The sequence below is a fragment of the Oryctolagus cuniculus genome, chromosome 4 (genome assembly GCF_964237555.1).
Source record: "Oryctolagus cuniculus chromosome 4, mOryCun1.1, whole genome shotgun sequence".
NCBI classification, from domain to species: domain Eukaryota; kingdom Metazoa; phylum Chordata; class Mammalia; order Lagomorpha; family Leporidae; genus Oryctolagus; species Oryctolagus cuniculus.
In genome coordinates this window covers 45,975,282-46,263,639 of record NC_091435.1, presented here as the reverse complement: position 1 = coordinate 46,263,639, position 288,358 = coordinate 45,975,282, and the positions used below count along the sequence as shown (strand labels likewise).

The 288,358-nt window shown below is 39.1% G+C and overlaps 5 protein-coding genes, 2 long non-coding RNA genes, 1 other non-coding gene and 1 pseudogene across 14 annotated transcripts; 6 read left to right on the top strand and 3 right to left on the bottom strand.

Annotated features, from left to right (window-relative positions):
* Nucleotides 1-11,675: 11,675 nt before the first annotated feature.
* LOC103350629 (U1 small nuclear ribonucleoprotein C-like) lies at nt 11,676-12,155 on the top strand (annotated as a pseudogene).
* Nucleotides 12,156-63,718: 51,563 nt separating this feature from the next.
* Nucleotides 63,719-78,833, bottom strand: C4H3orf38 (chromosome 4 C3orf38 homolog). 2 transcript variants are annotated; one of them, XM_008267097.4, is made up of 3 exons: nt 78,700-78,833; nt 75,714-75,955; nt 63,719-72,802 (listed from the first exon to the last, which is right to left on the bottom strand). In XM_008267097.4, the coding sequence occupies exons 1-3, from the start codon at nt 78,824-78,826 to the stop codon at nt 72,122-72,124; spliced, it is 1,050 nt and encodes a 349-aa protein (XP_008265319.1). In that variant the 5' UTR covers nt 78,827-78,833; the 3' UTR covers nt 63,719-72,121. The 2 variants fall into 2 exon arrangements, with proteins under 2 accessions (XP_008265319.1, XP_008265320.1); XM_008267098.4 differs by having other exon boundaries at nt 63,719-72,799.
* Nucleotides 78,834-79,233: 400 nt separating this feature from the next.
* On the top strand, nt 79,234-152,702 carry LOC127482964 (uncharacterized). Of its 2 annotated transcripts, none has more exons than XR_007908938.2 (4): nt 79,234-79,342; nt 89,692-89,773; nt 101,956-102,010; nt 152,201-152,702. It is a non-coding gene; the product is annotated as an uncharacterized lncRNA (long non-coding RNA). The 2 variants fall into 2 exon arrangements; XR_007908939.2 differs by having other exon boundaries at nt 79,272-79,373.
* Nucleotides 86,085-194,362, bottom strand: ZNF654 (zinc finger protein 654). 2 transcript variants are annotated; one of them, XM_008267096.4, is made up of 9 exons: nt 194,080-194,318; nt 164,568-164,713; nt 125,898-125,979; nt 104,918-105,053; nt 101,094-101,296; nt 100,418-100,557; nt 96,313-96,454; nt 89,722-92,068; nt 86,085-89,150 (listed from the first exon to the last, which is right to left on the bottom strand). In XM_008267096.4, exons 1-9 carry the CDS (start codon nt 194,269-194,271, stop codon nt 89,143-89,145), a joined length of 3,396 nt encoding a protein of 1,131 aa, XP_008265318.1. In that variant the 5' UTR covers nt 194,272-194,318; the 3' UTR covers nt 86,085-89,142. The 2 variants fall into 2 exon arrangements, with proteins under 2 accessions (XP_008265318.1, XP_069928038.1); XM_070071937.1 differs by lacking the exon at nt 104,918-105,053 and having other exon boundaries at nt 194,080-194,362.
* On the top strand, nt 129,523-129,626 carry LOC127483046 (U6 spliceosomal RNA). The gene has a single exon (XR_007909020.1). It is a non-coding gene; the product is annotated as a U6 spliceosomal RNA (small nuclear RNA).
* A 324-nt stretch (nt 194,363-194,686) lies between the features above and the next one.
* Nucleotides 194,687-202,086, top strand: CGGBP1 (CGG triplet repeat binding protein 1). The gene is made up of 3 exons (XM_002716758.5): nt 194,687-194,827; nt 195,424-195,629; nt 198,200-202,086. The coding sequence occupies exon 3, from the start codon at nt 198,219-198,221 to the stop codon at nt 198,720-198,722; it is 504 nt and encodes a 167-aa protein (XP_002716804.1). The 5' UTR covers nt 194,687-194,827; nt 195,424-195,629; nt 198,200-198,218; the 3' UTR covers nt 198,723-202,086.
* A 1,598-nt stretch (nt 202,087-203,684) lies between these two features.
* On the top strand, nt 203,685-255,961 carry LOC103350576 (short coiled-coil protein B). 4 transcript variants are annotated; one of them, XR_007908937.2, is made up of 8 exons: nt 203,685-203,747; nt 227,678-227,732; nt 229,000-229,146; nt 231,671-231,811; nt 232,423-232,613; nt 233,191-233,383; nt 240,932-241,302; nt 249,006-255,961. It is a non-coding gene; the product is annotated as a short coiled-coil protein B (long non-coding RNA). The 4 variants fall into 4 exon arrangements; XR_011387806.1 differs by lacking the exon at nt 233,191-233,383; XR_007908935.2 differs by lacking the exons at nt 203,685-203,747; nt 227,678-227,732; nt 229,000-229,146; ... (1 more) ...; nt 232,423-232,613; nt 233,191-233,383 and adding an exon at nt 238,099-238,251 and having other exon boundaries at nt 249,006-249,131; nt 250,557-255,961.
* Nucleotides 255,962-267,745: 11,784 nt separating this feature from the next.
* On the bottom strand, nt 267,746-270,608 carry HTR1F (5-hydroxytryptamine receptor 1F). The gene has a single exon (XM_070071936.1). It carries the CDS (start codon nt 270,527-270,529, stop codon nt 269,429-269,431), a length of 1,101 nt encoding a protein of 366 aa, XP_069928037.1. The 5' UTR covers nt 270,530-270,608; the 3' UTR covers nt 267,746-269,428.
* Nucleotides 270,609-284,766: 14,158 nt separating this feature from the next.
* Nucleotides 284,767-285,443, top strand: LOC108178018 (large ribosomal subunit protein uL22-like). The gene has a single exon (XM_051819175.2). It carries the CDS (start codon nt 284,823-284,825, stop codon nt 285,375-285,377), a length of 555 nt encoding a protein of 184 aa, XP_051675135.1. The 5' UTR covers nt 284,767-284,822; the 3' UTR covers nt 285,378-285,443.
* Nucleotides 285,444-288,358: the final 2,915 nt, after the last annotated feature.

The window sequence follows — 288,358 nt, the reverse complement described above, 5'->3', positions numbered from 1 at the left end:
TTGATGAGATGCGTTTCTTGAAGGCAGCAAACAGATGGGTCTTGTTTTTGAATCCATTCAGCCAGTCTGTATCTTTTAACTGGAGAATTGAAGCTATTTACATTCAAGGTGACTATTGATAAGTAACAACTTGGCCCTGCCATTTTTCCATAAATATTTCTATTGTTTACTTTGGCTTTCCTCTGTACTTTTACTGTGAGATTTTCTGCCTTCACCTTCTTTCATACTGATGACCATGTCTCTGTGGATGCACATCCATAAGCATCTTTTGTAAGGCTGGATAAGTGGTAACAAATTCTTTCATTTTCTATTTGTTATGGAAGGTCTTTATTTCACCTTCATTCATAAATAAGAGCCTTGCAAGGTGCAATGTTCTGGGTTGACAGTTTTTTTCTCTTAAGACTTGGAATATATCTGGCCAGAAAATAATCTTTAAGAATCGTATTTAATTATCAGTCACCTAGCCCATCAAATCCTTAGAATTTTCAAGAAAAGGAATCTCCTCAGAAATTTTCATAGTTTGTGAGGATAAATTAAAATCAGAATGTCAATGCTGACACGCCACCATCTGTGAAGAGGAAAATCAAAACATTGTAGTATAAAAGCCTCATAATAAATTATTTTTAAACTTAACACAATTAGGAATATAAGTACAAACAAAAAAAGAGGGGCTGCATTTGGTCTCCCTGTCCATGACCCAAATCAGAGCTCTTGGGTTTGATCCTTGGCTCCAACTCCTAGCTTCCTACTAAGTTAGACCCAGGCAAGCAGTGGTAGTGACTCAAGGATTTAGTTTCCTGTTACACACATGGGTTTTCTTCTGCTGCTCTCCCAGGGCTTCCACTAATGGCTTTTGTCCAGTCCAACTTCAGCTGTTGTGTGCATCTGTACAGTGAACCAGAAAATGGGATCCCATTCTCTCCCACTCTCTCAAATAAAAGGTTTAAAATAATAATAATATATAAATAACAAATGACAAAAGTGGTCAAGAAAAAATACATTTCCCAACAGGAATCTACATTATACTATGTTCTCACTAATAAAACTTCAAAATAAAAATTTTGTAAAAATGCTTTAAGAAAGTTGAGTCTATGGGCTGGTGTTGTGGCTCAGCAGGTGAATGCCCTGGCCTGAGGTGCCGGCATCCCATAGGCATCCCATAGGCGCCGGTTCTAGTCCTGGCTGCTCCTCTTCCGATCCAGCTCTCTGCCAAGGCCTGGAAAGGCAGTAGAAGATGGCCCAAGTCCTTGGGCCCCTGCACCCATGTGGGAGACCTGGAAGAAGCTCCTGGCTCCTGGCTTCAGATTGGCGCAGCTTTGGCAGTTGTGGCCAATTGGGGAGTAAACCAGTGGATGGATCCTCTCTCTCTTTCTCTCTCTCTCTCTCTCTCTGCCTCCCCTCTTTATGTAACTCTGACTTTCAAATAAGTAAATAAATCTTTAAAAAAATAAAAGAAAAAGAAAGTTGAATCTAAAGGATTAAAAATTGAACAAAAACTATTATAATTTATTGTCATAATGAAGATCAAATGTTTTAAATATATTCCTTGAGTTTGTTTTATAAAACATAGCTGAAAATCATTTTCCTGAATTACATTCTGCTGGATACAAAGAAGATTAACAATGTTACTAAATATGCCAGATAAAAGAGAACATACTTTGAATGCCTCAAATATGTGGCCAGAGTGGCAATAAGACACCTATCCAGTAGCTGAGAGGTTGGAGAAATTATTATTCTGGGTCCATGATGTCAAATTTTTAAAATTTGATTCTCTCAAATTTCAATAACCAAAATATTAAAAAATTTTAAAATAAAATTTCATAACTATTCTACTTCATAAGTTCATTCTACTATGGTATTATTTGGATTTGGCCTATTTGAGAAAATATTAGCCAGCGCTGCGGCTCACTAGGCTAATCCTCCGCCTTGCAGCGCCGGCACACTGGGTTCTAGTCCCAGTCGGGGCACCGGATTCTGTCCTGGTTGCTCCTCTTCCAAGCCAGCTCTCTGCTGTGGCCAGGGAGTGCAGTGGAGGATGGTCCAAGTGCTTGGGCCCTGCACCCCATGGGAGACCAGGATAAGTACCTGGCTCCTGCCATCAGATCAGCGCAGTGCACCAGCCGCCACGGCCATTGGAGGGTGAACCAATGGCAAAGGAAGACCTTTCTCTCTGTCTCTCTCTCTCTCACTGTCCACTCTGCCTGTCAAAAAAAAAATTTTTAAAAAAAGAGAGAAAATATTGCTCTTATGACTCTTACTTAGCATTTGATAAAATATTGCAATTTAAGAAACGTCTCTAAAATCATACCAACATGAGCCAACTAAATTTTCTTGGTGCCTTATGTGGGTATAATATTCTACTCTCTTTATTCTTAAAATAGAATAATTCTTCAAGGCTATCACCTTCATAAAACTTTCCCTGTGATCATAAATCAGAGCTTCCAACTTTCAGAATTCTCTCTTTTGGAGCCACCCATGTGGGAGACCTGGAGAAGCTCTTGACTCCTAGCTTTGGCCTGGATCAGTTGAGGCCATCTGGGGAGTGAATCAGCAGATGGAAGATATGTTTCTCTCTGTCTCTCTCTCTTTGTAACTCCGTCTTTCAAATAAATAAATAATTCTTTAAAAAATTCCCTATATATATATATATATATATATATATACACATTCTCATAGCCCCTAATCTTAAGTTGATTTAGAAGGGATATTTGTTTTTGTCGTTTTTCCATCTACAACAGGAGTCACAAACCAGTGAACTGCACAATAAATTAAGTTTGCAAACACATTTTATTTAGTTGGCATAATGTGTGTGTGTGTGTGTGTGTCCCATGCAGTATATATCCACAGAATTATGCAGTCATCACCACAATCTAATTTTAGAGCAATTTCATCATCCAAAAGAAACCCATACCCATTAATAGACATTGCCTACTCTTTCTCCAGTCCTAGGCAACCACTAATCAATTTTCTATCGCTTTAGATTTGAAATATCAAACAGATTTGTAATTCTGTCATAAAGATTCTTCTATTGCTGACTACATTCACTTGGCATGAAGTTTTTTAGGCCTTTTGTCCAATTTTTAATTGAATTATCATTTTAATATTGAATTGCAACTGTTCTGTATGCATATTACATACCAGACCATTATCACATAAAAGATTTGCAAAGTTTATTTTCCCATTCCGTGGGTTTTCCTTTCATTTTCTTGATGATATTGTTTGTAACACAACTTGTTATCTTTGTATCTATTTTTTTTATTTTGTCATTGCATAACTCAAGGACACAAAGATTACCCCTCTGCTTTCTTTTAAAAATTTTAATAGCCCTCCCAACACAACTGATAGGAGTAGGAATCCTATCAGGCCTGCCTGGTCCCTAAGGGCAAACCTTTTGTGTCACAAGCCTCAATCCCTTTCTCTTCTTGGTTGACATTCACACCCTGATGCAGTCCCTGCCCTTGGTTCCAATCTTACGGTAAGGTGGTAAGGTTAAAGTACTTGATCTTTTTATATGCATAACCATCACATGTTCCAAATACATGCTTCTAATGAGTTTCCTGGTATTTCATTTAAGAAACAAAAATTCCTTTATCTTTTTTCTTCTCTGTCCAGATTCCAATATGCTAAGGTGCTAGTAATGGCACCATTAGACTATTCTCCAAGAAGGTATACAGAACCTAAGGTCAGAGTTGGGACTTTCGCCCTCACCCTCTCAGTCTACCCACAAACTTGAGGTCCTTTCTTTGTCCTGTAGCCTGACAAAGAAGTCTTATGTGTCCAAAGGAAAGAATCTGAAATTTTCAACTGGTATTGCTCTAAATACAAGAGAAGTGTTCTGCTTCTAAGTCATCAAGATAGTTTGAAGGAAAAAGGCTTTTATGTGCCCTGGAATTGATGAGGATTTTCTTTTAATCTTCCTGCAATCACTATGTGAAACTGTGCTGTTTTCTTTCTATTAGTTTTCAACAACAAGCAAACAAAGGTATGGTTTGAATGTCAAAGCCACTAGGATCTCCCCCACAAAAACTTCAGGAAAAAAAGGAGAAAGCCCACTACCCCGGATGAACAGGGTTGACCAGTAGTGCCCAGCTCTCTAAGAATCAGGGAAGATCAAGTTGGCCTTCTGGGGGCTCTGTGAGGCAGTCACAGTGTTGGTGGGACCCAGTAGTAGTGGGTATGTCTTGAGAGGCAATAAACGCCTTTCCTCATTGGACAGCATCTTCTCTATTAACTGAGCAGAATCTCACAAATGAGTATTTTTCCCTTAAACAAGCTACTATGGCAATTTTGTATTGTCTTTGCTGTCCAGCTACCCAAACATGTGTTTGAAATTATTGTTTCATTCCTCTGGGATAGGACAAATTGTTCATTGTAGATTAGATACTTAAAACACATTTATTTTACCTGAGTCACATCTTTATGGAAACTTTCCCAGGACTGAATTTGCAGGAATCCATGACTGGCATTTATCATAGTTATTAAGCATAATGAAATCCAAACCAATATGAGTTCATCTACTATGTCAGTCTCAAGGGCTCAGTTTCATATTCTGAAGTTTCAGGTTGTGAGTAGTCCTTTTAGTAGAGATCCAGTTACTATCAGTTAGATTCCAGTTGAGGAAAGTCAGTTTAGTCTATTTAAAAGCCATGTTAAGTCCAATAGCTCTGTTTCTGCCTTGTTTAAAATATAATCTCTACAAAACTTTTTACTTGAAAGCTTTAAAGATTTTATGTTCAAGAAAAGAAAATGGGCAAGGCTACATTTAATAAAATATTGACATTCAAAACATTATTAAAGACTTTATACTTCATTATTTAGGCATAATCCTGTAAAGGAATGGAAACCCAAAGATCTGAGCTAGATCCATATTAGATATACTCCAATGCAGAATTTCACAATAGTGGCAATACTGACAGTTGGGGTCAGATAATTCCTTGTTTTGAGGGCCTGTTCTCTGCAAGCTGAGAGCATTTTGAAGATGGGGCTGAAAAGTTAGAAGTTAAAAAGGAGAAAATCCATACCTTTTCTTTTTTCCTATCACAGCATCGAAGATGAACTGGATAAAAAAAATTGAAGGTAATTCCCATATTACAATATTAAACAGAATTTCCGTGAAAAGATCTTACAACAGACTCAGAAATTGAAGATCCAAATTTCAGCAGCTAAGTTGGAATAATTTGTGATTTACTTATCAAAGAGTTAGCAGCCCAAAACCTGTTCAATGTGGTGGTAGTTAAGAATATGATGAATACAATAACAGATAACATTTCCAAATTGTTACTACATGCCAGCCACTAACTCTAAACATTCTACTGTCAGTACCAGTAACTCATCTCATTCTCAATGTTGTGAGTTGCAAAAAGGCAACAAATTCTACCCATCCTTGAATACTCCTCTTTATAATATGAATTTCCACTACTTCTACTGGGGATGGAATCTGTCTCTCGCTTCAATCTAGGCTTAATCACAGGATTTTCCTTAGTCAAAGGATAGAGCAATCAGAATGCAAATCAAAGCCTGAAAGTGGTCTTGCTCTCTTTTACTATCCTGATATCATCAGGTGAAGAGGCCTGGCCTAGCACGTTGGATTCAAGGTAAACTGCCATTGCCACAGATGCTATCTAGCCATCTGGCAGACATGAGGACTAGGGACCCCTAGACCACTGACTTCCCAATAACCATCCATGTAAATAAAACCATCCCAACCCATCTATCCCAGCCAAGCTTCTCCAGATCAGAAGAACCTCCTAGCCAGTTCAGCGTTGAGAAATTTAATAATAAATGTTTATTGTATTAAGACATTGGATTTGGGGTAATTATATAAAGAGACTTACAAATAAACCTCACTACAATCCTATACTATGGATACCAACATTATCACTATTTTAGGGGAAAGTTGAGACATTTATAAAGTAACCTGCCCATGGTTATAGAGCTAACAAATGATGGAGATCAAGATTTGATCCTAGGCTCCAGACTGATGGTTGGTGGGTTTAGCTGAAAGAATCTATGTAGTGTTTTTTCAGTTAAAGAAACTATGATTTCAGGGCTGGCACTGTGGTGCAGCAGGTTAACGCCCTGGCTTGGAATCCCATATGGGCACCGGTTCGATACCCAGCTGCTCCACTTCCGATCCAGCTCTCTGCTATGGCCTGGGAAAGCAGTAGAAGATGGCCCAAGTCCTTGGGCCCCTGCACCTGCGTGGGAGACCCAGAGGAAGCTCCTGGCTCCTGGCTTCAAATCAGCGCAGCTCTGGCCGTTGCAGCCAATTGCGGAGTGAACCATTGGATGGAAAACTTCTCTCTCTCTCTCTCTCTCTCTGCCTCTCCTCTCACTGTGTAACTCTGACTTTAAAATAAATAAATAAATCTTTAAAAAATAAAGGGAGGGCCGGCGCCGTGGCTCACTTGGTTAATCCTCTGCCTTTGGCACCAGCATCCCATATGGGCGCTGGGTTCTTGTCCTGGTTGCTCCTCTTCCAGTCCAGCTCTCTGCTGTGGCCCAAAAGGCAGTGGAGGATGGCCAAAGTGCTTGGGCCCCTGCACCCGCATGGGAGACCAGGAGGAAGCACCTGGCTCCTGGCTTCGGATTGGCGCAGCGCCAGCCGTAGCGGCCATTTTAGGAGTGAACCAATGAAGGAAGACCTTTCTCTCTTTCTCTCTCTCTCACTGTCTATAACTCTACCTGTCAAACATATAAAGAAGAAAAGAAAAGAAAAGAAAAGAAAAGAAAAGAAAAGAAAAGAAAAGAAAAGAAAAGAAAAGAAAAGAAAAGAAAAGAAATACCAACACTAAATTTTAAAAGAAAAAAGAAACTATGATTTCACTATTACTTTCTAAAGAAAATGGAGGTGGGAAAGACATACAAGAATAAGAAATCCTGCAGTGGTAGGAGGGAATAGTTCACCAGGTTTGTCACCAAAAAATACGTAAGTTAAAGAAGAGAATGACAACTGGATTGCAGTGATTGCCAAAGACAGAAACTCACAGTCCATCAGTCAACCATAAGACTCAGTAGTTTGCAGGGGCTTCTAGGTGGTCCTCCTGCCTGTTCATGGAACTTTTATCATGTACGATATTACAGTGTGGCATGGATGTATTTATTACATACCTCCATGAAACGTTATCAGAATGCCTCCTAGTTCTTCATATTTACTCTTTCTTTCTTATTTAGTGGTGGCAAGTGAGAGGGATTTATTACCATGCCATAGTCCCCAGGCCCAAAATGTTTGAGACCCACTGCAACCAAGCATAAGCAAAAGTTATCCCCTCAAAAGCCCAACATGCTGGAACAGGAAGCAAGAAGGTCCATGATAATTAAAAAGATAGCAGTGGGAATGTCATAAAGCACAGGCACCACATAGAATGCAGAATTATATTGTAAAGGTAAAAAGGAGCAAATTTTGATTTATGGAGCTGTAATTCCATTGAGGGTTTCTGGTGACTCCAGCTTCACACTTGTGGTTATAGTATTCCCAGACCCCTCAATGGAGTGATTTCCTGAAACGCACAGCTGCCTCTTATTTATTTTATTAACTTTACATAAAAACCATGGGAGCACAGCTTTTACGGTATTTGACCATGATTGGCCTTGTCTTTTCAAGTTTAGGATGGAAGGGGGGAAAAACATAAAACACAATGAGAGCAGCATTTAAAAACTAGAACTTCCAAAGTAGAAACACTTTTTGCTTGAGGTTATAATTTAGCAATGAGATTTCCTTAGACTAATATATGATAATTGATTATATTTCAAAACAGATCAAAATCCAGATTTTATACCATGAAGGACAGTCGTGCAATATGCCAGCACCCAATCAAAAAGACAGAGATATCGCTGAACTTCTTGGTTATAGCCTTCTTGTTAATAAGAATTAAGGCAATTTAATTTGTTATACAGGATCCAACGCTGTGAAATAGTAGGTTAAGTCTCTGCCTACAGTGCCAGCATACCATATGGGTGCTGGTTCTAGACCCAGCTGCTCTTCTTCCAATCCAAATCTCTGCTGTGGCCTGGAAAAGCAGTAGAGGATGGCCCAAGTGTGTTGACCCCTGCACCCATGTGGGAGACATGGAAGAAGCTCCTGGCTCTGGCTTTGGATAGGCTCAGCTCCAGCCATTGTGGCCATTTGGGGAGTAAAGCAGTAGATGGAAACCTCTCTGTGTCTGTAATTCTGCCTCTCAAATAAATAAATAAATAAATAAATCATTTTAAAATTTTTGTTATAGAATCTATTATGGGTCATTCTTGATTTCTTTTCAAATTTGTAGGTGACAATTACAAAGATCCTTGTAGGGGCCAGCATTGTGGCATAGCAGGTAAAAGCCACTGCCTGCAGTGCTACCATCCCATATGGACCCTGTTTTCTGTCCCAGCTGCTCCACTTCAGATCCAGTGCCCTGCTAATGGCCTGGGAAAATCAGTGGAAGATAGCCCAAGTACTTGGATTTCTGTCACCCATGTGGGAGGCCCAGATAAAGCCCCTGGCTCCTTGCTTTGACCTGGCCTAACCCTGGCCATTGCAGTCACCTAGGAAATGAACCAACAGATGGAAGAGCCTCTCTCTCTCTTCCTCCCTCTTTCTCTCTCTCTCTCTCTCTCCTTTTCTCTCTCTGTCTCTGTAGCTCTGACTTTCAAATAAACAAATAAATATTTAAGATATATAGATATGTATTTAAGATATATAGATATATAATTAAGACATAAGATGCATATATTTATATATATTTAAGATATTAAGATACATATTTAAAAGATATATATATAGAGAGAGATATCAGGGCTAACACTGTGGCATAGCAGGTAAAGCCGCTGCCTGCAGTGCCAACATCCCATATAGGCACCGGTTCGAGTTCCTGCTGCTCCGCTTCCGATCCAGCTCTCTGCTATAACCTGGGAAAGCAGTAGAAGATGGCCCAAGTCCTTGGGCCCCTGCACCCATGTGGGAGACCTGGAGGAAGCTCCTGGCTCCTGGCTTCGGATCAGCACAGCTCCGGCCATTGCAGCCAACTGGGGAGTGAACCAGCGGATGGAAGACTTTCTCTCTCTCTCTCTCTCTCTCTCTCTCTCTCTTTTTCTTCTCCTCTCTGTGTGTAACTCTGACTTTTAAATAATAAAATAAATTTTTGAAAAAAGATATATACATATATAAATAAAGGATCCTTTAAGGTAATCACAATTATTTGAAAACATCATTGTAAAGACCATTATCTTTTTTTTTTTTTTTTGGACAGGCAGAGTGGACAGTGAGAGAGAGAAAGGTCTTCCTTTTTTCTGTTGGTTCACCCCCCAATGGCCTCTGCGGTGGGCGTGCTGAGCCGATCTGAAGCCAGGAGCCAGGCGCTTCTCCTAGTCTCCCATGCGGGTGCAGGGCCCAAGCACCTGTGCCATCCTCCACTGCCCCCCCGGGCCACAGCAGAGAGCTGGACTGGAAGAGGAGCAACCAGGACAGAATCCCGCGCCCCAACCAGGACTAGAACCCAAGGTGCCGGCACTGCAGGCGGAGGATTAGCCTAGTGAGCCATGGCGCCTGCCCAAACCATTATCTTTAAAGTATCAACTATAAGAGTCTGGTTCCATTCTCTAAAACTAGAACAGGACATGAGAATGAAAAAAATCAGTTCATTAAGAAGAAAAATATGAGTTGAGAATACATAACTCCTCACTAAATTAATACTTTTTATAGTTTTGAGAGAAATGTGCATATAAATTCCTAAAGGAACTCTCTCAGATGAGTGTTTTAGCTATTCAGTATAATTATAAAATATCAAATGCAAATAAGCCACAATATAGCGTTAATAGTAAGGTATTTTCTTACTCAAAAAAACAAGGATATGATCAGAAATCCCTCAGAAATTCCAACATATGGAGTTTATAGCACTTCAATTATGTCAACATTTATTAGTTAAATAGAAATCACAAATCTTCTTTAAGGAAGTGAGCCCAGATGCCTGCAATTAATATTTCTCAGCCCCATGGAAGATACTATAACTTAATTCCCAATGTCTTTACTTTCAAGGGCTAAAAACTCACAAATTATGTCATTAGAAACAGCAATGGCTAACCAGAGGTTTGTTGTAATGTATTTTCGTTAGCTGAAACTAATTGGAGCCAAATGAGTAGAACGAAGTTGTAAGGGCAAGTAGAGAAATTCTGGGTCTTTAGGAAAGGAAATAAATGAGGGTAATCAGCACTGTAAACAGAATACACTGCACTAAATTAATAGAAATAGAATGGCAGTCAGCTGCAAAGTGCTGCAGATCACAATGGGCTGTGCAGGACAGCAGATGCGTGTAACACTGCACAAACACAAATAGCAGGCCAGCCTGAGTCAGATCAAATAACAAGGAAGCAGGAACCAGGAGCTCAAATGGGGGTTTTTACAAATTTTTCTGGTGCAGTTTCACAGAGTATGGTCCGATCTAGATCGTCAACTGATGTGTGTTACGTGATAGGAGACAGGCTGCACAGAAATTCCCTTTTCAAAGACTAAGCATGGAGCTGAGTAAGATAAAGCCATCACTTAGCCGCCTACAACCATGGCAATAATTATTTTCACCCACATACACCTATATAAGACACATAAGAATTATTTAACCTTGTATTTGATAAATATAACAAATTCTGTTCTAAAATATCACGGTTGCTGAGAAGAATTTCTTGGTACACTGATATTCAGCTCTTAAGGGGTAAAGCTTGTAGCTTGACTTTTGTTATTTTGTTAGCATGACAACTTCAGGAAGATTCTCCTTATAATAGACATTGTTGATGAGTTCTCTTTCAAAATGAAGTAACATTGAACACATGATTTGAAGCTATTTTGAGCTACATTGGTCACACTGATTTAGAACTTTTTCTTCTACTTAATATTCTGATACGGAGATGACAGTATGCATGTATTAGGCATGTATGTTTTCCAACAGACACAGAAACAGAACAATGGAATTTCAAACAAGTTCATATTGTAGTCATAAAAAGTCATTGTGTAGTGAGAATTGTGGAGTCAACCCCAACTCTGTGAACTCTTACGTTGCTTTGATTGAAGGTCACCCTCTCTGGTCTCAGTTTACTCCCTTTAACAGAAGGGACCGGTTTGAATAACCTCTAAGGATTTTCCAATTCTCAGAATATGTGTTAATTGATGACCAAATTGTATAAAGCTACTAAGATGTCAGCCAGAATGGCCCTTTTTTTATTGTGGTCTTTGTAGCTAACAATATTTCTGAGGCTTCTGAAGTTCTAACCCTGAGTCATTACAGGATGTCTTGCAGGAGTCATAGAGCAAACCAAATTAAATGCAATTGCTGTCGATAAAAAGACAAATACAGACAAGCACACAGAAGAAAACATAAACCAGCCGCAATATTAAATATCAAATATCATCATTCCTTACATTTCAGTGGGCAGAAGGGAAGAAGAGGAGGGTACAGGAGTGATGGAGGAGATTGAAGAGTAAAGAAGATCCAGATGGTATCTCTGATAAAGCTATGAATTGTACCTGGGACAGATACAGATATAGGTACCATACATAAGATAAATGCCATAGGACGATACAGGTACAGCATATATTCTCATTTTCTGAACTTGATTTGACATTTTAAATATATTTATTTTTATAAATACTAAGTGATAAAATATTTTTCAGGGGGAACAGTGTGGCCAAAGACCTGCAGAGCAACATGTACAAGTTTTACTGTGATTACTGCGATACGTACCTCACCGTGACTCTCCATCTGTGAGAAACACACTGCAGTGGTAGGAAACACAAGGACAATGTGAAAGAATACTATTGGAAATGGATGGCAGAGCAGGCTCAGAGCTTGACTGACAAGATGACAGCTGCATTTCAACCAGGAAAGTTACCTTCTATTCCATTCTCTGTCCCTCCTCCTGCAGGGGCAATGACCCCACACTCTCCCCACCCAGTCTTCTGTGTCCTCCCCACCCTAGTAGGATGCCAGCACTCCATATCGGAGGCCCTCCCATGATTCTGATGATGGGCCCTCCTCCTCCTAGGATGATGCCAGTGAGACCTGCTCCTGGAATGAGGCCACCCATGGGAGACCACATGCCAATGGTGCTGGGATCCCAGTGATGAGACCTCGGTCCACCCCATGATGGTGTCCACTCATCCAGGAATGACTCGGCCAGACAGCTAAGGATAGAGGGGAGGCCTCTTCCTAGCAGCTCTGTATCACTTGTTCCGCTTCACCGGGAGATCCTTGTGCTGCGACTCCGAGTGTCTAATAGCATCACAAAGAAGACTGGCTCCCCCTTCCTATCAAAGAGAGAGTAGTCCTGGAAGAAAGAAGTGGGATTTTTTAAAAGTGTAGTTTTCATTTGTTTTGTGAAATATGAAAATAAAAATTGACAACTCTGTTAGCCTAAAAAAAGGTTCTCTTTTCTCACCCTCTGTGTTATTTCTATATTATAAAGAAATCAAATCTTCCAGTTGTATTTCTCCAGCTCATTCTGTTTTCAGAGTGTCCTCTGTCTATGAGATTCTTTGCCCTGAGCTATAGAGTGAGTCCCTTGGTCACCCTGCCTTTATTTATAAAGGTCTCCTATGCAGGACTATGGTAAACCTAACAGTTGTAGAGCTTTTATTGGTTCAAATAGTAAACAGTGCAGTAATTTTTCACATAAAAGAGATATTTTTCAAAAGCAACATGATTGAACACTGCTAAACATATATATGCTATAGACAGAATTTGGATATAATATGCATGTATGTCAATTTTTAAAACTTCCCAATTAATATCTACAACTAAATTTTATATACATTCATCATTTTTAGGTTAAATTCTAGCCCCCCAAAATAGTATGGGAATGTTATGCACAATTTTATGACTTCTAACAACAATTGATAACTCAAACATGAATTAATTATGGGCCTGAAACACTTTTAGGATAAAGTTATGTCATTCTAGTTCAAAAGGAAGAGGGAAATGAGGAAGCTTCTTGTCCTCTCTTCACCTTATGGATATGAAGCTAGAGGGCTGTCTCCTGAAGATAGGTTCAGATTGGCCTTGCCGAGCTGTGAGAATTCAGGATCATGTGAAGTGTGCTGCTGGCCCATCTAACCTATGACCATTGGGAAGAGACTGGACAAGAGGAACAAGATCAGTGTTCAATCTTACTTGTACAAGGTCTCCATTTTCTCCAAAGAAGGAAAGTCACAAGGATTCTGCAAGAAGGAAGACCGTCCTTCCAGTAAATTCCTAAAAGGAAGCTGCCTCCTTGGTTTTTCATTTTCAGTTGTCCTGTCCCAACTGGAAAATGAATTGCTTATCAAATTCAGCTCCTGAGTTTAATGTGTCATTTTTAGAGGCTTCTGTGACTTTCAAAGTAGTACACTCATCATTATTTCTATGAATTTTAAAAATTAAATATCAAGCCATTTTCTGATCAGAAGGTCATCAGATACCCTTTCCCTGTGAAACAGGGAGTATAAACGTAGAGGACACTATTGGCCTCATGTGGCTGGTTGAGGGTTTTCATTTTCTGAGATTCACAACCCCAGGGAGAGGGGCTGCTTCCTCTCACATCCTATTAGATTTCCAGGGCCTCCCCTTCATTTTCTTAGACCAACAGGTGTCCTTTTGCATTGTAGGAAGGGAGCATTGAAGGTGGAAATTAAGAGGAAGTTTGGTCTTTTCTCCTGCTCTCCACAGTTTACCTAAATCCTGAATGCTATTTCTTTTGAGGCAAACACCAGTGTCTAATGTGAAAAGACTGGGGCCGGTGCCGCGGCTCAATAGGCTAATCCTCTGCCTGCGGTGCCGGCACCCCGAATTCTAGTCCCGGTTGCCACTCTTCCAGGCCAGTTCTCTGCTGTGGCCTGGGAAGGCAGTGGAGGATTGCTCAAGTCCTTGGGCCCTGCACCCGCATGGGAGACCAGGAGAAGCACCTGGCTCCTGGCTTCGGATCAGCACGGTGCACCGGCCACAGCACGCCGGCCACAGTGGCGATTTGTGGGGGTGAACCAATGGAAGGAAGACCTTTCTCTCTGTCTCTCTCTCTCAACGTCCACTCTGCCTGTCAAAGAGTGGGAATAAGAGAGGGAAGAGATGTGCAATTCGGGACATGCTCAAGCTGACTTACCTCAAACGGTAGAGTTAGAAACATACCAGGGGATTCGAATTCAATCCCATCAAGGTGGCATGTACCAATGCCATCTCACTAGTCCACGTGATCAATTTCTGTTCACAATTGATCATAATGATAGGACTAAGAACCAAAGGGATCACATAAACAAGAATAGTGTCTGCAAATACTAGCTGATAGAATCAAAAAGGGAGAGAACGATCCAACATGGGAAGTGAGATACACAGCAGACCCATAGAATGGCAGATGTCCTAAACAGCACTCTGGCCTCATAATCAGCCCTTAAGGCATGCAGATCCAGCTGAAATGCCCATGAGAGTATTTCAGGCATGGAAAGCCAAGACACTCTGGGGGAAAAAAAAAAAACTAAATGAAAGATCTCCACGAGTGAGATCCCAGTGGAAAGAATGGGCCATCAAAGAAGGAGGTACCTTTCTCTGAAGGGAGGAGAGAACTTCCACTTTGACCATGGCCTTGTCTAAATATGATCAGAGTCAGTGAATTCAGGGGGTTTCCATAGCCTTGGCAGCTCATGACAAGAGCCTAGGGTGATTAGTGATGCCATAAACAAGAGTGTCAACTTGTTAAGTCAACAACAGGAGTCACTGTGCACTTACTCCTCATGTAGGATCTTTGTCCTTAATGTGCTGTACATTGAGATTTAATGCTATAACTAGTACTCAAACAGTATTTTTCACTTTATGTTTCTGTGTGGCAGCAAACTGTTGAAATCTTTACTTAATGTATGCTAAACTGATCTTCTGTATATAAAGAGAATCGAAAATGAATCTTGATGTGAATGGAAGAGGAGAGGGAGTGGGAAAGGGGAGGGTTGTGGGTGGGAGGACGTTATGGGGGGGAAGCCATTGTAATCCATAAGCTGTACTTTGGAAATTTATATTCATTAAATAAAAGTTTAAAAAAAAAAGGCTGGGAGCCTCCCTTTCCTATGAGCAAGGTGGTGGTGAGGTTTGGTCGTAGCCAGACTGCCTAAGTAGCTTCTCGTCTTCACTATCAGTCTTCCCTAAATGGATACGAGTTTCAGGCCTATTCACACAGGCTGATAGGGCTGTCTGGGAAAGGATCAGGGATGCCTGTTTCCCTAAGGAATAGGAGCAGTGTTTGAAAGGCGTGCAGAGTGAGCTACTTTGTGAAGAAGAGAGAAAAAAAAAAAAAGAACTGGTTCATGGACAAGATCCTAGCATTGCGAGCAATAGACAAACAACCAGATGTGTTATCCTAGGCAGAGAAGGGAGCTGAGGAGGTGGACTGGATGAGATAAGATGGGCTGAATTATTTTAAGATCTTTGCTTTTCACAGGGGATTATGATCACTGGCTGTAACAAGCAGAGGCCATGATACTTAGCGTTCTGGAAGCATTTCAGAGGGAAGCTCAGAATTGCCATCATCAGCCAGGGAGATTACAGTGATCACACATCTCAAACGAGGAGCCATGTGGCCATGCAAGGACAGTTTGATGAACAGGTCGTACCTCCGGAGGCCCCGTGGCAGATTTCTTCTCTGTAGCCATCCCCGCTGTAGAAAGATTTTGTTTTAATGAAGGCTGAAGATTGAACATACTTATTATACAACACAGGCAATGGGACCCAACAGACTTTAGAGCACCGTGTTTCTCTTTCTATTGTCTTGAATGTGTTCAGTATTCATTCTTTTTTCTTTAAAAAAATTTATCCCTAATATTGACATTATCTTTCTTTAAAAAATTTAATTTTTATTTATTTGAAAGGCAGAGTTACAGAGAGAGAGAGGGAGAGATAGAAAATCTTCCATCCTCTGGTTTGTGAGAAAGGACTGGCATTTAGGAGGTGTTTCATACACCAAAAAAAACAACCTATGGGGCTTTTGTTGTCAGCATTATTTGTCTGATTTTGCCACAGCAACTAATATAAATTGAACATAATCCCAATGAAAGACTAAAATGAAACAAAAAATTCTAATGCAACGTTTGACCTGAGGACCTTAAATATACAGGGCAGTGAAAGAAAACTAAAGATTTTTCTGGGTTATAACAGCAAATTTCCTAAGCAAGATAGCTAAAATAAACTTCAAAAGAGTAGCACTGGCGTCACTACGTAACTGCTTTACCAAAAAAACAGAACAATGATGGTGTTAAACAAGGGAATATCACATGTTGTTGTTAGGGTACTTTGTGCTGCAGGTAAATGAAACCCCAGGTACATGAGAAGTCTGGAGTAACCAGGTATACCAAGGCTGGGTACTTCAAGAACACCATGATGTCAGCAAAAGCCCAGGTTTGGGGGTAAGTGTTTAGCACAGCAGTTGGGCTGCCACTTGGGATGCCTGCATCTCATATCTGAATGCCTACATTCAAATCCTGGCTCCATTCCTAACCCCAGCTTCCTGCTAATGCATATGGTAGAATGCAGCAGGGATCGGCTCAAATACTGAGATCCCTGTAACCCACGGGAGAAACCCAACTCCTGGCTCCAGCCCAGCTCTGGCTGCACTGCTGGCATTTGGGCAGTGAACCAGCAGATGGGAGATCTAGTTCTCTCTCCATCTTTCACAAAAATAAGATAAATAAATAAAAATTTAACAATAACAAATGCAGGTTCTTTCCATGTCTTTTCTTCCCCGTGGCCAAAATACTTTGGGAATTCGGGGGATTGCCTGCATTAACATTCAGAGGAAAGAGCAAGCAGTGTTTACTCACTCGTTGCTTTTTACGACGGATGAAGCCATTGCACAGAAACCCCCTGTAGCAGTCTGGATCTAATCAGGAGACAGAGTCGCACCATAGGTGAAATACAATAACTTCACTTTAAGAATTATTAACAATAATAAAAGTCACGATGAGATAGGATAAACTTAGAGAAGCACCCAGTCCTTATTGGAGAAGGTGTGGTTCTGCTACTGGATGGCAGGGAAACTGGCAAGGTTAGCCCTCCCTATATACTGAGCTGCAGTTCCCAGGCAGCCCTACTCGCCCTCCCGTCCCCACCGATAGTGGCCCACAGCAGCGCGAGGCTTTCAGAGTGTGTGGGCTGGTGGAGGGAGGTTCGCAGAGGAACCTACTCTCAGTGAGGATTTCCGCCCCTTCCTCGGCTGCTGAGTCCCAGGCACCTGCATGCAGGCCGGCCAGGTCACCACTAGGCCAAGCCTACAAGAGAGATAGCATTCTGGGCTTTTGCGACTTAAGCATTTTCCAGCCTTGTCCTCACAGCCCCACACACAGCCAGGCTGACCCTCAGCTCAGGCTGCAATAGCAAGAAGCCCCTTTCTCCTGCAGTGTCTCTCCAGCGCCCTCTACCGAGAAAGCTTGACAAAACGCTCACTTTGAAGGGGAAATGGTTAAAGGGAATTTCTCTCCATCAGTGAGCATACAAAGCATATGCAAAGGTGCCTTCAGAGCTGACAATAAATTAAAAGCAAGCATACCCCCACCCCCAGCGATGGCTTTCCCTCATAGCTCATTGGCCCTAACTGCATGACATGCGCACGCCTAAACCAATAACTGGATGGAATTAATCATTGTAACTGGCTTAGATGAATCAAGACTTATCCCCTAGGGCTGAAAAGGAGCTCGCTTTCCGGAGTACATGGCCCACAAGGCCAATCGGGCTCTGTCCACAGGAAGACAGCCTGGAAACTTACAAGGGTAGATAATCAACCGTGTGTGCCCAGTGCCTCCTGTTTGAATGGCTTAGGACACTCTCAAAACATGAATGCAGAAACCTGGAGATCATTTTCTCTTAAAAAAAAAAAAGCGGGAGTGGGGGAGGGAGTAGTGCCTGAGACATATAAACATAGCAATGGTATCAGAAAGCAGAATATACCAGAGAGCAGGATTTTGCAAATTTTAAGGAGTGGAGCTTAGTCAGAAGACCCTATGTAAGCTTTTCATGATGTGGAAATTCTTGTCTGGAAACTGAAGAATTCTTGTAAAAATGAGAGAAAATGATAGCCTTTACTTGGTATGAAAATAATGAGGAAGAACATTTTAAGGAGCATCAATAAAAAATTCCCCTTGTCCTCACTTGAAAAGTCTCCAGGAACTATTTGGCCACCTAACCATCACCTAGCCCCGTGACATAATCTAACCTTCGTTACTTCCTGACCTCCCATGTTCTGTTGCTCCTCCCTTCCTCCTACCCCTGTAGCACACACACCTGCAGGCCTGTCTACAGTGGCCTCACCTTGCTCTAAATAACCCTGCTTCCTCTGTCTGATAAATTCCCATGTGACTACATACACACTCAAAGCAACACCTTCTCCACTCAGTAGTTCCATTGAATATATTTGTATTTAACATTACTTAGTGAACAGAGTTTTCTTACCTATACAAACAAATGTGTAGAACAAAGGCTGTTTTCTCTATGCACATCTTTTTTTTAAAAAAAATCTTTTATTTCATATACTATCACTTTCCCAGGGATAAAGTCAAACTTACATAAAAATTTTCAGTTGCTTTTCCTGCTGAAGAATGATCTCCTGCCAACTCAATCAGTAGTCACCTCTAACACATAATGCTTCTCCTGATGGGAATAATCCATTTAGAGAAAGTTACAAGAATTCACCACCGAGAGTCGTATTTCTGGGTAACACTTAACAAAGCTTTGGTAGCAGTCCAGTGTCATTTCCTTGAAGGCTGATGTGGGATAATGTTGCCGAGGAATATTTGAAAGCTGCCAAGACCTTCCTGAAGAACAGAACAGCACCTGTATTTCTCGGATTATGCCTACTCTGGAAGGAAAAGAGATTGTATTTGTCATGACTTTGGCTTTGAATATTGAGTTAGGTAGATGTGAGACTGCAGAACTTAACAATTAAGTTGTGAGTCTTGGCGTGGTGGGTTAAGCTGCAAGGTGGGTTAAGTTAGGAGACTGGCATCCCATATCAGAGTGCTGGTTTGAGTCCCAGCTGCTCTGCTTCTAATCCATCTTCCTGCTAATATGCCTGGGCTGTACCTGATGGCCCAAGTGCCTGGGTCCTTGCTATCTATGTGGGAGACCCAGTTGGAGATGCTGGCTCTTAGCTTCAGCCTGGCCCACAACTGGCTGTTGCAGCCTTTTGGGGAGTCAACCAATAGATGGAAGATCTGTGTGTGTGTGTGTGTGTGTGTCCCTTTCTCTGTGTTGCTCTGCCTTTCAAATAAAATAAATAAATCTTTTTAAAAATTGAGTTTTATTTGGGTATAAGACTTAGCATTGGGGCCAGTGCCGTGGCTCACTTGGTTAATCCTCCGCCTGTGGCGCCGGCATCCCATATGGGTGCCAGGTTCTAGTCCTGGTTGCTCCTTTTCCAGTCCAGCTCTCTGCTGTGGCCCAGGAGGGCAGTGGAGGATGGCCCAAGTGCTTGGGCCCCTGCACCCGCATGGGAGACCAGGAGGACGCACCTGGATCCTGGCTTCAGATCGGCGCCCCACCTGCTGCAGCAGCCATTTGGGGAGTGAACCAAAGGAAGACCTTTCTCTCTGTCTCTCTCTCACTCACTGTCTATAACTCTACCTGTCAAATAAATTAAAAAAAAAAAAAAAAAAAACTTAGCATTTGGCTCTTCCTATAGCAGAGCCAAAATGTGTAGGAAACTCAAAGTAAATGGCCTCAGATATTCAACGTCGGTGTAGATATGAAATCTTTAACACATCCTGAAACTGATTCAGATTCAGTGTTCCAATTATTGCGGCACTAGAGAGAATAAGGATCAGATCAAGTGGAGATATGAAAAAAAGGAAGCTTCTTTGTGTTTATGCCTCTGAGTAACCACCCCTTCCTCAAGGCCTTCATAAGCTCTCTCTAGCCTGGAAGGTGTCCCAGTTACAAAGCATTCTTCCATTTGCTTCCGATCCTGATAGTCCAGGACTCCAATCAAAACATCCTTTCTCAACTGATAGAGAAGACTCAAACCAGGACAGTCATATAGCAGAGTAGTTAAAAAGAAAGCTCTGGAGCCAGAGTATCTGGATTCAAATTCCAATTTGATCAGGTATGAGCTGTACAATCTTAACAGTATTATGCAACTTCTTTGTGCTTCAGTTTGCTGTTTTATAAATGATTAAAATCATGCCTAGCTGCAGTGGTTACAGTTAAATGATTTGATATGCATGGTGCCTTTACAATAATACATGGGACAAAGTAGGTGTATATCATGTCAACACAAAATGATTTTTTGAAATTTGGGGATCAGGGGACCAGTGTAATAGCACAGCAGGTAAACCCACTGGCTGCAACACTAACATCCGTATGGGCGCTGTTTCAAGTCCTTCTGCTCCACCTCTGATCCCACTCCCTGCTAATGCACCTGGGAAAGCAACAGAAGATGGCCCAAGTACTTGGCCCCTGCCACCCACATGAGAGACCAGGATGTAATCCCAGGCTCCTGGCTTCCATCTGGTCCAGCCCAGGCTTTTGTGGCCATTTGGGGAGTGAACTAGAGGATAGAAGATTGATCTTTCTCCCCCTTTCTTTCAAATAAATAATTTTGAAGTATTTCAAATAAACAATTTCAAATCAGTTTTCGAAAAAAGTATATTTGTGATATTATATAACATGATGTGAAAAACTTGACCTATGAGATTAAAAATTCTCTAACAGTAAAAATGGAAAAGAATGAAAAGGGTTTTATTTCTCTTAACATAATAATGTTACAAATTTATAGCATGGCTTTGGTTTTAATATATGTAGGAAAAAACTCATCGATGATAATCAGGCTGATTTTTGTAAGAACCAGTATAATAATAATAATATTAAATTTTTACAAAAAGTGATAATGCTTATGTAATATTTATATAATCTTATATAATATTTCTTTGACATAATAAACTAAGTCTCATTATAATACTTTGTTTTACATCACAATCACACGTGATACCAATTATAATGAGGGTCTTCCAATAATTCATCATTTTTCTTTTTAATTATGTTTGTCTTTTTCTCTTACAAACAAAATGCATACAGGAATTCACTCAGTTTCAGATTAATAGTTTCAAATTTTTTAACAATTAGCCATCCAATACTAAGCAGAAAAAAATGGTTCTTGTTCAGTTAAATCCAGAAACAGATTTATTAAGTTTATTCTAGATATTAAATTTCAAATTTTCTCTCAGAGTGGGACATCCAGTAAATTCTTAAAAGATTCTTAAAAGATATGTTCAAAACATTATACTGTGTATTTGAATGTCTTATATGAAATTTTGTTAAAATTATAATGGTTCATGTAATTAACTATAATCAGCCAAAATTTTTTTCAAAAAATTTCTTCCCAAGAAAGTTTTTAAATAGCAGTCATAGCCGGTGCTGCGGCTCACTAGGCTAATCCTTGCGGCGCCGGCACACTGGGTTCTAGTCCCAGTCGGGGCACCGGATTCTGTCCCGGTTGCCCCTCTTCCAGGCCAGTTCTCTGCTGTGGCCCGGGAGTGCAGTGGAGGATGGCCCAGGTGCTTGGGCCCTGCACCCGCATGGGAGACCAGGAGAAGCACCTGGCTCCTGCCATCGGATCAGGGCGCCGGCCACGGCGGCCACTGGAGGGTGAACCAACGGCAAAGGAAAACCTTTCGCTTTGTCTCTCTCTCTCTCACTGTCCACTCTGCCTGTCAAAAAAAAAAAAAAAATGCTATGTGTATTGTGTAGATATGAGAGAATTTCAGACAGTTCATGATGCAAAATGAAATTGAAAAACAAGTTTATTTTGGTGCAAAACTTTTAAATTCATATATAGCTTTTTCATAATAAACTTTTTGAACTTTTTGAAGACCTTGATATATATATCTTACCTATATATATATATATATATATATATATCTTACTTATATATCTTGATATATATCTTACTCAGGAAGTCATAGAAAAAGTCCACTATTTTTATTAAGAAATATGGTGTTAAAAAGAAATATTTCCCGATTCACTATTTTTCTATTAAACTGTAGAAATCATGGCAATACAAGATTTCATTCTTGTGCTTCTCCTTGAAAATATCTAAAGGGGCTGGTACTGTGCCATAGTAGGTTAAAACTCCACTTGCAGCAATGGCATCCCATAAGGGCTCTAGTTCATGTCCTGGCTCTTCCACTCTCTGTTAATGGCCTGGGAAAGCAGAGGAGGATGATCCAAGTGCTTGGGCCCCTGAACCCATGTAGGAGACCCAAAAAAACTCCTGGTTGCTGGCTTTGGATTGGCCCAGCTCCAGCCATTGCAGCCATCTGGGGAGTGAACCAGCAGATGGAAGATCTCTCAGTCTCTGTCCCTCTCTCTCTGTAACTCTGCCTTGTAAATAAAATAAACAAATCTTAAAAAAAAAAAAATAGATTATTTTATCTTATTATTTGGTCGACATGTACACAATTTATTAGCACCATAATAATAAATTATATAAATACAAATAAGTTCATTGTCTTTAATTAAAATTTACTCAAAAATGTCTTCATATTCATTTTTAAGCTATCATCTTAAGTGAATTTTAACATAATTCTTTGAAAACTACTAAACACATATTAACATTTGATCAGGAGATTCTGTTCTTGGAAACATGTTTATTTTGACTTTTGCTGTAATTTTTTTTATTTAAATCAACTTAAAATAAGATTGTACCTGCAGTCACAAGATAAATAAGAACTTTTTTCTTACTGGATCACATTAGGATCCCTCACTGCACTCTCCCATTGCTGACACAGTGTAGCAGACAGAATTTCTAAGACAGCACCCTGACGATGCCTGCCCCACACCCCAGAGAGTATGCCTATATTCTGTGATTATGTGATGCTACATGGCACAGTAGGGAGATTATCTAGGTGAGCCTCATTATATCATGAGATCATAAAAGCAGAAAGTTCCCTCCAGCTGATGACAGAAGGGGAGGCCAGAGAGAGCTGATACATGAGAAAGGATTGATGAAGTGCTATGGCTACTTTGTGGATGGAGGGAGTCACTTAAGAAATTTCCAGATGGTCTTCCAGAGATAAAAGTGGTCACCCACTGTTAGGCACCTCTCACTGACAATGGCAAGAAACCAAATGCTCCCAGTAATAGGAATTATGGGGAGATGCCAGCTCCTGATGAGAACTTAGTCAGCCACCACCTTGCAGTCAGCATTGGGAGACCCTGAGCAAGGCACCCAGCTGTGTCATCCCAGACTTCGAACTTACAGAACTACAAGATAAAAAACAGATTTTAAACTGCTAACTTTGTGGTAATTTGTTATTCAACAGCAGAAAAATAATATAACAGGGACTATGTCTAGCATACAGCAAGTCACTGAACCTCAGAGTCGTGACTTAGGTCTCCAACAAAGTACTTAAATTTAACATTTGTTAATATCCAAACCACTGACCTAACAAGCATTTTAATCTAACTATAGATTGCACTGAGATTTTTAAGTTTGATTCTTGGTGCCAATAAACATTTCACCATTATGAAAAAGCTGAACAAAATCCCAACAATATTTTCTCAGAACTAAACAATTCACTAATGGTGTATCTGAGGATTGAAGAAGCATTGATTCTACTAAGTTCTTAAAAGGAGATTCCTTTCTACCCCAGACCCGTATTTGGAATCATTTTTTATAGTTTGATAATACTGCTTGTCAGCAACCATATACATTCTTGTTCTAAAATGCACTTCTATCATCCAAAATATTATTCATGATTACCCACATATGCCTGCCCCACATCTGTTTTTAGCATATTCCTGGATTCCACTCTAACTTTTCAAGGCACTGATTTCTTAAAATTCCATCAACCACAAATTAACCACCCTAGCTCCCACTTCCCTGTAATTATCCACACCTGAAGATTTATAATTTCATAGCATGTCTCTACTCACCTAGCATTTGTATATAGCTATTTTCAATATACCAGTGTCAAAACAATATAATAAATAAATGTGAATGAAAATGACTCATTAGCTGGAGATCTGAAAGAAAGTAACAATCAATTTAATATTACAAAGAATAGAGGGAGATATTTAAAAAGCACAAAAGTTTCAAGATGAGGTAACTTGAGGGAAGAAGCCTATAACAACAATAAAAAAGGAAATACAGAATGACACGAATCTGGAAAGAAAACATGAGTCCTAATCTCTCTTCCATTTAGCATACTTCAGTTCTTTATTCTTAAACAAATCTGCATTCTTCCTTATATCATGAAACTCACTTTCATTTGCAATGTAGTTCAACTATTTCTAATATGAGGATAAGCCCGTACTCTCATTTAAGACATCATCTATTACGTTTCTCTTTGTAATTCAGGGAGTAAAAGCCTTCTTTAGGGAATATTCTGCCAAACTTTATAGCTAGTTTGCTATTTAGACCAAGCAAGGAAATTTCACTTCCAAGTGTAACCACAAACTCAGCTACTTTCCTCTGTAAACTATTGTTCCGGCATATTTCAGCCTGAAATTGTCCAGCTGTGCTCAAGGGCTTCTCACAACCACATGGAAACTATTTCTTGGGGCTTATTTTTAATTATACCCTTTACTCTCCTTTGGTTTTTCAGATATTTCTGCTCCCAAGGTTACATGATGCTCCAGAGACATAGCATTTGTGACACCACCACTGTATGATATTCTACAATAATGAATATCATAAGACAGATGGAAACATTACCACAAAGCTTGGATTTGATTTTGTAGTTTATTCAGAAAGATGTCCATACTACCATTAATGTGTGTGCTTTGAACTCATCAGATGGTATTCATCCAGTTAGATGCCTATAAATACCACACAACTCGGATCCCACAAAGTGTTATGCTATGCAAGATCCATAGCCTCAGTGCCAGAAGTGGTAACATACATTACACATCCTTCCAGCAAGAGAATGTAGTGAAGGATATTGTGTCTTGAGAAACAACCTTCTAATGGCCGATGTGTCTCGGTGGCAAATCTTTCAATTAAATGTTCAAGGAAAATCACATTCATTTCTCATAAATGAGAAATAAACCAGAAAAATAGATATAAATACTTTCAAATTCATGTTAAATAATCATGGTGAACATATTCATAATTCTGCCTCAAATTTTTAGTTTAGAATCTCAGAAGTTCTGGTTCCTTCAAAAGTAAATTCAGAATTTGTGTATTGGATATAATCTATCCAACCAGAAGTCAAGGCCCACTGTACTTTTACAAACTATTCCAGAAATGGCCAGAAAGTTCAAAATTATTATCACCCTCCAGTTGCCTTTTTAAAGGCCACCAGTGACTTTTGCCTTACTAGTTTAGGGTCTTTTTAGTCAAGAGGAGTCCACGTGAATGAGTCATCTATTGTCTATATAATATTTTTCCTGTGAAGTGTGTATGAGGGAAAAAAAGGCTGAGCTAAAGAGGTATTTGTTATTGACATTAATTAAAATTAAAGCATTTAAAATGCATTAAAATTTATCTAAATGTATTATTTATGTAAACATAGCAAATCATGTATTATGATTTTCTTTCTACAGTGATGAATCTGAAACCATAGACACAAAATTACTTTTTAGTAAGGGTTGAGCAAGCCCTGACCAAGATGTTATTTTTTCATCTTTATACTATTTCCCATACTTTGACTATACCACATGGTCATCTCCAATTTGTCACAATATTAATGCAATCTTTTGTTCTGCAAAATTACTATTGCCAGAGTTAAGCAACACAAGTAACTATATGATGGAATAGAGATTCTCAAGGTGTCCTTCCAGGACTATCTATAGCAGAAGTACCTGGAAAGTTTTAGAAACGCATATTCTTATATCCTAGCCAGACTTAATGAATCAAAGGTTCAGAGAATGGGCCTTGTCAATCTGTGCTTATGATGCACACTGAAGTTTTTTTTTTAAAGATTTATTTATTTTTTTATTTGAAAGTCAGAGTTATACAGATGGAGAGGCAGAGAGAGAGAGAGAGAGAGAGAGAGAGGTCTTCTATCCACTGGTTCACTCCCCAATTGACTGCAATGGCTGGAGCTGCACCGATCCGAAGCCAGGAGCCAGGTGCTTCCTCCTGGTCTTCCATGCGGGTGTAGGGGCCCAAGGACTTGGGCCATCCTTTGTTGCTATCCCAGGCCACAGCAGAGAGCTGGATCGGAAGAAGAGCAGCCGGGACTAGAAGCGGTGCCCATATGGGATGCCGGTGCTTCAGGCCAGGGCGTTAACCCACTTCGCCACAGCACCAGCCCCTGAAGTTTGAGATCTAGAATGGTAATTTTCAACATTTAAGGTACAACAGTATTACCTATACAACTTTTTTAAATCAAATGTACTCCCCACACTTGGATCTGTATAACTCTTCCCTTATACAAAAGGTTGAGTGTTCACAATAAATCCAGTTATTTTACAAAGGATTTCAATATTTTCACGTTGAGTTAAAGACGCATTATAGTGGTGTATCTCAAGTGAGGATGATTGTACTCCCCAAGGGACATTTGGCCAGGTTGGGAAACATTTTGCACAAATAGAGGAAGGGTGTTATTGCCATATAGGAAAACAGTTCAGGGTGCTACCAAACATTCTACAGTGCCTAGAGCAACCTAATCCACAACAACTTCAAAACATACATGTCAATAGTGCTGAGATTGAGATACGTGCATTATAAGATAAATATCCAAAAAGGCAATAAATATTAAAAACATGGTATATAATTGTGTATACTGTTCACCCAATTTTTCTCTGATTTGAGGGTTGATAAACTTTTTCTGTGAATAATAATATAGTTAATAGTTTTGGTTTTGTAGATCATAGGGTCTCTGCCCAACTACTTAACTCTGGTGTTAAAGTGTTAAAAACAATCACAGCCAACAAGTAAGCAAATGAGCATACATGTGTTCAAAAAAAAACTTTATGAAAACTGACAAATAGTGAGATTCGACTTCTGGACCATGGTTTGCCAACCCCTGGAACAGATCATTCACATGTTTACACATGATCTAGTGACAGCGCTGTGATATTCAGAAAAAACAGAAAGTGTAAGCAACATATCTAAGAAGACTTCACAGAGGAAGACCCTTTTAAGCTGACTCTTGAAAAATTGCACTAACATTTGTGGAGAACTTTGCTTCAATTCTTGATTTGAGTCTCAACAGGGTAGCAGCAGACAGGCTTCAGAAATGATTAGAGAATATGGATGTGGAGGGTATATGCTAAAGGTGCTTGAATGACACATTTAAAGGAGGGGCAGGATTTCAATCTTACACACTCTGAAACCTTTTGAAGATTTCAGTTACAAATGTATTTCGATGTTCCATTTGTGATGATTCATAATCAAAAGGACTAGTTTCCCTAAAAGAGGGAGAGACACCAGACAGCCTCTCCCCTTCGTTCTCTACCTCCCACCTCCACCACCACCGCTCTGTGTGCACAGAGAAAAGGGCACAGTGAGAACGGGCCAGGAAGAGAGGCTTCGCCAGAGCCAACCCTGGCCCCACCTTGGACTTCCAGGCTCCACAACTGCAAGAAAACAAATATCTGTGGTTTAAGACACCAAGTCTATGGTATGTTGTTATGGTAGCACAAGCAGATTAATATACTGGGTATGCTCCACAGTCCCCAGGAAAAAAAAATGCCCTTTATATTGGGAACTAGTTCTAAGAATGACTACACTTCCCCACCAGAATACAGTTTTAAAACATTTCTGAAAGGCAGAGAGAGATAGGGAGGGAAGGAAGGAGGGGAAAAAGAAAGGAAGGTAGGAAGGGAGAGAGGAAGGAAGAAAAGTGAAGGAGGGAGAGAGGGAAGTATCATTATATTCTTAGAATTGTACCTATGGGCCGGCACCGCGGCTCACTAGGCTAATCCTCCACCTGCAGCGCCAGCACTCTGGGTTCTAGTCCCGGTTGGGGCGCCGGATTCTGTCCCAGTTGCTCCTCTTCCAGGCCAGCTCTCTGCTGTGACCCGGGAGTACAGTGGAGGATGGCCCAAGACCTTGGGCCCTGAACCCACATGGGAGACCAGGAGGAAGCACCTGGCTCCTGACTGGCCATAGCAGCCATTTGGGGGGTGAACCAATGGAAGGAAGACCTTTCTCTCTGTCTCTCTTTCTCTCTCTCTGTCTAACTCTGCCTGTCAAAAAAATTTTAAAAAGAATCTAAGAAAAAGAATTGTACCTATGAACAACATGGAATCTGTTCTCTGGAGCAATAAGCCATGTTCAGCACATGAGCTGCCTTATGGGCCATGTGAGGGCATTTAGAGCTCAACTGAAGGACAAGAAGAGGTCAGCAATTGAATGAGGCCATCAAATTCCTCCAGATACAGTTTTTACCTCCACTTGGAAAAAAATAAGCTTCATTTAAAAAACAAAAAAGTGGTGCTTTTTGGAGACCAAGAACTGCAGCACAGCCCTGGCAGCAAGTGCCACAGGTCACGGGTCTCACAGAGGCTTAGAGGCTTAGGTAAAGAAATGTGAGTGAGCCAACATGGCTGAACACCATTCCTGTCGGGGGGTACAGCAGAATCTGCAAATGGTGTGTGTGCTGCTAAGATGGACAGCAAGTCTGTAGCTCTGAAAAAAAAAAAAAAAAAAGCAGCAGTCATTGTCATTTGTAGAGCACTTTCTCTTTAACTTAAGAAAGCAAAACCCTTGACAATATGTTGAACTAATCTTTGAAAATGCAAAACTAGGAGCCGGCACCGTGGCTCACTAGGCTAATCCTCCGCCTTGCAGCACCGGTACACCGGGTTCTAGTCCCGGTTGGAGCGCCAGATTCTGTCCCAGTTGCCCCTCTTCCAGGCCAGCTCTCTGCTGTGGCCAGGGAGTGCAGTGGAGGATGGCCCAAGTGCTTGGGCCCTGCACCCCATGGTAGACCAGGAGAAGCACCTCGCTCCTGCCTTTGGATCAGCGCAATGCACCGGCCGCAGCGCGCCAGCCATGGCGGCCATTGGAGGGTGAACCAACGGCAAAGGAAGACCTTTCTCTCTGTCTCTCTCTCTCACTGTCCACTCTGCCTGTCAAAAAATAATAAAAAAATAAAATAAAATAAAATGCAAAACTAGGGTGGGCATTTGGTGCGTGGTTGGGATGCTCATATACCATATAGGAGCTTCTGGTCTGGGTCCTGGTTCTGCTTCTGATGCAGCTTCCTGCTAATGTGCTCCCTGAGAGGTTCAGGTGATGGTTCAAATTCTTGGGTCCCTGCCATGCATGTGGGAGACTAGGATTGAGTTTCTGGCTCTTGGCTTCAACCGGCCCATCCTTGGCTATTGTGGGCATTTGGGGTGTGAACCAGCACTGTCTTTTCTGTCTCTGTCTCTTTGCCTTTCATATAAAGTTTGGGGAAAAAATCTTAATGGGATAACATCATTTCTAAGTAATATAACTGCCTGCCAGAACAAAGTACAGTTCTTATTAAAGGAATACAAGGGCCAGTGCTGTGATGTAGTGGATTAAGCTGCTGCCTGCAAGACTGGCATCCCATATGGACACCAGTTCGATTCCCAGCTGCTCCATTTCCAATCCAGCTCCCTGCTGATAGCCCAGGAAAACAACAGAAAATGGCCCAAGTGCTTAGGCTCCTGCACCCATATAGGAGAACCAGAAGAAGTTCCAGGCTCCTGTTTTAGTCTGGCCCAGCTCCAGCCTTTGCAGCTACTTTGCGGGGTGAACCAGCAGATGGAGGATCTCTCTCTCTCTCTCTAACTTGCCTTCAAACAGAAAAGGAAAAAAGAGGAATACAACAAAATCCAGCTTCAATAATGAGAAATTTACAATGTCTAACATCAATCGAAAATACTAACATTCCAAGAAATAGAAAAATACAAACTTTAGCACAGCGTTGGGTGTGGGGAGGAGGAAGCAATCAATACAAAAGACCAAGAAATGATAGAGGTGATGGAATTAATGGTCAACGACTTTAAAACAGCTGTAATAAACATTGTAAATATGCTCAGAATTTAAAGGAAAACACAAATATAATAAGGAAAGAAATGGAAGGTCTAAACTAATCATATATGACTTTTAGGAATGAATATATGTACAAATATGCAAAGAAAAATAAAGATTATCTGTAATAAAAACTTCACTAGATGAAGTTGCCAGCAGTTTAAATCCTTCAGGGGAAAAAATTAAGAAAAATAAACTGGAAAATATTGTAATTAAAACTATCCAAAATAAAACAGACAAAAAAATTGGGGGAAAAAAAGAGGCTGTCATGTGAGACAATATCAACCTGCATAATTTATGAGTTATTGGAGCCTCAGACAAAAAAGAAGAGTGGAAGCAAAGTATTAAATCAAATAGTTAAAGAAACAATAGCAGAAATGTTTCTAAAATTTTAAAATCTACAAACTCAAAGATTCAAGAAACTGAGGCTGGTGCTGTGGTACAACAAGCTAAAGCCCCGACCTGCAGTGCCAGCATCTCATATGGGTACCAGTTTGAGTCCCGGTTGCTGCACTTTCGATCCAGCTCTCTGCTATGGCCTGAGAAAGCAGTAGAAGATGGCGCAAGTGCTTGGGCCCCTGCGCCCACGTGGGAGACCCAGTAGAAGCTCCTGGCTCCTGGCTTTCAATTGGCCCAGCTCTGGCAATTGAGGCCATTTGAGGAGTGAACCAGCAGATGGAAGAACTCACTCTCCCTTTCTCTCTCTCTCTCTCTCTCTCTCTCTTTCTCTCTCTCTAACTTTTTCAAATAAATAAAATAAATCTTTTAAAAATGATTCAAGAAACTTAGCAAATCCAAAGTAATATTTTTAAAGAAAGACTACACTGTGAGCATCATGATTGCATTGCTGAAGACAAGTGATAAAAAGAAAATCTTCAAGCATCCAAGGGGAAGGGTGGTGGTTGTGAGGGGAAGACATTATGTGCAGAAGCAAAGATAAGAATGATTTCAGACTTCTCATCAGAAATAAGAGAGCACAGCCATATCCTTAAAATCTTGAAAGAAAGTGAACTTAGAAGTTTGTATCTAAAGTAAATATGTTTAAAAAAAAAAAACTCAGAGTGAGGGAGTAGGCATTTAGATTGTGGTAAGACACTAACATTCTACATGGGGGTATCTGGAATCATAGGACCCATAGGAGTACCTCTAACTCTTGATTCCACTTTCTGCCAGTGTACACTCTGGAAGGCAGAAGGTGGTGGATGGCTCAAGCAATTGGATTCCTGCCACCCACATGGGAGACCTGGATTGCATTCCTGGCTCTTGCCTATGGCCAGCCTGGACCCAGGCCTGACTGCAACAGGCATTTGTATAGTGATTCAAAAGATGAGATTTCTCTCTCTCTCTCTCTCTCTCTCCCCCTCCACTTTCTCCCTCACACCCTCTCAAAGAAACAAATAGAAATTCTTTTAAATACTTAAAAGTTAAATGAAAACATTTCAAACAAATGCTGGTGAAAATTCATAGGCAGCAGAACGGGATAGGGAATAGGAAACAAAGGATAAAGGAGGTTCTACAGGCAGAAGAAAAATGACACCAGATGAAACCTGGCATGTCCACTACCCAAAGAAGCGCACCCAAAGTGGTAAGTATGTGAGCATATTTCTTTAAAGTGTAATTTTTTTTTTTTTTTTTTTTTTTTTTTGACAGGCAGAGTGGACAGTGAGAGAGAGAGACAGAGAGAAAGGTCTTCCTTTGCCGTTGGTTCACCCTCCAATGGCCGCCGCGGCCAGCGCGCTGCGGCCGGTGCACCGCACCGATCCGATGGCAGGAGCCAGGAGCCAGGTGCTTTTCCTGGTCTCCCATGGGGTGCAGGGCCCAAGCACCTGGGCCATCCTCCACTGCACTCCCGGGCCACAGCAGAGGGCTGGCCTGGAAGAGGGGCAACCGGGACAGAATCCGGCGCCCCAACCGGGACTAGAACCCGGTGTGCCGGCGCCGCTAGGCGGAGGATTAGCCTAGTGAGCCGCGGCGCCGGCCTTAAAGTGTAATTTTTTAATTAACCAAATTAATCCCTCCAAACCTGTTTACTTGTTATAACAAGTTTCCCACAGTATCTCTCTCTGTAAATTTCCTTTCTGTTGTGAATTTAGATTGCCAGTGGAGTCAGTTTGAGCAAACTCCGTGTTAACGAGTCATTCTTATAATTAGTATCCACTCTGCACAATCTCTTTCATTTCCCTTTATGCTGTAGCTCTGCAAGTGATGAATGTGTATGCCACTTCACTCATTAAAAAACATGTAGTCAATTATGATGCACCTCCTGCCTCGTCAGTACATACCAGTCACCCTCTAGGATATGTAAGGAAGGTATTGGAATTCTCAGAGCATGCCTGCAGAAGATAAATAAATACCCTACACAGAGTCACACAGCAAATTCATCTGATAGGGAGGGCCCTAGGTTTCCTCAAGGTGCCAAAATGCACTCAGCTCAGTGTAAGAAGCCTGAAATCCATTCAGTAATACACTGAACATAATATATTTGAGATTATGTTTAAAGATGTTTGAATGATTTTTGGTTTTTTCCTGAGTGATAAATAAAATGAACATTGGTAAAATGTTTAATAAGTTAATGATACATTTTTTTCCAAATAAAGGTAAATTTCTTTCAACTACCAAATTACATACACCCACTTAATGGAGAATTATTTTGCTATATAAAAGCAGAATGTTGTCAGCAAAATCGAACATATATTCAAACGATTTTTTTTTTCCAAAAATATGTGCCCTAGACCTTAAACTTCAGTCATCCCATGTCCAACGTCTTTCCTGGGAAAAGACATACAAAACCAAAGAAAAAATAAAGCTAGTTAAAAAAATCCTTAGTTTTTCATGCTTAGCACTAGAATTTAAATAGCATAGCAGGAAGCAAAAATCTAGTTTCTCTTGCTGTTCTTTTTATAAGCCCTCCAATAGCTTCCCACAGAACTTGGAATTTGACTCACAGGCGTGAGTGTTCTGGCCTCTGCTAACTGGGCAGGTCATGTTCTGTTCCTCTCAACTCACTCTTCTCAGCTTACTCTAGCCCTGTAAACCTGGTAACATTCTTTCTTGCCCTTGTCAACTCTTTCCCCCCGACACACACACCTTCTGTGCTGTGAACTCTACCTGGGAACACTCAACCTGGCTTAATTCTTATTACCCCCTCTCTCCTCTCGCCAAGGCAAATCAGCTTATACTGTTTTATTATAATGTTACTTAGTGTACTTACACCGTAATTATGCATTTGTAAGTATCTTTCTAATGCCTTTCTATTCCACCAGGAAAGAAAGTATCAAGTCTGTTTAGTCTCTCTCTGCATATCCAGGAAGAGTAGCTGGCAGAACAGGCACTTCACAAATGTGAAGCGAACAAACAGCTAGATTTGCACATGAATTCACGAATGCTATTTACAGAGAGTGTCATTTCATTCTTGGATGAAATCCACAAACTGTGCTGGTATTTGCTATTACTTTATATGCTCTAGTGCCTTTTTCAAGAGTGCTTTGTATTGAAACTGGTTTGTCAGCATTACACAGATTCCTAGTTGTATATGAAGAATCAAACAGTTAAAAGCATCATGTTACATGTGAACATTTAGGGGTACCAGATGCATGAACACTCAAAGGTCCATCAAAAGAAAGTGTGCCACACACATTTATGGACTTACACTGGGAAACAGAAACACCAGTTTATGATAGCATATTGTAAATGGAAAGTGAAATCAGTGGCAGTGGCAATCCTTGTTCCAATACAAGAACATTCCTTGGGCATGGCAGGGAGAATCCATGTAGCAACATCTCCACACTGTGGCCAGATCCAGAATCGTTGACTACTGGGTGGGGGGAACATGACTTCAAGTCATAAGTGTAAAGCGCCCAAGCATGGAACTATTTAAATTTTTTTAATTTAAATTTAAAAAAAGAAACTACTTTGAATAGTCTCATGAAAACTAATCTTAGCCTAAAATTTTATTAGTATGCATTAATCTTCATGCTTAAATATAATGTTGACACAATATACTGTAGTCTTTTTTCTAATGGCCCAAATTTTTCATCCCACACATATCCAAAAATGATTTTTTTATCCAAATAACATTATTTAGAAGAAAAAAACTTAATGGGGAGCTATATTATATCTCTCTTCCTCTATTCTAGCAGTAAATTCCTTTATTAAAAATTACCATCTTCCCTCTAAATATATCTAATCTTTGAAAACTTGAGATGCAAACCTGAGTTAATCTTATATCATTGTCATTATGTCATTCCTCATCAGTTACTAATATACTTTGATATTCTTAATAGAAATCCAATAAAATTTAGGATGGCTGAAATAAACAAGTAATTTTAATATATTTTACAGTTGTTTGTCCATGTATTTGTTTAACATGGAATCATGTGATATTCTGGTATTCTCATTCCTCATGTGTCAACTTACATAGAATAATTTTCACTAAGGCCACTTCAAGATTTAAGATTCTGTGATGATTCTCTATGTGAAAATAATAATTGAAAAAAAAAGAAAATAATAATTGATCAAATATAAAATTTGAAACAAAAGCCATATATTTCAGATTTACTATCAACTTTTTAAAAAATACTTTAAAGAGAAACCAACTCTGAGTCTACAAAGACATGAGTTAGGCTATGCAAGTGTTACTGATAAAGGTCTTCAGTATATGGAATATCAAAATGATATTGTTGGGGTCTGCGCTGTGGCGCAGTGGGTTAAAACCCTGGTTTGCAGCATCAGCATCCCATATGGGTGCCAGTTCGAGTCCCCACTGTTCCAGTTCTGATCCATCTCTCTGCTATGGCCTGGAAAAGCAGTGGAAGCTGACCCAAGTCCTTGGGCTTCTGCACCCACGTGGGAGACTAGGAAGAAGCTCCTGGCTCCAGACTTCAGATGAGCTCAGCTCCGGCCATTATGGCCAATTGGGGAGTGAACCAGCAGATGGAAGACCAATCTCTCTCTCTCTCTCTCTCTCTCTCTCACTCACTCTGTAACTCTTTCAAATAAATAAAATAAATCTTTTTAAAAAATGATATTGTATATCTGAGGGACAGTCAGCTATGTCATGTGCGTGGTAGATTGATTACTGTAGCCTAAAAAGTTAATTCCATTAACCTCATGGATGCAGCTAAAATAGGAAAACATAGTAAGCTCTATTGCTAAATTCATTTAAAACACAAACTAATTTTTAAAACCCTGAGACTTAAGGCCAGTGTTGGGATGCAGCAGATTAAGCAGCTGCTAGTGATGCCAGCATCCCACTTCAGAGCACCAGTTTGAGTCCTGTCTGCTCAGCTTCCAATCCAGCTCCCTGCTAATGTACCTGGGATAGAAGTGGAAGATGCCCCAGCTATCTGAGCTCCTGCCACCCACTTGGGAGATCTGGATGTAGTTTCCTGTTCCTAGCTTTGGACCAGCCCCTGTTGTTGAGGTCATGTGGGGAGTGAACCAGCAGATGAAAGATCTGTATGTGTGTGTGTGTGTGTGTGCATCTGCCACCACCCTATCACTTTTCCTGTCAAATAAATAAATACATAAATCTGTTTTTTAAAAATACATAAAGCCTCGAGGCTTTGGAAGCTGCCTCTATCAATAGGAAAAAAAATCTAGAATTTCACTGCAGTTCGTTTGTCCTGTAACTATTTCTGGAAACTATTTAATAAATGCCCAAGAGTTGAAAAAGTCTCTAAAAAAGTGGTAAATCAGTTGGGAAATAAGAAATAATGGGTCAAAGAATTGGAAACAAATGTCACAGTTAATTAAAATAGCATTAGAGGAGCCGGCGCCGTGGCTCAATAGGCTAATCCTCCGCCTTGCGGTGCCGGCACTCCGGGTTCTAGTCCCGGCTGGGGCGCCGGATTCTGTCCCGGTTGCCCCTCTTCCAGGCCAGCTCTCTGCTGTGGCCCAGGAGTGCAGTGGAGGATGGCCCAAGTGCTTGGGCCCTGCACCCTATGGGAGACCAGGAAAAGCACCTGGCTCCTGCCTTTGGATCAGCGCGGTGCGGTGGCCATTGGAGGGTGAACCAACGGCAAAGGAAGACCTTTCTCTCTGTCTCTCTCTCTCTCACTGTCCACTCTGCCTGTCAAAAAAAATAAATAAATAGCATTAGAGGAGCCGGTGCTGTGGTGTATCAGGTAAAGCCGCTGCCTGCAGTGCCGGCATCCCACATGTGCGCCAGTTAGTGTCCCAGCTGCTCCACTTCCGATCCAGCCCTCTGCTTTGGCCTGGGAAAGCAGTGGAAGATGGCCCAAGTCCTTGGGCCCCTACTCCCATGTAGGGGACCCAGAAGAAGCTCCAGGCTCCTGGCTTTGGATCAGTGCAGCTCTGGCTTTTGTGGCCAACTAGGGAGTGAACCATCAGATGGAAGACCTCTCTCTCTTTCTGCCTCTCCTTCTCTCTGTGCAGCTCTGACTTTCAAATAAATAAATAAATCTTTTAAAAAAATAGCATTAGAAATGTTAAGAACTTAAAAGCTAAGTTGTAACTAAAACTTCATTAGAGTTTTTAACAATGCATTGAATTTTTAGCCGTTCTGTTTAAACCACTCTGAATAGGCACCAGTAAACTATGAATCATTATATTCTATTCTAGTTTATTCTCATCCCTTCAGCATTATGTCCTGACCACCTGTTTCTTAGAACTGATAAGACAACTCTTCCTGGTCCTCTCCCGGCATTATAAATATAGTCATTTCAGAAGATTGCATTCTCATCAGTGTTTTCTACTTATTTCTTTGAATGGTATCAAAATGACATTGCTTCTAGTCTCTGAGTTGATATATGATTTTCCACTGCCTTCTCAGTATCTGTAGGAATATTCAGCATATAAATTCACTGTGTTCAAAACTGAACTTATTTCCTTTCAAAATCACTAAATCCTGGTATGTGTGTCCATTTTTCCACTTGGCCTGAAGAGCTTGTAGTTATCCATGAAACTCCCGTGTCTTCCATACCTACATGCTCAAGCAAACCCAGATCCTTTTCCTTCTTCCCTCAATGAAAGTTCTCATTCCTATTTTTGTTTCCACTTCTGAAGCCATTGTTCTAGCCACAGGTACTGAATCACCATATTTCACCTGGAAAATTAATGTCATTTCCTAAGAACACTTCTGTTGCAGTTGTTTTCTCAACAATGTTGCAGTGGATTCGTTTCTGAGAGGAGGAGCGTGGTGGGGGCAAGAGGCGTGGAGTCACCACACAGACTCTGGGAGTAGGTGAAAGTGGGCTTGAGGCAAGCAGCTTGCAGACTTGTTTATTTCAGTTGGTACAACATCTTATATAGCCAAGACCAGCCAATCTGGTCAAGGGGCAGTTTATGCCCCCAACCAATCACAGCCTGTTGCCAGGCAGTTTCCAAAGGCATCCAATCACAGCCTGTTGCCAGGCAGGCTCCATTGCCAGGTGGGTTTCAAAGCCATTCCTGAGTAACTGACGCTCACTTGCCAGCAGCCATCTTGGCATGGCCTTCTAATTCCACCACAGTATTTCCTAAGAACACTTCATACATTAGATTCATCATTTTCATCATTTTTTACATTCCAAGGCTTGATTTCCTATGTACCATTTCAGTGTTTCTAAAATGCAAACCAAATCTTATCTTTTTTCGGTGAAAAAACTCCTAACTATCTTTCTATTGTACATGAACAAAATACCGAACCCTCATGGTCAAGTTTTCTCCTGAAACATCCTAAATTCCTATGTTCTCTACCTGTCTCCATGTTTGAGTAGAACAAGGCCATTCTCACGCTATTTTTGTGCTCTTGGTTTTGGGACAGAAGTTCACGGTGTCTCCTTACCGAACGATGCTCTCTTCATTCTCACTTCTGCCTTCATCCCTTTGCTTCTTTGGTCAGCATAATTGTTATTTTCCTTAACTTTCTCCCATACAAGTTGATCTCGCCTGATCTTACAGTCCTTAAAAAAATGTATTTTGAAACCTTTCTCATTGCAGCATTGTTCACATTATCAAGATAGAAAATAATTGAAGTGCCCATTGGTGTGATTTTCAGACATTTCTCAACATATGGTGGGTTATGTCCCAGTAAACCCATTCTAACTTAAAAATAATATACATTTTTAAGATTCATTTTATTTATTTGGAGTCAGGGAGGGAGGGAGATAATGAGAGAGAGAGAAATCTTCCAAATGGCTGCAACAGCCAGGGCTGGGCCAGACTAAAGCCAGGAGACAGGAGTTTCTTCTAGGTCTCCCATGTGGCAGAAAGGGCCATGGACATGGGCCATCTTCCTCTGCTTCTCCAGGCCATCAGCAGCAAGTTGGATCAGAAGTGGAGCAGCCAGGACTGGAACTGGTATCCTTATGGGATGCTGATGCTGGAGGTGGCGGGGGGGTGGGGGGAGAGCTTTACCCACTATGCCACAGTTTCATCCTAGAAAATGGATACCACACACCTCAGCTCCTGAGCATAACAGCTTAGTAACACAATGCTCTGTTGAGTATCAGTTGTTTGCCTCTGTAATTTCATGCTGACTGGGAGCTGCAGCTTGCTGCCAATGCCCAACATCATTAGAGAGTTTCACATTGCACATTACTGGCCTGGGGAAAGATCAAATTCAGAATCCAAACTATAGTTTCTATTAAATGGATATGACTTTTGTATCATCAGAAAATCAAAAAATCACAAGTCTAGTCATCATGAATCAGGGGACCACCTGTATTTCTTCAATGGAATATTAGCCTTCAAAAATGAGGAGACCTTGGCATTTACAACAACATCGGTCAACCTGGAGGACATTATCCTTAGTGAAATAAACCAAACACAGAAAGGAAAATCCTGCATGATCTCACTCATGCACTGAATTGAAAAGAAAAGGGAAGGGGCAGCATCCAATATCCGAGTGCCAGTTCGAGTCTCAGGTGCTCCACTTCTGAGCCAGTTGCAGGCTAATGTGCCTGTACTTGGGTCCTCACACCCATGTAGAAGATCGGGTTGGAATTTCTTATTTCTAGCTTTGGCCTGGCACAGCCCAGGATGCTGTGGTCATTTGAGGAGTGTACCAGTGATGGAAGCCTGATCCTTCTCTCTCTCCCTTTCTCTGTTGCTCTGCGTTTCAATAAATAAACAAATCATTTTTTATACATGGAGGACAGAGGTTGAATAAAACAGTGGTTACCAGAGATGGGGAATGAGGGGGTAGAAATGGGGAAATGTAAGTCAAAGGGTGTAAGAGATGTAGGATGAACAAGCTTAGAGAACTAATGTACAACCTGAACACTATAGCTACAAATACTGTATCAGATTCAGGATTTTTTCTAAAAGACTAGATATTAGATATACTCACCACAAAAAATTAACTATTTGATACGATGGATATATTAATTTGCTTGACTAAATCAACCATGTCACTGTCTATATGTAAGTCAAAACATCATGTTGGGCACCTTAACTATAATAAACTAACTACAATAAACTAATAAAAATATGAGCATCTTTCAAATTTAATAAAATATTTAAAATATATAAGAAGATATATAGAGAAATATAATTAACAAATAATGAATTAAAAACTGTTAAGGAGCTCAGTATACCATTCCCCAAAGGATTCCTGTCCCTTTCCCAAAGAGATAACCATGACCATAATTTTTGTATTTTCCATAATTTTATATATTTTCATTTTTTAACTGTATTGAAGGGATATCATGCTGTATATCCTATGACATAGAAGTGTTTTGCAAGCTGGGGTGGGAACAGTGTTGTTGCATTAAATTCTAACTCATTTTTGTTTTAATAAATCATTTTTAAGCATTTATTTATTTATTTGCAAGGCAGAGTGACAGAGAGAGAAAGAGAGACAGATAGAAAGATCTTCTATTCAGGAGCCAGGTACTCCATCTGGGTCTCCCACATGGATGTCAACAGTCCTAGTATTTGAGCCATCTTCCCCTGCTTTCCCAGGTGCATTAACAAAGAGCTGGAACACAATCAGAGCTGCAAGGACTTGAAAGGGTGCTCATATGGGATGTCAGTGTTGTAGATGGTGGCTTAACCCTTTGTAACATGATGCTGGCCCTCAATTCATTTATTTTTACATATTCCATTGTCATAAAAATTTTTATCAGTTTTTCATGTTGATAGACATTCAAATTGCTTCCACTCTATTTGCTACGACAATGTTGCTAAAACCATTTATTTGTGCATCCATTCCAAAGTTTATTCTGAGTTTCCTTACCTAGATGTTAAATTACTGCGCTTTGGATTTTTTCCAGCGTTTCTTCCCAGCAGTAAAAAGTATTCACATCGCTGTGAATTTTAGTTCCCTCCAGTGTGGACCCTGGGAAACAGCAGCTCAAGTAGTTAGGTCCCTGCCACCCAGATGGAAGACCTGGATTGAGTTTTCAGCAACCAGTTTCTGCTGTGCCCAGTTCTTGGGCATTGCAGGCAGTTGGGTATTCGAATAAAGTAGTAGACGACAGCTTTCAGCCTGCCTTCCAGCCTCTTGAATAAATAGATGAGAAAAAAAAAACAGAGAAGAAACAAAGTTTGTCAAAAAGTGGAATTGGGGACCAGCACTGTGGTATAGCGGGTTAAGCTACCCCCTGCAGCACCAGCATCCCATACAGGTACTGGTTGGAGTACTGGCTTCTCCACTTCCAATCCAGCTCCCTGCTGATGTGCCTGGAAAAGCAGTGGAGGATGGCCCAAGCGCTTGGGCCCCTGCACCCACGTGAGAAACCCGGAGGATTCTCTAAGCTCTTGGTTTCAGCCTGACACAGCCCAAGCCTTTGCAATCATTTAGGGAATGAATCAGTGGATGGAGGATCTCTCTCTCTCTCTCTCTCTCTTTCTTATGCTCTGTGACTCTGCCTTTCAAATAAAAAATAGTATTAAAAAATAAGTTTATTTTGGTGAAAAACATGCAGTTTTTCTGTTTTTCTTTCTTTTTTTTTTTTTTTTTTTTTTTTTTTTTTTTTTTTTGACAGGCAGAGTGGACAGTGAGAGAGAGAAAGATCTTCCTTTTCCATTGGTTCACCCCCACAGTGGCCGCTTGTATGCATGTTTTTCAAAATTTTTTATCCTAGGGGTTAATGTTTTGGCCCAGTAGGTACTGTGCTACCAATATCGCACATGAACGACAGTTTGAATCCTGGTTGCTCCATTTCCAATCCAGCGCCCTACTAATGCATCTGGAAAAACAAGTGTAAGATGGTTCAAGTACTTGGGCTCTTGCCATCCAGATTGGAGACCAAGGGGAAAATCCTGGCTTCTGGCTTCTGCCAGGCCCAGCCCTGGCCTTCATAGCCATTTCGGGGAGTGAAGCAGCAGATGGAAGACCTCTCTCTCTCCCTCTGTCTCTCTTTCTCTGTGTGACTGTACTGTTCACATGAATAAATCTTTGGGGAAAAAAAGAGAAAAATTTTTGCACCAAACTAAACTTATTTTAATGACACTTTCCATGAAATTTTTAAGAGATTTATTTATTTATTTATTTATTTGAAAGGCAGAGTTACAGACACAGAGAGATATACATCCACTGATTCATGCCCAAAATGACACAATAGCCAGGATTGGGTCAGGCCGAAGCCAGGAGCCAGGAGCTTCATCTGGGTCTCCAGGGCCATTCTTCTGCTGCTCTCCCAGGCCATCAACAGGAAGCTGAATCAGAAGTGGGGCACCAGGAACTCAAACCAGTGCACAGATGGGATGCCAGCATCACAAGCAGCAGCTTTACCTGCCATGCCACAACACCAGCCCCTAAAGGGAATTCTTTAGGAGTGAAGAGATGGCTTTTTTCTATATGGATCGTCAATTGTACCAATAGCTAACTGCTTTTGTATCAGACAGTATCTTTGAATTAATTGCCAACATAATCCATTTTACACCTATTATTCTATTGATATATATTTTTTTAAAAAAGAGTTATTTATTTATTTGAAAGTCAGAGTTACACACAGAGAGAGGAGAGGCAGAGAGAGAGAGAGAAAGAGGTCTTCCATCTGCTGGTTCACTCCCCAAGTGGCCTCAATGGCCAGAGCTGTGCCGATCTGAAGCCAAGAGCGAGGAGCTTCCTCCAGGTCTCTCATGCAGGTGCAGGGGCCCAAAGACTTGGGTCATCCTCCACTGCTTTCCCAAGCCATAGCAGAGAGCCGGAAGTGGAGCCCATATAAGATGCTGGCACTGCAGGCAGCGGTCTTATCTACTATGCTACAGTGCTGGCCCCAATGTATTTGTATTTAATGATAAAATTCAGTAGCTACAAGCCTCAGAATCAGCCCTTAAAGCATTCGAATCTGGCTAAAAAGCCCATGAGAGGGGCCAACGCTGTGGCACAGCGGGTTAAAACCCTGGCCTTAAGCACCAGTATCCCATATGGGTGCTGCTTTGAGACACTGCTGCTCCACTTCCTGTCCAGCTCAGCTGTGGCCTGGGAAAGCAGTGGAAGATGGCCCAAGTCCTTGGGCCCCTGCACCCGCATGGGAGACCCGGAGGAAGCTCCTGGCTCCTGGCTTCAGATTGGCACAGCTCCAGCCGTTGCAGCCAACTGGGGAGTAAACCATCAGATGAAAGACCGCTCTCTCTCTCTCTCTGCCTGTCCTCTCTCTGTGTAATTCTGACTTTCAAGTAAAATAAAAAAATCTTTAAAAAAATAAAATAAATAAAATGCCCATGAGAGTTTCTCAGGCATGGAAATCCATGACACTGTGGCAAAAAAATGACCTAAATGAAAGATCTCTGTGAGTGAGATCCCAGTGGAAAGAACAGACCATCAAAGAAGGAGGTACCTTTCTCTGAAGGGAGGAGAGAACTTCACTTTGATTATGTTCTTATCTAAATAAGGTCAGAGTTTGTGAACAAAAGAGGCTTCCATAGCCTTTGCAGCTCATGACAAGAGCCTCCGGTGTCAATTGTTATATCAACAACAGGAGTCACTGTGCACTTACTCCCCATGTAGGATCTCTGTCCTTAATGTGTTGTGCTATGAAAATTAATGGTAAAATAGTCTTCAAACAATACTTTATACTTTGTGTTTCTGTGTGGGTGCAAACTGTTGAAATCTTTACTTAGCATATGGTAAATTGATATTCTGTATATAAAGATAATTAAAAATGAATCTTAATGAAGAATGGGATGGGAGAGGGAGTAGGAGAGGGATGGTTTGTGGCTGGGAGGGTGGTTATGGGGGGGGGGGGGGACTGCTATAATCCAAAAGTTGTACTTTCAAAATTTATATTTATTATATAAAAGTTTTCTAAAAAATTAATAGCTACTTTTTTTTTTAAACAGGCAGAGTGGACAGTGAGAGAGAGAGACGGAGAGAAAGGTCTTCCTTTGCCGTTGGTTCACCCTCCAATGGCCACTGCGGTTGGCGCACTGCACTGATCTGAAGCCAGGAGCCAGGTCCTTCTCCTGGTCTCCCAGGGGGTGCAGGGCCCAAGGACTTGGGCCATCCTCCACTGCACTCCCGGGCCACAGCAGAGAGCTGGCCTGGAATAGGGGCAACCGGGAAAGAATCCGGCACCCCGACCAGGACTAGAACTGGGTGTGCGGGCGCCGCAGGCAGAGGATTAGCCTAGTGAGCCACGGCGCCGGCCGGTAGCTACTTCTTAAAAATGTAGCATGCACGCTTGCATGAATTCTAAAGCTTATCAATATGTCTACACTTTTTTGCAGGATTTAAATGTCTAGTTGACTACATTTCCTGATGGGAGGGCCTCCAAATAGGTCTTACTATCTCTTTTTATAGCATTTTCACTTTAAATTTCCTAATAGTTTGATTACTTGATTACATATTATCCAGGAGATTGTAAGGTCCTTCAGTATATACATTTGAGGAGGTCTTCAAAAAGCACATGGATATTGTGTATTATGAAAAAACTATGCATGGGTTTTTTTCTATTTTTTTCTTAGATTGATTTATTTGAAAGGCAGAGTTATACAGAGGCAGAAGCAGAGAGAGAGTCTTCATTCCAATGGTTCACTCCCCAAATGGCTGCAACAGCTGGAGCTGCGCCTATCCAAAACCAGGAACCAGGAGATTTTTCTGTCTCCCATGTGGGTGCAGAAGCCCAAGGACTTGTGCCATCTTCTACTCCTTTCCCAGGCCATAGCAGAGAGCTGGATCAGAAGAGGAGCAGCCGGGTCTCCAACCAGCACCCATACAGTATTCCAGCACTGTAGCAGTGGCTTTACCTGCTATGCCACAGTGCTGCCCTCATATGCCAGGATTTTTTTAAAAAAATTTCACCAAAGTAAATTTGTCTTCTATTTTAATTTTTCTACAAACCTTTTGAAGTCCTCTTGTACACCCTTCTCATTTCCTGCCCTGGTCCCAAAAGGGCATTCAGATAATACTTGCATAAAGAAAATACCCAAAATATATTTACTGTTGGAGACTTATGGCTGGCTATCCCAATTTGTCCTAAGGGACACCAGACATGTAATACCCTAGACTTTGAGAAATATAAAAATAGATTAAACAGGTTAGATTACTCTCATTACTAACTATAGTTACCTTAGAGTAAAAGAAGTAAAACTGTGTCATGGATTTCAAAGGAATATGAAGTATTGAGGAAATTCGCAAGCCTAATTTCTCAACAGAAAGATCGAGGAAGACAAAAATCTCTACACTTTATTTATTTATTTTGAAGTTAAAATAGTCACTCTATGACCTTGTTGAGAGGAATTTCTAATGACCTCATTTGGAGAGAAGTTAAATTGCAGTAAAGCAAATTGTAAATGGGAGACAAGAAAGAAAAGAAAAGAAATACTGGATATACCTTCTGAAAGCGTTGGTGTGAGAGGAAATAGAGAAATAATGAGATGGAGTGGAGCACACCTAATAGTTTTGTTTTCAGAGAATGAGGATCTTTCAAATCCAGCAAGTAGCCCATCTCTGTGACCAACCCACAGATCACTTCTGCACTGTATTTTCAACTGTATCTTTCAGGCTAAGTATTGAGTTTCTAGGAGTACGACTACTGGGCCTGGAGGAGTGGCAACCTGTCAATCTAGGAGGATTTTACCACCACACTAAAATTATTTATCTATCTCAGCAAAATTCAGGTACTATATCAGGTACTAAAATTGTTCTATATCAATGAAAATATTTTATTTCTTTAATTTATTTTAGTTTTTAGCAGTTCCAATATAGTTCATAGATACAATTTCAAGAATATAATGATATTCCCTTCCTCCCTCCCTCCCTCAATGAAAATATTTTAAATTCTCATTTATCATGGTAAAAGTCACAATATATTCAATTCATATTTTGAATCCACACTTATACCTAGTCAGAAGTTTGATTCAGGTAGGCAGGTTATATGTTCTTGTATATCTAGAACTACACATAAAAGTTTTAGAACCAAATGATCCATTAAATTGTGCACTACTGAATTGTTTCCTTGGTTTGTATTGTCCTAAACGTAAAGGGATGCAGGAAAATATGAAATAGAAGTTGACTTCCACCCATTTTTTACTTAACTACTTCAAGTCCTAGTATTAACTACTAGCACTTCCCAGCACCATGTGGGTGCTGGTTTGAGTTCCAGCTGCAATACTTTCCAATCCAGCTCCCTGCCAATGCACAGGGGAAGGCAAAAAGATCATAGAGGGAGTAGACAAGTTTAACCCAGTAATTACTTCTCGGTACCCTAAAAAAAATAAAGATTTCTCCAAACTCTAACTGCATAATGAAATGTATTTTATTATTTAATATTAACTGAAATTTTGATTTGAAATATTGAAATTATTAAGATAAATTTCTCAAGGAAATCGTAAGTAGAGGAGTCGGCCTTGTGGTGTAGTGGGTAAAACTGCCACCTGCGACACCAGCACCCCATATGGGGGCCAGTTTAATATCTCACTGCTTCACTTCTGATCCATCTCCTTCCTAATGTGTCCGGGAAAGCAGTGAAAGATGGCCCAAGGACTTTGGCCTCTGTACCCATGTGAGAGACCAGAAGAAGCTCCTGGCTCCTGCCTTCGGTGAGCCCAGCTGTTGTGGCCATTTGGGAAGCAAACCAGAGGATAGAAGATATCTCTGTCTCTCTCTCTGTAACTGTGCCTTTCAATAAATAAAAAATAAATCACAAATATAAAAACATAAACAAAAATATTCATATGTAAATGTTAGATACAAAAATGCTGTTAACTTAAAAAGTTTATTTATATATTACAAATATGATATTAGAAATGCAGATTTTGGGGCTTATGGCCTGTGGCTTAGTGGGTAAAGCTGCCGCCTGCTTCCCATATGGGCCCCAATTTGAGTCTAGCTACTCCACTTTTGATTCAGCTCTCTGCTATGGCCTGGGAAAGCAGTAGAGTATGGCCCAAGTCTCTGGTCCCCTGCTCTCGCATGGGGTCAGCTCAGTTTATTCCAAACTAACTTTTGGTAGAAACCTGAAATATGTTATTACAATATTAATTGATTTAAAAGTAATAATTTCAATTTTAAAATATAAAAACATTAGGGAACTCTTTAAACTCCAATGTTAGGAACTAAAATTCATCCTTTGTGTTAATTTGCTTGGCCATAGTAATCATTTCCCAATATACATGTATTATATATATGTAAAAACATTATGTTCTATACCTTAAATGTATATCTAACTAAGTGTACCCAACTCGTTGAATTTGATACCTGCCAATATGTATTTAACTGTTTTAAAACAAGCTTGTTTTTACATTAGAAATTGTACTAGTAATTTTTAAATTTGCAATTCTTCCATAGAATTTTACAAATATATTATGCAGGCAATCAAAACAATATAGTTAGGTCACATGTTTTACTGAAAATCTGTGATTTTATGAGATGGGTTCACAGTGCTTCAATAAATCAAGATTTGTCATAAATTCTATTGCTATTTTTTGTTGGTGATGTTGTTTGAAGCATGAGAAGCCATGGTTACATTAATAAGTAGAAAAGAACAAATTAAATATCATTCTATATTTCAAGCACTTTTTTTATCTACGATTCCTACATTGTAATATATGTAAATTTTACAGAAAAAGGAAAAATATCAGTATAATTTATTGCCAAGATTAGTTTTTAATGAATAGTCTATCAAATCTATGAAGACTTATTTAAAAGATTGGTTTATTTATTTGAAACGCAGAGTTACACAGAGAGAGGAGAGGCAGAGAGAGAGAGACATCTTGCATCCACTGGTTCACTCTCCAAATGTCTGCAATGGCTAAAGCTGCGCTGATCCGAAGCCAGGAGCCAGGAGCTTCTTTCCAGTCTCCCATGTGGGTTCAGGGGCCCAAGGACTTGGGCCATCTTCCATTGCTTTCCCAGGCCACAGCAGAGAGATGGATTGGAAGAGGAGCAGCTGGGACTAGAACCAGAGCCCATGTGGGATGCTGGTATTGCAGGTGGAGGCTTAGCCCACTGTGCCACAGTGCCGGCCCCAGTACTTGACTTCTAAAACTTCTGTTGAACATTCGTCATAGTGATTCCTTTCTCTACACATATACCAATAATTCAACATTTTCTTTGGTTGGCAATCAGAGAATTTTATACGACAGGGCACTGCCCAACAGTGAGTCACAGGAAGAGTGATAAATAGGTCTTTGTAAGAGGGGAGAATGATAGTTGCAGAAAGGAGATTGATAAAAGAAATAGGGTAGTGCCTAGATCACAGGCCCTATCTAGTCAGGGGGAGTACAAAGCAGGTTGAGTATTCAAAAACTGATTGCCTTAAATCCATTTTCAATCACCTAAAATTTCCAGAAAGTCTCCAGGTACCCTCAAAAGTACAGTTTCCCAATTGGAAGTTCACTACTGTTAAACTAATCCTATGGCAGACATAGAATACGCAGAGAAAAGTCTTGGCCACAAGATGTCACTAAATTCCCACATTCTGCTTTAAGACGCTATTATAAGCTTTGAAAAGTTCAGCAGCAGCATTTGGGTTCTGAACAAGAGGAGTGTATCTACAGCTCTCTGACTCTTCCTTAATCTTAAAAGAAACAATGGAGAAGAAACAATGAAAGAAAAAAAAGAAGTCTTGCAATATTATCCCATGCTATCTGGCCCTTGACAAATTTGTCTCTAGTAAAATATAATATAATAAATGAGTTGAAAGGAATTACTGGCCAGTGCCGCGGCTCACTAGGCTAATCCTCCACCTAGTGGCGCTGGCACATCGGGGTTCTAGTCCCGGTCAGGGCGCCGGATTCTGTCCCGGTTGCCCCTCTTCCAGGCCAGCTCTCTGCTGTGGCCAGGGAGTGCAGTGGAGGATGGCCCAAGTGTTTGGGCCCTGCACCCCACGGGAGACCAGGAGAAGTACCTGGCTCCTGCCTTCGGATCAGTGCAGCGCGCCGGCCGCAGCGCACCAGCCATGGCGGCCACTGGAGGGTGAACCAACAGCAAAAGGAAAACCTTTCTCTTTGTCTCTCTCTCTCAGTATCCACTCTGCCTGTCAAAAAAAAAAAAAAGTAATTACAATTTAATAATTTAAAGTAGGTATTCTAAAATGAAAACCTGTTGCAAAAGTTTAAAAACAAGCCTATCTATTAGAGTAAATTTATCTTAGAAAATGAAAAATAAAAGTTTATTCAACATAGCTCTATTCAGCCCTTAAAATTGTTTCTTATGTAAGTTCACTTAGTTTGTAAAAATATTACCTGTTGCTTAGCGCTTCAATATCTGTGATATTTACTGTACTATATTTACCTGAAGGAGTTATTTATTGGCATGCTGTGTTTATCATTGCTGAGTGTTATACAGATTAACATTGGTTAAAAGAAATGAAATTAGAGATCCAAGATGGCAAAATAGGGAAAAGATATTGCTGATTTTGGCCAGAAGAAGATAATATAAGAACAGGGGAGGAAGTGTGTTCCCAGGGGACAGTGGGAGAGAATTTTGCAGTGGAAAATCTACAGAACAGTGGGGATGCTATAATCATGCAGCAGCATGTGAGTCACCACCAATGACTACCACAGCCAGTGGCTGGAGGGGATGCTAGCCTCTTAGGGCTAGGTGACAGGAACCTGTGGCAGCCCATGCCACTGGTGAAGTTGCCTGAGGAAGAACTTCAATGTCCCCACTGACTTTGAGTCTGTCCTGAAGTGCTACTGGTGTGCAGGGTGCCCACCTAACTCCAGGAAGGGAGAACAAACACGCTATTTTCCTCCCCTCTCCCACCAAGGTACCCTGCAACCAGTAGGGAGGATGCACCAACTTAATAGGGCAAGTAGATGCTGCTGCTGCCCATAGGGTGAGCGAGGCACTGTATCAGAGGGATAAATCCGTGGTCTCCACTGACTTTGAGTCTGACCTGGAGGTTTGGTGGAGGGTAGGGCCCTGGTCCCAACTTAGATCTATGAAGAATTCCCCTCCCATCACTCTGTCAAGGTGCCGCGACTCAACTTGCCAAGGGGAAGCATTGCTCCACCTGTCAGGCAGGCAACTAGCTAGCTCTGGCAATACTGCTGCTCTTTCTGAGGACCAGGAAGTTCACAGGACTGAGAGTGGACCCCCTGCTCTATCTGACTGTGGGAGTCCTGTGCCCTGTGACTGAGGGAATCCTGTGACTATGAGAATACTGTGACTGTGCAATAGGGGGTGGGGTGTGGCGAGGTCTTTGGACAATCACTACATCTGGCTTAAGAGGCTCAGAGTTAAGAGGCCTCCGAGTTCTATGGTGGGTCATCTCAGAGGGCTCTAGACTCACACTGAGGAGCACAGATCTTTTGTGTGGTTCCTGCACCTGAACTGGTGGGGTGTGAAGACACTATTGGTTCACCCAGGGCAGTTGGTTCACCTTGGCAGAGAGGGGCTGAGGCTGTGGTCATGACAGCCAATGCAATCATTTGCTTTCTCTGCTGATGATAGAGGAGACTTACCACCTTTCCAACTTGGGTGCTTCTCTGGATTCTTTCCCCACCCTCAAGCACAGACCAGTGCTCCCTGGCCCCACCCACTACATGCCTCTAAATATGCTCTGAAGCAGCAGACACTCCACTAAGCCATAGAGGAATATTTCAAAGGTAAAAAAACCCTCAGAGGAGAAAATCAACAAGTCCTTCCACAGATGCCTAAAAATGAACATAGAAATATAAGAAACAAATAAGGAAGAAAATGTGACTCCTCAAAAGGAACACAACACTTCAATATTAGAATGTGAATATTAAAAGATTATGAAATGACTGAAAAGAAATTCAAAAGAATGATCATAAGATTACTCAAAAATAGAGAAGCAGAGTTAAAGAAATGGATACATGATATAGATGAGATATTCTCTCAAAAGGTAGAGATATTGAAGAGAAATCAAACAAATATTAGAAATGAACAATTCAATATGTCAAATAAAAAATATAATGGAAAGCCTTAAAAACAGACTTAGTGATGCAGAAGAAATAATATTTGAGCTAGAAGACAAATTTTTGGAAAAATGTGTCAGACAAAATTAAAAGAAGGAAAAATTAGAAAAACTAAAAACTAAAAAAATTTGAAATTTATGGGATACTGTCAATTGACCTATATAATGTCTTAAGAGTACCTGAAAGTATGGAAAGATGGAATGGAGTAGAAGAACTATTCAGTGAAATAATAGTAGAAAACTTGGCTAATTTGGAGAAAGATAGGGACATCCAAGTACAGGAAGCACATAGACCTCCTAATACACATGATCAGAAGAGAGCTTCACAACACATGATAGTCAAACTTTAAAAAGTAAAATATAAAGAAAGTGTCCTAAAGTGTGCATGAGAAAAATGCAGATCACCTTCAATTGATCTCCAATTAGACTCACAGTTGATTTTATATCAGAAACTCTACAGGTCAGGGGAGAATAGAGACACATAGTTCAAGTCCTAAAAAAAAAACTGTCAACCCAGAATACTCTACTCAGTGAAAATCTCATTTATCAATGAATGTGAAACAAAGACCTTCCAAAACAAACAGAAATTGAAAGAATTTTTCACCACTTAAGGATGTAATACACAAAGAAATAGAGAAAGCGAGTTAGCATCATGAAAGTATGTGAAGGCAGAAAATCTCCTACTAAAAGTACAAAGGAAATTCACAGCAAAAATAAGAAGAATTATGAAAAAAGGCAGGAACAAGTCTTTATTTATTAATAATAACCTTGAATGTAATTAGCTTAAATTCTCAAAAGATACAAACTGGTGGAATGGTTTAAAAACAACATCCATCTATTCACTGCATACAAGAAACACACCTCACCAACAAAGACACACACAGACTGAAAGTGAAAGAATGGAAAAAGACATTCCATGCTAACAGAAATAAAAAATGAACAGGAGTACCTACCTTAAAATATCAAAGTAGAATTTAAGACAAAAACTATTAAAAGAGACAAAGATGGGAATTATGTAATGATTGAGGAATCAATTCAACAGTAAGATGTGATTGTAGTAAATGTACATGTACTCAATGCTAGGGCACTTAGCCATTTAAAACAAATATTAATGGATCTAAAGGGATTCATAGGCTCCAATATAATAATAACATAAGGCTTCAATATCCCACTTTCATCAATGGACAGATCAACTAGACAAAAAAATTCAACAAGGAAACAACAGAGCTAATCTATACTATCAGCCAAATGGACCAAACTGATATCTACAGAACATTTCATCCCACAGTCACAAAATTCAAATTTTCATCAGTATCTGAAACTTTCTCTAGGATAGGCCATACACTAGGCCATAAAACAAGTCACAACAAAGTAAAAAATTGAATTGTACCATGCATCTTTTTTTAACACAATGGAATGAAGCTGGAAATTAACAACCTAAGAAACTCTAGAAAATATGTGAACACACAGGGAATGAACAAAATGCACCTAAATGAACAGTGGGTCATAGAAGAAAACAAAGGGAAATACAAAGTTTCTAAAAATTAATGATGACAATACATCCAAACTTATAGGATGCAAAAAAAATCATGTTAAGAAGAAAGTTTATAGCAATTAGTGCCAACATCAAGAAATTGTGAAGGTATCAAATAAATGGCCTAACAATGTATCTCAAGGAATTAGAAAAGCAAGAACAAACCAAATTCAAAATTAGTAGAAAGAAAGAAATAATAAAAATTAGAGAAGAACTACACAAAATTAGAACAAAAAAGATATATAAGATCAGTGAAATGAAGAGCCCATTTTTTGAAAAAATAAACAAAATTGATACACTTTTGGCCCAACTACCCAAAGAAACAAAAAAATAGAAGACTCAAATAAATAAAATCAGAAATGAAAAAGGATATGTTACACTGCATACCGCAGATGCCAACAAACTGGAAAATATAGAAGGAATGAGTATACTTCTGGGAACATACAATCTACCGAAATTGAATGATGAAGACATAGAAAACCTAAATAGGCAAATAGCCAGACAGAGATTGAATAAAGACCATCCCAACAAAGAAAAGCCCCAGATGGCTTCACTACTGAATTCTACTGAACTTTTAAACAATTAATGTCAATTATTCTTAAACTATTCAATCCAATTGAAAAGAAGGGAATCCTCCAAAGTCCTCTAAAACCAGAAAAAGATACAACAAAAAAAGAAACTTATGCACCAATATTCCTGGTGAACATAGATGCAAAATTCTTCAACAAAATACTAGCTAATCAAATGCAACAACACCACAAAAAGATCATACACAAGTGGGATTCATTCCTGGTATGTGGGACTACTTCAACATAATGTAAATCAATAAATGTTGAAGAAATTAACACACTAACAAATTGAAGAATAAAAACTATATGATTATCTTAGTAGATGCAGAGAAAGCAGTTGATGAAAAGCATTTACCTTAATAGATGCAGAGAAAGCATTTGATAAAATATAACATACTCTCATGATTACAACTGTAAGCAAATTGAGTGTAGAAGGAACATACTTCAAAACAAACAAAGAAATTCGTGACAAACACACAGCCAGCATCATATTGAATGGGGAAAAGCTGGAAGCATATCTGCTAAGATCTGGAACCAAAAAAAGGATGCCCTCTCTCACCATGACATTTCAAAATATTTCTGGGAGTTTTAGTCATAGTCATTAGGCAAGAAAAGAAATCAAATAGGAAAGGAGGAAGTCAAATTATCCCTGTTTGCAGATGATAAGAGCCTATAGATACGGGAACCAAAAAACTCCACTAAGAGATAATCTGATGTCATGGGTGATTTGGGTAAAGTTGCAGTAAATAAAATCAACACACAAAAATTGATAGCCTCTGAATATACAAATAATGCAATGGCAGAAAAAGAACTTGTAGTATCAGTCTCATTCACAATAGCTGCAAAAAATTTAAATACCTTGAGATAAACATAATCAAGGATATGAAACATCTCTGTAATGAAAATTACAAAACATTAAGGAAAGAAATAGAAGAAGGCATTAAAAATGGAAAAATTTTCCATGTTCATGGATTGAAAGTGTTAATATCATCAAAACATCCATACTACTCAAAGCAGTTTACAGATTCAATATGATTCCAGATCTGGAAAAAATGACCCTAAAATTCATAAGGAATTACAAGAGACTCCAAATACCTAAAGCAATTCTTAAGAATAAAAAGAAAGCTGGAGGTATCACAATATCATATTTCAAGGCACAATATAGGGCAGCTGTAATCAAAAAGGCCTGGTACTGAACAGAGATGTGAACCAATGGAACAGATTAGAGACCCTAATAATTAATCCATGCATCTACAGCCAGCTAATCTTTAACAAACGAGCTGAAGTTAATCCCTGGAGAAAAATACTGGCTAGAATGTGAGGAAAAAGTAACCTAATGCACTGTTGGTGGAGATGTACATTATGTACAACCATAATGGAAGACAGCATAGATATTCCTCAGAAATTGAAAATAGGTCTACCATATGATCCAGCCTTTTCACTCCTGGGAGTTTACCTGAAAGAAATGAAATCAGCCTATGAAAGAGTATTTGTCCCCCCATGATTATTGCAGTTCCACTCACAATAGCTAATATATGGAATCAATCCAGATGTCCATCAACTGATGACTGAATAAACTGTAGTAAATATACATGATCCAATACTACTCAGTCATAAACAAGAATGAAAACCTCTCTTTTGCAATAAAATATATGCAACTGGGGAGAACCACACTTAGTGAAATAAGCCGGTTCCAAAACAACAAACACAGATTTTGCCTGATTTGTTGTAATTAATATACAGAACAAAAAAGTAATGTATATGAGCAAAATCGACATTTTGAAATTTTATCATTGTTTATAGCCTTTGCCTATACTTTTGAGGAATAGTGGTTTTTTTTTTTTTTTTACTTACTATTTTATTCAGTGGAGGGTTAAGCTTGTGATTAAAACATAAATTAAAATTATGTCATTCTTACTTCTAAGGGTATAGTTTAAACACTTGTCATAGGACTCCAAATCTCATTAAATGTGGTGGTAAAAATGCCATCTTAATAGTTAAAGTGATCATATTAAGTTTTAAAGTGAACATATAGATAGGATTAAGTATTCAAGAAATAATAGATAGAATTAAAAAGGAGAGAATATTCCAATATGGGAAACAGTCCACACAGCAGACTCAAAGAATGACAATCGCTTTAAGTAACACTCTGACCAGTCTTCCTGGTCTGGCCTGTGAGAGTATTTCAGGCATGGAAAGCGAAGGCACTGTGGCAAAAAGATGTTATATATGAAGGATCTCTGTGAGTGAGACCCCAGTGGAAAGAAGTGGCCATCAAAGAAGGAAGTCCTTTTCTCTAAAGGGAGGAGAGAACTTTCACTTTGCTTATGGCTTTGTCCAAATACTGACAGAGTTTGTGGATTCAAAAGGCTTCCATAGCCTAGGCAGCTCATGTCAAGAGCCTCGGGTCAGGTGATCACTGACTCAAACACAAGAGTGTTAATTGTTAAATTAACAATGGGAGTCACCATGCATTAACGCCCCATGCAAGACCTCTGTCCTCCATGAGTTGTATTATGAGAATTAACTGTAAAACTAGTTCTCAAACAGTTGTTTGTATGTGTGTATGTGTGTGCAAATTGTTAAAATCTTTATTTGGTATAGAGCTGGTCTTCTGTGTACCAAGTTAATTGAAAATGAATCTTAATGGAGAATGAGACTGGCAAAGGGAGAGGGAGGAGGAGGAGGCGGGGGAGTGTGGGTAGGATGGCTGGTATGGTGGGAAGAATAACTATATTCCTGAAGGTGTACTTATGAAATTTGTATTCCTTAAAAAATAAATTTAAAAAACTATGTCATTGTAATAAATTCAAAATTAAAAGAAAAGTAAAAAAGGAAGAAGGAGTATGGGAGAGACAGAGGGAGGAAAGGTAGAGTGAGAAGTATTATTCTGCTTTTTAAGTCTATATATACAAAATATAGGAAATTTGTTCCCCATATGTAAAATAAAAATTAATGAAAAGAAAGGAAAAAATAATTGAAATTGCTTAAAATTCCTTGCAGCATAGTTAGATCAAACCAAGGTCATCAAGATATTCTTTTGTTTTATAAACACATCAGATAGGAGCCGGCGCCGTGGCTCAATAGGCTAATCCTCCACCTTGCGGCGCCGGCACACCGGGTTCTAGTCCCGGTTGGGGCGCCGGATTCTGTCCCGGTTGCCCCTCTTCCAGGCCAGCTCTCTGCTATGGCCAGGGAGTGCAGTGGAGGATGGCCCAGGTGCTTGGGCCCTGCACCCCATGGGAGACCAGGAAAAGCACCTGGCTCCTGGCTCCTGCCAGGATCAGCGCGGTGCGCCGGCTGCAGCGGCGGCCATTGGAGGGTGAACCAGCGGCAAAGGAAGACCTTTCTCTCTGTCTCTCTCTCTCTCACTGTCCACTCTGCCTGTCAAAAAAAAAAAAAAAAAAAAAAAACAAAAAAAAAAAACCACATCAGATAGAAAATCTTACCTTTTTTTTTTTTTTTTTTTTTTTTTGACAGGCAGAGTGGACAGTGAGAGAGAGAGACAGAGAGAAAGGTCTTCCTTTGCCGTTGGTTCACCCTCCAATGGCCGCTGTGGCCGCCACGCTGTGACTAGCGTGCTGCGGCTGGCGCACCGTGCTGATCTGAAGCCAGGAGCCAGGTGCTTCTCCTGGTCTCCCATGCGGGTGCAGGGCCCAAGCACTTGGGCCATCCTCCACTGCCCTCCCAGGCCACAGCAGAGAGCTGGACTGGAAGAGGAGCAATTGGGACAGAATCCGGCACCCTGACCAGGACTAGAACCGGGATGCTGGCGCCACAGGCGGAGGATTAACCTATTGAGCAGCGGCACCAGCCAAATCTTCCCACTTTTATGAAGCATTTTTCTGTCTTAAACACAAAGAAGAGAGGCAAAGGGGACAGTGAAAGAGAAAAGGGAAGAGAGACACAGAGAGAGAGGGAGAGGGAGAACATAATAGGTAAAATATTTACTATTTTGGTGGATTGGGAGCTATTACAAATTAAATTATGCCTCCCCAAATTTCATGTTAGAATGTGATTGTATTGAGAGTAATGCCTTTAAGAGAATACTAAGGTTAGGGTGGGCCCTAATCCATTATAACTGGTGTCCTTCTAAGAACAGAAGCTTAGGACACAAACACATATGTGCACAGAGGTAAAACAACAAGGACTTAGTAAGGAAGCTGTCTGCAAACCAGGGAGACAGGAGAGTAATGTTGTATTGCTGGCCTTGTCAGCTGAAAGCAAACAGCTTCTTGTGGCTCTTACAGATAGGTATGAAGAAAAAGCATTTGTAGGTCAATTGTTGCATGCTAATTGCCAAGGGATATGTTAACTTGTTCAAGCAATGAAACATCTGTCTGATACAACAGCTGCATTTAGAGTCTGCATTTGGTTAAGCACATGATAATTCACTGTCATTCTCCATTTGCCTTCTGCACAGAACAAATAGGAGAGTTGAAGGGAAAATATGGTAGGAATCACCATGCCTGACTCCGTTAAGGCCTTGACAGTGGTACTAGCTCTAATGGATCCCATTTGGATGTTAATACCACAATAGCCTGCATGGGAACCAATGTGGGAATTCTGCTAGCTGCCAAGTATTTTTACCCCAATTATGAATTCTGAAACTGAAAAAGTAACCACAGGATAGCTCAGGGACTCACCAGACCCCACTTCAAGTATGATTTGAGCTACAACACCATTGACCAACTAATCTACATATGTCCCAGTTCTAAATAGAAGGCAAAGTGATGTTTCAGATCTCCTGGAATCAAAGTCAATTCAGAGCTGTTTCGAGTAGTACTGGAAATTTTGGGTTTTTTTTCCCCAATGTTCAGTTACACTGGTAAAAAGTCATAGGTTACTTTAGAGATGTCTGGGAGAAAAATTAACATTAGAAATTTTCAGTAGTGGACTAGGATTCTTCTACAAGGGAACTTGGTTTCTCATTCAAGAGGTGTTGGCCTGTTAATTGGCTCAAATGTAGGAAATGATTGAGGGGGCTATAACTTTATTTTTATGATTCAGGTTAGACTTGACTTGACTATATCTAGAATTTTGACCTTACACTCTGTGTAAAAATTTAACAGGCTTCTTATCTACTTTACTTCTTTGAACCGCATGATAAACTAATCAGTGTCGTAGTTCTCATAGGGCTCCATGAGTTAGGCCCACCTTGCCTATGGTCGTTGAGTGCTACCATTGGTTACCTAAGGATACAATTACTCCCATTGCATTTAAGCTTTCCAGTTGAGTAACTTGATTCCCACTATAAGGTTCAAAGTCTACAGAAAAGAGCAATCCCAGAGCTAGTCAAGGATGTTGGGGCTCCCCACACACATATAATTCTTAAAGCATTGGTGAAAGATATGCCTTCTGGACCCTCCTAGTGTGGATCAGTAGATGTTGAGTGACAAATCCACTCTAGCTTTCCAAATTCCCAAAGCTCCTGAATCCCTTCCTCTATGTCATACCAAGAGAGATAAAACATCTCCATTTTCTTCAAGGCAGACCATCTTTTGACCTATATTTTATCAGTTCAACAAACTACTAGAGATCTATTTCTGCAAGCTGCAATATTAAACATTGAATCTCTGCTTTGTGTGCACATATCAGTAAGTTCAGTCTGATCCAATTTCATATTCCTTCCACTATTATCCCATGCCTTTAACATCCATTCTTATGTTCCCAGATTTATACTTGCATAAATAGAAAAGTAGTTCTTTAGAGTATACCTTATGTCTTCTTGGGTCATACGATGTACCTCATCTTTAAGTGCTGTAATATGAGACTGGAGTCTTGTTATAGGTCTAGAAGCAAAGAGGGGTACTGTGAGAGGGCCCTGAGCACATTCAGTGTTGCCTTGCTTGGCAAATGCCTCCAGGAAGGCCATCACCATTTCTTTAGTCAATGCAGGGTTACTTTCTCTCTATTTGAAAGGCAGAGTAACAAAGAGAGAGAGGGAGAAACAGAGAGAGATCTTTAATCCACTGGTACACTTCTCAAATGGCCACAATGGCTAGGGTTGGGTCAGTCTGAAGTCAGGAGCTAGGAGATTCATCTGGGTCTCTCATGTCGGTGCAGGCATCTTATGTCGGGCTCAAGCATCTGGTCATTCCTTTGCTGATTTTCCCAGGAGCAGTAGCAGGAAGCTGAATCAGAAGTAGAGCAGATGGGACTCAAACCGGCATCCACATGTGATGCCAGTATCACAGGCAACAGCTTAATCTGCTATGCCACAACACAGGTTTACTCCCTTTTGACAGAAAAGAACAGTGGGTGGGAAGCCTACTACCACTGGGGAAGCAGATGCCACTGCCACAGGGGGTGGGGATGACATGTCCACTATCAAAAAGAGACTCATCAGAACTTAAGAGATCATTGTACCCATCTTTATCAGGATTTTCCTACCCTTCCCCCATTCACTTTACAGAATCCCAATCTTTGCCAACCAATGCCTTCATGTTAATAGTGACAGGCAACCTGCAAGGCTAGGAGTTCAACTGTCCCGTAATGAAGCCAATCACATGATGAGGACTTGTGTTTGATTTTCAGCAATTTCAGCACTGTGGCACAGGGCATAAGATTCTCACTCAGTGTGAATTTAGAAACTCTTAGGTCACGTCCATTTCTTGAGCAGGGAGTTTGAACTGAGCTCAACCTTTCATCCCTGAACTCAAATTTTCTCTCTTCATTTTGTCCAATGACATTAAAAACAACCATCCAAGGTCATTATATTTCTTAATTTTTCAAAAATATTTCAAAGTATCATTGAGTTCTTTGTCACTTATAAATGGTTGATTGGAAGTAAATTATGCATATTTTTGCAAATATTTCATGCCATGGACTATCTTGCCCCCAGGAAATATAATGCTTGACAGACACTTTTAAATTTAATGAGGTTAAAGAGCCAATTTCAGAAACCCCAAAACCAACTTAGGAAACTCATCCTTTTGAAAATGACAGACAGACTGAAATGTGATTCACTGATTCACTGGCCAAATGGTTGCAAAGGCCAGTGCTATCCCAAGCCGAAGCAAGGAGCCTGGAACTCCATCCAGTTCTCCTACATGAATGGCAGGGGCCCAGTTTGGCCATCTTCTGCTGCTTTCCCAATCATATTAGCAGAGAGCTGAATCAGAAATGGAACAACTGGAACTCAAACCAACACTCCAGTATGAGATGCTGGCATGGCAGGTGGTGGCTTAACCCACTATGCCACAACATCAGCACAAGGAAACTTGTCCTTAGAATTCTGTTCCTCTAGAACTACTTCTGGTACCAAAATCTGTATTAATCAGGGTTTATCATAAAAGCAGAGCCAATAGAATGGATAGATAGATAGGTTGGGAAATTTATTGTGAATGTCTTGCATTATTATAGAGGCTGAGAAGTCCCACACAATGCTGTCTGTAAGGTGAACAAGGGATTTCTGTACAGTGTTTGAGTCCAAGTCCAAGTCCAAAGGCCTGAGATGCAAAGGGAGCCAAAGGTATAACTCATTCTGAGGCTAAAGGCCTAAGAACATGGGGGTCATGGTACAGATCCCATAATTCAGAAGCAAGAGAAGCTGGAGTTTTATTGTCCAAGTCCAAGAGATAATGAATGTCCCAACTTGAGGAGAGGGAGCAAGTGAATTTTTGTTTTACCTAGGGTCTCAGCCAATTAAAGGGTGCCCACCCACACTGGGTGAGGGTAGATCTTCCTGTCTTCCTTAGTCCACTGATTCAAATGACAGCCTCTTCTGGAAATACCCTCACAGACATGCCCAGTGTGGGGAGCAACTCGGACTAGACTAAGTTACTGGAATTAAGACTTATTCTATGCATCTGCTCTCCCACAATATGGCGCTGGGAGAGAAGAAAACAGCTTCTACACAGCTGCCTCCAGTTCAGCCAATAAACTGTAGGACTTGCTCCTGATTGGAGGAGAGCAGCGTACTCGGCATGTGGGCAGCCGAGTTAGGATTGGCAGAGGAGGACTATAAAGGAGGAGAGAGACGGCATGCACCAGGAACATCTAAGGGGAACATCTAAGGGGAACACCTAAGGGGAACACCTAAGGGGAACACCTAAGGGGAACACCTGTGCAGCCCCCGAGAGAGCCGGCCGGCGGTGTGCCGCTCCCCTGCGGAAGTGGGGAATGTGGCAGGGGGAACCGCCCTTCCACGGAGGTGGAAGGGACAGTAGCCAACCCGGGAAGAACCAGCAGCAAACCCGGGGAGGGCCGAGCAGACGAAAGAACAGCGCAGGGTCCTGTGTCGTTCCTCCACGAAGAGGGGGAGCGACACCCAGAAATAATGCTTCACCACCAGCTATCTGTGTATCCACTCTCCACCCTCGCCAGTAGTGAGCCCGTCTCAGGTTTGTCTAAATAAACTTGTTCTGGCTGTTGAGTTTGTGATCTGCTTCCTCTTTTTCTTGCTCCTATACTCTAACATAGAGTAAGCAGTTAAGGATTTCTCATTCATATATTTAATACAAAAATGACAATTAATGATTCCTACAATAAGTATCAGTGGTTTCGTCTGAAGAGTAAAATATCATTTACAACACTTGATAGAAACTGTTCCTCCACATTATCACCAAATTATGCTATTTTTCATGAAGCTTAATCATAGCTTGTTTTCTTCATCTGACTACAGTTATTAAGATAATTTTTTACAACTTCCTGGTAATAGTCTTATATTTTTTCTAAAATTGATTTATTTGAAAGGCAGAGTTGCATAGAGGCAGAGAGAGAGAGATTTTCGATCCACTGATTCACTCCCCAAATGGCCGCAACAGCTGAGCTGAACTGAGCTGAAGCCAGGAGCCAAGAGCTCCTTTTGGACCTCCCATGCAGGTGCAGGGGCCCACGGACTTGGGCCATCTTCTACTGCCCTCCCAGGCAGAGAGCTGAATCATATGAAACGCCAGCACTGCAAGTAGTGGCTTTACCCACTATGGCATAGCATCAGCCCCTTATATTTGGTTTTATTGTAAGGAGTCAAAACTAGATAATTGTAAGGAGTACAACACTAGATGTTTCTATAAATTTATATTCAACTATCTTGCAAGACAAATTTTACACTTGTTCAGATAAATGTAATTACCAAACTAAATTCATTTACAGAGAGATCAGGGTGTTTTTTAAAAATGTGAACATTTTGATGGTGTCATGTAAATATTGGATAGGCAATGTGCTACTGACCAAATAGAATTCAAATAGAATATGAGGCAAAAATGTTCAGAAAATCGTTACTCTCTTTCCTTATTTGTTTCAGCTGATGTTTGAGACCACAACACTCACAGGAGGTCTTGCATATGCATGTGAGGGAACTCCAAAAGGTTCATGAAAAAAATGGACTCAAAAGATCAAAGTGGGACTAGTGTTGTGGTGCAGTGGCTATAGTCACTGTTCATGACCCTAGCATCCTAATTACAGTACCAGCTTGAAACCTGTCTACTACATGTCTGATCCAACTTCCTATTAATATACAACTTCCTATAAATATAAAAATGGTAGCAGAAGATGGCCCAAGTACCTGGGCCCTTGCCACTCCAAGAAAGACCACATTGGAGTTCCTAACCATTACAGCCAGCCATTTAATCCATCCTTAAAGAAATGAGGGTCCTGGGAATTTAACCATGTCAATACAGTCTGTATTCTGTTATTAACTGAGGACAAATGTGTGCCCTTTAAAGCTTTTGTAGGATTAGGAAACAATGGGAGGTCAGAAGTCAAGTAAGGACTGTAAAGTAGATGCCTAACCATTTCCAAGCAAAACATTTGCAGGCTATACTCTTGTCTGCAGCAGATCTAGGTTACAATAGTTTTGGCATCCATTTAGCAGATTTTGCTTCTACTTAGTTCTTCAGTCAGAATTGTATAAACTAAATTGATTGTCCATGGCATTCAGTTTTTTCCTTGCAAATTGATGTAGATGGTCTACCACTGTAGGCTTGTCAACATTCTCATTCTTTCTTAACATGAATGATCTATATGTAAAATGATGATTTCTTTGGAGCATCTTCTCCATAAACCATCAACAATTTCACCATTCTTCTACTGATGCCTCACCATAAATCTAATGTTTTTCTTAATTCTAGAATTCACATTACTCTGAAAACGGCCCCGTTCAAACCAATGTCTTATCCATCTTATTGCCTAAAACGAGATCCTCAGCTGGCACTGCTGCTCTCTTGGCTAATCCTCCGCCTGTGGTGCCGGCACCCCGGGTTCTAGTCCCGGTTGGGGAGCCGGATTCTGTCCCAGTTGCTCCTCTTCCAGTCCAGCTCTCTGCTGTGGCCCGGGAGTGCAGTGGGGGATGGCCCAAGTGCTTGGGCCCTGCACCCGCATGGGAGACCAGGAGGAAGCGCCTGGCTCCTGGCTTCAGATCGGCTCAGCGCGCCAGCTGTAGTGTCCATTTGTGGGGTGAACCAACAGAAGGAAGACCTTTCTCTCTGTCTCTCTCTCTAACTCTGTCAAAAAAAAACAAACAAAAACCTAGATCCTGTTCACATTATATTGTTTGTATATTTTTGATGCAAAAGATTTTTGAAATTCATGTTTTTTTCATACAAAACAAGATCTCTTACATGTATTCTAATTCTATATTCACATTGAAGTTGTTTACACTATTTAAATTGTGATTTTTTATGGTGATGTATTTATTATTTTTATAGATTTATTTATTCATTTGAGAGTTACAGAGGGAAGGAGAGCCAGAAAGAGAAATCTTCCATCTGCTGGCCCACTCCCCAGTTAGCCGCAATGGCTGGAGTTTCGCCAATCCAAAGCCAGGAGCCAGGAGCCCCCTCGGGGTCTCCCACGTGGGTGCAGGGGGCCATGGACTTGGGCCATCTTTTACTGCTTTCCCAGGCTACAGCAGAGAACTGGACTGGAAGAGGAGCAGCTGGGACTCAAACTGGTGCCCACATGGGATGCCGGCACTGCAGGTGGTGGTTTAATCTGCCAGCCCCTGTATTTATTATTTTTAAAAAAGATTTATTTATTTTCAGAGTTACAGAGAAAGTGAGAGTCAGGAAGTGAAAGAGACTCTCCTATCTGCTGGTTCACTCCCTAGATGGCCATAATGTCCAGTGCAGGAGCAGGTCAAAGACAGGAGCCAGGAGCTTCATCCAGATCTCCCATGTGGGAGGCAGTGGTCCAAACACTCCAGTTATCTTCCACTGCTTTTCCCAGGCCATTAACAGGGAGCTGGATCAGAAGAGGAGCTGTTGGGATTTGGCTTACTCACTGTACCACAATGCCTGCCCCTTTATCATGCAGTTTTTTTTCTCTGAAACTGCCAAACTATTTAACAGACTACCAAGGATTGCCAATCTTTTAGCAGAGGTTAGGATCTTACCTATGATTCAGGTAAATGTCAAAAGGCTACAGTGGTTAAAGTGGAAACAAGGATATCAATGAAAGATCACATAAAACAGTTTCTATTAAAATTAATTTTATTTTTAAAACCTAATTTATAAACAATAAGAATTGTATAAGATGAAACCAGCCACTTTATGAACAAGTGTTTTCTGCTAAAATATCTAGCATGCACTAAGCACTCAACAAATGTTTACTAAATTGAAAGACCATTTAAAACACTGATGTACTCTATAAATCTTTTTTTCCTCAATCCTACACTCTTGCTCTAGCATAGGACTGCTACTTAAATTCAAACTATGGCTTATTCTGGAACTTCTCTTAATTCCTAGAAGTCTAATGAACCCAGTGATTTTGATGAGTGTTCTACTGACAATTCCAGCATCAAAGTCCTTGACACACGTACATCTTCCTATTGCTATCTTGTTTCTGTACAACACGGCCTTTCCATCATAAATCTGAACTGGGCCCATCAATGCTGTAAGTACTACAACTGCTAAATCTTTGCTAAATAAACACTTCCATTAGACTTCCTGGATAAATTTCAATGATTTTATGAGAAGCACCCACCCAGGGTCATGCTTCCTACAGAAAAAGCCTATCCAAAAGCTTGTTTGTCTCCAAATTCACTCAAAATATTTGCAAATGTAAACTTATGTTAACTTATTTAACTTAAATGGGGGTACATCCTAAGAAAGCCATCAGAAGTTGAAAATATTAAGTGAAGAATGGATTTAGTAATTTTAAACTACTGAACATCATAGCCTAGCTTAGTTTACATGTGCTCAGGACACTTACATTAGCCTACAATTGGGCAAAATCATCTAACAAAAACTCTATTTTATAATACAGTGTTGGATATCTTATTGAATACTGCACTGCAAATGAAAACCAGATGGTTTTTTGTATTATTACCCTAGGAAAAGATCAAAATTCAAATTCAAAGTAGTTTCCAATGTGTTTTGCTTTCACATCACCATAATCAAACAATTCCAAGTTAAACCATTGTGAGTCATTCTGCATTGCCTATCTTTAATTCTGCTTTCTGTCACACCAATTTGTACTTTTCCTGATGAAAATACAGAACTATATTTTTGAACATTTGCAAAAAAGTGAAAAATGTTTTACAGAATAGTTTCAAACAACTTCAGAATCTGTAGCAACTTGAAAGTAGGAAAAGATTTTAAAGACTTTATACACGTTTCCCCTTATATTCTAGAGATATAGAATATTTTCACATCATTTTGATTTTTCCCCTGTGTGGAAATAGATAATGCTCACATATTCATAAAAATGTATACACATATATTTGGTACAGAATTAATTTCCCAACCAAAAAACTCCAAATTTCTTTAAAAGCAATATTAAAGAACTGCTGTGAAGGTACAATCATGTAACTTTAAAAACCAGTAGAGTGTAGAAGTGAAAAGGTAGCAGCAGTTGTCCAATTGGAAAGACTGTCAGTGAAGAAAAGTGAAGACTTCACATTTTAAAAAGAAAATACAAAGTGAAGCCAGAGGTAAGATCTTTACAACAAAACCACGTGGACTTCAGCATGTTAAACTGAGAGCCTCAGTTTCTCCATGTTTTACAGAAGCATAAAAGACTTTGATGATTATATTAGAGTTTTTACATCATCATCCATTAGGAAGATAACTTTGGCTTTATTCAGTAAAGAAGTATTTATTGAGCACCTTATACACACAGTAGGCACTAAGAATATATATGTTTCTGAATAAAAAGTGGCATTTATTTCCTTACTTTAATAAGTAAATCTCTACTGAATAACTTGTTTTTGTGCAGGCAATGAAAGTACAATGTAAGTGAAACAGTTATAGTGATCTTTTTTTCTCAGCTTAAAATCTAACGGAGAAACAATAAATTATTAAATTAAAAAATAGTATCTAAAGTGCTAAAACAAAGTGCTCTGATAAATATTAACAGGTTTAGTTTACTTAGAGAAGAAAAGATATTTAGCTAAGTCCTCGAAGATGAAAATGAAGCAGCCATCCAAAAGACTGCAGAAAGATTATTCTAGGGAGACAACGCACACAAAACACCTAAGAAGAAAAATAGTTGACTTATTGAAGAAATTTAATCAGTGATTTGTTGGAGTCATCATCCTTTTCTTTCTATATTACCAAACTGCCTGTAACAAAATACAAAAATTAAATTTTACTATTTTGGATACTTTGGAACAAAAGCAGTTGGCTAAGTGACACAGGGTAAATACAAAGACTAATCAGCAGTATAAATTGGCTTTTCTAAGCAATATTTGGGGTCAAACCTAGATGGTGATGAAAAGCAGATTGTGATATGTGGACTTTATTTTGAAGTAATACAAGACCAGTGAAAAGTTGTTAGCACAGAAGTTATGAAGAATGTTGTACTTTAAGGTAATTTTAGTGTCAAAAATATTAAGAAATATTCAAGTAGAGAAATATGAACTTAATTAGTTAAAATTTAGGTTAAAAGGGCCTAATTACAACAGCAGCTAAAATAGAATAATACAAATACGCTACATCTGGATGTGGCAAAAAAAAAAAATGTGAAGCACTATCTCTGACACTGAAAGCACAATGGCGTCACAAACTAACTAGGAATGTGGTGAGATGGTAAGTTAATTTGATATCAATTATATTACTCAATTACTTTTATTCTTTTTTTCACAGTATTGTTTTACATGAGCATTCTGCATCTTTTCTCCAAGAAGTTTTATCACTGAATTAATGATAATTATAGGTGGAATATAGCATAAAGTAATAGTGCTACTCTGTATTTGGAGAAATAAAAACCTACTACTTGCGACAACACAGCTCTCAAGTTTGAACGCCTGGGTTTAAAATCTAGGCTCTAGCATTAGCTGTGACAGCTAAGTCACTCTGTATCTAACTTTCTGGTGAAAGGGAGATAATAATAACTGCACTTCACTTCCCCAGGAATGAATGAGTTAATACAGTCATTGTACGTAGAAAAGAAATTGGCATACAATACGCACTCCAAATTTAGTTATTACTTATTCTGTGCAAGGCCCTCAGATAAAGATTACAAAAAAGGAGAGTAACTAGTTTTAGGAACTTACAACTTAGGGAGGAAAAAGTAACTTACACATAACAATCTGAAATAACTGCATGTAATACTAATCATTAGTACAGTAAAATGTGGGTAGGAAAAAAATTAATGCAAACAGACTAAATGCTTCAGAAAAGGATTTTCCTAAGTTAACTTGTTACTTTCTGGTCAGAAAACATCAAATAAGTAATGTAATTGGCAGCAGGTGGTTTTTCCTTCAATATTAATGAAAATGTAACCAATAACTTGAGATTTAGGGTGTCTACAAACTGAAGATGTAAGAACAGCAACAAGATTTAGCAGTACTGGGGATAGAATGTAGCAGGTACCAAATTCCAGGCTTATGATTTCATGATATACAAAGTTTCTTTTTTATAAAAGAAAAATTATTTTATTTATTTTAAACAGAGAGAGGTAGAGACAGAGAGGTCTTCCACCTGCTGGTTCACTCCCCAGATGGCCGCAACAGCCAGAGCTGCGCCAATCTGAAGCCAGGAGCCAGGAGCTTCTTCCGGGTCTCTCACGCAGGTGCAGGGGCCCAGGCACTTGGGCCATCTTCTACTGCTTTCCCAGGCCACAGCAGAGAGCTGGATCGGAAGAGGAGCAGCCAGGACTAGAACTGGCGCCCATACGGGATGCCGGCGCCTCAGGCCAAGGACTTAACCCGCTGCGCCACAGCGTCTGCCCGTTTCTGGTGTTATATATACCATGTAAATATTGCATTCAATTTTAATATTAACACTTTCGTCAAAGACTGTAGGGAGCTTATTAGAAAAATAAAGCTAAATGCATATAGCCCATTCTCTTGAAAACTTTGGATACTTTATTCTAACTCTAAATTTTCCTTTTTCTGATCATATAAAAGGATCTGATTCCTTCCACTAAAGGCCTACAGAAATTGTCACCTTATGACAGCCTAAACCCAAAGATTGAAGTTTAAATACAACATTGTTTAAGTAAACAGCCTATTGATGTATTTTTTTCACTTGATTCAGTGATTTACAAATACTAACACTCAATAATTAAACATCAAATAAACTTGAAGAGAACCCAGATCCAGAAGGTCATTTCCTTGCACTGCAACTGGGTGGACATAAAGGTTATAAAGGGGGGAATGCTAGGAATGCGTGTTTGGTACAATGGTTACAACACCCCCTGAGATGTCTGTACCTCATATCAAAGTACCTGGGTTCATGTCTTGGCTCCCAATTTCAGATTCTTGCCAGTATGTACCCTGGGAGGCAGCAGATGATGACTCAAGTAGTTGCCCACATGAAAAACAAGACTGAATGAACAGGCTCCTGGCTTTGGCTGATCCAGTCCCTAGTGTTGCAGACATCTATGAAGCAAACCAGTAGATGAGAGATTTCCTTCTTTTCCTCCCCATGGCCCCCTTTACCTGTCTTTCCCTTTTCAAATGTGTAAAATTTAAAAATTAAACAGGGCTATGGGAAATGAAGAAGTGGGAGGAAGGGGTAAAAGTTGAGATCACATATATAGCCTCTTCAGAAGAAACATATTTTTAAAATCCTTTATCAGAATTAGCAATATCCAATCATTACCAAACATCTTAAGATGAAGCTTTAATACAGAACTTTAACAAAGTTCTTAAGACTATTATCTTACTATTTTTCACATTACCACTTTCTCCACATTATGTTCAATATTCATAATAATTCTTGCCAAAAATGAAATGAATTCTCAATATTTTTTTTTACGTTGCACTCAACAGTGGCTTGTGTCCATTTCTAATACACTGTAAAGCCTGAGTTGGATCCCTGCTTTAAGCTCCCAACTCCAGCTTCCTGCTCTTGTAGATCCAGGGAGACAACAGTGATTGATGGCTTAAGTAATTGGGTCCCTGCCACTTACGTGGGACAGATTGAGTTCCTGGCTCCCAGCTTTGGCCTGGCTCAGTCACGGCTGTTGAGGGCATCTATGGAATGAACCACTAAGTAGAAGTTCTCTCACTCAAATAAATTAGAAAAATTCTTAAAAATAATTCACAAATAATAATTATTGTAAAGTGATATTTCCTAGAAATTATACTTTCATTCACAAGATTTAGTTCTCTTAGAGATTTAGGCAATGTTGTTAAATTTTATAAAAACATTTTAATATACTAGAAGAGTAGCCTGGGGTTAAATCTAACATCATGGCAGAATATTTAAAAACAGCATAAAGATACCTATAGGACACAAAGATGTGCTTTGGGAAGACCCATCAACTCTCTGAAATATGAACAATTTTTAATACCATATGCACAAATTACTTTTTTTTCTTGGAAGAAAGACTATAGTTCAAAAGGTTGATGACCATGTCCCACAACCCAAAGAACCAGTGAAGAAAAGGGTATATGGGAACTAAGAAAAACACTATAGTATTGTTTTCCTTCATTTTTATGACCGATTTAACCATCAAAGCCATTTTGTTAAACCACAATGTTTATGATTAGCTTTAAAAAACAATGTTCCTGAAATCCTTTTCTGTGGGCCAGTGTTGTGGCACAGTGGGTGTAAGAGCAGGTATGAGTCCCAATTGCTCCAACTTCCAATCCAGTTCCCTGCTGGTACACCTGGGAAAGCAGAAGCAGCGACCAAATCCTTGAGACTCAGTACTCATGTGAGACTTGGATAAAGCTCCTGGCTCCTAGCTACAGCATGGCCTAGCCCTGGCCATTGTGGCCATTTGGGGAGTAGATCCTTGTCTGTCTCTCGTCTCTCCCTCCCTCTCTGTTAACTCTGCCTTTCAAAAAAAAAAAATAATTTTCTAGTACTATTACAAATTCTTACTGGGACTACATATTAGCTTTCCTTTAGAATAAAAATGTTACCTTTCTGAAAACTCAGGAATATTTTCCTGACTTGCTTTCATAATCTGGCTTAAATAAATTAGAGATGGCTTTTTCCCATAGTTTGGCACTTTAGCTAATAAGACACATGAAATATGTTATCTGGTATTTTTGATATTAATAAAATAAAATATCCTAACACCAACAATTCAGACCCCGCTATTAGGTTACGGTAAACTGGTCCAGAGCAAATAAAAGTCCACATGATTCCCTAGCTTGAACATTGAACTGTTACGATTATGTATAAAACATTGTAGTATTATCACCTGACCCCACTTTCTAAATATTAGTCGGATATAACAAAGTAATAGACCCACATCTAGAGTCTCTGCCTTTCCCTCACATAAACAAATTAATAGGGTAGCAAAGGACAGTTTAATCCTTCTATAGTGCTTCAAGTTTCATGAGCAAATTTCAATTCCTCTAGGTCACCTTCCTTTGAATACTATTTCTTCACATACTTCCCTATGTCTTCTAGCTAGCCTTACAGATCTTACATACATTCCATTAATTCTGGAGTTTCAGTATCAATACACTTTGCTTCCCACACCTGAGTTATTCTGGGGCCTAAAAATGTGTGTCCATTTATAAAATTCAAACAAATTATGTGGCCAAAAAGTCACCACAGATGAATCAAAAAACATTTAGACGTGGAAAAGTCTTTCTTATGGGATGTAAGCTTAGCTTCTTTTTGCTTATTCATTTATCCATTCACTTCAATACTGCGTTCTACTGTGTGCTCGGATTAATGTGAAATAAAACAAAATCTAATCTTCAAACTTAATCTACCAGGATTTCAAATTTTCAAGGTTGACTAAAACTTATGTGCAGTTTGCAGCCTTACTTGGACTTTACACAAATTCAAAAATGCAAAACTGAAGGTAAGTGGAGGCAATCTCCCTTGCTCATTCTGAGCATCCATAGTAATAGTTCTACAGTACTTGACATCAATGGCACAAAAACAAGACAGGGATGTTTTCTTTTTATCCTTTACTTAGGGTATTTATCTATTATGATAATTCAAGCTTAAGAAAGAAAAAGATAACTTGGCTTTCAAAAACCAGGCAGACACACAGGATGAGTAAAGATGGAATTGTTACCTATATACCTTATAAAATACGTAAGAAATAATTATTTTGCAAAATACTTTAATACCTAATTATGTTATACTGATAGTGTAACTAGCAGTAGTAAAATATTCTTTATTTTGGTTGAATGCCTAAAGCTTTATCTATGAACAAGACAAGTATAAATTAAACCTAAACAATACACTATTCTTACAGCAGACAAAAGCGAATTCCCTCCTTTATTAAGTTCTTATTTTAGGACATATCAATTTGTATTCCTCATAAGAGGCATGGCATTAAAAAAAAACAAAAAAGATGAGTTTTTAATCCTCCTGCTTCCAAAATTCTTATCAGTCTCCCTAGATCACAAGCAGAGTTAAACGTAGTAACATGTACAACATATCACCTCGACATTTTCCAGCTGAGTTTTTTTTTTCCAAATGTTACTTGTAGAAATTTAAATCACTAACTATATCCAGGATCAGCACATAGTTGCTGGATGATGAACTTTAAAGCAACTGTGCAATTAATCTGGCAAATGAATGTTGTAACTCAAACCTAACAACTCAAATTAGAGGTGAAAAACTCAACAATTCTGCTTAGGTGTAGAGTACGTGTGTGTGTGTGTGTGTGTGTGTGTATGTGTGTGTATATATATATATACTCCCATTATAAATTTGTGAGGGCTTAAGTCACCCTACCAGATCAATCAAGAGGAAAAAAGTAATTCATTTATATGTTAGGCAACACGTACACTTAAAATTTCAACAGTGTATTTCCCTTATATGATGTTACAATAAATGCACTATAAAACTGTTAGCTGAAGTGTAGGTAAAATAAATACTGTTTTGAGAACAGCATTTATCATTGCCCAAATTTTAAGATATTTAGCTTGGACTACAGCAGATAACTTTGAAAAAGTTTTCTCTAATATATAAAGAAAAAGTTTTTCTCTACCACCTAAATTACTGGACTGTTCGTATAAGAATGTCCTCTGATTTTTCTAAAGTGAGAACTTTGAGTTTACAATAAACATCTCTAAAATATTAAACTTTTTAAAAACAAATACTTAACTGAGATGCATTTATCCAATTATCAATATGTAGATAAAAGTAAATGAGAAACATTTTGAAGGGAAGCCTTGAACACTATGAATCCTTTCCCACATGGAAAGTAGTTATTAGCAAAATATTCACTAAGTAAAATGAAAATATTACCTGGTTTCTAAGGCACACAGTTAGCTACAACATCTAAAGTGGGATTTATTTGATGAAGTGTATTAAGCTCTCAGAACATTTGTTGTAACTCAGTTAGAAATAGGCAAGGATTCACATAATATGCCAGTCTGTAGTCCAGAAAGGTATGTCAACTAAAATATGTCAATCTCCACATCTGAAAACACTTACACATGACTGATGTAATATTTGGAAGAGTTTCTGTATAGAAGATTTTTTTAGGCTGACACACAGTGATCAGTGCTTTAGAGGGTCAGGTAAACTCAGTTCTCTTTTGTTCAACAATTCCTCATTTCCACTACATAAAGCTTGGTCTCCAGTTCCACTATCCAGTGCCTGCTTTACATTAAGTCGTACTTCATTAGTACCACATAAAGTGATTACATTGTAAAAGGCCTCTAGATCACTCTGTTCAAATGTAATAGCTGGTTTTAGTAATGATCCAGGAGCAAGAGAACCCTCTCCAACAATTCTCAGGTTGATAAATTTGATTTTCCAAGTATTTTCCACAAAAGGACAACGGATGAGTCCAAATATCTGTTCAAAAATACCCAAACAAGTGTTCCCTCGGTGGACAGTTCCAGCAACTCCAACCATAACTAACCCATGTGGAGAAGAAGCACACTTCAGTCCACGGGAATCCAGGTTGGGGCTGAGAAAAAGATATTCTTCTTTCACTAGTGACAGCAAACGAAGGCTCACAATTTCTGCTCCTTGGTAGTCTATCACATTTTGTTCAGATGTGTTGTAATAAAACCTAAGTTTCACATCATGCCAGAAGTGCTGTGGCCCCCATTCATCTTGAGGTGGTCCCAGAAAAGGATTCTGAGAATTAAGAAGTTCAAAGAACCAGTGACAGAATTCTTCTCCTAGGCGACGGAAATCAACTTTGTCAGCTTTTTTATCTTCTTTTGCCTGCTGAAATAAGAAATAAAATGAAAGCTTAATTTTTGTATCTATTTTTCTAGCTAGACTATTTCGGATTTAAAAGTATTTATTAGAGTCAAAGGCCTCCAGCCAGAGCAGCGTGGAGGGAGGTTTCCAAAAGAGGAATAAAAGCAGTGGGCTTTTTAAGTATGATTTTGAAGGAAAAAAACAAAAACAAAAACTTGACAATCAGATTGGCATTCAGTTACCAGGAGGGGACAAAAACCACCCAAAGACCTCATTTACAATTCTCCAACAGCCTGGCCTGCTAAGGGTGGGATAGGTAACGTGTCTTCACAATAAGCTGTGAGCTCAGGAAGAGCTCCCTCGCTATTCTCATGGTAAATTTGGAGATTCTGCAGGAAGGAAGGAGAGTGCTCTGTTTTTACTAAAGGAGGAAGCAAATATTTTACATCGCAAATTCCACTGGGAATTTGACTATTAACCCATCTGACTCCTCACATTCCCATCTCCTGAAGATGCCAACCCTTACATCTGTTAGGGGGAACTGGGCAATGATTGCTCTGGCTTCTTCATGCTGTAAAGGGGAGTCTTTGGGAAGGGGGATCAAGACAGGGTTCCAGCAGGAGGTGGCTTCTCCAGGGGGATGCAGTGCCAGCTTGCAGAAACTGCTTCCATCGCAGGTTTCATGTGCATGGGCACCTAGAATTTTACTTTTTTAAGTCCGGAGAAAACAAATCTAACAAGCAGTTTAAACTCACAGGATCTAAAATCACAGGATATAAAACCACGGACAGAGTATTAAAGGCCCTAAGAAAAGTGTCTAAACCAGAGTGCTATTTAGGACATCTGCCATTCTATGAGTCTGCTGTGTATCCCGCTTCCCATGTTGGATCCTTCTCTCCCTTTTTGATTCTATCAGTTAGTATTAGCAGACCACGAGCAAGTTTTTTTATTGAGAGGCAAATACAAACGGACAGAAAGGGCTTGAAAATAATCAGGTGGGCTTTAAAGTCTTGTCAGTTATGGGGCTCAGACCTATCAACCTCTTTACACTTGGTACATCATAAGGGCGGTACCCTGTTGATTTCCATTACCTAGCTAGATATACTGGGAGGAGAGCTGGGTTGAAGAGAAGGTAGGTGACATTTCTGAAAGGAAAACATTTTTAGTTAGCATACAGTTCTGCCTGCAATGTTGTTGACCCTACTTGGCCATCCCCTCGACAGTAGTAGTTACTCTGGAAGCTGGGCTGAGTGAAGGGCTTTTCAGCTTAGAGCTAAGTTTTAATACACCAATCACAGCAGAGGAAACTTAACTATATGTGATCTCATCTAGACCATTATGCATACAGAATTTTTTTTCAAAAAGGAGAAAAATAATTTTAGAATTTTCCACCATAAACAGGTAAAAATTCAGCTAACAAGCTATAGTTTAACAAGGTCTCTTAAGATATCAACATGAGGGCCAAACAATAGCGATTTATAAAAGCATTCTCTTATCTGTGGTAGTGTTTTCACAGGCATGCCTGTCAAAATCTTCAAACTGCCTTAAATAGATGGATTTTATTGTACATAAATTATGTGCCCAATAAAGTTCATAATAAAACATTTTCACAGTCTTTGAATAGAACTTCTAAGGTGATTGAAAAGGTCACTTTTTATGATTGAGGCTTGTTTTTATACCATTCTCTTTTTTCCAAGGAAAACTATGTCCAACAGGCGGCATCTCCTTTATGTATTTCAAAGCACAATACCTTATTGAGACAGTAAGAGCTCTTATGTTTCCTGAGCATCTGCTATTGAATATATGGGCACAGTGTATGCCACTTAAGTGATCATTTTATAGATGAAGAAAGCGACTCAAAAAGGTCAAGCACTTATCTAAGTTCACAGCTATTATACAGCACACTTAGTTTGAAATCACACCTATAGGATTTAAAAGTCAATATTCCTTTCATTCCATTAAATAAAAAACTCTGTAGAGGATCCATTTCAAATTTGAAGGCAAAGCCCTCTCACTGTAAAATCTCATTAATTCAAAGTATGAGGCATTTATTTAAGAATGTGCAAATTATCTAGAGGTTCACTCAGTCAACATTTAAATACTCATACTCAACATCCAAAATGTACAGTAGAGAGACAAAGACACAGAACAGCCAAAATGAGTCAAAGCAAAACAAGTACAGAATTTTTTGTAGTTAAAAAAATAAAGTATCAAATTTATATTTCTTAGAATTTTTTGCAAATCAATATCAAAGAAAGTCTTTAAAATGATAAAGGATTTACAATAACATTCTTTTTAAGTAAAAAAAAAATTACACAGAACTAGGGTCCAATTTAAAAAGCAATTTTGGATTCCTGTGAACTGAAGCGTGCGCCATCTTAGCAATTGCTAAGCCTCCATCTGCAATGTCAGAATGCCATATGGGTGCTGGTTCAAGTTCCAGTTGCTCCACTTCTGATCCAGCTCCCTGATAATGCTCCTGGCAAAGCAGCAGAGGATGGCCCAAGTGCTTGGGAAACTGCACCAATGAGTAAGACCAGGAAGAAGTTCTGGCTCCTGGCTTCAGATCAGCCCAGCCCCAGCCACTGTGGCATTTGGGGAGTGAACCAGTGGATGGAAGATCTCTCTCTCTCCCTCTCTCTCTGTATTTTTGCCTTTCAAATATAAGTAAATAAATCTTTAAAAAAATTTGCAATTACTGTGTAATATTCAATAGTCCTATTTGCTGATGGAGAGCATCTTTTTTCTGCCTTCATTAAATGTCAGAAATATTTATATTTTAATTTTCTAAAGGTTTTTCTTCCTTCAGAATGCAAATGATACAGAGTAAATTTAAAATTAAAAAATTATTTACCATCTTCCCATAGACCTTGGATTATTTACAGAATTTCAGACAGAACAAAGGTTCAGAATATAACTATAAGATCTACTTTACCTGTTCAAAGAGTTGGATGTTTTCTGTCTTCGTAACTGGTTCTGGTATTTCCTTCAATTTCAGCTGTGACTGTCTCTTCCAGTAATCTTTTGCATGCTGAATAAGATTGTGTTTTTCAGTAGAAGGAGGTATAATAACCCCTTGTGTTGCCAAGTATTTAAATATGACTTCTCGGTGGACTTTTTTACGTTTCAGAAGTTCTTCTACACTTTGACTGTACACTAATATTGCACGAATGGCATCTAGAAGAAAATTGTAAAGATTAAGAAAAAAAATGAGACACTTGTAAATTTTGCCCATTGTCAGCAGAAATCATCAGATCATATTTATAAACTCTTGTCATGGCACTTGTTTTTGCATGAAATAGTTTTCTTTAAAAAAAAAAAAAAACTAGGAAGTGGGTTGTCTGGGCTTTCTTTTAAATTCTTACATGCTTCAGACTTCCCTAAAACCATGCCTTCTCCTTTCACTTCCTGTAAGTAATAGTAAAACTTGCATGCTTTGTTTTAAAGGATTGAGTTTTAAGAAAAAATTTGGGCCAGAAAAGATTTATTTCTTTACTTGAAAGTCAGACTTAAAGAGAGAGAGAAGGAGAGGCAGAGAGAGAGGTCTTCCATCTGCTGGTTCTCTCCCTAGTTGGCCACAATGGCTGGAGCTGTACTGATCTGGAGCCAGGAGCTTCCTCCGGGTCTCTGATGCGGGTGCAGGAGCCCAAGGACTTAAGCCATCCTCTACTGCTTTCCCAGGCCATAGCAGAGAGCTGTAATCGGGAAGTGGAGCAGCTGGGACCCAAACGGGCACCCATATAGGATGCCGGCACTGCAGGTGGCTTTACCTGCTACGCCACAGCGCTGGCTCCAGAAAAATTATTTTTTTAAGGTCAACGACCTACATTCATAACCAATCTCTAAAAACAGGCAAAAACCACTAATATGGTAACAAATTTTAGTCCAATTTCCTTATAGTACAGATAATCAAAGTTGAAGACACATGAGACATCAATAACCCCACTTCTGGAAGCAACAGAACCAGTACATTTTTTTAATTTAAAAATTATACGTTAAACACACAGATTGAAGAATATTTTTGAGATACTTGGTGTACACAGAATGGCAACAAAATGAACTACAAATACACCTCCTAGCTTAAAATCTTAAAACAAAAGAGTTATCTTGGAGGGCCAAGGTTCCCCCTCTCTTTAATAGTATTCACCTTTCTTCTCACCTACCTCACAGGGAAGCTGTTTATCATCCCCTTGCTTCTCTTTCAAGTTGTACAGCATAAGTATGTACTCTCTGGTAATACATTAAGCCTGGATTTCTAAATGTTCTATGACTTCAATCCATCAACACATAGTCCTCTACAATTATTTCACTGAATGTTTTTGAGACTGATCTGTAATACACAGCTCTCCTTTTTCACCATTGTACTAAAATATATGAATATACAAGACTTCTATTTTTCTGTTTATAGACTTTAAAACATGCTTCCTTTTACAAACACTGATACTTTTTAACATCCTCTTGCCCATCTCCCAGTGTAAAAAAAGGCAAACAAGAGAGCTTGCTAGAAATGCAGAATTTCTGGGCCTCCCCCAAAACAACTGAGTCAGAATCTGCAGTTTACCAAAATTTCTGAGGTACTCAAAGGGACACTGAAGTTTTGAAATCAAACGAGCAGCACAGGCATAAAGTACTTAATTAACCTTTTTTGGAAAACAATGTCAAATTTGTTTTCCACAGCCCTAGACCTCATTTCACTCCTCCATTAGTAGTCAAGGTTGGTGCATAAGTTCACCAACACTTCATTTATACACAAATTTTTTAAAAAATCAATCTGATACATATAAAGACTTTGTGTTGCTGGCTTTCATGTCACGTCATTCTAAAGAAGTTAGGTATATATTCACACCTTTATTGTTTATATTTTTTACCCAGGGAAATGTCTCTCCAAATCATTTAAACATTATTGTACCAGGGAGAATTTTTCCCTTTATTTGTTTTTAGATTCACTATTAATTAAATCCAGTATGTGATCTACAATTTTAAATTCACAGTAATTACAACTGAAAGATTCTCAGCATGTCAAACATGTAAATGTTTAAGAACTGTAAACCTAAAACTATTTTCAGTTTAAATTCTTAAATTTCTTCCCATTTTTCAATGGTCATTATCCAAAGTTACAAGTGACTGACTTTCTTAAATGGCAAAAATGTAAATCCGATCTAAAAGCAGAGAAATACAGTTAGAGAAGGCAGACTCTTTTCGTAACCCATATCCTACCGTAAATTTCACTTTTTAAAGTAAAACTCAGCAAATCAAAGCAAAACGAGCTCTGAAATACAAAACTAAGCAGTTTTCCTTTTTAGATGAACTAGTTGCAACTGGGCTCAATATTAAACCTTTGAACTCTCCCGAGACGTACATTTGGTTCTGAAAATGTACTCCTGGAATACAAAATCTTCTCGGAAAAATTCTGGCTTCAAAAGCAGACATGGATTGAAACCATCTGCCTTTTCTTAACAGTAGTCGTTCCACCTGGGAGACTGACAGAAACTTGTACATTCTAGCCCCACCCCGCCCCCACCCCGCCCCCACGCCGTTTGAGGGAAAAAGCCCGAGCAGCAGCCGACAGGATTAACCCAGCTGACCGAAACTGAAAACGAACACTACACCCCGGCTTCTCAGAAATTCAGAAAAATGATTTCTGAGGTGCTCTGACTCCTCCAACCAATAAGCGCTTGCCCGTAACATCTGGTGGACGAAACCTGGAAACTGTGCCACTTTAGCCCCACCACCTCCCTAACGCCCGAGTGGGATTCGTGCAGACGCGGCGGCCAGGACCTTCGAGGATTTGGCCCACGCTCGGTCTGGGACTTACAGACTGGTGGGCCGCGAACTTCTCACGCCCCCGCTCCACCCCCCTGGGGTGCGGGTTTAGCGTCGGGAGTGGTGGGGGCCCTCAGGGGAGAAGGTTCTTCCCTTACCTTGGCGGTCTTCAGGGTGCACCAGGCGGTTGGTGACAGTGTCGCACAGGGCCATGATCTCGTCGTTGTCCAGTAGGCCGAGCAAGTTACGACAGCCCTCCATTTCTCGGCCGCTGAGCCCCGACATCTCGACCCCCGGAAAGGGGGGAGAGGACGACGCCAATAACGTCGCCCCTCCGGCCCCACCAGGCCCGTGCCTTGGCAACAGACACCGGAAGTGCCTTTCCTGTGGTTCGCCACTGAAGGGCCTCCGGTATTCTAAGCCCCTGTGTGCGGAAGTAGATCTAGGAGACCAGGCAGGAAACGCGGTGCTCCGATTTTGTGGTTCCGGGCTGGCTCCGACAGAGTGAGGTCCCAGGGATCCTACTTAGGGGAATCGCCGCGTTTCCACGGAAAGCATCTACCTTTCCCAAGTGAGCTGGGGACAGAATAGCTAACCCCTGAATTCCTCGAGCGCCCTTCACCTAAAAGAGGGCTTAGGAAAGCTGTGCAGGTGAAGGTGCGTGGAAAGCGGGCGGAGCTGCCCGGCGCACCGGGAGTTCCCGTGATGCCCCGGGGCCAGCCAATGGAGGCGGCTCCTCCCCGCCCGCGCTCCCGGCCCCCGGCCGCGCTTTAGAGTCCTCAGCGGCCACTTCTGAGTTGGGTGAGCCGGTAGTTTGATAGTCTTAAATTAGGTAAATCAAAGGAATTTGATTTTGTGTCACATTATGTTATGCAAGTTTTTTTTTTAAAGAGGTAATCACGCTTCCTATGCTGCGCCCTCCCGCCTCCCGGCTGATTTTTCCTTTCAAACGTGCTGGGATCGTCTCCTGCCTCCCTTCCCCTGGTAGCCGGTTCTGCCTTAATCTGAGACGGAGGTTGGGGTTCTGGAAACCCGATTGCCGAAGTTTTACTCCGCCGTACTGAGAACAAGCTGCTCACTCAGCATTTTTTTGTCCCTCTGTTTCTTATCTCGAAATGGATTTAATAGAGGACCCTCACAGGGTCGTGCGCGCGGGGAACGGCTGTGCTCCATATATGTGTTAGCTGTTATGACTGTTAGTGTGACAGAAACCCTCATTTGAAACAACCATACGCTCTTGGGCCGGGCAGTCGGACTCAAACACACTATCTCTTGCTTCTGTATTCCATATTTTAGCCGTAATTTAGATAACGTTTAATTTTAGGGTATTGCCATTTAGTAGGTGAAATGTACCTAACCTAAAATCCAAGTGAGCAAACTTAACATTTTAAAAATATTATAGTTAAGTATCAGTTGTAAAATACACTGTAAATCTATCCTTTTAAACAAGGCCTTCAAAATATGGATAAGTTCATTGCCAGTGGAGATTATTTGGGGTGCTAGTTACTCAGTAGGTAGCAATTTTTTTCATTTAGCGCTGATTGCCTACAATGCAAGTTACTGAAGATTCAGAGGAATGACAGGAGTGAACTTCAAGGACCTTTTGAGACTGATGCAAGTAAAGCAGTAATACAAATCTGGTGTGGGACCACATGGAAGGCAAGCGCAAGTTTGTCTTTCACTCATTCTGTTACTTCATCTGTTTTGTGCTTATCTGAATAGGCAGCTTGAGGTTATATTCTAGAGAGACAACAGAGACAATAAACATACAAGAAACTCTTAGGAGAGGCTGTGGAGGAAAAGAAGTCAAAAAGAGGGGCATGGAGAGAATGTTACTACTTTATATAGATTGTAAGGAAAGTGAGCTTGAAGAAATGACCATACATAAGGGAGAAAGTGACCTGCAGAAGAGCGTTTGAGGAAGAAGCAACTGCAGAGGTTTGAAGATGGAGGCATGTTCCCGGCTGGTGGGAAGGAGGCCAGAGCAGCTTGAGCAAAGAGGAAGCAATGAGCAATGTGGCTAGGTTTGCTGCCAGTACTGGTCTACGACAGAATTTCTCAACAGTAGCACTAGTGACATGTTTGGCTAGATAATTCTGTGTTAAGGGAATTGTCCTGTGTAGTATAGGATGCTTCACAGCATCCCTGGCCTCTGCCTACCAGGTGCCAGTGGCACCGCCACCCCTCAGTTATGGCAATCCAAAATACCTCCAGATTTTGCCAAATGTCCCACATTCTCCATTGAGAATCAATGATACTGAAAAACCTGTCAAAGTGCTTTCTGAGATGAAGAAAATCTTTATTTGGGCAGTGCAATGCCTTTGGGATGTGACTAGTACAACTGAGGAACTGAATTTCAGATTTTGTTTGAATTTCAATAAAATTTTAATAGCAACATGTGGCTAGTTGCTACTATATTGGATAGTGCAGATCTGGAGCCTTATAGGTCATTGTAGAGACTTCAACTTTTATCTTTTATCTTTTACTCTGACTTCATTTCCTATTACTCTTTTTTATTATTATTTTAAGATTTATTTATTTGAAAGACTGACACAGAAAGAGGGAAAGAGATTTCATTGGCTGGTTCAGTTCCTGAATTATTGCAAAGATCCGAGCTGGGCCAGGCTGAAGCTAGGAGCCAGGAACCAGGAGCATATTCTGGGTCTCCCACATGGGTGCAGAGGCACAAATATTTGGGCCAACTTGTGCTGCTTTCCCAAGTGCATTAGCAGGGAGCTGGATTGAAGCAAAGCAGCTTTGACTTGAACCAGCACTCCTATGGAATGCTGGCATTATAGGCAGCTGTTTAGCCTTCTGTAGTACAACGCCAGCCCCTAGTTTCTTTCTTTTTTTTTTTTTTTCCACTTTATTTATTTGAAAGAGTTACAGAGAGTGGGAGAGGTCTTACATCTGCTGGTTCAACGCCCCCACCCCCACCCCCCGCGATGGTCACAACAGCCCAGAGCTGAGCCGATCTGATCTGAAGCCAGAAGCCTCCCTGCATCTCCCACGTGGGTGCAATGGCCCAAGGACTTGGGAGATCTTCTGCTTTCCTAGGTACATCAGCAGGGAGCTGGATCGGAAGTGGAGCAGCCAAGACAAACCAGTGCTCATATGGGGTGCTGGCGCTGCAGGCTGGGGCTTTAACCCACTGCACCATAGTGCCAGCCCCAGCCCCTGGTTTCTTATTCCATACTAATCACAGTGGTTCCCTTGCTACCTATTCCTTTAACTTGGCATGTAGGTTCCTGCCTCAAAGTCTTTACTCTCACTATTTTGTCTGACATATTCTCTTTTTGGGAAGGCTTCCTTTCCCTTACTTTATTCAGGCCCCTGCTTAAAAGTCAACTTATCAGAGAGGCCTTTCCTCATCATCCTCTTTGAAGTCACTGCCAACACCACCATACATATTTACACATTTCCTCCTCCAGTGGTTCAGACACTGGTTTGAGTAAACTCAAAGGTCCATGATTAAAGGCTATCCCCAGGGTGGTGCTGTTGGGGGGTGGCAAAACCTTTAGAGGTAATGGTCTGCTGAGAGGTCCTTAGGTAATTAGAGGCATGCAATATTTCTCATGCAGCCACTTGGGAATTCTTATAGAACCTGCTAAGTTCTTGAGAGATTGTTCATCTAAAGCCTGGTTTTGGGCTGTCCACTCTGTGCTCCTGGTTGGAGATGTAATCACTCACTTGTCTTAGACATGTTGTTGCCATGATAGGCCATCCTCTGCTCTCACCAGAGGCCAAACCAATGTCCTCCCACCACAGTAACAATGGCCATGCTTATCCTAGACTTTGAACTTCCAAAACTGTAAGCTAAGTTTTGTAAATAGCCTGTGTCAGATATTTCATTGTAATGATGGAAAGCTAATACATCTACTTAATTTTCTCTATAGTATTTATACTACACCTTTGTTGCCCTCCAGTAGAATGTGAGCTCTGTGAGGCTTATATTGTTTTTCTTTTCATTACCTGTTACATAGGGTGGCACAGAGTAGGTATGCAATGAATATTTGTGGAATAAATCAGTTGTGAAATCATTAAAGAATGACATAACCTGACTTGCTTCAAACAGGACCTTTGGCTACTATTATGAAGAACAGATTGAAGGAAGGCCAGAGTGAAGGCAGGGAGCCCAACTATTATAGTAGTCCTGGTGAGAGAACATGGTGGCTTGAATTAGAACGGAGGACACAATACCGACAGGATTACTGCAAGGTTTTGATTTGGGTAACTAGAGTTGCAATTTACTTAAGGTAACAACATTGGGAGAACTAGGTTTCAATAGGAAAAGAAAAATAATCAAAAAATGGGAATTCTGGAGCTTGTAGTGATTGCTAAGGAGAATTAAATCAAAGAATGAGGGGTAGGGTGGGAAGAAGGTGGAGACTTACCAGTAAAGGAAGCTATAGTGAAAAAAATGAGTGGCATGGGTGTAGGTATTGTGGCACAGAAGTTAAGCTGCCTCTTAGTACCCACAGTCCCTATCTGAGTGCTGGGGTTTGAGTCCTGGATCTGCTTCCCATCCAGCTTCCTGCTGATGTGCACTCTGGGAGGCAGCAGGCGATGGTTCAAGTACTTGGGTCTCTGCCACACTTGTTGGAAACCAAGATGGAGTTCCAGGCTTCTAAGATTAGGCCTGACCCAGTCTAGGCTGTTGCAGGCATTTGGGAAGTGAACCTGTGGATGGAAGATCTTGCTCTGGGAAGTGAATCAGTCGATGGAAGATACCTGCCTGTCCCTGCTTCTCCACTATCCCTCATCCCCGCATAGCTTTTAAAATGAAAACAATGAGTTAACTAAAATAGCAAAAACAACATGGGATGAGAGCAGGTAGGATTTTTAAATATGGATGAAGCCAAAGATAGGACAGTAGCCATAACACAGAGAAATATAGCAAAATCTTAACAGGAAGGGGTCAGCACCAGAATTAAAAAAAAAAAAAAAAATAGGGCCCATGGCTGGTTAAAGCCCTGGCCTGCAGGTTAAAGCCCTGGCTTGCAGCATCCCATATGGGTGCCAGTTAAGTCCCTGCTGCTCCACTTCTGACCCACCTCCCTGCAGATGTGCCTGGGAAAGCAACAGAGGATGGCCCAAGTGCTTGGGCCCCTGAACCCAAGTGGGAGACCCAGAAGAAGCTCCTGGTTTCAGGCCGGTTCAGCTCTTGGCCATTGCAGCCATCTGGGGAGTGAACCAGTGGATGGACAACCTCTCTCTCTACCTCTAACTCTTTCAAATAAATTAAAAAAGAAAAAAGGAACATTTTTAAGGATTTTATTTATTTGAAACGCAAGAGAGAGGAAGAGAGATCTTCCATCTGCTGGTTCACTCCCCAGATGGCCACAATGGCCAGGGTTGGGCCAGGCTGAAGCCAGGAGCATCATCCGCGTCTCCCACATGGGTGGCAAGGCCCCAAACACGTGAGCCATCGTCCCCTGCTTTTTCCCAGGCCATTAGCAGAGAACTGGATCAGAAGTGGAGTGGCTGGGACACGAACTGGCACCCATAAAAGATGCTGGCATGGAAGACTATGGCTTTACCTGCTATGCCACAACGCTAACCCTTAAACTTAATTTTTATAAACTTGTGAGAGCAGGTGTTCAATTTTAACAGATGAAGAAATCTGAGCTCAGTGGGACGTACTCAGTTGATTAGGTCTTTATAACTAAAACCACTATGCTAGAATTTGAGTACAACACAACCAATCCCAGGACTCAAATTTACTCCTATTAAATCAAGTTCTGGTAGTTTCACCTACTGATTGCTTTTTTTGGGGAAAAAAATTCTCTAGTGCAGTTTGGAATATTAATATCTTTACTACTAAAATATCTACTCACCCAATAGTGATTTAAGTACCTATTGGTAGGGGACTTTATCAAGGAAACAGTTTCTGAGAAGGCTGTAATGAATTGAATGAGAAATATTACCATCTAGGGAAACATGAAGCACTTTGTTGCTTGTTTTCAAACCTTAGCTTGTGTTCAAATCACCTTTTGGACTCGTTAAACAAGAAGTTAGACCTATACCTAGCCAGCATTTATTATTTCTAACAAGCTCTCACATGATGCTTAATTCTGCTGCTCCATGTATGTCTGTACCAGGCATCATCCTGTCTCTGACATCACTGACCCTCAGGAAAGTGTGGCTCTATTTGGATATAGTAGAGCCACTTAAGGGAAAAAAAAAAAAAACTGCATGGCAATATTGAAAACATGGTTTTAGGACACATCTGATTTTTCAGTGCCACCTGTCTATTAGCTGTGTGACTTGCCACCCTTCCCAAGCCTTGGTGTCTAAAAGGCGGTATTTATGTATTTACTCATTGTTTTCAGGTGGTATTTATGTATTTATTTGTTGTACCAGCTGTTGGTACATCATAAGTTAGTAAAACAGAAGCCACTTCCTCCCCAGTATGCTGTACCCATCATAGCATGAACTTCCCATTTTTAATTTTGATTCAATATTAGATTGATTCCATCTTAAATCTTGATACATGGCCAAAACTCGTGTCCTTGTTTGAGCAGTCAGTTGCTGAGCTCAATATAGATCTTATGTTATGCTATGTGTTTTGGTTTGGATGTTTATGCCGCTCAAAGGCTCAGTTGCCACAAGCGTGGTCCCCATGGTAACAGTATGAAGTGATAGGACCTTTGAGAGCTGATTAGATCATGGGACACCACCACTGGGAGGGATTAATGTAGTACCCTTCAAGAGCCAAGCTGTTATAAAAATGAACCTGACCCTTCCAGGCTGTCTTCTTTGCTCCCACACGTACCTGTTCTGCTTCTGCATTATGTTGTGACACAGGCACAGGGGCAGAGCCATGCTCTTTGGATCTTCCAGCCACCAGAACTGAGAGCCAAATAAATTGCAAAGTTATCTAAACCCCAGCAATTTTGTCTAAATATCAGCCATTGAGTTCTGTATCTCATTTCATCTCTAGAATGCTGCAGTAACTTTCAGTGTTGTAAAGCATAATGCTTTTAACATGTGCAGATTAACTAAGTGTTCTTTTATTTGCAGTTCTACTTCACTGCATCAAAAAGTTTTTCTACTTCAAGCTTCATTTATGTTTTTTTCAGGTTCCAAGTTATGGCAAGTAGTATACGAGGTTTTCCTAAAGTGATTTACTTTAGTCTTGTTTTGTTTTTATAGTTCTATCATAAGCTCATCCTCTCTGAAGAATTATCAGGGTGGAAAATTCATCTGTGTTTTTTTGGAGGTTTCTGACATTTCTTTCTTTAACACCTACTAAGTTTACAGAGAGTACTATGTATATCACACTGAAACCACTTACCTAAAGTGACTTTATTATTCTACCAACTTTTATTGTAACATACGGACATTAATGTTCAAAAATGTTTATTTTGGTTTAGCTTTTAATTTTTCTTTTGTCAAAAAATAATCTGAATATGGTAATGATATTAACTGAAATACCCCATTCCTTTATCATGAGACATAATATAAATTTGTTATTACTATATAGTATAAATAATCCTAACTCCTTTTGCAACCAACATACTATATAAAACTGAACACCTTCTTTACCAACAAGGACATTGTTTTATTGAACAAATCTATGTACAGTACAAAAAGTTTCTTGAAATGAGACACTATTGTTGATTTATTGCAGTTCAATGGCTCAGTTTTAATTTGTACTCTTATAAAATGCAAAGTAAAATAATTTAATGTTCAACAAGGAAGCACAAATTTCCTTTCTTGCTGAATCTGTAATATCTTTCACATATTAACAATTCCAGAATGCATATGCAGCATTTACTCATTCTGAAAAGGTGTTTTACAGTACCAAATAAATTAAAAAATAAACACTATCATCCCTTTTAGGTTCTTCATTCATACAACAATATTAAACCAAACATGAAAGGAGTATGGTTGAACCTTTAGTGTGATTTGAAAAGAATCACAGTTCAATGGCATAAATTATCAATGCACTATATAATTTGTGGTTTTTAAAAAAATGAATATGGCTAAAGCCCAAAGTACCAGTGTCCTTGTCCACAGAGATTCCCCTTTTCTATCTCCTCCGTAATAGCTGAGCAGCAAAAATTCAGATTTGCTCTTTCTCTGACCTCACTGACACACAGCAGAAAGTTAGTACTTAATGTTTTGAAGGAAATTTTATTTAAAAACAAAGATTTGGAAATTGGTCCATGTAAGATAAACAACCCTAAAAACAAGTAGAAAAGAACAGGAAAGGAATCTAAGGAATAAGAAAGCTTTTGTTTCTTCTGGATCCCAAATTAGAACTGTTGCAAGTTCATGTACCCCATAAAAGTAAAACGATGTGGGTTTATATTTTAGAAGGCAGACATAATAAAATATACACATTCTTTCAATAGCCATTATTTAAGAAGTACATAAATAAGGAGGTTAGAACAGTGTGGTCAAATAGAATTTTATAAAATATTCCTTGATTTAGTTATGTATAAAACAGTTTGAGCTCCATCTTTCAGAAACACTTTTAGCAACACAGAAATGGAAATGAAACCTCAAAGACAATATAACAGGTGAAATATGTTTAAAACATTTTAGCATGAACTTCAAAATTAATGAAAATTCATGCTTTTGTGGGCATGAATTTATGTCACAACTTATTACAAATGTGAGACACGTTATTTTAAACTTCTGGAGAATGTACAAAGCAAAAATTAAGTTTCAAAAAAAAAAACTTCATTGTCCAAATGAACGAGTTTTCAAACAGGCTTTTTATTACAAGTTGTATTTTTAGAATGAACTGAAATTGAACTCAATTATTACATTTTTAGTATCGACAAATATGGAAAACATTTTTAGTTGATTTTAAAGGATTTAAAAACTTGATTATGTGTTTATCTGTTCTCTAAATGTAAATTCCACAGCCTAATGTAGGCTACATAACAAAATAAAAACAAACATATTTGATTGGAATGGACTTATGACCATCATTGCATAGTAGTGAATGCCCATGATAAGTATAAATTGAGGATTTTTTTTAGATAATTTGATTTATCATGACCTAGAAATCATAATTTAATAAAGTCTGGATGTTACCCTGAAAGAAATGTCCCACTTCCCTACTAACTTCATTCAAGAAGCTCTAATACCCTAAAATTTAAAATAGCAGAGGCTGATGAGATTATCTGCCTTGATTAAAAATTTACCAGTTAAATTACTGGAATATTTGGTTGACTGTGGTGTATTAGTAAGTCCACTTTTGAAGAATTTGTCTTTGCATTTTCATTCTTTCTTCCTTTGTATATTAACACATGATTAGGTAAAAGGATATCTTTAAGCATCCTCCTTTCAATAATGGACAAGTGGAAAACTTCTGAGAGGGTATTTTATAAAACATTTGTAAAAGATTTGTTTAGCAGTTTATTGACTGTTAAATTAAAATGTTCCTTAGGAAAATTACTGGTCACCAAGGAAAATAATCTCATATTGTGTTCTTGCTGTGCAATACTTTTTGTAAATACTTCCTTTTCTATATAAAATTATTATTCAGACCAATCCATCAACTAATGAATTAAAAAAATGAGTAGTATGGCTTATTTTGGAATTAATACTCCTAATTGAGTAAAATGAATTCTTGACCTGATTCTGAGACAACAGATTTGTAAGCCATTTATCTTTATAGGACTATACTTAGATAACTCACATTAATGTCTAAAGGACATTACTATGAATTATCAAGCAATATCCTATACTATATACAAATAGAAATATCACAGTGTGCTTTTACCATTATTCACATTGAAGAATTTGCAAGTCAGTGTTTTGCTTTAACTATATAGCCTGCAATAGTCTTAGATTCCTCCCACTTCTTCCCAAAACTGATGGCACTTTTCTATGTAATGGATGCTGCTAGCTTTTAAATACAACTAATTTGTATTATCAAAATAGAAAGTGGAAGGTTCTATCAAGAGCTTATTAGTAAAGCATTTGGTTTTTTTTTTTTTTTAAATTTTCAACACTGGCATGCTATTCATCAAACTTGGACTCGTCTAATCATCTGGAAACAAGTTACACTCTTACTTAATAAATATCATGATAATAAATCATTTTATATCCATGTATCAATTTCTAAAGTATATCACAAATTAAACAGCGGTGGTTCCTCAAACCTTGTTTGACTAGGAGGCCATAATTAATTGTTCGTGAAAAGAAAACAAATCCCAGCTTTAGACTGCTTTACATTGTTTATTATTGTAAACCAGCTCCCCCTCCCTCCTTTTTAATAATGGGTTTCTTTTCTCTTTCTGTAAGGCCATAGCTGGTTTTCCTTTCTGAGTAGTTGCGCGAACATGTTTTCACATAAGCAAAACTGAACATGCTGCCATTAATCATCATACACTTTTTAAAAATGTGGTTTTCTGGATAACTGGTACTTTGGGAGTTTTATAATAACCCTTTTGGAGTCTAAGCCAGCACATCTCCTTTGCAAGTTCATTCTAGAAAATGTGCTTTGTCTTTATTTTTAGTAATCTGAGACCGCTCTAAAATTAAGGCCATCAGGGAAATAGCAAACTGATGATACATTTTCTTGTAGTGCTTTTTTCACACTACTGCTTGATCGACAGATCTTCCTGAAACGTTTCTTATCAGGCACCTGTAAAACAGAACATGTCTTGTTAATTCAGATTTTACAGATGTTCAACAGGAATTCTGTCAGATTCTAATTTAATTTATACCCTCTCTCATCCAGAGGATATTGGTATTAGTAGAAAAGCAAACTCTCCTTTTGCTCTTTTTGTTTTTTAATCATTTTCAGTTTTTTTTTAACTCATATTTTTATAACAGAGACTCAGCTTCACTTGATTTATATTCTGGCATACAGATGAAAAAACATTCCCATCAGAACTTTGTTTCTAGAGCTTTTATTACATGAAACTTGAAGAAAATCCTCTGATATAATGGAAAGAATATCATTAGAGTGTGAAACACATGTGTTTAATTCTGGTTTCCACAAATTCTTAGACCTATCACTGTGCAAGTGACTTAGCATGTGAATTTCAGTTGCTTGACCTATATTATATAACAGGAAGTTTCAGAGTGGTTGTATGGATTAAGAGAAATGATGTATGGGGTTGTACTGTAAATTTTATAGACTCTGAAATATCTACCATTTACAGTACTTTCTATTTCTACAGATATATCTATTGAGAAGATAGAAGACTTACTTTCATCATCTGAATCAAATCCAAAGAGTGTCTGACATTTCTTTTGTGCAAGGTGAGCCTCAAGTGCTTCTGCATTACAGTAGGTGGTCAGGCATTTGCCACATCTTAATCTTTTCACTGATTTTTTATAAACGTTATCTTGATCAGAACAGGCATCTACTTTATCAGTCAGAAATTTTCTACGTTTTGGCATACTGAGGTACCGTTCGTCAAGGTAACTGGGAGGCAATGGTCTGACATATGGCTTTGTTAACATTAAGCCATATGAAGTATGTTCACTTGTCAGATTTGGTTTGGATGGTGCCTGAGATACTGGCAGGTTGTTGTGTTCTTGTGGTGCAACACTGGGTAAAATGGAACCATTTTCTGTCCTGATTCTGTTTGTATCCATTTTCAAAGCAGGATCTGATGCAACTGCAGGTATTTGTTCTCTTTCACTGTGTCCATTCACTAAATCACTAATACTACAATTATTTTCAGAATTTGGTTCTATGTCAGGCATCTTTTGGTCTGTTAAGCTTATATTTGAGACAGTGTTATCAGAATGTTCATTTCCATTCTGAACTAAACTGTCTGTTTTCTTTTCCATACTTTCTATACACATCTTTGGTTCTGTAGAATCTTTCCTTGATTTGTTAGTAGAAACTAGCAGACTACTAGTATGTTTCTCATTACTAGATGAGTCTTTTTCCTGATGATTAGGATTTGAATCTGGTTGAACATCCAAAAGAACTGCTTCACTTGGTTGTGCAGATGATTCCGGTGTTTTACTTAAATAGTGCTGAGCTTCATGTTCATATAGCAGAGGAAGATCTTCAAAAAGCTCATGGCATTCTGGGAAACTACACTGAGCTTGAAATAACCTGTGACTTTTTGTATGCTGGGCAAGCTGGAATGGCAGCTTAAATGACTCATTACAATTAAAATGCAAACAAAAGTACACATTTGGATAGCTGTGTCTGTTAAGGTGATCTATAAAATGTTGAGAATCTTCAAATTGTCTTTGACAAAATTTGCATTTTCCTTTGCTCCACTTCATTACTGTTTGTCGCACATTTAAATCAGTTGGATGTACAGTTCTTGCGTGTGTATTCAGAAATCCAATTCTTTTAAATATCCTGACACAGCCAAGAGCAGGGCACTTAAAGTTTCCTTCTTGATCCGTAGCATATATGTCTTTTGGATGGCACACAGTTCCATTGATTTTGTGAATGACTGAAGTTTCTTGATTCAGGTCATAGTCATCTTCTTCATAATCAGCTTCCTCATCTTCTTCTTCCTCAAAGTCATCTTCACATCGAGGTAAAGGCTCTGAGACGTTATTTAAAGAAGTATCAGGACTACCATTTTCAATAATGTTTTCAATAACATCTTCTGCTACACTTACAGGAATTTCAGTCAGTTCAGCCACATGCTCAGAGATGACCCCTTTGTTTCCATCACTGGAGGCAGTAAGAGTCTCCACTTCCAGATCCTTATTATCAGAATTCCCGTTTTCAAATGAAACAGAAGAACTGGAACAATTTAGCTGGTGCGGAGTAGTGATTTCCTGCTCATCCTGCTGAGCTGCAGCAATTTGTTGTCTCTGTATCTTCTTCACATGATTCTTTAAATGCTTTTGCATAAGTCCTCTGTTCCTAAATTTCCTACCACATATCACACATGAAAAACTGCCTTTTTTTTGATGAGCCTGGGCATGCCTTACAATATGACCACCTAGAAATTCTTTGTTACACAACATACACCGATGCCTTGGGACGTTGTGATCGACTTTGGAAGTATTAACAGCTGTAAGGTTTTTCTTTGTATTAACATGACCTTTAGGTTGCACTGCAGATACATCATCAGCATCAGTCTCTCCAGTGCTGTGATCTGTAAGAGAGTCAAGCCCTTCATCTAAACCTTGCTGTTTCGTTTTCTTTTTCAGATTGCCTGTAGAATTTTCCAGTGTATTTTCACTTAGGAATCTAACTGCTGACTTATCACTCAATAATGCCACACAGTTTTTCTTAATCATTACAAAATTCCAAAATTCAGGATCAAAAAATAATCCCTTTTTCAAAATTGGAAGCAATTCAAAACGAACACGATTCTGAACACTACTTGTGCCTTCATTATACTCTTCATCAGGACGTTTGTAAAGTTCTTCCACAGTACGATAAGCTTCTAAGGAGCGCTCAAGAAAAAATATTGAGAGTGCACAAATTCTGAGGATCTCCAAATCATTTGGCAAAAAATGTGCAATTGTTTTGTAAATTAGACATTTGGTTTTGGGATCATCATGAAGGTCAAGTTGAAGGGCACAACCACATATTTCAACACAAATTTGCAAGCCTTCTTCTTCAACCTGTAAAAAGAAAAAATTACTTCTAAACACTTTTTTTTTAAAGAAAATCATTACACTACCTGGTTTGGCATTTTAAACTGAAACTGACAGGAAAGCTAAATAAGCACAGTATTTCTTTGTGCAGTTTTCCTCAATTGGTAGCTTTGTTCAAATCTTTTTATTAAATCTTTTTTTTAAATGAGAATAATCTGGAATAGATAAGTTTGGTGAATAATACTAACCATAATTTAAAATGTTTCATAAACTAGATTAAGATTTCTTACAAATCTAAACCCCCATTTATTATTTCAGGAACCAATCTCATGTTCTTTGGCAGAAAGGTTAAGATTATATATCTTTAAGCAGATTATTAGTTTTCTATGTTAAGGAAAAACTGGATTTGAAAAATAACTACTATGGAACTATTTTTATAATGCCATACTGATTATTACTTATTTTACTAATTAAGTAATAATATTTATCCAAGTATGGTATTATGTGGGCCCACATGAAAAGATCAATTATAATCTTTCTGTATTGAATAATTCATCAGAAAATGAACCTACTGGAAGTTATCTGAAAATTCTCAAGCTTTGGAACTTTTACTAATGACTCAAAGATAACTATCAGCTTTCACTTGGGAACCTACTGTCAATCCATCTTAGTTCAAGTTATAAATAATGCCTCCAGTAGTTTGGAATGATGTTAATACTTGTTTGAATAGAAGAAGATATCATAATAATACTTGAAAAATCTCAAGTTTGTGAAAGGCACCAACAATTGGTTAAAGCACTAGTTAGATTGCACCTGCATCTCATATAGCAGTGCCATGGTTTGATATCTGCCACTGGTTCTTGATTCAGCTTTCTGATAATGTATACCCTAGGAGGCAATAGGTGATGGCTCAAGTAACTGGGTTTCTCTTACCCACATGGGAATTCCTGGCTTTGCCCTCGCCCAGTTGTGGTTGTTGTGGGCATTTGGAGAGTGAACAAGCAGATGGAAGCTGTCTCTTATCTGTCAGTTTCTCTCTACCTCTCAAATAAATTTAAAAGTACTTTAAAAAGTGAAAATGAAATTAAAAGGTTTTATTTTGTTGCAAATAAATTTTGAAAACCATGCATAGTTTATTTATAACATTCATCTTACCTTAACTCTTTGAAGACACATTGTATACCTGTATTTCAAAAATTTCTTGCATCAATATAAACCTATCTTTTAATATCATTTTCCACGACCTTTTTAAAGTACCTTCATGTGTGCGTTGTGTACACTCGCATATTTATCATGCCACATGCATATGATATATTATAGATTAAAGCAATAAGCACTACCTTGCTAGCTTCATGTCTTCTTAGACTCTTATGTGCTATGTAGTTCTGCTTAACAACAACTTACAGCTCCAAAGGCAGACCTTAACTTGGCACAACCTACTCCTACTTTATCCAGCTGGTAAATTCCCATTGATGTTCTATCTTTATTTGATCATCAGTTTTACTCTGAATGTTTTTCTCCAAATTCATTATGGTTCCTGTCCTGAGGTACAGTTAAGCACTCCCTGTTTCTTCCATTGAGAATAATTTATACTTAGTTATATGTATTTTTATAACTTATCTATGTTTCTACTCCTAAACTTTGAATTCCTAAGTCACTGGGGACAGTGTGTCATATTTTGGTATCTTACCTATAACTGGAGTAGAAGTTGGTACATACTGACCCCTGAACCAATGTTTGCAGAATAAATGGGAATCATTTATTCCACTGACTTTATCCCTATAAATACATCATGTTGGACTTGGAATCCTTTCTGAATTCAGATTTTTGTATTTCTAAATGCTTATTAGAATAAATTTTCCCACCTAAATTTTAAATCCAGAATTTGCTGGATCCAAACTTAAGTCCTACTCTGTCTTCCTTCAAAGTTCTATCTACATTTTCTATCTTGATTCATAAATAATGTATTCAAATACTGAGTTTAAAAATGTTAAGACTGGGGTATGTGTCTGTGGCGCAGCAGGTTAATCTGCCACTTAGGATGCTTGCCAACTATATTTGAGTAACAGGAGGCAACAGATGATGGCCCAAGTTCCTGCCACCCACAGGAGAGACCCCAGTGGAGTTGCTGGCTATTGACTTCGGCCTGCCTCGGCCCTGGCTATTAGAAGTATTTGAGTCATAAACAAGCGAGTAGAAGACCTCTATCTATCTCCCTCTGTTACTCTGCTTTTCAAATAAGTAAATAAATCTTTAAAAATTTTAAGATCATTAAAAAAAAGAAACAGGCTACTTCTTTACCTAAAAACCTTTGAAGGATATGTATAAACTAAAGTTCCAACTATAGGTATAATGTTCAGTTCCCTTTGGGATTTCCAACAACTACCGATCTCTTCCCCATACAGTCTTTCTGGTTAGTCTCATCTATCATTGATTTTCTGCTACCCCATTAACACTGCCAGAGTTGTGAAACACAGATAATGAAACAAGGAAAAAGTGCTCTGTAACTAAAAATCCTCTACAAATGTTACTACTATCCTCATCTATCATTCAAACTCGAGCTTTAAAGCATTTTCCTTTCTGAAGCCTGGCAGGTCATGTATTTGAATATTGACAGAATTTTTTTTAACTATGCTTCTTCTAACACCACTGAGGCATGTGAATGATCTATTCTATCAGATAAAAGTTTTGAATAGAATGTAAACTATTATGCTTTATAATTTATTTCATCTTTGAATTTTTCCTTGTGGTTATATTCTTAGGTTGAGCAGATATGTGAAAATAAGAATGCTCTGTGATAATTGGCAGACTCTCATTTATACTGTAAACTTAATATTAACAATACCTCTCAACTTTTGGTGCAAATAAGAATTGTGTTAATTATGTTTAAAAAAGGGGATTTTTAAAAAAATTTTACAGATGATTCTGATATACAGTGAATTTTTTTTTTTAATTTGACAGGCAGAGTTAGTGACAGAGAGAGAGACAGAGAGAAAGGTCTTCCTTCCATTGGTTCTCCCCCTAAATGGCTGCTATGGCTGGCGCACTGTGCCAATCCAAAGCCAGGAGCCAGGTGCAGGAACCTGGTTTCCCATGCAGGTGCAGATGCCCAAGCACTTGGGCCATCCTCCACTGCCTTCCGAGCTGGACTGGAAGAGGAGCAACTAGGACTAGAACCCGGTGCCCATATGGGATGCTGGTGCTGCAGGTGGAGGATTAACCAAGTGAGCCATGGCGCCAGCCCCTACAATAAATATTTTAAAATATTATGTAGCATAGTTTGCTTTCTCTCTTTTGGTGGAGGAATTGGTTAACTTTGACAATGTATGTGAATAACATTTCACTTTTAAGGTTGCATGAATGCAGTTAGCAAAATAAAAGGGAAATTAAAAAAACAACCCTTTGATACAGTGCTGCCAACTTTATATCATGGGAATGTGATTACTACATGGTCATACATTTAATGAGTGGTGTGATAATGAATGTGACAAATGCATAAATATTTAAGAAAAATTAAAATATATTATTTAATGGCTACCTCTTTATGTAAGTAACCAACACAAAGATTCAATTAAATGGAGCTCCAAAATGTAGGGTAGCTTTATCTTTCCTGTGTTTGTATTCAAGATCCTATTAATATTTTGGGGAGAAAAGTTAAATGACCTGCAGGATCCACTTTCATGTCTATGCAGGATTCATATGTAGAACTGTACTCATTTACAAGTGGTTCAAGAAAAACTTGATTCAGGACTACTTTGAAAGACAATTGATACGTTTTTATAATTACTTCAAGTAAATATTTTATGTTCTTAAGTTTCAAAAACATCTCAGAATTCAATGTTTCTTTTCACATAAATACCACATTTAAAAATGATTAAGTTTCTCTGTAACAATGAACAGATATTACTTCTAGATATACAAAATTAATCTGCAAAATAAAATTGTATAGTTGGGACAAGATAAAGTGAAAAGTGACAACCATATTTAATTATAAGTAAAAAGAAAATAGCTTCTTAAGGAAGCAATTGTTCTCATATTAAATTTGCAGTAGTGATAAGTCAGCATTTTTTCCCTTCTTTTTCAATTATTTTCCCTTTGTACTCTGTTAGGAGTTTGGAGTTGGGAGAGAGGAGGATGCAATATGTGGGAAATGTGACCTTAAAATCCTCCTTCCCTTCAATTAAATAATCAAATAAATTTTATAATAGATTCAAGCTTCAGTGAACTATCATTTAAATTTTAAATGCAAGGGATAAATATATCCTATTTACCTCATCTTTAATGATTTTCATGAAAGGAAATATGACTCTCACATTAGTTGCTGTTCTTAAAAGCTGGTAGCATTGATCTACAAAAACTTGTTTTGAAGGATTAGATTTAAGCTGTAGTTTACTCCATATGAAAATCAACTCCCTGTAAATGAGAGAAAAAAGAGAAATATCAAAAATACATTTTATTCAAATACAGACATTAGCTAGCTTTCCCTGATTCTATAGTAGTCTGCCTGGGTAGTATACATAGTGAGTAAAAATGTATCTTAGGTAAACCCCCAAGCTACTTCTGCTACTTATAGAAGGTGGGAGAAAAATATCAGAAATTAATGGTTTCATAGTGGTAGGAAATTAATTACCACAATTTGCTGGTTTGCCTCGGCTTCTGTATTACTGGATCCAAATAAATTCTAATTCCAATATACTTATGACATTACTTTAAAAAATATAAACTTTTGACCTATAATTAATATACTACCTGGAAACTTAGAAACCAATATAATAGCCTACTCTTTTAAAAAATCATATAGACTAAAAGTCTTATTTTATAGTACTGACTTTAAAATTGTATGTTTTAGATCACCTGCTCTTCTATTAAAGTGTAGTGTAGTACTTTTAGACAGATAAGCATGGACCATTTAAAGTGTTTCATAGGTAGATTGTTTTCTAAAATATGGTCAAAGTTATTAGATGAGCAAGCATAGGAACCATGGGCTTTAAGGCAAAGTCAATTTATAAGATATAACTAGGATATCACATTTTAACAAATTAGAATTCAAAATGTCATAAAACTTATGTAAAACATCATAGTCTAAAAGTATTGAAATCTTGATGAAAATATTTTAAAAAATTGCAGTTTACTGAGTAGGTGTTCTGGGTCCAGAACATCCAGGTGTTAAACCTAAACACAGCTTTTTACCATCATGAAGGTAGACATAGACTACTTACATAATACAGAAAATATAAAAACAAAAATTATAGCAAGCAACATGTAAGAAAGAAAACCAAAATTCCAATTCCATCTCATACTTGCTAAGTGAGCATTCCTTAAGTTTAGTGCACCATCTACTTTGTTGGACCTATATACTCTTTTCCCATGTTTACAAGGTCTCACACTTTCCTGCAATCTCTAGTTCCAAATTTTTATGCCTGGTGATTTCAATTTAAACTAATCATGTTCCTATAAAATTCCCATCATTTCTTTCTAGATAAGTCAGTAACACTAAACATTCCTCTATCCTGTTTGGTTCTAACCTGTTTATTTTCCAGTGGCAGATGAGTAAAAATGCTTCACTTATTCTCGCTTTTAATCAACATATTCTTTTCTAAGATAAGCTTATCCTTCAAAGGGCATATCGAATGTCTCTTCTTCATGAACGTTTTCAGGAATACTTCAAACTAAATTGAAACCTACTTCAGAATAGATCTTGTCACTCTTACTTACCTTTCATATGCTTATTTATATTTTATAGGCCCTATTTCTCCAACTATTAATACATGGTAAATCTCCTCAATGTCATTGTATAGTAGAGACAGTAGCAAGAGCATGATATTAGGAATAGGGGAGGGGCCTGCGCTGTGGCACAGCAGGTTGAGGCCCTGGCCTGGGGCGCCAGCCTCCCATATGGGCACCAGTTCTAGTGCCGGCTGCTCCTCTTCCGATCCAACTCTCTGCTGTGGCCTGGGATAGCAATAGAAGATGGCCCAAGTCCTTGGGCCCCTGCACCCACATGGGAGACCCAGAGGAAGCTCCTGGCTCCTGGCTTTGGATGGGTGCAGCTCTGGCCATTGCAGCCACCTGGGGAGTGAGCCACCGGATGGAAGACCTCTCTCTCTGTCTCTACATATCTTTTTAACTCCTACAAATAAATAGAATAAAATCTTAAAAAAAAAATAAAAAAGGACTAGGGGAGACCTAAATCTCAAGCATATGTTAATTTATAGCCATCTTTTTCTGAAAGCAAGAGTGGAACTCCAGTGGCCATTTCTCCTATCTGACCTTTCCCTGCCCTCTGGAGATAGTAATTCAGTAATGAGAAATTGACGCAGTCCCTGGGGTGTTCTCAGTGCTAAGCTATGAAGCTTGGAGAGACTGCAGCAGGAGCGACTGAATCCCGCTAACATAAAAGAAAAACAGATTTTTGAAAAACATTAACCATCTCAGTGTCTCTGGTAGTAGTTACCTTTGTGGACCATCTATATCCCTGCTCCTCTTGTGGCCCAGAATCCTTTCAATAAGTACTGTCTTTTCCCTATACTAGTTAGACACACATGCTGTCACTTGCATACTAAGTAACATAAATTCCAACTCCATTTTTCTACTAGCTGTTTCATTTTTATCTCTTTTATCTACAGTTTTATACATAAAAATTGAGATTATTATTCAACATCTTTATTAAAAGAATTGAGAGATAAGTAAAATGCTTGGAAGTATATGGCATACACTGATATTTAATAAATTGGTATGTCCCTGTATCCATTCCTTGTCTTTGGAATCTTCATAGTACCAGCAGAGAGATTTCAGAAGATTGATATTTGTTAGTTGAAAATCTGCTAAATATTATATTCTTAAATGTTAAAAACTTAGAGGAAGTTTCTTTAGGGGACATATTAAAAGAAATTATACACATGGAATGAGATAAAGAATTAGATAAAGGAATGAGATAAATAAGGGATATTTTAAAAGTGTATGAATAAAGACTAGTGTCTGCTAATACTAACTGATAGAATAAAAAAGGGAGAGAACAATCCAACATGGGAAGCGGGATACACAGCAGACTCATAGAATGGTAGATGTCCTACACAGCGCTCTGGCCTCAGAATCAGCCCTTAAGGCATGCGGATATGGCTGAAGAGCCCACCAGAGTATTTCAGGCATGGAAAGCCAAAACACTCTAGGGGAAAAACAAAAAAAAAAGAAGACCTAAATGAAAGATATCTGCGAGTGAGATCCCAGTGGAAAGAATGGAGCCATCAAAGAAGGAGGTACCTTTCTTTGAAGGGAGGAAAGAACTTCCACTTTGACTATGACCCTGTCAGAATAAGATCGAAGTCGGTGAACCCAAAAGGCTTCCATAGCCTTGGCAACTCATGACTAGAGCCTAGGGAGATTACTGATGCCATAAACAAGAGTGTCAAATTGTTAAGTCAACAATAGGAGTCACTGTGTACTTATTTCTCATGTGGGATCTGTCCTTAATGTGTTGTCCAATGTGAATTAATGCTATAACTAGTACTGAAACAGTATTTTTACACTTTGTGTTTCTGTGTGGGTGCAAACTGATGAAATCTTTACTTAATATATACTGAATAGATCTTATAAAGATAATTGAAAATGAATCTTGATGTGAATGGAATGGGAGAGGGAGTGGAAGATGGGTGGGGTGTCAGTGGGAGGGAAATTATGGGGGGGGGAGCCAATGTAACACATAAACTGTACTTTGAAAATTTATATTTACTAAATAAAAAAAAAGAAAAAAAAGTAAAAAATAAATAAATAAAAGTGTATTTAATTCTCAAAAAAAAAAAAGGGTATGAATGAAAGAAGGCAAAAGACAAAGATCTTATTTCCCTTTTGTCTCTGTTAAGTCAGGGGGAAACTTGATAAACTCTACCCCAAGAAACTAATATGTTTGCCAGGAGAGGACTACCAGTAGGGATTTTAGCTTTCTAGCAGGCAAAGCAGGCTATGGTTATAAAACTCCAATTTGATTGAATTTATAATATAGGATCTCTAGTTTTACTTGTATATTGGATTCTAAAGGAAAAGCAGAAACAGACAAACAAAAAAACCACCCTGAATACTGAAAGGGCAGATTTAATGAAGCTTGTATTTCTTGTAGTCAGAAGGCCCCTTAGCAAACACAGCATCCATTCAGTATAACTAACACATACCTTAAACACTTAAACTATCAGTCAGTGGTACATGACTATTTTCTTTGTAAAATCTCTAGTTCTTAAAATCTGCTGTTCATTATACAACCAATTTTTTTTGAAAAATTACTTTACATTTTCACACAGTTTAAAAAATATGTTAAGTCCAAGTTCTGCTAACCAGTTCTTGTGTTTCCCAGCTTACCATTCCAATTCCCATATTAACACTTACCAGATACAGTACATATCTCCATTCTGAAGCTGTGGAATAAGAAAGGATTCACAGAGTTGCAAGGCTAACACAGTCTTGCCTTCTTTTTCAGTGTTACAAATGATATCAATTCCACTCTTACAATCAGTTTTCAATAAATGCTGTAAAAGGAAAAGAAAGTCAGTTTACATCATTAAAAGTATCTAAAAAGCTAGTTGCAGTGTTTAATTAAATTCAGGAGAGATTACTTAGAGTTCTAGTTTTCTTTTACAAAGATAATGATGAATTAATTATATAAAAATATTTTAATAATTTTATAATTTCATTGGACAGCACCTATAATTTAAAGTGACTACTTTTAATTGCATTAAGGTCCATAACCTATGTATAAATAGGGTCCATAGTAGGAAAACATTTTTCTCTTTCATCTTAGGAAAAAAAAATCAATAAATACTTTATTTAGAAGGAAAAATCATAATGCTTTTGTCATGCCAAAATTGCAACATAAATAATGCTTACATAAATTTTGTTAATTTCATTATTTGCCAACATCAGAGTCTACATGACCTTAAAGAACACTGCCAAAAGAAAATACAGCTAGGTATTATAAACGTCAAATATTTAATATTACTGCAAAAAGAATTTAACAAATTACTTGGTTTTTTGATTGGATTAAAATGGTAGTAGGCAAAAGTACCTCCCGGAATAGCTGATCTTCTACAGGTGACATAAACAGACATGTGAAGAGTGCTTGATGGAAGTATAAGTCTTTACTGATTTCTGGGTGATTTATACAAGACTTAATAAGAGCCATTGCTTCAGGTATGCGTTCACAGGCAATTAGATATCTGGCACGCAACTCAAAAAACAGTGGATTTTCAGAACTTAAATACCTGTTCACTATAGTAAAAAGAAAACAAACTCCATTACTTGCAAGAAAAGATTCTCTTAAACTTTGTTTGAAATCTTCCTACAAAATATGGTATTACATTATTTAATTAAGTAACATTTTCCATAGTAGACTTTATTTGTGAAAACAATATTCAAGTATATGGTTGAAAAAATAAAAGAGGACCAAAATAATGCTTAAGAAATATTTTTGATTTCTTCTCAGTATACAAGTAAACAACAAAAATAAAAACAATTTTAAAAATAGGAAAACTAAATTTTGTTCTTTCAGTTAATAAATGTTAAAATAGGCTTCAAGTAATGTGATCTTTCATGTCTTTCTAATAAGATTATAGTTTATCTTGTAGCCCAATATTTTCATTACTATAAGATTAAAAAGCTGAATCTAACTCATTATATTAAAACCACACTAATTCAGATTAACCAAAATCTGTATTAGTGAAAAAGTTGAATCATAAACATATTTTATGACTTTTCAAAATAAAATCTCAAGTAGTATCAAATACAACTGCTTATGAATATACACTCAGGTATCACAAAGGGTAATTACTAATACTTTCATGCAATTTTAAAATATAAATACTGTACTACATAAGTTTATTTAGACCTAACAACAACCTTATGACAGGTATTTTGATGCTTGTTTACAGATCACAAAACTGAGACTCAGAGAGGTCAAATTACTTGCCCAAGAACAAAGAATTTGTAAGTGGCAGAGTACACCCACATTTTATGATGTTTGAATCCAAAAGTGTTTTAATTACTTACATATCTTTAATCAGTAGCTTCTAAAGTGCTTATGCATAATGTTTTATTTTAACTTAAGTATTTGCCTTCCAATTGTGTATATAATATGTAAGCCAACACTGATTTGTACAGTTAATACAAAAATGAATTTTACTTGCGCCTTTACTTTAATGATCACCAACTAGAGAAGAGTCATCTATTCTAATGAGGCTCGAGAGCAGCTTTTTCTACAGTGAGGTATACTAGTGTAGGTAGAAAAGGGGTATTATTTTAACGTGATTCTTCAGACCAACCAACAACAGATTTATTCTAGCTCCTACACAGGGAAACCTAAAAGCTCCAATGAAAGCTCAAACTCTCTTTTACCCTGTCTTCACTCCCTTTGAAGTTTTCTGTTAGCTCCTGACCCTTTGGGCCGTGTTTCTGTCTCCTAATAATTTCTTCTAGCCTGTCACCTCAGCCTTATATTTAACTTTTCATATTCTCCTCCTCAATAATGTAGCTCTTTCTCCTCAGCTCCAACTGTGTTCCTCTTTTATTTTTTAAATCTCTTTCCAAGATATACACATCAAGCATCAGTCTCTTTTGTGTCTTTTGGGTATTCCATGCCATTGTCATATATACCTTAGTCCTTTCCTCCTAGTCTTATACCATCTCCTATCCCATCTCTCCAGTTTACACTACCTTTCCTACTCTTGCCTTTTTCTTCATCTTCCCCTACATTTCAATCATAGCTCCACATTTGTATCTACAGATGGTTTGCTTGTAAGCCTGAATGAGAATCATAACTCCTTCTCCTTTCAGCTTCACCCACAACCTACTTCCATCTCCATTCTTTACCTTGGGACAAATACAAATATCCTGATCCATTCAGCAAGAGAGGTGTCCTTCTAACCAGACAAAATTTGGTCCCAGGGTTGGGAAGTCATGTCGTTTCTTTGGCTGTCTTCTTTTTTTTTTTTTTTAAACTTTTATTTAATAAATATAAATTTCCAAAGTACAGAATATGGATTACAATGGCTTCCCCCACTGTAACTTCCCTCACACCCGCAACCCTCCCCTTTCTTGCTCCCTCTCCCCTTCCATTCACATCAAGATTCATTTTCAATTCTCTTTATATACAGAAGATCAGTTTAGCGAATATTAAGTAAAGATTTCAACAGTTTGCACCCATATAGAAACACAAAGTGAAAAATACTGTTTGAGTACTAGTTATAGCATTAAATCACAATGTACAGCACATTAAGGACAGAGATCCTACATGAGGAGTTAAGTGCACAGTGACTCCTGTTGTTGACTTCACAAATTGACACTCTTGTTTATGTCATCAGTAATCACCCTAGGCTCTTGTCATGAGTTGCCAAGGCTATGGAAGCCTTTTGACTTCACCGACTCTGATCATATTTAGACAAGGCCATGGTCAAAGTGGAAGTTCTCTCCTCCCTTCAGAGAAAGGAACCTCCTTCTTTGATGACCTGTTCTTTTCACTGGGATCTCTCTCACGGAGATCTTTCATTTAGGTGTTTTTTTTTGTTTGTTTGTTTGTTTTGTTTTTTTTTCCCCTAGAGTGTTTTGGCTTTCCATGCCTGAAATACTCTGGTGGGCTCTTCAGCCATATCCGCATGCCTTAAGGCCTGATTCTGAGGCCAGAGTGCTGTTTAGGACATGTCTTTGGCTGTCTTGTAATGGCACTCCATAAGTTATCTCCACACTTTTGTATGGTTTCATATTTTTGTGCTTTTTCACTACTGCTGAGGTTACATTCTAAGTGTTGGTGATCCGAAATGGTTTGGCTCCCAGAACATTCAAATAATATGGGAAACATTTTTGAAGAATTAACTGGAAAGACCGACAGAGACTCTTCAGAAGGAAATCTTGGCCCACAAGGGACCCCCGTGGATCTAGGTTTTATAAGAAGTGATGTCAAAGAACTATGCAGGTAGTAGGTGCTTGAGACAAAACTCCCATGAATGGATGAATTTTTGAAATATTGTTCTGGAGTATTTGGAGTTGAAATTTATTCAATTAGTCACTTATTTGCTCTGTGTGGTCTTGGGGACTGGCTCTGTGGTGCAGCAGGGTAAAGCCCTGGCCTGTAGTGCTGGCATCCCATGTAGGGGCCAGTACGAGTCCTGGCTGCTTCACTTCCAATCCAGCTCCCTTCTAGTGTGCCCGGGAAGGCAGCAGAGGGTGGCCCAAATCCTTGGGCCCCTGTACCCATGTGGGAGGCCTGGAGGAGGCTCCTGGCTCTTGGCTTCAGATTGGCTCAGCTCCGGCCGTTGCGGCCATTTAGGGAGTAAACCAGCGAATGGAAGACATCCCTCTCTCTGTAACTCTTTCAAATAAATAAAAAATAAAAATATTTTTAAAAAATGTGGTCTTTCAATCAATCAATACATATATTAAGCGCTCACTCTCTACCAGGTACTAGGCTAGTAGTATCAGTAGTGGTGACAAAAAATTCAGAGTTCTAGGCCTCATGGAGTTTCCTCTGTAAAGGAGATTCCATGTAATTTCATGAAATGCAGAGTTTCCGTTTTTGATTTAATAAAAAAAGTTCCTATTTAAACATATTTTAAAAATATAAGTGAAATGGTATCAGCAAACTCCCTGTAAATAAGCAACATTTACTAAATACGTTAACATTCTAAATTCCCACTACTAGAAATAAATATACCTAGGCTTGTGTCAGAAATCACCTTGGGCCATATTAGAATAACAATTTAACATTCTTCATTTGAAAATACATTATTCCATTTTCAGTTTTATAAAATAAAGAAAATTCACTGTCACTGCTCTAGTTAGAAAACAAAGTTGTGTTTCCTCTCACAAATGTTAATTCTGATTTTCAGTCTGCTGAAGTACCTATCTCCTGAGATGCTGGCTGGGCTTTTAGAACAGCTTGCAACACTGGATCTTCCCATGGGCCACCATCTCTAATGATTCGAGTCACCAGTTCCAGATTCACATTTCCATATCTGCGGAGGTGATTCTGGCATTCCTAGGAGAGAAAAATCATTTTGGCTTTGTGAATTTAAAGGGGTTAAAAACTAAGCTTGATCATCATTTTCAATAAAATGATTGATGGCCAATGAGACAGTTATTATAAAAGAGAAAGGGTTACTACTATAATCTAAGTAGGATGTCAAAACCAAGTAAGCTTTATTGCCAAAGGTTACACATTATTTAAATAATTGGACCTAAAGATCCCATTAAGCCAGGGATGAAGTGTAACCTAAGGGAAAACGTATGAAATGCATTATTTCTAGGAAAAGAACCAGGTTGCAAAAAACTGACACTTAGTTCAGTTAAATTTACATGAGGGCTCATAATGTTCCTGTTAATAATGACAGGCCAAGAGTCTGTTCACTATGTAGACTCTGATTTAGGTAGGTAGATACAAGTCCCCTGCCCTGATCCCAAATATATAACCTAAGTTGTGATGGAAGCCTGGGAAATAGGAATTCAGTTCCGCTTTGTTTTGACTAATTAGATTTCAATTTAAGGACAAAGAAATGGCATGTTGAAGAAATAAATCCACCCTATAATAGTTTACATGAGGTTTACGATAAGGATTTACTGATAAAATGAGTAACAACTGGTAATTTGTCTATGCATTTTCTGGGTTTAAAAAAAATAGATATTTGAGGGGCTGGTACTGTGAAGTAGTGGCTTAATGCCCTGGCCTGCAGCACCAGCATCCATATGAGCACTGGTTTGAGTCCTGGCTGCTCTACTTCCCATCCAGCTCCTTGCTAATGCTCCTGGAAAAGCAGCAAAGGATGGCCCAAGTCTTTGGGTCCCTGCACCCACGTGGGAGACCCAGAAGAAGCTCCTGGCTTTGGATCGGCTCAGCTCTGGCTGTTGTGGCCATTTGTGGAGTGAACTAGCAGGTGGAAGACCTTTCTTTTTCTGCCTCTCCCTCTTTCTGTCTGTAACTATACCTCTCAAATAAATAAATAAAATCTTTAAAAAAGACATTTGAAATATTTCTTAAAAATCTGCTGTCTTAAACATAACAGGAAATTTCTAACAAGTTTATAAACAATGGTTTAATAGTTAGCAGAATTTTTACTGAACTTATAAATTGGATTTATTACTTGTAAAGTTGTAAGACTTGTTTAGCTGTGTATGCTTTTTAATTCATTATATACTTTGTTATATGTGTTATAGAAAATCCAGTTTTGAAATTTCAAATGATTAATTATGAAGGTATTTTAAAAGTGATAAATTGAGTATGATTAGTTAGCCTAGATACCTGGGTTCCACACTGGAGCAGCTTTTGATACCTAGCTCCAGCTTCTGACCCCAGTGGCTGCGTTCCTGCCACCCACGTGGGAAACCTAGATTGAGTTCTTAGCTCCTAGCTTCAGGTTTAGCCCCAGCTCTAGCCACTGCATGGAAGCTCACTGTATGTTTTTGTGTCCTCAAATTTAAATGCAAAAGCAAGCTTAACGCCTCAAGAAAAAATTAGATATTGAACTTGGAAATATTAAAATCTGAATATTAACTGCACATCAGTTAAAATACATTAACTGTCTATTTATTTCGGTAGTAAGAGCAAAGCTTTAGGATTAAAAAAAGTATTTTCAAAATTTTTACTTAACAGATGAATCATCAGGCTGTATATTCAAAGTGGCTACATGCTTCCATCACTTGAACATTGCATCTTGGACTAAAAAGTGATTTCTGAATTCTTAGTGTGATAACTGAATTCTTAGTTAACACACAAAAAGGAGGTTTTGTTTGTTTCATAAGAGAACAAAGTAGGAGAAGAAATTAAGTTTCAAATAAGAATCATTCAATCAAATAAGTTAGGTCCATTAAGTCCAAAAACAATCCAAGTAAGTATCTTCTGAAAATTATTTAAGAGTGTTCCCAAATTAAAGCAAGTAAGGAAATGAACAAAAATCCAGTTAACAATGGGCAAGTTACTTAACCTCTCTGTGCTCCATCAGTTAATTCCTCTGCAAAATGGTTAATAAGAATGCCTACTTCATAGGATTGTTGTGAGGATAAAATAACACACAATATATGAAAAAGTTTGGGACATTGTTTCGCATAAGCAAGCACTCAATAATGTTAGCTTTTATTTTTTAACATATTGAATGCATTTTTTATTTTTGGACATCTAGTGTGCTTCACATTAAAAAACAATTCTGCATTTCCACATGTCATCGTGTTAGTGCATTTATAAGAAACAAAGCAAGTAGAAAAGGGGTACCAAAATACAGTTGGATAGAAGTAATAGGTTCTAGTGTTCCACAGCACAGTGGGGTGACAATAGTGAATTACAGCCTGTATAAAGAACTGGAGGAGAAGAGTTGGTGGGCTCCAAATATAAAGGAATAGAATACCACTTGCCTTACTTGATCGGTTTATACAGTATAGAAGTACTAAATGTTAACCAAAAAAAAAAAATAAAAAAATAAAAAAGAGGAACGGGCAGTGCTGTGGTGTGGTAGGCTAGGCCTCTGCCTGTGATGCCAGCATCCCATATCCCTGTTTGTGTCCCAGCTGTTCCTCTTCCGATCCAGTTCTCTGCTTATGGCCTGGGAACAGCAGAAGATGGCCCAAGTGTTTGGGGCCCTGCACCTGCGTGGCAGACCTGAAAGAAGCTCCTGGCTCCAGGCTTCAGATTGGCCCAGTTCCAGCCATTGTGGCCATTTGGGAAGTGAATCAGCAGATGAAGACATTTCTCTCCGTCTCTCCCTCTCTGTGTCTATAACTCCACCTCTCAAATAAATAAATAAAATCTCTAAAAAATAAAAAGAACTATATTGATTGGCCATACTTTTTTTTTAGCATACAGTAATGATGTTTGGCAACAGGTTGATTGGCAACATCACTGAAATTACTTTAGATATACATACTTCTGACCCCCACCCCCAATTCAGCTATTATAAGCTCACTTTTGGTCCAAAGCAAAAGAAATAAGGCAAGCAGGATAGTAGCCTGAGTCACTCATACACCTATTAATTAAGCTGCTGAGCCAGTGGCCACTGCATTTTTCCAGCTGTCTTAAGAGGCATCAATCATGAGCCATTAGTGTTTGGTGGACTTCAAATGAATTAAACCTAAATCAAGGTATATTGAGAGTTTAATTAACTTGAGCAGAGTTCTTGTTAAAAAAAATGGAATGCAGGGGCCGGCACTGTGACACTGGCAACCCATATGGGCACTGACTGGTTCTAGTCCCAGCTGCTCTTCTGATCCAGCTCTCTGTTATGCCTGGAAAAGCAGAAGATGGCTCAAGTGCTTGGGCCCCTGCACCTGTCTGGGAGACCAGGAGGAAGATACTGGCTCCTGGCTTCAGATCAGGTCAGTTCCAGCCCTTGCAGCCATTTGGGGAGTGAGCCAGCAGATGGAAGACCTTTCTCTCTGTCTCTCGCTCTCACTGTCTATAACTCTATCTCTCAAATAAATACCTACTGAGTAAGAAGTTTTAGGAGAGGGGCCAGCACTGTGGTGTAGCAGGTTAAGTCGCAGTCTGCAGTGCTGAATCCCATATGGCCGTGGTTCAGGACCCACTGCTTCATTTCCGATTCAGCTCTCTGCTATTGCCTGGGAAAGCAGTAGAAGATGGCCCAAGTCCTTGGGCCCTTGCACCTGTGTGGGAGACCCAGAAGAAGCTCCAGGCTCCTGGCTTCGGATCGGCCCAGCTGCAGCCATTGCAGCCATTTGGGGAGTGAACCAGCAGATGGAAGTCTCTTTCTCTCTCTGCCTCTCTGTAATTCTCCTTTTCAACTAAATAAATAAATCTTTAAAAAAATCAACAACAGATGCTGGCAAGGATGTAAGGAAAAAGGGACACTAATCCACTGTTGGTGGGAATGCAAACTGGTACAGCCACTATGGAAGTCAGTTTGGCGATTGCTCAGAAATCTGAATATAGCCCTACCATACAACACTGCCATCCCACTCCTTGGAATTTACCCAAAGGAAATTAAATTGACAAATAAAAGAGCTGTCTGGACCGCAATGTTTATTGCAGCTCAGTTCACAATAGCTAAGACCTGGAATCAACCTAAATGCCCATCAACAGTAGACTGGATAAAGAAATTATGGGATGTGTACTCTATAGAATACTAGACAGCAGTGAAAAAAAAAATGAGCTGGCGCTGCAGCTCACTAGGCTAATCCTCTGCCTTGCAGCGCTGGCACACCGGGTTCTAGTCCCGGTTGGGGCGCTGGATTCTGTCCTGGTTGCCCCTCTTCCAGGCCAGCTCTCTGTTGTGGCCCGGGAAGGCAGTGGAGGATGGCCAAAGTCCTTGGGCCCTGAACCCCATGGGAGACCAGGATAAGTACCTGGCTCCTGCCTTTGGATCAGCGTAGTGCGCCTGCTGCAGCGCACCAGCTGCGGCGGCCATTGGAGGGTGAACCAATGGCAAAGGAAGACCTTTCTCTCTGTCTCTCTTTCTCTCTCACTGTCCACTCTGCCTGTCCAAAAAAAAAAAAAAAAAAGAAAAAAGAAAGAAAGAAAAAGAAAAAAAGAAATCTGGTCATTTGCAACAAAATGGAGGAATCTGGAAAACATCATGCTGAGTGAATTAAGCCAGTCCCAAAGGGACAAATATCATATGTTCTCCATGATCGGTGACAACTAACCAAGCACCAAAAAGGAAACCTTTTGAAGTGAAATGGACATTATGAGAAACAGTGACTTGATCAGCCCTTGTCCTGACTGTCGAGGAACAACTTAATTCTTTATCCCTTTTAGTATTTTTTTTTGTTCTACTTAATACCATTGGTTGAACTCTTTAATTAACACACAATTATTCTTAGTCATTTAAATTTAATGGAAGAGTGAGAATAAGAGAGGGAAGAGATGTACAGTTTGGCACATGCTCACTCAGACTTACCCCTAATGGAAGAGCTAGAAATGTGCCAGGGGATTTCAATTCAATCCCATCAAGGTGGCATGTACCAATGCCATCTTACTTGTTAAAGTTATCAGTTTCAGTTCATAATTGATCAAAAAGATAGGATTAAGTGTCAAAGGGATTACATAAGTAAAACCAGTGTCTGCAAATAATAATTGATAGAATTAAAAAGGAGAGAATGATCCTACATGGGAAGCAGGATACACAGCAGACTCATAGAATGGAAAATGCCCCAAACAGCACTCCGGCCTCAGAATCAGCCCTTAAGGCATTTGGATCTGGCTAAAAAGCCCATGAGAGTTCCGCAGGCAAGGAAAACCCAAGACACTGTGGCAAAAAATAAATAAATAAATAAATAAATAAATATAAAGCCTAAATGAAAGATCTCTGTGAGATCCCAGCGGAAAGAATGGGCCATCAAAGAAGGCAGTAGAGGAGAGAACTTCCACTTTGAATATGGCCTTGACTAAATAAGATCAGAGTTGCTGAACTCAAAAGGCTCCCATTGTCTTGGCAGCTCATGACAAGAGCCTCAGGTGATTACTGATGTCGTAAATAATTGTGTCAATTGTTAAATCAACAACAGGAGTTACTGTGCACCTGCTCCCATGTAGGACTTCTGTCCTTACTGTGCTGTACTATAAGAATTAATGGTAAAACTACTACTCAAACACTACTCTATACTTTGTCTTTGTGGGTGCAGTCTGTTGAAATCTTTACTTAGTATATACTAAGTTGATCTTCTGTATATAAAGATAATTGAAAATGAATCATGATGAAGAATGGGATGGGACAGAGAGTGGGAGATGGAATGGTTGTGGGTGGGTGGGAGGTTATGGGAGGAAAAGCTGCTATAATTCAAAAGTTGTACTTTGGAAATTTATATTTATTAAATAAATTTGAAAAAAATAGAATTTTCATCTTGGCCTAGTTAAGAAGACACAGGATGAAAAAAGAACAAGTTCCCCCTTCATTAAATAGTATTGATGAGTTTACCAAAGACAGTAAGAAAGCACTCAAACCACTGTAAAATTCACAGCTTACTCTCTCCTAGGCTATGTATATACGTTTTATTTCTTCAGAATGTTTCCTTAAATAGTAAATTGGCCTGTATATTAATTTTTTTTCTATATATTAAGTTTACATTTTATTTAACATTTTTCTAAGAACATACTAAAATCTCATTTTGTAAAGTCAGTAATTACTTTTTCTCTCCCCATTTTCTTTTTTATCTTTTATTTAATGAATATAAATTTCCAAAGTACGATTTATGGATTACAATGGCTTCCCCCCCATACCGTCCCTCCCACCCACAACCCTCCCCTTTCCCACTCCCTCTCCCCTTCCATTCACATCAAGATTCATTTTCGATTATCTGTATATTAATTTAATGCTTATTCTCATCTGTCCATTATGATTGATACTAACTGTCCTAAATACAGTCCCCTCAGATACTTTCATTCAACCTGTGTCTTTGCCAAAGGTAGGAGAGAAAATATGACCCTTTCCTCCATTATTTTTTAGGCACGATTGTAGAATAGGTTTAATGTTTTGCTTTAGGAAGATTTTTCTTCCCTAAACTGATTGCCATTTTAGAGAAGGCAGCATGTGTTAACAACATGTGCCTGTGAAGATCAGCATCCTTGGCCATTCTACCTAGTTCTGAACTCTTCAACAGCTTATAATAGGATTAAAGTCTAAATGCCTCAACTTTCTATTTAAAGACCTCTGGATTTACTTATGTACTCATTCACCTATTGCACATCACAAATCCTATTCTCCAGCCTGGTTTCCTCTGTATCTTCCAAATTCATCTTGTATTTTCTTCCCTATGTCTTTTCTCATGTGACTTTCTCTCACAACTTCCGTAAGCCTATCTAAATCCTGTCTTTCCACAGTCCCATTTTTCCCTTAGAAGCCTCTACTAGCTATCTCAGCCCATAATATAATGATTGATTCCTTCTGCAGTAATGAAAATCCGAACCAGTACACTCTTCCGATACTCCTAGAAGAGGAGGGCCCTCGTTGTCTTACATGTTGATATTTTTATTTCTGAAATAGGTAAATCTTTAAAGCAAGGAAAGGAAAAATGTGTCAAAGATATATATATTCTTTCTCAGTTAACAGGCATCTTTTTTTTAAAATATATATTTTATTTATTTGAAAGACAGAATTACAGAAAGAGGTAGAGATAGAGAGAGAGGTCTTCCATCCGCTGGTGCACTTCCCAGTTGGCTGTAATGGTTGGAGCTGTGCTCCAATCCAGGAGCCAGGAGCTTCTTCCAGGTCTCCCACACGGGTGCAGGAGCGCAAGGATTTGGGCCATCTTCTACTGCTTTTCCAGGCCATAGCAGAGAGCTGGATCAGAAGAGGAGCAGCCAGGACTAGAACTGGCACCCATATGGGATGCCGGTGCTTCAGGCCAGGGTGTTCACCTGCTACGCCACAGTGCTGGCCCAATAGGCATCTTTTAATCAAAGTAGGTTTTATGGAAATCTGTTTAGGTGGAAGCTTTATTATTTTTGAATGAAATGCAGATTACAGAGTAAAAGTTATAGAATACCTAAGCAAATTCATAAACTAATGTGGTAATAAATCCAAGCAAAAATGTAAAAGATCTTGAATATGATTTTATAAAAACATAGCCTTCAAAATAGAGTAAAATCTTTATTGTACTTGGAAATTAAATTAGAATGCTCATATTTTATTATTATACTTTTGTTATCCTACAGTAAAGCACTTTAAAAGTTGTATAATTTAAGGATGCTATGTACTTTTTTCTTTTTACAAAAACAGTTAATCCCAAATTTTCTGTGAAGAATCTCTAAGGGATATTTAACTGTTTTTGAAAAAATAAACATTCTGAGATTGCTCATATAAAATAAAAGAAACAGTATAACAATACTTTTCAAAGGAAACTTTTTAGGGAGAAAATAATTTTAAATTAATATTTGGAAGTGTCTGCAACATTCCATGATTACTGTTGCCAAAAATCAGTTTGTCACCTTGAATGTTTGTATCTATTATATAATTAAAATTTTAAACTAGGATTTTGTGTTGCAAAATTTTTTTCATCCAGGGCATTTTAATGAGTTTCTAATTCATGTTAAAAAGTATTTCAGGGGTGGGTATTGTGGCACCATGAGTTAAGCTGCTGCCTGCATCTCTGGCGTAACAAATGAGTACTAGTTCTAGTCCCAGTTGCTCTACCTCCAATCTAGCTCCCTGCTAATATACCTGGAAAAGCAGTAGAACATGTCCCAAGAGCTTGGCCCCTGCCATCCACATGGGAGAACTGGATGGAATATTTGGTACTGGTTTTAGCCTGGTCAACCCTGGCCACTGTGGCCATCTGGGGAATGAAGCAGTGGATAGAAGATTAATCACTCTCTTTTTCAAATAAATAAATAAATAAATAAACCTTTAAAAAATTTTTATGAAAACACTGATTGACTTGAGTAATAAAATTTAGTAGATAGATTTCAAGAAAACTCTTTGCATAATGAGTAAAAGGCACTTCAACCTGAGTATCATGATTTAGAGAATCTCTCCATTTGGATCTACCAAAGGTAGTCTTTTCAGCTATGAGGGCAGTAAAAATCAAGCCTCAGAGTAAACCAAACCTAAAATTGAACTGTGAATCATTATATGACAAATGTTTTGTTTCAAACATAGAGCATATTTAATTACACTGTTTTTAGTAAAACATTTTTATACTTTTATCCCTTTAAAATGTATTTTTAAAAGAGATCTTATTATTTGAAAGGCAGAGTGCAGAGACAGAGAGATCTTCTATTTGTTGGTTCACTCCCCCAAAGCCCACAACAGCTGGGACTGGGCTAGGGGAAGCCAAGAGACTAAAACTCAATCAAGGTATCCCACATGGGCAATTGGAGCCCAAGCACTTAGCAGCTTCTGCTGCTGCTTTCCCAGGTGCATTAGCATGGAGCTGGATTGGAAGTGGTGTTAGAACCAGTGCTCTGATATGGGCTGTCAGTATCACAGGCTGAGGCTTAATCTGCTGCACCATCTCCTAAAATGTATGTTTCAGAGTTACGCAGAATCGGTATCTGTATATGAATTATAAATATACACACAGTGGGCATATGTGCTCAAACTTTTTAAAATAAAACTATGTATTAAGATAACAGAACTCTCAAGACTTCTGGTCTTAGTATTATTTGTGTTGATACTTGTGTCTGCAACCAAACTAAAATCTCAGCTTCATCTTTTATTGATCCCAACATCAAGTCAATTTTCTTTTTTTTCCCTTCTCAAGATTTGTTTATTAATTTGAAAGACAGGGATACAGAGAAGAGAGAGAGAGAAAGAGATATCTTTCATCTACTGGTTCATTCCCCCAAAAGGCTACAACAGCAGGGGCTGAGCCAGGAGCCAGATTCTTCCAGGTCTCCCACATGGCACATGGATGCAGGGACCCACAGACTTTTTACCTGGCACATTAGCATGGAGCTGGATTTCAAGTGGAGCAGTTAGTACTTGAACTGGTGTACATTTGGGATGCCAACACTGCAGGCAGAGCTTAACCTTCTATGCCACAGTGCTGGATCCCATCAAGTCAGTTTTCTTACCATGTCCTAATCTGCTGCTGCTTTGCTATTTCTAAGCTACCACTCTAATTTAAGCCTTTATTATAGTCCAGATCACTCATTGGCATTTTGTGGCACAGTGGTCTAAGCTGCCACCTGCTACACCAGCATCCTATATTGAGTACCGGGTTAGGTTTTGGGTGCTCTGCTCTGGTCCAGCTTGCTGCTAATGCAACAGAGAAAGCATAGAAAGATGGCCCAAGTACTTGAGACCCTGCCACCCATGTAGGAGGCATGGATAGAGTTCCAGGCTCCTGGCTTTTGCTTGGCCTTTTGGGGAGTGAAACAGTGGATAAAAGATATCTCTCTCCTTCTCTGTGTCACTCTGCCCTTAAAAAAAACAAACAAACAAACAAACAAAAAACATGAATCTCTTTAGGAGAGCAGTATAAATAAAACATTCCTTGGGGCTGGTGCTGTGGTGCAGCAGGTTAATGCCCTGGCCTGAAGCACTGGCATCCCATATGGGCGCCGGTTCTAGTCCCAGCAGCTCCTCTTCCAATCCAGCTCTCTGCTATGGCCTGGGAAAGCAGTGGAAGATGGCCCAAGTCCTTGGGCCCCTGCACCCATGTGGGAGACCTGGAGGAACCTCCTGGCTCCTGGCTTTGGATCACCGCAGTTCTGCCAGTTGCGACCAATTGAGGAGTGAACCATTAGGTGGAAGACTTCTCTCTGCCTCTCCTCTCTCTGTGTAACTCTTTCAAATAAATAAATAAATCTTTTAAAAAAATGGAAAAAAACACATTCCTTTAAACCTCTTATTTTGCTACAGACATTACCAACACTTGGTTACATTGTTAGATATATAATAGATTAGGGAACATGGCATACAGGAAAGAATGCTGGTTCCCAGGACACAATGGCAGGCAGGCCTGCAGTTGCAACATGACTGGTGGCTGGATGATACTTCAAAATGGTATTATGATGTGCAGGACTCAATAAGCTGGGGACAATGAAAGATAATGCAACACACGAGAATGAAAATACCAAAGAAGCCAGAGATAGCTTCCTGGGAGCTTTTCTGATGGAGAGGATGCTTTGCATTAAGAGGGCAGTAGATCTGACCATAAGGCATCAGATCTTACCTAACAATCATTGGAGGGCCGGTGCTGTGGCTTAGCGGGTAAGGCTACGGCCCACAGTGCCAGCATCCCGTGTGGGCACTGGTTCAAGTCCTGGCTGCTCCACTTCTGGTCCAGCTCTCTGATAAGGCCCAAGTCCTTGGGCCCCTCCACCCGATGGGAGACCCTGAAGAAGCTTCTTGCTCTTGGCTTTGGATCAGCACAGCTCCGGCCACTGCAGCCAATTAAAGAGTGAACCACCAGATGGAAGACCTCGCTCTCTCTGCCTCTCCTCTCTCTGTGTAACTCTGACTTTCAAATAAATAAATAAATAAATCTTTAAAAAGAAATCATTGGACCAAACAATGAGAATAAATTCTACCATGAACTGTATCTAAAAGAAGTTACTTGAGAAAGAAAAGACAGAAGACTGACAAAGAAGTAATCATGTAGTTGAAATCTGTCAGTGTGGCTGTCCTCAAAGTGTTTTTATTAAGTTGGTTAAACCTGAAAAATACAATTTAAGAATTATTTGGTTTATTGTAAGCCAAAAAAAAAAAAAAAAAAGAATGAAGGAAAAAAAATTCTGAGGGTAATTTGAAGGTAAGACTTAGACCATCATTCTGCTTCTATGAACCTCAACTCCTTTGGAGTTTAATGTTCAAATCTGTAAAATAAGGGAACTGGATTAAATAGTTCTAAAGTGATTCCCACTCTCAAAATATCAAAATAGGTTTTACCTGTGCCGCAGCAGGTAGAGCTGCTGCCTGGAATGCTGACATCCCATATAGGTGCTAGTTCTAGTTCTAGCTGCTCCACTTCTGATCCAGCTACCTGCTAATGGCTTGGGGAAAGCAGAGATGTCCCAAGTGCTTGGGGCCCTGCCACCCACATGGGAGACTTGGAAGAAGCTCCTGGCTCCTGACATTGGCCTAGCTCCACACTAGCCATTGTAGCCACTTGGGGAATAAACCAGTGAATGGACAGTCTCTCTCTCTCTCTCTCTCAAGCTCTCTCTGTCTCCCCCTCTCTTTGCAACTCTTTCAAATAAATAAGTCTTTAAAAAAAAAATCAATGGGGCCAGCATTGTGTCATAATGGATAAAGCCGCTGCTGAGATGCCAGCATCCTATATGGGTACCAGTGTGAGACCAGGGCTGCTCCATTTCTGATCAGCTCCCTGCAGATGCGCCTGGGAAGGCAGTGGAAAATGGCCCAAGTCTTGGGCCCCTACACCCATGTGGGAGATCCAGAGGAAGTTCCTGACTTCTGGCTTTGCGGCCATCTGGGGAGTAAACAAATGGATGGAAGATCTCTATCTCTTTCTCTCTCTGCCTCTTCCTCTCTCTGTAACTGTTCAAATAAATAAATAGATAAAAGCATCAAAATATATGCATGCCCAAAAGTTACATTGTTTGATTTTTACAAATAATTAGAATCAAATACTTGTGAGCTATTTAAGACACTCCTTTTGGGAACAAATGAATGAATATAAATAATTATCCCATGTGTAACAGATTTATACTTTGTTTTTTTAAAATGTTAGGTAACAAATGTAACTTCCTTAAATTAGTAGAGTTATATCTGAGAACTACAATCATAAGCACAGTAAAACCACGAACTGAAGAACGTAATCAAATTTCAAAATTATTTGGTGGTTGCCATGCTAATTCAAGTACAACCCTACCATGAATATTTAAAATAAATAAATAATGAATAAATTTAACTACCAGGAAAGTGCTATTGTCACAGTTCTAATTTGTAATAATAAAAGCAGAATTAAGGTATATACAAGATTTATTTGCAGACACAGATATAAATATAAAATCTGATTCAGCCAAAAAAGCATCAGTCACAAAAACAGGTCACAGTGCTGCTTGTACTATACAAATTGTGCAAATTAATCTCCAATAAATGTTATTTGAGTGAATGAATGAATCTTCTGCCTCCTTAGTTTCATACTTTTTTGAGACTGGATGTACTCTATATATTTCCTTACAACTTAACATTTCTGTATTTTATCTAGAAAAATATTAACTGTTTCAAGCACTAATGAGCTGAGAATTCTAGTTATTGTATATTAGAACATCACACAATCTACTTTCAGTGAACAAAATACCTCATTAACTAGTTCTCAAAACTGGTTTCAAAATGTTGACCTTATTGATTTTTTGAAGACATTTACATGCTTCCTCCTGACAACACTGGACTGCAGGTTTTAGTACTGCAAATCTTTGTTTATGGTTGGATGTTGTGTGATTTAACTGTCAAAGTGCAATGCTTAGTACCCTCTCTTGTAATGACTGCTGTTCTGGTGTCAGGGTATACTGGCTTTTCCTGAGATACATACAATTTATCGATGCTGACAGTTTTATCTTTTGGAGACTTGTACTTTTTCCCTTGAGCTTAACTGTTTCAAGTTTATTTATTGTAAATTTTATACTTGAAAAAACTCTTGCTCCTGTATCTCTTCAAATTACACAATTTTAACAATGAAATCTCACTAAGATGTTTCTCAGATTACTTTTAAAAAACACAGGAAGTGAAAATATTTCTGATACAGTGAAATACTCATGTAAAACTTATTAAATCTATCACTCTTTATGTAACTGCCTTTCAAATAAATAAATCTTAAAAAAATTACAGTCATCCCAAGATTATAGGTAAGAATCTATAACTTTAATTCTTTAATTTTTCAATTTTTTTAAAATTTATTTGACAGGTAGAGATATAGATAGTGAGAGAGACAGAGAGAAAGGTTTTCCTTCCTTTGGTTCACCCCCCAAATGGCCACTACGGCCGGCACTGCACCGATCCGAAGCCAGGAGCCAGGTGCTTCTTCCTGGTCTCCCATGCGGGTTCAGGAGCCCAAGCACCTGGGTCATCCTCCATTGCCCTCCCGGGCCACAGCAGAGAGCTGGACTGGAAGAGGAGCAAATGGGACTAGAACCCAGTGCCCATATGGGATTCTGGCGCCACAGGCAGAGGATTAACCAAGTGAGCCACGACACCAGCCCCTAATTCTTTAATTTTAACATCCTTTTCATTCCCAGTGCTAAATGCACGGTATAGTTATCTCAGATTTCTTGCACAGATAGTTAAGTCTTTTCCCTTACACTTTTCTCACAATTAAACATATTTTGATTTCCGTTTTCTACACTGTCGCTCCCCCTCTTCGTGGAGGAACGACACAGGACCCTGTGCTGTTCTTTCGTCTGCTCGGCCCTCCCCGGGTTTGCTGCTGGTTCTTCCCGGGTTGGCTACTGTCCCTTCCACCTCCGTGGAAGGGCGGTTCCCCCTGCCACATTCCCCACTTCTGCAGGGGAGTGGCACACCGCCGGCCGGCTCTCTGGGGGCTGCACAGGTGTTCCCCTTAGATGTTCCCCTTAGATGTTCCTGGTGCATGCCGTCTCTCTCCTCCTTTATAGTCCTCCTCTGCCAATCCCAACTCGGCTTCCCACACGCCGAGTACGCTGCTCTCCTCCAATCAGGAGCAAGTCCTACAGTTTATTGGCTGAACTGGAGGCAGCTGTGTAGAAGCTGTTTTCTTCTCTCCCAGCGCCATATTGTGGGAGAGCAGATGCATAGAATAAGTCTTAATTCCAGTAACTTAGTCTAGTCCGGGTTGCTCCCCACATACACAATGTCAAAATCAAATCCACAAATAAATATTTGATGTTTTCATTCCATAAATACCTTTATTGACCTTTCCCTTTCCCCTTTTTCACTGTACATGGTGGGTACCAGTGGACTATAATGTAGACAGTTTCATCCTGTTTTTCATTTTTTAAAGTTCAACAAGATAATACTTCTCTAAAACGGTTGTTTGTTTGCTTACTTTGTCTTTAAAGAAAGGCCAGATATCAGACAGACTGTGGACTCATTTATCCTTCATTTGTTTTGGCAAGCATTTCTGTCAATACTAACGGATTAAGACTCCCACCTGCTAGACAGGGATTAAAATCAGCCTCTGCTCACTCTATTTAATAGCATAGTGAGAGAGATGTACAACCTGACAGAGTATAGAGGGATAAGAGATTTGTAATGGTAGAAATATTTAGAGGTTGGGAGTAGGCTCAGATGTAGTCAAAGAAGTTTAGCAGAGACAAAAAAAAAAAACAAACTTATATGTGAAAGAATTACTCCTCATAAAATGTCTTGCTAGTAAACTGATAACAGCAGTATTCATTTCACAAGAACTACAAAGATTGCCTTGAATACCAAGACTAGGACTTCGCCAAATTAAATCCTTGGGAAATTTATTCCAAATAAGGAGGAACTGTATTCCAGTTTTCAGAAGGTTTCAGTAGGACACTAATAGTTCTAAACATCTCCACGTTAATTAAAAGTAATAAAATCTGCTAAATTTTTTGGTTTATAACTGTACACTTTGAATTCTTAGGAGAGCTCAACACTTGGCCCTAGTAAAGCTGAGTGAGCTTTAACCCTTTCTTTCTAATTCCTCTGTTATTGCTGGCTTTACCTTTGATCAATGTTTCAGTGACATTTAAATCAGCATATCAAGAATGGAACTTATTTTTGAATATCCCGCTCTTCCCCCTGTAATCACTGCCCACTTGGCAAATGACACAATTTTATGTAGATATGCAGTTTAGAGGCCCAAAAATAATTTTATTTTTCCCTACCTACTTTAATCTGTATCCAATGACACCATTTTATGTAGATACTCAGTTTACAGGCCCAAAAATATATCTGATTTTTCCCTATCTACCTTACTCTGTATCCAATCAATATCATAATTTGAGGTTTTAGTTACAGATTATTACATGTGCTCTTTTTTTTTTTTTTACAAACATGTATTTTCTTTTTCTGGAACAACGTGACCTTAATAGAGTCTTCATAATAGCCGTGAAACAATAACTTAATAATTTCTACTTCTTTACTTAGATCAATCCTATTTCGTTTATCCTAGAAGAACTCTAATGTGTTTTTTAACCAACTGGAATACTTTATTTTCCTGAGAAAAGACGTGGAGTCAGTTTGTTTAGATTATTCATTTATTTTTTTTTTTTTTGCCCTCTCATAAACTATTGGGTGCTGCATTATTCAATCTATTTTTTTTCCTCTTGAAAAACTCCACAATCATTATTTACTTATTCTGGCATTTGCTTTTGTTTTGTTTTGTTTTTAAAGATTCAGCAGAGTACAGAGAGGCAGAGGCAGAGAGAGAGAGACAGAGAGAGAGGTCTTCCATCTGCTGGTTCACTCCCCAGATGGCCGCAACAGCCGGAGCTGAGCCAATCTGAAGCCAGGAGCCAGGAACTTCTCCCAGGTCTCCCAAGTGGGTGCAGGGATCCAAGGACTTGGACCATCTTCTACTGCTATCCCAGGCTCTAGCAGAGCTGGATCGGAAGTGGAGCAGCCAGGACTCGAACACATGCCGGTATGAGATGCCAGCACTGAAGGTGGTGGCTTTACCAGCTACACCACAGCGCCAGCCTGGCATTTGTTATTACAGAGGAATTCCATGCCAGCCTGATTTTGTTTCCTTTGTGGGAATCCCATTTGTTTTACATGTGTCTTCCATTTGTAGGAACTTTCCTTTATTCCCAAAACTGATGGATATAACAAGATAGGATATGCTCACATGTAACTTTGAGAAATAAGTTTTAGAGATTGCTTCCTTCATTGATTTAGGGTTTGTTAGAGTTTTTTAATCTGCTGTCAATCACTGCACTATACTTTTTTTTTCTTTTTAAAGAGACAAATAATAAGACGGAGCTCCCATGTGCTGGTTTACTTTCTAGATGTCAGCAAAAGCTCAGTCTGAGCTAGATCTACATCTCCCACATGAGTGGCATGGACATGGTTATTTGAACCATACCTGCTACTTTCCAGTAGCATTGGAAGAAAAGCTGGAATTAGGAATCCAACCTCGAAACTTGGATGTGGGACATGGCAGGCATCTTAATCACTGTGCCAAAGTTCTCCCTTTCACTGTATTTTTTTTTTAAAGATTTTATTTGAGAGTTAGAGTTACAGACAGTGAGAGGGAGAGACAGAGAGAAAGGTCTTCCTTTTGCCGTTGGTTCACCCTCCAATGGCCGCCACGGCACCGCGCTGATCCAAAGGCAGGAGCCAGGTGCTTTTCCTGGTCTCCGATGCAGGTGCAGGGCCCAAGGACTTGGGCCATCCTCCACTGCACTCCCTGGCCACAGCAGAGAGCTGGCCTGGAAGAGGGGCAACCGGGACAGAATCCGGCGCCCTGACCGGGACTAGAACCCGGTGTGCCGGCGCCGCAAGGCGGAGGATTAGCCTACTGAGCCACGGTGCCGGCCAAAAAATTATAACTGTCTTATCTTTGCATGTAATAGATAATAATTGGTATTTATCTTTGGTCATTTTTACCTAGAATACCTGGAACAGAGATCTGTTTAACACCTGGGTGAATAGGGCCTTATGAAATCCTTCAAGTCCAAAGAAAGAAGGAGAAAGTTTCTATGTACTATAGTTTAATTTGTTAGGTCAACAGGATACGAGGGAGTAAAGAGAAAGCTTCAGTGGGAGACAATCATCCCTCTCTTCAGGACTTTCTTACCTCTGGGTACTGGGGCAGGCTGCCTTTAGTTTGGGCCATACTCCCATTCTTTCAGTGGAAGGAATGCTCTCACAAAGAGCCATTCATTTCATTTTTAATGTGTGTATAACAGTAACATTGGGATTCTTGTGGGGTTTTGTTTTGTTTGTTTTTTGGCTCTGCTACAAGCTTCAGATATACTTTTGAAAAGCACCAATAAGAATGAGACCAGCCACATACCAAATTCCCATCATCTGCTATTTCCTTTAGTTGGTAGCAGTGGAGGTACTACTGGATACCACTGGAAAATCTATCTCTGTTGTTCTTTCTCTCGTGCATTTCCCTATTTTGTCACTTTCAGTTAATCAAATATTGCTTGGCCCATCATTCTATCTTTCTTCATCCTGACTTCTAGCATTCATAATGAGTTTTCTCCACATTTAAAATTGTTTTTGTCATTTCAGTAGGAATCTAGATGGCTTCTTGATTCATGATGAAGATGATGGGTGCACAATATGAGAAGTGTGTCATCTTCTTATGTTGAGATAAAGAAAAATTTCTGACAGTCAAAGACTAAGAAAGAACATTTTTAGAAGCTAGTAAATGGAATATCTGGCTCTAAGAATGAAGGTTCCTTTTGGAATAATGCAGAAGAAAAATGGTAGATACGAAGACTTGAAAGATTCTACTTCAACAACTCAGATTTTGTTTTTCTTTTTTTTTTTTTTTTCCTCATTTTATTTGAAAGGCAGCCAGAGACAGATCCTCTATCCACTGGTTCACTACCCAAATACCCACCACATAGTCAGGGCTGGACCAGGCCAAAGACAGAAGCCCAGAACTCCATCTGTGACTCCCAGATGCATGGGAGAGACCCAAGTACTTGAGCAATCATCTGCTGTCTTCTAGGATGAGTATCAGCAGGAAGTTGAATCAGAAGCAGAGGAGTCCAAACCTGAACCAGGCACTCTGATATAGGCTACAGGCATCCCTAGTGGTGACTTCATCACTATGCCAAATATCCACCCCCAAAACTCTTATTTTGGATCAACATGTATAGAAGAACACAATAAGCGTAAGATCTAGGTTTGGTCTTCCTGTAAAAATAGAAATCCAGAAATATGACATCAGAACCCACACCCTTCACCAGAATGGCACTACCTGCCTTAAAAATAGTAATGGGGGGGGTGGGAATGGGCTGGTATTATGGCATGGCATTGCCAGCATCCTATATAGGTACAGGTTTGCATTCCAGCTGCCACTTCCAATCCAGCTCCCTGATAACAGCTTGGAAAAAGCAGTGGAACATGGGCCCCTGCCACCCATGTTGGAAACCTGGATGAAGCTCCTGGCTCCTGGATTCAGCCTGGCTCAGCCCTGGCCATTGTAGCCATATGGGGAGTGAATCAGCAGATTGAAGATCCCTCTGTATAACCCTGGCTTTCAAAATAATAAATAAATCTTAAAAAAAATAAAAAAAAACTTCAGTATCATATAAGAGTTTGTTAGAAATGTAGATTATTGGGCTTCACTTTATACCTCTGAATTATGTTAATTTTAACAAGATCCCAAGGTGATCTTATATACATTAGCCCTGTGTTTACATACTTATGGCAGAAGAGAAAATATGTGAAACTGTTGTCAATGGGTAATAATGAACTCTAGTAGAGCATATTTAAAGTATTTTGAAAGTGGGGAAAGTGGACATTAAAATTCTATTGAATTATCAAAGGTCAGTCAAAAGTTTGGCAAATGCATAAACTTAGCAAATTCATGGTTTTAGGGATATGTATTCATTGCACATTTTTGCTGGATCCCTAAGGGCATGGGCCTAGTAAGCATTAAATGCAGTAACTCAGTTCAGGAAATGAAGGATGATTCTCCAGGTAAAGTGAAAATGGGAGCAAACGAAGAAACCTCACCTAAGTAGGAGTTAAAGATTCAAGGAAATTCCAAGTAGGAAGAAATCAGAGCAACCAATGTGGCAGAAATGGCATTGAGAATTTAAAGATGAGGGTTACAGGATGTGCTTCAAAAAGATTAGGGTAGGAGATAGGAAAGGAGGCAAAATTATGACTTCTTCCTTGAGAAATTATTTTAATAAGTGAGTAGATATATTGGTTGAAAGAGAAAAATATAAAGGGCATATCCCTTCAGAAATGTTATGGTTTCATAAATTTAAAGTAGAAGATAACCATGTCTCATCTACTGCAAACACTTTAGTGGTTCCCATTACCAGTGCTTAGCTGCTATCTCCAAGAAGTACTTCTTGACCACCTCATTTAAAAGTGAAATATCTTTTCTCAATATCACCATTCCAACATTCTATATCTCTGTCTTACTTTATTTTTCTCTAGGGCATTTGTCACTTTCTAAAATATTCATTTAAAAAGGTTTGATTTATTGTCTTTATGTCTCTACACTAGAATTAAACTCTACAAGAGCAGAATTTTTTTTTATTAAAGTCCTCCCAAGCCGGCGCCGTGGCTCAATAGGCTAATCCTCCACCTTGCGGCGCCGGCACACCGGGTTCTAGTCCCGGTCGGGGCGCCGGATTCTGTCCCGGTTGCCCCTCTTCCAGGCCAGCTCTCTGCTATGGCCAGGGAGTGCAGTGGAGGATGGCCCAGGTGCTTGGGCCCTGCACCCCATGGGAGACCAGGAAAAGCACCTGGCTCCTGGCTCCTGCCAGGATCAGCGCGGTGCGCCGGCTGCAGCGGCGGCCATTGGAGGGTGAACCAACGGCAAAGGAAGACCTTTCTCTCTCTGTCTCTCTCTCTCACTGTCCACTCTGCCTGTCAAAAAAAATAAATAAATAAAAAAAAAAATAAAAAAATAAAAAAATAAAAAAAAAAAATAAAAAAAAAAAAGTCCTCCCAGACTTTAATACCTATTACATTATAGGGATGCAATAAATATTTACTGAGCAATAGCTCAAGAATGGATTGCCAAGTACACAGTGTCAAAGGAAAATTAGAATGGCAAATTAAGAAATCATAAACACTTGAATATATCTCTAATTAGCATGTAAGTTCCATGAAAACTGGTATTTTTACCTCTTTTGCTGAAATAAGAATGGATAGAATGTTCAACAGACCTAATATAGCAGTTTTCTTGGTAGAACATAAATAACGCCTATTTAAAACCATAAAATAAATACAAGATAAACTGGACACCTTACCCCTAGGGGGAGCTCAAAACACATCTTCCACCCTATAGAAGTGCTGATAAGAACGCTGGAGTGAACCAGAGTACTAAGAGTTGGTTCCCAAGTAAATGACACAAGGAATCTTGTCTTTTCCAGATGTGTTTATTCTCTCCTCTCCTATACCAGATACAAACAAACAAAAAACTTTTGCCTCCCAACTTGGGAAGCCTACAGTGAGATGAAGAAAATGAAAGTTACATGAAGGGAAAAAGTGGCACGGGACAAGACAGATTTCTTTTGGTCTAGGCACAAGCAAACCTTTTTCACCAGGGCTAAGTTCTAAATAATAATAGCAATAAAAAGTAAGTTTATACAAGCTCTCTTCCAACAAATGTAGAATTGGAATCCTGGCTACAAACTGCTTGGGAATATAGCAGAAAATTAATTTTAAGATCTCTCTTTATCTGCCAGCATCACAGACTCTAAAACATGGTCACCTTAGCAAGCATAATAACTTATAAGCAATAAATGAACAATAAACTATTTGTAGGGGGAGAAGAAAGCCCTATTATAATGCAGACAATAATCTAAAGTAGGAAATTCTTTTACCTGGAATGATCCAAGAATATCTTTTAAGGGCTCTTCATAAAACTCATCTCTTCCAAAGAACAGCAGCAATTCAAAGAAACTCCTAGAAGGAATAAGTGAATGATAACTTTCATTTATAAGAATAAATGATTTTTTCCAGTTTATTAGATTATCAAAAGCCATAAAAACTATCAAATGTCAGATATTTGTTTTAAAAATATTTGCTGCAAAAAACTTCTCATCATTTTCATATTATGTTTTTACTAAAATCTTAAAAGTATCTTCAAGAAAAATGCAAATAATATACATAAAGTTATTATAGAATGGAACCATTAAAACAGTACTCATGCCTACCAATATTCACAATTCAATAAATATTCCATGGTATACAAAATGGCAGAAACAGTGGTTATAATAGATAGAATTAAAAAGGAGAGAATGATCCAACATGGGAAGCAGGCCACACAGCAGACTCATCAAGAAACAAATGCCCTAAACAGCACTCTGACCTCAGAATCAGCCCTTAAGGCATTCAGATCTGGCTAAAAAGCCCATAACACCATTTCAGGCATGGAAAGCCAAGATACTTTGGCTAAATATGACCTGTATGAAGGATCTCTGTGAAATCCCAGTGGAAAGAAGGGGCCATCAAAGAAGGATGTACTTTTCTCTGAAGAAAGGAGAGAACTTCCACTTTGCTTATGGCCCTGCCTAAGTATGGACAGTTTGTGGACTCAAAAGGCTTCCATAGCCTTGGCAGCTCATGACAAGTGCATCAGGTGATCACTGACATCATAAATGAGAGTGTCAATTGTTAAATAAACAACAGGAGTTACTGTGCACTTACTCTCCATGTAGGACCTCTGTCCTTAATGAGTTGTACTATGAGAATTAAGTGTAAAACTTCTTTTGAAACAGTACTGTATATTTTCTGTGTGTGGGGGGGCAAATTGTGGAAATATTTACTTGGTATAGAGTTGGTCTTCTGTATATAATTAAAAATGAATCTTAATGAAGAATGAAATGGGAGCAGGATTAGGAGGTGGGACGGGAGTGTATTTATTAAATAAAAGCTTTCTTAAAAAAAAAACAACAGTGGTTACACATAGGAGAATGATCTAAAATGGGCACAGAGGCTGACTCTGTGGCACAGTGGGCTAGGTTGCCACCTGTCATGCTAGCATCCTATATGCAGCTGCTCTAGTTCCAATCCAGCTCCCTGCTAATGCACCTGGGAAAGCAACAGCAGATGGCCTGAGTGCTTGGGCTCCTGCTAATCACGTGGTAGACCTGGAAGGAGTTACAAGATTCTGACTTAAGTCTATTCTAGCCCCGGCTTTTGTGGACATCTGAAGAGTGAACCAGCAGAGGGAAGTTCTCCCTTTCTCTCTCTGTCTTTCCTTCCTTCTCTGTAACTGTGCCTTTCAAATAAATAAATAAAATCTTTTTTTTAAATTTATTTGACAGGTAGAATTATAGAGAGACAGAGACAGAGAGAAAGGTCTTCCTTCGTTGGTTCACCCCTCAAATGGCTGCTACGGCCGGCGCTGCGCCGATCCGGAGCCAGGAGCCAGGTGCTTCTTCCTGGTCTCCCATGCGGGTGCAGGGCCCAAGGACTTGGGCCATCCTCCACTGCCCTCCCAGGCCACAGCAGAGAGCTGGACTGGAAGAGGGGCAGCTGGGACTAGAACCTGGTGCCCATATGGGATGCTGGTGCCGCAGACGGAGGATTAACCAAGTGAGCCACAGCACCAGCCCTAAATAAAATTTTTTTATTTTTATTTTATTTTTTTATTTTTATTTTTTTAATTTTTGACAGGCAGAGTGGACAGTGAGAGAGAGAGACAGAGAGAAAGGTCTTCCTTTTGCCGTTGGTTCACCCTCCAATGGCCGCCGCGGCCGGTGCATCACACTGATCCGAAGCCAGGAGACAGGTGCTTCTCCTGGTCTCCCATACCGGTGCAGGGCCCAAGGACCTGGGCCATCCTCCACTGCACTCCCTGGCCACAGCAGAGAGCTGGCCTGGAAGAGGGGCAACCGGGACAGAATCCGGCACCCAACCAGGACTAGAACCTGGTGTGCCAGTGCCGCAAGGTGGAGGATTAGCCTATTGAGCCACGGCACCGGCCTCCTAAATAAAATCTTAAAAAATAAAATGGGGATAAACTCCAGCTTCATTCTAGTATAATTAGACTGCAAAGAAAACCCCTAATTTTATATTTTTTCCAGTGGGATATATGGACAGATCAAGTTCACACAAAAACAAAGAGTAATTACCATGAAACACTGAGTCAACATTTAGATTACAATGTATGCTATCAACTACATCTAATAAATGATACATGGTTCCTCAAATTCTAGGTTCACATTGATTATTCTACTCCCAACAGAACTGATCAGTTTCAGTATATTTTCTATAAACAAATTATTTAGAAAATAAGTTATTTTATGTGATTTAGTATTAAAAATTATAAAGTTATTTAATATCATTTAGCATTCCTAAAGAAGTACAATGACAAATATAACAAACTTTTAACATTTTATTTTTTTATTTTTTGAAAGGCAGAGTGCACAGTGAGAGAGAGAGACAGAGAGAAAGGTCTTCCTTTGCTATTGGTTCACCCTCCAATGGCCGCCACTGCTGGTGCACCGCGCTGATCCGAAGGCAGGAGCCAGGTGCTTCTCCTGGTCTTCCATGGGGTGCAGGGCCCAAGCACTTGGGCCATCCTCCACTGCCTTCCCAGGCCACAGCAGAGAGCTGGCCTGGAAGAGGGGCAACCGGGATAGAATCCAGTGCCCCGACCGGGACTAGAACCCGGTGTGCCAGCGCCACAAGGCGGAGGATTAGCCTATTGAGCCGCGGTGCCGGCCAAAATTTTAACATTTTAATTCATCCAGCATGAACTAAGTTAGGAATACCTAAAGTAGCATTTTTATGAACATTTTGCCTTTAATCAAAGTAAGTCACCACTTTCTATTTGCATCTCAAATAAAACTTTTTTTTTTTTTTAAATGGGGCAAGTATTTAGCTTAATGACTAAGACACCTGTGTCCCATATCAGAGTGCCTGGGTTTCATTCCTGGCTCTCTCTCTCAGTTCCAACTTCCTACTGAAGCAGACCTGAAGCAGCAGATGATGAGGAGTCAAGTAACTGAGTTCCTACCACCTTCATGGGGAACCTGGATAGAGTTTCCAAGCAGTCTTGATTCTTGCAGGCATTTGGAAAATGAACCCACTTAGGGATACTGTGTGTATGTGTGTGTGTGCGAGTGTGCCCCAAGTTAAAAAGAAAGAAATGAATGAATGAATAAATCACTAACAAAGACTGAAATTTTCCAATGCAGGTATGTGAAAACATAGTTTAACAAATTATACACATGACAAATATTATACAACACTTTCTAAATGTAACAAAATTGCTATACTCTAAAAACTGGAATTTTATCAATTTGGTGACTTCTAAATTGAAAATATTGACAAACCAAAAAAGCTTAAAACCAGTTAAAAGCAAAATGATAAACTGTTAAAAAATTTGCTCGTTTCCATAATTAAAAATATTTTTATAATAATTTTTTAATTATAATTTTTAAAAAGGTCAACAACTCAGCAGAAATCTAGGATAGATTTTCACAAAAAGAAATGCAAGTGCTTGCTTCAGCAGCCCATATAATAAAATTGGAACGATACAAAGATTAGCATGGCCTCTGCACAAGGATGACATGCTAATCCATGTAGTGTTCCATATTTAAGAAATGCAAATACATTTTTTCAAGTATGAAAAGATGCTCTACTTAATTCATATAAGCAAAAGATATAAAGATGAAATACCATTTCTCCTACAAATTTATAAAAATGAATGTTATACCATGATGACTAGAGTACAGAAACAGGCTATGATATCTTATTGGAGGGACTTTAACTGAAACTAACTATTCTAGGGCAACACAGTGACAATCATCAAAATTTAAAATGTGGATTCCAAGATGGCAGATTATGGAGTGACATGCTGCACTAGGCTAGGGATAAATAGTAAGGGAAGGACTGAAGGAAGTGCACTCCCAGGGGAGAACTGGAGAGAAAACAGCACTGGAGGTCCTACAAGAAGAGGAATGTGGTGGACTTGTGCGGAGGGTGTGGACGCATGGCACAACACGAACACAGCTGCAGCAGAGTCAGAGTCGGGGACAGTTTGGAGGCAGAGGTGAGGCTGGACTGCAGCTACCTGTGGTGATACAGCTGGAAGGAGAGTGTTGCTTCAGTTCACACTGGAGCCCTGGGAGCCCGCGGTTGTTAGCGGTTGCCCATGGACCCAGTGGAAGTAGAGGGGGTATGTTTATTTCATCCTAACTTCCCCACAAAAGTGCCTGCTACCTGGCTGAGAAAGGGTGGGTGCCATTTTGGGTTTGGGTGGCAACTGTGGAAGCCTTTGTGCACACACACTGAGACAGGACGCTTTTTCCACAGTACCAGTAGCAGAGGCGGTCAGGGAGCAGCTTTGGGCCGGTGGCTCTATTGTACACATGTGATCCAGTCATTCCAGTGGAGGGAATGATCCACAGTCCCCACTGACTTTCAGCCTGGCTGGGAAGTAGCTAGGAAACCATGTGGAATGGTGAGGCACCCGCAGCCTCCCAGGATCAAAACACATAGGCGGAGCTGTCTCAGGGAACATCTCCCTCTGTTAACTGTACAGGCTGGCAGGGCAGAGAAGCCACTGGACACAATGACTGTGGGAGCTCGTGTGCTGAGACCATGGAGAATTTGTGGTTACATGAGAAGGTGCAGGATGTAGCTGCATATTGAGACACACCATGCCCAACCTGGACGTTACCCTGGATACTCGCCATACCCTGAAGTACTGACCAGAGCTCCCTGGCCACAGCCACCACACCCTTCTTGGCAAAGACATTCCATTAAGCCACAGAGGTATAGCTCAAAGATAAAAGCCATCAGAGGAAAAAAATAAAAAACTCCACAAATGCAGAAATTCAAGAAACAATAAGGAAGATACCATGACCCAAAGGAACATAACAAATATTACAATGTGAAGATGAAGAGATTGGTGGCCAACTCCGTGGCTCACTTGGTTAATCCTCCATCTGCGGCACCAGCATCCCATATGGGCACTGGGTTCTAGTCCCAGCTGCCCCTCTTCCAGTCCAGCTCTCTGCTGTGGCCTGGGAGGGCAGTAGAGGATGGCCCACGTGCTTGGGCTCCTACACCCGCATGGGAGACCAGGAAGAAGCACCTGGCTCCTGGCTTCGGATCGGCATAGCACCAGCCATAGCAGCCATTTGGGGAGTGAACCAACAGAAGGAAGACCTTTCTCTCTGTCTCTCTCTCTCACTGTCTATAACTCTACCTATCAAATTAAAAAAAAAAAAAAAGATGAAGAGATTGAGGAAATGCCTGAAATGGAATTCAAAATAATAATCCAAAGATTACTCAAAAGCAATACAAAGCAAAATTATGAACTAAAGAAAAACATACATGACATGAATGAAAAATTTTCCCATGAAATTGAGACTTTAAAGAAAAATCAAAATGAAATATTCAAAATGAAGAATTCAATAGGCCAAATAAAAAATGTGGTGAAAACACTTAAGCAGTTTTGGCGAGGTAGAAGAAAGAATACATGAATTACAATACAACTCTGGAAATCTTACATCTGACAACAACAACAACAAAAAAAAAAAAAAAAAAAGAGAGAGAGAGAGAGAGAGAGATGGAAAAAACAGTGTGGAGATTTAAGGAATATTTTCAAATGACCCGAGAAACAGGTCTTAGGAGTTCCTGAAGTTACGGATACAGAGAATGGACTAGAAGGCCCATTTAGTGAAATAATGACAGACAACTTCCCAAATCTGGAGAAAGAAAGGGAAATCCAAGTATAGGAAGCATGTAGAACTTCCAATAGACATGATCAAAAAAGATCTTCACCACAACACATTGTAGTCAAACTTTCCACAGTAAAACAAAAAAAGTCTAAAATGTGCATGAGAGAAACAAAAGATTAATTCCAGAGGCTCTCCAATTAGATTAGCAGCAGACTTCTCATAAGAAACCCTAGATGCCCAAGATATAGTCCAAATCTTAAAAAAAAAAAACAACAACAAAAAAAAAACTGTCAACCCAGAATACTGTACCCTGCAAAGCTCTCATTTATGAATGAAGATGACATAAAGATGTTCCATAACAAACAGAAATTGAAAAAATTTCTTACCACTTACCAAGCCTTACAAAATATGCTTCATGATGGACTACACACAGAAACACAGAAAGATAGCCATCATTAGGAAAGAATGTGAATCAGTAAAAATACAAAAGAAATCCACGGTAATCAATGAGTATTTGTGGAAAAATGACAGGGCCAAGTCTTTATCAATAATCACCTTGGATGTAAATGGTATCAACTCTCCAGTTAAAAGATACAGACTGGCTGAATGGATTGAAAAGCAAGATCCATTTATTTGCTGCTTAAAAGAAACACATCTCACAAAGATACATGCAGGTTGAAAGTGAAAGGATGGAAAAACTTATTCCATGCTAACAGAAACCAAAAAAGAGCTGCTGTTGTCATCCTAATAGCACATAAAAGACTTTAACAGAAAAACTAAATTACAGTTATTCTTAAGTGTTGAAATTTAACTGAAATGTGATCCCTGTTAAACATAAGAGTGGGAATAAGAGAGGGAAGAGATGTATAATTTGGGACATGCTCAAGCTGACTTGCCCCAAATGGTAGAGTTAGAAACATACCAGGGGATTCCAATTCAATCCCATCAAGGTGGCATGTACCAATGCCATCTCACTATTCCAAGTGATCAATTTCAGTTCACAATTGATCATAATGAAAGGACTAAGAGTCAAAGGGAGCACATAAACAAGTCTAGTACCTGCTAACACTAACCGATAGAATAAATAAGGGGGAGAGTGATCCAACATGGGAAGTGAGATACTCAGCAGACTCATAGAATGGCAGATGTCCTAAATAGCACTCTGGCCTCAGAATCAGCCCTAAAGGCATTCGGATCTGGCTGAAAAGCCCATGAGAGTATTTCAGGCATGGAAAGCCAAGGCACGCTGGCAAAAGATCTCTGTGAGTGAGATCCCAGTGGAAAGAACAGGTCTTCAAAGAAGGAGGTACCTTTCTCTGAAGGGAGGAGAGAACCTTCACTTTGACTATGACCTTGTCTAAACAAGATAAGAATCGGAGAACTCAGAGGGCTTCCATAGCCTTGGAAACTCATGACTGGAGCATAGGGAGATTACTGATGCCATAGACAGGAGTGTCAATTGGTAAAGTCAACAACAGGAGTCACTGTGCACTTACTCCTCATGTAGGATCTCTGTCCTTAATGTGCTGTGCATTGAGATTTAATGCTATAACGAGTACTCAAACAATATATTTCACTTTGTGTTTCTATGGGGGTGCAAACTGTTGAAATCTTTACTTAATGTATACTAAACTGATCCTCTGTAAAAAAAAAAAAAAAAAAAAAGAAAAAGAAAAAGAAATTATCAACTCCCAACTTGACTCTCACTGGGATTAAACATGACAATAGGTCTGATCTGATTTCATCATCATTTAAAAAAAAATAATCTATTATTTTTCACTTTATGTTTCTGTGTGGGAGCAAACTGCTGAAATCCTTACTTAATGTATACTAAGCTGATCTTCTGTATATTAAGATAATCGAAAATGAATCTTGATGCAAATGGAAGGGGAGAGGGAGTGGGAAAGGGGAGGGTTGTGGGTGGGAGGGACGGTATGTGGGGGAAGCCATTGTAATACATAAATCGTACTTCGGAAATTTATATTCATTAAATAAAAGTTAAAAAAAAAAAAGAAACAAAGAAGGGCATTATGTAATGATTAAGAGATCAATTTCGGGCTGGCGCCACAGCTCACTAGCTAATTCTCCGCCTGTGGCACTGGCACCCTGGGTTCTAGTCCTGGTCACTCTACTTCCAGTCTAGCTCTCTGCTGTGGCCCAGGAAGGCAGTGGAGATGGCCCAGGTCGTTGGGCCCTACACCCACATGGGAGACCAGGAGGAAGCACCTGGCTCCTGGCTTCAGATCGGTGCAGCATGCCAGCCACAGCGGCCACTTGGGGGGTGAACCAACAGTAAAAGGAAGACCTTTCTCTCTGTCTCTCTTTCTCTCACTGTCTAACTCTGCCTGTCAAAAAAAAAAAAAAAAAAAGAGAGAGAGAGAGATCAGTTTAACAGGAAGATGTAACTATAATAAACATGTATGCACCTAATTATAGGGCACCTGACTATTTGGAAGAAATCTTAATAAATCTAAAGGGAGACATAGATTCCAATACAACAGTAATGTGAGACTTCAATACTGCACTTTCAGCAATGGACAGATCAACCAGACAGAAAACAACAGAGTTAATCAACACTATAAACCAAATGGACTTAACAGATATCTACAAAACATTTCATCCAACAGCTGCAGAATACACATTCTTCTCATCAGTGTATGGAACTTTCTCTAGGATTGACCACATGTTAGGCCATAAAGTAAGTCTTAGCAAATCAAAAAAAAAAAAAAATGTAATCATAACATGCATCTTCTCTGACCACAATGGAATAAAGCTGGAAATCAACAATCCAAGAATCTCTATGCAAACACATGAAGACTAAACAACATGTTCCTGAAGGAACAGTGGATCATTGAAGAAATCAAGAGAGAAATCAAAAAGCTTCTGGAAACAAATGAAGCTGACAGTACATTATATCAAAATTTATGTGATACAGCAAAAGTGGTGTTAAGAGGGAAGTTTATAGGAATTAGTGCCTACATGAAGAAATTGGAAAAGTACCAAATAAATGAGCTATGGGTGCATCTCATGAACCAAGAAAAAGAACAAACCAAACACTAAATTAGTAGGAGGAAGGAAGTAATTGAAATTAGAGAATAAACAAAATGGAAATGAAAAAGAGCTGGTTTTTCAAAACAATAAACAAAATTGATACACCATTGCAACTAATCAAAAAAAAAATAGGGAGAAGACTCAAATAAATAAAATCAGAGATGAAAAAGAAATGTAACAACAGATACCACAGAAGTAAAAAGAATCATCAGGAATTACTACAAAGAGGTGTATACCAATAAATTGGGAAACATAGAAGAAATGGATAGATTCCTAGATACATAAAATCTACCAAAACTGAGTCGTGAATATATAAAAAACCTAAACAGAACACTAACCAAAACAGAGATTGATTCAGTAATAAAGACCCTCCAAACAAAGAGAAGCCCAGGACCAGACAACTTCACTGCTGACTTCTACCAGACATTTAAAAATGAATTAATTCCAATTCTCAAGCAATTCAAAACAATGAAAAGGAGGGAATCCACCCAAACTCCTTCTATGAAGACTACATCCCTTTAATTCCTAACACAGAAAAAGATGCAACAGAGAAAGAGAATTATAGACTAATATCCCTGATGAACATAGATGCAAAAATGCTCAACAAAATATTAGCTAATTGAATCCAACAACACATCAGAAAGATCATTCAACCTAACCAAGTGGGATTTATCCCTGGTATGCAAGGATGGTTCAACATTCCCAAATCAGTCAATGTGATATATCACATCAATAAACTGAAGAACAAAAATGATATGGTTATATCAATAGATGCAGAGAAAGCATTTGATAAAATACAACATCCTTTCATGATGAAAACCTTAAGTAAATTGGGTATAGGAGGAACATTCCTCAACACAATCAAGGCAATTTATGATAAACCCACTGCTAACATTCTTTTGAATAGGGAAAAGCTAAGATCTGGAACCAGACAAGGATTCCCACTCTCACCACTGCTATTTAATATAGTCCTGGAAGTTTTAGCCTGAGCCATTAGATAAGAAAAATAAATCAAAGAGATACAAATTAGAAAGTAGGAAATCAAACTATTCCTATTTGCAAATGACATGATTCTATATATAGGGGATCCAAAAGACTCTACTGAGAGACTTCTAGAATTCATAAACAAGAGTTTTGTAAAGTGGCAGGATATAAAGTCAACATGGAAAAATAGCCTTTCTATACAGAGACAATGTCATGGCTGAGATAGCACTTTTAAGATCAGTCACATTCACAGTATCTCCAAAAATAATTTAATACCCTGGAATAAATTTGACCAAGGATGTTAAAGATCTCTACAGTGAAAATTACAGAGCATTAAAGAAAGAATTAGAAGACATAAAAAATGAAAAATCTTCCATGTTCATGGATTGGAAGAAAAAAATACCATTAAAATGCCCATACTACCAAAAGCATTGTACAGATTCAATGCAATCCCAATTAAAATATCAAGGACATGAGAAAACTGTTACATTGATATGAACACATCAGAAAAAAATTCCTTGATATACTGTTAAACAATGCAGAGCTATCTTCATTATACTAGTCTCCCTTTATCTATAGTTTTGCTGTCAATCATAGACTGAAAATATTAAGTGAGAAAACTCAGAAATAAACAGTTAAGATGTTTTCAATTTCATGCCATTTTGAGTAAAATGATGAAATCTCATGTCATTTGGCTCCATCCCAACCAGGACATGAACTATCTCTTTATCCAATATACCTATGCAATATATGTTACTTGCCAGTTAGTGACTTAGTTGCTGTCTCAGTTACCAGATCACTGTCACACAATATTGCAGTGCTAGTGTTCAAGTAACACCTACTTTACTGTATTAGTCCCAAAGCACAAAGGTATGATGCAAGGAAGGGATGAAACATGGATGAACAGAATAACTGGTTCTTTATGACAATGTCACAAAGCATACAGAAAAATACAGCATTTAGAGTTCTGAACTATCTGCAGTTTCAGGAGACTTTAAGATATATGCCTCACAAATCATAGAGGACTGCTGTAGATTGTTTTTGTATAAGAGACAGACAGGATAGAGGGGATGAAGTCACATGCACACCAATACATAAAGTTAATATATGTCAGACTACCTAGAGGGATGAGAGAAGAAAAGGAGAATTAATTTTCATTATTAACTATTTTTAGATTTATTTTACTGCCCATCAGTATGGGTAAAAAGTGTCCAAATACACATCTGGAAGCATTTCTATCCCTAAAATTAAAGTACTATTTCACAATTGTCTCACATTTATTTTTTTGTTGCATGCTACAAAAATCAATTGTATATCTTTACATTCTCAAAGAATATTACAAAAATTAAAAACAACTTACAGTAACCCCAGAAATAAGAGTTATGTGTAAATTTAACAAAAAAGTACAATGCTATTACACTGAAATCTATGAAATATTGTTGAGGAAAATTAAGTTTCTAAATAGAATGATATCCTATGTTCATGGGTGAATATATAATATTATTATGATGTTAATACTCTGAAAATTGGTGAACAGATTCAATGAAATATCTAACAGAATCTCAGCATCCTTTTTTAAAAAACCTTTCTGAAGCTTAATTAATTTTATTTTTTAATTTTTATGCATTTTTTGAGAAACTTAACTGAAGAATGCAAGAATGATACAACTTTTGCAAACACATAGACATACTATAGCCTATGAGACATAAGAATATCCTGCATTTAATAGACTACAATGAAGTAAATCTTTGAGAACAGGTTTTACTATTAACTTTCGTAATCCAACTCTTTGAGGACAGAGGTCCTGCATAGGAACTTAGTACACAGCAACTCCTGTTTATAATTTAACAATTAACTCTCTTATGTATGACATCAGTGATCACTTGAGGCTCTTTTTTTTGTTTTTTTAAAGACTTATTTATTTATTTGAAAGTCAGAATTACACAGAGAGAGGAGAGGCAGAGAGAGAGAGAGGTCTTCCATCTGCTGGTTCACTCCCCAGATGGCTGCAACAGCCGGAACTGTGCCTATCGGAAGCCAGGAGCCAGGAGCTTCTTCCTGGTCTCCCACGTGGGTGCAGGGACCCAAGGATTTGGGGCATCTTCCACTGCTTTCCCAGGCCATAGCAGAAAGCTGGATCATAAGTGGAGCAGCCGGGACTCAAACCAGCACCCATATGGGATGCCGGCGCTTCAGGCCAGGGCGTTAACCCGCTGTGCCACAGCGCCAGCCCCCACCTGAGGCTCTTGACATGAGCTGCCTATGTTATAGAAGTCTACTGAATCCACAATCTCCTTCAGTTTCTGGGGTCAGAGTGCTACTTAAAGCAATTGTCATTCCATGAGTCTGCTCTATGGACTGCTTTCCAATGATGGAGCATTCACTCCTTTTTAATTCTATTATTATTACCAAACACTTAATCCTATCCATATGCTGACTTAAACATTTAAACTACTATTTTTACCACCTGGCTTAAGGGGATTTGGGTTTTCATGGCAAGTTTTTAAACTGTATCCCCCCCCCCCTTTTTTTTTTATTTGAAAGTCAGAGTTACACAGAGAGAGAAGAGGCAGAGAGAGAGAGAGAGGTAGGTCTTCTATCCGCTGGTTCACTCCAGATGGCCACAACGGCCGGAGCTGCACTGATCCGAAGCCAGGAGCCAGGTGCTTCTTCCTGGTCTCCCATGCGGGTGCTCTCAAGCACTTGGGCGATCCTCCACTGCCCTCCCAGGCCACAGCAGAGAGCTGAACTGGAAGAGGAGCAACCAGGACTAGAACCTGGCACCCATATAGGATGCTAGCGCCACAGGTGGAGGATTAACCAAGTGAGTCATGGGACCGGCCCCTAAACTGTACCCTTAGAAGTAAGTCTGTAGGAATGTATGTAGAACTATGCAGCATTACAGTTACAAACTTCATACATTTCACAATAACAACTTTAGGAACATGGTGATTCTTCCCATCTTGGCACCCTCCCACCCACTTTCCCACACCCCTTATTCCTCCCTCTTATTCCCACTCTTATTTTTCACTAAGACCTATTTTGAATTAACTTTATACACATGTGATTAACTCTATGTTAAGTAAAGAGTTCAACAAATAGCTGAGAAAAAAAAAAAAAACTGTTCCTCAACAGTCAAGACAATTGCTGTTCAAAGTCATTGCTTCTAAAAGTGTCAGTTTCACTTCTACAGATTACCTTTTGGGTGCTCTATTAGTTATCACAGGTCAGGTAGAACATATGCTATTTGTCCCTTTGGGACTGGCTTATTTCACTAAGAATGATGTTTTCCAGGTTTATCCATTATGTTGCAAATGACATTATACCATTTTATTTATTTTTGTAATGCTATGTAGTATTCCATAGTGTACATATCCCATAATCTCTTTATCCAATCTTCAGTCCACAGACATTTGGGTTGATTCCATATCCTATCTATTATGAATTGAGCTGCAATAAACATGGGGCTACAGATAACACTTTCATATGCTGATTTCATTTCCCTTGGGTAAATTCCAAGGAGTGGGATGGCTGGGTCATATGGTAGGTCTAGATTCAGATTTCTGAGGTATCTCCATACTGTCTTCCATAGTGGTTTTATCAGTTTACATTCCCACCAACAGTGGATTAGGATATCTTTTTCCCCATGTCCTTGCCAGCATTTGTTTTTTGTTCATTTGTGTATGACAGCCATTCTAACTGAAGCCACGTTGTGGCTTGGATTTGCACTTCTCTGACAGCTAGTGATCCTGAGCATTTTTTCAGGTATTTGCTGGCCATTTGGATTTCCTCTTTTGAAAAATGTTTAACTTCCTTGCACATTTAATAACTGGGTAGTTTGGTTTGTTGTTCTTGAGTTTCTTGATCTCTCTATATTTTGGTTATTAATCCTTTATCAGTTGCATAGTTTGCAATAATTTTCCCATTCTGCTGGTGGCCTATTCATTTTGCTGATTGTTCTTTTGCAGTACAGAAGCTTCTCAATTTGTTGTAATCCCATTTTTCAATTTTGGCTTTGATTGCTTGTGCCTCTGGGGTCTTTTCCAATAACTGTTTGTCTATGGTAATGTCTTGCAGGAATTCTCCAATGTTCTCTAATAATAATTTGATGGTATAGGTCATAGATTTAGGTCTTTAATCCATTTTGAGTGGATTTTTGTGTAAAGTGTAAGGTAGGGGTTTTGCTTTATACTTGTGCATGTGGACATCCAGTTTTCCCAGCACCAATTGTTGAAGATCGACTGTCCTTGCTCCAGGGATGAATTTTAGCTCCTCTGTCAAAGATACACTGTTTGTCGAAGCTTGTGTTGATTTCTGGCAAATCTATTTTGTTCCATTGGTCTATCTATTATAACCAGGCTCTTTGGTTATAATTATCCTGTAATATATTTTGAAATATGGTATTATGATGCTCCTGGCTGTTTGTGTTGTATAAGATTGCTTTCACTATCGGGGTCTCCTGTGTTTTCAAATTAATTTCAGCATAATTTTTTTCTATATCTGAGAAGAATGTTCTTGGTCTTTTGATTGGTATCGTACTGAATCCATAAATTGCTTTTGGTAGTATGGACATTTTGATGATATTGATTTTTCCAATCCATGAACATGGAAGATTTTTCCCTTTTTTTTGGTGTATTTTTCTATTTCTTTCTTTAATGTTTTGTAATTCTCATCATAGAGATATTTGACACCCTTGGTCTTCCAAAGTATTTCATTTTTTTGGTAGCTATTGTGAATGGAATTGATCTTAGAATTTCTTTCTCAGCCATGGCATTGTCTGTGTATACAAAGGCTATTGAGTTTTGTGTATTGATTTTATATACTACTACTTTACCAAACTCTTTTATGAGTTACAATAGCCTCTAGGTGAAGTCTTTTGGATCCCCTTGTCATCTGCAAATAGGAATAGTTTGACTTCCTCTTTTACAATTTGTATTCCTTTGATTTCTTTATCTTGCCTAATGGCGCTAGCTAAAACTTCCAGGATTATACTAAATAGAAGTGGTGAGAGTGGGCATCCTTGTCTGGTTCCAGATCTCAGTGGAAATGCTTCCAGCTTTTCACCATTCAACAGGACACTGGCTGTGGGTTTGTCATAAATTGCCTTAATTGTATTGAAGAATATTCCTTCTATACCCAATTTTCTTAGAGTTTTCATCATAAAACTTTGTTGTACTTTTATCAAATGCTTTTTCTGCATCTACTGAGATAATCATATGGTTTTGTTCTTCAATGTTAATGTGATATATCACATTGATTGAATTACAAATGTTGAACCATCCCTATATATCAGAGATAAATCCAGTTTCCCATAAGTATTCCTATTTTTCACTTTGGATTTCTTTTATACTTTTACTGGGAGATTTTCTGTCTTCACATTGTATCATAGTGATGACCAAGCTTCTGTGTTTCTGCCTTCACATTCTATCATAGTGATGACCATGTTTCTGTGTGTAGCAAATCCTTAAGCATCTTTTGTAAGGCTGGACAGGTGGTGACAAATTCTTTTAATTCTCTTTGTTATGTAAGGTCTTTATTTCACTTTCATTCATAAATTAGAGCTTTACAGGGTACAGCTTTTTTCTCTTAAGACTTGGAATATATCTCTACATTCTCTCACAGCCTGGAGGGTTTCTGATAAGAAGTCCACTGTGAGTCTAATTGGAGATCCTTTGAAAGTAGTCTGGTGTTTCTCTCATGCATATTTTAGAATTTTTTCTTTATGTTTTACTCTGGAGAGTTTGATTACACTGTGTCAATGATCTTTTTTGGTCATGTTTATTGGGAGTTCTATGTGCTTCTTGTACTTGGATATCTGTTTCTCCAAATTAGGGACTTTTTTTATTATTTCACTGAAAAAGCCTTCTTTTTTTTTTTAAACTTTTATTTAATGAATATAAATTTCCAAAGTACAGCTTATGCATTACAATGGCTTCCCCCCCAATAATGTCCCTCCCACCCGCAACCCTCCCCTTTCCCACTCCCTCTCCCCTTCCATTCATATCAAGATTCATTTTCGTTTCTCTTTATATACAGAAGATCAGTTTAGCATACATTAAGTAAAGATTTCAACAGTTTGCTCCCACACAGAAACATAAAGTGAAAAATACTGTTTGAGTACTAGTTATAGCATTAAATCTCAATGTACAGCACATTAAGGACAGAGATCCTACATGAGGAGTTAAGTGCACAGTGACTCCTGTTGTTGACTTCACAACTTGACACTCTTGTTTATGGCATCAGTAATCACCCTAGGCTCTTGTCATGAGCTGCCAAGGCTATGGAAGCCTTTTGAGTTCACCAACTCTGATCATATTTAGACAAGGTCATAGTCAAAGTGGAAGTTCTCTCTTCCCTTCAGAGAAAGGTACCTCCTTCTTTGATGACCCGTTCTTTCCACTGGGATCTCACTCACAGAGATCTTTCATTTAGGGTTTTTTTTTTTTTTTTTCCAGAGTGTCTTGGCTTTCCATGCCTGAAATACTCTCATGGGCTTTTCAGCTGGATCCGTATGCCTTAAGGGCTGATTCTGAGGCCAGAGTGCTGTTTAGGACATCTGCCATTCTATGGGTCTGCTGTGTATCTCACTTCCCATGTTGTATCATTCTCTCCCTCTTGATTCTATCAGCTAGTATTTGCAGACACTATTCTTGTTTATGTGATCCTTTGGTTCTTAGTCCTATCATTATGATCAATTGTGAACAGAAATTGATCACTGGGACTAGTGAGATGGCATTGGTACATGCCACCTTGATGGGATTGAATTCGAATCCCCTGGTATGTTTCTAACTCTACCGTTTGAGGTAAGTCAGCTTGAGCATGTCCCGAATTGCACATCTCTTCCCTCTCTTATTCCCACTCTTATATTTAACAGTGATCACTTTTCAGTTAAGTTTCAGCACTTAAGAAGAGTTGTGTATTGATTACAGTATTCAACCAAAAGTATTAGGTAGAACAAACAAAAAAAATACTAAGAGGGATAACATATCAAGTTGCTCATCAACAGTCAGGGTGAGGGCTGATCAAGTCACCTTTTCTCATAGTGTTCATTTCAGTTTAACAGGTTTCCTTTCTGAAAAAGCCTTCTAATCCTTTCTCTCTTTCCATGTCTTCAGGGACTCCTTAGACCTATATGTTGGGATGTTTGATGGTATCCTGTAGATCACCAACAGTGTTTTGTATTTTTCTAATTTCTTCTTGTTTTTGGCCTGACTGTAAAATTTCCAGAGCTTTGTCTTTTAGCTTGGATGTTCTTTCTGTCTCACTAACTCTGTTGTTAAGACTTTCCACTGCATTTTTATTTGATCTATTAAATCTTTCATTTCTAGCATTTCATTTTGATTTCTCCTCAAGATCTCAATTTCATGTGAAATATTTTCATTCATATTATATATAGTTTTCTTTAGTTTGTGAATCTGCTTCTGAGTAATCCAATAATTAGTTTTTTAACTCCATTTCTGGTATTTCCTCAATCTCTTCAACTTCATATTCTAATATAAAAATGTTGTAGTCTTCCTTTAGTGGGCTCATAGTGTCTTCCTTATTTTTGTGTTTTGAATTTCTGCCTTTGTTTTTCTCATCTGTCGAATTTTTTTTTTTTATTTTTTTTGGCCTGATGGCTTTTATCTTTGATCTGCGTCTCTGTGGCTTAGTGGGACGCTAACAGTTTCATTGAATACCAAGAGGTATGTGCTGGGTGTGGCCAGAGTGCTGTTTAGTATTCCAGGGTGGCGTGAGTATCCAAGGTAGGACCCCAGTCGGGTTTGCAGCTCTCCTCTGGTTGACTGGCTAGAGAAGAATGGTCACCTCTGTTGGTGAACCAGCCCTTCCCCTCCCAGCTAAAGGATGCTCACTACTCATTCACACTGTTTTGTGAACTGCACATTATGCATATTTTATCTGTGGAGTCTTTCCTATGAGCATGGTTCCCTCTCCTATGAGCTGCTATAGGCAACCGAGGAACTCAGAGAGTGCAGAGAAGTGCTCTGTGGTTGCCCAGGACTTAGCCATGCTCTGCCTCCTCTTGTGCAGTTACTGTTTTCTTAGATTCAGCTCACAGGGTTTTCCAGGTTGTGGGTTGCCAGTGGAGCCTCTCTGCCCCGCTAGCCAGTCCTGTCTATAAGCAAATTAAATTGTTCCCAGAGCCACTGTCTGTATATGTTCCTCCCAACCAGATTTGGTGCCAGTGGGGAAGGCAGGTTTTTCTCTCTGGTCAGATTTATGGTTCACAGGTGCACACAGCACCCACCCACTGAAGCCCTACTTGCTTCTCAGTTGTGCTGAGTGGGTAGGAGAGTCCCACAGGCAGCACTTCCCCTCCTTAGTTGGGGCACTCCCTCCCCTCCCATTGCAGGGTAACCAGTGCAGTGCAACTGGCAGGTGGAGGCCTTCATCCTCAGCTTCCTCTGAATTGCTGTGACCCTCACCGACTCATTGACCCCAGCTATTACCAAGTGCGCGCAAAGAAGCTGGGGTGGCTGCCACCTGCTGTGTCCAAAAAGAGCGTCTTCATTCTTCCCGCTGGCCGCAGGTCTCTGCTGTAACAGGCAATGGAGAAGGGAGAGAGATGCACCACCTTTTTTCTTTTTCCTGCCTTTGGGTGATCAGTTGCCTGCTGTTTGTGGGGGATCTGTGTGAAACTCCAAAAGCAGTTCGACAAGCTCTCCCTCCTGTTGTATCAGCGAGCGCCATGGGCCCATGGAATTCCCTCTCACCTGGCTTGCCTGGACAGGCATCCTCCTCCCTGGATCCAAGTTGGCAGGTCTTCCATTGTGTATTTGCTCTCTCCGCATATGTCAGGAGCGCCTCCAATGCTCCCGAAGGGTCTACCACCACAGATCCCCCACAACTTTATCCTGAGATTGTACTTTCTCTCCTTTTTAAAAATATTAATTTCTCCCCACGTAAATCAGACCATCCTGTCACTATTCCACCATCTTGCAACCCGCATCTCACCTTTAAGCACAGAGCTTCAGCTGATATAGTTATTTCATATGGCTGTCAATATTTTTAAATTATTAATAATAGATTGTCAGTATTTTAAAATTGAACCTAGATTTCACTTGCTCTTATAAAACAGAAAGACTGTAACAAAAGACTTGTATCTCCCTCTGGCAGAGTAAGTTGAGCATCTTCAGACCTTACATACGGTATGAATGCTGTCTTCCAATTTCCCAGCCTCCATTTACCTTTCTAATTTCTCCAACATACTGCCTAGTTTATTACTTGCCATTCCCTTCCTGTTCTACTGATTGAGATTAATGATCTATAGCAGAAAATCCCAAACTTCTTATCATGACAAAAAACCTTTACGTTGGATTCGAACCTGCCCTTATACATTACAAATTATTTTACCATAATTTCCATGCCCCCTAGTCATACAAACTTCTCCCTGTTCCATAAAATACCTATGGTCTTTCAGGTCTTTCTGTTTCTTCCTCAAGACCTACTTACATGATTTCACTTGAAACTTGGCCTAAAAAACATAAATGATTCTTTTTTACTATATTACTGTACTTTATATATCTATTATACTATTTCAAAACATGTGGGATTTAAAATTGTAGAAGGGAGTGGAGTTGCATCATAATGCTGTGTAGGTAGTATTTACTGATAGAGCAATTAATTGCATTGAAGCAGATAGAAATAAAAAGTTTAGTAGTAGAGATAAAATGTGCTATAGCAATGAATTTAGAAATTAGTAAGTAAATCAATGTGACCTTGTAGAGAATCAAATATGCAATGTGAACATGAAAAAGGTGAACCAACATATGGAAGCCTATATTTTCCAAGCTACTACTAACTCAATAACAAGACACAACCCCATGATAATGATACTAAAATTAAAAAAAAAAAAAAAAAAAAACTACATGCAAAATAACAGTAAGAAAAAGCAAAACAACATTGTCTAGCTAATTTTGCCTTAGAGAAAGATTCAGGTAACTAGTGGTTATACAATAACGATGAAATCACTAAAGGCAAATTCTAAACTACTATAGATGTAGAAGAAACTTCATGTTTCAAACTTGTTATATGAAGGTACTTAAGAAAGTACATGGAGGGGCCGGCACTGTGGTGCAGCAGATTAAAGCTCTGGCCTGAGCGCCAGCATCCCATATGGGCATTGGTTCAAAACCAGGCTGCTCCATTTCCGATCCAGCTCTCTGCTACGGCCTGGGAAAGCAGTGGAAGATGGCCTAAGTCCTTGGGCCCCTGCACCCACATGGGAGACCTGGAACAATCTCCTGGCTCCTGGCTCCTGGCTTCGGATTAATGCAGCTCCAGTCGTTGCAGTCATCTGGGAAGTGAACCAGTGGATGGAAGTCTTCTCTCTCTGTCTCTACCTTTCTCTGTAACTCTTTCAAATAAATAAAATAAATCTTTAAACATATAAAAAATAAAAAGAAAGTACATAGAAAGTGGAATTAAAGATAAATTTTGGGGGCAGGCACTGTGGCGTAGTGGGTAAAACCGCCACCTGCAGTGCCAGCATCCCATATGGGCTCCAGTTCAAGGCCTGGCTGTTTCACTTCCAATCCAACTCTTTGTTATGGCCTGGGAAGGCAGTGGAAGATGCCCAAGTCTTTGGGCCCCTGTACCCATGTGGGAGACCCAGAAGAAGCTTCTTGCTCCTGGCTTTGGATGGCTCAGCTCCAGCTGTTGCAACCATTTGGGCAGTGAACCAGCAGATGGAAGATATCTCTCTCTCTCTCAATCTCTCTGCCTTTGCCTCTCTGTAGCTCTGCCTTTCAAATAAATAAATAAATACATCTTTAACAAAAAGAAAAAGAGACAAAATTTGTTGCAAAAATTTTGAAATCTGTGCATATAAAGGGTCTTCAAAAAGGTCATGAAAAACATGTATTATGGGGGCCAGCACTGTAATGTCATAGGCTAAAATAAACCTCTGCCTGTGGTGGGAGCATCCCTTATGGACATCGGTTCATGTTCCAGCTGCTCCTTTCCCGATCCATTTTTTCTGCTAATGACCTGGGAATGCAGTGTAAGATGGCCCAAGTGCTGCACCCACATGGGGGACCCAGAATAAGCTCCTGGCTGTGGATTGGCCCAGCTCCAGCCATTGGATGGCAGATCTCTGTCTCTTTCTCTGTCTATAACTGTGCCTCTCAAAAAAATCTTACAAAAAAAAGTATTATGAAAAACCAATGCATAAATTTCTAAAAATTTTGAATTAAAGTATCTTTTAATTCTATTTTTCACAGACTTCTTAAAAATGCCCTTTTATATTTCCTATTGACTGCTATAAATAATCAACTAGATGTCAAGAGATCAATGTTTAGACCTCATGCATGCAAACTCTACGTGGTGTGACTTAATGAGTCCAACATAGAATGAGGCATGGCCTCAACATGTAAGTAGCAGTCCAGACTAGGGCTAGCAAACTACTGCCTATGGGTCAAATCTGGCCCAAGAAAGACAGTTTTAATATAGTGCATGAGATGCATGGTTGGTCATATTTTGTTTTAAAAAATCCAAATGAATAGTTATCTCATAACAGGTGAAAATTACATGAAATTCAGATATCATACTTTTAAGAAATACGGAATTAAAACACAGTCACACCCATTTATTTACATGTACGGCCTATGGATTTTTTTAAAGATTTTATTTATTTATTTGAGACATAGATTTACAGACAGTGACAGGGAAAGACAAAAAGAAAGATCTTCCATCCGCAGGTTCACTTTCCAAATGGCCACAACGGCCAAAGCTGTGCTGATCCGAAGCCAGGAGCCAGGAGCTTCTTCTGGGTCTCCCCTGCAGGTGCAGAGGCCCAAGGACTTGGGCCATTTTCTGCTGCTTTCAAGCCATTGTATAGAGCTGGATCAGAAGAGGAGCAGCCGGGACTAGCACCGGCGCCCACATGGCACTGCAGGCAGATGATTAACCTGTTGTGCTAAAGCGCTGGCCCCTATGGCTGTTTTCACATTGTCGTGGCAGTAATGAATAGTAGCAATAGAGATTTAAGGGCTAAAAATCTAAAATATGTTCTATACATACTTTTATAAATCCATGGTGTGGAATCACATTGTTTGGATTTGAATCTCATTCCACTTACTTGATCTGCAACCCTGGGCAAGTTATTGAAAATTCTAATGGCTTTACTTATTTATTTATAAAACAGAAATGGTAATCACAGCTACCTCTTGAAAAACACTCAGAACATTCTCTGGTATTTAGTGCTAAAGGTGTTTCCTAATATATATATATATAATATATGATATAATCTAATAGATATGCTATATATATATGATATAATCTAATATATATATATATAACTACTGTTATTTGTATTAAATTGTCATCCAAGTTTCCTTCAACAATAAATTAACACAAGGTCTTCAGAAATTTGTCCTACTCGGCTATGTATATGTTAGTCTTGTTGAAATAAAACAAGTTATTGTAAGTGATTGATTAATCAAAATGTTTATCCCAATTTTATATTTATACTATTTTAATGTTTAATATATTTAGTATGTGTTACTGAATGTTTAATATACAATTACCTATATAAATCAATATCTCTTTTTTTAAAAAGATTTATTTGAAATACAGAATGACAGAGAGAGAGGGAGACCAAGAGATCTTCCATCTGCTGGTTTGCTCCCCAAATGGCCATAACTGCCAGGGCTGGGCCAGACTAAAGCCAGGAACCTAGAACTCCAACTGGGTCTTCCACATGGGTGGCAAAGACCCAAGTATTTGGGCCATCTTCCACTGCTTTCCCAGGCACCATAAGCAGGGAATTAGATTGGAAGCAGAGCAGCCAGGATTTGAACCAGCACTTAATCCACTGTACCATAGCATACGTCCCTCCATATATAATCTTAGTCCTAATTTTGGGTTACCTATAGTTTGTTTACCTAAATTGAAATAATTATCTGACATAGAGTTACCTATAAAAAGATTAATATGCAAACAAAAATAATTTGTAGTGCAGCAAATGCACTAACAAATTATATTGCTTTGGAATTTAAAAAAATATACCTTATATAACAATTTATTTATTTGTCTTTCATAAATCAATATACTCCTACTAGCTATGCAAACTTAAGACTACTAGTGGAGTTCCTATATAAGAAATAAACTATTCTATCATTTCAATGCTTGGAATTCAGATCATATTTTTCCTTGTATTACATAGTAATAAGGTACCAGATTTCCTTAAAATACCAGACACAACAAGTGGTAGCTATAACCAGAATTACTACTCTCTGTAACATATCAGTAAGTATCATGCTGAAAAATCAAGAATGTGGATTTGTACATTTATCTACTTATAAGAAATTCCACTGAATTATGATACTTAACTATCAAAATAAATCCACTTACCAGTTTAAGACAAAGAAATTCAAGTGAATTCTACATGAATCAAATAGTAACAAATAAAATTTTATTATCCATATTTTATTTAAAACTCTAGATTCCTAGGAATTTCTTCCATACAAATTAAATAAATTTTTGATATCATAGAAATTTATACTTAGTGCTACTTAATATTCACAAAGAGCATTTACTTTGACATACTCAACCATTTCAATGTACTTATCTTCAAAATACCTTCTCCAGTAGCATGCCTCTACTGAGGAAGATTCAGTTTGTTTTTTTCAGTGTATACTAGCAAAGAAAAAGAACTGTGTGTTGTATTTTCCATAGTTACCAGATTAGGTTACCTTTAGTAACTATCCCTCTGAAAACAAAAGTGGCTTTGCCCTTGACTGAAAATTGAGAGAGCTATATACCAAATCCTTTTTAAAGAACTCATCTTTTTTTTTTTTTTGAGGGGGTTGAGAGCACGGTGGGTTAAGTCCACTTCTTAGGATGTCTGCAATCCATGTTAGATGGGATTGAGTCCTGTGTCAACTTCCAATCCAGTTTCCTGCTAAATGTGCAGCCTGGGAGGCAACAGATGATGGCTCATGTACTTGAATCCCTGCCACCCATGTGGGAGATACAGATGGAGTTCCTGGATCTTAGCCTGGGTGTTGTGGCATTTGGAGACTGAACTAGCAAATGGAATATCAATCAATCAATCTCTCCCCCTGCCAACCTTGCTCTGCTTGTCAAATAAAAATATTTTTTAAAGAACCCATCTCCAATCCAAACTTAATTATATTAAATTTATTCTAAAATACAAACTGACATTTTCAATAAAAATAATGATAATAACAATAAGATACAACATACAAGGAAACATAGTATAATGAGCAAGAGCCAACAGAATGTTAGTCCACAAAAACTTTAACACATTAAAATTAGACATAGAATATAAAATGTGAATATAGCATAGCTTAAGAAATGAATTATTGAAAAATAAAAATATAAATTAACATTAGCAGTCAAAAAACTACAAATAAAATCACTGAAATTATTATGTAGACTTAATGGCTGATTAAAGGTAGCTTAATAAAAACACTATTATACTGAAAGATCTGAAAAAAATTATAGCGTGCAGTACAGAAAGACAAAGTAAAAGAAAACACAACCAAGTGTTAGAGACATGGGGGTGGAGTATATAAGTTTAATCATAGTTCCAAAAGGAAAACAAAAATAATAACTGGGCAGCAAGTTTTCACAACTGATGAAAAATAAGAATTCACAGATTGAGGAAGCCCAGAAAATCCCAATAAAGATACATAAAAAGAAATCTACACCTAGCTAATCATAGTAAGTTATAAAATCTAAATACAAACAATATATAAATAATAAGAAAAAAATAGGTGTTTATAGAGATGGGAAGTAACATTGGCAAAAAAGGTCTAAGATGCAAATAAGTTAGTACATAGGTGGTCTAGAAAATTGGAGAGCTGGAAAGAACATTAATGATCTCATCTGGGCTTTAAGAAATAGAGCAGAAGCCAGCACTGTGGCATATGGACTGAACCTCTGCATGCAGTACTGGAACACCATATGGGTGGCTAGTTCTAGTCCTGGCTGCTCCTCTTCTGATCCAGTTCTCTGCTATGGCCTGGGAAAGCAGTGGAAGACGGCCTAAGTGCTTGGGCTCCTGCACCTGTGTGGAAGACCTGGAGGAAGATACTTGCTCCTGGCTTTGATCAGGTCAGCTCTGGCTGTTTTGGCCATTTGGGGAGTGAATAATAGATGGAAGTCCTTTCTCTCCCTCGCTCTGTCTGTAACTCTACATCTCAAAAAAATAAATAAATAAAATCTTAAAAAAAAAAAAAAAAAAGAACAAAAGGTACATGACATCAATAGCATATCAGTTAGAAGGGAAGGTTTAAACAAGATTGTTTCACTGTCCTTAGACTGGAAGAAGGTAAACAACATATAAAGTATACATGTCAGTAAGAGCTATATTCCCTTTAACTGATTTACAAATTTTCATACAGTAAATGTATGTAAGTTTTCTGGAAGTAGCTAACTTGATTACAAAGTTGAATATCTAGAAAATAATGAAACAAGAAGATCGGTGGAAAGGAACTAGATAATTGTATTCATACATAAACAGACTAGTGAAACTGAATGGAAAAATTGGAAAACAGATCCTCTGCATATGAAACATGTTGCAACAAAAGCATTTTCAAAAGCATTTTGTTGCAACAAAAGCAGTATCTCCAATCAGTTGGGAAAAAAAGTTGATTTCTTCATACTCAATAGCCAAATGTTTAAAAAATTCACTCTAATTTCCAAGCATGGTAAAAAAATAAATTGGATGAAAATTTAAATGTAAAAATGAAATACAATTATTAGAAAAAAATTCCAATATAACCTGAAAATAGAAAAGGTTTTCTTAACTATGATTAGACATTCAGAAACAACAGAGGAATATTGATGAAAAATTATGATGCAACTTTGAAAAATCTGTGATTTTTCAAAAATATTAATTAAAATAATCACCATAAGATAGCCAAGTGTAAAAATTTACATTTGCACAGATACAGAGGCAAGTGCATAGACTGGTAGTTAAAATCCTGCTTGGGATACCGATATCCTATACTGAAGTGCCAGAGTTAGATTCCCAGCTCAGCTAGATTCCCAATTCAGCTTCCTTTTAATGTGCAGTAGGTGTTAATGGCTTAAGTGGTTGGGTCCCTGCCACTCATATGGGAAACCAGACTAAGTTCTTGATTGCTGGTTTTGGCCTGACCCAGCCCAACTAGCTGCTGTAGGTCTTTGGGAAGCGATCCAGTGAATGGGGGATTTTCTTTCTCTCTCTGCCTGTCAAATAAAGTAATTAAAAAAAAAAAAAAAAACCTGGGTTTTATATCCTTAATATATAAGGATCTTATGAAAACTGGAAGGAAAAACATCCAACTAACTTAAAGAAAATGGGGTTGAGATATAATGAACAAGTAGTTCATGAAAATGAGAGACATGGTTTTTAAGGATATTACAGTCTGTATGGCTATAACAGAATATCTGAGCAGAAATTTTATTTACATATTTGTATGTATGTACTTATTATTTAGAGGCTGGGAAGCTTCAGGACAAGAAGCCAACAGGTTTGGTGTCTGATGAGACCATCCTCTTCTTTCAAAATGATGAGTGGAAGAAGGTTGGAACCATATGTAACAAAAGGCAGAAGAACCAAGAAGCAAAAGGGGGGCAAACCTATCCTTTTAAAACATCATTAATCCCATGATCTCATGCCTTAATCACCTCTCAAAAAGTCTGCCTCTTCATGAATTTTAGTTAGACAAACATTTATACTAAAGCAAAGGATTTGTAAAAAAGACATTCATCTTGGTTCACAATAAACAAAATACAAATTACAACTACGTGAGATACCAATTCTCATCTACTAGATGAGCTCCCAAAATCAAAATTGGTAAAGTAAAACTGGTGAGATCAGAGATCAAAGGTAAATAATGCTCCATTTTTTGTGACACAATGCAAATTGTCTGTCATAACACCCACCCCCACTTAATTTTAAATATGCTTTACAAATACCTCCCTACAGTTTTTGCTTTATTCATGGCATTTAGAAAATGGTTCACTGTCAGTTTTTGCAAAAGTTTCACTGGGATACAGCCACATCCATTCATTTATATACTGTCTATGGCTGCTTTCATCTTCAATAGCAGAGTTCAGTAGTTACACCAGACATACTAGGGTCCATGAATCTAAGATATCTGGCCCTTTAGAAAGTGCTCTGTCAGGGCTGACACTGTGAACTAGTGGGCTAAGCCACTGCCTGCAATGCTAGCATCCTAACTGGGCGCCAATTAAAGTCCCGGCTGCTCCTCTTCCAATCCAGCTCTCTGCTATGGCCAGGGAAAGCAGCGGAACATGGCCCAAGTGCTTTTAAATAAAATAAATAAATAAATAAATAAGTAAGTAAGTAAATAAATAAATAAAAGATGTTCTATCAACTCCTGCTTTAGACTATCAGTTTTGCTTTCCAAACTTAAAAATAAGGAAAACTGAAATTGACATTTATCTGCTGTTTTTACCATTTTTATCTCTCTTAATTTTTTTTAATAACATGTGTTCATTTATTCATGGGTTGCCACATAGTGAATGAACAACACCTGTAGCCAGAAGTACAATAAAATTCACACATCATTCCAAACCTCAAAGCCTAGAATTATGCTATACAATAAGGTTTCTTTTTTATTTTTTAAGATTTATTTATTTATTTGAAAGGCAGAGTTATAGAGAGGCAGAGGCAGAGAGAGAGTGAGAGAGAGGTCTATCATCTGCTGGTTTACTCCCCAAATGGCCGCAATGGCTGGAGCTACACCAATCTGAAGCCAGGAGCCAGGAGCTTCTTATGGCTCTCCCACATAGGTGCAGGGGCCCAAGGGCTTGAACCATCTCCCACTGCTTTCCCAGGCTTTAGCAGAAAGCTGGATTGGAAGGGGAGCAGCCAGGAACTGAACCAGAGTCCATATGAGATGCCAGCACTGCAGGTGGTGGCTTTACTTGCTACACCACAGTGCCAGCCCCACAATAGGGTTTCCACCGGCCATGGTGGTATCCAGAACCTGAAACATAGTTCTTTGTATCTGAGATGTGCTCAAAGTGTAAAATATACACTGGATTTTGGAGACTTAGTACAAAAATAATATAAAATATATCATTTAATAAGCTTCATATTGGTTATATGTTGAAATGATATTCTTAATATGTTGGGTTAAATAAGAACACATTAAAATTAATTTCTCCTGCTTCTTTTCATTTTGATATGTTCTAAACAAGATTCAAATTTATATATAAGAGGGCTCCAAAATGTTCATGTAAAATCCACATATCTTTTAATCCCTTTTTTCTATGAATGCTTTAAAGACTCTTCATATGTGGCTTACCTTTTATTTATATTAACCAGTTCTCTTCAAGGTGATATTAGAGACAAATATAACAAAACAACAAGATAATGCCTAAGGTAAGGCAGGTGCAAAGCTCTAGGAAAATAAATCTAGAGATCTAATGTACAACAATGTGGACTCTAGATAACAAAATTGTACTGCATTTGGGATTCATGCTAAAACAGTAGATCTTGGCTGCTCTTGCCACAAACAAAGGGGTGGGGGGACAGTAACTAGATGAGACAATGCACATATTAATTTTTTAGCTATCTAAATGTATCTAATAACACTATGGCATATGCTAACTATACACAATAGAATTTCTTTTTAAAAGAAAGCTCCAGAAGGGCTTGGAGAAAGAACAAATTCACCCTGTAGCACAAAGGATGTCATACCACAGAAACTGGGACCACAAAGAATTAAAATTTCAACTTTGATAAACTGTAAAGGTATGAGTTAACTGGTACAGCACTGTAGAAGACGGTATGGAGATACCTCAGAATCCTGAATCTAGACCTAGCATATGACCCAACCATACCCAAGGAAATAAAATCAGCACATGAAAGGTTATCTGTCCTCCCATGTTTATTGCAGCTCAATTCACAATAGCTAAGATATGGAATCAACCCAAATGCCCATTAACTGAAGACTGGATGAAGAAGTTATGGGACATGCACACCATGGAATACTACACAACAGGAAAGAAAAAAAGGAAGGAAGGAAGGAAGGGAGGCAGGGAGGGAGGGAGAGGGGAAGGAGGGAGGGGGAGGTATGTTTCTCTATCCACAATCACTCTGCAACAGTGTCCTGTAACAAACTGACAGAGAGCAGGCACCATTTTAGAAATGTGTAACAGTTGGGCCAGCTTGTGTCTCTGCTCAGCAACCAGCCAAGCGGAGATTCCTACATTTGGTGGGGAAAACAGATAGGGGGCTAGATGCTCGTGGCTGTGGGAGGTTTGTGTGCCAGGACTGTGAAAACACTGAGGCTGCGTGGGAGGACTAGGGTATAGCTTGGACTTTGGCAGTCACTGTGGGAGGCTCCACATGCTTAGTGCTCCCTGTTACCTGGTGAGGGACATTGCTGGGGAATCTGAGCTTACACCGAGGACTACAGAGATCCTTTGTGTGGTCCTTGTGGCAGAGCAGATGAATACCCACTGGGGCAAGTGCCCAGGCATTAGTCTCCTTTAAGGAGAGGAGCTCAGCTGTGTCTATACCAACAGACAAGAACAAACCTCCCCTCTGATAAAAAAAAAAAAAAAAAGAAAAAAGAAAAAGAAAAAGAAAAAGAAAAAGATTTACCAAGCCAAACCTTGGTGTGTCACCTCAGACATACCATTCATCCTGCAGAACTAAACAGAGCTCCTTGGCCACACCTACCACATGCCTCTAGGTATTCACTGAAAGCAAACACTCCACTAACCTACAGAGGAATAGAACAAAGATAAAAGATACCACAGGGGAAAAAAAAAAAAAGAACCAACAAGTATCTCTATAAATGCCAAATAATAAATGCACCAATTCAAGAAACAAGAAAAAGGAAGACAACATGATGCCCCAAAAGAACACAGCACTTCAATACTAGATTGTGAAGATGATGAAATCATAGGATTACTTAGAAGTAATTAGAAGCAAATGCATGAACTAATGAAATCATATATGACATGAAAGAAAATTTCTCCCATGAAACTGAGATCTTAAAGAGAAATCAAAATGAAATCTTTGAAATGAAGAATTCAACAGAACAAATAAAAAATGCAGTGGAAAGCCTTAACAGAATTGATGAAGCAGAATATCCAACTTAGGAGACAAAGCACAAGAAATTATACAGTCAGACCAAACAAGAAATTAGAAAGTGAAAAAACACTGTTGGTAATCTACAGGATACCATTAAACAACCCAAAATATGGAGTCTAAGAGTTCCTGAAGGCGTGGAAAGAGAGAAAAGAATAGAAGGCCTTTTTAGTGAAATAATAATAGAAAATTTCTCCAATTTGGAGAAAGGGACATCCAAGTACAGGAAGCACATAGAACTCCTAATAGACATGGCCAGAAAAGATAATCATGACACATTGTAATCAAACTCTCCACAGTAAAACATAAAGAAAAGATTGTAAAATATGCACAAGAGAAAGGCCAGATTACTTTCAGAGAATCTCCAATTAAACTCACAGTTTCTCATCAGAAACCCTACTGGCTAGGAGAGAATGGAGAGATGTGAAGAAAAAGGTACCTTAAGCCACTGTTGGTGGGAATGTAAACTGGGAAAGTCACTATGGAAGACAGTACGGAGAAACCTCAGAAATCTGAATATAAACCTTCTATATGACCCAGCCATCCCACTCCAGGGAAGTTACCCAAAGGAAATGAAATTAGCAAATCTAAGAGTTATCTGCACTCCCATGTTTCTTACAGCTCAATTCACAATAGCTAAGACATGGAATCAAACTTAATGTCTATCAACTGAAATGGATAAAGAAACTGTGAAAAGTATACTACTGAATACTACACAGCAGTTTAAAAAATGAAATCTGGTCATTTTCAACAAAATGGATGAATCTGGAAAACATCATATTTAATCATAATCATATCTAATGAAAGAAGCCAGTCCCAAAAGCACAAATACCATATGTTGTCCCTAATCTATAACTAAAAAGCACCTAAAAGAAAATCTGTAGAAGTGAAATTGACACTTTGAGAAGCAATGAATTTGTCTCGGCTATCAAGGAACAGTTTTTGTTTTTTTTTTTCTTCACACTATTTGTTGAACTCTTTACTTAACATAGAGTTAATCATATGTGTATAAAGTCAATTGAAATTGATCTCAGTAAAAAATGAGAGTGGGAATAAGAGAGGAAGGAGAAGTTTGTAACTGTAAAGCTGTATAGTTCTGCATACACTCCTACAGACTTAATTCTAAGGGTAGATTTTAAAAACTTGCCATGGGACCCCAAACCCATTAAGCTGGGAGGTAATAATGCTAGCTTAAGTGTTGAAGTAATCATATTAAGTGTTAAAGTGACCATATAGATAGGTTTAAGTGTTAAAGGGATCACATAAATAAGACCAAATGTCTGTTAATAATGATAGAAAGAACTAAGAAGGAAAGAATGTTCCAACATGGGAAGCAGTCCACACAGCAGACTCATAGAATGACAATTGCTTTAAATAGCAATCTGACCTCAGAATCAGCTCTTAAGGCATTCTGGTCTGGCTGAAAGCCCGTAAGAGCATTTCAGGCACAGAAAGCCAAGACACCGTGGCAAAAAATGTCCTACATGAAGGATCTCTGAGTGAGACATCAATGGAAAGAAGAGGCCATCAAAGAAGGATGTACTTTTCTCGGGAGGAGAGAACTTCCACTTTGCTTATGGCCTTGTCTAAATAGTAACAGAAATTGTGGATTCAAAAGGCTTCCATAGCCTTGGCAGCTCATGTCAATAGCCTTGGGTGATCACTGATGTCATACATAAGAGTGTTAATTGTTTAATTAACAACAGGAGTCACTCTCCACTTACTTCCCACATAGGACCTCTGTCCTCAATGAGTCGTATTATGAAAATTAACTGTAAAACTTGTTCTCAAACAGTTTTATGTGTGTGTGTATGCAAATTGTTGAAATATTTATTTAGAATAGAGTTTGTCTTCTGTGTATAAAGTTAACTGAAAATCAATCTTAATGGAGAATGGGATGGGAATGGGAAAGGCAGGAGGAGGTAGGATGTGAGTGGGGGTGGAAGGGTGGAAATGGTGGGAAGAATCACTATATTCCTAAAATTGTACTTATGAAATTTGTACTCCTTAATAAAAGGTTTCTTTGAAAACAAACAAACAAAAAAAGCAGATTCTAATAAGTTAGAAGTTGTTCAGCCCCTGCACCCATCCACCTCTGCTTTCCAGGTCATTAACAGGGAGCTGGATCTGAAGGAGTTTTTTTCATTGTGTGCATTTTTCATGAACTTTTTGAAGACCCCTGTATGACTAGATTTCAAAAAATCTTTTGCGTCAAAATATTTACCTTTTAATTCCATTTTCCACAAACTTTGTAAAATACCTCTGTATTTTATGTGTTTTCATGTTTATATTTATATCAAACAGAACCTTAGAAATACTTAATGAGTCTAAATATTTAGTATGACCATATACTTTTAGTATGTCAAGTAAATAGTTAAAATGCATATGATAAATCATTAAAAAAAAACTCTACAGATACTAAATACAATGAAATCTGTTAATATTCTGACTTTGTGTCTAGGTGCCTATAATATTATTTGTAATCCCTAGGAGGTTCTTCTACCCATTCATCTAAATTTTTCCTGTCATTCTTTTAGAGCTCAACAAGTATTAACTCAGCCAGAAAATTTTCCCTGACCTTCTAGACCAGGCCAAGTCCTCTGTTATACTCTCTCATAGCATACTGTAATTCTCTCATAATTTCAGTTACATAATAGTGTAACTGTTTGCTTAATATCTCTTAGCATTGTAAGGTCTTTAAGAATAACAGATTACCCATGTTATTTTCTATTTTATCCTTACAGCCAAGGACGAAGTTTTACAAAATATAAGCAAACAAATAATTACAGAATAATTGTTAGAAGAATTTTCTGACTAAATATTTTTGTTTCTGGCTAAATGTTTACTTAAGAGGCAGGTATACATCCTTGCAGTTAAGATACCTGCTTCCCACATTAGAGTACCTGGGTTCATTTCCTGGTTTTATCTCCTGATTACAGCTTTATGCTAATGCAGAATCTGAGAGTTGGTCAGTTATTATACAAGTAATTGGGTTCCTACTACCCACCTGGGAGATATGGATCAAGTTCCTGGCTCCTGGCTCCAGCCAGCTCAGCCTCAGCTTTGTCTGGCATTTGGAGAGTGAAACAGCAGATAGAAGCACTTCAGCACCCTCTCTCTCTCCCTCTTTCTCTCTCTCTGTGTATGTGTATGTGTCTGCCTTTCAAATATAATACACAATTTTTAAAATATATTTACCTAAAATATTATTGTTAGAAAATAACTGTGTTAGAAACTAGCTGTGTTGCTATTTCCCCATTTTTCTTCTGATAAGGAATCATAATTCTGTTAAAGTAAATTCAAACAGTGTGGAAAGTTTTCCTTTTAAGAATCATTACTAGGGTGCCAGTGCTTTGGCACAGCAGGTAAAACTACTGCCTGCAACACTGGCATCCCATATGGGCACCGATTCAAGATGTGGCTGCTCCACTTTCTGATCCAGTTCCCTGCTAACGTGCCTGGGAAAGCAGTGGAAGATGACCCAACTGCTTGGGCCCCTGTACCAACATGGGAGACCTGGAATATATTTCTGACTCCTGGCTTTGGCCTGACCCAGCCCTGGCCATTGTGGCCACTTTGGGGAATAAACCAGCAGGTGGGAAATCTCTCTCTCTCTTTGTCTTTCTCTGTAACTTTGACTTTCAAATAAATAAATAAATCTTAAAAAAAGTAAGTTATCAAGACAACTAATTTGTTTCACCTAGCATTATACATCTTAGAAAATATTGATACTGTTTAAACACATTATTTTTTAAATGACAACAAGCAGTGAAATAGAGATCAACAAATAACATTTAAAATGAAAGTAAAGGGGTTAAAATGCCAGTTGGGATGCCCACATCTTCTATCAGAGCTTCAGTCCCAGTTCTATTTCTGGTCTAGCTTCTGGCTAATGTGCATCCTGGGAGGCAGAAGGTGATGGTTCAAGTATTTGGTTTCCTGCCATCCAAGTATGAGACCTGGATAGAGATTGAGCTCCTGCTTCAGCCTGGCCCAACCCTGGCTGTTACAGGCATTTGAGGAGTGAAAACAGTAGATGAAAGGTCTTTTTGTCTCTGTCTCTCTGCCTTCAAATACATAAAAATAAATAAATAAAATTTTTAAAGTACCTCTGAAAGCTTTAGAAGCAATTTTCAAGGGCAAGCATTTGGTCTAATGGTTTTAGATGCACACATCTCATAACGGAATGCCCAGATCTGATACCCACCTCTGGCTCCTGACCCCAGCTACTTGCTAATGCAGACCCAGAGAGGCGACAGTGATGGCCCAAGTAATTGGTTCTTGCCAATTATAGGAGACCTGGATTAAGTTTCCAGCTCCTAGCCCCAGCTGTTGTGGGCCATTCGGGGAACGAACCAGAAGATGGGAACTCTGTGCCCAGCTCTCATGGTCTCTCTCCCTGCCTCTCAAATAAATAACTAGTTAAATTTTAAGTCTTAAACTCTTTAAAAATACACACAAAAAGCTGGCGCCGCAGCTCAGTAGGCTAATCCTCCGCCTTGTGGCGCCGGCACACCAGGTTCCAGTCCCGGTCAGGGCGCCTGATTCTGTCCCGGCTGCCCCTCCCTCTTCAAGGCCAACTCTGCTGTGGCCAGGAGTGCAGTGGAGGATGGCCCAAGTGCTTGGGCCCTGCACCCCATGGGAGACCAGGAGAAGCACCTGGCTCCTGGCTTCGGATCAGCGCAGCACGCCGGCTGTGGCGGCCATTGGAGGGTGAACCAACGGCAAAGGAAGACCTTTCTCTCTGTCTCTCTCTCTCACTGTCCACTCTGCCTGTCAAAAAAAAAAAAAAAAAAAAAATACACACAAAAAATGTTTTAAAAGAGCAATTTCACATTACAGCACCAAAGTTACCAAAGACAATGAAAGGGTAAATAATCACAGTAGGCATTGAAATAAGAATAACAGCTACTGCTTACAAGCTTACAAGTATTTTATTTAATTCTCATTTTATTTTCCTGAAAAACGAGTAGAGAATAACTGAAACTGCTTTGGTACTCAGCAAAATAATATATAAAAATATTATTTGTAGCAGACATCTATTATTTTTCCAACTATCCAGCTCTCTTTCACACCACCTTACTTCTTGATGGAACTACTTATCTCTGCAACAATTTCTATGGTCCTGCAAGGATTGCCAATGTAGTATCCTTTTTTTCCCCCCTAGCCATGGAGTGGTGCTTGTGATCAGGCTGAGCCAAAAATCTTACCACACTCTCCTCAACACAATGATTAACACAAGGAGTTGGCACACAATCCAGGTTGGGCCAGAGATCTTTCTAAAATATTTTTGATATCAGAAGTGGGAGAAGGGGGTTTCTTCCCCATGATTAATAAAGTAAGCTTAATCTTAGAACTGTGAGCCTCCTGGACAGAACTGAGCCAAAAGAGGATAGACTGAAAGGGAAAAAACATTTTAGTGATCTGTTATTCTCTGGATTCAGAAAATCCTAAAAGTAGTTTCAGTGCTTGCTTTGCCTTGGCTTAGTTATCTCATAAATCACTCCTTGCCCTTCTTTTTGCTTACCCAGATTGAGAAAAGTCATTTATAATTAAGAAGTCCTAATACCAACCCATATCCTTTAGGCATCACAAAATAAAAAAAGTAATTTATTTTTAAGAAATAATGTAACTTCTGTTTTAAAAGTCTCACTCATAAGTCTAAGTAATATTATATATTCCGAACTCTCCCTTTCTCCTACAATTTTAAATATATATAAATCACTTTTTAAAGGAATACAGTGTACATGCACTCTTAAATTTCTTTTTGGTTTCGGTTTTATACTATGGATTATTTCTTAACTTTATACCTTCCAGCCTTCCTACATTACTTTAAATTTTAACCACATTTTCTTTATTTCAAATTCAATTTTTGTATCTTATTCTTTTCATAACAGTAATAATACTGATGTTTCATATTCCATTTAAAATTTATTGGTCTTCAACATTAACAATATTTCTTACAGAATTTTTTTGTTTGCTTTCACTGTATGTTTTTCATATGGAAGGCATTCTTCAAATGTTTGATGATTCTTGACTATCCATTAATATTTAAAAATAAAACCATAATCAGATAACTGGGATCTCAATAAGCATGTCTGGAGTTTCTTGACTTGAAGAGTTTTTCTTTGGGGTAATTAAGTGATTAGCTAGCTTTCTCAACAAGGAACCCTTAAATGCCAGAATGCAAAGGTCATTGCTTCAGCATCATTTAATTTCTTTGGAAGAAAAAAAAGTAGGGGCCGGCACTGTGGCACAGAGGTTTAAAGCCCTGGCCACAGTGCCAACATCCCATATGGGCGCCTGTTTGAAGTCCCAGCTGTCCCACTTCCAATCCTGGGAAAGCAGCAGAAGATGGCCCAAGTCCTTGGGTCCCTGTGCCCATGTGGGAGACCCAGAGGAAACTCCTGGCTCCTGGCTTAGGATCAGCTCATTTCTGGCCATTGCTGTCATTTGGGGAGTGAAACAGCGGATGGAAGACCTCTCTCTTTCTTAGGCTCTACCTCTCTCTGTAACTCTTTCAAATAAATAAAATAAATCTTTAAAAAAAAAAAAAAAGTAGTTTAACTGTTCCCACATGCAACTATGGCCCTAAAGCCTGGTGACCATCCTGAATGGAAAAATTACAATTAATTCCTTTATCTGCACTCTCCTTAGTTATTTCATTCTTTATTCTCAAGTTTGTACTTTGCATGTTCAAAGTCTATACCTCTCTTTCTCTGTCTTTATAACTCTGCCTTTCAAATAAATAAATCCTAATAAGGGCGGCAGGGTGGGGGTGCGGGGTGTTGTGGCACAGCACGTTTAAGTGGCCACCTGAGATGCCAGCATCCTATATGAATGCTGGTTCAAGTCCCAGCTGTTCCACTTCCAATCCAGCTCCCTGCTAATACACACGAGAAAGTTGCAGAAGGTAGCCCAAGTGCTTGGGCCCCTGCCACCCTAGTGGGAGACCTGGAAGAAGTTCCAGGCTCCTGGCTTCAGCCTGGCCCAGCCCTGGCCTTTGCAGTTGTCTGGGGAGTGAACCAGTGGATGGATCTCTCTCTCTTCCTCTCTCTCTCTCAGAAAAAAAAAAATATATATATATATATTTATATATATATATATAGCTCTCTAAAATATATATATATATAGCTCTATAACTCTGTCTTTCAAATGAGTAACGGGGCCGGCACTGTGATGTAGCCACCACCTGCAATGCCGGCATCCCATATGGGTGCTGGTTCAAGTCCCAGCTATTCCTCTTCCAATCCAGCTCTCTGCTTAAGCCTGGGAAAGCAGTAGAAGATGGCCCTTGGGTCCCTCCACCAGTGTGGGAGGCCCAGAAGAAGTTCCTGATTACTGGCTTCAGATTAGCCCAGCTCTAGCCACTGCAGCCATTTGGGGAGTAAACCAGGGGATGGAAGACCTCTTTCTCTCTCTCTCTCTCTGCCTCTGCCTCTCTGTAACTCTGCCTTTCAAATAATTAAACAAATCTCTCTTTTTTTTTTAAAATGCGTAAGTAAATCTCAAAGTCTGCACCTCCTAGGGTGGGAGAACCCAAGGTAGACAGGCTCCTTCCTATCTTACAAGACAGAAAATAATTTTGTTTTTCCTATTAGTCTGTTTTAAAAGCTGTTTTACAAATAAGTGTATACATACATGTAAATAAATAAAACAAGAGTTTCACAAATAATAGTTTAAAAATATGAGATGTACTCTGATATTTTCTATTGCAATTTGTAAGGGTGATAAATTATTTTATAACCCACTGTTGTGGAATGAGTACAATCTGAAGCCAAAACAAACAGATGAAACTGCGACTTGACTTGTTCTGCTATGTTTAAATTACCACTCTTCTATCTGTCTTTTGTCCCTCATAAAATTCTGGAAATCTTTGATTCACTGATGACCCTTCTCTTTTTTCTTTTCAGTATATTTCTTTCCATTACTTAACTGTAATTTTAGTGAGTTCATTGGACAACAAAATGGATAAGCACAAGTGCCCAGTTTGTAATATTTAATTTGAAGTCTTCTACAAGCATTTCTAAAAACCAGGAGTTTCCTAACCTCTTTCTGGACAGTCTTACGGTCCCTGTAGCCTCAACTGCTGTGCTCTGAGGTTTGCCATTAGAGCTCGCCCAGGCAATTTGGAGAATTAGAAAGGAAAGAATGGTACTTGTAGTGACCAGAAGAATCTGTATCACAATTCCATTTAACTCTAGAACTAAAAATATGGGGGAGTATTTGGCATAGTGGTTAACACATGATTTCGTTCACCCACATCCTACATCAGAGTGCCTGAGTTTGAGAGTTGGCTTTGCTTCAGATTCCACTTTCCTGCTAATCTGTACTCTGGGAGGCAGCAGGTGACAACTTGAGTACTTGCTTCCCTAACATCCATGTGGGAAACCCACACTGAATTCCTAGCTCCTAGCTCTGGCCTGTCCAAGCTCCAGCTATTTATGGGCATTTGGGGAATTAACTACGAGATGGAAGACCTGTCTCTGCTTTCTTTGTCTCTCTGCCTTTCAAATAAATAAAAATAAGCTAAAATAAAAAGATTCTTATGAAAGTAAAATAAAATCATGGTTAAATGTTCAAAATTAAATCTAAATAAGTATGTGAGAAAATAAAAATTCCTTAAAGGGAAGACTTTAAGAAAAGTTTCTTCCTCAGAAAAAATGATCACAACTGGATTCTTAAATACATTAAGAAAAAGAATATGTTTATAAGAAGTAAAGAGTACTTACACAGCAAGACTACTCAAAACATATTGTACGTGCTCACATTCATCTGGGAATGATGCACTGGCTGATGTAAAACAACAAAGTGCAGTCTGGAGAACTTGAAGCTGTGGCAAAGGGACCTGCCATCTTCCAGCATAATCTTCTACTACCTGAAAGAGAAGCAATCCAAAAAGAACATTACACATATATACATTACACATGTATATATATGTATAAATAGGGATAATTCATCAGAAAACATTTTAGAACCATCAACTTTTATAAAAATGTTAATTATGATCTCTTATATGCAACACTGCCATATTAAAGCAATTAACAAAAATCTACCATATAAAACTGGACTACAGGCAAAATAATTTGGCCTGCCACCTGTTTTTGCACAATTATGAGCTAAGAATGGATTTTATATTTTTAAAATGTTGAAAAAATGTCATTTTATGATTGTGAATATTTGAAATTCAAATTTTTATGTCTATAAATAAAGTTTTATTGGAACATTGGTACATTCACTTATATATCATCTATGGTTGTTCTCCTGCTACAACAAGCCAAGTTCAGTTGTGACAGAAACCATATGGCTTACCAGACCTATAATATTTAACATTTGTTCCTTTACATAAATTTACTGACTCCTAATATAAAAATTGAGAAAACTAGGGAGGAATGAAAAAGCCAAGGACACTCAGAGTACAAGGGACTTTACACACTCATCACTTCTTTTTGGAGACAATTTTTCCATGATCACTTATATTTCTACAATTATTCAAGAAGCTCTGATTACCTTCATCCAAAGATATTTACAATAAACACCTTAAGAAATACAGATGATGTCTCCCTCCACAGCAGTAAGCCTGTTTACTATCCAGTATAAAAAAAACAGTGTCTTCCTCTGTGGCAGTCAAGTACACATACCTGTAGATCAATATAAAAAATGAGGACTACTTAGGCTTGGGGTTCCTCTGGTGTGACAAAAACCTACGGTATAACATCCACTTGGGGGCCAGCACTGTGGTGTAGTGAGCTAAGCATCCAATACAGGCACTGGTTTGTGTCCCAGCTACTTCTCTTCTGATCCAGCTCTCTACTATGGCCTGAGAAAGCAGTGGAAAATGGCCCAAGTACCTGGACCCCTGCACCTACATGGGAGACATGGAGGAGGTTCCTGCCTCCTGGCTTCAGATTGGCCCAGTTCCAGCAGTTGTGACCATTTGAGGAGTGAACCAGCAGATGGAAGACATCTCTCTCTCTCATTTTCTCTCTCTCTGCCTCTGCCTCTCTGTAACTCTGCCTTTTGAATAAATAAATCAATATTAAAAAAAAAAAGAGAGAGAGAGAGAAAAAAAACCCACTTGGGCCATTCACATAAACTAAGACCCATGGGACAAGAAGAACCACTGTGAACATGAAAGCTCATGCTCTTGCTGTGCAATAATTAATAAGCAAAAGAGTTTAAGTATATCAGTAATAATAAAAGAAAGACTACCAGAAGCCAGCCTGAAGAAGTACATGGTGAATAAAGTTGGAACAGTCTGAGTAACAAAATAATGTTAGTATTGGACTTCAATCTATAGAGTCAATTAAATATACGTAAGTCCATACTGATACAAATAAATAAATAAATGTTAAAGTGAGACAGCTCTTCGTTACACTGAATCCCAATTAGTAAAAATAAAAAGAAAGAGAAAAAGAGAAGGCTGGCGCCGCGGCTCACTTGGCTAATCCTCCGCCTGTAGCGCTGGCATCCCGGGTTCTAGTCCCAGTTGGGGCGCCTAATTCTGTTCCGGTTGCTCCTCTTCCAGTCCAGCTCTCTGCTGTGGCCCGGGAGGGCAGCAGAGGATGGCCCAAGTACTTGGGCCCTGCACCCACATGGGAGACCAGGAGGAAGCACCTGGCTCTTGGCTTCGGCTCGGCACAACACGCCGGCCGTGGCAGCCATTTGGGGGGTGAACCAATGGAAAAAGAAGACCTTTCTCTCTGTCTCTCTCTCTCTCACTGTCTAACTCTGCCTGTCAAAAAAAAAAAACAAAACAAAAAAAAAACCAAAACCTGCTGAGTTTCAGCTATTTAGTTCAGTACTCATGTGACAACTGAAACATCCTTGGATATAGCAATACAAATAAAATGTTACATAAGTGGGAGCCACACTGTGGCACAGCAGGTTAAAGCCTTGGCCTGAAGCACTGGCATCCCACATGTGCGCCGGTTCTAGTCCATGCTGTTCCTCTTCCAATCCAGCTCTCTGCTATGGCCTGGGAAAGCAGTGGAAGATGGCCCAAGGACTGCACCCACGTGGGAGACCCAGAAGAAGCTCCTGGCTCCTAGCTTCAGATTGGCACAGCTCTAGCCGTTGTGGCCATCTGGGGAGTGAACCAGCGGATGGAAGACCTCTATCTCTACCTCTCTCTGTAACTCTTTCAAATAAATAAAATAAATCTTTAAAAAAAATGTTAAATATGTGAAGACATACTTGAGGATTCATTATTTTTGCAATTTTCCATGAAGAAAGAAGATAAAATGTGAATCAAAAAAGAAAAGAGTTACCTGTCATTGTGACCTTTTCTAACTAGACAATCATATAAAGAAAATTTAAAATTAAAGTAATATTTAAAAAAAAGATTTAAAATCAGATCCTTTTTTTTCTTTAAAGATTTTCTTTATTTATTTAAGAGGTTGAGTTAGAGACAGAGAGAAAGGTCTTCCATTCACTGGTTCACTCTCCAAGTGGCAGCAATGGCCAGAGCTTAGCTGATCCAAAGTCAGGAGCAAGGAGCTTCTTCCCACTGTCCCATGTGGGTGCAGGGACCCTGTCATTTGGGCCATCTTCCACTGCTTTCCCAGGCCATTAGCAGGGAACTGGATTGGAAGTAGAGCAGCTGGGACTTAAACGGATGCCCGTATGGGATGCTGGCACAGCAGGCAGAGGCTTAGCCTAATATGCCACAGCATAGGCCCCTGAAAGCAGATTCTAATAAGTTAGAAGTTGTTCGGAATCTGCAAAGAACATAATCTACAGTAGCAAAAAACTCACTATTTAAGTTGATATTTCTACAACAGTAAGATCTTTAATAGGTTCTATGAAAAAATAGTAAGACTAACCCTTTACAAACTGGAAAATAGAGTAAATATACCTAAATCTTAGTATCCCATATATCCATCAGTTCAAATTTGAAGTTATCAAATTATGTAAACAAAACATGTAACAGATCAATTATAAGGCAGCTATCACATATATTATAGTCTCTTCCCTAATTAAATATGTTATCCTTTCAGCCATCTAAACTGTTTCCCGAGTCTCTAAAATTTTAAGTTCTTATCAGCATATCCTGTCCATGCTCCAAATTGTTCATGTTCCTGTTAAATACAGTTCCCAAAATAAAACATAGGATCCAGCCAACTCCACCCAAACTATGGCTTCCATTTTATGAGCATATGATCATATTAATGCAGCTTTAGGTTACTTTAGCTTTTATTGATTTTGAGTCAGCAAAATTTCAAACAAATTTCCACTAAATCACTGATCTTACATCCCAATAAGTTTTTATGTTTATTTTTAAAAAAAATGCACATTAATCCTCACTACTTTTCCCATTCTTAGTGTAAGTCCAAACCTCCAGTCTGCATCTCTAGCCAATAACTTCATTTTTCCTCAAAGTCTATATTATCTATAAATCTGAAAAGGAGGTTTTTCATGTTACCACCAAAGTTATATACAGCAGAATTCACTTACAGATATATAATAGAGCCAAGTTCAGAACCTTCAGATATACATTAAAAACCATTAAGCATTATCCTTTTGGCAGGAGTATTCAATTACTAATACTAATCCACCCCCTATTTCTCAATCTGAGAATACCATGAGAAATTTTGTAAAAACAAAACAAAACAAAAAAACTATGGCGAACTTGATAGAGGTTCCAAGATGGCAGATAGGGTAGGAGCTTACTGCTCTAGCCCAGAAGATGACAGTATTTATAAAAATTGGAGAGAGTGTAGTCTCAGGGAAGAAGAATTAGGGAAAAAATGGCAGAGGAAACTCTACCAAAATTAGAGGGACATGGCAGACCTACGTGGAGGATATGGGCACCCACGGCTCAGTACTCTAGCAGCTAAGAGCCTACAAACCAGTGTTGGAGAGTGAGGTGAGACCAGACCACAACAGCCCAAGCCACTAGCAAAAAAGCTACAGGAAAAGCCTAGAGGGAACCTGGCTTGGAACCCTGTGGCGGATAGTGTACCAGCCATACTACAGGAGAGAAAAAAAAAAAAAGGGACAAGATGGACACATTTCTCTCTCCTTGATCACTTTACAATAGCATCCAGTAACAGAGCGGGCACCATTTTGGACATATGTAACAGCTGTGCCAACTCATGTCTGTGCCCAGCAACCAGCCAAGTGGAGACTCCTGACTCTGGTGGAGAGAACTAACAGGGGGCTAGGAGCTTGTGACAGTGTGAGACTTCTATACCAGGACTGTAAAAAAAACGGTGTGTGGGAGGACTCACGGTGCGGCTGTGACTTTGGGCAGTCACAATGAGAGACTCCAGATGCTCAGGATTTCCTGGTTACCTGGAGAGACATTGCTAGAGAAAATGAATTTACACTGAGGACTGCACAGATCCTTATGTGGTCCTTGGGAACAGATTTCTGGCCACACCAACTACAAGCCTCTAGATAATCACTGAAAGCAGGCATTACACTTACCTACAGAGTTGCAGAAAAAAAGATAAAAGCTGCCACAGCAAAAAAAAAAAAAAAAAAAAAAAAAACCCACAAGCATCTTCACAAATGCTGTACAGCAAATGTACCAATTCAAGAAACAGGAATAAGGAAGACAACATACGGCCACCAAAAGAACACCACACTTCAAAACACTGTTGAGAATTTACAGGATACTATAAAAAGACCCAATATACAGGTTCTAGGAGTTCCTGAAGGCATGGAAAGAGAAAAAGGATTAGAAGGTCTTTTTAGTGAAATCATAATATGAAACTTCCCTAATTTGGAGAAAGAAAGGGACATCCAAGTACAGGAAGCACACAGAAATAACAGACATGACCAGAAAAGATCCTTGCCACAACACATTGTAATCAAACTCACCACAGTAACACACAAAGAGAAGTATGTAAAATGTGCACAAAGAAATACCAGATTACTTTCAGAGGATGTCCAATTAGACTCATAGCAGACTTCTCATCAGAAACCCTACAGGTTAGGAGAGAATGGCAAGACATACTCCAAGTCTTAAGAGAAAAAAAATGTCATCCCAGAATATTATACCCTGCAAAGCCCTCATTTATGAATGAAGCTGAAATAAAGACCTACCATAACAAACAGAAGAATGTGTTATACATAGAAACACAGAAATATGGTCATCACTACGAAAGAAGGTAAAGGAAGAAAATCTCTCAGTAAAAGATCAAAGGAATTTCAAGTATAAGTTAGGAATATCTTTGGAAAAATGGCAGGGCAAAGTCATTACTTATCAATAGTCACCTTTAATGTAAATGACCTCAACTCTCCAGTTAAAAGACACTGATTGGCTGAATGGATTAAAAAACAAAACCCACCTATTTGCTGCTTTTTTTTTTTTAAAGATCCATTTATTTATTTGAAAGTCAGAGTTACACAGAGAGAGAAGGAGAGGCACAGAGAGAGACAGAAAGAGAGAGAGAGAGAGGTCTACCATCTGATGGTTCACTCCCCAATTGGCCACAACAGCTGGAGCTGTGCTGATCCAAACCCAGGAGCCAGGAGCTTCTGGGTCTTCCATGGGAGTGCAGGGGCCCAAGCACCTGGGCCATCTTCTACTGTTTTCTCAGGCAATAGCAGAGAGCTGGATTGGAAGTGGAGCAGCTGAGACTCAAACCGGCGCCCATAGGGATGCTGACACTGCAAGCAGCAGCTTTACCCGCTATAGCACAGCGCTGGTCCCTCTATTTGCTGCTTACAAGAAACATATTTTTCCAACAAAGGTGCTCTAATCCCTGGAGCAAAGACAGTGTCTTCAACAAATGGTGCTGGAAAAACTGGATTTCCACGTGCAGAAGTATGAAGAAAGACCCCTACTTTATACCTTATACAAAAATCCAATGAACATGGATTAAAGATCTAAATCTATGACCTAACACCATCAATTTATTAGAGAACATTAGGGAAACCCTGCAAGACACTGGCACAGGCAAAGAGTTCTTGGAAAAGACCCCAGAGGCACAGGCAGTCAAAGCTAAAGTTAATAAATGTGATTACTTCAAATTGAGAAATTTCTGTGAAGCAAAAAAACACAGTCAGTAAAGTGAAGAGGTATCCTACAGAATGGGAGAAATTATTTGCAACTATACAACTGATAAAGGGTTAATAACCAGAATCTACAAAGAGATCAAGAACTGCACAGCAAAACAAAAACCGTGTTAAGAGATGGGCCAAGGAGTAAAACAGACATTTTTCAAAAGAGGAAATCCAGGTGGCCAACAGACACATGAAAAAATGCTCAGGATCACTAGTTGTCAGGGAAATGCAAATCAAAACCACAATGAGGTTTCACCTCACCCTAGGTAGAATGGCTTTCATACAGAAATAGACAAACAAGAAATGCTGGAGAGGATGTGGGGAAAAAGGTACCCTAATCTACTGTTGGTGGGAATGCAAACTGGTAAAACCATTATGGAAGACAGTTTGGAGATACCTCAGAAATCTGAATATAGTCCACCATATAATCCAGCCATCCCACTCCTCGGAATTTACCCAAGAGAAATGAAATCAGCAAATAAAAGAGTTATCTACACCATCTTGTTTATTGCAGCTCAATTCACACTAGCTAAGACATGGAATAAACCTAAATGCCCATCAGTTGAAGACAAGGTAAAGAAATTATGGGATATGTACTCAATGGAATACTACACAGCAGTAAAAAAAAAAAAAAGATACCTGGTTCTTTGCAACAAAATGGATGAATCTGGAAAACATCATGCCGAGTGAAATAAGCCAGTCCCAAAGGGACAATATGTTCTCCCTGATCTGTAACAACTAACAGAGGACCCAAAAGGAAACCTGTAGAAGTAAAACTGAAACTATGAGAAGCAATGACTTGAACAGCCCTTGTCTTGACTGTCAAAGAACAGTTTATTATCTTATTTTTTATTATTTTCTTTTTCTACTTAATATCACTGGTCAAACTCTTAACATAGAATTATTCATAGGTGTATAAATCCAATTAAAATATATCCTAGTAAACAATAAAAATAGGAATATGAGAGGGAGGAGCTGTACAGTTCAGCACACATTCCGCAGAATTGCCCCAAGAGCAAAGCTGAAACTTGCCATGGGAATCCAAACCCCATTGAACTGGGAGGTTCTAATGCCTTCTTATGTGTTAAAGTGATCATATAAAGTGTTTAATTGATCATATAGATAGGATTAAGTGTCAAAGGAATCACATAAATAAGACCACGTATCTGGTAATAACAGTAGATAGAATTAAAAAGGAGAGAATGATCCAACATGGGAAGCAGGCCACACAGCAGACTCATTGAACAACAAACACCCTAAACAGCACTCTGACATCAGAATCAGCTCTTAAGGCATTCAGATCTGGCTAAAAAGCCCATAACACCATTTCAGGCTTGGAAAGCCAAGACACTTTGGCTAAATATGACCTGCATGAAGGATCTCTGTGAGATCCCAGTGGAAAGAAGGGGCCATCAAAGAAGGATGTACTTTTCTCTGAAGAGAGGAGAGAACTTCTACTTTGCTTATGGCCCTGCCTAAGTATGGACAGAGTTTGTGGACTCAAAAGGCTTCCATAGCCTTGGCAGCTCATGACAAGTGCATCAGGTGATCACTGACATCATAAATGAGAGTGTCAATTGTTAAATCAACAACAGGAGTTACTGTGCACTTACTCTCCATGTAGGACCTCTGTCCTTAATGAGTTGTACTATGAGAATTAAGTGTAAAACTTGTTTTCAAACAGTACTTAATATTTTGTGTGGGGGCTGCTAATTGTGGAAATCCTTACTTAGTATAGAGTTGGTCTTCTGTATAAAAAGATAATTAAAAATGAATCTTAAGAATGAGATGGGAGCAGGATTAGAAGGTGGGACAGGAGTGGGGGTGGGAGGGCAGGTATGGGGGGAAGAACTGCTATATTCCTAAAACTGTATCTGTGAAATTTCTATTCATTAAATAAAAGCTTTCGGGGCTGGTGCTGTGTCGTAACTGGTAAAGCGACCGCCTGCAGTGCTGGCATCCACCATGGGCGCCGGTTCAAGTCCTGGCTGCTCCACTTCTCATCAAGCTCTCTGCTTTGGCCTAGGAAAGCAGTAGAAGATGGCCTAAGTCCTTGGGCCCCTGAATCCACGTGGGAATACCCGGAGCAAGCTCTTGGCTCCTGGCTTCAAAACAGCACAGCTCCGGCCTTTGCAGCCAATTGGGAGTGAACTGGGAGTGAACCAGTGGATGGAAGACCTCTCTCTCTCTCTTTCTCTTTCTCTTTCTTTCTCTCTGCCACTCTTTCACTCTCCGTGTAACTCTGAATTTCAAATAAATCTTTTTAAAGAATTAAAAATAAAAGCTTTCAAAAAAAATGAGAAAAGATATCTATATATGTCGAATCTATCAGATCTCTCATATCTATATCCAGTAATACCATTTTCAAGCAGAAAAATTTGGAATGATTTCATGAACCTGTATTGATGATTAGAGATAAAAATCCCTTTTCCAGCTATTAACATCCTTGTTTAATAGGCTATTTGTTAATATTACAACATTATAATATGTTAGTGGTTTCCTCTTCCCATAGCCTATTTCTTTTTGAAAAAACTATATTTGTCTGTATCAAGACTGACAGCACCTCTCAAATTCTCTTTTTCTTAAAACATTACTGTGGGGACTGGTACTGTGGAATAGTAGGCTAAGCCTCTTCAAATAGGCACAGGTTTGTGTCCCGGCTACTCCTCTTCTGATCCAGCTCTCTGTTATGGCCTGGGAAAGCAGTAGAAGATGGCCCAAGTGCTTGGGCCCCTGCACCCATGTGAGAGACCCAGAAGTTCCTGGCTCCAGGCTCCTGGCTATGGATTGGCCCAGCTCCAGCCACTGCGGCCATTTGGAGAATGAACCAGTGGATGGAAGACCTTTCTCTCTGTTTCTAACTCTGCCCCTCAAACACAATCTTAAAAAAAAAAAAAAAAAATTAACATGGTTATATGCCATTTGTTCCCTGCTTCTGACAGTATACTGGGATGTCATTTACTTCAGAGATTTACATTTTTCCTAGCTATATAGAGCTTTAATTAATTTAACCACATTTAGTTCCTATCTTGAAAATCATTCTCCTTATTTAAAAAGGGCATTTTAAAAATGAAATAAAGTAGTTGCTTTTCTGTCCAAAAAAGATGGTCTACCTCCTTCATGCATATTTGCTGATTTATAGAAAATAATGAACCTGTACAAGAAGGGATGAAATTATATTAGAGGAATTCATTCCATTCATAAGGAAAGAATATATGCCAAAACCCTACTAATTCCATAAAGAAATCAATGATTTTTCCATACAACATTAAGGGTTAACTTTTATTTTCTTCATTTTTGGAGCTGCCAATATTTTCTAGAAAATAGGGCAAAAAATTAGAAAGGATACTGGGGCAGGCATTTAGCCTGGCAGTTTAAAACATGACTTGGGGCACCAGTATCCAATATTGTAGTGCCTGGATTTGAAAGCGACAGAGGAAGAGGTCTTCTCCCCACCTGTTCACTCGCCAGATGGCTGCAATGTCAGAGCTGGGCCAGACCAAAGCCCCAGGAGCTTCTTCTGGGTCTCCCATGTGGGTGCAAGAGCCTGAACACTTGAGCCATCTTTCACTGCTTTCCCAGATGCGTTAACTGGAAGTGGAACAGCTGGGACTTGAACTGGTGCCTATATGGGATGCTGCTGGTGTTGCAGATGGCAACTTTTTTTTTTTTTTTTTTTGACAGGCAGAGTGGACAGTGGGAGAGAGAGAGAGACAGAGAAAGGTCTTCCTTTGCCATTGGTTCACCCTCCAATGGCCGCCGCGGCCGGCGCACCGCGCTGATCCGATGGCAGGAGCCAGGTGCTTCTCCTGGTCTCCCTTGCAGGTGCAGGGCCCAAGGACTTGGGCCATCCTCCACTGCACTCCCGGGGCATAGCAGAGAGCTGGCCTGGAAGAGGGGCAACTGGGACAGATCCGGCGCCCCGACCAGGACTAGAACCCGGTGTGCCAGCCCCGCTAGGTGGAGGATTAGCCTGTTGAGCCGCGGCACCGGCTGCAGATGGCAACTTTACCAGCTACACCACAACACTGGCCCCCAAGATTAACTTTAATTCCCTGTTTTTTGATGCATCCATCGTCCCTCTGATAACACTAAATCCTACTAGAAAAGCAGTAAAAGTTCAAGGAAACACTAGTGTTTCTAAATTTAACAGGTATCGGACTGGGTGCAGAAATAATTATTTGGCCAACTGACCTTCTGGGATCCTTTAAGACACAGAAGAGACTGGTGGTTAAATAATTATTCTGTAGTGGAGCAAAAGAAGCCAGTCCCAATTAACAGGAAAACAACTCTAGCTGCAGCTCATAACTCCCCAGCTCTAAACCATATAGGCACAAAAAAAACACACTGGCTTTGATTTAGCAGTATACCAGGAAAAAAGAATTTGGGATCTTTAACCTCTTTCAAAGTCTAGACTTTAGTTTCAATTTGTGAACATGATATGAGACCCAATTCAATTGTTCAAATATGATATATTACTATTTTCAAAAGCTGCTTAAGTCCCTGTACCAAAGCTACTTAAGCCCCAAAATTAAACCCTGAAAGGAAATTTTAAACTTAACAACCATCATAGTTAAATTAACTCTCAAACACAAATACCAAAGCAACCTTTATTTAAAGGCCTCTATCAGAGGGGAGATTTCGATCTCTGTAAATAAAATAGAAGTTAAAAGCCTTACTAAAAGGAGGAAAGAAATGATTTCTATATTTACATAAACCCTATCTTCAGCATTTCAGATTCTGGGAGTCTGGAGTGAAATTGATAATTTGCAGAGCCAGCACTGACTGTGGCATGGTGGGTAAAGCTGCTACCTGCAGTACTGGCATCCCATATGAGCCCCAGTTGAGTCTCGGCAGCTCCACTTCCAACCCAGCTCTCTGCTATGGCCTGGGAAAGCAGTAGAAGATGGCTCAAGTGCTTGGGCCCCTGCACTCCCATGTGAGAGACCCAGAAGTTCCTGGCTCCTGGCTTCTGGCTTCGGATCAGCACAGCTCCGGCCGTCGAGGTCATCTGGGGAGTGAACCAGCGGATGAAAGACTTCTCTCTCCCTCTCTGTGTCTCTGCTTTTGCCACTCTATAACTCTGCCTTTCAAATAAATAAATAAATCTTTTAAAAAATAAAATAAAATCAATTGATAATTTGAATTGCTAATAGTTTGCTAGTGAAGCTCATTTGGCAGATCTGTGAACTGGGACTGCTGCTGTGGTTCAGCAGGTTAAAGCCCTGGTCTGTAGAGCCAGCATTCCATAGGGGCGTCAGTTTGAGTCCAGGTTGCTCCCCTTCCAATCCAGCTCCCTGCTAATGCGCCTGGGAAGGCAGAAGATGTCCCAAGTGCTTGGGCTCCTGCACCCAGATGGGAGGAGACCCAGGAGAAATTCTTGACTGGCTCAGTTCTGATGGTTGCAGCCATTTGGGGAGAAAACCAGCAGATGGAAGATCTATCTATCTATCTCTGTGTCTCTCCTCTCTGTCTCTAACTCTGCCTTTCAAATAAATAAATCTTAAAAAAAAAAAAAAAAAATTTCTTTTTTTTTTTTTTTTTACAGAGGATCAGTTTAGTATGCATTAAGTAAGGATTTCAACAGTTTGCACCCCCATAGAAACACAAAGTGAAATATATTGTTTGAGTACTCGTTATAGCATTAAATCTCAATGTACAGCACATTAAGGATAGAGATCCTACATGAGGAGTAAGTGCACAGTGACTCCTGTTGTTGACTTTACCAGTTGACACTCCTGTCTATGGCATCAGTAATCTCCCTATGCTCCAGTCATGAGTTTCCAAGGCTATGGAAGCCCTCTGAGTTCTCCGATTCTTTTCTTGTTTAGACAAGCTCATAGTCAAAGTGGAGGTTCTCTCCTCCCTTCAGAGAAAGGTACCTCCTTCTTTGATGGCCTGTTCTTTCCACTGGGATCTCACTCGCAGAGATCTTTTGCCAGAGTGTCTTGGCTTTCCATGCCTGAAATACTCTCATGAGCTTTTCAGCCAGCTCCGAATGCCTTTAGGGCTGATTCTGAGGCCAGAGTGCTGACTCTCATTGGGATTAAACATGACAATAGGTCTGCTCTGATTTCATCATCATTTTAAAAAATCATCTATTATTTTTCACTTTATGTTTCTGTGTAGGAGCAAACTGTTGAAATCCATACTTAATGTATACTAAGCTGATCTTCTGTATATTAAGATAATCGAAAATGAATCTTGATGTGAATGGAAGGGGAGAGGGAGTGGGAAAGGGGAGGGTTGTGGGTGGGAGGGACGGTATGGGGGGGAAAGCCATTGTAATCCATGAGTCGTACTTTGGAAATTTATATGCATTAAATAAAAGTTAAAAAAAAAAAAAAAAAAAAAAAAAACAGAACCACAGCTTTAGTCAATCAACTACCCCTGTTCATAAACATACCATGCTATTCACCTTTTCACAAAGTACTTGCTTTACTTGGACTGTTCTCTTACCATAACCTTTTTCATGCTTACATTTTAATACTAACAATTCTTTAAGAGTCAAGTCAAATGATATTTCACCCACTAAAATCTTCCCAATTCTTTCTATTAGAGGCAGTAACTCTATGTGAACTTGTACAGGAATGAATACATTTATCTTGTTAGCTGCATTAATCCATTTCCCTATTTTAGGGTGTATTTCTATTTATTCATTAATTTATTCAAGCTTTAAGAGCACCTACTATGTACAAACACCCTGATGCTTTCAATTTAATGGAAGGAAAATACGTAAATGAATATATGGTGTTAAGTACTTTGGGAAGGCTAAAACACAAAGTAAGGGGGAAAAAAGAAAGGGGTGTAACTTCATATGGGGTGTTCAGAGAAGGCTGCCATCTCTCTGATAAGAGGATATCTGAGCAGGGATTCAAGGGCAAACTACAGAGACATTCAAATGAAAAGTGAATCTGGCAGACAGAGAAAAAAAGGCCAAGCACAAGGGCCAAGAAGCAGAAGCATAATCCACTAAAGTCCAAGGAGGAGCAAAAATGCTAGGGTAGCTGAAGGTAAGTAGTAGAGAGAAAGAGTATAGGAAACAAAGTCAGAGCTAGACAGGTAAGGGCAGAATCATTGAGCCCTGCAGTCCATTTCAATAGTTTTGACTTTGACTCCAATATAAAAAAGTATGGAAGGTTTCCAAGTGATCTCACCCATCTTTAAAAGGATCACTTTTGGAGCCAGTATTTTATAGCATATATGGGGTAATGCTGCAGCCTATTATCACTGGCATCCCATATGGGTGCCAGTTCGAGTCCTGGCTGCTCCATTTTCGATCCAGCTCCCTGCTAATGGCCTGGGAAAAGCAGCAGAAGATGGTTCAAGTACTTGGTCTCCTGCAACCCACATAAGAGACCTGGATGAAACTCCTGGCTCCTGGCTTCAGCCTTGCCCAGCCCTGGCTGCTGTGGCCATGCGGGAAGTAAACTTGGGGATGGAAGATTCTCCCTTTCTCTGTCCACTCCCCCTCTCTGTAACTCTGACTTTCAAATAAATAAACAGATCTTTAAAAACTAAATAAATAAAAGGACCACTTTGGCTACTATGTAGAGAATAAGCTGTGAGAAAAGCTGGAAGCAGGAAAATAAAATAATTCAGAGGAAATAAGACTACAATTTGGATAAGGATCATAACAACGAAAACAGCAGTCAGCCATAACTTCTCTCCCCTACTTGATTCAGTTCCTTGAGAGCAAGGATAGTGTCTCTTTCCTCTTTATATCTCCTAAAACCACTGATAAATCTTTTCACATAGTACAGTCAATTTCTCCTTGAAGGAAAACCTTCTACCACACTCTTAATATATTTTGGAAATCTACAACCCTGACTAAAATAATTAAGTATAATCCAGTTGACTGATACTTAAAAAAAAGTAATTCATATACTAACCATCAGACACATTTATAGCATTTTATGAGCACTTAAATTATGAGCATTTAACTTGAAGTTAACTTCAAAATATCAAAGAAAGGACAAAGAATTTCAAAAGTTAAACTTCTATGGACTGGCATTTGTGGTACAGCAAGTTAAGCTACTGTTTGTTATACTGGAATCCCATATCAGAGTACTGGTTTGAGTTCTAGGTACTTTGCTTCTGATCCAGCTTCTTGCTAATGCACCTGAGAAGGTAGCACAAGATGGCCCAAGTATTTGGACCCCTACCACCCACATAGGAGACCAGGATGGAGATCCTGGCTCCTGGTTTTAGCCTGGTCCATACCTCACTGTTGGCAGCTATTCGGGGAGTGCACCAGCGGATAGAAGATCTCTCTCTCTCTCTCTCAATCCCTTTGAAACAAATAAAGCTTAAAAAAAAATTCTATAAAAAACAGAATTTCTTATTTTTTCATTAAATCAAGAGTTAAGGAGATACATAATAGAATTGGGTGCAAAAATGGCATATCCACTCTCAAGTTTTTAAACATAAGATGCCACATAGAAAACAAAAGTAATAAATTAAGGATGAGCTTTAATATTCTCACAATTCTGTTTCACCTAATTTTTTCAAGATTCTTCCCCTTTTATATATATTTACTATAGCAAGTTTGCATAATGTCTGAACGGAAAAAAAATTCACCACTGTACTGACCACATACAACTACTATTAACATCTTGATATAATTCCCTTTTCTAGCTTTGTGTCTTGAGAATGGTTGCTAACCTCTACGAATATCAGCTGCATCATTCATAAAATGAGGATAGAAATAGTACTTTCATAAGGTTGTTGCAAAGAACAAATGAGAATGTAGGACAAGAACTGACATACGTTGTCTTAAAGGACCAGAAAGTCGCTTAAGAACAATTTATCTTCCATCCCAACTACTCAACTCTGCTGTTAGATCAAGAAAGCAGTCATAGAAAGTACAAAAATGAATAGGCAAAAACTAATAAACTTCATTTGCAAAAACAAGCAGTGTTATGTGTGCCATGACTCACAACAAAGGCTGATAATTTTCTGGTGCATTTAGAGTATAATTAGTTTCTGTTTTGTTTGGCAAGTTTTGAAATTCTTAAGAGAATCTTATAAATTACCTGGACCTGCTTACAAAGAAAATGCAAATATAACTTTTTATAAATAATTTCTGAGAGTTTGCAGAGTACCTGAATATCCAAATGTCTCCTATGGATTCAAATCAAGAAATAATGTTTCTGGTGAAAAAAGCTGATTTGACATTTCCTTAAAGCAATCTCCCTTTAAAATTCACATGTGAATATAGTTAGAATGGGAGAGCCTATCACACATTGTATTAATCCCTGCTACAAGTTTTCTTAATTTTTTTGAGTTATCACCATATTATATTTTTCTAGGTTATCACATAGTCACTGGAAACATCATTTTTATGGTTAAATAATAAGTTTATGAGAGTTAAAAATATGTTTAATTATCTTCAATGTTCTGGTTGCCTTCTCGTTTTTAATTCATTCATTTCACTGATTACAATTATGCTGAGGGGCCTCACTATGGCGTTGTGGGTAAAGCTGCTGCAGGCATACCATATGGATGCTGGTTTGCGTCCCAGATGCTCTGCTTCCAATCCAGCTCCCTGCCAATGGCCTGGGAAAAGCAGCACAAGATAGCCCAAGTACTTGTCACCTGTTGGAAACCTGGATGAAACTCATGGCTCCTGGCTTCAGTCTTGCTCAGCCTGGACATTGCAGCCATCTGGGAAGTTAACCAGCAGGTGGAAGATCTCTCTGTAACTCTGATTTTAAAATAAACAAGTAAATCTTTTTTAAAAATGCTAAGCCAAATAATTTTATATCCAAATTTATATTTACTAAGAAATGAATGCTAAAAGGAAAATGACAAAGAAAAAAGGTACATATTATTATTATTATTTAGATTTACTTATTTATTGGAAAGGCAGAGTTACAGAGAGGCAGAGGCAGAAAGATCTTCCATTCACTGGTTCACTCCTCACATGGCCACAATGGACGGAGTTGGGCTCATCCGAAGCCAGGAGCCTGAAGTTTCTTCTAGGTCTCCCAAGTGGGTGTAGGAGCCCAAGGATTGGGCCATCTTTTACTGCTTTCCCAGGCACATTAGCAGGGAGCTATTCAAAAGTAGAGCAACCAGGACTTGAAGTGGTGCCCATAGGGGATGCCAGCACTGCAGGTGATGACTTTACCTGCTATGCCACAGCGTCAGCCTCAGTACAAATTGTCTTTAGGATTTCTAATATATAGTGATAAACTGTGTCCAGAAAGATGGTGGTGATTTTTACTTTCTGTATCTGAAAATGAAGTATCTATTGCACCATACCCTCACAAGCATGAAATATTCATGCATAGTTTTCTTACAATACACATTTTTATACATTTTTTATGAATTTTCTGAAAACATCACATGCATGGATTTCCAAGATTTCTTACACAAAAAAGAACTAAATTTTTAAATTCCATTTTCCACAAATTTTTAAAGTACCCTCATATATAAATTTTAGACTTTCCTATCTTTATAATTTGGGAGCTCTCTGACAAAAAAGATGGTAAAGGACAAATAGATGCAAAAATGCAAAATGTATTTTTTTTTTATTTTTGACAGAGTGGACAGTGAGAGAGAGCGACAGAGAGAAAGGTCTTCCTTTGCCGTTGGTTCACCCTCCAATGGCCGCCGCGGCCGGCGCGCCACACTGATCCGATGGCAGGAGCCAGGAACTTCTGGTCTCCCATGGGGTGCAGGGCCCAAATACTTGAGCTGTCCTCCACTGCACTCCCGGGCCACGGCAGAGGGCTGGCCTGGAAGAGGGGCAACTGGGACAGAATCCAGTGCCCCGATCGGGACTAGAACCCGGTGTGCCGGCGCCGCAAGGCAGAGGATTAGCCTATTGAGCCACGGCGCCGGCCCGCAAAATGTATTTTGAATGGCAGAATTTTCACATATTCAAGGTTAAATGTGCACATGGCAAACTTAAATGTTTCAAAAAATATAGAACATATCTCATACCTTCCTGCCTTCAAAACACAAGGTAATAAAAACATAAAACAATTTCTATTGGTTTGTTACCATAACTTTTATATTTTTAAAATTTCTATTTATTTATGTGAGAGGGGGAGAAAGGGAGAGACAAAAAGACACAGAGCAAGCTCCCATTCACTGATTCACTCTCTAGAAGTCGGCGATGGTTTGGAACCAGAAGCCAAGAATTCAATACAAGTCTCCTAGCTGGGTGGCATATAGCTTGAGCTATAACCTGCTGCTTCCCAGGGTGCTCATTAGCAGGAAGCTGGAATTGGAAGAGGAGATGAGAATCAAACCCAAGCATTCTGATAAAGGATACAAGTGTCCAAAGAAACATCTACAGGCAAATCACCTACCCCTGTATTTTTTTTAATTAAATTTTATTTATTTGAGAGAGATAAGAGACAGAACTCCTATCTGTTGGCTCCCTCCCCCAAATTTACAAAAGAGCAAGAGCCTGAAATGTGAATCAGGATCTCCCAAAAGGTTGGCATGAACCCAATTACATGAGCCCCTGCCTCCCAGGGTGTGTATTAAGCTCTAGATAGGAGCCAGAGCTAGGAATCATACCCAGGTACTCCAATATGGGGAATGGGCATCTTAACTGCTAGATAGAACACCTGTACCCTACTTTTGTATTTTGAGGGCAATTACTATAGTGATCCGCTGTTACTAAGTATATTCCATTCAGATGGACTAGGGACAAAAAAGAGAAGAAACACTTCTTATGAGGCACTTCTAACATTTTAAAATTGTTCTCTCATTCTCTCTGTCTTTCAAATTCATGAACATCTTTAGTTTTTGCTGCCTTGGGTCTTATTTATCAGTGTTCACACCACTGCTTCCACCCAATCAATACAGCTTTAGTATGCCATAGTGTATATCAAATATGTAAGCACAGATTCTGTAATAAGAATTGCATATAGTAAATTCTATATACAAGCACAATATATTTGTATACTGTAGAAGCTAAATTCACAGCCTCACCCTTAACAGACTGGCCAGGTTCCAGTGTGATTATCACATACTAGCAACATAACTTAGTCAAGCCACTTAATCTCTCAGTCTTAGTTTTCTAATCTGTAAAATGAGAATAAGAGTGCATATTCTGAAGGGTAGTAGAAATAATGAGATATAATAGGTAAAGGACTTAGGTCCCTGATACATGAAAAAATAGGAAATAGTCAAAATATGAGTTATGAGTATATATACACATACAGAACATTCCAATAAAATCTTTCAAGTATTAAAATCATAACACAGGGCCAGCGCTGTGGCATAGAGTGTTAAGCCGCCGACTGCAGTGCCGGCATCCCATATGGGTGCTGGTTCGAAACACTGCTGCTCCACTTCTGATCCAGCTCTCTGCTATGCCCTGGGAAAGCAGTGGAAGATGGCCCAAGTCCCTGGGCCCCTGCACCTACGTGGGAGACCCGGAAGAAGTTCCTGGCTCCTGGCTTTGGATCTGCACGGCTCCAGCCATTGCAGCCAATTGGGGAGTGAACCAGCGGATGGAAGATTCTCTCTCTCTGCCTCTTCTTCTCTCTCTGTGTAACTCTGACTTTCAAATAAATAAATAAAAATCTTTTTAAAAAATCATAACAAATACTAAATCATTGCTGGTATGTGTTCCCCAAGTTTATGTGTTGAAAATCTAATTCCCAGGGGCTGACACCATGGCTCACTTGGCTAATCCTCCTCCAGCGGCGCTGGCAGCCCATATGGGCACAGGATTCTAGTCCCGGTTGTTCCTCTTCCAGTCCAGCTCTCTGCTGTGGCCAGGAAAGGCCGTGGAGGATGGCCCAAGTGCTTGGGCCCCTGCACCCACATGGGAGACAGGAGGAAGCACCTGGCTCCTTGCTTCAGATCGGCATAACTGCAGCCATTTGGGGGGTGAACCAACGGAAGGAAGACCTTTTTCTCTGTCTCTCTCTCTCTCACTGTCTAACTCTATCTGTCAAATAAAAAAAAAAATCTAATCCCCAAATTCATATGCTGATGGTATCTATGGTTGGAGCCTTTGGGAAGTAATTAGGGTTAGAGGAAATCATAAGGGTGGGTCACCCATGATGGAATTAGTGGTTTTATGCAGGAGTAAAGACCAACCTGAGCACATATGCTGTCTTGCTCTTGACGATACTATCCACCATGTTGTAACTCAGCAAGAAGGCCCTCACCAGATGTGTCCCCTTGACTTTGATTTGCAGCCTCCAAAATCATAAGAAATAATCATTTTTTTAATAAATTACCCAATCTGTTGCATTCTGTTAGAGCAATAGAAAATGGACAGGGCTGGCGCTGTGGCTCACATAGCTAGACCTCCGTCTGCAGCGCCGGCATCCCATATGGGCACCAGGTTCTAATCCCGGTTGCTCCTTTTCCAGTCCAGCTCTCTGCTGTGGCCCGGGAGGGCAGTGGAGGATGGCCCAAGTAGATGGGCCCCTGCACCAGCATGGGAGACCAGGAAGAAGCACCTGGCTCCTGGCTTCGGATCGGTGCAGCACTGGCCATAGCGGCCATTTGGGGGGTGAACCAACGGAAGGAAGACCTTTCTGTCTCTCTCTCTCACTGTTTGTAACTCTACCTGTCTAATAAATAAATAAATAAATAAAAAGAAAATGGACAAAACGTATAGTAATAAATAGTAAGAATTTAGAACATTTAAAAAACTTCAGGGTAACCAAAACATTTGTTAAACATCAGTAAACTCTAGCTGCAAAAGTATATATATCAAAAAGGCTGAGTACATGTTTTATTGAGATATTAAATATACAAATACATATAAACATACACTTATAAGCAGGTAATTCAAAAAGTTCATAGAAAATTAATGTGAAAAATTTATGCATGGACTTCAAAAATTTTCTGTACCAAAATCATCTTATCTTTAGCTCTATTTTTTTTTTTTTCACTTTATTTGAAAGGAAGAGAAGAGAGACAGAAAGACAAACTGAGAGGTGTTCCACCAGCTGGTACAGTCCCCAGACGTCCAGAATGGCCTGGATTGGGCCAGGCCAAAGGCAGGAGCCTGGCACTGAAAGTGGGTCTCCCATGTGAGTGACAAGGAAACACGTATGTAAGCTATCATGTGCATCAGCAGGAAGCGAGAATCAGATGCAGAGCTGGGACTCAACCCAGGCACTCTGATATAGGATGCAGGCAATCCCAAGCAGTGTCCCAACCACTGAGTCAAATGCCCACCTTCCCACAGACTTTTTGAAGTACCATGGATACATACATATTTTCACACTACACTGAGCCATGTTGTGCTGCTGTGTATTAATATAGACTGATATAACCACTTCTCTTCCTTCTGTCTGTCCTCCTTTCACTTCTCTATGCTATATTTTGCCACAAATAGAGCCAGAAAATGAGCCTGTCCCCTTCTCTCTCAAAAATCAACTAACTGGTCAATAACAGCACATCATCCAATCCTGAATGAACATAACTATTCACATTATCCATGCTTTCACCTAGGTAAATCAACACTGGTAAAATAAAGGGACACACTAGTGGTCACTTTACATTCAGAATCCGCAAACTCAAATGGTTCTGTAGGTCAATTCAAACTATCTCTCTAAGAAGCTACTGTCTTAGACCTACATTTTCCTTAAACTTCCTGTCACCGCCACACACTCTTAGCAGTTGAACCTTCTTCCTACCAAAAAGCAACCCCTCCACTCATGCTTTGAATCTTCCTTCCTTCCTTCCTTCCTTCCTTCCTTCCTTCAGGAATTTTATACTACAGATGATCTTTTCTTTCTTTTGTAGATACAGCTCTCCCGTTCAAATGAATCATTTTCAACAGATTTAAACATACACAATTGTCCCTAGTTTATTTATATGTTACCCTTACCTTCAACCCACAAGCCCTCGGGTTATTAAAACCCCTTTACTCTTCCTTCACCTTCATAGTGTATCTATACTTAGCCTCCCACTCCTCAAACTACTCCCATCTGATTCCTAATCCTGCAACTACTTCAAAGATGGCTCTGCCTGGAGTCCCCAAAGACTCCAAGTCAGTTCAGTAACTGGATCTCAACAGCTTTCAACGCTGGTTAACCATTCACAGCATCACAAAACCTTCTCTTAACTTGCCTTTTGTGACACCGGTTACCTGTCTTTACCTCTTTAACTAATTCTTCTCAGACTTCTTTTTAAGACTTTTCCCACTGGGCTACTTAATGTTGGAGTTCCTCAAGGTCCAGTCAGTGCTCTTCTTTTCCAACTCTATATTCTCTCCCAATGTGAACTTATTCACACATATTGCTTCAAACAGCTGTAATAGCTAGACCTCCCCTTTCAGCTCTGCCATCTGTAAATCCAGCTATCTAAGATCTCTTTTGAGATAAGGCACCTTAAATTCTTCATGTTCAAACTGAAGACTTCCAGCAGAGCTTAACTTTCCAAAACGAACCAAAAAACAGTCAAGGCTCCTACTAGCCACATTTATAGTATTGTATAACTTGTCTTCATAATATTTACCAAAGTTGTAACTGTACACAAAACAAATGCTTATTTTCTTTCCACTATATCTAAAGTGCTTTACATAACTGGCAAACAACATTCACATCAATGACTTTCAACCATTTAAATGAAGTTTTTCAGTTATTTTCACATTCACAGCAGCCTTGGAGCATTGAGGGGACACAGTTTTAATACACTGAACTTTAGGATCTTATATAACACATTGTATAAATCAACCTCCTCTCATATTTAGTTTGCCACTCATGCCTCAATATCCCCTAAAATCATTAACACAATGAATGAATATACTCACATTTAAAATGGTTTAATTCACCAGATTTTATTGATCAATTTTATTTTTTCAAATACTCACCAGATGCATTTTTAATCATAAATTTCCTAAATTTAATTTAAAGTTTTCTTTTTGGTTTATAGTTGTTAACGTATAGTTTAGCACATTTTGGCAGGAAAATCAAAAAACTTCAGTGCCAACAATACATTAAAACTGGTGCCTTACTTCTGTCGCAGAACTGCAAAATGATGGTATCATTAAAAAACTCAAAAGAAATTAACTCTATTTAAAAATATTTTTCCTACCATTTTAACTATAAAAGTAAAACAGAGATAGTATTTTTAAGATAGTATTTACAAAACAATAATAGGCATATATCTAATGAAAAATGGCACGTAAAGAAGTTACTGAAATTTAGGATCTCATTAGTCAATCTAAAATGATCTTCTAAGTTCACATAATCAAATCAGTCATTTAAAAAATCTGTGAAGCATAGAAGGAAAAAGAAAAATAATTTTTGGGGTCCGGTGCTGTGAGATAGTGGGTAAGCCACCACCTGCAGTGCAGGCATCCCATATTGCTGCTCGGTAGAGTCCTGGCTGCTCCACTTGTGATCTAACTCCCTACTTATGCACCTGGGAAAGCAGTGCAAGATGGCCAAACTACTTGGGTCCCTGCACCCACCACATGGGAAATCCAGAAGCTCCTGGCTCCTGGCTTCTGATTGGCCCAGCTCCAGCCATTACAGCCATTTGCAAAGTGAATCAGCAGAAAGATCTCGATTTTTCTCTTTCTCTCTGTCTTTCAAATAAATAAATAAATCTTTAAAAGAAAAAAATAGAAAATTTATTTTTATACTTTTTCTTTGAATTATATAGAAACCTTAATCAAGAAAATAGGGGTAAAGAAAAATAATGAAATTCAGCCATAAACACACCAAGAAGTCACCAATTGCAAACAACTTGGAATAGTTCTTTTCAGTCTATTTTATTTACAAAAGTGAAATCACTTGTCTCCTATGTCTTTTCAGTAGTGTAATACAGGTGGAGCATCCCTAATTGGAAAACTCACTGGAATGCCCCCAAATCCAAAACTTTCTGAGCACACATCTGACACCACAAGTGGAAAATTCCACACCTGACCACATTATGGGTCACGGTCACAACACAGGTACATTAAAACTAATCTATAAAATTACTTCAGGCTATGTGTCTGAGGTGTATGTGAAACACATGAATTTCAGGTTTAGATTTTTGCACAAACTCCAAGGTATCTCATTATGTAAATGGCAATATTCCAAAATTCAAAAACATCTCAAATTCCAAATACTGCCAATCTTAAGCAACTCAGAAACTCAATCAGGATAAACAGTTTCCAATACAAATACTTTTTTTTAAGAACAATGACCATCAGGGATGGTGTTGTGGCACAGCAAGTAAAGCCACCACTATCTGTGCCTCCCATATGGGCACCAGTTCATGTCCTGCTGTTCTACTTCTGATCCAGCTCCCTGATAATGGCCTTGGAAAAAGCAGTGTTTGGTCCCTGCCATTCATGTGGGAGACCCAGATGAAGCTCTTGGCTTTGACCTGGCCCAGTGCTGGTCATTGGAGCCATCTGGGGAGTGAACCAGCGGATGGAAGCACAGGTTCTGTGTGTGTGTGCATGTTTCTCTGCCTGTCCCTCTCTCTCTCTGCAATTCTTTCAAAATAAATCCTTATAAAAGAATATAATAAATACATAAAATGTGTGTTAAAAAAGAAATATTGTGACCTTTTGTAGGGAGGAGACAAAGAATTATATTATATGTAGTATCTCCCCAAAGATTTGTCTTTGAGGTTGTTCAATGATTTGTTATTACAAATAAAGTCTTATTAACAATTAGTGCTATTCAAAAGGCAACCTGAAAAAAAGAGCATTAAATTACAATAAAAAGCACTTATTAAGCTTCCCAAATATAACCAACAATATTGAAGGTTCACAGTGTTTTGTTTTTCTTAGTCATAATAAGTTAATTTCTTTCTATAGAACTCACCTTTCATATATATCTGGAAATGTCCTAAATGTGTGAAACTTTCAAAGTCATTCTTTAAAAAGCTAAAAATTTTTATTTGTAATTCAGAATTAAAAATTTCACTAAAAAGAACATGGAAGTATATCAGTGCAACAAAATTACTTTATCTCTGATTACTCACTACAGAATGGATCAGAAAGTAGAATACTCTTTTCAAAAGTAAATAAATCAATGCAGATTATTTTCAACATTTTTCATCATCTTCCATACCCATATTTATTATTCTTTACAGAGCTAGAAAACTAATTTGAGATTTGTAGTTAAAAATGTGGTAGATTGATCACATATTTACCTCTGCTCACACATGATAAATAACACTAAAATAAAGTATTTTTGTTATGAAAGACCTGACTCTACAAGGACAAAAGGAAAGAGGGCTACATACGGGTAGCTGGAAATCAGCTGAACAACCTAACAAACCAGAGAAGCTAAAAGCAAAGCCATCAGTGGAAGAGTTCAGCAACAGACTCATTTGTGCTTGAAGAACCCCAGAACCCCAGAAAATCTCAGGAATTTGATGCACTGAATACTTCTAAAAATGGAAGTGAAAGCAAGAGTCAAAAATAGAAAGATCAGTTGCAAATCTCCTTGAGATTGCCTCCCTAACAAAACAATGAACTCCTTCCTCAACCAAGCCAACTGATACCTACAATGAGGGAAAAAATTAATAAACATGAAAGTAAATATCAAAAGAGCTAACCATTTCAAGTAATTGCCTCTGGAGAAGAGAAGGAAAGGGACAGAGTGTAACTGCTATTTTTATTACAAACTGTGGCCAAAAAAATAAAATAAAAAAGCTGGTTGTCACCATAACATCCATTCTTGTTTTCCTTCTCCCTAAGAATCAGGCATGTGATGACCTGGCAAAGACTAAAATTTGAAAATAAAAATTGTAACATTTTATTCAGATGTAGATAGCTAACAAGAGTTAAGTGAAAATCACTGAGTATAGTTCAGGGCAAAGCTTACCCCACAGAGATACCCTGTTCCTGCCACCTGGAAGTCAGATGTGATGGTTGGAACTTAGGAAGATAAGGGTGACTTTTAAGAAAGAAGGAGTAAGTGATTGTACAATGATGATAAGGCTATATACCATCCTTTTACTATCCAAGATTTTTTTAACATCAGAGTTCCAAATAATAGCAAGAATTTATAAAAATGTATTAAACCCTAAGAAAAAAAAACTCAGGATTTGTAAGTATTTGGCAAATTTTATACTAACACCAAGAGAATAAGGAATATTTTTCTAGAGCAATTAAACATGAATTATTCTAAATTAAGGGATATTAGCATGTACTTTATTTAAAAAAAAAGAAAAATCTTTTTTTGGCTGTCAAAATTGTCATTTAGGCATGTATTTCACAGTAATTACTTGCCTTACACGTATCTAATATAAAGTAGCCACTAAGAGTCCCAAAGTAAGAGTACAGCAGGGTTTTTCAACCTCGGCACTACTGATATTTTGAATCAGGTAATTCTTTGTTGTTAATGATACCCTGTGATTATAGGATGTTCAGCAGCATCTTCGGTCTCTACTCATTAGATGCCAGCAAACTCCCCCCCCCCCATTATAACAATAAAAAACATCTCAAGATTGTCAGATATCCCTGCTAAAAACAAAATCAGAGAGCCCTTGCACAAATAAAATGTAATTGTTTTGCAAGTCATTGTGCTTCTTCAATCAGGAGCATTTGGCTTTTCTTTTTAAGTGATAAAATTTAGAACCATAAGATTGTGAATTTTTTCCAAAGTTTACCATGGAATACAACCTATAAACTACTTACAGATTATCTCTAATGTCCTACTTAAACCCTCAGAGGATTTCACATGAGAAATATTAATAGCTTGTGTCTATTTAAGCCTATCTATGTGCTAGGTACAGTACTAAGCACTTTATGTCCATCCTCTCATTTTACACTCATGACATCCTCATGGGATGGCAATTAAGCACACTGTAGTAAGAAATCATCTTAAATTCTACTTTAATGAACTTATCAAAGTGTTTCCCTATTCACTATCATCACTCTGGCACTTAAAGAACAAGAAAGTACCATGGCTCGCTTAGTTTGTAACCCATGACAAAAAAATTCAATATATATGGTGACACAGTAAGGTGTATTACAACCTTCAAGAGCTGGGGAAATGTTTCCAGCACCTAACAAATCAGAGAGATACCAATGATGATTTTCTTGAAACATTTTTTACTACTATATCATAATGAAAGAGTAGCACTTTTTAAATTTTTCATCCATGATTCCTTGAGTACTTCCAGGAATATTTCTCCCCTTTGCACCACTTGCCAAAAAAATCACTTTATAATCATTTGAGGTTTTTTTTGTTTTTGTTTTTATTTTTAATTTCAACCTGTCTTACAGTAAAAACTGAAGGCGAGGTGCAAATCCCAGCTTGTCCAAACCACAACCTATCTCTGTAAGCATTTATTTAGAGTCTACTAACAAGAGCCAAGGAAAGACGTGATAGGGACAGTCAGCCCAACATTACACCATGTCTTCTGTTTTACTTTTCCTTGTGGTAAAAGACACAAACACCTTTCTCATAAAGAAGTGTTCCTTCCTCTCTCTTTTCACCCACACAAGTAACTGCCAAGAAATTTTAATTCATATTTCCTTCTAAAAGCGGGAAGATAAATTGGAGTCTTTATTCTCAACATCACTAGGCATGTATATAATCCATGTGTTTAAGTTAACTGTCACCCACCCAAGTTCGTATTATACATTTTATGGATTATTCACAATTATGTCATTTACTAATAAATACAAGTTCATTAACATTAACCTCAGTATCTGTTTGGAAACCAAATCTCTAAAAAGAAACCATCTTTGACTGAGAATTAGACTAATTCACTGCTTCCCTTCTTGGCAAACAGACTTACTACAGCAGAATCTTATAAATCAGTAGATAAAATTCAAGGTAACACAGAAAATTCTTTTATTTCATCTAAAAGTTTAAATATAAAAAGATCCTCAAAAAGCTCACCTGCGGCCGGCACCATGGCTCACTGGCTCACTAGGCTAATCCTCCGCCTTGCGGCGCCGGCACACCGGGTTCTAGTCCCGGTCAGGGCGCCGGATTGTGTCCCGGTTGCCCCTCTTCCAGGCCAGCTCTTTGCTGTGGCCAGGGAGTGCAGTGGAGGATGGCCCAGGTCCTTGGGCCCTGCACCCCATGGGAGACCAGGATAAGCTCCTGGCTCCTGCGTGGTGCACCGGCCGCAGCGACCATTGGAGGGTGAACCAATGGCAAAGGAAGACCTTTCTGTCTGTCTGTCTCTCTCTCTCTCACTGTCCACTCTGCCTGTCAAAAAAAAAAAAAAAAAAAAAAAAAAGCTCACCTGCAAGGCAGAACCAGGAACCCTCAGATTAGACCTATTGATCATCTACAGTACTATAAAATACCTACTGAAGTTGCAAGTAAAGGTTAGTGACATGAAAGTATGTCAGTATAACATTCATACTTTAGCAATATGAACAACAAACTATTTGGGTTCTTCCTCTTTAGCTTTATTTCCTGCATATTTTATAAAATAATCAACTTCATGTGTTCTAAAAATATTTTACTGTCACTGTTCAGACACTATTTTTCACAAGCTAAATTTGTTTATATGTTCTTAAAATTAATTTCAAGCCAAAACAGAATAAGGGTAGTTAAAATTTCTCTAAAAATATTCTGAAGCATAAATAAATTTCAAATTCTTCAGCAATAAAAGAATATTTAACAAAATCAACAAAATATAACAAAAATTAACAAAATGTAAATTAACAAAAATGTAACCAAGTTACTTGTTAATGTTATAAAAAGAAAAAAATAGATTTTTCTGCCCCTTGAATATATTGAAAACATTATGTATCCTAATTTTCTGAAGCTTAAAATTCCTGTAGATACAAAATCTACCAATAGTATTGTTTCAAGATGTAAAAAGCAGTTAGAACAACAAGCACTCTGAAAACAAGACATGGAATCTTTACTCCAGTGAATGATAATTATGAAAATAAAAATACATTTTGAAAAAAGTCCCTAAATAGAGCCAGGCCAAAGAAATAAACACACACTTTTTAACTTGACAAGTTCAACCTCCTAACCTTCTTATCTCATAGTAGGGAAATCAAGACAATTTAAACTGGAGCATTAGAAATTTACATGAAAATGTCAACTCCATCCTTTTTTGTTTCAGTGCTTGGAGGAGCATAAAGTCAACTGTCAGCAAATGTGATGCCCATTTTTTTAAAATTTTACTGCATCCTTGCTACCAGAATGAAATTAACACCTAACTGATCCAAGCCCTTCGCATAGTTACTCATTTAACAACTGGGACGATTTGCCAGAAGAGGGAACCGAGGCACGGAGAGGTTAAATACTTTGTCCAAAATAACACAGCTGAACAGTGCTGGTGCCAGGGTCTGCACCCCACCATATCCAGCTAACAAATCTTCAAAGTGGTAGGAGGGAGAAGTAAAATTTTTTTTTCCTAGCAAGAGTGTGGCGAATGAGAACAAAACGTTTAGATGATAAATGCAGACTACAATAACTTTACCCCTAAACAAGTACTTGGGTGCTATAATATTTTATTACAAACACAACTACATCAAATCCAGTGGCGGTCAACTGAGTAAAGGCAACAATTTACTGTCAGTGTCCCATACTGAATTTTATAGGTTAAATAAAATACATTGTAATTTAAAGACGGGGGGGGGGGGGTGTAACCAGAGCAATAGTTCAAGAAAAGAGTGTGCGTGTTTAGGGACGGGGGTAAGAAACTGAAAGATGACAATCACGCTGCCTTAAGGCCGCCCTTGCCACTCCCCCCTCCCGAAAAAAAAAGTAAATTATGGAGGGTCAGTGCCTAAGCCAACTGGAGAAATGGCCCGGCGGGATCTCGAAAGGGGATGACAGGAGACCCTCTCAGAGGGGGAGGGGTGGCGATGACAGAGAGGCAGCGGTGGAGACGGCGTGCCTCCGGTCCCCGGAAAAAGGGGAGAACGCGGGGGACAAGGGTGGAGAGCCAAGGCAGAAAACGTTAGCCCAGGCTCCCAGTGAAGTGAGCAGGCAAAGAGTAGGAGGGACCCTCCGGCAGGAAGGGGTCTGTCTGGGGCAGGGGAGGCATGCCAGCGCAGAGCTTTCCGGCCAGCTGACCCTCCTGCTCTCCTGCCCCCCACCCCCACCCCACCCCCGACCAACTCTCACTTTCTTAGCAACCCTCAGCCCGCGGGTCACCCTCGTCCTGCTCCCTGTCCCCCCACCCCCTCCGCCCCCAACCAAGCCCGATAGGTAGATCGGAGGGCATTACCCTCACCCTCCTTGTTGGGCCGGAGAAGCAAGCACCGGGCACTGCTCAGATCGGTGGACGAGAAGGCCAGGAGACGCAAAGAGGCCTAGGACCCGGGTGACAAGTCGTGGCGGCCGACGGGCGCCTCACCTGACAGAAGCGTCGGCAGTAATCCCGACTGCTGATCCCGACACCGCCGCCACCGCCGCAGCTGCCGCCGCCAGCGCCGCCTCTGCCATCGCCCGCAGATCTAAGCCCCACGGGGCCCGGCGGGGACTCCACAATGGCTACGAGCTCTTCTCCGAGGCGTTCGGCCTCTTGATCGCTCTCTTCCTCCGCCATGAGGCTCTCGCCGCCCAGCGCGTACCAGCCCCTGCGCCGCCGCCGCTGTAGCTGCCTCGGCTAACCTCCTCCTCCTCTAGTTCCCTCCCCCTTCCCTCCGCCCCAGCCGGACAGGGGCCACTTGGTTGGGCTCTACTTCCGGCTCCGCCCACCCACGCCCCCAGTCTTCATTGGAGAAATACAGTCGCCAATCATGCTAATACCCGCCTTTCCACCTCTATTGGTCAAGTAAACTGTCTGTTTGACAGACCCGCCGTCTGTTGGTCAATGTTGCTCGGCGGTTGTTGGGGACCGCCTACGGGCTCTGCCATAGGCGGTGCAGGACGACGGGGCGCGGCGGGGGACACGGCGGCCGCCGCGGGGCTCGATCGGGCAACGGCGGCGGCGGCGGCGGCGGCGGCGGCGGCGGCGGCGACGGCGGCGGCGGCGGCAGCAGCAGCAGCAGCAGCAGCAGCGACGACGGGTCTTCCTCCTCCTCCAGCCCCTTGCCCTCTTTTCCTTTCTCCTTTCCGGCCGGATCTCGTCCACTTCCCCTAACAGCGGCCCCAATCCTACGGTACCGAGGCGCTAGGGAGGCCGAGGGTGGGCCCGGCCGTTGGTGCGGGCTGTGGGCCCGGGGCCTTCCGTCCCGAAGTGGGAGCCGGGGGCGGGGCCGGGGCGCCGTTGTCGGCGGGAGGAAGAGGGAGGAGACGGGAAGCCTGACAGCGGCCGCCTCCGTCAGGCGCCTGCCGCCTCCTCCCCTGAGACCGCCGCCAACTCGCCGTCGAGTTCCCGGGCCCACGGCTGGCAGCTGGGACTCGGCCCTGCCCTGCTGGCGGGGTCGGGGCGGTGGGGCGCCGGCGTGCGGCGCTCGGCGCGGGAGGAGGGAGTCTAGACGCCAGAGCGTCCCGCGCCGGGCCTCGCCCTCGTCCCTCGCGCCGAACCCCGGGGCCTGGGCAGCGGGAGGAGGTGCAGAGCCGGGCTGAGGGTCGGGAAGCAGGCGTGCGGGTGAACGTTGGGACCGGGTTTATGGTGCGGAGTTACCTGAAGAGAGCACTTTTTGGAGACACACCTGCGTGGTGACTGGTGTTGACGTACTTGTTGGTCTTTTCATCCACCCTTCTTTCCCTCCTCCTCCATTTTTTCCTTCCATTTGCTTTTCCTGTTCTGCAGTAAAGGCATGACTTCCTGGCACCTCAGGGAAAACAGGGTACAAGCCCAGAAACTATTTCCCCACCACCACTTGTTGAAAAACTGACCTGAAGGCGTCTCCGCGTTTGATCAAACGGGAAAGTGCCAGGATTTGATGCGTCTCTGGCTTTGTGCTGGAGACCATTCCCTGCTGAGTATCAAGACGAAAAAAACTGGAAACTAATCCGGTAAACATTTAAACTTGAAAACTTTTGACGAGTTCTGTTTGGTCTGGTGAATTATTTGCTGCTTTTGTCGGCTAGCTACTTGTTAACTTCCTGGGTTGTTTATAAAATATTTTCTATAGAAAACACGTCTCTTGTTCGGGTTCGTAAAGTCGAGCATCCTCTACTGGGTGGATATTTGCCTCTGCAGTACCACAAATAGAGTTTTTGAAAGTTACAAGACATTGGAGAGCCTGGACCTTTCACATTAGCACAAGTCACTGAGTGTTTTAAGCTGCAAAGAATTATGGGACTTGTTTATTGTGTTAAAATTTGAAATCAAATATTTTAGGTAGAGTAAGGTTTAGGCACTATTGAGTGTGTGTGTTTAATGTTTTTAGTAATTACCTTAGAACTATTCATCATAATTGAGACTGATTTGCTGGAGTATATAATACTTACCCATTAACTTAAAGTGCAAATGTGTAATAATTCCCTAAGTATTAGCAAGAATCACACTGCCATTGCAAACCTATTGCCCAACAATATTTGGCAAATGAAAGCCATAAAATTGAAAAAAAAATTGTGACAGGGAAAAAATGGAACTAAGTCTACTAAAACTTCAGCTTTATCAAGTAGTTTCCAGAATATTTGTGAAATGTTAAGTATCTAAGAAGGGTCCATGGGTGTTAACACATTTGAAAATTTAAGGTTCTTTTGAGTTAAATTTTATATTACCCAGCTATTCTCTACTGTGAATTAATGGAATACTCTATTGTTTCTGATACAAAACAGTTCTTCACAGCTTACCTAGTAATGAGTTTTTTCTAACATTTACACAGAACGTAATTTCATCTTGAATTCTAACAAATACATTTTTAAAGATTTTTTTTTTTTTTTTTTTTTTTTTTGAAACAGCACAGAGAGGGAGAGGCAGAGAAACATCAGGATCTTCATCTGCTGGTTCACTCCCCAGGTGGCCACAATGCTCAGGGCTGAACCAGGCCAAAGCCAGGAGCTTTTTCCAGGTCTCCCACGGTGTAGCAGGGCCCCATGCATGCCCTTAGGCCATCTTTCCTGCTTTTCCCAAGCCATTAGCAGATAGCTGGATGAGAAGTGGAGAAGCAGCCAGTACATGAACCAGAACCCATAGGAGTTGCTGGCATTGCAGATGACCCCTAACAAATATGTTTTAATATCTTAAGTTGTTGGTATTTACAGAATTTAGACCAAAGGCATGGCCCCAAGGAACAATTAAAGACTTACAGGGGCTGGTGCTGTGGTGCAGCAGGTTAACGCCCTAGCCTGAAGCGCCCGCATCCCATTTGGACGCCAGTTCTAGTTCCGGCTGCTCCACTTCCGATCCAGCTCTCTGCTGTGGCCTGGGAAAACAGTGGAAGATGGCCCAAGTCCTTGGTCCCCTGCACTCCCATGGGAGACCTGGGGGAAGCTCCTGGCTTTGGATCAGCGCAGCTCCAGCCATTGCGGCCAATTGGAGAGTAAACCAGTGGCTGGAAGACACTCTCTCTGTCTCTCTCTCTCTCTCTGTGTCTCTCTCTCTCTCTCTCTTTCTCTCTCTCTCTACTTTTCCTCTCTCTGTGTAACTCTGACTTTCAAATAAAGAAATAAAAATCTTTAAAAAAAAAAAAAGACTAATCATTTGTCACTGAACGCAGTGTGGTAATTGTCTCAAGTTTCCAGTGTCTGTAATGTTAAAATTTTGACAGAAAGTCCAGTGACCATAAAAGTTTATTATTAGGATATACTCATAAATTATTAAGGTGTTTCTAAGTAAGTAAATATTTGTACAAAGAATGAAAATACTTACTTTTTCCATTAACAAGTATTGATTGAAAGCTATCATATTACAAGTCACTATGTTGAGGTTTTGATTTGGTCTAATGTACTAGTTAATAAGTGAAATAAATATAAGTATTAGTCTTTAATGGAAAAGAAAAAATATTAAAGTGCTTTCCTGTATTACTGCCTTTTAGAAAACTTAGGAGAGGTATGCATGCATTAAAAAATAACATGGGCTCTGTATTTTGGCTTTAATTTTTAATGTCAAATGCATTTGATCTATGTTGTTTCTTAGTTTTTAGTTTTTTCCTCCTCAGAACAATTTTGGAAATTATATTCATCTTAATATAGAATTATCCCAGTTTAATGACCTGCCTATTAGAAGTAACTTTGTTACCAATTGAGTCCTAAACTCAGTTGCCCCAGAATTGAAATTTTTCAGTTACCCCATAAAGAACCTCTCTTAAACTGGAATACATTATCTACATTGTATGAGACTTAACATGTTTGGTACTCTAAAATATGGGCCTGTGATTAGGTTTTTCTTAAAAGATGTGTGAGATAGTTGCAGGTTTTTTGCCATAGTCGCAATTTACTGAATTTAATTGAAGAGAAATCAAGGAATGGACCCATTGTTAATAGTAACTTGCTCTAGTTTTGCTTTCCTTTACATATTTTAGCTAAGTTGGGATTCATGGATTCTTTAATCTTTGAGTGTTTATACTCTGCCTTTTATTTGTGTAATCATTTCCAGAATGAACTTGTCTTTCTTATCTTTGTTTCTCTTTTGAAAGAACCGAATTCAAAGTAAAAATGGAAAGATTTGTAGTAACAGCACCACCTGCTCGGAACCGTTCTAAGACTGCTTTGTATGTGACTCCCCTGGATCGAGTCACCGAGTTTGGAGGGGAGCTGCATGAAGATGGAGGAAAGCTCTTCTGCACTTCTTGCAATGTGGTTCTGAATCATGTTCGCAAGTCTGCCATTAGTGACCACCTCAAGTCAAAGACTCATACCAAGAGGAAGGCAGAATTTGAAGAGCAAAATGTGAGAAAGAAGCAGAGGCCCCTAACTGCATCTCTTCAGTGCAACAGTACTGCGCAAACAGAGAAAGTCAGTGTTATCCAGGACTTTGTGAAAATGTGCCTGGAAGCCAACATCCCACTCGAGAAGGCTGATCACCCAGCGGTCCGTGCTTTCCTGTCTCGCCATGTGAAGAATGGAGGCTCCATACCTAAGTCAGACCAACTGAGGAGAGCGTATCTGCCTGATGGATATGAAAATGAAAATCAGCTCCTCAACTCCCAAGATTGTTGACAAGGAGGTTCCACCATTGTGATCAAGATAAATAATGTGGAGTATTAAAGTTATGTGTTGATTGTGTGGTTCATTTTTATATTTATTTCATTTAAAATCATGTGATGCAGAATAGTTTTGCAATGTGTATATAGTTGCAGGCAAAAAAAATCTCACTGCAAAACTTCTTAATTTTAGTCACCGATGGTATAAAGCAAAACTTAGGTTTAGAGTGTGCTAGGATTCCTGAAACCTGATGGTTATCTTTAAAATTGATGGTTTTTCTCCTGAAATGTTTGTGCATGGAAGAGCTGCCCTGCTTTTTTACCCTATTGCCATATATGATTATTCCTTGTGAGATTACTTAATTACTTGGATTGAAGACTAGTGTAGGAAATTGAAGCTGCTGCCAGGCAACACCACACAGAGTAACGTAAAGGAATTATTTCTGATTAAAGGATCCTCTTCAAACAGGAAGGGGTGATGGGAAACTTCTTTATTTTCAGCTCCCTAGCAGAAATAATTTTATTTCAGCTATATTTTATTTGTACATGAAGTGGTTACCTTAAGTAGCCTTCAGTTCCCCCACTGCCTTTTTAAATGCTTAATGTATTTAGTAGCAGCTTCAAGTGACCAAAAGACTAAAATCTTTGTTTTAATGTCCGTGCCAAAAGCCATGGGGAATTTTGCAGTGACAAGATTTTAGTCTCTCACTATGAACACATTTTTGAACCATAGTTTTCATTTTGAGCATCATCTTGAATTTGCAGACTTTTCTTTATATGTTAGTGTTAAAGACTTTGGCATTTTAATTTAATGAGGTAGATAATTTATGGTCAAGTTTCCTTTTTACAGAGAATTACTACTTTCTGGATGATCAGTCCAATCATATGGAAATTACTTTCTAAACATTAAGTTTTCCATTAAGATTTTCTAAGAGTTTATTTAGGTATGTAGATTAGACAAGTTTACTTCCACTTTTATCTGTTTTGCCTCTGGTGGTGCAAGGTTTTTAAGCATGGCTGGTAAAGAATTACCTAGAAATTCTGGTAAGATTTTGTAGTGGCAATCTGGCAGTATCCTTGCATAGCTATTTGGGTAAGGACATAAGTCAGTTCTGTTAAAGGTCAACCATGTTCAGGAAATGATCTCTGTCTGAACCTCAAACTGTAAGATTATCAGAGTAGCTTAGCCCAGCTAAATATTCATCAGAAATCTAAATTATATTTTTTAAAAATGTAACGGCTAAAAACTTGAACTAGAGCTTTAATTAAAAGTCTTAAATTCTTTGAAAACATTCAAGTTCAAAATGTTTATAAAATATATTTCTATTACAGAGCACTGAGAAATGATGCCATATGTGACTTGGAGTTATCTGAGGTCATTTTACAGCAAATCTTCATTAAAAAAAAAAAGCCAAAGTGAATAAGAAAAAGGTTAGATTTTGTATTTTTCAGAAACAACTTTTCAAGTTTCTTTTTACAGACTTAAGTTTCTAACTCAGGTTGTCAGAGTGGCCATCTGATTTTAGATTTTGATTTATTTTCATTTAAAAAAGTAAGCCTGCCACAAAAAATCATTTGACAAAATTTAAACTATACCAATTTTTTTCATGTTTGGTTATGTTAAAGTAGCACAGTAAATGCCTACAGTAGTGCTCTCATTAGTAAAGCACATGCATAGGGAGACCAGAAGCAAAGTATAACCAAATGTGTTTCGCTTTTACTTCCTCTAGAAAGGAATTTGCAGGCAACCATGTTTAATTGAATTGTCTAAGGTGGTAGATGATCTAAGCAGCTAGGGAAATAATTGAATTTTATAGCATTTTCAGAATACAAAAATAAGGTTAGCTATACAATCATTCTAATTCTTTCAAATTTCAGGATTCAGACTGCTCTTACTATTTTGGTATATGCTAACCACAAATGTGTAGTGGCGGAACAGCTTTTAGTAGTCCTGAACAGTAAACTGGATGATGGTGCACTAGAGAAACATCCATAATTTGCATTTGAGTTCTAATAGTTTATACAGATGTAGTCCTTTAGGTCTTGTATATCTTAATGCGTTTTTCCAGGCTCCTAAATATCCCCACATTCACTGTATCTTGGGGCATAGTCCATTTTACTCTTAGGATTATATCATGTCCTTAGAAGTGTCTAACATCTTGTGGGGGTTAATATTAATGTTTCTTTACTGATTATGAGACTTGTTCCCTCAAACTGGTTAGCATTGTCTCGTTGTTAAATAAAGGCAGAATGATTGTTTTGGCCTGCTCAAACTGATACAAGTCCATGAAACTGATTGGCATATGTTAAATAATAAATGAGAATGTCTGAGGCATATGCTGCTTTGGAGGTATAGTGAACGTGTGTACAGAAGCTTTCAGTCTTAACTATATAGTGTTAGTGTGATGCTATACTATTGGAAAAATAGCAACTTTTTTTCTATTTTATAAGTTGTACGCATAAACATAAGCTTTGTAATGTTTGATTTATAAACTGCCTTCTTCAATACATGCTTACCTGTTAATAGTGTTTTCTCCAAGTTTGATAGTATGTCTTCCAGAAGTTCATATATGCTTACAGTAAATAGTTCCTAGCTTGTTGAAATGTTAAATTTCTTGTTGGTTTCTTTTTTTATTTTTTGGGCATATAGCAAGCTTGAAGGACATTGTAATCATTTTGTACAGGGTGAAAATTTAGAAAGATTGTGTATGAGAGCCTATATAGTTATTTTATCCATTATCATCTTTGATTAAGATTTCTTTCATGTTTTGTTTTTAATAAAACAAATGCTATTTCCAGTTAATGCATTTGGCCCTACTGAAATTTCTGGGACCAGAAAACTATGAAGAAACAGTTCTGCATAACTAATTAAGTATCAGCTTGGGATTATTGTGAAGTATTAATTGCTTAAAAACTATTGTATATACAGTTGGCAAGGTCTCCAAGCTGAAAGTTTATTTTGTCTGAAAGAATTTGTATGTGAATGTTAATGAAAAACATATAAGCAAAATAAAATTTAAGGTGGTCCAAAACAAAAGCCACAAACAATTCCTCATTTGGTGCTTAGTCTTCGTAAGGGCTCTCCATGGTTTGACTTGGCCCAACTGCCTTTAAATGAGAACAGAGTCACCTTAAAACATGTTAATTTGATTCATTTACAAGAGAGATTAGTTCAATAATTTCATTGCAAATCTTAGTCTAAAGTAAATTCTTCAGCTTCTGATCAGCACTGAATAAATGTGAATAGTGAAGTGGCTATCCTGAACCTTGGTTTATCTCAACCCATATCACCATAGATCTCAGAAGTAAATACAGTTCTTATCTAGTGGTATTCTACTTGTATCCAGAATACTGTATTAATTAAAAGTTTACTATGTTCACTTTTGTATTCCCGTGCTTCTTTTTTTGCTCATGCATGTATCCTTAGTATAAATGTGTTGCTTTTAAAGTTGTCTGTGACTTTTAGAAATAAATTTCAAAAAAAAAAGTTTGAGAAGTGTTTGAAAGCACATTTTATTATTTTGTACATCAATGTCCAATACATTTTATAATTCCAAAAAAGCAACAGGATTTTACTGAGTTTTATTTTCTTACTAGTTATGTCCCCCTTTTGTAGTTCAGTCCTTATGTTTACTATAAAAGCATTCTGTTTAGTCAGATTCACATCATAGCTACATGTGATCCTTCCTAAAAATTGTAGAGGTAATATTTAAATTCAATCAGTGCTTTTTAATTGAGAACATTTTGTTTTCTACTAAGAAACATTTATGAAAGAAAAGGGTGTGACTTGCATCTGGTAGTCCGTTATTGAAAGATCTATATTCTCATTTGTCACTTGAGACCCCCCCAAAAAAATGCACGGACAGAAATTAAACTTTAGATTTTTTTAATTTACATACTTTTTAGGAAAAATATTTCTGTTATATTTTTGAGTGGGGGCAGGAGGTTGTGAAGAAAATGAATTACTTTTAAGGTTGATTTTTTTGAAAGCAGAGAGATCTTCCAATTGCTAGTTCACTCCTCAAATGGTCCCAATAGCTGGGGAACTCCCTCTGGACTCCCATGAGGGTAGCAGGAATTCAAGTACTGAAGCCATTACCCACTGCTTCCCAGGCACATCAGCAGGGAGCTAGATCCAAAACCAAGTAGTCAGAACTCAAATCCAGCATGCTAATAACAGTATGCAGGAAGGCAGGTCATGTAGCAAGTAGGGACTTAACTGCTGCTCCATAGCACCAGCCTATATTTTGTTTTTAAGGTTAGTTGATTGGCTTATTTATTTATTTACTTATTTTATTTAAAAGGCAAAGAAAAATCTTTTAATTGGTTCACTCCTCCAGTACATGCAATAACCCAGACTGGGCCAGGCCAAAGCCAGGAGACAGGAACATGATCTGGGTCTCATGTGGGTAGGAGGAACCCAAGTACTTGGGCCATCATCTGCTATCTTTCAGGCAAGTTGGCAGGAAGGTGGGTCAGAAATGCAGATGGGGCCTGATCTCATGCTGTCTGGAGTGGGATGGGGGTGTGCCAAGTGGTAAGTTAAACTACTTTGGGCCACAAAGGTTGCCCCACTGCTCACTTCTATTTGACATATTAAAAATCATTCACTAAGATGAATGTCATGGTATCAAGTAATTGTTCATAATATAATTTCTTTATACCAGTTCAGTTTTTATACCAGAAATCCAGTTGTCAGATTAGGATTGGCACCCCATGTCTGATAATCATTTGTCAGCTAACCCTTTTCTCAAAGGTTGCTGTTTCAGAGCTTATATCTTTTGAATGTTCATTCCCTACTTATGGATGGCCTAGCATCTCCTTGCTTCCTGACACAGTAGTAGGGTCTTTGCTACTCAATGCAGTAGCAACATCAAGGTGCAGTCTTGCCCTGTACTAGCAGCCATCTGCTCCAATCTATCCTTCCTATCTGATTTCCTTCTTTCTCCTCTAATGCCCCTTCATCTCTTCCTCTTCTAGATTCTTAATGCTGCAGTTTTGACTATCAAAATATCAATTTCACTGTGAGATCACAAAAGTTGTAAGTATCAAAATTCGTGTCTGGAATTCTTGTAGTCAGTAGTCTGCATTTTTAAATCCACATTCCTATAAAATCAAACATTTTTTTTTATAATGCAATCTCCTGATTCTACTGGAATTTGCATCTAGTACCTTCACTGAGCCATACATGTCTTTAACTCTAGATGCTGCATTTCTATAGAAGTAAGCTTAACAATAACAATTTTCTGCCACTGTTGTAAGGCAATTAACCTTAAAGTCATTAGGTGAATTTTTTTAAAAGATTTATTTATTTGAACGGCAGAGTTATAGACAGAAGGAGGAGAGATAGAGAAGTCTTCCATCTGCTGGTTCACTCAGTGGCTGCAACGGCTGGAGTTGGACCTATCTGAAGCCAAGAGCCAGGAGTTTCTTCTGGGTATTCCATGTGGGAGCAGGGACTCAAGCAGTTGCATCATCTTCCTCTGCTTTTTTGGGCCATAGCAGAGAGCTGGATCGAAAGTGGTACAGCTGGGACACAAACTGGTGTCCTTAAGGAATGCTGGTGCCACAGGCAGAGGCTTAGCCTACTATGCCACAGTGTGGCCCCCATTAGGTGAATTTTAATGTATCTGTAGCATCGACTTTTTATCTGTTAACTAGTAGTAAGTGAAACAAATGCTGTAAATGTTTGATCAACTTGTTTTCTTAAGGCTATATAGCATATCAATCATCATGCTATATTTAAAAATGAAGTAACATAGATAAGTTTAAAATTATACTAATTTTGGTATCATTGGCTTCAGTATTCTTATTTGTTAATTTTGTCAAAACAACCTATGTACATAGTTGTTAAAAATCAAATCATATTAAATGATTTATAATAAGTAAGTCCCGCCTCACCCTTTCACCTTTCCCTGTCTTCCAATTCTCCTCACCAGAATCACCTATTTTAAATCCTTTTAGCTGTTTCTTCTGGTAGTTATTTTCATATTTCAGAATACGCTTATACTGCCATTTTTGATTTATCATGCTTTAAATGAAGATTTTGTTCTTTTCCATTATCATCCTATACTTTCCATCTCTATAGCATTTTTATGTAAAGTCAGCACACAGCATTTCAATTTGTAAAAATTGTATGGTTAGATTTTTTTTTTTTAAGATTTATTTATTTATTTGAAAGGCAGAGTTACAGAGAGAAAGGGAGAGACAGATCTTCAAAACACTGGTTTACTCTTGAAATGGCCACGATGGCCAGGGCTGGGCCAGGTAAAAGTCAGGAGCCAGGAGCTTCCTCCAGGTCTCCCAAGTGGGTATAGGGGCCCAAGCTCTTGGGACATCCTCTTCTGCTTTCCCAGGCACATTAGTAAGGAGCTGGATTGGAAGTGAAGCAGCCAGGACATGAACCATTGGCAATATGGGATGCTGGCATCACAGGTTGGCGGCTTTACCCACTATGACAACACTGGCCCAGTAAATAGATTTTTTAAAATATTTAATTATTTATTTGAAAGAGCAACAGAGAGAGATGGAGAGGGGGAAGGAATGAGAGAAAGAGCAATATTCCATCTGTTGATTCACTACCCAAATGCCTTCAACAGCCAAGGCTGGCACAGGCCAACGCCAAAAGCCCAAACTGTATCCATATCTCCCACAGGGCTGGCAGGGACCCAGATACTTGAGACATCGCCCACTGCCTTAGCAGGAGGCATTAGCAGGAAGCTGGGTCTGAAGCAGAGATGCAGGCATCCCATATGGTGGCTTAACCCACTGCACCAGAATGCCCATCCTGCTTTAATGCTTATGGCCCTTTAAATGATTGCTCAACATGGGAACCAAATACTGTACTATGATTATTGTCCTTCTCATACGATTTTCCTTTTTTTTTTTTTTTTGATACGCTGATTTTTTTGAGATTTTATTGATTTATTAGACAGGCAGAGTTAGACAGAGAGGGCGAAACAGAGAACGGTCTTCCATCTGCTGGTTCACTCCCTAAATGGCCACAACGGCTAGAACTGGGCAGATCCAAAGCCAGAAAGCAGGAACCTCTTCCAGGTCTCCCATATGGGTGCAGGGGCCCGGATACTTGGGCCATCTCCCACTACTTTCCTAGGCCATAGCAGAGAGTAGGATTGGAAGAGGAGCAGCAGGGACACAAACCCTGCGCCGATAATATGGCATGCCAACACCACAGGCAGAGGTTTAACCTACTATGCCACAGCTCCAGCCCCAGTCTTTTATTTTTTAAGTTTCAAAATAGTTCATAGATACACTTCTAAGAATATAATTCAGTTTTTCTTAATAGTGTTTATTTGCTTTGTGTTCGTTTTTGTTTCCAAGGTATATTGTACATACATAAAAATTTTTCCAAATAATATATATATATCAAGCTATCAATTCCATTTACAATTATTTTCTTGGCAAATTCCCTTTTAGCCTTATTTTCTCCTGCTCAAATCTGAACTTATTTTCTCTTTAGGTCCTAGAATGTCTCTTTACTCTGCTGCTCTTAGTATATCTTATATATATCTTATGCCTGTATATCTTATGCCTTAATCCATTGCTTGGTTTAAGCACATTCTCTAAAAGTTTCCTAAGAAAGAATGCAAGGAGTTTATTTCTTGATATCTTACAAGATTAAAAGTTCCTTTATCATTCCATCCTGATTAATTGAAAGTTTGGTTAAGTAGGTTGAAAATAATTTTCATTGGTACCACTATTATGTTGTAGTGGTTTTTTTTTTTTTTTTTTTTTTTTGACAGGCAGAGTGGATAGTGAGAGAGAGAGACAGAGAGAAAGGTCTTCCTTTGCCGTTGGTTCACCCTCCAATGGCCGCCGCGGCCGGCGCGCTGCGGCCGGCGCACCGCGCTGATCCGATGGCAGGAACCAGGAGCTAGGTGCTTTTCCTGGTCTCCCATGGGGTGCAGGGCCCAAGCACCTGGGCCATCCTCCACTGCACTCCCTGGCCACAGCAGAGGGCTGGCCTGGAAGAGGGGCAACCGGGACAGAATCCGGCGCCCCGACCGGGACTAGAACCCGGTGTGCCGGCGCCGCTAGGCGGAGGATTAGCCTAGTGAGCCGCGGCGCCGGCCTGTTGTAGTGGTTTAAGCAGCCACATACAACACTAACATCCCACATTGGTTCAAGACTCAGCTGCTCTGCTTCCAATCCAGCTTCCTGCTAATGCACCTAGGAAGGCAGTAGAAGATGATCTAAGTACTTGGGTCCCGGTCACCCATGTAGGAGACTAAAATGGTGTTCTTGACTCTTGGCTTTGGCCTGGCCCAGACCTGGCTGTTGAGGCCATTTAGGAGTGAACCAGCAGATGGAAGAAATCTCTCTCTCTCAACCTCTCTCTCTCCCTCCTCCTCCCACAACCCATTATTCTGCTTTCCAAATCAATCAATCAATCTTTTTTTTTAAAGGTTTATTTATTTTTATTTGAAAGTCAGTTACACAGTTGGGGGGTGGGGTTCCATCCCATGGTTCACTCCCCAATTGGCTGCAACAGCTGGAGCTGTGCTGATCCCAGTCCAGGAGCCAGGAGCTTCCTCCAGGTCTTCCATGTCGGTGCAGGGGACCAAGGACTTGGACCATCTTCTACTGCTTTCCCAGGCCATAGCAGAGAGCTGGATCAGAAGTGGAGCAGCCGGGTCTCGAACTGGCACCCATATGGGGTGTCAGTGCTTCAGGCCAGAGCCGTAACCTACTATACCACAGCACCAGCCCCAATCAATCAATCTTAAAAGAAGAATTTTCATGATAATTTTGAAGGAATTGTTCTATAAATACAAATCACAGTGCACTATTTGGCCTTTCAGTATCTAATGTTGAGTTATGAAATGTAGTGCTTTTCTCAGTCTTCTTCCTTAGTATGTAATGTAATTGTATATTTTCATATTATATTTATGATATAAATATTTACTGCCAAAAAAGCAATAAAGCAAAGAAACATCCCTATATTGGACCTAAAAAAAACAAGTTCAGATTAGAGTAAGAGGAAAGAGGACTGAGAAGGGAGGGCTTCAGAAAACTAAGGGGAACATGTATTATATTTATATCATCACATCAGATATCCTCATTAATTTTATGCAACTTTTGATTTCTAAGAGATCTTTGTTATTTTCTGAAGTTTTACTGCTCATAGCATCCCATTTTAGCTTTATGATTGTGGAATTTTCTTTCATCTCTGTGATTCCTAACTGCAAATTTAAAAAGCTTTCTTCTGTGTTGCCCCTGTTTCCTCTGGGCCCCCATCTCTGCTTGTTTCAGCCTGTCTCTTTCAGGTTGGAGACACCATTTAAAGATCTACTGATTCTTGGATACGTACTCATATTTAAGAACTAAATAACTAAATGGAATCCCTGTGTGCCTGGTGGGGGTGGTAACAGATAGAGCAAACACAATCTTTGAAGAAAGTCAAAAATAAATTTCTGAAAACATTTTATCTAAAGACTTTCAATTTGTTCAGCATCCCAGGAAGAGGGGTAACAAGGATGTATGTAATTATCCCCAATTATATTCTGAGAGAAAGATCAGCCAAGGTATTGGTATGAGTTGAAATGTGTGCCCCCTAAATTTATATGTTGAAATCTTAACCCTAGTATCTCAGAATGTGACCTTATTTGGAAACAGAGCTGTTGCATATACAATTAGATAAGAGGCCGACCCCTGGTACTATATGATTGGAGTCCTCATAAAAAGAGAAGAATTGGAAACAGACACACACACACACACACACAGAGAGAGAGAGAGAGAGAGAGAGCAAGAACCTCATGTAAAGATGAAAACAGAGATCAGAGTGATGCAGCAGAAGACAAGGAACATCAAAGATCTCCTGCAAACCACCTGAAGCTAGGAGACATGGAACAGATTCTACCTCACAGCCCTCAAAAGCATCAACTGAAACCTTGGTCCTAGACTTCTTTGTCACACAACTGAGAGTGCATTTCTGTGAAGACACCTAGTTTGTCAGGTATAATACTTTGTCACAAGAGAATGAGGAAATTATTACATATAGTTCAATGTATAATCATTGTTTTAATCCCTCATTAGTCCTTTACTTCCTCATTTTAACCCTCCATTCACCTGGCTCTCTGAATCCAGAATTTCTCAGCTTCTGATTCTTCTCAAGATGGACCCTCACCATTCTTTTTTTCTAGACCTCCAACTAGACTCAAGGCCTAGCATGCTCCTACAGATGAGACCATAAGTGTGACCCATGATTTGGAACACTCCACTCTGAATAATTAGTTAAGTTTTCTAAGTCATATAAGTAAGAAGCCTGAAAGCATACTTAAGAATGCATTCTAAAGGTTCCAGCATTCTGACATAACAGGTTAAGAGGCCACCTGTGATACCAGCATCCTATATTGGTGCTAGTTCAAGATTCATGTGCTCCATTTCTGATCCACCTCCCTGCCAATGGCTTATGAAAGCGGTGGAAGATGGCCCAAGTGCTTGGGCCCCTTTACCCACATGAGAGACCTGAGAAAAGCCCTGGATTCCTTGCTTCAGCCTGGCATAGCCCCACCTGTTGTGGACATTTGGGGAGTAACTAGCAGATCAAAGATATCTCTCTCCTTTCTCTGTAACTCTGCCTTTCAAATTAAAAAAAAAAAAAAATCTTTAAAAAAAGTATCCTAAGGGTGTAGGATAATGGTGGAAGAAACAATGTTGGATCAGACTAAATGAAGTGATAGGTTATTGTTGCAGCTGAGTTAGAGCTTGCAGAAGTCAAGTGCTCAAGGTAGTTTTAGTTCCGGTCCACCATACAGTGGGCCTCAAACCCATCCTGTGGTCATTTCTGCATTTCCATAATGCATACTTGGAATAGACACACTCAGTAGTTGACATAATTTCTGCATTGGTACTATGATCTATGGAGTGAGGGCTTTTATAGTGGTTATAATCAAATGAAATTACTGAAAATAGTAGTAAGCCAGGGAGAGCCTTGTGTTTTATATTATGTTAAACCACTGCCTGCAACACCAGCTTCCCATATAAATGCCAGTTTGAGTCCTAGTTGCTCTACTTCTGATCCAGCCTCCTGCTAATGCGCCTGGAAGAGCAGTGAAAGGTGTTCCAAGTGCCTGGGTCCCTGCCACCCACATGGGAGACCTGGAAGAAGCTCCTGGTTCCTGGCTTTGGCCTGGCCCATCCATGACCATTGCAGCCATTTGGAGAGTGAACCAGTAGACCAAAGATCGATCTCTCTCTCTCTCTCTCTCTCTCTCTCTTTCTAACTCTGCCTTTCAAATAAATAAAATAAATCTTTAAAAAAGAAAAAAAAAATAAAGTAATAAACCAAACACATTATCACATCCATGAAGGGACTGCAGAAACTAAGGCACACATTCAAGAACTGGAAATGCAGAAGTGATGGTTCCCACCAGATCTTCATTCAATTCGTCTGTTTGTCCTGTGCCGAAGAGAGATGAATGGCAGTGGATTATCATAAGTTTAACTAGGTGATGACTCTGGCAACTGCTAAACTAGGTATGGTTTCATTGATTTAGCAAACACACTCCTGGTATCTGGTCACTAGAAAAAGGCTTTTTTTCCCCATACCTATCAACGAAGACCATGAGAAGCAGTTTGCTCTTGGTTGACAAGCCTAACAATACACCTTCATGGTCCTACTTCAGGAGTCCATCAGCTTTCCAAAGCTGTGTCATAATTTTGTTCACAGGGACCTTGGTTGCTTTTTCCTTCCCTAGGTCATCACACTGATCCATTAAATTGATGATGTGCTGATTGAATCTAATGAGCAAAAGCAGTAACTACCCTAGACATATTGGGAAGATGAGGCATGCTGAGATATCCCTTTCTGTGAAAAAAAATTGTTCATCTAGCCTCTGCTATAAGCAAAAAAAAAAAAAAAAAAAGGCCATATTTCCAAATCCACAGTGGGTCTCAGTGGATTTGGAAAGCAATGTATATGTATACATTATTTGAATGTGTTATTCCAGACTGTTTACTGAATGATCAGAAATGCTGCTAGTTTTGGATAGGACCCTATCCAAAGGAGTCAATAAGATACATATGGCTACCTTGCAAGCTGATCTGCCACTTGGGTTGTCTTCCACTGTTTTCTGATGCTATTACAGATTTCCATAGACTAGCTAAATTATAAGCAATAGAAGTTTCTTTGTGTCACAGTTCTGGAGATTGGAAGTCCAAGTGCATGGTGCTGGCATCTGGCAAGGGTCTTCGTGCTTCATCATTTCCAAGTGGAAGGCAAAAGAATAATACAGCCTGTAAGACAGAAAGAGGAAGGAGGTCAAACTTATCCTTTTATCAGCATCCTGCTCCTGCAATAACCAACCCAATTTCATGAAAATAACATTAATCATTTCTTAAATGGCACACCTCTTAATACTGTCACAATAGCCATTAAATTTCAAGAAGAATTTTGGAAGGGGACATTCAAATAATAGCATGGGCTTCATGGTTCAGCATATCCAATGGTGCTTGATTAGTGAATAGTAGATAAGAATGCTGTTTAGAGTCTTTGGAAGGTGAGTCACAGAGCAAGCCCTTAGGACTAGAGCAAAACACTCTGATCCTCTTTAGATAACTACTATCTTTTGAAGAAACAGTTCTTGGTCTGCTTCTGAGACTTCATCTACTGCTTATCACGGGTCACCAAGTTACCAGATGATTTTAGGTGTCCATGAACTAGGTGTTATCTGACCTATTAAGCCATACTGTTGGGCATACACAGCAACTTTCCATCATCCAATGAGAGTGATATACATGAGATCAGGCTGAGCAGGACCTGAAGGCACACATAAATTACATGAATAAATGACTCAGATGCCCATGGTCTCTACTCATGCTAACTACATTCTCTTTTCCATTCTGCATAAATGGTCTCATGGGGAGTTCTCTATGATCCATTGGCAAAGGAAGAAAGATTTAGGCCTGATTTGCAAATGGCTTTGCCCAGTACGCAAGCACTACCCAAAAGTGGAGAGCTGCAGTGCTATAACCCCCTTTCTGGAAGTCTCTGAAGGAAGTGGTAAGGGGAAATCCTCTCAGTGGATAGAATGTTGAGCAATACATATAGTTGTTCAGTTTTCTTGTTAGTAGAAATGGCAAGATGTGTAATTAGATACAAATACATGAATTGTACCTATGGTTTGGTTGAATGGCTAGGAACTTGGAAGGAAAGTGATTATAACATTTTTGACAAAGAAATTGTGGGGAAAGGTATGTGGATACAAATGTCTGGGCAAAAGAGGAAATGTGAGGTGGGCTTTATGACATAGTAAATTAAGCTGCTGCTTAGGATACCCACATACCATATTGGAAGGCATGTTCAAGTCCCAAATCCTTGCCTTCTCTTTTTAAAATTTATTTATTTATGTATTTATTTGACAGGTAGAATTATAGACAGTGTGAGAGAAAGACAGAGAGAAAGGTCTTCCTTCTGTTGGTTCACTCATCAAATGGCTGCTATGGCTGGAGCTGCTCCAGTCCGAAGCCAGGAGCCAGGTGCTTCTTCCCATTTTCCCATGTGGGTGCAGGGACCCAAAGACTTGGGCCATCCTCCACTGCTTTACCGGGCCACAGCAGAGAGCTGGACTGGAAGAGGAGCAACCGGGACTACAACCTAGCACCCATATGGGATGCCAGCACCACAGGCAGAGGATTAACCAAGTGAGCCTTGGAGCCGGCCCTGATCCTTGCCTTCTTATCCAGCTTGTTACAAATCAAACTGGGAAGGCAGCATATCGTGGCCCGAGTACTTGGGTTACTGCCACTCATGTGGGAGACCAGGATGAAATTCTTGGCTCCTAACTTTAGTCTGGCACTGCCCCAGCTGTTGCAATCATTTGAGGAGTCAACTAGCAGTTGGAAGATCTCTCTCTGTCTCTTTCTCTCTTCCTCTCTCTCATTCCTTCAAATAAATAAATCATTAAAAAAAAAGAAAATAAAAAAGTGAAGATTCTTTTGTTTCATGGAGATTGACTCCACCAGAGGAGGATTTTTTTTTTAAAGATTTATTTATTTATTTATTTTGAACGTCAGAGTTACACAGAGAGAGAAGGAAAGGCAGAAAGAGAGAGGTCTTCCATCTACTGGTTCACCCCCCAATTGGCCGCAACAGCTGGAGCTGCACCCATCTGAAGCCAGGAGCTGGGAGCTTCCTCCGGGTCTCCCACATGGGTGTAGGAGCCCAAGGACTTGGACCATTTTCTACTGCTTTCCTAGGCCATAGCAGAGAGCTGGATTGGAAGTGGAGCAGCCAGGACTCAAACAGGCACCCATATGGGATGCTGGTACTGCAGGTGGTGGCTTTACCTGCTACACCACAGTGCCAGCCCCCAGAGGAGGATTTTAATAGACAAGTAGGATAATCTGTTCTTTTGATACCAAACACCTCTTTCCCCAGACACCCTTGTCTTTACCCAATGGGCTAATAACAAAGTGGCCATGGTATAAGGGATGGATGGTATTATGAGCTTGGCAACATGGGCTTCTACTCATTAAGGTTGACGTGGTTACAGCCACTATTGAGTGTGCCAAGTCTGCATAACAAAGACCAACACTGATTCCTTGATGTGGCACTATTTCCAGTGTGATCAGCCAACTACCTGGTGGCAGGTTGATTGCATGAAACCACTTCCATCACAAAAGGGGGGAACATTTTGTTTTTATTGAAATGGATACTCTGGATATGAACTTCCTTCCCTGCATGCAATCTTTCTTCCAAAACTACCATCTGGGAATTTACAGTCTGCCTTGTATACCGTCATGGTACTCCACACAGCATTGCTTCTGATTAAGGAACTCACTTCACAGCAAATGAACTGTGTTCCTGAATGCACTGGTCTTACCACGTTCTTAAGCAACTGGCCTGATAAAGCAGGGGAATGGCTTTTCCAAGACACAATTGTGGACAAGGAGGAGAGTTTTATGCATTGATTAAGACACTGGTTGGGATATCCAAATGCCATACTGGAGTGCCTGGGTTTCTGTCTTGGCTGTACTTTGATTCCAGCTTCCTGCTGATGTTTACCTTGGGAGGCAGCAGGTGATGGCCCAAATACTAGGGTTCCTATCATTCATATCATGTTGAGTTTGGGTCCCTAGCTTCAGCCTGGCCCAGCCCCATCTGTTGTGGGCATTTGGAGAATAGACCACTGGTTGGAAGATCTCTCTCCCTTTCTCTCTTTCCCCCCTCTCTACCTTTCAACCAAAGGAAATTAAAAACATCTAAAAGACAGAATGAAAGTACCTGCTAGATGGTAATATTCTGCAAGACTGGAGGAAGGCTCTCCAGAAGGCTGTGTATGCTCTGAATCAGCCTCCATTATATGGCACCCTTTCTCCCATTGCCAGGACTCATGCACGGTGGAATCAAGGGCTGAGAATGGAAGTAACACCATTAACCCACTAGCAAAATTTTTGTTCCCCCTTCTATCCCCTCAACCTTATATTCTGCTACCCTGGAATTCTTAGTTCCAAGAGAATAAATGCTTCCACCAAGAGACTTTACATTGAGCTGGAAGTCAAGACTGCCACCTGGGCACTTTGACCTCCTCATACTCTGAGTCAACATGCAAAGGGAGTTATTACACTAATTGGGGTGATTGATCCTGACCAGCAAGGAGAATAGGACCACTCAACAACGGAGCTGGAAAAGAGTATGTCTGGAACACAGAAGGCAAGGTGTCTGTTAGCATTACTGTGCTCTGCAATTAGGAGCAATGGAAAATTGCAACAACCCAATCAAGAAAGGACTGATAATAATCCAGATCCTTCAGGAATGAAAACATGAATCACCCTACTAAACAAAGAAACACAATCAACTGAGGTTCTTGATTGAAGCACACATACCATAGCTAATAGAACCCATTACAGAAAGGAGTGTAGTTGTGATGAATTGCTTCTACTTCTTTATTGTTGCACAGATGTTTTTGTGTATACACACATGTACATATAAACGTATGTTTATAAAAATAAATATATGTAAGAAAATATATTTTCTTCCCTCTGTTCTTCTAACATGTGTTGACTTTAGAGTATAGCATTTAAGTATTATTAATTATACATCACAGTATTTAAGTGACAGGATATCAAACTCAAGGACTGCACCTGCTATGGGGAAAGGGTTAGTGTGTTTTCAGTTGTACACATGATAGTTATATCATGTTAAGTTGAATTATGGTCTTGTTACTGTCTTTTTTAAAAAAACATTTTATTTATTTGAAAGTCAGAGTTAGAGAGAGAGAGAGAGAGAGAGTGAGTGAGGGAGAGACAGAGAGAGAAAGAGAGAGAGAGAATCTTCCATCCACTGGTTCACTCCCCAGATGGCCACAACAGCCAGGGCTGGGCCAGGCCAAAAGTCAGGAGCCAGGAGCTTCTTCCAGGTCTCCCATGTGGGTTTAGGAGACCGAGCACTTAGACCATCATCCTATGATTTTCTAGATACAATAGCAGGGATCTGGATCAGAAGTGGAGCAGCTGGGACTCGAACTGGCGCCAATATGGGATGCCAGCATCATAGATGGCAGCTTTACCTACTATGCATAGCAGCAGCCCCTTGTTACTATCTTTATTTGAAGATTAAGTATGGTTTAATGTGATGCATGTGGATGACAAGGTAGCAAGGGTTGAACTTGTAATAGTATTGCCTGTGAACTGACTAAGCCATGGGATGTCAAGATATTTGGTCACACGTTATTCTGAGTGTATCTGTAAGGATGTTTCTGGATGAGATTACATTTGAATCGATGCTCTGAGTAAAGCAGATGGCCCTCCATGATGTAGGTGAGTCACGACTAAAACCATGATTAATATATCTCTCAAGTAAAACCTTTCTTCTCTTGGAAGAGGAGAAGGTCTACCAGTCTCTTTCTCTCTCTCTCTCTCTCTCTCTCTCTCTCTCTGTGTGTGTGTGTGTGTGTGTGTAACCTTTCATCTGCATGTCTCTCAGGTACCTCCTCACCAAGCACTTCCATTCAAAGCAGAAGATTATGAGGAAAAGTATCCACAGAGTTGCAAGCAAAGCTTGGCAATCTATCAAGATAAATTTCCTAGGGCTGCTATGCTAATTACTACAAACTGCATAATTGAAAACAGCACAAATATATCCATCTAATGATCTTGAGGGTACAAGTTTGAAATAAAGATGTCAGCAGCAATGTGCTTCCTCTGAAATCAACAAAGAATCCTTCCTTGCCTTTTCCTAGCTTCTGGTGGTTTGCTGACAGTTTTTAAAGTTACTTGGCATTTTGCCTGTGTATCTATATTCAAATTTCCCACTTCTTATCAGGACACCAGTCATGTGGGATTTGGGGCACAACAATGAGCGAGTATATCTTAACTTGATTATATCTGCAAAGACTGTACAGATGATCCTCAGCTTGTCATGGGATTATGTCCTGATAAACCCATCAAAAAGTAGAAATTATCATGTTAGAAATACATTTAATACACCTAACCTACTAAACACCATAGTTCAGCATCACAGTACACTGATGTCTGGCCCTGCCCAGCATCATGAGAGAGTAGCCAACTGCATATATATTTCTGGCCAAGGAAAAGAATAAAGTTAAATAATCATAACTGTAAACATCCTAGGATGGAGGCCATATTTTCAAATCAAGTCATATTAACTGGTATTGGGGTTAGGAGTTTAACACATCTTTTGGGAAGACACAATTCAATCCATAATACCACCTTAATTTGTCAATTCAATGTATCAAAGTTTAATAGATATTTGACAGAACCAAAGACGTTAACAAAATGACCAAGATGATCAATTAGGTGATGTAAGAAGCCAAAAAAGAGCTTTGAAAAAATGAATTGACTATCATCAAAGAAGATATCATACAAGTGGAAACTATATCCACAAGACAAGAACAAGCTACAATTAAAAGATAACAAGCAGAGGAAAATATAGTTCTTATGAATTGAAAAAAAAGAACATTTAAATGAACTCAATACCAAGTGTTACATTTGAAAGATGGAGTTACAGAATCCTTCCTATGTTTAGTACAACCAACAAAGAAAGCTAAAAATATTAAGAAATATGAAGTAATCATTCAGAATATATAATATCTACCAAAATAAAGTACCAGGAAAAGAAAATGAAAGAAATAATCAAATATGAGGAGTCCTTAAAATTGAAGTCCATGTTATGAAAAAAACTCCACGTTTTTCAAAAGTTCCACTGAAATGAGCTCATAGAGAATTGCTATGTTTGAACAGGATCTAGTTTGAGCCACTAACAAGGGTGAGACATCAGTATGGAAAGAGACAACATAAATTCTGCTAAAATTGAAGCAACAGCAAATACAAATTTACAGTGAAACTCATTAATACAGTACCAAAAGCATATGAGGACAATATACCAAAGAAATCACATTACAAATGGATAACTCATTTTAAGAAGGAATGAAACAATGTTGAAGATGAAGGCCACATGGCAGACCAAACACATAATTTTTAGGAAAAAAATTTAATCTTATTAATGCCCCAATTGTATAGGACTGACAATGGCAGAAACAATAGCCAAACTGTAGACATCTCAGTTGGTTCAGCTTACACAATTCTGATTGAAAAATTAAAGTGGAACAAACTTTCTGCTTGATAGTACCAAAATTGCTTCATCTAAATCAGCTGCAAGAAGAACAGAGCCTGCAATGGAGATTTTCAACAAATGGAATCAAGATTCTGAAGCACCTCTATAAAGAATTGTAAGAGGAGATGAGGCATACTTTTACCAATGTGCTCCTGCAGACAAAGCACAATCAAAGCAATGGCTACCAAAAAGTCGAAGTGGTCCAGTCAAAGCAAAGGTGGACCAGTCAAGAGCAAAGGTCATAGCAACAATTTCTTGGGAAGCTCAAAGTATCTGGCTTTTGGGCTTTATGGAGAGCCAAAGAACCAATAATATCAGCTCACAGAGTGTTTTGAAAAAGCCAAAGTTTTAGCAGAAAATTACCCGGAAAACTTCACCAGAGTCTTCTTCCACCACAACAATGCTCCTATTCATCTCCATCTTCAAACAAGGACTTTTGCAAGGCTGCAAAATTACAGTCCTTATTTATTCCTTCTGATTTCTTTTTGTTTTCAATCTTAAAAAATCTTCAAAGGTCATCCATTATTCTTCAGTTGAAAATGTAAGAAAATCTCTGTTGACATGGTTAAAGCTTAGGATCTTCTGTTCTTTAGGGATGGATTAAATGACTGGTATCGTTACTTAAAAAAGTGATTTTACTTACGGCTGATTGCTCACCAAACCTACACATAGCTAGCCTGAATTTCCCAGCACCATTTTCTAAGTGCTGGAGTGCTAACCAATGTGATGTGAGTGAACTCAAATGTTAGCTACTTTCATATAATCTTCCATTGTCTCCCCCGACTATAGGCTGAACCTGGGCCCTAATGAAAGGAAGAACCATAAAACAAAAGGGACTTAAGGGGCTACCTTTGTGTTGCCACAGAAGAAACAGCAAATATTGACATAGATTGTCTTGTAATCAAGGAAGATGTCCCTTCAGAAGGTCTTCAGAGCCCTGAACTTTTTCTTTGCTTCAATTGGGCTTTAATATCATGGAGAGACTCTCACTTACTCACTTACCTCCTCACATTGATACCCATCTTCTGTTGGTTCAAATTATATTCCTTAACCTACATGAGTTTTTTATTATGTTGTATCATCATATGTTATATTACATATGATAATTCATTTTGTCTATTTTTAACACTGGGATGATCAATAGAATTAATCATATCGCTTAAGAGAGTAAACTCTTTCTTCGAAGTTTTAGCAATACATTTAATATATGCAAAGGAAAATTCTGCTTAGATATGAATCTCATTTGTTCATCATTGCAGACAACAAATAGATTTAGAAAGGATCTGGAACTGAGGAAGTATATTCTTAAGTTTGTAAAACTATATCAGAAATTTCAAAATTAAGGTTTCCCTTCATTCTAGATCATTAACCAGTTAGTCCCACATAAAACTCTATGTACTTGAGAAAGAATTAATTTCTTCTTAATATTTTTTATTTATGTGTGAGTTCTGTTGTATACTGAGGTGTGTGTGTGTGTGTGTGTGTGTGTGTGTCTGAAACCAATTGCTACTGATGAATCACCCATGCTTACTGCCTATGAAGTTGCTGGTCTATTTTTTTCTGATGTGATCTTTGTGTCTTCCTAGGAATTTGTCAGTTTCACCTAAATTCTAAAAGTTCTAGTTTGTAGGCCTAAATTGGTGTTGGTTATCATGCTTCCCCATAATCTTGTTCATTTCTTTAGGGTTTGAGTGATGTTCTGTTTTATTCCTGTTTTTAGTTAACTGTATCTAGTCTTCTGTTCATAGTAGGTCTTGTTAAAAGCCTATCAATTTTGTTATTTATGAAGAATCAACTTTTTGCTTCATTGATACTCTCTAGTTTTCCTGTTTTCTATCATTTATCTATTATTAATTTGATTGATAAAACTTATACATATTTATAGTGTAAGAAAAGAATGAGAAACAGGGCTGAGGAAGGGAAAGTTAGTTTTAAAAAAAACAAAAGGCATGAATACCATTTAGACTGAGCCATTGATGGGTATTGATTGATGATTAATAGTTTCATTTAAGTTTTTAAAAAATATACATTTGGAAATTCAGTAGTTTCTGTGGTTTGATATTCTGGATTTTGCTAACTAGCATTTTAAAATAACTTTTCCTTTGCATTTTCCTAATAAAATTTCTTATGAAAAAGTACCAACAGAATATATATATATATGCCATCAATAGATCTAAAGAGATCAGTGAGCCCCAGGTGTTAGTTCTGGCTTGCCTATGAATCATTTGCATGATTTAGATGACTTCATATAAATTGCTCTAAATCTCAGTTTTTACTTATGAAAAATGACAAGTTTGGTCTATATGGTTGCCCAAATCCTTTTTGGCTTAATAATAATGAGAAAAATTCTGGTGCATGCTGAGATGCTGGTTATGGTATCCCATTCCACCTGCTCTTGGATGAGTAGAATCCAGCGAATTTAAGCAAGCAGAGGCCAAGAAGAAGAGTAACTATAGGCATTTTTGAATTTCTTTTTTCTTTTTTTTTTTCAAGATTTATTTATTTATTTGAAAGTCAGAGTTACAGAGAGAGAGAGAGAGAGAGAGAGAGAGAGATCTTCAATCTTCAGTTTCACTTCCTGGATAGCTGCAGCCACCAAAGCTGGGCCAGGCCAAACCCAGAAGCCAGGAGCTTCATCTAGGTCTTCCATGTGGGTGAGGGGGCCCAAGCACTTGCACCATCTTCCACTACTTTACCCAGGTGCATTAGCAGGGAGCCTGATTGAAGAGGAGCAGCCAGGACACAAACTGAACATAACCATATGGGATGCCACTGTTGTAGGCAGCCACTTTACTCAGTATGCCATAACATCAGCACTGTATTATGGAATTTCTTCCTAAACGATTTTTACTGGCGCACAAACAAATATCTTAGTATAAATTTTAGAAGTAGTGACATACTATATGCAGTACAGTAGCCATACTGTGAGGCAGAACATGATACGGAATATAGGACACAGTAATCTGAGAACAGAGGAATAAAAATGTTTATTTCCTTTGGGTTTTGAAACAAATGTATGGAAGGATATCACCTAAAAGCAAGGACTACTGAGAGATAACTGAGCTGTGTGAAGATTTAAAATGACCTAAAATTCTTTGACACTCCTCTCATCCAGACATGAAAATCTATGTTCCCTTAGTTTGAGTCACAGAGGGCTCTGTGACTCCTTTGACCAACAAAGATTATGGTGAAAAAAAAAAAAAGTTTGAACAATCTCCAGGACAAGGCTGAAAGAAATTGGCAGCTTCCACTTTCAGTTTCTTAAAAAGTGTCTGGGAGCCCAGGATCACATGTAAGAAATTCAATTCTTAAAACTACCGTTCTAGAAAGGTCACATGTTGGTGCTCTGGCCGACAGTTCTAGCTGGACCCAGCCCTCTAGACTTTCCCATGAAAGTGCCAGTTAAGTGAGTGAAAGGTTTTGGACAACTTCCTGACCATCCCTTCCACCAGTTGTAAATAACCTACTGATCTCAATGAATCCCACATGGAGCAGAAGTCTTTCAGCTCAGCTCTGCTCAATTCCTCACCCACAAAATTGTGAGACATAATGTAATGAAGTTTTTTTTTTTTTTTGATATTGCAAAATCCTGGGACAATTTGTTATGCAATAGACAACCAGAACAAGAGGATAAAAGATTCTTGGAAATAGGTTTTTCTCTTTCTCTCTCTCTCTCTTTGAAGTTTTATTTGGTTTGTGGTCTATTGGCAAGATAGTATATAAAATCAGACCTTCTAATCTTGGGTACTTTTTTATGGATTCTTAAGTGTTAACTCTAGATAAAATTGTATTTCCTCTACATTCCATTTTGCTCCTCCTCCTTTCTATTTTTGACTGACTATAGGCCAATCTGAGGACTAAATTTCCTTCATGTCTGTTGAATGGGAATTCAAGCTTCATTAGTTAAGAGCCAACAACTTCTTATTCTAAACAATTATATTCCTGCTTCCACAGTTGGTGCTTTATTGGGATTGGGAGAAATTCTATATCTGTCTTCTATCATCTAGATTTAGATAGAAGAACTAAGACTTTCCCAATAGAATTAAGGTTTGCTACTTATACTATGTTACTTTCAGCAAGTTACTGAAACTTTCTGAACACTGGATTTGCTGTTTTTCTTTTATGAAAAGTAGAGAGACAGACTGGTAGACAGAGAAAGGAGGCAGAAGTCTGAAATTCAATATGGGTCTCCCACATGAGTAGCGGAGACCCAACTACTTGAGTCATTAACGGCTATCTCCTAGGGTGTGTACAACAGAAGGCTGGAACTGGAGGTTGAGCCGAGACATGAACCCAGGACTCCAATATTAGATGCAAGTGTTCCAAGTGGCATCTTAACCTCTACATCAAACACCCATCCCTCATTTAAAAAAATGAATTTTTAATTTATTGTGAGATTGGTAGCAAGTATATAATAAAAAGTATATGCCATGAAATAACTTGACAATAATTATAACATACAGTATGGGGAGAATTTGACCATAAATTTCTCCCAGGTTCAAATATCAAAATGTTTCTTGTTCTGTTCACTTAAACAATTACTGAGTCCTTGTCTTATTTCAGCTCTAATATAGGTAGTGGCTAAGATGGCTAAGATACAACTTCTGGACTTGAGGAGCTCACAGGTCAAGGAGGAATTTAAAAGTTAAGTCTGGTAAATAGAACCACATAGCTCCACACCTGAGGCACTAAAAGGACTCATTTCTAAATCATGGCAGCTATAAGCACAGAAAACAAAATGCAGGAAAGTTCCTAAGTTACAGAAGTGACAGATGTGGCTTTCAGCAGGAGAGAGTCCCCACAAGCAGGGAGTGAGATAGGATGCGCATTGTTTTCTGAAAATCACAGTGAAAGGAGTTGTTGAGAACAAGAAACATATTGTAAAATCAAACCTGAATAGGAATCCTCAAGTAAATTAAACATGCAGAATTAGTATAAACCTCTGATATGCAAGTTCTAAAGGCTAGGTATTAGATGCCACTTCTTTGTTAAGGAAACTTAGAGGAAGGTAAAATTGAGCTGTTGGTGCCAGTAGTGCAACAGACATTGCCAAACTGGGCCATTACATCATGAGAAATTGAAAGTGAAACTAACCAGAACGAACTCCCACTAAGCCATCTACTGACATGAACTTAAATGTATGTATAGTCACATCTTATCTGCAACAGCTCTAAAAGTCAGCGGACACACAGCATCTCCTGACACATTTTCAGCCAGAAGCCTAGTAAGAGTCCCACAAGGAATTAGGAAAAACAAAAACAGAAACAAAACAAAAACACCACACCTTGGGCAAAACCCACTCAGCTTCCAGACCCTACCACCTGCCTCCTGAACTTTCCTGTTACTCTTCCAGAGAAAAGAATTCAGTGAAGGGTATTTTAAAGAAAATGATATGATGTGATTCTGTACGTTGGTACTTTATTCAAAAGTGCTGAGTATTAATTATCTCCTCAGTATACTCAGTCATATAAATTATACTTTCAATACAAATGGTTCTTTTAGCAAATGGTTTTCATAGGCTATGTTATGACTTGTTAAAGATTACTTTGAGGCAATTACTTTTCCCTAAAGGAAGATTTTATTCTATTTCCTCTCTAAACTTGATCACCAAACTTAAATATGTCTATTTTTTTTTACAAAAATAAGATTGGGCTAGGCCAAAGGTATTATCAGTCAAAACAAAGAGAATGCATGAATAGTTTGTTATGTTTTGTAAGTATCCAAAACAGAGATGAATAATATCTCTACTGAGGCTCTTCATAGTTATTGGAGTAAAGTTAATTTTTTAAGTATTTAAATACTGACCTAAAAATTTCTCAAGATACAGACACTTTAGAGATCATTAAATTAGGTATCCCACCTTTCTGATGGCTTTTTTGTTTTATCATGAGCAAGCTAGATAGGGCAAAAGCTTGAAATTAGGTATTTTGATGGATTTTCTCCCTGCTTTGTAACAGAATGTCAACCTGATTGTCAAGTTTTTTTCTCCAAAACTGTGCTTAAAAACGCTACCACCACCAGCCCCTTCAGGTTTTTCCTCCTTTGGAGGCCCCCTCTATGCCACTCTGTCTGGAGGTGCCTGCTTAAAATAAATCTTGCTTTTAAACTTTAAAAAAATTTTTTAAAATAAAGACATTAAAATATTTCAAAGTAAAAAAGAAAATTGAAACAATAAAAATATAAAGTGAGGATTTTAAGATCAGATAATTCATTGTTTTTAGAACATTTTAAGATTTGTTTAAGTATTTCTCCCTTATTTCCTGTTTTGCCATGAAATTTATAAAATAATTATAATAAATTCAGTCTAATGCAATTTGGGACTATTTTATTCCACTAAGTACCTATTTTTAGGTGTTTATTTTGCTGTTTACTAAATAAAATTACATACTGATTATATGAATAAATGCCAAGAATTTAAAAATCTAGAAATATCTGTCTAGAACATTTGGTACATAGAAGAAATATATTTTTTTATTTTTTATTTTTTTTGACAGGCAGAGTTAGACAGAGAGAGAGAGAGAGAGAGAAAGGTCTTCCTCTTCTGTTGGTTCACCCCCCAAATGGCTGCTAGGGCTGTGCAGATCTGAAGCCAGGAGCCAGGTGCCTCCTCCTGGTCTCCCATGCGGGTGCAGGGCCCAAGGACCCGGGCCACAGAGAGCTGGACTAGAAGAGGTGCAACTGGGACAGAATCCGGCACCCCAACCTGGACTAGAACCCAGGGTGCTGGCGCCACAGGCGGAGGATTAACCAAGTGAGCCGCGACGCCGGCCAAGAAATATATTTTGTTTAGATATCTAATGTTTTCTACTTATGCATCATGCTATTGACCTTTTTTCACTGTATGTTATTTAATTAACTCATTTGGTATGGAAATAATAGATAGCATTTTAAATTGGATAAATATTTGAGTCCCTTTGGAATTGTGAATTATGGTCAATCTTTGCTCAGAGAGGAAGCATAAGAAAGCCCACAGGAAACCTGAATCAGAAAGAAAATCTCCAAATCTTTCAAAGACAGATGTTGATAATTTGATTCCATGAAAGCACATGGTCTTTGTGTTATATAAAATACAATTTCCATGTCATGTAATTAAATGCTAATAGTAATGTAACACTATTTGTTTTAAACTTCAGGTGCAAATAGTGGTCATTCTCACTCTTTTGGTGCATAGTACATTCTCTTTTTAGTACAGGCCTTTTCATACTTGATTTTGTATCATTTAATATTGTTCTATTTCCTCTTCAAATCCTGTTCCCTCTCATAGCTGCTCCCCTGCCTTCTGCCCCAGGATATTCCTAAAATATTTTTGTTTCCCTAAAAGTCTCATAATGTTTCCTTTGTATTCATGCATTTTCAAAGTACACAGTATTATTACACAATTTTTGTTTTTGCTGTTATTTTTGTTTTTACTTAGCATATTTTCAAGAGGCTTTGATTATATCTAATAATTTCTGAGTACTTCATAATATTCTATGACATGAATTGTCACAATTTATCTTTTCATTATCTAAGTGATCGACAACCAAGATGTCTCCAAATCCCCACTTTCACAAACAGTGCTCTGATAAACTTGGATGTGTTTCATTGTGGGCTTGTATAAGACTGTCTCTGGGCATGTTACCAAGAGTGGAGTTCTGAGTCACGGGTTACATGTTTATTTACTTGCCTATCTTATTTGTCCTCCCAAAGAACCAGCTTTTGGTTTTGTTTCACTAAAGTGAAGCAACCTAGGCTGGGAGAAGTGCTGGCCGATGATGAGTGGAATATACAAGAGCTGCTGGAGCAGTAAAATGATGAGTAGCAACCACAGCCTTGGGACCAAGTGTACCACCAGAGGCTGCAGTTCATCCCAGCACCTTCCTATTGCTAGTATTTTATCAATTTCCTTTTAAATTTTAAATTTAAACTGACTAGTGACTACACAGAAGGAATTTAATATGGAACAAAAGTAGATCTGTGTCATATAAGGGGTAATACGTGGCAGTTAGAACCATATCCCCTGTGCAATTATGTTTCCCGTACATTCCAGCAATCATATTCAGACTCTCTGTGATCCTTAGAGAGTTTCCTGCATCTCAAGTGGGTGACTGGTCCTGTAGGACACAGAATAGAACTTCAAAGAGCAATTGTCCATAGAAACAATTCTTAACCAAGGACAATAGGAGATGGTAGGCAAACATTTTAGCTTTCCTATCCCTGCAGTGGAACACCTCTGAGGCATGTGTTACATCTCCCAGAGGGCTCCAGTGGGATATAATGCTATCATCCTAAGTGATGACCCACTCATTAACATGTCCCAGATTCCCTTTCTTCCCTTCCCTGTCTTACTTTTGCCTTCCCCTACCGGTGCTTCTTGGGATCACCATTGAAATGAAACATTTGTACTCCAATCCTTGGCTCAGGACCTGGGAAAACCCAGGCTAACACAGTATGGATATGTTTCCTTTGTATAAGATCAATACTTAGCACTCTCTCAACCCCTATCATTGTTTCTGTCACTCTCCAGTTATGTTGGTGGTATTATCTGTTCATCTTAGAACACTTATGGATGGATCTTTTTCATTTTTTATTGCCTTTTCCCCTTTTGATAGTGCTTTTATAAGAAACAATAAATGTTGTTAACTCTTCATCTCTTCCTGGAATGCTGCCGTCAAGAGTGTTTTCGATATTGGCCTTGTGTGGTACAACTTCTGAGGCCTCATATACTTGAAAACATCTCCATCTTACCTACATATTTACATAATTGCCTAGATACAAAATTCCAACTTAAAGTTTCTTTGGTGCATTAAAAATGTCACTTTGCTGTCCCCTTGTTTCTGCTATTGCTGTTGAGAAACTTGTTGTCATTTTAATTCGTATTTCATTGTAGATGATCTTGTTGCATTTCCTGGAAAACTTTCCTTGTGCATCATAGTATTTTTTCCCTTGTGCATCATTTATTTTCACAGTAACTGCAAGACCAAATTGTCAACATGTCATATTACTGAGATAAACTGAGATAATATTTTATTTGGCTTTCTAAAGCCATATTATTAATTTTATTTATTTATTTATTTATATCATTTTATTTGAAAGTCAGAGAGAGACTGAAAGACAGAAACAGAGACAGAGACAGAAAGAAAACAATCTTCTATCTGTTGAGTTCACTCCTCATGTGCCCATAATAGCCAGTGCTGGGCCAGATAGAAGCCAGGAGCCTGAACTCAATCTGTGTTTCTCATGTAGTTGACAGGGACCCAATTACTTGAGCCATCATCTACTGCCTCCCAGGGTGCACATTAGCAGGGAACTGCATTCAGAAGTGGAGCCAGAACTTGAATTCAAGCACTCTCATATGGAGATGCAGGTGTCCCAAGCTGTCTCTAAAATGTTACACCAAATTCCTGCCTGCATTGTTATTACTAAGTAGAAAGTAAGCTACAGGCCCACTTGTAATTTGAATGCAAAATGTGGCGACCATAGAAAGGTGCTACTTATATCTCTCCTTATGAGACAGGACGTGCAAACTCCAATCAGCTCTCTGGGGAGATGACACACAAGGGTAGTAGATGACTAAATATAGCAATATAGCAGGGCAGCTTCCTCTCAATTTGAAACAACTCTGTGAGCAGTGTATGCACCAGAGCTCCTCCCTGAGCTGAGACTTTCTCAGCACTGTGCTGTAGTTTGAGGCTGTTCCTCCACAATCTTTCTTCCTTCCCTCTCTTCATCTGCAGGAGTCAGGCTTCCGTTGTGGACTACTAACTCTCTCTGCCTGCTCTTGCTCCCTCTGCTCCTTTTCTTGCACAAGTGATATCCTCATTGTATCTCAGGCATTTCTAATTCCATCTTGTCCTCTGCCTGCAGGAGAACCAGGACTAGAAAAAAGAAATGAGTGTATGTTGTGTGTAATTTACTTAAGTAGAAATTCCAGCCCAGAAGACCACAGTCTGATCATTTTCCATGTGATGCCATGGGAGTTGTACTAACATTCTGCAGCGTTCTCTACTTTTCCTATTCTCAGTCCCATCAGGGTGTGCAGTGGAATAAATTTAGGATTATTAAATATATATATATATTTACTATAGATTCTTTTTTTACTATCACTTTCACTGGCTTAACATGGCATATTTCATAGTCTAAGAAAAATGCAAATGTTTGCCATGACCTCTTTGACCCCTTCATAGTTTACCAAACAGACCAATTTTACCTTGGTAAATCACAGATCTGGAAGTGCTGATTGTGCTGTTCCTCTGTAGTTTCTTAGCTTTAGCAAATCTGTGAGTGGTTTCTGACTCATTTAGAGTTAGCATTTTCCATCTTCAGTGTGTTATGCTTTACAGAACACCACAATTTAAGAATTCACACCCCACTAATTCATTGTATCTTTGTAGATTATGCAGCTAAATTCATCAAGAAGACTGAAGCATATATTTTCAACACACAAAGGTAAGACTCATTTGAAAAAACCTCATGTCATTTTGAAAGCATTCTTCACCAACACAATATATTTTTTACTTTTAAAATATATTTTAATTGACAAATAATAATTGTATATATTTAGAGAGTACAATATAATCTGCTGATCTACATGCAAATTATAGGAAGATTCATTCGAGCTAATTTTTTTAAGATTTTATTTATTTATTTGAGAGGCAGAGTTACAGACAGAGGGAAGGACTGAGAGAAAGGTTTTCCATCCTCTGGTTCACTCCCCAGGTGTTCGCAACAGTCAGAGCTGGGCAGATCTGAAGCCAGGAGCCAGGAGCCTCCTCCAGGTCTCCCACTTGGGTGTGGCGGCCCAAGTACTTGGGCCATCTTTCAGTGCTTTCTCGGGCACATTAACAGGGACCTGGGTTGGAACAGGAGCAGTTGAAACCCAAACTGGCGTTCATATGAAGCTTAGCCTACTGTGTCATGGCACTGCTCTCCCCCAATTCGAGCTAATTAACATGGCCTCACACACTTACATTTTTTGGTAAGAACTTTAAAGATCTTATTCTTGTAGCAAGTTTGAAATATACAGTATTAATAGCTGTGGTCACGACAGTGCAATAGATCATTAACACTTATTCCTTCACTCTAACGGAAACTCTGGACCCTTTCCCCATCCATCCCTAACCCCCATTTTCCCCCTGCCACCCCACTGCCCAGTCTCTAGTAGCCATCTTTCTACTCTGCTTCTTTGAGATCCACTTTTTTCGATCCCAGATTTGGTGAGATCAGACAGCATTTGCTTTTTATGCCTGGCTTATTCTGGCAGTGTTCTCCATTGCCATCTAATATGTTTATTTTTATATTGAAGCACATTGATTTAGTAAAACATAAAGGACCTCCCTAATTACGCTTTTTAAGTTTAGCTGTGGTCATTTGCATTTGAAAAAGTAGCAAATAATTTATAGCTACTCATCCATCACAATCAATTTAAATCACCACAGTTTATAGTGGAAAGATTGCATTTCTTTAGTATGAAACTTTCTCCAGTTACAGATACTCAGCCTGCCAATATGAAAATTGGAGACATTTTATGAAAAACGTGTGGTTTGTTGTGGTGTGATTATGATTGCTTACATCTCAGCTTTTAATCATACATTAATAAAAATACTGACTTTTTCACCCTGTGGTTAGAACTAAATGTCTGGAACCAGCGTATTTATGTAAAATAGACTACTGTGGGGATACTTTTCTGAGCTCACTGCTTGCTTTTTTTCCACAGAAACCACAGAACTACTGGGTGTCACGTAACAGCTGCATTGCGGCCAACTTTTGCTCAGAGCTACACTTACTTTGGCCCCAGTGTCGTGCACTCTTACTGTATGTATTCCAAAGTTTTTCAAGGCTTTTCCTGGAAGAACAATACTTGGTATGATCTTATCTTCTTGTATGAGTGCATGTGTGTGTGTGTGTGTGTGTGTGGTGGGGGAGGGTTCAAATCATCTTAGATTCATTTGAAATACTTTGAGGGCATTATCCACATGTTTGCTTTTAATGTGCATTTTAATCTTCCATGATATTTAGGAATTAAATAACATATGATTGACAAGTGAATCTGTTAAAAGCTGAAAACAGGAGTAAAAAGAGAACATATTTCACGGCTGGCCTATGGCATGGCGAATGAAGCCGCCACCTGCGATGCCAACATCCCAATTTGGGGACCAGTTTAAGTCCCAGTTACTCCATTTCCAATCCAGCTCCCTGCTAATGTGCTTGGGAAAGCTGCAGAAGATGGCCCAAGTGCTTGGACCCTTGCCACTCATGTGGAAAACCTGGATGGAGCTCCTGGCTTCAGCCTGGCCTAGCCCCAACCGTTGCAGCCATTTGGAGAGTGAACCAGTAGAGGAAGATTTCTCCTTGTCTAACCTGGCTTTTCAAATAAATACATAAATCTTTTTTAAAAAGTGAATACATTTCAAACACTTTAAAAATTATTATTAGCTCTTACTAATGATTACATCTTACACTGTTTCCCTCTAAAAATTCAGCCTGCATGTTGCTGCTGCTTTTTCTCCTCCCCCTCTTTCCTCCCTGCCTCCTCTTTCTTCAAAAGCACTCTTGATGTTAGTTTCACTTTCAGTGAATACAGGTGTTAAGGAAGCGGTTCTAATTAGGTAGGAATTACCAGTGCTAGATGAGTCTGAATCTTCGAATCTTCCCACAATGATGATTAGCAGCCACAGTGATTGGTAAATTAATGAAATACGAAGATGACATTTCTAACATTGGCTCCTTATTTCTTTTCTGTTCCTATCCACATGCTATAATACTCTCTTCTATCTTTTCTCCTTCATATGCATAATGAAAATCCAAAGGAGATATCAAGTCACATAGGAGCAGTGTGAGAAAATTGATAGTAAGGATATTAGTAAATGACCTCAGTATTTTTCAGGTTCATTGTTAAGACATTGGGAGGAAGTGTTACAGTGTTAATGGAGTTTTTATTAATTTATTTAGAAATTTTGGGGGCTGGTGCTGTGGTGTAGTGGGTTAAGCCTCCGACTATAGCACCAGCAGCCCATATGGGTGCTGGTTTAAGTTCTGGCTCCTCCTCCTCCTCCTCCTTCTCTTCCTCATCCTCTTCTTTCTCCTTCCCCTTTATCTTCTTCTTCATCTTCGTCTTTGTGTTCATCTTCATTTATTTAAAAGGCAGAGTTACAGAGAGATGGCTGGTTCACTTCCTAGATGGCTGCAATGTCCAGAGCTAGGTTGAGCTGGGAGCTTCGTTCCAGGTCTCCTACATGTGTGCAGGGGCCCAGGCATTTGGGCCATCTTCTGCTGTTTCGCTGGATTGGAAATGGAGAAGACAGGACACGAACCAGTGTCCGTATGGGATGCCAGTGCACAGGCAGTGCCTTTAACCTGCTGTGCCACAATGCCAGCCCCTGGTTCCCTGGTAATGTGCCTGAGATATCAGCAAAAAATGACCTAATTACTTGGGTCCCTGCAACCCATGTGGGAGATCTGGAAGAAGCTCCTGATTCCTGGCCTTGATTTGGCCCAGCCTGAACATTGCAGCCGTTTGGAGAGTGAACCAGTGGAAGGAAGATCCCCCTCTCCTTCTCTCTCTCTCTCTAACTCTACCTTTCAAATAAATAAATAGATCTTATATTTTTTTGTTTATTTTCCTTTTATTTGGAAGATAGGAGGGGGAGGGGAGGGGAGAGAAAGAGAGAGAGATAGAAACGTTTACATCTGCCAGTTCACTCCCCAAATGCCTGTAACAGCCATGCTGAAGCGGGAACCCAAGCACCTGAGCCACCACTAACTGCCTCCTGTGGTATTCTTTAGCAGGAACTGAAATTGGAAGTGGAGCTGGAACTTGAACCTAGGCACTATTATATAGGATATGGCATCCCAAGCACGGAATTGATCACCATGCCAAACGTCTACCCCTTAATGGGCCTTTTGTGGAAACTTTAGTAGCTTGGATCTTAAATTCTAGTTCCTGGATGTTATTTAAATAATTGTCCTAATGAAACAGAAAAATTCCCTAGATATCTCTAAATCCATCCATTTTTCTACAATTATCTAAGTTTTTACAATATTTATTCCAGAACTTTGCTAGGCTCTAAGCTAAAGACAATAACCCCGGTTCAATCCCAACTGCTCCACTTCTGATCCAGCTCCCTGCTAATGTCCTGGAAAGAACAGCAGAAGATGGCACAAGTGCTTGGGCCCTTGCACCCATGTGGGAGACTGGGAAAAAGCTCTTGGCTCCTGGCTTCTGGCTCCTGGCTACTGGCTCCTGGCTTTGGCTTGGCCCAGCCCAGGCCATTTGTTGCAGCCATTTTGGGAGTGAACCAGTGGATAGAAGATTTCTCTCTCTGTCTGTGTCTGCCTCTCTCTCTAACTCTGGCTTTTAAATAAGTAAAATAATTCTTTTTTTTTAGGCAACTTCATCAATTTTTATGGGTGAAAGATTGTACTTGGCAAAACTGGATGGAGAGAGACCAAATGAGAGATGATGAGCTCTTGAACTTGGGAGATACGAATGAGAAACAGAGCAGGTGACTGGTAAAAGGCTCATCAAGGTGATGACTAACTTGAAGTATTTGGGAAGGGAAAGGAGGGTCCAGGAAGCCTGCAAGGTGTTGACTGGTAGTTTCTTGGAAATATACTAGAATTTTTTTTTTTTTTTTTTGACAGAGTGGACAGTGAGAGAGAAAGAGAGACAGAGAGAAAGGTCTTCCTTTGCCATTGGTTCACCCTCCAATGGCTGCCATGGCTGGCGCGCCGCACTGATCTGTAGCCAGGAGCCAGGTGCTTTTCCTGGTCTCCCATGGGGTGCAGGGCCCAAGCACCTGGGCCATCCTCCACTGCACTCCCTGGCCACAGCAGAGAGCTGGCCTGGAAGAGGGGCAACCGGGACAGAATCCGGCGCCCCGACCGGGACTAGAACCCGGGGTGCCGGCGCCGCTAGGCGGAGGATTAGCCTAGTGAGCCGCGGCGCCGGCCTAGGAGCTATTATTAATAAATCATATAGTCAGAGAGGAATTATTCCAAGTGATTTTAAAAACTGGAAGTTCCTGAAGAAATAGGTAATTCTGGTTCTTGGGCAGGAATAGTACAAAACAACCTTAGAATGTCCTTTTATACTGCAAAGCAAGTGAGTTACCAAAGACAATAATGTTGTATGTCACAGGACTCAGGAGCCACGCTGAAGAAATTCTTTATCAACTTGGATTCAGACAAGCGAAGAAATATGACAATTATTATAAGAATAAAAGGATTTATTATAACATTTGAGTATACACAAGTGTGGGAAGTCTGAGAAGGAAGCCAGAGAATCACATCTCTAGTGACTTTAGCCCAAAGCTTGCACTGGTTTCAAAGGTAAGCCTCTGAGCAGAGTTTGAGAAGCTGTCAAGCTACCTACCGTGAGGGAATTGAGAACTCATGGAGAGGACTGTGAAGCCACGGAATATCTGTTTCCACTTCTAACTTTCAAATTTGGATGAGATCTGTGCAAATGAAAACCACTTCATAGAGAAGAAGATTCTCAGACATGTAGTTTCCAGCCTTAGAGGATGTGGGGGGATTACCACAAAATCATAGCATCACACTCTCCAAATATTTTGTTGCCCGAGCTATTGGAACTTTCTTGAAAAAAAAAAAATTGCTTATACCAAGGCCTTGAAGTATTTATCTCTTTGCTCCATCTTGAGTTGATTTTTGCATATGGTGAGAAGTAGGGGTCTAATTTCGTTTGTCTCCATATGTATCCCAGTTTTCCCAGCACCATTTATTGAAAAGACTATCCTTTCTCCAATGTTTGTTCTTGGCACTTTTGGCCAACATCAGTGGGCCGTAGGCCAGTATTGTGGCACAGTGGATTAAACAGCTGCTTGCAATACTGACATCCCATAGTGGAACACTGGTTTGAGTCCCAGCTGTTCTGTTTCGATTTCAGCTTCCTGCTAATGCATCTGGAAAAGCAGCAAAAGATGGCCCAAGTACCTGGTTCTCTGCCATACACATGGGAGACAAGGATGCAGTTCCTGCCTCCTGGTTTCAGTCTGGCCCAGACCCTTTTGCGGCCATGCAGGGAGTGGATCAGCAGATGGACATCTCTCCCTCTCTCTGTTTCTCTGCCCTTCAAACAGGTAAAGAAATTTTTTTTAAAAATCAGGTGATTGTATATACATAAATGAATTTCTATCTCAGAACTTTTTTGAATAGCAAAGAAAACAATCAACAGAGTGAAGAGATAGCCAACAAAATGGGAGAAAATATTTGCAAGAATCTTGTCCAAAAAAGTATTAATTTCCATAGTATATAAGGAACTCAAAATACTCAATAACAAAGAAAGAGCTTTTCCACTTAAGAAATGGGCAAAGGACCTGAATAGACATTTTTTCAAAGGAGGAAATACAGATGGCCAACAAATACACCAAAAAATGCTGATTTTCACTAGTCACTTAGGAAATGTAAATCAAAACCACAATGAGATATCACTGAGCCCCTGTTAAAATGTTTATATCAAACACAAATATTGGCAAAGATGTGGAGAGAAAGAAGAACTTGTATACACTGTTTATGGGAATATAAATTAGTATAGCTACTATATAAAAGCAGTATGGAGGTTCCTTAAAAAACTGGAAATAGAGCTGCCGTATGAGCTAGCAACTCCACTATTGGGTATCAATAAAGACATGAAATCATTCTATCAAAGAGATACCTGCACCACCATGTTTCTTGAAGCACTATTCGCAATAGCCAAGATAAGGAATCAACCAAGTCTTTCATCGTCAGGTGAATGGATAAAGAAAGTGCTATATATGTATACAATGGACTACTAGTCAACCATCCTGAAATTTATAGTAAAATGTATGGAACTAGAGGACAATATATTAAGTGAAACAAGCCTGACAAAAAAGACAGATAGTACATGCTCTCCCTTATATCTGGAAGCTAAACAAAGCAAAACAAAACAAAAATTTTGATAATAAAATGGAATTGAATGAATTCTAGAAAAACTAATTAGGAAAAACTGAATAATGAGGACACAAATGAAACAATAACCAATATACAAGCAATTTGAATATCAATAAGGATAATAATTGCAACTGACTGAAACATCGCATAATTAAATGAATGGGATAATAATGATCCTGTTAGGTTGTTTGCAAAAATAACCTCAATTATTTCCTTCCCTGTATGATTCTAATTTGCACTTCTCTAATGATTAATACTATTGATCATCTTTTCATATGCTTGTTTTTCATTTTTAAATGTACTTATTGTTATTTATTTGAAAGGCAAGGAGACAGAAAGAGAGAGAAGAGACAGAGACAGAGATAGAGAAAGATCTTCCATCTGCTGGCTTGCTCCCTAGATTCCTTCTGTAGCCAGGACTGGGCCAGGCCAAAGCTGGGAACCAGGTACTCAATTCAGGTCTCCCATGTGGCTGACAGGGACTCACATACTTGAAGCATCACCTGCTGCCTCCCCAGATGCACATTAGTAGGAAGCTGGATTCAGAAGTGAGGCCAGAACTTGAACTTATGCACTCAAACATAAAATGCAGGTGCCCCAAACAGCATCTGAACCACTATGCTAAATGCCTGCCCTATTTGTGATTTTCTCTGGTGATGAATCTGGACAAAGCACTTGCCAATTTTAATTGGATTGTTTATTTTTTTACTATTGAGTTTGGAGAGTTCTTTATACCATCTGAATGCAAATTTTCTATCCTGTATATGTTATTTTTTTTTATCTTTTATTTAATGAATATAAATTTCCAAAGTACGACTCATGTGATACAATGGCTTCCCCCCTCATACCGTCCCTCCCACCCACAACCCTCCCCCTTCCCACTCCCTCTCCCCTTCCATTCACATCAAGATTCATTTTCGATTATCTTAATATCCTGTATATGTTATTTGCATACATGTTATCCCAATCTGTGGCTTATCTTTTCACTCTCACAACAGTGTTTTTTTGAGAAAGGGGGAATTTAATTAAACTTAAGCACATTTTATCAGTTTATTTTCTTAAATGCAGTATTTTTGACATAATTTCTAAGAAACTGGAAGGGTAGAAACATTTTTTTTCTTCTAGAAGTTTAACTGTTCAGTGTTTACATTTAGATCAATAATGCATTTTGAGTTGGTTTTTTACACTGTGAGAGAGGTATATTGAGGTACTTTTTTTTTGCATGTGGCTGTCTAATCATTCCAGTACCTTTGTTGAAAATACTCTCCTTTAGAGCCGGCGCCGTGGCTCAATAGGCTAATCCTCCACCTTGCGGCGCCGGCACACCGGGTTCTAGTCCCGGTTGGGGCGCCGGATTCTGTCCCGGTTGCCCCTCTTCCAGGCCAGCTCTCTGCTATGGCCAGGGAGTGCAGTGGAGGATGGCCCAGGTGCTTGGGCCCTGCACCCCATGGGAGACCAGGAAAAGCACCTGGCTCCTGGCTCCTGCCAGGATCAGCGCGGTGCGCCGGCTGCAGCGGCGGCCATTGGAGGGTGAACCAACGGCAAAGGAAGACCTTTCTCTCTGTCTCTCTCTCACTGTCCACTCTGCCTGTCAAAAAAAAAAAAAAAAAAAAAAAAGAAAATACTCTCCTTTATTAACTGAATTGCCTTTATGTCTTTGTCAAAATCAGTTATTCACATGTGTGTATGGACTATTAAGTTTTATTTGACTATCTTTGTGGCAATAATACACTCTACAAACATTTTTAGCTTGAGGCACATAGAGAGAGAAAGAGAGAGAGAGAAAAAGAGAGAGAGAGAAAGACAGGGTGCAACCATCTGCAGGGTCACTCCCCAGATGCCTGCAATGCTGAACCTGGGTCAGAGCTGAAGCCAGGAGCCGGGAACAATTCCAATCTCCCTTGTAGGGGCAGGAACCCCATTACTTGAGCACATCACTGCTGCCTCTCAGAATTTGCATTGCCAGGAAGCTAGAGTGAGGAACCAGAGTTAGGAATCACTCTGATGTGGGACACAAGTGTCTTAATTGCTAGGCCCAATGCTTGCTTCCAATACTTCACTTTCTTGATAACTCTAGATTTATAATGTCTTTTTTTAAAAAAAAGATTTATTTATTTATTTGAAAATCAGAATTACACAGAGATAGGAAGAGATAGAGACAGAAAGAAAGAGATCTTGCATCCACTGGTTCCCTCCTCAAGTGGCTGCAGTGGGTAGGAGCCAGGAGCTTCCTCTGGATATCCCACGTGGGTGCAGGGTGCCAAGCTCTTGGGCCATATTCCACTGCTTTCCCAAGCACATTAGCAGGGAGCTGGATTGGAAGTGGAGTGGCTGGGTATTGAACTGGCACCCATATGACATGCCAGTATTGTGAGGCCGCAGGTGGAGGATTAGCCTATTGAGTCAGGGCACCGGCCCTATATTAAGTCTTAATATCAGGTACAATGAGTCCTTCAATAGTGTTCTTTTTTGGTTCAAGTTGCCTTGACTACTCTTAGTCCTTGCCACTTTCATGTAAATTTCAGAATTATTTTGCCAATTTCTCCAAAAAAGACTGCGATGTTGATAGAGTTCACCTAGAATTTACAGATGAATTTGAGATAATTAACATCTTGACAATACTGGGTCTTCTAGCTCATCACTATGGTCAATTTTCTATTTTTTAAAATCTTCTTTAATTTTCCCTGGCAATATTTTGTAGCTTTATTTACACAAATATTTTATGTCTTTTGTAAGTTTTATTCTATTTTAAGTGGTATTTCTAATTGTTCATCACTAATGTGTAAAAACAAAATTTTTGTGTATTATTTCTATATCATGTAAATTCATTACATAAATTTATTTAGTCTATAGACTTTACTATAGATTAGCTACTCAGTTGCTAATAAAGATAATTTTTACTTCTTTCTTTCCAAATTGGGTGCCTTTTGTTTTTTTTCTTTGCATTTCACTCTGGCTAGAACTTTTCTTGAACAGAACTGGTAAAAGTGAAATCTCTCTCCCTTCTGACACAATGGGGGAAGCATTCACTTTTCACCATTAATTATGCTGTTAATTGTAGATTTTTCATAAATGTTCTATGTTGTCTGAGGATTTCCCTATTTCTAGTTTACTAAGAATTTTTCTTTCTAACCAGGATTACATTTTGGATTTTGTCAAATGCCTTTTCTTTTTCTTTTTCAAAGATTTACTTAGTTTTTTTGAAAGACAGGGTTACAGGGTCGGGGAGGAAGAGAGAGAGAGAAAGGAGAGAGAGGGAGAGACAGAAGAGAAGAGAAGAGAAGAGAAGAGAAGAGAAGAGAAGAGAAGAGAGATGATAGAGAGAGGAGAGGAGAGAGGAGAGGAGAGGAGAGGGGAGAGGGGAGAGAGAGAGAGAGAGAGAGATTTTCCAGTCACGGTCCACTCCCCAGATGGTCACAATGGTCAAGGTTGGGCAGGCTGAAGCCAGGAGTCAGAAGCTTCATCCAGTATCCCACAATTGGGAGTATCTCAGCCATCTTCCACTGCTTTCCCAGGCATGTAGCAGAGAGCTGGATTGAAAGTAGAGCAGCAGTGATTCACAGTGCCACATGAGATGCTGGCACTGCAGGCAGTGGCTTAATCCACTGTGCCACAGCTGTAGCCCCTGTCAAATGCTTTCTCTACTGAGAGAAACATACTTTAAAATTTATTGATATGGTAAATTACTTGGATTGATTTTTGAATTTTAAATAAGCCTTGTATTCCTGGGATAAACCACACTTTAGAAAGATGATGTAATGTTCTTCTTATATAGTATTGCATTTAATTTATTTAATTTCATTTAGAATTTTTAAAACCTGTGTTCATCAGAGATATTAGTTGCCAGTGTTCTTCTCTTGTAATGTCTTTGTCTGCTTTTGTGTCATAGTAGTGCTGGTGTCATAGAATGAGTTGGAATGCGTTGCCTTATACTGAAAGACCTGAAATTCCGTCAGCTGCTTTGACATCTTTGATCTTTGAGTTCCCTTGCTTTCACCAGATATGCCCCTACCCAATAGGAAAAGTTCTCTGCCCAGTAAGTTCTCTAATTACCTGGACTAACTTAATTTCACCCAGCCTTCAACCTTGCATATTTCCTCCCTTACCAACCAAGTATATTATTCAAACAAGGTAATCACACCCTTCTATAGGAAGCAACAGCAGTCAATGTACTTTGTTTTTACTGCAAATCCTGCCTCCCACAGTTCCTGTGGCCCTTTGTGGCACATAGTGTTGTCTTCCCCCAGGTTGTGGTTGTGAGTATATGTGAGTGATAAACTGCCCTTAATCTCATCTGCCAGCGTTGGATGTTGTGTGTTTGGCCATCCTGTACTATTCTGGGTAGAGTTTCCTCCTTCAACAACAGAGTGAAAAGTAGTGATCAGAACATTCTTCCATTTTAATTCTCTGGAAAAGCTTGTGTGGAATTGATATTATTTCTTTCTTTAATGTTTGGTAGCATTTACCAGTGAAGCAAGGTGGCTTGGGGCTTTCTTTATGGGAGATTTTTTTTTCCCTTGATTTATGTACTTGAAAGTCAGAGTTACACAGAAAAGGAGAGATGGGGGTGGAGGATAAGGGAACGAGAGAAAGAGAATCTTCCATCCACTGCTTCATTCTCCAAATGACTACCAGAGCCAGGGCTGGGACAGGTTGAAGCCAGGAGCCAGAAACACTATCCTGGTCTCCTACATGAGTGACCATGGCCCAAGCACTTGGGTCATCTTCTGCTGCTTTCCCAGCATCATTAGCAGGGAGCTGGATTAGAAGTGGAGCAGCTGGGACTTGAACTGGAGCTGATATGGGATGCTGGCTTTACAAGTGGTGGCTTACCCTGCTGGGTCAGAACACCAGCTTCTATGGAAAGATTTTTAACCACAGATTTAATTTTTTAGTAGGTATAAGATATAAGATTTGTTCCTGAGTTAGCTTTAGTAATTTCTGATTTTCATGGTTACTGCTTTTTCATTTCATCTGAGTTGTGAATGTATAGACTTAGAATTCACAATATTTCCTTATTATCCTTTAATAACTGTAGATTCTATTGTGAGACAATTGCTTTCTTTGTATCATCTGTCTTTTCCCTGATCAGTCTCGCTAGAGTTTTATCAAGTTGATCGATCATTTCAAAGAACTAGCTTTTTTTTTTTATTGATTTTTCTCTACTGTTTTTCTGTTTCCTATGTCATTTGTTTCTTTCTGATATTTACCATTCCCTTTATTCTATTTGCTTTGGACTTAATTTGATCTAATCTTTTTACTTTCATAAGGTGGAAGCTAAAGTAATTTATTGGAGATCTTTTCTGTTGTCTTCTTAAGTAATTCTTGTATTTGATATATTGTGATTTTCACATACACTACAAAATAATTTTTTATTTCTCTTTAGGATTCTTCTTTACTTGATGAGTTATTTATTTGTATAACAATAAGTTTCCAAATGTTTAAGAATGTTCCTAATACTTTTTTCTAATTTAATTTTATTGTAATTAGTTAACATATTTTGTATGATTTTTAACTCATTTGAATTAACTGAGATTTATTTTGTGACCAGAATATGGACTCTCTTGGCTAGTGTTCCATTCATTCTTAATAAAAAAGATATGTTTTCTGCTATTGTTGAATGGTGTTATTCAATAAAATTCTACTAGGTCAAAGTACCAAAGTGGTTATATTATAATCTTCACTATCATGTACCAGTAAACTGTTCCTTTTTCTTTTAAAGATTTATTTATTTATTTGAAAGGCAGAGTCTCTTTCTCTCTCTAACTCTCTCTCTTGGAGATCTCAGAGAGAGATTGAGAATATCTTCCATCCTCTAGTTAATTTTCCAAATGGCTGCAACAGCCTGGGTTGGACCTGGTGCAAGCCAGGAGCCAGGAACTCCGTCCTGGTCTCCCACATAGGTGGCAGGAACTCAAGTAGTTGAGCCATCTGTCATCAGCTGCTTCCCAGGCACTCTAGCAGGGAGCTGGATCAGAAGCAGAAGCAGAGTAGCTGAGACTCAAACCCAAACTCTGATATGAGATACAGGCATGACAAGCATCCCCCTAACTCACTGTACCACTATTCCCACCCTTAAACTTTTCTCTAAAGATAAAATGGTAAATATGTTTCTCTTTATGGGTCCTGGAGTTTCTGTCACATTGCTGTCATTCTTGAGGTGGAAACTGGAGTCATTTATTAACGATCTTTTTTTCTTTTCTTTATTGGCACTTAGTGCTAAAGTTTCCCTCTGAGTTCTAGTTTAGTGGTGTTTCACCAAGTTTGACACATTGTGTTTTCATTTTCATTCAGTACAAAACATTGGCACTTAATGCTATACATTTCCACTTCAATCCAACATTTCTGTTACAACGTGAAGTCATCATAGACTCTACATAAGTGAATGAGCTTATCTCAGTCTCAATATAATGTTGGCTACAAAATGAGAATTAGAGAGATAGATTTAGCACTTAAACTGTAGCTTACCGCCCCATTTTAATTTGTTACTGATTTTCTACCTTCCTATTTGAGAGAATGGTATGGAAATCTCTGAATATACTTAAGAACTTGCTTATTTAATCCTTATAGTTCTATTAATTTTTGTGGTATGCTATTTTGAAGCTCAGTTATTAGATAAATAAACATTTAGGTGTATATTATCCTTGTGACATACCACTTTATCATTGTGCAATGACATTCTTTACCTAGTAAAATTCTTTTTTTTTTCCCTCTAGTAAAATTCTTTGTGGTGGAGCTGCTGGTGCCAGTTGGTCCAATTCTCCTGATCCTTCCCCTTCCAGGCACCTCAAATAGAGGAGGATTCATCAAGAATTTTGCATGCAAGGGCCAAATGTTTGTTAACCAAGATGATGAGTGCTGACACAGATGCAGTTGGTGCTGTAAATCAGGTGGAACTGGAAGAGCAAACACGACTTATTCATCAAGTCTTGGACCTCCAGCACACGCTTGAAGATCTCTTTGCAAGAGTAGAAACAGTTAAGGAAGAAAATATGAAGCTAAAATCAGAAAACCAAGTGCCTAGACACTACTTAAGAAACCTCATGTCAAGTTCCCATGTTTTTCACTACACAAAAAACAAAAGAACGTAAGGATTGATATTTCTATTTTATGGCATTTTGGCTGAGCTTTTGTTTTTCTTAAAACCTGAATAGGTGTCAAAAGTTACAATAAAATTAACTACATAATAGGAAATTTCCAAGTTTATGTGTTATGTTAATCTATGCAAATGTATCATAAAAGTTTTGTAACTAGAATTGCATAAATTTCTGACCTTTGATGAATGTTTTATTAATTTGCTTTGATTTACAGGTTTAACACTATCTATATATAGGGTATACAAGAAAATAACCACTAGATTGTGTAAGAGTGACCAAAATCATGTACTGAATATACAGCTTCATGTACCCTGTCTCCCATGCTGTGCCTCTTCTTTGCTTCTTCCTTCCCATTTCTGTTTCCTTAACAAAAAGAATGATTTCACATTTGCAAAGTAATGGTGTGAGCTGTATAAGTATATAGTAGTCAAACTGCAAATATTTTATCTTCTTTCATGACCCAATTTACTAATGTTAAATTGTACTGCAATTCTGATTTGCAACTTAAAACTGTTTTAAAAAAATACTTTGCTCTGAAATTAACTTTGTGTGATATTAATATAGTCATTCCAACATTTTTGTGATTAATGATAGCATGATTGTATTGGTCAGCTTTTCTATACTACAATGAAATACCTGAGGCAAATAGCATTCATAAGTAAAAAAGGACTGTTTAGCTCATAGTTTGTGAGGTTCAAGTTCAATACTGTGTAGCTTCATTGGTTGGGCTCTGATGAGGGTGGTAAAGGGCAATAATAGCATGCACAGTGGAAGGACTGATTGGTGAGGCAGGAAACACACAGAGAGAAGTTGGGTCCAATCTAGACTTTTTCTCATAAGAATTACCTATTCTCTTGGGGCGCCGGATTCTGTCCCGGGGTAGCTCCTCTTCCAGTCCTGCTCTCTGCTGTGGCCCGGGAAGGCAGTGGAGAATGGCCCAAGTGCTTGGGCCCTGCACCGGCATGGGAGACCAGGAAGAAGCACCTGGCTCCTGGCTTCAGATCAGTGCAGCGCGCTGGCCGTAGCAGCTATTTGCGGGTGAACCAATGGAAGGAAGACCTTTCTCCCTGTCTCTCTCTTTCTCACTGTCTAACTCTGCCTGTCAAAAAAAAAAAAAAAAAAAAAAAAAAAAAAAAAAAAAGAATCACCTATTCTCATAAGAATTACCTTCTGAGGGCATGACTCAGTTACTTAGGATCTCCCACTAGGTGTAACTCCTAAAAACCATAGTTGGTTTGTTTCCACCCTCTTTGTACCATCATCTTGTTGTGAGGGAGGCCTTCAAATAGACTTGGTCTAGGTTCTTGTCTACATAAGTGAAAGATTTCAAGGAGGAGACACAGATAGAAGTGAGCAAGAAAGCAAGAGTCAAAGGGATACTACTCACTTGCAAAACCTATGTGGGCAAGAATGAGCTACAATTAACAAAGTTTGGGGTCATCCTTTCATAGAATAGATGTAGTGGCTGGTGTGGTACTTAATTGAATATTCAAAGAAGGCACAGTTTAGGACAGGGCTTGAGTACCATCCATTTCCATGCCCAGCTCTCTATTTCTTTCTTTTTTATTTCCCCAGATTTATTTATTTATTTGAAATTCAGAGTTACAAAGAGGGACAGAGAGGAGATCTTCCATCTGCTAGATCACTCCGCAGATGGCTGCAATGGCCAGGTTGGGCCAAGTCAAAGCCAGGAGGCAGGAGCTTCATCTGGATCTCCAAGTGGGTGGTAGAGACCCAAATAACTGGGCCATCTTCCTCTGCTTTTCCCAGAACATTAGCAGGGAGTTGGATTGGAAATGGAGCAGCTGGGACTTGAACCAGCACCCATATGGGATGCTGGCATTGCAGGCAATAGCTTTACCTGCTATACCACAACAATGATTCCAATGCCCTATTTCTGTCTTTCTTTTTTCTTTTTCTTTTTAGATCTTGGAAGTGTCATGGTATCTGGTACAAATGGAGTGGCAGGGCACATGTTAAATTTAGGAAGTGTTGTGGCATCTAGTGCATGATGGGGACTGAAAGTCAGCTGTATCATGAGCAGTGAGTTTGCTAAGCCTGCTGCCATGTTGGATATAATCTATCAGGCACCACCTTGGCAGCTGTGTCTGAATGGAAGGAATAGTGTTTGGGTGGTGTGGGCTGCTATAACTGCAAGTGTTTCTGGCAGGCTTCAATTTCTCATCACTCATGAGCTCTCTGCCTATATTAATCTTATGACTTTGAGGTTCAAACACCTGATGAGTTTGGGATTCCTATCACAGCATTCTACCCCTGTCCCCCCAAGACTCATGTCATTCTTGTATACAACATACAATCCTTCTAGCCTTAGTAGTGCCAATGTCTTTACTTCTGCATTAGTGTGAGGAGTCAGATTGGTTACTAGGCAGTCAGGGTGGTCCCAGTGCAATTTAGGGTGTAGAATGCACGCTTCCCCCCAAAAGGTTATTTTTAGCAAGGACAAAATGTCATCCTCCTTCCTCAGGAATCTCCAAATAAACATGAGAATAGCAAGGCAGTGGGGATTGCCCCCTCCCAAGCTCACAGTCTATTGTGAAAACAAGTTACCTATCCCACCCTTCTGGAGAGTTTTTGTTTTATCATGAGCATGCCAGATAGGATAAAGGATTATAAATCAGGTCTTTTGATGGGTTTTGTCTCTGCCTGCTAACTGATTGTCAAGTTTTGTTTTCCTTTGAAATTATACTTAAAAACACCAGTGTCACAGGGTCCTTTGTCTTTTTTTTTTTCCTCTCTCGGAAGCCCCCCTCCATGCTACTCTGGCTGGAGGTCTTTGACTCTAATAAATCTTGTTTTTTAAATGTCTCTGCTTGTCCACTTGGAAATTCTTACATGTGAGACAAAGAACCTAGGTAAGAATAATTTCTCTGTTGTTGTTTTCCCTTAACCTTAGTTCAAGAGTCCAAAATCTCTTTTGAGACTCAAATAAAACTCTTTTTTTTTTTTAATTATTTTATTTGAAAGGCAGAGTTACAGAGAGGGAGAGATAGAGAGGTCTTCCATCTGCTGGCTCACCCCCCAAATGCCACAATGGCTGAGGGTGGGCCAGGCTGAAGCCAGGAGCCAGGAGCTTCTTTTGGGTCTCCCATGAGGTTGCAGGGGCCCAAGCACTTGGACCATCCTCTGCTGCTTTCCCAGGCACATAAGCAGGGAGTTAGATTGGAAATGGAGCAACTGGGACTTGAACCCACGCCCATGTGGGCTGCTGGCACTGTAGGCTATAGCTTAACCAGCTGTCCCAGATAAAACTCTTTCATCCATGAGCCCCTGTAAATTTAAAAAAGCAAGTAACATACTTCCAAGATACAATATTGGGCAGGTACAAGGTAAACATTTCCACTCCAAAAAGAGGTAACAAAAAGAAAATTGATGGGATCCAAACAAGACCCAAAACCAGTAAAGCCAACATTATATCCCAGAACTTCATGTCCATCCTGGGCACACCTTGGTGAGAAAGTCCCAGCCCTGGGGCTTTACTAGCCACAGACCATGCTTCAGTTGTTTTAAGTTAGTCTCATTTCCACAACTCGACTAGGCACTGCCCTGGTGGAGACTCTGCAGTGGCTCTGACCCTATGACAGGTCTGTGGCTGGGCCCCCAGGTTACTTGAGACTTCCTTTAAAATCTAGACGGAGGCCTCCTTGCATTGACAGCTCTGATGTTCTCTGTCCACATGGGTGTTCTGTGAGGCCACATGCTGGTGTCAGTGCTCTCCTGGGTGGATGTTGCACAATGTTGGTCACTGTATCTTTCTGGAGTCTTTACTTGTTTTCTATTCCCACAACTCTATGAGGCATCACCCCATTGGGAGCTCCATGTAAAAGCTCCAACCCGGGGCCACAACTCTGCCTGGCCTTCTGAGATTTCCTCTGAAATCTTGGTGGAAGCAATCAGGTCATTGTAACTGTTGCATTCTGCATACCTGCAAAGCCAGCATCACATGGACAATGCCAAGGACTACTGCCAGCACAAGCTATGCCTGGGCCCTCTTGAACACCACTTTAACCTTGGAGTGATTCACTGGCTGGACATAGGCAAGTGAATCCCAGTGTGGTCTGGGGCAGGTCTCTGGAAAGCACCCTGGGGCTCCACGGAACAATTCTGCCCTTTCTGGCCTCTGGGCCTATGATGGGAGGGGCAGCACTGAACATTTCTGTGATGCCCTTGAGGCCTTTATCTTACTGTCTTGCCAGTTAGCACAAGGCTCCCTTTTGTCTGCACTAATCTCTTCAGCAGGCCCCTTCCCCACTGCACTGCACTCTCCTGTCCCTAACATACTTTTTTTCCTCCTGCTCCTTCTCTGGCAGGCTGTGAATTTTCCATGCCTTTCTACTCTGCTCTTCTTTTAATTATAATTTCTACCTTCATATTATGCCATTGCCCCCAAATCCTACTGCATGCAGTTAAAAGCAACTAAGCAGCAGCTTGCATGCTTTATTATTTAGCTATTTCTTCTGCCAAATATCTCAGTACATTTCCTTTCTCCCCTCCTGACTTTTGTGTCATTGTGGTCACACATTTTACTTTTATCTATGTTATGAAATCCATACTACACTGTTGCTGTTTTGTTTAAACAATCAATTATATTTTAAAAAACGTAAGGGACTAGCATTGTGGAGTAGCAGGTTTAGCAATCGCCTGTGAGCCGGCCTCCCATATGGGATGTAGAAGAAGCTCCTGGCTCCTAGCTTCTGCCTGGCCCAGCCTCGGCTATTGTGGCCATTTGGAGAGTGAACCTGTGGATGGAAGACTTCTCTTTCTATCTCCCTCTCTCTGTAACTGCTTTCAAATAAATTAAATAAATCTTAAAAAAAGACTTAAAAAATAAGAAAGATTCCTAACATTCATCCATAAACAAGTAGTCTTCAGCAAGTTCATGGAAAATGCTTATTCTAAAAACATAGATTTAAAATTGTTTGCACCAAAATATATTTACTTTTAATTTCTTTTTTGTCTTTAAAGATTTGTTTTATTTATTTGAAAGAGTAACAGAGAGAGGTCTAGCCAGAGAGAGAAAGAAATCTTCCATCCTTTGGTTCACTCCTGAAATTACTGCAATAACTAGAGCTGAGTTGACCCGAAGCCAGGAGCCAGGAGCTTCTTCTGGGTCTCTCACGCCAGTGCAGGAGACAAAGCACCTGGACCATATTCCACTGCTTTCCCAGGCCACAGCAGAGTTGTATAGGAAGTGGAGCAGCAGGGACTCGAACCGGTGCCCATATGTGATACTGGCTCTATAGCGATGGTTTAATCCATTGTGTCACAGCGCTGGCTCCTACTTCTAACTTCATTCCACACTTCTTGAATCCTCATATTTACCATTTTCATTGATCTTCATTGCTTGGTGTAAATCATATTTCCATCATTTTTCTTCTAACTGAATGATTTCCTTTAGCATTTTTGATAGTGAAGGTATGTTGCTGATTTTTTTTTTTTTTTTAATAGGCAGAGTTAGACAGTGAGAGAGAGACAGGGAGAAAGGTCTTCCTTCCGTTGGTTCACCCCCCAAATGGTTGCTACGGCCGGCGTGCTGCGCTGATCCAAAGCCAGGATCCAGGTGCTTCTTCCTGGTCTCCCATGCGAGTGCAGGGCCCAAGCACTTGGGCCATCCTCCACTGCCTTCCCGGGCCACAGTAGAGAGCAGGACTGGAAGAGGAGCAACCAGGACAGAATCTGGCGCCCCAACTGGGACTAGAACCCAGGGTGCTGGCACTGCAGGCGGAAGATTAGCCTCGTGAGTAGTGAGCTGCGGCACTGGCTGATTTTTTTAAAGATTTGTTTATTTGAAAGGCAGAGAGAGAGAGAGAGTGAGTCAGAGAGATTTCCAACCACCGGTTCAGAAGTGGAGTAGCTGGCACTTGAACTAGCACCCATGTGGGATGCCAGTAGCTTAGGCGGCAGCCTTATCTGCTGTGCCACAGTGTCAGTCCCCTAATCCCTACTGTTGAGACAAGACTTTCCATGTACTGTTGCCAATGCTTTACGAATTGTGGAGTTTCCTAGTCTTGCTGGTAGGGACAGGCACTTTTCCTGGCTATGTGTGAGTGCTTGGCGCTATTGAGAAGCAACACGAGAATTAAAATAAGTCTAGAATTTTCAGTTATAAAACCATGATGAACTTTATTTTTCTGTGGAGACTTGGGAATGAAGTTTGAGTGAACTGGATTAAAATAAGGAGGTCAGAGAGCATTATTCTGTCCAGTTTACTGTAAAGGGAAGAGAGACAGACAGCAGCTTCTCTATTCTTCCAAGAAGGCTTGGAGACTACGCATATCTGAAATAGTACAGGATTTGCCATGTCCTTGTTCGCAGTTGTCATCTGACTGCAGCTTACTTGTCACAGCCATTTCTCTGATCCTATTTCCTTTTTGTTGTAGGTGCCACATGCACCCTGCCCAGCTGTTCTCTTCAGCCTGGTACAACTCTTTTAGGGAGCCATCTTCCAATGCCTTGTCACCCCAGGTGCCATACAGAAAGGATTGCTCAAATTCCTGTCTTCTGCCTGTTCTCTTTCCTGAGTTCTGATTTCATTGTTGCCTATTTCATCGTTGTCTTGCCTCTTGGGCTAGATTTTCAGCATCGCTTTCTTATCTATAATCTGGTCTACTCCATAACCAAAAACTAGATCCTTTCTGTTTAATGCCTTGGCATGCTTATCTCAAACCAGGCCTGACCCTGGGCTGTTTACTCAAGGTATACCAGTGGGAACCACACATTGGCTTGTCAGCCTGCCATTCTGGATCACCTTCTTGGTAAAGTCATGGACATTTCATGTCCAAATCAAAGTCCAACATGGCCAGCTAACCTAGCATGAGCAGTAGAAGAGCATGACTCTGATAACCAGAATCTGTGGACTCACAGACCAGTAAGAGACCAAGGTAGAGCTGCTAACTCTGCATTCAGAGGCCCAACCCCCAGAGTTCTAGAAACCCTTGGAATACTGTGGTTTATTCTAAAGCACTGGTTGAAGCATTTTCCAGCAGTTCAGCCCTGCTCCTTCCTAATGCGCTGTGCGATGACATGGGAAATGTGTATAAAGCACTTTTGCTGAATAGTGACTATTATGATGGTTATCTTAAGAAAGAACACTTGGGCTCTAGTTTGAATTGCAATTGAATTAGCTGCTGCTTTTTGTGGAATTCCATTTTTGCCTGAAAGAGTGACTGTCAGACAAATTGTATTTATTCAGACATGGGCCTTTGGCAGATATTTTCTCAGAAATGAATGGAATGAGCTTGTCATTTCAAGGAAAGCAACAGACAGTATTTGTTGCCAATGATAATTTCAAGTTTTCTAAGAAGGGAGGGCACTTTGTCTCCAAGTTTTGTTTTAGTGTATTTCTCCCTTAACTTTTCTTTACATTTATCTAAGTGGGAGGTCAGAAACTGCCTTTACTATGTGACTCCCTATATGGTGCTCGTTATTCGTGAACATTAACTTATACAGTGTTTCTTGTGGTAAAGGAGCTATTTCTTGTAAAATAGGCTTCAGCTTTTAAAATGCTTTAAAATGCTTTTAAAATGTGATTTGGCAATTTTGTTATCTTACCAGTAAGGGGCAGCAAATAACAATGTTTGAAATGTTAAGCTATTGCTTTAAATTAATTTAGAGCTTGTCCTTTACTTTTTCTGTTAAATAAATACATTTCTGACCCATTTCCCACTTTTCCTAGTATTGTTGAAGCCAGAGAGGTTGAGTATAACAGACATGTGTAAAAGAGAAATGTGTAAATGAGAACATTTAAAATACAATACTAAGAAAAGGATAAAAATCTGCCAGTCCTTTTTGTTGGCAAAAGGTGAGTCTCATAATTTCCTAGGTGGGTGCTAGTAACTGCCACATACCAGTATCCACAGAAAGTGTTCATGGCCCATGAAGGAGAGGATGAAAGTAACATTTTACTTTCACTTGCTTTGCCCTCAAAAGATTGGTTTCTCATCTGAGCTTTATTTAGATACTTGTTTTTTTTTTTTTTTTTAAATGTATCTCAGTGAGTTTTTATTGAGTGTGTTCCACAAGTCAGGAGCCATTCTAACTAGTAGAGACAAATGATAGACAAGATAGATATAATGTCTGTCCTCCCAGTGCTTTCCTTTTAGTGCAGGAAAGGTATCCGAATGAAGGGAGGGGTGATATGGAATAGAAGAGGAGAAATCACGAATGACAAGCATGAACGGAGTATGATGCTACAAATGCCAAGTTCCAGCACTGGTGAGATTTCTTCAGGAACCTCAGTTGAACCTGTCATCAGTTTTTTTTCCACTACAGACACTAGTGTGGAAAATGTAACACTGTTTTCTCATAGTTGGATGTAATCTCTATGTCAAGAACTTCTGTCTGAGGGATAAAATTTGATTACTGCCAATCAAACTTCATTGCTCTAAGAGTTTCTGAGTATGTCATGCTTTATTCAAACTCAGAATCTGCTCTCCATAACCGTTTTTAATCCTCGGTTTGAGAACAAGCATCACTTCTGTTGTTGGATCTGGCTTAATGTTGTGCTGTAACCTTTGAAATGTATCCCATTTTACATGGTATTTGGGAGTTCTTTTTTCCATCCTGGTATCAGTCAGTATCAAGATACGATTACAATGAAGATGCAATCTGCTGTGGTATCTTCTCCTTGCACACCAGAGGGCCCCTTCTAGGCAGCTGATGTCTCTGACTTCTGTATCCTATATGGGCTTTTTGAGCAGAGCTCCTTTGTCACGACAGGTCGCAGCACGCTCATTGGGGCTGTATCAGATTTCTCTGCCTCCACATCCTAAGGGGTTTATTTGAAAGACTGCCATTGCACTTTTCTGGAATGAGAATTTCTCTGGCAAAATTCTGTGGAATAGAAATTTCCATCTACTCAGGGTCCCAGAAGGGAAGTAAGCTCAGAAATTCTTCACTGTCAGTCCTCCAAACATTCTGGGGTTTTCTTTTAACCACCCCCATGCTTGCCAACTTAATTGTTTGAGGAGTTGAATGAGACAAATATTCTCTCCCTACCCCCACAAACCAGTGTAAAGTTTATATATTTTCTTTTACTATGTAAAATGAGGGAAAGTTATTTAAAGTCAATAAATTTTTATTTAAGGATTTGCTCATGTTGCAATTCCTTCTGCTGTCCATTACAGTCATCGTAGTTCCTGTGAATCTTCAAAGTAGTCCTTTTGAATGAACTGATGTTACTTGAGTTATAGACATACTAATGACAACTTTAAATTTCCTCATGTAGGATCTTTGGGATATAATTTCTTCAAGCAATTTATTTTCAAGGTATTTTTGAAGAGTAGATGGATTTGCCTGATTTTCAATTTCTGACACCTTCATGTCCATGAATGAATTCACCGACTGTTCTACTTTTACTATTGAGATGGTATGGGCTTATCACACAGTTCTGTTTTATTTTTGAGGGTGATGGCTTAGGAAAAATATGGTTTAAAGACTAATATTTTTTAAAATTTCATATATGTTATTCTTGCATCCAGGTTTCTGAACTTGAAGGCCAATATTTGTAGTTGTTCGAGGGACATTTCTTTGAATGAGGGAGGTTCAACTAATGGAAAAGAAACTCAGGGGAAAAACATCATTGTATCAAGTAACACTTTACACATTGACATGGATGTTCAACTGCTCTGTTGCTTTAGAATCAAAACCAAATCTACATATAACCTCTATCTCAAGCACATTTCTCTTTTTCTTTCACTGTTAAACTCTTCAAATGAGAAGTCTCCATTTTTCAACCATTCAACATTTAATAGTCTCCAATAATGAGATATATACAACTGAAATAGAAATACTTTACAGTTTCATATCTTTCCTGTTTCAAGATTATTAGTACATGTCTGCCTTCAGATATAGATATTTTTATTCTTTTCACAAGTCCAACGTTGTGAATTCTAGACTCTCCTGCAGGGGGCGGCAAACAGTACTGCAAATCCCTGCTCTCTAAAAGCTTAAACCTCAGGCGTGGTAGTAGGAGTTGAGTGTGACTAAATTACAGAGGTTTTTCCACCTTATTTAAAAATCAACAGTAATTTCTTTTCCTGACATAAGGAAGATTTTTGTGGCTACCTTTTCTTTTTGAAATAAAAATAGCACTGGACTGACTGTGAAAAAGAAGTAGTATAATTTATTTAGGTAGTTTTGTATTCCTCTGGTACTTGGAGAGCTTTCTTCCAGAGAATAAGAATTGTCCACTGCCTCTGGATACGGGATACTATGACTCTTTCTGTGGGCTGTCACTTCAGTCTGACACCTAGAATGATACCCTTTCCAACAAAAATGATTTTTTGTTTAATTTCTACTTGTGTTGTCTCCTGGGGTGCTGATTAGGTAAATAACTACTCTCATTAGCTGTACATTATCCTTCACAGATATATGTCACTTAAATTTAATTATCTAAAATTAAGTTACCCGTAAATTAATAGTTTTTGTTGCAAGATAGTGTATTTGGCTAAGAGCAGTAGAAAGAGGTAGGACCCCCCCAATACCTATGTACATGATGAAATAAGTAATTATAAAACTTACAGAAGGGAGGAGAAGGGTATAATTAATTTACCAGAAGCAACAAAGCAAAGGCAACAAGCTAACAAAATAAATAAAAAGAAATAGGGTCAACCAAGAAACTGAAAATATTGGCACATTGTATTAGACTTTTTAACCTCCAATTTTCATAAGAATCATTGGGGAAAATGAATCTAGAGGATCCTGTGATGCCAGTAATTTTATCTAATTTGGAAACATGTGGACTGAAGAACAGTAGTTAAGTAAGTAGCCCTGAGAAAAATGAAGACAGCCACAAAGATATGAACCAATTGCATCCTTGGAAATTCATCAAAGATAAGGAGGGCCAATAGACTCAGTATCTTTAATGGAACCATACGATATTAGAATGAAAACCCATTCATGAGTGGATCTCAGCCCAATAACCCATTCATGAGTGGATCTCAGAAAAGAACTCAGAGGCCAGGTTTCTGGCCTGAGTAATATTCTCCCACAGCAGTGATCCAACCCTGCCATCTCTGCAGGCTCTTACCCTTGAAGGAAAGACTGGTTATAGATAAGATGGGGTGTGCGTTTGGCATAGCAGTTAAGATGTCTGCTTGGGATGCTTGCTTCTCACATCAGAGTGCCTGGGTTTGAGTCCTGGATCCTCATCCAATTCTAGCTTCCTGCTAATGTGTACCCTGGGAGGCAGCAGGTGATGGCTCAAATAGTTGGCTCCTTGCCACTCATGTGGAAGACCTGGATGGAGTTCTGGGCTCTTAGCTTCAGCCTGATTCAGCCTCAGCTGTGGGTATATGGGGCATGAACCAGTGGGTGGGAGATGTTTCTTTCTGTATGTCTTTGTATCTCCATATTTCAAATAAAAAATCAAAAATAGATAATATAGTAAGAGATTCAAGGAAAATTTATATATACTACGTTTGGACAGAAATACCTGATAATAATTGTGATCAAGATAAAAATAAATGAGCCAGAGCCATGGCTCACTAGGCTAATCCTCCACCTGCGGCGCCGGCACCCTGGGTTCTAGTCCTGCTTAGGACACTGGAGTCTGTCCCGGTTGCTCCTCCTCCAGTCCAGCTCTCTGCTGTGGCCTGGGGAGGCAGTGGAGGATGGCCCAAGTGCTTGGGCCCTGCACCCACATGGGAGACCAGGAGGAAGCACCTGGCTCCTGGCTTCGCTTCAGATCGGCGCAGTGCACTGGCTGTGGTGGCCATTTGGGGGGTGAACCAATGGAAGGAAGACCTTTCTCTCTGTCTCTCTCTCTCTCTCTCTCTCACTGTCTAACTCTTCCTGTAAAAAAAAAAAAAAGAGAGAGATATAAAAATAAATGGCAAGGAAATTATGGAACTATAGCAGAGTGAAAAAAGGAACCAGGAAGGAAGGGAGAAGTGAAATAAGGAATGAAGGAAGAAAGACAAAGGAAAGAATAAAGGGGAGGAAAGAGGAAAAAAGAGAGACTTAAGGCTCATAACATGCAAAAGCCTGGATGTAAGGAAAGTTCAGACTACAGAGGCTGATCCCTCATGAATGTTTTATGTTGTGCAATAACATAACAAAATAAATAATTCAATAAGAGCTAGAAAACAAGATGATTAGGCTTAACAGGTTAAAAGATTTCAGAAATAAGAAAACAATTTGAGAACCAACCAACAACCTCATAAATAAATCATAACATCAGAAACAGTAAAGGATGAAATAATTTATATAAAATGCAGTAAAGGTTTGAGATAATTTTAATGAATACAGAAGGAAAAGCACATTTAAAAAATTTGGCTTCCATTACTAGTAACATAGGGAATTAAATACCTAAGTTTCTACTGCTGAAAACAACTGAAAGTGCTGAATAAAAATATCTTAAAAATTCTAAATGCATACAAATATTGGCAAAAAAACAAACAAACAAATACTGTATTAGTAAGGCCCCAAATCAGATAAAGGTAGGGACCCTGGGAGATAAGCAAAACACTAATGCTGGCTTTTGCCTTAATGAAATTTGCTTAATTCAAATGATTTTAAAAAAAAAGATTTATTTTTTATTTATTTGGAAGACAGAATTACAGAGTTAGAGACAGAGATAGAGGTCTTCCATCTGCTGATTCACTCTCCAGTTGGCTTCAATGGCTGGAGCTGCGCCAATCTGAAGCCAGGAGCCAGGAGCTTCTTCTGGGTCTCCCACAAGGGTGCAGGGGCCCAAGGACTTGGGCCATCTTCCACTGCTTTCTCAGGCCTTGGCAGAGAGCTGGATCGGAAGAGGAGCAGCCAGGACTGGAACTGGCGCCCATATGGGATGCCAGCACTTCAGGCCAGGGCATTAACTTTGATCTTAAGCACTGGTTTTTAAAATTTCAGGCATGAGAGACAAAGTCAATGCCCCACTTAGGTTTGTGATTATATTAGGAGACCCCTTCCAAATAAAATTGAATTCCCAAAGCACTATACTGCCAGTTTAAGACAATTTCCCATTGTGAAACCCAAGCGTTGAATCTTGATTCTGATTGGAGGTGGAAAGACTTTTACCTGAGGACTCACAGCCACACTGTGGCTTCTGTTCTAGTTTATATCTTGAGTTCACACCAACTGGTGTGACCACACACACAAGCGATCTAGTTTAAATGGACACAGTGCTGCTGATGCTTGCTCACTGATGCCTGACAGAAGCAAGCGCTACTCCTCCCACCTTCATCACAGCCCTCAAAGAATTGCCATAAAGTTCCAGTGAAAATGAGAAACTCAAAGTGAGGAGAAAAAAATCAATCAAATTTTAAGGAAACAAAGCATGATAAATGATAACAAGCATAAACAACAGGCTCCAAAGTCTTCAGGTATAGGACTCATGAGACTGAAAGTATAAAAATGCTTGTTTAAAGTGCTTCAAAGAATTAAAAGGCACAAAATAATGAGGAAAGAGTAAATGGATGTGTGAAACACCTAATATTTTCCCAGCCTCCTATGAATTTTTCAGGAGAGCTCATCTTCAGCAATTTCTACTTATTTTTGCAATCTGTGTCCAGTTTGAATGGACAGTCTCATTTTTTTCAAAAGAGATTTGGGAAGAAAAATGGTCCCCAAATACAAAATACCAAAGTCGTGGGTTGTAAATAAATTAGAAAGACTATGATGCCTCAGATAAGAAGAAAAGTCCTTGAAAAATGTGGATTCAGGGGCGGGCCATTGGCACAGTAGTTAATTTGCTGCCTGGGACACTTGTATACCATATCAGAGTGACTGGTTTGAGTTCCGACAACTCTGCTTCTAATCCAGTTTTTTGCTAATGTGCAGCCTGGGAAGTAGCAAGTGCAAGTACTCGGGTCTCTGCAACCCATGTGGGAGACCCAGGTTGAGTCTGGAATTCCCAGCTTCACCACCTAGCTGGACCCTGGCTATTGTAGGCATCCAGGAAATGAACGAGGGGATGGAAGATTTCTTTCTCTCTCTCTCTTTTTCAAAACAAACAAACAAACAAACAAAAAACAAAAAACTAAACCCAACACTTTTAGAAGCACTTCTAAATGGAACACTTTTAGAAAAAAATGTAATAATGTAAATTTAGAACTCATTGGATGATTTTATTCAGAGTGCAAAGAAGTAGAAAATAGGAAAGAGACATGAAGTGCAGAATAAGATGCTGTTAACATATACTTGGTTGGAATTCAAAAAGGAGAAGAGAGAAATGGGTTAGAGACTATATTTGAACTAAGAGCTTTTCAGAACTTACGAAAGAAAACAAGCATTCGCTCTAGGAACCCCAGTGAACCCCAAAGAGGACAACTTGAAAGAAGTCCAAATTAAAAATTCACTATAGCTAAATTGCAAATCACTTAAAAACATTATTAAAAGTTTGGTGCAAATTTTTCAGAGGAAGAAATTCTAAGTTGCATTCTCTGCCATATCTCTGAGAAATAGACTGCCTAGTTTTTCCCACACATATTTGGAAAGAGCTAGAAAAATTCATATTGCAGATCCTACTACCAAATACAATGAAATGACAGCCTTTTAGGGAGTCAATTGGAAAGGCTCCTTCAAGAGCAGTGTCAAGACATGGTATGGGCACCTGTATCTTTTTAAAAATTTTATTTTATAATTTATTTGAAAGACACATAGAGAGAAGGGGAAAGAGTGAGAAGCGGAGGGAGGGCAGGATATGGGTCGGGGAGACAGAGAGAAAGAGAAATCTTCCATCCACTGCTTCACTCCTCAAATGTCCAAAACATCTGGGGCTGGGCCAGGAGCCAGGAGCTCCAACTGGGTCTCCCACATTGGGGGCAGGAGCTCCAGTATTTGTGCCATCATCGCTGCTTCCCAGGGGCATCAGCAGGAAGCTGGAAAGGAAGTGCAGTGGTCAGGACACAAATCTGCACTCCTATATGGAATGTGAGTCTCCTAAGACAGAGCTTAACCCACTGCAACAATGGCATCCCCTGACACCTGTATCTTTGAACAAACATTCCAATTGTGTTAGAAGCACAAATTTAAATTCAGCCGAGTTAATCTGACAAAGTACATGATACAATTTGCTTTGAAAATTGAACAAAGAGATACATTTTGTGGCGTGATGGTTACCAGCAGGCAGAATAGGAAATAAACACTTCAGGCTTTGCACTGTTAATTTGTTTCTTCTATCTGAGTGAGCTCAGTCTTTGATGTGAAGCGCGGAGGTTGGCATAGTTAGAGAACCAGCGTCACTCCTTGTGATTGCCTGTGCTGCAAATTGCAAACCAGCCATCACCTTTGAATGGGGCCAACACCCAAAGTCACCACAAGGGGGCAGATGTGCCTGTGGATCGTTCCTCAGCAAGAATAGAGCTTTGGCTTCCCATAATTACACTGAATACCTCAAACGTCAAGTTTGCAGAAACCAAAGCTCCAACATTTAAACTAGCTCTATGCACTGTATAAATACTCTAGTATGTAGCATACACTACGCCTATAATCAAAAGGACAGAAACGAAGAGAGGGGAGAAAGAGAAAGGAAAAAAAAGTGAAACAAAACAAAACAGAAGCAGTTTTCCCCTGGGTGCACAATTATTCTCAAATATTTGTGTCTATGTGCACATTTTTTTCTATTGCTTTCTCTTTGATATAGTTTTCATAATAATAAAATATGAAGATCTAGCTTTCTCTTCAAAAAAGTTCATGGGAAAATGCAACAAAAGATTTATTTTGGTACAAAATTTTTGAAATGCACTTTTTATAATTTGTAGTTTTTGCAAACTTTTTGAAGACCACTTTATGTATACATTTCAAAAGCTTTTTGCACTAAATTAAATTTATATTTTAATTCCATTTTCCATGAACCTTTTGAAGTACTCTGGCATTATTTAAACAGCATTATAATCTTTTCTTCTCATCCTCTTAATGTTAACTTTTTTTTTCTCTTTGTTTTTATGAAGATTTATTTTGGGAGGGAGAAGTTGAAAGAAGTTGTTTCTCAAAGTTTAATATATAATTCAATGTAATTACATTCAAAACTATTCTGAGATTGGAATTCAGAATAAAACACATTTGTACTTGAACATTATTTGTAACAGTGTATCTCAAAAACTATTTTTACTTTTTTTAGTTCAAGAAAAATAAAAGGAATTGTCTTTGTTCTAAATTGACTTTTTTCAAAACTACAAGGCTAACTGTATGGCCGGTGCCGTGGCTCAATAGGCTAATCCTCCGCCTGTGGTGCCGGCATACCGGGTTCTAGTCCCGGTCGGGGTGCTGGATTCTGTCCTGGTTGCCCCTCTTCCAGGCCAGCTCTCTGCTGTGGCCCGGGAGTGCAGTGGAGGATGACCCAAGTCCTTGGGCCCTGCACCCGCATGGGAGACCAGGAGAAGCACCTGGCTCCTGGCTTCGGATCAGTGTGGTGTGTTGGCCACAGCGCTGGCCGCAGTGGCCATTGGGGGGTGAACCAATGGCAAAGGAAGACCTTTCTCCCTGTCTCTCTCTCTCACTAACTCTGCCTGTCAAAAAAAAAAAAAAAAAAAAAAAAAAAAGGCCAACTGTAAATTTAGTGAGGTAAGGTGAAGGATCAGGGTGATGTTATTGTAGTTCTTTGTCAGGTGGGGGAGATTCACTAAGTAGCTCAGGCTGCTGCAAATATCATGGCAAAACACTGGGGTGCTTAAAATCCATGTCTGTTGCATATTATCATTCTTCCTTTGTAGTTTTCGTAACAGACTACTATAGGATATTTTGAAATCATTAAGTTAAAACCAACACACATTATTTGAACAATGTGGTTTATTTCACATTTTCCTATGTCTTTGGTTAAGTAACATCAAATTCCAGGATACATTTTTTAATCACTCTCTTCAACAAATTGAATTGATTTTTATATTTCATAGACTATTCAAATTCATGTTTGAACATATTCTGTAGTTTGGGTAATTGATATTAAAATTATAAAAATAAACTTTTTTATTTTTATTTTTTACTAAAAATAACAACTGTCATGTATTATTTTTCACCAATGGAAAGATTTTGAGAAATAAAATGAATTAAATTTTTGACCCTGTTTTAATGTCATACATATACCACTATAGTTCAGACATTATTCAATGGAAAATATAAATATAAGAAGTCTGTTATCCAACTTGAATTTTCAGATGTTTTCCATGTGATATACTAATGAGAATAGAGAGAAGGACAGAGATTCCTAATGTACACATGCATTTATAATCGGAATCATTTTTGTGTAAGTATGGCAAGTAGAATAGTAGTATTAAAGCTTTCAGTCAATAGGAAGATATAACAGAACAGCAAGCTTAATACAGAAAATTGTTGCTAAGTTCAGTTTCATATTTTGAGACACTAGTACACAAAGAAATATAAGAAGAAAATAGGAACTTGCAATTCACCTTTATGCCTTTTTTTTCCTTCTGGGGTTATGGACTTAGGCCCCGAATTTATGGCTGAGGGACCACCATGACAGATTGGCCCCTTGCAGAATAAGGGGAGTGCACTTTGGTTGCCAGGGCTAACGTTCTGTTTTATTTTCCAAGGCTGAAGTGATTCTCAGGTGCTTGTGGGCTGTTTTCATGATTTGGCATTTCTGTGTTTGGTTAGCTTGCTAGTGCTTGTACCATAATTATATAGGGTGGTGAGGTGGGTATGGACCCTGAGTACTTACTACCTCTTTTAAGATTCTTGAACCAAGTGAAACTGGTAAAAAATTGTTTCTGCAGCTTTCAAAAATACACCAAGTGATTTTGAGAATTTCCCAGAAAGTAAAAACTGTTCCTTTTGAGCCAAAAAACATTGCATTTCCTACTTCACATTAGACATATTTTCTAATTTAACATGCTGTCTTTTCATCCACACACAAATTGTGGAATAGAGGGGGGCCTTGGGTCTAATGAGGAATAATACTGTATCAGGTAGGTTGAAGCCAACAGCTTATAATTTTAATATAACTAAGTGTATATATTTATATCTATTTAAAGGTAGTAAATAAAACATTGCCTTTGGAAATAGATGATTTAAAGCATTTTATATATTTCATATATGATTAATAATGAATAATTAGAAACTTATTGAAATGTATCATTGTGCACAGAGATTTCCAGGAAATTAGTGTTCTATGAATTTCAAGTATTTTATTTTCAGATATTCCATAGTTATTGAAAAATAATATCTACTTTTCTGTCCTTTTTGTTACCATTTTTTTTAAGATTTATTTATTTGAGAGTCAGAGTTACACAGAGAGAGAAGGAGATACAGAGGCAGAGAGAGAGATCTTCCATCCACTGGTTCACTCCTCAATTGGTCTCAATGGCCGAAGCTGTACTGATCCAAAGCCAGGAGTCAGGAACTTCTTCCAGGTCTCCTATGTGGGTGCCAGGGCCCAAGGACTTGGGCCATCTTCCACTGCTGTCCCAGGCCATAGCAGAGAGCTGGATCAGAAGAAGAGCAGCGGAGTCTCAAACCGGTGCCCATATGGGATGCCAGCACTGCAGGCAGTGGCTTAACCCTCTATGCCACAGCGCCAGCCCCAGTTGCTATTGTTTTAATTATTTATATGATATAATAATATATTTTATTATTATTAGATATTTATTTATTTATGTTGAATGTCAGAGTTACAGAGAAAAAGGGAGAGACAGAGAGTGATCCTCAAGATGCTGGTTCACACCCCAGGTGGCCGCAAGGACCAGGGCTGGGCCAGGCTAAAGCCGGAAGCATCATCCCAGTCTCCCACTTGGTTGTAGAGGCCCAAGCGCTTGAGCCATCTTTTGTTACTTTTTTCAGGAATATTAACAAGAAGCTGAAACGGAAGTGTGGTCAACCACTGAAACCAGCATCCTTATGGGATGCAGGCATCACAGGTGGTAGCTTTACCCTCTGTGCCACAACGCTAGTCCCTGCTTTTCTGTCCTTAGAAAACTCTCAATTTCCTTTTTGATAACACATTTGTATTTCTTATAAAATACAGTTTTCAAGATAAATCAATTGTTTATATTTTAGTTACTAGAAAACAGTGAAATGGACCAGGCTTACTCAAGAAGGAGATCAGTACTCAAAAATGTTTAGGAGAGGTGTGGAGGATTATAAAAAAAACAAATATCCATCCTTTAAGTAATTTACATTACTGTTTTCAGTTGGGATAGAAACCAAGCACCAATGAAGAAATTAGAGTTATTAAAAACAAAAAAAGAAATTATTGGAGATCATATCATGTGATATTGACTTCAAGCATAATACAACTTCAGTTTCAAAGAGGAAGTAGAATTTTATCTGTGCTTGGAGGGATAAATTGCCTAACATCTGAGGGCTTTTCAGAAAGGTGAGAGGAAAACAAAAAAAGTCGAAAGAGCAATGGAGACAAGAATGTGGAAGACAAAGACATGAGGACCATGAATAGGGACCAGACTGGGAAAGGGAGTATTTGTGGGGACCAAAGAGGAGAGTGGGAAGTAAGGTTTTTTCCAGAAAGTGGTGTTTTGTCACTTATATTAAGATCCTAAAAGCCAACCGAGGGAGTCTGGATGCAATGTAATAAGGAAAAGTAAGCCATTATTGAGTAATTTCTTTAAATATTGATATTCTCCTGTAAATTAGTATTGTTTTTTTCTTATACTTACTGGAGCCTAAAATTAACCCTAACATTTTGTTTTCATCAACTTAGAATTCTTGTTTTAAAAGAGACTTTCTGCTTTATTATTTAAAGGATTAAAATGATGCTCTAACCCTGGAACATATGAGAAATCATCTCTGCACAGCTCAACAGCAGAAATTAATGCTGAAATAACTGCAGTTGTGACTTTAATAGGGTAGAAGGATATGTGATATCACAGCCTTCTGGAAAGCTAAATAGGTTTTGAAGACTCCAGGCTTTAAGCAACAGGGATGGCAATGCAGATTGAGAGGGATGACGGAAGAGTACTCAGAAGGGTGGCCTGTCTGTAGATGAGTATATGGTTGTGGGGAGTGAGCTGTCCTATAGAGACAGCCAGGAGCAGGCCAATAACTATCCACTGGCTCCTCTCCTGGCTCAGAAAAAGGCAGCTCACCAAGCAGAACAGAACGTTCCATGAAGTGCATTCTGACTTTACTTACTATAGGGAATAATGATAGTATTGGGGTTCTCTCAGTCTTAGTATTGGGGTTCTCTCAGTCTTTCTCCTTAGCCTTTTCACTGTAATCTGAGGAAAGCAGGATGGAGGACAATTGCTCAGCATCAGGTTAACGATTAGCAGAAGAATCAGGAATCATTAATCTTTTATGATTTAAAATCTAGGAGATTATTTAGTTCTCCAAGCCTATTCTTTATATTTGGTGAAAATCTTTCATTCTTTACCCTAGAAAATGTAAACAACAATCTGTCTGAGAAGAGATTTTAATTTTTTTTTAAACTAAATTCTTGGGGCATAGTGGATAAAGCCACCGCCTGTAGTTCTGGAATTCTATATGGGTGCCCTTCGAGTCCTTGCTGCTCCACTTCTGATTTAGCTCTCTGCTACAGCCTGGGAAAGCAGTAGAAGATGGCTCAAGTCCTTGGACTTTGGCAATGCGCACCCCTGGAGCTATGCTCCAGGCTCCTGGCTTTGGATTGGCCCAGCTCCAGCCATTGCTGCCATTTGGGTAGTGAACCAGCAGATGGAACATTTTTTCTCCCTGCCTCTACCTCTGTAACTCTGCCTTTCAAATAAATAAATAATTCTTTAAAAAAAAAAACTGAATTCTTTAATTACATTCAGCAATATTGATTTTTTTTTCCTTCTGCTTGCTTTGTTTTGTATAGGCACTTTTCATATGTACTATTGTAGTTTTCTAGGTTGGAAATGGAGGTCATCTGATAAAGTCATGGTGTATTTCCACTTACTGTAACCATGGTTCAACAGAAACACTGAACTGGCTTGGAGCTTTAAAACAGTGGTGTCCAGACCCAGAGCTCCACAAGCTTCATTCTCGTTAGAATAACCCAGGATTCTTGCTAAGGACTCAGATTCTTGTGTTCTACTTTGGGCTTAGGGACTCAGACTTCTTGGAATTTTCTAACAAGCATCTCGAGTGACTCTTCTGCACACTGATTTTTAAAATCTGAAACTTGAAGTAGCCTTTTTCCTTCCTATTGAAAAATCCTCTTCTTTCTACTTCCATCTTCATCTTTAAGTTCAATAGTAGGCTGGGCTAAGGAAATCATTTTTCCCCCCACAGTTCAGTTCTTCACATTAGCCTTGCAATATGGACACACACGCTATTGCACACACCCTCCTAACTAGGGCCTTGATAGCCTTGACCCAGCAAAGCTGACTAACAGAAACAGAAAATAGATCAACGGATGTATAAGTGGTGGGGTAGGGGGCTGAGTAAAATATTCCTTTATTAATTGAGATAGAGGAAACCCCAAGGTAGTAGATTCAGCCATATAATACAATTATAATTATATAATAAATCATGACACAGCATATATAAAATATCATTTTAGACATGATTATTAAAGATATATAGTTCGGGGACATTCACAGAACACAATGAAAAGATATGGGGAACACAGGAAGAAAGGCACAGCAAGTTTGCTGTGTCTGTGTAAGCCAGTAACATAATTTTAGTGTCCTTGCTGAGGTGGAAACTCTCCTTGGTAAATAGTAGAGTTCTGACTAAACACAAGCTTTAATAAAAGACTGTTTGACATGATTTATTGTTGGTATTGTTGATAGAGACAATCTCATGCATTTTTTTATACAGGATTCTTATGGTTCGTGGCTTAGTCAGAGAGTATACATCCTCAGAGAAAGTTCTGTCTTTCCCAAGTGGATTTCAAGTACTACCACATATAGAGAAGACATTCTATATCAATATCCAAACATTCATTATATTGCTGGGAAACATTTCTCTCAGGAAAAAGTCCCTTATTTTAAATAGTGAGAGAAAACATATTGATTGAAAAGCCCAAGAATAATGATCACAAAGTCATAAGAAAATACTTTATTCATAATAAAAATATTAATTTGCTTTTAGAAATCTTTCCTGGCAAAATAAAGATCTAAATATAATCACTTTGGTTATTAGGAGAATATTAGAAACACATTTTCTGAAACAAATCAATATGGACACATTTTGAGTTGAACAGGATTTTTTAAAATTTATTTTATTTATTTGAAAGACAGAGTTACAGAGAGAGCTAGAGACAGAGAGAAAGAGATCTTCTATCCACTGGTTCACTCCCCAAATGGCGGCAATGGCCAGAGCTGAGCTGTTCCAAAGCCAGGAGCCAGGAGCTCCTTCGGGGTCTCCATACAGGTGCAGGGGCCCAAGCACAAGGGCCATCCTCCTGCTTTTCTAGGTACAGCAGCAAAGAGCAGGATTGGAAGTGGAGCAGCCAGGATTTGAACTGGTGACATATGGGGTGCTGGTGCTACAGGCAGGGGCTTTAACCCACTGTTTCACAGGTCTGGCACCAGACAGGATTATTTTTGAAGGACTTTGAAATACATTAAGGAAAAATCCTTCACAATCCCTTTCTATTGCAATACAGAAAACTTGATTCTATGACATTGGAGTAAAAATAGTCTTCTATAAATGCATTAGAAAATTGCTTCTTTCTGGAAATAGAGGAACACATTTTAGCAATAAGCATATGATTAATCCTATCTATTTTGTGGGGCACATCAACACACACCCAGTAATTGGCTTCTAATGAATTCTTCCTTTATTTTTGATAAAAAGCTCATATACACAGGGGCAAGCTTAACATAGAGCCTGTGAATGTGGGGTTATCCTCTCCTAAGAGAATTAATTTGGAACTGATTTAACTGATAGAAACAAGGAACATGCATGCACTAGGGTATATTAGGGATGGATAGGTGGGGCCCAAACTCACCATAAAAGGGAAAGAAAGACTGATTTTGGAGATTCAAAAAGGCAACTGGTCCTACCCATCAACTGCCAATACCCGGATAAGCGATTTGTGTTATGGACTTGACCCTGCATTATCAAACAAAACAAAACAAAGCACCTATTAACCAAGGCAATCCGTATTCTTAAGCCAGTATTGGAGTAAACATCATGTTTCACAGGCAGAAGTGAATTTTTTAGCACAATTTGTCCACATAGGTCTAATGATAGAGTACTGGATTCAGTTTAGTATTCAGTACTTTGACTTCCGATGTGTCTGATTTCTTGTCTCTGCCTTTCACATATCCTCCATCTGGAGAGATTTATAGGAATATAGGAAAACAAAACAAAACAACAAACCTCTGGGGGCCTGTAAAGCTGCTGCCTGTGAAACTGGATTCCCATAGAGGTGCTGGTTTGTGTCCTGGCTGCTCTGCTTCCAATCCAGCTCTCTGCTGGTGTGCCTGCGAGAGGATGGCCCCAGTGCTCTGCCCCCGGTACCATGTGGGAAACCTGGAGGAATTTCCTAGTTCCTGGCTTCCGTCTGGCCCAGCCCAGGCTGTTGTGGCCGTCTGGGGAGTGAACTCTTCCTTTCACTCTGTAACTCTTTCAAACAAACAAATAAATCTTAAAAAAAAAAAAAAAAGAAAAGAAAAACTTCTACTTTTCTGGTGCTGGTATACTTAAAGTTATAGCAAGAAGTAAATTTTCATTATTTACTCTCTATCCACTTTCTATAACATTTAGATTTTTTTCTTCTATCTTATCCAGTAAATAAATGAATCACTATATTGCTTCATTTGATATAGGTGTGAAAAATATTTTTTTAAATTCTCAGCTTTTAGTAACTTGGAAAAATTTTTAGTGAGAGAATAAATCTAATATATTCAGAGAAGTCTATCATGTTAAGTGTAATGTGTTTTTCATAAATTTTAAAGAAAGTATAAATTGCTGGTTATGAGCCCCTATACTATCTGCCATTTATATGCATTAAATCACTCATATTTGTTTGCAAGATATGAAATGATCTGTATCCTCAGCATAAAGGGAAACATAGAGATGAATAATTAATTACTGCAATGTGTCCTTGCCTGTCAGTACTTAAAAATGACTTGGGGTGGGTGTTGTGGTGCCATGGATTAAAACACTGCTTAAGATGCCCACATTCTATTTGGGTGTGCCTGGTTCAAGTCCCAGCTACTCTATATTTCCTATCTTTGTTTCCTGTTAATGCATCTGGGAGGCAGTGGATGATGGTCCAAATAGTTGGGTTCCTGACACCTACATGGAAGACCCAGATGGAGTTCCTATCTCCTGGCTTTAGCCTGACCTACTTCTGGCTGTTGTGGGCATTTGGAGAGTGAATCAGTGAATGGAAGATCTCTCCCTCCCTCCTTCACTCCCTCTCTCTCTGACTCTCTCTCTTTTTGATACCCTGCCTTTAAAACAAATAAATTAATTTTATAAAAAGTGGCTTCAAACATATGTAATAAACTTGATCCCATGAGCTTTGAACGGAGATGTGACTTCTCTGTCACTTATAGTACTATCTTCCTACATTTCAGCATCAGTCCAACTCACATCGGAGGGCAGTATGTGTATTTGGGTGAATCTTCCTGTGTTTGAAATTGTTCTTCCAGGTTGATGAACTGTGTATGTAAGGCTTAAAAGTATCACAGATTTTGAGATAAGTTAAGTAAGCTAATTAACAGGTTATTTAAACTTTGGTAAGTCCTTTGAATGAATAAGTAACTGAAGCAAATTTTGATAAGTGAGAATGGGAGAGAGAAAGAAGCAGAGAATGCTAGGGACTATAGTAGGCTTCGGACTGTCAGGAGACACAAGGGCTCTGGGAGACAAAGAGAAGTGAGGACAAGAAAGGTGGCCTTATTGGTCTTTCAGTTTTGAGGTCAGAGGGAAATCTCAACTAGCTGTCCATTTTGTTCGGGCTTGCCAGTGTTCAGCAGTGCCTTTTGATCTGGCCTGTCTTTATGTGCTTACCATATCCAGAAGTCATTATTTCAGCATTGGGCTCATTCTGTTGAGATCCACATGTCAGTATAGGATGACATTATCATAGCACTCCATATGATTCCCTTTGCTGGCTTATATTAAAGTATTTGTCACATTCTGTAGCTTCTTCCTTCACATTGCCCACTTGTTTCTTTCTTTTTATTCCCATTGTCAGCATCAAGTACAGGGCTTCATCACCTCTTTCTTGGATTATTGGTTTGTTTTCTAACAAGTCATTATTTATAGTGCCCTCATTGCTCAATTCAGATAATTTTTTAAAGATTTGCCCTAAATTTGCTATATTTATACGAAAAAAGCATCAGTGACCACCCACTCATATCAACACAATACAATAGATACTGTTTTTCTGACAAAGTCAGCCACAATAATGCAAAGTTGTCTTTTCCTCTCCCTTTCCTCTATTCCTCTAAATAACTGCCAAACTCACAGCTCTTTCATGAAGACGCCCCACAACATACTTGGATGATGCAGCCCGAACTCCTGGTGTTGTGACCACCTGGAGTTTGTTCTTCCATTTCTCTTGTATAGCTGATGCATGCTTTAAATTCATTGCTTATGAAATTTTTCTTTTTTTAGGTTTTAATTTTTTCTGTTTATTTTTTAAAATATTTATTTATTCATTTGAAATGCAGAGCTACAGAGAGGCAGAGTCAGAAAGAACAAAAGACAGAGAGAGGACTTCCATCTGCTGGTTCAACCCCAAGATGGTTGCAGCAGAGCTGTGCTGATCCGAAGCCAGGAGCCAGGAGCTTCTTCCAGGTCTCCCACACAGGTGCAGGGGCCCAAGGACTTGGGCCATCTTCTACTGCTTTCCCAGGCCAGAGCAGAGAGCTGTATCGGAAGCAGCTGTATGAAGCAGCTGGGACTCGAACCAGCGCCCATATGGGATACTGGCACTGCAGGCAGCAACTTTACCCGCTATACCGCAGTGCCAGCTCTGTAATTATTTTTGTCAAACAGATGTGATAAATTTTGACTCTGAACGCTCATTACTACATAACTTCTCTATTAGATTTTTGGCTTTTTTCTATTATAGCTTTGTCATTTTTCTCTTGTTTCTCACTTTAGATTGTGAGCATATAAAGGGAAAAACTAAATTTATCACGTTCTGTATCTTCTCTCTAGCAAATGTCTCAATGTCTTGGATAAAATGGGAACTCTAAAAATTTCATACATTGAGAGTAATGTGTCACAGATGCTGAAAAAACTTTGATGTAATGCACTCTTAAGCATCCCATCAAGAAAGAATATTTTACAACATACATAAAGTTATAGTTTTAAAAAAAGGATTGTGTTGTTTTCAAGTGATCTTAATTGATGATTAATTTTCTAAAAGGTGGTCAGTGACCTTGTAGTTTCAAATAAGATGAACTCTCAGAAGCAGTTTTATTGCTTTCAATAAAAATACAAATTTAGAAATGGCTAACTCATACATTCTATAATATGAGTCTTTGCCTATTCATTTCTACCAGTTGGAAAATTTGATATTCTTTTGAAGTCAATAGAAAGTACTAAGATTTCCTATTATATTCTCTCTAGATGAGATATGGTGCATTAAGGGTGGTATGGCTGTAGAATATTCTTTCTAATAAAAGGAAAAATATTAAAATAAAAATATGGAGATGCTGAATACAAAGTACCCATTTTATTTATAAACTGAACTTACTAAGTTAATATAATGAAATAATATTTTATATTTTAAAAAGACATTAGAGGGAAAGGATATTTAGCATAGAGATTGATATGCCTGTGTCCCATCTGGGAGTGCCTTTGATCAATTCTCAATTCCTGCCAATGCACAGCCTGGGAGGAAGCTGTGATGGGTCAAGTAATCGCATCCTTGCCATGTATGCGAGAGACCTGGATTGAGGTCTTGTCTCTTGGCTTCTGCCTGGCCAGTCTGGGCCATTGTGAGCATTTGGGAAGTGAATCAGCAGACGGGAACTCTGTCCGCCTCTGTCTCTCTGCCTATCAAATAAATAATAAAAAAATTAAAAAGGCAATAGAAGTATAGGTAAATAACCTAGCATACATACTGCCTTAAGTTTGATTCCTAAATAAATAAGGGGCAGTTATAACACCATCTTTTCCACCACCCCTACTGAATTCTTTGACTCCTTGTGAAGACTTAGATTTCAAATGTTAGCCGGCGCCGTGGCTCAATAGGCTAATCCTCCACCTTGCGGCGCCGGCACACCGGGTTCTAGTCCCGGTTGGGGCGCCGGATTCTGTCCCGGTTGCCCCTCTTCCAGGCCAGCTCTCTGCTATGGCCAGGGAGTGCAGTGGAGGATGGCCCAGGTGCTTGGGCCCTGCACCCCATGGGAGACCAGGAAAAGCACCTGGCTCCTGGCTCCTGCCATCGGATCAGCGCGGTGTGCCGGCTGCAGCGGCGGCCATTGGAGGGTGAACCAACGGCAAAGGAAGACCTTTCTCTCTGTCTCTCTCTCTCACTGCCCACTCTGCCTGTCAAAAATTAAAAAAATAAAAAATAAAAAAATAAAAAAAAAGATTTCAAATGTTGATAATCTATGGTTAAGATAATATTCTTCTAGGAACTTACATTAAATAGAGTACATACCTTAAGTATGTACAAGTCCTGCATCCAGAATTACTTTTCTATCCTTAACTCACTTTCTGATTACTCTTTACTGTCTAAATTCAAACAGTATCAATCTCTCTTTTGTGTTTACTCAAGTCACACCAAGTAAGAGCCATTACTTCCTTCCTTTTGCTCAGGATAAGATGGATAAGGGATAAGAGTTGTTAGGTAACACGAGAAGTGTGAGCCTTGTGGTAAATTATATATTTTGTATAAAATAATAGAATTATATAAAACAATAGGATTATATAGAAATTATGGATGGAATTGTGTTGTTAATTAAAAATTCCTCTATAATTGCTGTAAGACATAAACCTGGAATACCACTGTCATTAATAATATATAGGTATGTATATGTATATATGTATAAAATCCAGTTAGCTTTTTATAAACATTGCATAGGCAAAATGTTTTTCATAATCTGCATAAGTCATTTTCTGAGTACTCTAGAATGATGAATTTTATATTTTATCAATGAATTTTATATTCATGATACTATTAAAATATAAATTCAATTCTTATCATTTTAGAAGTTTTAACACATTTTTCTCTAAAACTTAAATGTTTTGTTTCTTAGCATTCATTTAGCTATTTCTCCTCCAAAAAGCTCCATCCCTTAATAATTAACTTTCTTTGAACTAACAGCGACATCGCACAAGTTTTTGGAATGCTTTCTTGAAGTCTTCGTTAAAGATTGTATAAATCAGTGGATTGATAAGAGAATTGAGATATCCAAGCCATGCCAAAAAATTTGACATTTCTTCAGAAATTTTACATCTTTCACAGACATTAACAACTAATTCTTTTACAAAAAAAGGAAGCCAACATATTACAAATGCACCCAAGATTAATCCCAGGGTAGTGGCAGCTTTGCGTTCTCTCGTGCCTGAGATCTTTTGCCTTCTCCAAGATTTCTCATGCTTTAATTCAGACCTGGAACTTTTCACTGTGCCATGAAGTTTGTCAAGGTCTGTTGATGGATCAGATAAAGACTTTTCCAGCGTGTAGGGTGTGGAGACCAATCTAGTGCTTTTCTCACCACTCTCCAAAAGTACTTGGCCATTCAGCTCCTCCTTTGCAATCCTACTTGCTTGTCTCTTGTGGTATAATGTCTTTGCTGCTCTATATATTTTGTAGTAGAGGATCAAAATCAATACAAGTGGGATGTAGAAAGCTCCAAATGTTGAGTAAATAGTGGAAACAATGTGGTCGTGCTTGATGATGCACTCGTCATCTCGGCTAGTTCCTTGGTGCCTCCAGAACAGAGGAGGCATTGAGATAAAGACAGATATAATCCAAACTACTGTGATCATAATGCCAGCATGCTTGGGAGTCCTTTTCCTGGCATACTCAACAGCATCTGTGATTGCCCGATATCGATCCAAAGCTATAGCTGAGAGATGCAAGATGGAGCACGTGCAACAGATAATGTCAACACTCAGCCAAATGTCACAGACCACTTGCCCCATTATCCAGCTCTCTCTCACAATATACACAATGCTGAAGGGCATCACCAGGACAGCTACAAGAAAATCTGTGACTGCAAGGGAGCAAATTAAATAGTTGGCTGGATGGTGCAGCTTCCGGGTTACAATAATTGCAGCAATCACCAAGGAGTTGATGGTCGTTGTCATCAGTGCCAGCCCAGAGAGGGTGAGTGACACCAGGATTTTGGATGGCATTCTGTTTAACAGTTCCTCTGAGGTCAAGTTTTGATCAGATGAGTTTAAAAAATCCATTTTTTTTTTTTACTTTTGTTTTAAAGATTAAGTAGATGAGAAATGGCTACCTGTAACAAAGGAGGGAAAAAACAGTTCAGAGAAGGTTTCAAGATTCTTTTCTCTTCCTTTCAGAAAAATTAAGAAAGCATATGTGTATGTTTTCCCATAGGTTAAAAAAATGGAATGCAGATCACGTTTTCTTTTTATTTGCATTTAAGAAATCCAATGATTAATAATAAAAATAACTTTCAAAACATTTCTGAAGGTATGACTCAAATAAAACAATTTTGATGAGTAAACTAGTCTATTCACTCAGTCAAATCCTTACCATTATAGAATTGTTTTTAAAAATCATATGAACTTTGGTTATGGTTTTCTCTTTGTCCACAGCAGAGAAACTTTAAAAGCATGTCATTAGTGTATAAAATGTGTATTGTATAATATGATAAAATGTTATGTAAGGCAGTATTCAAAATTATAACAATTTTGTACTCAATTCAACATTACATTGATGACATCATGGGGCTTGTGGAAACTAGGGGAAATATAATGCATTTTTAATCAGGCTCTAGAGGTTATATAAAGGGAAATAAGAAAACTATTTGGTATATCCCTAGAATTCTATGATCACTTTATGGAATTAGGAAAATGTCAAAGTGTTTAGGAGGATTTGTAGACCTAAGTAGTTAATTTGCTTTAAAAAGATAAGAGAAAAATAGTAGAGTCAAATAATTATATACTACCTATTATAATAAATTACATATCTGACCAAATAACCAAGCTACTCAGGTGAACTTGCTAGTAAGGAGAGCTCAAAATGGCTCTCAACCTGAAAATGAAATTATTCTTTGTGATAGGTAACCCTTGTAATGACCATATTACCTTTCTTCTGAAACAGAATTCTCCACACATATCAGAATTTTGGCTTTAGTCTAAGCTGTAACTTAATAAATTACCAATGAAATCAAAGCAATTAGAGTATAAGATTAATACTTTTTAAAAGGAATTCTTGTTTCAGGGCTGGCACTGTTGTATAGATGGTTAACGCCGAGGCCTGCAGTGCCTGCATTCCATATGGGCGCCGGTTCAAGACCCAGCTATTCCACTTCTGATCCAGCTCTCTGCTGTGGCCTGGGAAAGCAGTACAAGATGATCTAAGTGCTTGGGCTGCTGCACTCATGTGGGAGACCTGGAGGAAGCTCCTGGCTCCTGGCTCCTGGCTCCTGGCTTCGGATTGGCACAGCTAAGGCCGATTGGGGGAGTGAGCCAGTGGATGGAAGACCTCTCTCTCTCTCTGCCTCTCTGTAACTCTTCCTTTCAAATAAATAAATAAATTTTTTGAAAAAAAACTCTTTTTTTATCAGTCCTTGTCTCTTACAATTCCTTAGTAGCTATCCTTATTTTAAAAATCCAGAGAAAGTGGAAACTTGAAACCTTATTCTTTCTTTAACTATTACCATCCTTTCATATATTTTTTAAAGATTTATTTTCTTATTTAAGAGGCAGAGTTACAGAGAAAGAGAGAGAGAGAGGGACAGAGAGAGAAGTCTTCCATCTGCCGGTTCACTCTCCAAATTGCCGCAAAGGCCTGAGCTGGGCTGATTCTAAGTCAGGAGCCAGGAGTTTCTTCCGGGTCTCTTGTGTGGGTGCAGGGGCCTAAGCATATGGGCCATCTTCCACTGCTTTCCCAGGTCATTAGCAAGGAGCTGGATTGGAAGTGGAGCAGCCGGGACTCGAACTTACGTCCGGATGGGATACTGGAGCTGTAGGTGGAGGTTTAGCCTATTATGCCACAGCACAGGCCTCCATCCTTTCATATTTTAAATATTGTATTTACTTAAAAGTGATTATATTTCATTTGTTGGAGCTGATAGGAATTTCATATTTTTTGGCTGGTGCCATGGCTCACTTGGTTAATCCTCCGCCTGCAGAGGTACCAGATTCTAGTCCTGGTTGCTTCTCTTCCAGTCTAGCACTTTGCTGTGGCCAGGGAGGGCAGTGGAAGATGGCCCAAGTGCTTGGGCCCCTGCACCCAATTGGGAGACCAGGAAGAGGCGCCTGGCTCCTGGCTTCGGATTGGAACAGCTCCGGCTGTGGCGGCCATTTGGGGGGTGAACCAACGGAAGGAAGACCTTTCTCATTGTCTCTCTCACTGTCTATAACTCTACCTGTCAAATAAAAAAAAATTTAATATTTTTTATCAAGTACTTCATAAGGATATAAATACTCATACATAATATGTTGTTAAATATAAAACACCTTGGAGTGTAGTATATGTACTATTGTATTTGGCTTTGGGATACCACTACTAAATTTAATTTTTATTTTCTAATATTCATTGAATGCAAGTGCTACAGAGCAAATTGAATGATAGAAAAAAATTTGAATATCTGCTACCTAGAAAATGAGTAACTTTTTGTGGTGTAATTAAGAAGTATGTTACCCACACTCATTTTTTTTATGCTTTTTTTTTTTTTTTTTTTTTTACAGGCAGAGTTAGTGAGAGAGACAGACAGAAAGGTCTTCCTTTTTCCGTTGGTTCACCCCCCAAGTGGCTGCTATAGCTGGTGCGTTGTGGCTGGTGCGCTGAGCTGATCTGAAGCCAGGAGCCAGGTGCTTCCTCCTGGTTTCCCATGCTGGTGCAGGGCCCAGGCACTTGTGCCATCCTCCACTGCCTTCCTGGGCCACAGCAGAGAGCTGGACTGGAAGAGGAGCAACCGGGACAGGACCGACACCACAACTGGGACTAGAACCTGGGGTTCCGGTGCCACAGGCGGAGGATTAGTCTAGTGAGCCATGGCGCCAGCCATCCACATTCATTTTTAAGGGCAACTCCAGATAAAGAATGGAGGCTAAAGTCCTCATAGAAATTCTAAAGCCAGCAGTTCTCAAATCCTGTGTGCCTTACAGCCACTTAAAGGGCTTGCAAGAAACACATCATTGAGTATCACTCTACAGTTTGTGATCCAGTAAGTTAGGTGACTTTCAGACCCTAAATTCTACATATTTAACAAGTTCCCAGGTGAAGCTGATGCTGTTGGATCAGGGAGTCAGATTTCTCAGCGTAGTCAACATGGTAGTTCCTTATCTGTCTAATTTTTCAGTGCTATAGCATCTATGACTTGCCCGCCATTGAAAGGTACTCTGACATTGCTACTATACAACTTTTCTTTTTTAACATCTTTCTTTCTCATATTCTTATTTCTTGGAGCTTCTCAAATAAGCGATTTTTTAAAAAAAATATTTGAAAGGCAGAGTTATAGAGAGTGAAAGAAAGAGACACAGAGAGATCTTTTTTTCTCTGGTTTACTTTCCAAATAGCTGCAACAGCCAGGCTGGGCTAAACCTAGGTCAGAAGCCAGGTACTTCTTATGGGTCTCCCACACGGGTGCAGGGGCCCAAGGACTTGAACCATCTTCTTCTGCTTTCCCAGGCACATTAGGGAGCTGGATTGGTAGTGGAGCATCCAGTACTTGAACCCATGCCTATAACGTGTGCAGGCACTGAAGGAAGCAGCTTAACCCACAATGCCAGTCCTTCAAATAAGTGATCTTATGCCAACTTTCTTTATATATTGCTCAATTTTTATTGCTGTCTCTATACAACTTTTATAGCCCTGTTCTATTAATTCCCTTGCACTCACGTAATTTCTGCTCTTTCTGAACTGTTGGGAGACAGATGCCATTTGATCGTATCTCCTTAAGCCAATATTGGATCACAGAACCTGAAATGAAATGAGTGCTCATAGTCATCAACAGGGATGTCATTAAAACCTTCAGTAAGTATTTTCAGTATCAGTGAACCTCACACTGTATCTATTGACCTCACAGTAAAAACTGAGTATCAACATTTTTAAATTTATTTATTTTTATTGATTTGAATGTGAGGACGTGGGGGAGGGAGGAGAGAGAGAGAGAGATAGGGAGAGAGAGAGACAGAGAGAGAGGCTTTTTCCCATCTGATGGTTTACCCCCTAAATGTTTGCGACAGCCAGGGCTCAGCCAGAATGAAACCAGAAACCACAACTCATTGGCATCTCCCTCATGGTGGCAGGGATCCAGCCATTTCAGCCATTACCTACTGCCTATCAGGCTGTGCATTAGCAGGAAGCTGGAATCAGGAGCGGAGCCAGGACTTGAACTCATTCACTCAGATATGGATGTGAGCATCCAAGCAGCATCAACTGCTGTGTCAAATGTCTGCCCTGGTTGGTTAATTCCTTTGCAATGGTATTTATTTACATTATTGGCAATTTAACTTACAATACTGACTTTAATATAAACAAAAACTTTCTGCTTTAATTTATTTAATAAACAGTCTGACATAAGAGCTCTTCAAGAGCTAATCCTGAAATTACATTTAGAGTAGAATATTAAAGAAGAAAACATTATGTGGATTTCCATAATCTTTATAAATTCTGTGGGATAAAAGACCAGCTTAAAACTATAAGAAGATTTATTTGCTAATCAACTGGTTTCTCTAAGTATCATATTGTAGCATTTAAATTAGGCTCAATAAAATGGTATTTAATGCTGAGAAAAACATCAAATTTTTGTCATATTTTCAAAGTGTATGTAAAAATTCACATCATAAAATTATATTGCAGTTTACCAGAAATTTTTTCAATATTAAATTTAGAAATCTAATTAATCTTGATACTGTATTCATAGATAACAAAGAAAATAGGAAAACAAATGCAGCTAATCACAACTGGGTCTTGTTTTCTTTTTCTCTTATTTTCTTGCTATTTACAATTACAAATTTAATAAACCATTACTAATTCAGACATGGTTTCTAGCCAGATTCCTTTATGTTCCTTTATATTTTTAGGATCCCACTTGGTCCTCATAGTGTTAGCGTCAACATCTGGGTTACCGGACATAGATTATGTTATTTATGTCTCTATAACAGTATATTGAATGTATTCACTGGGAAATAACCAAGGTTACTCTTTTAAGTAGGGCCTGTGGTCTCATCACTAATATGTAGACTTGTTGATAATAGTGGAGAAAGCACACTAACCTAGGTTTTACGCACCATGAATATTTGTCAGTTTGTTGATTTAGCCCCAAGATGTATTTACTCTTTGGCTTATACATAGTATATTATTCTTTCCTAATTTATTTATAAGGCAGAAACAGAGGGAGAGATTGGAAGGGGAGAGGGAAAGGAGAGAGAAAGAGAGAGAGGCAAAGAGAGGAAAGGGAGAGAGGGAGAGAGAAAGAAAGAGAGGAGAGAGAGAGGTAGAAAGAGAGAGGAGAGAGAGAGAGAGAGGAAGAAAGAGAGAGGAGAGAGAAGGAGAGAAAATCAGAATTCTTATCTACTGGTTTAGTCCTTCAATGCCAACAATAGCCAGGGTTGGGTGAGACTGAAGCCAGAAGCAGGAAACTCAATCCAGGTCTCATGTGGGTAGCGAAGACCCAACTACTTCAGCCATCACTTGCTGCCTCCCAGGGTGTGCACTGGAGGAGCCAGGTATTCAAGCCAGGCATTCTCGTATGGGACAAAGAGATCCTAACTGACATCTAAATTACTATGCTGAATGGAAGCTCTTACACATGATGTAACATAATGTTTATTTATGAGGATACTTTGAAATGTTCATGGAAAATGGAATTAAAAGATAAGCTCATTTGGTGTAGAAAATTTTGAAATCCATACACACAAGGGGCCTTCAAAAAGTTCACAGAAAATTTGTGTAATGGAGAAGATCTGCATGGATTTCAAGAATTTTTTTTTCACCAAAACAAACTTAGGTTTCAACTAGATTTTCCATGAACTTGTTGAAGTACTCTTGCATAGTCATGTGTCTGTCTGACTGTAATGCCCAATTGTTTTGTCCTTAGGTTATGCTATTAGTTCTTAGGGGCATAGCTTAATTTAGTTATTATTTTAAGTAACTTGTGGGGAGTCATACAGTCTTTATAATAACATTGTAACAGAGCAAGACAGTAAAATTCAATTCCACCAAGACCTCATGAGAACATAGAAATTACCTGTTTCAATTATAATAATGGTAATATTCATCTTTTCTGAGTGTTTACTTCTGCAGGCATCGTATTAATGGTTTACATGTTATTAACCCATTCAGTCCTCACAGCTAACCTATGAGGCAAGTACAGTTATCAGTTTGTCACAGATCACAAAACCGAGGCACAGCAGTTTAATGAACTTCTGTATAATAACACCACAACAGAGAAGTGGTGTAACAAATTCGTCTTCTTCATCACTATTTTATTATCTAAACAAGATTTATTATTTTATAGCTCCATTATAGTCATGAAGTATATAAAGTAAATGCTTTTTCTCAGGTAAATTTCCTGCTACAGTGCAAAGTATGCTCAAACAGAGGCAAATGTCAAATAGAACAAATGTTTACTATAAGGATCAGCTCTACATGTTTTGATTGTAATGCTAGGATTAGGGTAATAGTGTTTTACAAAGTTTTTTTTTTCTACTTTTTCTCCAACTCTAAGACTCCATTTCTGCTTATTACACTTCTTTGCACCTATTTATTCCTTGAAGGGCTATTTATTGAGTGCTATTTATGTGTTGATTAACTGATGGTTGTAAAAGATATACACCCTCCCCAACAAAAAATACAAACACCTAACGCAAAACAAAACAGCAAAAACAACACATTGCTCTTGTCTTTAAGAAGCTAGCCACAGTAATGAAACAGCTAACCACGTAAGTATAATCTCATTATACAATGCAATAAAGGAACTATGAAGATATGCATAAAATATCCTGGAATTATCAGTGAGGGAGAATGAATCCTGTCATGATAAAAACAGTGAAAGACTTATCAGACAAGAGAAAAGTGTGAGCAAAGACAGAGGTGTGACAACGTGGATGCATTCAATAGAATGGCTTCTCTCAGGAGAAATCTGTACTTTTATAGGAATGTTCCTTCGAGAAGATTTTCCATTCTCATGAAGTCATTGACATACAATGTATTCATTCGTTATGTAACTTTAGCTAAATCTTAAAAATACTTAGCAAGAACAGAGTAATCTGATTTTAAATGGAATTTACATATACATTTCAATGATTCTCCTTATTTTTTCTTTCTTTTTAATAAAGATTTATTTGAAAGTCAGAGATTGAGAGAGAGAGAGAGAGAGAGAGAGAGAGAGGGAATCTTCCATTTGCTGATTCACTTCCCAAATGGCTGCAATGAGGAGGGCTGGGCCAGGCTGAAGCTAGGAGCCAGGAACTTCATAAAGATATTCCAAGTGGGTTCAGGGGCTCAAGTACTTGGACCATCTTCTGCTTCTTTCTCAGGTGATCCAGCCCCTGCTGGATCAGAAGTGGAGTAGCTGGGACTCAAACTGGCACCCGTATGAGATGCCAGTGTCTCAGTCAGCAGCCACTATGCTACAGCACTGGCATTCTTAAGGATAACTGTGCTATATTCAATGAACAGTGTGAGGAGCAGGTGTTTAGCCTACTAGTAAAGACGGCCCATGTTCCACATTGGAGTATGTTGCCTGAGCTCCTGACTCGAGTTTTCTGTCTAATGCAGACCCTAAGGATAGCAATCATGTCTCAAGTAATTGTATTTCTGCCCACTATGTGGGAGCTCTTGACTGCATTCCCTGCTCCTGGCTTTGGCCCCAGCCCAATCCCAGATATCGCAGGCATTTGGAGAGTGAACTAGTGGATGGGAACTCTCTCTATCTGTGTGTCCCTCTTTCTGACTCTCAAATAAATAGGTAAATAAATAAATAAATAAATAAAAATTAAAAAATGAACGCTCTGAATCCAGCTTTAGAAGCATGTGCTATGGAAAAGCAATTGAACAGGCAAGGATAGACTCAGTATCCTATGTGATTTCATCTTGTTTGACTGTAGCTGAACCCTGAAGAGGGAGATGACTAAGTGTGTGAATGAGTGCAGGAAAGGTTCGGAATATGCAGAAGGGGGTTGCAAAGGCCATGAGGACTGCTGTCTATTTCTGATGGCTCCTCAGCTTGTCAAGAGACTTTCCTCAGTCTGTTTTGTGCTCCTATAACAAAACTTCAGACTGGGTAATACACAAAGAACACAGATCTATTTCCTACGGGTCTGGAGACCAGGAAATCTGAGATCAACAGGTTGAAATCTGGCACGACCTTTTCTACTGAATCATCAGCAGTGGAAGACAGAAGGCCAGAAAGGAAAGAGGGGGAGGAGGCCAAACTCCCTTTTATAACAAATCTACTCGCACAGTCATGAGCTTCCTCTGCCCTTGTGACCTATGCATCTCCCATGAGACCCATTTTCCTAACACTGGTGCATTGGGGATTAAGTTTCCAACAGTTGAAACATGGGGGACACTTTCAAGCCACAGCAATGATTAAGTACAGTGCTGTAAAATTAAACTGACAAGTTCAACAGAATTTGATTTGAAGCCTGACTTCCCCACTTACTAGCATGTGCTCAGGCAAGATATTTCAACTTTGAAAGATTAAATTTTATTATCTGTAAATATAATAAAATCAAACCATACAAAGTGTTTAAGATTAAATAAGAATCCCTTAGGGCACCTAATAAAGACACTATTTGTCATCTGCAATATAGAGGTAGCAAGCTCTGTCTTCAGGACTATGATAAGCACTGGAGAAGTCATGAATTTGATCTAATAGGGTAAAAGATATTATTTTCATTTTTATTCCAGTTCTCACTTTACAGTATCTATAGTTCCATCATTGATAGGGGGGTGGTGGGAGGAAATAATGGACAACTATCATAGATAAGGAATGACATATTCTTCTAATATTTGATCTAAACAGGTAATATGGAAAACAGGTAATAGGTTAGCAAGCTAGAGATGGAAATTTAAAAAGAATACAGTCGTAATCTTTTCCTTCTCCCTGCCTATTGTTTTCTCTGCTTGAGTACTTAATAAGGCAAGAATTCTCTCCATGGTGATACTGGATTTAATAATGTCTTAAGCAAGTAGTTCTTATTAGAAACTAGACAAAAAATGTGGAAATTCTATATTCTTATGGGGGAATTGCTGAAAAGTTGATATTTAACCATATGCTAAATGTGAAGAATATTTTAAAATTGTTATTTATTTCAGAAGTTAATTACTAAAAATCTGGTGAATATCTTAACATAGGGAATCAAATACAAGATTGGACAATAAAAACATTATGGTAAATTATGAAGAAATATCACATGCTTTGGATGTGTGAAAATGCAATGAAAGCTGCTGTGATGGTAAGAGAAAAAGATTTCCGTGATGATATGTGATGTAACAACCCGTTTTTTAAATGTAAAATAATTAGTTAACCAGACTAAGGTGGCAAGGCTTAAACAATTTCAAGCACTAAAATGTTTTTTCCCCTCTATTTCCCCTGTTTTAATCCAGTACTTGAAAGTCATTAAACTGTTACATATATTTCATGCAACTGTAACTAACAGAATGAAGGGTATTCATTTGGTCATGATGTATACTCTTCTATTTATTTTATTTTTCTTTTGTAAATATGTTAAATTCAAAATATTGCTCAAATTCTTTCATTTTTAATCAACTTTTTCTCTTTTACTTAAGATTTACATTTAGAGGCTGATGTTGTGGCAGAGGGGGTTAAGTTGCCATCTGTAGAGAAAGCACCCCACATGGCAGCTGGTTTGAGTTCTGTCTGCTCCACATCCAATCCAGCTCCCTGCTAATGCTTCTGGGAGAGCAGAGGAAGATGACCCAAGTCCTTAGAACTCTCCCACCGATGTGGTTGACCCGGATGAAGCTTCTGGCTCCTGGCTTCGGACCAGCCCAGCTCTGGTCGTTGCAGCCATTTGGGGAGTGAAGAAAAAAGATTTCTATTTAAAATATTACAGTTTTACATTTATATTTAAATTATTGCAATTTTACATCAGACGAGTTTAGTAAGTATCAACTACAATAAAACAAATTATTAATAATGACATTTATTGGGCAACCACAGCTTAGTAGGGTTAGTATACAAAGCAGCAGTCTAGTAATGTAGGTGGGTGTTAATTGCTGTTAGTAGAAATTAGGAGTTGATTTGCCATCCTGAGTTACTGATGTTATGGGATGTTTACCCCTGAACTCAAGACAGACGTTATATAGCCATGATTTGGAGCTCTGCTCAAATGCAATCTGGTCTTCCAATCTGCTGGTTAATCAACTAAATAGAAGGAAAAACTTAACTTTCAGACTTGGATCAGGCAGTGATTGTGACATAATTTAACTTAAACACATAGTGTCTATATATATAATATATATGTTATTTATATATATTTTATATATATATACACACAAATATATAAAATCAAACAGGGATGGTATGCTTCTATTTTTATGCATTTAGTTGCTTTATTTAATGCTATATTGCTGTAGAATACAATATCTTCTTTGTCTCTGTTTCGTACAGTAAATTATCCTAGGATGTGAAGACACAAACCAAACATGCTGACATCTTGAGATTCAGCTCCAAGGTAATTATGAAAAATCTGCTTATATTTGAATAACAAGAAAGAACTCCTCTCCATATATTTTGACTTAACTTTCTTTCTTTCATTTTTTTCTATTTGAAAATATTGAAATTGCTACCAAATAGTTTTCCTATTCTCCTATTTTTGTGCTATTATTTTAAACTTAAATAGACAAATTTTTGGGGGGTGGTTGGGAGTTGGGCCTTAGCAGTTAGGATGCCAGTTGAAGGGGTGGGTGTTTGGTGCAGCATCTTAAATCATTGTTTGGAACATCTGTATCCCATACAGGAGTATTTGGTTCAAGTCTTGAGTATTCTGCTTCCAATCCAGTTTCCTGTTAATGAGTGTACTAGGAGACAATAGGTGCTTACTCAAGTATTTGGGTCCTGCTAATTGTACTGGGGAGCTGGATAAAGTTCTGGGCTCTTGGCTTTGGCTTGGCCTAGTCCTGGTTGTTGCAGGCATTTGGGGAGTGAAGATTTCTCTCTGTTTTTCTCTCTCTCTGCTTTCCAAATAAAATGAAAACAAACCCAGATTTTTTTAAAACATGCCAGTTGAACTGTCCTCAAACCATATCCAAAGTGCATAGATCATATTCCCAGCATCAGCTCCTGTCTCCAGTTTCTCACTAATGCAGAGCATGGGAGACAGTGGTGATGGCTCACATAGTTATGCTCCTGCCACTCATGGGAGACCTTAATTGTGCTCCTAACTCCTGTCTTTGACCTGACCCAGCCCCAGCCCCAGTTGTAGGGGAGTGAGTAGGTGGATAGAAGGAGCTCTCTGTCTCTCTCCCCATCCTCTTTCCTTGTCTTTCATATAAATACAAATTTTTAAAAAGGTCTCATTCAGTTATTTTCATTACTCCTGTACTTCTACTTTGGTTAATACTTTAATAGTGGTTACTATTTTTTTCTAGATTAAAAGCATTTTAATATTTGGGGCTGGCATTGTGGCACAGCTGGTTAAGTCATCACCTATGATATCAATCCCTTATGAGCTCCCATTCGAGGCCTGGCTCCTCCACTTCCAGTCTAGCACCCTGCTGGACTGCCTGGGACAGCAGTGGAAGATGGTGCAAGTTCTTGGACCCCTGCCACCCACATGGAAGACACAGATAGAGTTCCTGTCTCCTGGCTTTGGTCTAGCTCAGCCCTGAATGTTGTGGCCATTTGGGGAGAGCCAGCAGACGGAAGATATTTCTGTCTGTTTCTCTGTCTCTCTCTGTGTAACTCTGCCTTTAAAATAAACAAAATAAATCTTTAAAAAAGCAGATACTAATAATGGTCATGCTTTAAAAAATTATAAAAAATCATTGAGTATGATGGATATTTTTGAAATAACATGGTTAGATGATGATGTTTCATGTGTGTCTTACTGGTGACTTGGCATAGAACAAATCTGAACTGGTATCTAAAAAGAATTACAAAATATTGAGAGAAAGCAAACGTTGAACCTCCTGATTTGTTTCCTAAGTTTTGAGTATTAATTGATAAACATTTATTAAGCAATAAAGAATGTATTTTTTTCCAAATATGATAAATATGCATAAAAGGTACACACAGTTCATGCCATCAAAGAGTATATTGTTTATCAGCAGTTGAGAAAAAGAGACTTACTTATTTAGGAAGCATTTCTTTATTTGTAATATTGTAGTTATCACTCTGTAAATAAAAAATGAATATATGCCACAAATCATTTTCTCAAAGAGCTCATTGTTATGTATGTAAATCATTGCAATATGATGAGACAAATGTTTTCTGGTTGCCAGACATCTAAAGTTTTCCATTCTTGTAATAGTGTAGATATTACCAGCTATACTTGTTGTTAAACAAGTGAAATGCTTTGATAAAATTTAATAAAAAATATTTAAAACTCTAACAAGCAGTAAATCTAATAACATATATTCTGAAATAAACCTATTAGCTCAAACCAATCAAGATTACTATTGAAAAAATTGCAGTTGGTGTTGTGGTACAGAGGGTTAAGTTGCTGCCTGCAATACCAGCATCCAATGTGGGTGCTGGTTCGAGTTCTGACTGCTCCACTTCTGAACCAGTTTCCTTCTACTGCAATGGGAAAAACAATGGAAGATAGTCTAGGAGCTTGGGGCCCTGCCACCCATGTGGTAGACTTGGATGGAGTTCCTGGCTTTGGACTGGCACAGCCCCAATTGTTGTGGCCATTTGGGGAGGAACTAGCAGATGGAAAATTCTCTCTCTCTCTCTCTAACTTTGCCTTCCAAATAAACAAATCAATCTCTCTCTCTCTTTTAATTTTCCTAGTTCTGTGAATTGGTAATAGAAATATTGAGTATGGCAAAAATCAACAGAATTTCATGGGCTAGATTTTGGATAAAATTGCAGATGAGATAGCAGCAGGATCATGAGTACTTGTCTTCTGCGTCTCTACAGTTTCACAGCACACCAAAGTGGGCACTGATAGGACCACTTCCTGGGTCCAGGTCCCAAGTAAATCTGACTTCTAGGTTCATACTTGCCCCTGGTACACAGCAGCATGCCTGAAATTATTGAATATGGTTCCCCTACTCCCTTGACACCTTTAAAAATAGCCCTTTTATAGATAGCATCTAAATTATACCAGAAGAAAGAGAGTAAGTGAAGGAAATAAGTTCCCAACAAGTAAATAGGTGAGCATGTGGATGGTGGGAAAGAGCAGACTAGCAGGAACCAGGGAGCTTTCATTGTTGTAGACTGTTTTGTCTTTAAATAGGAAACAGTGCCATCTGCTGGTAGGGAGGAGGTAGAGATCATGAAGAGTAAGATGATCAGATGGCACAGGTGCTATAAGGTATACTATATGGTCAAGGGCTGATGAAAGAATCTGTGTATTGTTAAAAAAAATCTATGTACTGTGTAGAGCTGTGCAAGCATCAATTTTTCTGCAGTACGGTTTTTCTTTGGAAATGTTCAACAGCCATGTAAGAGAGGCTAAGGGATATTTTGCTGTGGTGGGAGGAAGCATTTGAAGCTATTAGCCAAAAACTAGTGAAATGGTAAATAAAGACACTAAATGGGAAGTATATTTAGACTACACGGGGAGGAGAGATGGTATCTTGAAGGAAGGCATGATTTCCATTAGATAAGAGGAAGGGAGAATGTCAAGGTGGTCCTTTCATCTACCGTTATCCTTTTTAGTTGATTACTAACATTCTCCACTTGTGCATGATTTTCTGTTGCTTAGCCCACAGCTTCTCACAGTGGCCCTCTTGATTAAATTCTTTTTTAAAGATCTTATTGAATCATTTGAAAGTAAGAGTTACAGAGAGAGGAGAGACACAGCGAGAGAGGGAGAGACAGAGAGATAGAGATATTCCATCAGTTGGTTCACTCTCCAAATGGCAGCAATGGCCAGGGCTGGGTCAGGCCAAAGCCAGGAGCCAGGAGCTTCATCTGGGTGTCCCACATAGGTGGCAGAGGCCCAAACAATGGGGACATCTTTGCTACTTTTCCTAGGCCATCAGCAGGGAGCTGGATGAGAAGTAGAGCATGTGGGACACAAATGAGCTCCCACATGTTATGCCAGCATCACCAGCAGAGGCTGCTACGCCACAACACCAGCCCATGATGTAAATTTTTGCAGAACTTTGACCCAAGTATGTGAGCCCCTGCCACACCCAGGATGAAGACCTGGATGAAGCTCCTGGCTCCTGGTTTCAGCCTGGCCCCATCCTGCCCTGCCCATTGCAGCCATTTGGGGAGTGAACCAGCACATGGAACATCTCTATCTCTCTCTCTCTCCCTCTAAATCTGCTTTCAAATACAAAAAAAAAAAATCAATCTTAAAACAAACAAACAAAAAGGCTCTTCTTCCTGTAAGCGGCCTTAGGTGACCTGCGAAAATGGTTCGCTACTCACTGGACCCAGAAAACCCCACAAAATCATGCAAATCAAGAGGCTCGAATCTTCGCGTTCACTTTAAGAACACTCGAGAAACTGCCCAGGCCATCAAGGGTATGCATATCCGAAAAGCCACCAAATACCTGAAAGATGTCACGTTAAAGAAGCAGTGTGTGCCATTCCGTCGGTACAATGGTGGAGTTAGTAGATGTGCCCAGGCCAAGCAGTGGGGTTGGACCCAGGGTCGTTGGCCCAAAAAAAGTGCCGAGTTTCTGCTGCACATGCTTAAAAATGCAGAGAGTAATGCTGAGCTGAAGGGTTTGGATGTAGATTCTCTGGTCATTGAGCACATCCAGGTGAACAAGGCCCCCAAGATGCGCCGCTGGACCTACAGAGCCCACGGCCGGATCAACCCGTACATGAGCTCCCCGTGCCACACTGAGATGATCCTCACTGAGAAGGAACAGATAGTTCCTAAGCCAGAAGAGGAGGTGGCACAAAAGAAAAAGATATCCCAGAAGAAACTAAAGAAGCAAAAACTTATGGCTCGGGAATAAACTCAGTATAAAATAAATACGAATTAAAAGAAAAAAAGAAAAAAAAAAAAACAAAAAAATGAAAAACCCCAAAAAACCCCTTGCAGACAGGCTCTGTCCAGCCCTTCCTGAGCGGCCCTCACTCAGTGAGACATGTTAGTACATCTGGCATTTCAGGTTTTTAGCATATCGTAATTCCTGGCCCAGAAGCATAAGCATCATCTAGGAACTTTTACAAATGCAAATTCCTGTCTCTTCTCTGACTCTGATTCAGAAACCTGGGGAGTGAAGCTCTCCAATCCATATTTGAAAAATACTCCTCCCTACCCCCACCAGAGATTCTAATGCATGCTTAAGTAGAACCATTGGTGTAACAGTTTCATGCTATTGTTAATGAACTTCATTATCACCTTCAGGTCTTTGCCCAAATTCCCACCACTCTGATTCGTGTTGCAACCTCCACTTACCTCTAATCCTCTTTTTGCTGCCCTTTCTCTTATCTTCCTAACCAAGCTTCACTTTTCTCTTTTCCTTAACATTTACAATGCCTTGTATTACATCCTTATTTATTATGAATGTTTTTGTCTATCTCTACCCATCAGGATACAAGTGACTTGAATCAAGGCATCTTTGTTTTGTTTGTTGATGTATTCTACATTCCCAGAACAATGCTTGCTATACAGTGGGAGCTCAATAAATATTTGTTAAGTGAATATTTCTGTATTCTTTGGATAAACAGCTATTCCCAAAGAGGCCTCCTTTCTGGACAGCAGTTGTCTCTCAACCTTTGGCCTTGCAGGTGTGTGGCTTCCACCAGTTCCTGTTTTTCAGACTCCATGGTTTAGAGTCAAAATCTAACATGGTACACTAAGTGTTACCTAAGAATGAAGTGTAAGGGCACAGAAACACTCCAGGATGGCAGTGGGGGTTTGGTGGGTCAGAGAGGCAGGATTGTGTAATGCAGAGGCTGTTCCCTGATTTCTGCAGAGAGCTGGATGAATGGTGAAAAGAGCAAGAAGTAGAGGGAAGAAGGTGTTGGGGAGTGGAGAATGGTGACCTCTTCTCTCATGTCTGGTGTCTTAACACTGTGATAGCGTGGATGCCCAAATGGCTGTCTACTTGGGCTTCTCTTTCAAGTTATGTCCTGTTCATTTTATATATACATATGCATCCATATCTAAAGTATTACAGACTTTCTTAAAACAAAATCTACTTACATACTGTGATGGATTCTACTCTAATAAAATATCTGTAACCAGCATTTGGGGTGCAAGTTCATGTAGTTTCTATTTATTTCTTAGACATGTGTTCCCAGAACACTTGATTATTGAAGTATTGATGGTCTGGCTAAAAAGGGGTTTAATAAAGCAGAAGTACTATAAGCAAAAGAATTAAGTAAATGTCATTTAACTTATTTCTATTTACACTTTATTAATAATATGGTAGAATTAGGTTATTATTTTCATTGTGCTGTATTATGAATCTTCAAAGTCAATAATAAATCATATAAATAATTTTGGAAGCAAATGCCATTTGTAGATTCAGTAAGCAGAATAATTATATAAAAGTATATGAGTTAATGTACTTCAGACATTTTCTAAGCCCTATTAAAGCAGAGTTCACCTTTATCTTATGAGTTTTAAAGGATATGTAAGATAATCTAATTAACGAACAAGTATTCTTTGATCACTAATTTTATCATTTGAATTCAATCAACTTAAAAAGGAATTTATCATTTCCTGTCAGATGTCAATTGTTTTTAAAAGATGATGATAAATTACAATGTAAAAGGTACCCATGTGACACCACTTTTTTTTTTTTTTTTTTTTTTTACCAAAAATAAAGCTTAACAGGCAATAGAAGCTGGCGCCGCAGCTCACTTGGCTAATCCTCCACCTGCAGCGCCAGCACCCTGGGTTCTAGTCCCAGCTGGGGTGCCGGATTCTGTCCCGGTTGCTCCTCTGCTGTGGCCCAGGAAGGCAGTGGAGGATGGCTCAAGTGCTTGGCCCCTGCACTGGCATGGGAGGCCAGGAGGAAGCATCTGGCTCCTGGCTTCGGATCTGCACAGCAACAATTTGGGGGGTGAACCAATGGAAGGAAGACCTTTCTCTCTGTCTCTCTCTCTCACTAACTCTGCCTGTCAAAAAAAACCCAAAAAAACAAAAAAAAAACAGGCAATAGAAACAAAGCATATTTAAGAGTATGACGCATATATAAAGAGTACATGAAGCATATATATAAATACATATATTTATGTATATAAATATATATATAAATGAAGTATATGTAAGAGTACATGAGTTAATGTACTTTAGACATTTTCTAAGCCCTATCAAAGTAGAGTTCACCTTTATCTTATGAGTTTCAAAGGATATGTAAGATAATCTAATCAACCAATAAGTATTTACTTTATTCTCTTTTAATTTTTTTATTTCTTTTCAACTTTTATTTAATAAATATAAATTTCTAAGGTACAACTTTTGAATTATAGCAGCTTTTACCCCCATAACCTCCCTCCCACCCATTCTTCATCAGGATTCATTTTTCAATTATCTTTATATACAGAAGATCAACTTAGTATATACTATGTAAAGATTTCAACAGACTGTACCCACAAAGACACACAAAGTATAGAGTACTGTTTGAGTAGTAGTTTTACCATTAATTCTCATAGTACAACACATTAAGGGCTTCCTACATGTGGAGCAGGTGCACAGTGGGTTCTGTTGTTGATTTAACAATTGATACTCTTAGTTATGACGTCAGTAATCACCTGAGGCTCATGTCATGAGATGCCAAGACAATGGAAGTCTCTTGAGTTCACCAACTCCGATCTTATTTAGACAAGGCCATAGTCAAAGTGGAAGTTCTCTCCTCCCTTCAGAGGAAGGCACTGTCTTCTTTGATGGCCCATTCTTTCAGCTGGGATCTCACTCACAGAGATCTTTCATTTAGGCCATTTTTTTTTTTTTTTTTTTGCCACAATGTCTTGGCTTTACATG

Bases quoted from the DNA above. Each gene is read 5' to 3' on its own strand.
- ZNF654 (XM_008267096.4), bottom strand. From the start codon at position 194,271: ATGGCGGAGGAAGAGAGCGATCAAGAGGCCGAACGCCTCGGAGAAGAG. The intron at 100,558-101,093 runs GTACTTTTGCCT...TTCCTTTTACAG, and splicing joins AAGATCAGCTATTCCGGGAG to CATTTATTGAAAACTGATTG. The intron at 92,069-96,312 runs GTAAATAGGATA...TTCTTTTTACAG, and splicing joins TGAAAATCATTAAAGATGAG to GTTGAAGAAGAAGGCTTGCA.
- C4H3orf38 (XM_008267097.4), bottom strand. From the start codon at position 78,826: ATGTCGGGGCTCAGCGGCCGAGAAATGGAGGGCTGTCGTAACTTGCTC. The intron at 75,956-78,699 runs GTAAGGGAAGAA...ATTTTCTTCTAG, and splicing joins GCACCCTGAAGACCGCCAAG to ATGCCATTCGTGCAATATTA. The intron at 72,803-75,713 runs GTAAAGTAGATC...TTCTTATTTCAG, and splicing joins ACATCCAACTCTTTGAACAG to CAGGCAAAAGAAGATAAAAA.
- HTR1F (XM_070071936.1), bottom strand. From the start codon at position 270,529: ATGGATTTTTTAAACTCATCTGATCAAAACTTGACCTCAGAGGAACTG.
- LOC108178018 (XM_051819175.2), top strand. From the start codon at position 284,823: ATGGTTCGCTACTCACTGGACCCAGAAAACCCCACAAAATCATGCAAA.
- CGGBP1 (XM_002716758.5), top strand. From the start codon at position 198,219: ATGGAAAGATTTGTAGTAACAGCACCACCTGCTCGGAACCGTTCTAAG.